The 203,439-nt window shown below is 38.4% G+C and overlaps 1 protein-coding gene and 1 pseudogene across 7 annotated transcripts; both read right to left on the reverse strand.

The window, feature by feature from the left end:
* Nucleotides 1–12,073: 12,073 nt before the first annotated feature.
* Nucleotides 12,074–192,400, reverse strand: FYB1 (FYN binding protein 1). Of its 7 annotated transcripts, none has more exons than XM_030882060.3 (19): nucleotides 192,301–192,400; nucleotides 113,420–114,581; nucleotides 65,437–65,593; nucleotides 47,164–47,210; nucleotides 45,227–45,246; nucleotides 44,752–44,786; nucleotides 43,642–43,762; nucleotides 41,208–41,367; nucleotides 40,566–40,710; nucleotides 36,185–36,207; nucleotides 34,984–35,050; nucleotides 34,077–34,211; nucleotides 32,371–32,396; nucleotides 29,538–29,604; nucleotides 26,723–26,813; nucleotides 25,385–25,547; nucleotides 17,650–17,683; nucleotides 14,978–15,009; nucleotides 12,074–14,190 (listed from the first exon to the last, which is right to left on the reverse strand). In XM_030882060.3, exons 1-19 carry the CDS (start codon nucleotides 192,301–192,303, stop codon nucleotides 14,168–14,170), a joined length of 2,511 nt encoding a protein of 836 aa, XP_030737920.1. In that variant the 5' UTR covers nucleotides 192,304–192,400; the 3' UTR covers nucleotides 12,074–14,167. The 7 variants fall into 7 exon arrangements, 6 of the variants coding, with proteins under 6 accessions (XP_030737920.1, XP_060151712.1, XP_060151711.1 ...); XM_060295729.2 differs by lacking the exon at nucleotides 192,301–192,400 and adding an exon at nucleotides 142,410–142,518; XM_060295728.2 differs by lacking the exon at nucleotides 192,301–192,400 and adding an exon at nucleotides 142,332–142,452.
* On the reverse strand, nucleotides 160,409–162,169 carry LOC115866514 (X-ray repair cross-complementing protein 6 pseudogene; annotated as a pseudogene).
* Nucleotides 192,401–203,439: the final 11,039 nt, after the last annotated feature.

A 203,439-nucleotide genomic window follows, 5' to 3' on the forward strand; every position in this document is an offset into this window, starting at 1 on the left:
GTCGGGAGTACCGGGTGGTGGTCCCTGGCGGTGGGTGGGATTGTTCCCGCGCACGCGCGGGGGCCTGGAGGCCCGAGGAGAGGGTTTCCTCTCTGCTTGGAAAGAGAAGCTGCTAAAGCCTCTGTCTGGGTTTTCCCCTCTGTGTAGCTCCTGAAACAATGGGCAATGTGGATGTTGTGGATTAATATTTTTTACAGATGAACCTAACAAGTATTACGTGTAGAGACTTTAATCAATATATATACACCTGGCCCCTGACCCAGCAACTTTCTCTTAAACTAGATTAACTTTGAAGAGAGGGGTGAGCGTTTTGTCGCCTCCTGTTCCTCGACACTTGTCTTTCTATATTCCATGAGACTGGAGGTTAATTAACAGTGGAGATCTTGCCTTAACCTGTCTTAACCCGGCTACTAGTTAATGCAGTGCCCAGCATAAATAAGTGTTCAATAAATAATGAGGTAGCTGAGTAAATGCCCTGGATTCCTTCTTTGTTTCAATGCTCTTTCTGCTGTTTAAAAAAAAAAAAAAAAGCTATTTGGAGATATCAATTGCAGTCGTTAAAAATAGGGAACAATTGGAAACACTTAAATAACCAAAGTAGGGATTATGCAAATTATTGCAGCCATTAAAAATGACAATGCAGGTCTAGTTTATAGGAAATACTGTTCATGATATTAAATCAAGCAAGAAATTACAAAGTTCCCTTTTTTTATAAACACTTAAAATACATAACAACTTAAAAGTATACTTTATAAAATATCTTACATGTCTATGTATGGAGAGAAAAATCTGAGATGTACCTCAAAATGTTAACTTGTTTTTTCTCCTTAAATTGTGGAATTACACGTACAGTTTCTGTTCTCGTTTGTCCGTACTTTTAAAATGTCCTATAATTAATACATATCAATTGTAAAATAAGTAAAAACTTTAACGAGAAAACTAAAAGCAGCATAGGGTAGCATCATCAAGAAAATAAAAGAGGAACACTGCTTCCTTAGGATACTGTTCTCTGTATATTCCGGGTCCTTTTCTTAGGAGAGCTGCAATCAGTATCTGCTGCTAATACTGCTCTTAGATTCAAGGAGGCAACACAATTAGAGTGCTTTTTAAAAATGTCCTCTGACATTACCAAGCAGTTACAGCCTAAGGCAAAAATCACCAAACTTGAGGTCTGGATAGGACATTAAATTTTTGTATTTCATCTCTTCATGTATCATATTTCACCATTTTAGAAAAGTAGAAAATCTGTCAATGAAAATTCTACCAGATTCTTAGAATGGTTTCAATTTTCAACCAACCCCTTTTACCCTATTTCTGAAATTCCTATCTATTCTGAATTAACCCTTTCCCAGTACAATTTAACTTCATTTTCTTTTTCAGTCTTCGTGAAAACTGAGAACAACCGATCCACTTTTAAAGTACTTAGGGTACATGAGAGCCTGAATCTAATAGTCTTTCATCTTTATAACTATATGCTCTTATTTAAAGATCATTATTCAATTACTCCATCTCTTTCAGGAGGAAAAAAATCATCTTTCTCCAAGACTTACATCTTACAGTGAAACTAGTTTTTTCCTCTGTTACTATCCCAGTCATTTGACTGGCTGTGATCTCCATGTTTGTTCTTAAGGTGAATGGCATTTCTGGTAAAAAGAACACGTTCTTAGTGTTTGCAAAAGACTTTCAACTAGGAAGCAGGAGTTTCGGTAAATTTTAGTAAGGAACACATTTTACAATGTTATGTTTGCTTTTTAAACCATAACACTACATTATCGATCTTAGTCAGCTTGTTGTTAAAATCTCTAAGTTATTTTCTAAACTTGCCAATAGCTAGCCATTCCTCTCTTTGAAACTTGTTTTTCTTCCCTGTTTATTTTAGCCCACTCCTCTGTCTTACTCATTTTGTTTACTTCTTACTACTTCTCCAATTTTCCAGGTCATTTTGGTTCTAATCTGGTCATTGAGAATGTGACTTCCTCTTCTTAGTTTTCATTTCCCAATTAAGTTTCATTTACTGTGTGAATGACTGTTTTTTCTCATTGTATTAGTCATTGATAAAAAGTGTTATATGAGATTAGGTCCAGGACCACACCTCTAAAAGATAACTGCTTGTTTTGGAAGATACAATGACTTCATTGATAGTCACTCTGGGTTCTATTCCCTATCCAATTACATACAGTTAATAATTCTAGTTTATACACCAAATTATATGTTTCAGATACAGTGATAACATTGAAGAGAAACAAAGCCTTGCCAAAATCTTTGTTCCCTTTATCTATCTGCCTTATTACATAGGCCATACGAAGATAAAGCAAGTCAAAGACCACAACATTTGGTCAGTCTATTTTTTGGTAATTTCTCTTCTTAGCTAAACCACACATTTAACATCTAGATAAAGGCCATTAAAATGACAGGCAATAGACTAAATTAAACAGATATTATAATCCTACACAGGGTTAATTATGAAGATTCACAAAGTTGCCTCTTAGTATTGTTCCTTTAAATTTTAATCTCTGTCCCAAAATCTCGTGTAAATTTAATTTTTAAAAATTCTGTAAGATATAAAGGCCCTCAATGAAAACAGCTTTAAATGAAGTATAAGCATATGTTTGTGAAAGAAGATGCACAAATTCATAAAATCTGGAAGGGTATGCACTAAAATTTCAACAGTGATTATCTCTGGTTGGTAGAAATTTGAGTGATTTTATCTTTTTTTTTTCTCATTTTAATTGTTCTAAAACAAATTTTTACTTATGAAAAAATTTTTTAAGGAAAACTGTTTTAGAGAAATTTTGTTGGCTACCCTAAACCACAATTATAAACATTTGATTATAATAATTTGTTAAGCAGTGGACCTACCAAAATTTATGTATAAACAAACAAATCATTTAAAAAGTGCATTTGTGCACATACTCCAATACATGTGTATTAACTTTCTTATTTACTAGAATATAAAACATAAAGATGAAATTAAAATGGTTCAAAGTAATTTTTTATGTTGCTTTACTAGTGGCAAAAACAAAAGCAAAGGAGCTGAATATACTTCATTATTTAAAAAATCTGTTGTTAAAATCTTTGTGGTACAGCAATTCGAAAGTCCAATTCTAAGAGTTTATTTGGATATTGAGTTTTAGTGGCTGGAATCACAAAATACAAAGTTAAAAGTGGAAGAATTACTCTGTTGGCTGCAGTTTCTAAATCATAACACTCATTTTTCAAATCCATCCAAACTCCATCCATTCAAAGAAATTTTTTTAATGTAATTTGGCTACTAAATGTCCATCTTCCCTAGTGTCAATTCATTTTCATAGCAAACTGGAAGGCATAACATTTAGAAATGTTTAGCAAATGATCTCAGAATGGTTTTGAAACTCTTAATCTGAAAGATTCTAAGCATGTTAGAAACTCTGTTTCCATGATTTTTAAGTGTAGATATAAAACTTTATGTAGATGACACATTTATATTTTTGTTTTCAGAAAAAACCCCACAAAACTATGGAAGTGTTTCCAAATGCCTATTATCTAAATGCTCTCTTCCTAGCACAAATTTCTCTGAAAATTAATAACTTTCTTAGCTATTGTTATATTTACCTTGAAGGGAAAGTTTAGATTTAATATTTTTTAAAAATTTCTGTTAAGATACAGTGCTACTGGAAATCATCAGCCATCATGAAAAACAGTTTGGCACTAAATAAATATCAGACATCTGCATGGTACAAAAGATTTTTATAGTCACTCCTCATTTCAAAGTGTGTGAAAACTAAACTGCATTTTTCTATTCTTCTGTGAATCCCTTTTAAATTATCATTTATAACAACTGCTTTGTTGATTTTTTTCATAAAACATTGTTTTTATTAAGGAAGTTGTTTACTGATAAGAATATATATTCTTTGATACACCTTTACTTTGGTCGTGCAGAAAAAGAGTAGTTATTGGTGTATTTTACCACTGAACAGAATTTAGCAAACACCATAAATTGAGACGTGTAGAAACATCTATGCTTCCATCCAACTGCACTGAAAAGCTTCCATAATGCCTATTTGTTCAAGTACCTTTTTCTTCAAGTCTTCAGTTTGTTTGTTTTTTCTTTTCCTTTTTCTGTTTTGGTTGATCAATGGGACTGCATTTTAGTTTTGCCAACAAATTGTTTTCTTTGTGTGTTTTCTAAGCTATTTTTTTTTTACCATAGCAGGAAATGCCACTATATTCCCTACTGGTATGGACCTCTTTGTTGACAAAAAGAAGGGTCTTTCTGCAAAGCAATGAATTCAATACTGCATGGCTTCTAACATTACAGGAAACAATTATTTTCATAATATCTTCAATTATCTGCATAATATTTTTAAATATTTTGCTAATCAGATAGCTTTATACTATCATTAGCTAACATCCTAAGGAACAGTATACACTTAGGGTTAAATAATATTAAAGGATAATGTGCATAAATTTATATTTCACATAATCTTAATAATTTCAATATTTTTAAATGTTGGCTGACATTGTGACATCTGATTACATTATCATTGCTTTTTTCTTGTAATGATGTTGTTAAAGTGCTATTATCAGGAATAAGAATATCTGATCTTCCATATTTTAAAATCTTGTGCTTGTGCTTTCATTCTTTGTGTTACATACACATAGTTCCTTTGCAAGATTCTTTATAAACCATGTATCCACTTTGTTAAAGATAGTTTAAAATATACTCCTTAAATCCAATTATCTGGATGTGATATATGGACATATGCCCAAGTGAAAAGACTTCCTAAGCGAGTGTTGTGAGTTCCCCTGAGTTGCAGAACCCCCAGTTTTCCCTCAGGATACCTTACATGACTCATGCCAATACAATCTACTAATCAAATGACAGGTCGATTGTTAATCTGTATAATAAATATCAATAGCTTAATTTATTCTTTCTTTTCTTTTTTTTTTGGCTAAAATAAATCTCCAAAACTTCTCCACCAAAAACCAAAAACCTAACACTGTACCAAAATTAGAACAACACTGAACAAATAGAAAACTGGAAAAGCCCAGCTATCTAGAGGGCAAATGCCAATAGTATACCTGGGCTTTGAAGGTTAAGCAACTAACAGAAGGTAGAAAAGCAGAATATGACACTTCTGCGTTAAACCCAGTATCCTAGAAGTGGACCGAAGGGGACCCAGGTTGGTAGTGCCCCCTGGCTTCCAGAATTAGCAATTACAAATCCTTTCTGGAGAAAAATACCCACTCTACACATTTAAGATCAAACAAATAAAAGTTCATGGTCAAAGATCATTAAACTCATAGGAAAAATTCACCATGAGTAAGAATCAATAGAAATAAAAATCAGCAGAATTATAGCCCATGGACTTCAGATATCATGATCAGAAGCAGAATATAAAAAGATATCTTGATAGATAGATAGATAGGTAATTTTTTTTAATGAACAATTTCTGATTCCATCCATGATGGAGAATAGGTATTGGATTTACTTTCCCACAATAAACAACTATTAATCTAGACAAAATATATGAACGACCGTTTTTAAGCATTGGACAATAGATAGTGTGGATCATGACCTTGAGATATAAGAAACAAATAGGGTGAACTCAACATTCTCTCTGGCTTTTTGCCTGAGGACACCTTTCAAAATAAAACACAAAGCTGTGGAAACCAAATAGAGAACAGTAGTCTCACTGAATAGAGGAAAGAAAGATTAAAGTGAAGATTAAAGATTAAAGAACCAAGTGAAAATTCTAGAAATGAAAAATACAATATTAAAATTGTAAAACTCCATTAGATGATGATATATTGGACACTAAAAAAGAAAGGGATTTGAAGACAGACCAATAGAATGACTAGAGAAGAAAAAGAAAGAAAGAAAGAAAGAAAGAAAGAAAGAAAGAAAGAAAGGAAGGAAGGAAGGAAGAGCAAGCCTCTGTGATCCATATTGAAAAAAAAAAGGAAGTTTAATAATCTAATCTGGTTGTTATAGACACTAAATAAATTTTGTCCACCACTCACTCACACAAAAAGGCCCCTCATTATTGGCAAGTTGGATAGCTATAGAGTGGCCTGTGCTCCATCTACTTCCCATCATAAATGGCTGACGTTACAGATGGACCCCATGGGTCAAATCTGGCCCATAATAATTTGGGATAATAATTAGGATAACCTGTTTGGTCTGAATAGTGCTTTTAAGAAAACTTGAATCAGCAGTTAAAAAAAAAAAGTAGGAATTATATATATAAACCTTGATATCACTTCTTTTGAAAAATTGGAGACTCTTCCGACACCAGGCCCATAATCCAACGGATTTGAGTCATATATCAGTAGGGCCTAAGTGGGAAACAAATGGCAAACTCAAACTGGGGAGTTTGAGGAAGGCTTAATAAAGAGATTGATTAAGAGATTGATTACACATGTGTGGACAGTGTGTTGGGAAACCACAGTGTAAAGAGCAGTAGCCTGGAACCGGTATAACCTCAGGGAGCGATTGCAATCTCAGAGGAAGCAGAGGGAGAAGCATTGGAACCAGAGAGGCAGCACAATGGAGAAGGCTGTCTGGCAGAGCTGTGACTTTGGGTGAAGGACACAGCTAGCTCATGACAATGCCTCAGGGAGGAAGCCAGACGAATAAATATCCAAACCTCACTCTCTGTCTGTGTCTGGTAGTGCTCCTCAGTGGCCGAATGAAACCAGAAGCTATAAGTCAAGGGAGCCTCTTGAGTCAGCCCATAAAGTGTAGTCCTGAGGGGCACAGAGCAGGGTGGAAAGGATTGGAGGGGGGATCTCGAGGGCCAAGCAGGAGATATCCAGTATAATTAGCAACTGACTCCTGTAGACAGAGCTTATATTCTACTGTTTGCCACAGTCCCTACCATTCTCTATTATCCCCACATCAAAGATGAGTATCAGTTGCCAGTGATCATCACGTTGGCACTATGGTGTTTCTTATAGGACAGAACCTTTGCTCTATGTCTCTATCAAAAGTGAGCAAGGAAAGATAGAAGACCAAATTCTTCAAGGAAACTGAGTATATATATATATATATATTCCTTGTAGAAGAGAAATATTACTATGTGTTTAATATATAAACAAAATATATCTTTGTCTTTCATATAAATATATGTAACTATATATATGTGTGTATATATATATATATATATATATATACACACACACACATATACACACATACATACCTTGCCTGCTTTACTGACAAGGTTAGGTCCCCTTTTGTTAGTAGCACTCTGATCTTTGTATTGGGAAATTATCTTGAGTATAGTCTTGCTTGAGAGGCTAATTCTAGGTGACTCTCTTTCACTTGGGAGCCAAAGCATTAGGAGCCTCCCTGCCCCCACCAGGTGGGCTGGCACATGACTTAACCAGTCAATGGAGTTCTCTCTCTAGGGACTTTGATTCACGAGTGAGTTATGTAAAGGCAATAGTTAATTTCTGTTCCTTGTAGCCAAGAACTCTGAATCTTTATCTAAACTTCAGTAGGAATACCATTAATAAGTTGGTGTTTAAACATGCTTTTTGACATTTGCAAAACTCTTCTAATTCAATAGGTTGTGGAGACAGAGAGGAATTGCTACATGCAGATGAACCCCCAGAGACAAGAGGTGCCTCTTGCACATCCATTATTTTACCAAATTTGCAATTAGAGCTGAAGATTGTGACTATGCCCCAGCCTACTCTAGGAGAACATATACACAGCCTAATATTTTTTTTTTTTTTTTTTTTGCGGTACGCGGACCTCTCACTGCTGTGGCCTCTCCCGTTGCGGAGCACAGGCTCCAGACGCGCAGGCTCAGCGGCCATGGCTCACGGGCCCAGCCGCTCCGCGGCATGTGGGATCTTCCCAGACCGGGGCACGAACCCGTGTCCCCTGCATCGGCAGGCGGACTCTCAACCACTGCGCCACCAGGGAAGCCCCTAATATTTTCCTCAACGAAACAGGGTGAAAACTGTCACTTAATTAGAAAACAGATGTTTCTATTATGAAAACCAGGATGCCTGTCTCCCTAAGAGTTGCAGGAAATATCAAATAAAAAATGATGTCCACACTGTAACCTGAAACTCAGATGCAAGAACTGGACCTGGCTCAGACATTGGGTTTATTTATTATTATTTTATTTTTGTTTATTGTGTTTAATCTTAAGTGTTTCTATATTACTCTCAAATATCAGCTGGTAAATAACTGGGAGTCAGAGCAAGTTTGCCATCATTAAAATAATGCTCATCTCAACAGAATTCCATTCAGTTGACATGTTCAAAACGTATAATAGCAAACAAGCAAGCAAGGTGATAATGATAACATTAACATGGGTCAGGGACTTCCCTGGTGGTCCAGTGGTAAAGAATCCACCTTCCATTGCAGGGGACACGGGTTCAATCCCTGGTTGGGGAACTGAGATTCCACATGCCTCGGGGCAACTAAGCCCGCGCGTCACAACTATTGCGCTCGCGCACCTCAACCAGAGAGCATGTGTGCCACAAACTACAGAGCCCACGCACTCTGGAGCCTGCGCACCACAACTAGAGAGAAAACCCACACGCCACAACTGGAGAGAAGCCCGAGCAGACTGTGTGCCGTGATGAAAAGATCCTGCATGCCTCAACAAAGACCCCATGTGCCACAAGTAAGACCTGACGCAGCCAAAAGAAATAAGGAAAATAAATAATAAATAAAATAATATTAAAAAAAGATAAAACAGTGTATCTAGATACCTTTTAGAAAAAGTTAATATGGGTCAGACACTGTACTAAATGCTTAAGTACATAGTTTCAATTAATTTTCACAGCACTGTAAAGTACATACTTTCATATTTTATAAATGAAGATCCTGAGTCTTAGCAAAGTTTAGATTCTTATTCAAGGTTATGTAACTTAGCTGATAATCTCAAGCAGGAGGCAGAAGAAATGACATACGTAGTCACTAAAATAAACCCTTAAGTATGTGGCAAAATTGTGACAAGCATCAGCATGTATTTCAAAATTAGTCATAATAATAATGTGATAATATTTGAGTCCTTATGATGTGTCCAGAACAATGCTTAGCATTTTACAGATGTAATGACACATAATTTGCCAGGGAAAAAAATTGTAATTTGCAGTCTATTTCTGTCCAATCCTCCATCTTTTTACCTTTTTCCCCCAACTGGATCCTTCCCATCTGGTTTTGAATAAGCTCAAGTCTTTTCTGTCTTACAAACAAACAATCTATTCCCCAGAACAAAATAATAAAGCCCTTTCTTCACTTTATTTTCCCATCTGGCTATTACTTATATCATTTTCCTTACTTTTGCAGTAAAATTTCTGGAAAGAGGTGTCCATTATGTCTGTCTCAATTTTCTAACCTTCCATTCACCTCTCAGTCCATTTGTGGACATGGGATGCTAACCTCCTTCAAGGAAGTACTCGCTGCCCAGCTGAGGGGAATGTGGTCTGCAGACTGCCTCAAACTGTCTGCTTCTTCAGGGTCTGCCTCAGACTCAGTGTCATCTTGCACAAGGTCACGCCCTTCCCAGGGTGACCCATGTATGGTGATGAGTGAGGTAAAAGGACTGGCCATTTTGGCCTGGGTAGAGTTTATTCCGAAGGCCCCCATCTGGTTGGCTGAGGATGTTGGGCTTGGATCCCAGTTTAACTGCTTTCTCTGCTCAGTCATGTTTCTTTCCCTTCCTTCAAAAGATGTTCATCCCTAATAGATACTCCAAACTCTATCCCAGAATCTGCTTCCTAACGCAGGGCACCATTGCAGTCAGCTTGGGCTTGATTGCTTCAGTCTTTCTAAGGTCACCTATTATCCACATGTTGATAAATCGAATTGGCATTTCTCAGCCATCAATTTACTCAACCTCTTATGGCATTTGAAACAGCAATTAAGGAAAAATTACAGTGGCAGCCTACTGGATTAACACATTCTTTGCAGGCATCACTTATATTTTCATTGTCAAATATATAATAAAAGGCTTCAAATACCATGTAAAGTATAGGAGTATGAAACAAGTAAGACAGAGTCTTTATTTTGGGGACCTCTGTTTAATGATGAGTCATTGGACACTGAGAATGAATGAGCAGAAGCAGAGAAACTTCTGGTTTTGAGCTTGGGCAAATGGATGATACATTTGTCACTGAGATGGAATCTACAAGAGGGATCATCAACTGAAAGGGGGAAGAGAATGAGCTCAGTTTTGAGTCACGTGAGTTAGAGGTACTTGTGGGATATCCACATAGAGCTGACTTGAGAGTAATTGCAGCACAGATCAGACTGCAGCAAGTTGAAGATTGAATATAACTTAAGAATGTGGCAGAGGGTGAACAGAGGCCAGGGATTCCCAAACCTGGCTAAGCATTAAACTCATATTTAGAGTTAATTAAAAATTGATGGAAACCAGCAAGTTTCTACTGTGTAGCACAAGGAACTATACTCAATATTTTATAATAACCTATAAGGGAAAAGAATCAGAAAAATAGATAGATTATATATATGTAAAACCGAATCACTTTGCTGTATACCTGAAACTAACACAACATTATAAATCAACTATACTTCAATTAGAAATAATGATTGAGGGCTTCCCTGGTGGTGCAGTGGTTGAGAGTCCACCTGCCGATGCAGGGGACACGGGTTCGTGCCCCGGTCCGGGAAGATCCCACATGCCGTGGAGCGGCTGGGCCCGTGAGCCATGGCCACTGAACCTGCGCGTCTGGAGCCTGTGCTCTGCAGCAGGAGAGGCCACAACAGTGAGAGGCCCGCGTACCGCAAAAAAAAAAAATAATAAAATAAAATAAAATAATAATGATTGAAAAGTTTCTTCCCCAGAGATTCTGATTCAGTTGATTTGAGGAGGATGTGTATTTTTACAAACTCTCCAGCGCTACTGTGTTCAGTGCAGGTCCTCTGGAAAGCAAACACCAAGATGGAGTGAAAGTGTAGTAATTTTCTGTGGGGGGGGGGAGGATGGTACAAATATATGTGTCAGAGGAAATGGGAGGGAGGTGGGGAAGGCTGGAGGAGCCATCAGGCAGCAGCGCAAGTCTGACCTCATGAAGGGAGGAGGGGGAGATTATTGGGTAGAAGCATCTCAGAGTGCTACGTGGGATAAGGAAGGGTTACCAGGCTGCTGGAAGCTTATGTATCTTTCAGGAACAGGCCTGCCATGCTCAAGTGCTGGCTACACAGGAGCAGTCTGTGGGAAACGTGGCATTGGCACAACAGTGGGGATGGATTTCAGAGTGCAGAAGCTGGGGTCTTTGGTTAATTAAGCTCTCCGTAGTTGAAAGTCTGTGAGGCACATTCTCCTGGCTGCCACATATACCCTACTTTTTTTTTTTTTGGCCACACCGGGCGGCATGTAGGGGTCTTACTTCCCCAACCAGGGATTGAAACTGTGCCCCCTGCAGTGGAAGCATGGGAGCCCTAACCACTGGACCACCAGGGAATTCCATATACCCTACTATTTTAAGACAATGAGATGAGGAAAGGAAGATAGAAATGGGCTGTAGTTAGAGAGGTATTTGGATTCGAGGCAAGGTTTCCTGCTGTTTTTCAAATAGGAAAGACTTCGGTATGTTTGTAAGCCTAGAAGAGGGAATCTGCAGAATGGAAGATGTTAAAGATAGAAAAGAGGAAGGGAAGGAGGGAAAGAGGGTTGGGGAAGAGGTGCAAGAGGGATGTTGAGAATGAATTAATTGTGGAGGAAGAAGACTCCAGAGAAGGTAGAAAGACGTAAGATAACAGGTTGTGGCTTTGACTCTAAGCAGTGACATCTTATTTTCTGGGATAGTGTCTGGATAGGGTTAAGGTTGAACGTTGTAGGAAGTTAAAGGGAACTGCACTTGGTTATCTCAATTTCTACCACAAAACAGGAGGCAAAGTATCAAGGGCACCAGTGGTGGAAGGTTTGGTCTTGAACAGGAGGTACCACCCCATCTGCTGAGGCGGAAATCAAAAGAGGTAAAAATGGGCTCAAAGACTCATAGATTTGGGATCAAGTTACAGGACAGAAGGGCTGATGGCCTTGATTTCTTGATAAGTAGGAGGCAAAGTTATCTGCTGAAGGTATTATTTATTTGTCGCTCTTCTCACATGACAAAATTCTTCACATAAAACCATAATAGAAATAATATTTAGTATATTAAAATTAATACTTCAGATATTTCTTTTATATTAAGATGATTGTCATATAAATCTTTCATAAACATGTGTCTGTTTCTTGGCGTATAAAGCATAACTCTGAAAGATACCCTTGATATAATTTAGAATTTTAAAAACCGACATTGGGGCTTCCCTGGTGGCGCGGTGGTTGAGAGTCCGCCTGCCGATGCAGGGGACACGGGTTCATGCCCTGGTCCGGGAGGATCCCACATGCCGCGGAGCGGCTGGGCCCGTGAGCCATGGCCTCTGAGCCTGCGCGTCTGGAGCCTGTGCTCCGCAACGGGAGAGGCCACAACAGTGAGCGGCCCGCGTACAGCAAAAAAACAAACAAACAAACAAACAAAAAACCCAAAAACTGACATTGTATTGAGTTTATACCATTCTCAATCAGAAGATAAAATTACTGGAAACATAATGTCAGTGTATGTTGTATATTTGTTACCAAATGTAACAAACAAAAACCACTTCTGGATGCTGTCATTTTATCTAGTATTAAAATAAATTCATCATGTGAGCAAATACTGGCTCTCCCTATCAAAAAGTAGACACCAAAATATTTCATAATTGGAGGGGGTCTTTGAGATTAGTGGCTTCTAATTTGGGGGCCTCAGACCCCCAGAGTATACACATTGAACAATAGTAGTTGATCTATTTTTAAATTTCAAAGCACCTAATAGAAATCCCACTTTACCCACATGAAGCCTTTGAGTTCCTTTACAATTACTTGAAATTATTTCAATTCAGTGGGGCTACTCTTCAGACTCTCCAATGGGCCTCTGCAATATTAAAACATGGATAATGCATTAATCATTATTTAATCAATGAGTTTTAAAAATCAGCAAAACTTCTGAAACACAGGGCTAGGGTAGAGGGAGGATTATAGACATTTGAGGTAACTGATAGTGAAAACGTTGGGAAAAATTGACTTAGTCTAATCCTGAAATTTGCAGATGAGAAAACTAGGAGGAGGATAAATAATTTATCCAGTAACACATCATGGCTCATTAATAGCAGAGCCAGCATTAGGATTTGCTCAATTCATATTTTGGAAGCTGTGAAAAAATTTCCTAATATGCTATTTTCTTGGGTGTTAGGTTTCTGCATTTTGTATCGTGGTGTTTAGTGTTCTTAGCATTTGGAACCCAAATGCTTCACATTTTGTTTTGGGGTTATTTTTGGTTGAGTACGTACCAATAGGAAATACCCCAGCCCAAACGCTAAGGTTTATTAATTTGTATTTCCTCTGCTGGCCAACTTTCCAGTAAAGTGGTTTAAAATTTTTTTTCCATAGAGGTAATAGAGAAACAAAAACAGAAACCTTTAAAAGAGTCTTCATAGTAAAGAGATGCCATAAAAGGCTAGTTAATTTTGAACTCCATTCTTCCATTCTTCATAATTTTGGGGTGGTCTTCATTCATATCTACTCTAGTTACAACAGTACTTTAAACAGAATTATATGGTAAACTTTATACAAAAGTTCTGCTACTACTATAATTTTTGAAAACATTTAACCCACCAGTAAGAGTGGAGACAGCCCTGACTTTTAAAAGATAGATAATTTGAATAGAGAATATAAGATAGGATCATTAGAAGTACAAACAAGAGTTTTTCTTCTTATGAAAAATTTAAAAATTTCTTTCCTTATATTTTTGTTGTTCTTTATATTTCTTTAGACAACAGCCATTTTTTCTCAAAAGATTTTTTTTTTTTTTTTCGGAAGGGGGAGTTGTCTATTGATGGTCTAAAAGAAGTGCTTATATAATTGTAGCTGAGGCAGAACTGGGTATTTAATATTTCTTACATCTCATTGATGCAGTCTTCCAAGATGTTGATTAAGCAGGGAAATCATTTTCTAAGTCCAAAATCTCAAAATGTATAAAAATAATCATAATTTTATAACAAATGGTAATAACTAGTTTTGTGCATTCATTTTCTATGATACCCGATAACATAGGCCAATTAAAACACAGACTTCACATTGTCATCAAATGAACATAGCAGAATGACCAAAGCTGAGAACTAGTCATTGTCGTAGATGGAACCTAAAAGAAGAAAATACAAATTTAAATTAGTTACACAAAATACATATCCTCTAAGTGTTCCAACGCTGTAAATGTAAATGATTCATACTCTCCTGGTTTAGGATAAAAATAGGAGAATTGTCTCACTTTATGAAAAAGCATTTAAATCGAAGGCCATATATTTATTTAACATTCATTGCTCAGTGTACTTTTCCAAACAAAGTTTCTGGACAAATCTATTCTCTATCAAAATGAGACTCAAGATTATTTTACCTGGTACTTAATTAAATGTACTTTTTGATAGTAATTCTGAATGAGGTTGAAAATACTAGGTATCAGTAAGAATCATACATTTAACAGGAGACTAAAAGGAACATAATTAACACTATGCTTCATTTCAGGTGAGATTAATTTTTTAGATCATAATTTAGAAATGTACAATGCTTAGATAATACTAGTGAGTAATACAGGTTATGAAATAAGTACCTACTTATTGTCGAGGCACAAATATTTTTGTGGATAAAAGCAATTCTTATTAAGATTCATGGTATAATGAAAAATACACTAATATTTCATTCTTTTGTTTTCAAAGAAAATAAATAAGAGATTTTTCCTTGATTTTCAGTCATGTTCAAAAATAATTTTATTTCATTATACCATGGCATTTACCTTTCTTAACATTTTCAGGTGATTCAAATTCTAATCAGATTGGAAGGCTCTAATTAATCCAGCAAGCTATTTTCAGTATTTGTAAGAACAGTAAATTCACCATGACTGTTCTCTGTGCTGGGTGCCACGTGAGACTTACCATCAGCAATATCGTCATAAATCTCTCCATCACTGTAAATGTAGAAAATAAATTTTATTTTAAAGAAAGAATCTTCTTAACATTAAAGCAATATTTAGGTTATAAGTTTAATAATGTGATTTTATGTGACATAAGGCATTTAAGGGTGAGAAGTTACATTTATAAGTGGGAAGAAATTTCATATTCATCTGTATCTCCTTTCATTGACTTAATCAAATCCTCTGTTTCATTCTTACAGCGCACACACACACACACACACACACACAAAATTTATTCCATATCATAGACATACAGAACAATGAAAACATGCCCCAAGAGCATAGACCTTGCCTTACTCATCTTTAGATAGAACTATAAGCCTAGCACACAGCTGTCCTTGGTCAGTAGTGTTTGTTGAACTGAGCAAACTGAAAAATCATGGCACAGTACTCCACTGGGGGCCCTAATCCAAAACTGTGATGGATTCTTTATGTTCAGTAATATCAGATTTATACTACTTTCACTTGAACTTCAAATGTTGAATCAAATACAGAAATATTTGGCATAGGAAATGGGTGCATAATTTCTGCAATGTTTCTAATTATAATTTGTAAATATTAATTTAAAATATATAAATATTGGTTACAAAATAAGCAGCCAGGATATGGTTTGTATGGCGATTCTTTTTTTATTTTTTATTTATATATTTTATTTATTTATTTATAATTAATTAATTTTATTTTTGGCTGCGTTGGGCCTTCATTGCTGCACGCCAGACTTTCTCTAGTTGTGGCGAGCGGGGGCTACTCTTCGTTGTGGTGCGCGGGCTTCTCATTGCGGTAGCTTCTCTTGTTGCGGAGCACGGGCTCTAGGCACGCAGGCTTCAGTAGCTGTGGCACACAGGCTTAGTTGCTCCGCGGCATGTGGGATCTTCCCGGACCAGGGCTCGAACCTATGTCACCTGCATTGGCAGGCGGATTCTTAACCACTGCGCCACCAGGGAAGTCCTATTTTTTACTTTTTAAAGTTTTGGGCCATGCCGCGCAGCATGTGGGATCTTAGTTTCCCGACCAGGGATCGAACCCATGTCCCCTGCATTGGAAGCATGGAGTCTTAACCACTGGACTGCCAAGGAAGTCACTGTATGGTGATTCTTATGTTATATAATTTAAAAAATATTTGTGGTTATAGGCGGCAGCCATAATAATCGTTCTGGTGAGTTTTACACATTTTAGGTTTCATCTGGTCCTGAATCTTTGTGAAATATTCTATTCTACACACACACTGAGTCCCTCCTATGTACCAGGAGATATAAGTAAGACACAGTTTTTATTTCAAGAAACTTATAATCTAATGGAGGAGAGAATGATATGCAAGTAATTAAAGTAGAAAGAATTATAAATATTAATATAGCCTTGAAACGTAGGATACACAAATGTAAGGTGACTTTGTCATTTAGACCAGACCTACTCTTGGTTCCTATACTACCTCTGTGCATTTATCATGGAAGCAGCAGCAGGCTTTTCAAATTGCTGCCAACTATGGCAGACGCTGTGAGTTCCCTAGGTCTTCTGTTTGGATCCTTTCTCTGAGATTGAGGCAGGATTTGGCTAATGGAAATCTGATACAAATGCAAAGAGGACAGATTTTTTTCTATTATTCATTCAATAAACTTTTATTAAGTATTCACTTCAATAGGTAGTAAAACAATAATTACTTAGAGAGTACACTTTCTGAATTCTCTCTTAATCATCCTGTAGTAATCACTGATGAAGACGTGGTCCCGTTATTTGTCACGCATTCTTTCCTTGAAATTTGTATCTTTCATAGAGTAAAACCTATTGAAAAGTCCCACACCTACTACTGTGATTAATGCTCTGAGGAAAAGAAAAGTATTGTGATTGTTTTTCTTTTGACTCTTTCCTGGTTTGCTGACAGAGCCCTTAACATTGCTTTGCCTCTTTCTGATTGGTGTCAGGTTATTTATGGATACAGTTTGTGAATCTTCCTTGATTTCTTAATCATGCTGAATTCTGTAAATCTCTGTATTGGTATATGACCTACCCTGATAATGGAGTTCATTTCTTGCACTGGTTTACTTGGAATAGGATCTTATAACATTGTGGGTGGACTCTAATAGCACTAGTACCAGACTGTGACAATGTCCTATTCATAAAAATAGAAGAATCATTGACCACTATCTTTTTCTGGCATGCTTCCAAAAAAGGCAACTTAATACTCTACTATGCCTAGTGTGAGTAAAGAAAATCCTTCAATTAGGCGCCAAGCCATAAACCGTTAACAGGTGATATTTGTACCTACTCTGCAGACACTAATCGATACCTGATTAATTCAATTCAATCAACTGCATTAATAGCTAGTGAAATGCAAAGTGTTAGTGGTTTTGACCTGTCTCCAATATTTGCAATGTGTGTATCCAATGAATATATAAAACTATGAACTGTATAATCGTGAGTGAGAAGGGCTCCTCCTTTATATTTAAAAGAGTGACACTTTATCAAAACTAACTTCGTTATGGGTACTACCATATTGACATTAGTATAGCATATTGTTTTAAAATTTATTTATGATAGTTTAGTAGATTATATTATGTAAGTGATATTAGGAAACTTTCTTAAAGAAAAGCATATAATTATTTTCGGAAGTATAGTAGTAGAAGAAAATGGGCTTACTTGTCTACCAAGTGACTCCGAAGGACATAACCGTCTAAGAAAGAAAAAGAAAATAAATTTTATTAACAGTACAAACTTGAAAAATCCCTACTATTTTTAAAGAAATTGAAATAGAATTTAATAATTAAAAGAATATATAATATATTGAATAATTATATCTATCTCCAAATATGACTTATTTTTCTTATTTGTGTCCACTTTTCTCTCCTTCCTTTTTTTTTTTAACATCTTTATTGGAGTATAATTGCTTTACAATGGTGTGTTAGTTTCTGCTTTATAACTTTTCCTCTTCTCTCTAACTTATTTTTCTCTCTCTCTCCTACATGACTCTTTTCCTCCATTTACAATCTTTCCTCCTTTCCCCCTTAAATTAAAAACCAATATTTTCTTTTCTAAGCTACTGTAGGTTGTAGCACAATCTTCTTTCACATTTTAATCTATTTCTTTAAGGTGTTACCCACTTGACACAGTTTTAAGAATTTATTAAGCATAATTTCTCCTATGAAAAAAGTAGGTCACAGGTAGGGATTTTAAATATCACCAGGTCTAAGACTTAACTTTTCAAATTTTATTATACTGAACAGTCAGAACTGTGTTCCATTCCCCTTTCAGATCCGCAATCTAGTGTTTACTTGGAGGAGTGTGCATTCTAAATGGTTTCAAAACAGCTCTCTTATAATGAGCGTGAAAGAGCTTTCACTATTGCTTTTGCCATTTGACAGAGCGTCAATGTTTGCATTTTCATCTTTCATGGAATAAATAATTATTAGAAGAGCACTAGTATCAGGGATTCTAGTGATTCTTCTGTTAAATGGAAAATAAACATTTTATACAAGAAAGCAAAGATTTTTTTTCACTTTATTTTTGCCCCTCTTGTGCAAAATACTCCTAAGAAAAAATATGGGCTGTTTTTCTTAAGAAAATGTCTGCTGACATCTAATTAATGTTACTAGCCTTTGGAATTATTGGTTTTGTGTTAGCACCTAGCCACTGTTGTATGTTTGAGATTAGTACCATTTATAGTCTTGTCAATACAGCTTCTAAATAACTTCTTTCACTGAGTCAGTCTATTGGTTTTGCTCCACCTCAGATCTAGTTTTGGTTCTAAATCAGAGTAAATGTGTAAAAAATGATAAAGCAGGAAGCTCACAAGCAAAAATTAATACCAACGTTAATAAACTTATGTAAACGTTAATAAACTTACATATTGCCATTGATTTAACATGCAAAATTTTTTAAAAGTTAGAATCATACAACTGAAATTGTGGATTAAAAATTAAGAGAATGAACTTTCCCTTGAAATATTCCAGGGTAAAATCAATTCCACCAAAATTTTTGGTCAAGAAATTAACTACTTGTTGATGAAAATTGTTCATAAGAATCATATTTGGAAAATAAAGAATCAAAGTTATCTCTGAATTCCTGCAGCATGGCAGTAATGAAATGATAAAACGATAAAAGTACAATAAGTAATATTTTTCTCAGAGTATGAAAAATTAGACAATGTTATACCTTCCTTTTTATTTCAATTAAAGAAGTGGAAAAATTAATATAAAGGTCATCTAAAATTAATATCTATGATCCTTGGGTAGACTTTGATTCCACAGTTCTTTCAGTCATTTCACGTTAACAAACTTTAAAAAAAAGTTAAGGTAGACATCATCATTTAGCGTAATTTTTAAAGGGGGATAATCTCATCTCTAACAAATTCAACTCTATGTGTGTCTCTCAAAAGAGAAACTCTGCAAATAACAGACTTTTTGAACAAATTGTGGATTTTGTGTCAGGCTTCCAATAATTGAAGTCTGTCTTTACTTGTACTTCTGTTTAGGACTAACATAAAGTATGAACCATTTCTACAGACAGTAAGAGTCACAAAGTTTTTTTTTTTCGTTAGTTAAAATTGGTGGTTATGTTTTCATTTTGAATTTTCTCTTAAAACAAATTGGAAAATAAAACAATACAAGTAAGTGTTCCCATTGATATTCACGTTTAAATTAATAATTTTAAAATAACGACTGAAGCCTTTAACGGTGAAATCAATCTCATTGTGAGTTGTCTGGGCTTTGTAAAGTGTCTGAACTAAAATTAACATGTAGACAATTAGAGAAATGTATAAGAAGTAAGAAAATATTGCCAGAGATTGGAATTATTCTGGCCTCAAGTATATTTCTGTTGTTGTTTGTAAAATATATTTAGAAGGTCAAGAGAAACAAAATCCAAAACAAAGAGAATATAATCACCATTTCTGGAAATAAAAGGATTTTATTTTCTTGTGCTTGTAGGTCATCTACTTTTTAAAACTCAGTTATGCTAAAATTGTATAGACCTGGATAAAACACTATCTGTAATTAGGCATAAAACAGTCCTTTCAATGACCAAAGTTAATAACTCATGATATAGAGCTTAATTACCTAACCTCACAAAGTTTATTATAAAAATATATATTTTCCTAGCTTCTCAAATCCCTATTACATTTCCTCCTATATCTTGACTCTTCAAGAGCTCTAAGGAGCAGCTTTTTCTTTTGTTGAAGGCTCTAACGTTGTTGCCGTTTTGTTGTTTTTGTTGTTGTGTGAGCTACATAAACATCAACGATTGTGAATATTATTTAAGAACAAACTTATCAAGGGGTTGGGGTGTGGGATGGTACTGTGCTGCTCTACTTTAGTTCCCTGAAATGATGTGATCATTTGGGGCTCATAAACTATGAAATCACTATTATATAGCACTTTTGTAGGGTTAACGACTTTTAATACAGCATAGGTTTTGCTGTCTAGTACCTTTAAAAATCTCCGCTGAAACTTCATTCTATTACAAGCATGATTCATGGCAGTGTCAAAACAAGTGTCTTACCATGAAGTTTTAAACGACTTCTCCATGATAGTTCCTAGACACAAATTTTTTTTTTTTTGCAGTAGAAAAATGTTCTCTGCTCACATGTTCCATGAACATTCATCATAGGGAATGTAATGAAAAATACAAACAAATGAAATGAACAGAAAACCTCATCATAGTTCTGTAACATGCAGAGTGGCTGCTGTGTTTAGTTAGCTCTGTAATATCGTGGGCACTGGCACACCAGGGATGCTTACAGATAATATGAAATTATCATTAGGAAATCTCACATTCATAGAGCAGAACACAGTGACTTGAAACAAATGTTTTGAAATATGTGGTGGGTAGAGTTGGTTAAGAAAGTAACACCCACCCACCATTTGTGCCAGTTAATTTCTTCCCAAAACATTTACTTGCTACAGTGCAGATGTGTTGCAGGACTAATGACTCACCTTTCAGAAGGGTGTTGTGAATATAAAATTACCAAGGATATACAAAACCATCTTTGGAAAAAATATCTTTGTTCTAATATTTTCAAATTTTTTACTCAATAAAAATGACAAATTTTATTATTTCCTTATTATTTCGTTTGTTGTGAGCAAGTCCAGAAATAAAGTTAAACTTACTCAATTTGGCCTCATGCAGTTTAAAAACAATAAAGTCATACTGCATAGATTTACTAAGGCAAGTGGAACAACGTCCGACTTCAAGAGAAAATGCTCATAATGTAATAGAAATTAAAAACAAAATGCAGTGTATAATGCTAAATATAAATTATTATCCTAGTTCTATAAAAATGTTCTCTTTCCCTCTCTCTTTTTCTCTCCCTACTTATTTTTAGGGCTTCAAATCAGGTGACATTAAATTTCTGAATACAAAAATTTTCTTCAGTGAACATGTGTTGTTTTAAAATCGAAACCAAAATTACCTAAGCAAAGAAATCATCAATTGGATTTGGGGACACCCAAAGCACCTTTAAAATTCCCCTTCCTTTGGTGCCCAAAGGAAATGGACAACATTTTGATCACAAATAACTCAGCTCATGTCTCATTCCACACTTTTTTGTAGAAAAATTTTCTCCAGTGACAAGAGGTGGGAAAACTCACAGCTTATGAGACTTTGAGTTGAGGAACATGCACAAATATTAGCGAGAAATTCTAAACATTTGGGAATGTGCCAGAAATATATATTTAAGATCTCAATGCCTCTACAATGTGCTTTTCTACAAGTCAGTGGGTGAGACTTGATCAAATGTGATAATGCCTGTAAAAGTGGCTTGTACTCTACTCCACAGTGGGAAGGGATTACTGTTAATGATTTAGCCTCTCATATCTATCATTACAAATTAGGTTTAAGTAAACTATGGTTTTCTTTTTTTTTTTTTGGATGGATTAAAGAAGAATAGAAAGTAAGGAAAATGTTAGGGTCATCATGATGTTGGACTGCAAATGTCGTTACTGCTAATTAGATGTAGAAAAAAGGAACTGAAAGGTTCAGAGTCTCCCAAATGATACACAACAAGTGAACCCCATCACTATGGCTAAGACAGAGAAGTTCTGTCTTCTAACAAGTTAAACTATTCAACGGACTTCTTCCTGTGAATCTCAGTATGTCAGATTTTCATCTGGTTATCCAACTGCAATCTCCAAATTGTTATACTCAATTCAGCAAGCCCCAAACAAGGTGCCAGGCAGTGTAGAATGTGTTGGCAATACAATGTTGAGAACATTTCACTGAAGCTACTCTCAAGCTCCGTCTCATAAGAGTAATAGATTGGAAAAACAGTAAGGACAGTGACAGCAATAACAGTAGTGGCATGGTGCAGCAAGGGAGAGATTAATTGTGTTAGGGTGGCTGCAGAGGAGTGAGTGAGTGTGCTTCCAATTTTAGATGACAACTGGGTTGTTTTTAATAGATAATTTATGGGCATTCCAAGTAGAATAAAATAGCATAGAAGGATGAAATAGCATAATTTATTCAGGGAATGACAAATGAGTAGTTTACATTTCTGGAGTGTTAGTTGCAGATGGGAAATAGTTGATGAAGGTGAGGCTAGATCACAAAGGGTTTTATATACTAACCCTAAAGACTTCATGTTTTTAAAAATAATATTTGGGTAACAGTATGGTGAGTGGATTGGCTGAGAGAAGGGTAAGGGAGACATATCATTTGAAAGGCTATTGCAATAATCCAGGTGAGGAAGGGTTAAATCCATACAACAATTGTCCCAAATCCTATGGAGGTATTTGAGGAATAGATCAGAAATTAAGAAATTTAAATTAGATTTAAAATTAAGAAAATTAAACATCCAGTTCAAGGAAAGACTAACCAGCAGTTTTAGAAAAATTAAGAAAAGCAAGAGATTTGGAAAAATAAAAGGGAAATTAAGCAGATATGATCATTGAATTGTGGAATAATGAAATCGCAAATGCTCTTGGTGGCCTTCCCACCTGCCCAGGAGTAGGCTTCAATTCCTGATGGACACAGAGTTGATGTATAAGTACCCCAGTTTGTTTCCCACCGGATGGGATAACACTGCCACTCCGATTTCCCAACTGATTAAGCTCCTACTACCCAAGTGTACCTTTTTTTGATAACAAGATTTTATTAGCTGCCTTCTCTTCCCAGTTTATTAACAAGATTTTATTAGCTGCCTTCTCTTCCCAGTCTACTTCTCCATGTGCTCATGGGAGTATCCCAGAATCTCCTCCCAAATGGGAAAGCCAAACTAAGACAAAGTCCAGGCCAAAGAAAGTCTATAAATAAAAAACAACTAGTACGCAAGTGCTACTGATATAATCATCTGGTTTTCATTCTGTCCGAGGTGGACCCTAAAACCACCTAAGAATTGAATTAGTTATCAGTGAGCTTGAGAATTGTAAGGTGCATTGGTCCTGCCGCAGAAAAAAAAAAAAAAAGAAGAAGATAAAAGGTACAAGGAACTCTTGATTTTATCTACCAGAATGTCATGTAATGTTTTCACCTCTCATTTTTAACAGATGATAAATTCTAAGAGGATAGGAGTCCTCCAGTATTCATAGCAGTATTTAGAATTATTGATGTCGAAGTAGAAAATGATAGCAGACTACAAATTATCCCAGAATGGCTGTTGCTTTTCCTCATTCTTAGGGTCTACTGGTTCCTAGGTAGGAGTCTCCTCTGAATTTCTGTTTTTGATGCTGAATCTACATCTGCTCATCTGTATCTATACATGTTTGTTGTTGAGGTCATTTATATCCTGTTACTCAGAGTATGTTCTGCGGACCAGCAGCATCAATTACCTGCGAGCTTGGGAAAACACCTTACCTCAGACCTGCTAAGTTAGAATCTGCATTTTTAACAAGATCCCCACATGAAGTGTATGTACTTTGGAGTCGAGGAGCATTGCTCTAGATGGGATTTGTTGCGGGGACAGAAATCTCAGGACAGCAGGTCAAGATAAATCTGAAGCTTTTCCCCTGGAGAAAGGTCCACATGACAAGTACTAGAACAATTCTCTGTTGTGAAAAATGTGAAATAATTTGGAAAGTAGAGGGAAGGAAACATATCATTTAGGTCCATCACCCTAATCAGCCACTATTAGGATTTTAGTTTGGTTTCTTTTATTTACATATTTTTTAACATGGCTGTAAATAAATCCTATCCTACTTTAAGCAGGCTTCTTATTCCTCTTACTGTTGTATCATGAGAATTTCCTCATGCTATCATAATCACCCTGGAAAATACTCAGTTTATATATTTATCATAACTTATTTAATAATTTTAAAAATTTGAACATTTTAAAATATTTTGATGACCTTTTAAAGCATGTAGTTATTCTGCATTTAAGACTATTCCTTGGGGTACATCTTCACAAATCCTGGTCTGAATGGGGGTTTTCTTTGTCTTCTGGAGCTCCATCTTTGAATTATCTCCAGTAACCTTCAAGTCGTAACACTACATACCCCTGCCTGTTATCCTTTGCACCCACATTCCATTTTTTCCTTTTAAAGCCAACCACACCCCTTCCATAAAAGCTTTAGATCCATTTTCCCCACCCTTGAGTCACTGTATTTTATTCTTAAAACATCTACTTCGGTTCCTGTACCTGAGTCACCTTCCTGTCATTAAAATTGAACTCAAAGTTTGTGTTTTCCGTGCAGACTTACCGAGCTGATATGGGACAGCCATGTTGGCCATTCAATTTTAAATATAGGACAACATAATTTTGACTTACTCTTCTCTGGACGTTAAATGAAATAAGCTTCCTTTTAAAACTGGACAAAAACATTTCCATCTGCCAGCTTTAGTAGCTGAGAAAGTCAGAGAGGACAGGACACTCTTGTGTTTATTTGGAATAGAATGTCGTATTAAATGTGGCCGAACAGGAAGTGAAAACAAGTGAATTTGCAAGGTAGGAAAACTGGAGATTCTAGGTGTGACATATGTGATATAATTTCAAACCAGACCAGAGCAAGAACCACTCACTACTTTAGCAGAGTGGTTCTCACTTTAGTGTACGTAGGAGCAAACTAGGGAAGCCGTTATGATCACAGACTCTGTCTGACCCACGGAGTACATGACTCAGCAAGTCAAGGGTGGGTCCAGGGTGTTAGAATTGTAATACACACAGGAGTTTTCTGATGCTGGTGGTCTGGGGACCACATTTTCAGAAGCACGAATTTGGCATAACTTTGGCAACTCAGTGCCAAATATAGCAGGTGGGAAATGAAAAAAAAAAAAAATTAAAATAAAATACATTGATTCCAGCACAGCGAGGTCTCCAGTTTCTTAATGTTTTCCACAACTCACAAAGCATGGAGCAAAAACAGTTAATACAAATAGGAGTGATCACTAAAACTTGTTTAGTCGTTAAATTCTGGGGCGTCCTAGCGATAAAGAATAAATAGTGACTTACATTTTCCTTCTTCATTCCTGCAGAGAACTTTTGTATCATCTGTGTTTTGTATAACTTCCAGGGATTCTCCAGGCTTCACCTGTAGATCTCTGTTCCCCCACTTTTTAGAAGTTAAGTAGGGTGCAACTTTGGTGTAATAGAGGACTCTAATTTCACCATCAAACTGGAAAAATAAGGAAAAACATTTACCTTATTGATTGATGCGTAGTATTAAAGTAATTCATTTAGGACAGATTTATTAAGAAAATCTTTGTTAAATAACTAGTTCCTTGTTTTCAAAAAATAACAAAAACTTCTTTGGAGAAAAATCACTCATAACCTCACCAACCTAATAATAATTACTATTATTATTTTATTTTTTTTGGCGGTACGCAGGCCTCTCACTGTTGTGGCCTCTCCCGTTGCGGAGCACAGGCTCCGGACGCGCAGGCTCAGCGGCCATGGCTCACGGGCCCAGCCGCTCCGCGGCATGTAGGATCCTCCCGAACCGGGGCACAAACCCGTGTCCCCTGCATTGGCAGGCGGACTCTCAACCACTGAGCCACCAGGGAAGCCCCTAATAATTATTTTTAAAATAAAAAGTTTTTTAAAATTTAAGATGTAATGCATGTGTTGATTTGTCGCACTCGTATATTGCAAAATGATAACAACCAGAACGTAAATTCTATTGGCTTGATCACCTCGCAATATTACCATTTCTTTTTTTATAGTGAGAACATTTAAGATTTGCTCCATTAGGGACTTCCATGTATATAATACCGTATTGCTAACTATAAGCACCGTGCTGTAATTAGATCCCTAAAACTTACTCATCTAACTACTGAGTATTTGTACCCTTTGACAGACATCTCCCCATGCTCCCCTTCTCTGGTAACCATGATTTTACTCTTGATTTCTGTGGGTTTGGTTATTTTAGATTCCACATACAAGTGCTATCACACAGTATTTGTCTCTGTCATTCTGACTTATTTTGCTTAGTATAATGCTCTCAAGGTGCAACCATGTTGTCACAAATGGCAGGAGTTCCTTGTTTTTCATGGCTGAATAATATTTCACATGTATCTATCTATCTCACATCTTTTTTATCTATTCTATTTTTAGCTTACCTTCCGATTAAGTTTCAAAGGACAGCTAAATTTAGATGATTATCACAGTACATATATTGCGTATGAGAGTTTACTTAATTTCTTATAGGAATAAATTTAAATCTAAAATAAATTTTGTAGAAAATAAAGGAGTTGTGATGGAGAACTGTGATATTGATAATTACACTTTTAAAAATCATCAATTTTTTCATTAGCACTTTGAACTTTGTATGATATTTAAATGTAAACATACTTTAAATTTTTTCCTGAAGTCTTTTTCTTCTTTTTCTTGCTTTTTTAGTTTCTTAGGGTCTTTTTCTTCTGCCTTGGCCTTGGCTCCTTGACTAGGATGGCAGAACACACATAAAATAGCATTTAGTTTCAAAATATAAGAAGAATAGTGTATAACAGACAATTCATAACATTACATTTTTGTTAAATTTCATTTCCAATTATCATTGTTAGAAATCTAGTACATTCATTGTAATAAATGATGACATTTCATAATGCAGAATAGATTTTCAAAAGAATACAGACTGAGTTAAAATGGAAGTGAGAGATAATGTATTATGTTGAATGGTATAAAATGACTGAAGTATAGTTTAAACATCGTTACATACCAGCAGTTTCATATGATTCAACCTATTCTTGAACCCCTTATATTTTTCAACCCTTCCTAGATAATTAAGTGGTTTGGCTAATGTCATAGAAAAGGCTTTTTAAAAAAGAACACTTTGTGAAAGACTGATTTTTATGGCTTAAAAAATTTATCTATATATAATCTACTTAAAACAAAGCCAGGGTCACATCTCATGATACCAACTAAAGCCAATTATTATAAGACAGGTGAACAGCTCTGAGGTAGTGATTCTCCAGCCTGGCCACATATAGGATCACCTGGGAAGTTTTTAAAAAATACCACTGCCCTTGTCTAATTCCCAGAAATTAAATTAATTAAAAATTCTAATTAATTAAATTGAGTGAGGTCCAGGTACTGACGTATGTATTTTAAAAGTTCCCAGGTGATATTAATTTGCAACCAAGGTTGTGAACAATTCCTGGGTTAAGTATGGATGTTAGGGAAAGGCTGTGACTCTCTGTAGGAGGGAATTTAAAAAATCAGAATGTTTGTGAATAATGAAAAATTTTAAACACTGACATTAATTTTGATTACCTAAGGTAAAGTTTTGTTTGTAACTGATTTATTTAAAAATTTTGAATCTTAGAATTTAGTTCATTCACTGGGAAATGAATTAGCACACTGTCCTGCCCTAGGTTCTGCATTGTCCCTCATACCTTCTCTCTGATGGTACCTGGGTAGTAGTGGAATCGCTGGCCCGGATTAGCACTCTGGAGCAATCAGAATATACATGAATGTTAAAAATGCCCCACAAGCTCTCGTTAAAGGTAATTTATTGAAATTTATTTAAAAAAATAGAATGCTGTGTTAGAGACACACGATTGCCTTAAACTCTGAAAATAAGCAACGGGAAAGAAATTAGTACATATCGCACAAAGTTTAATCAGCTGGGGCTTATTTTGCTTAAAGAAAAGGGCCAGTGGGTGACTCTGGGTTCCTAGAGAGCTATTTAATGGAATGTGGTGGCATTTCTACAGTAATATTAAAGACAAAAATGTGCTTAAAACTGTCAGGAATAGAAGCGACGTCCCAATGGTGAGGAATATTAAAACTTAACATATTTCTGAAGATTAGATTTTCCTTTCATGGAGAACTGAAAAAGGAGAATGATTCTCCTTTCATATTTCTGGTGTGTTTTGCCTGTAGAACTTGATCTTCTTATATAAATAACAGGATATTTTCCCCTCAGTTTCTTTGATCTTGCTCTTGTTGTGTAAAATTAGTTTAACAATGTTGGTAAAAAAAACGAAAAAAGAGGGGCTTCCCTGGTGGTGCAGTGGTTGAGAGTCCGCCTGCCGATGCAGGGGACACGAGTTCGTGCCCCGGTCCGGGAGGATCCCACGTGCCGCGGAGTGGCTGGGCTCGTGAGCCATGGCCGCTGAGCCTGCGCGTCCGGAGCCTGTGCTCCGCAACGGGAGAGGCCACAACAGTGAGAGGCCCGCGTACCGCAAAAAAAAAAAAAAAAAAAAAAAAAAGACAAAAACATAAACTTAGAGTTCACTCATGCATTTTTTACCAGTACAGCTCAGAAGACACCACTTACTGTATTCCATTGATGTTACTTCTATCCTTTAACTGATCAACTTCAAGATCTTTTTATTCATCTTTCTTTTTTCTTGAAAAAGCTAGAGAGGTGTTCTTGCTTCCATACATAGCATGTATCAGATCATCTCACATATTTATTGGGGTATAAAAAAGCATCCTAACATGTTATTTTCTATTACAAAAGAATTTTGTAAAGGTACTCCTCTTCTATTAATTGATTTTAGGTTTTCTTACAACTTTTGTCTAAAATTAAATTGAAGCCTTAGGTAAGTTAAAGAATGTCACTATTCACTGTTGACTGTTTTTGTTTGAATGGAACCTTTGAGAATCAGATGATTTTGTGAAAAAGTGACATAACTCGTAAAAGTCCTTTCAAAACACAAATCTGCTCTCTTTTTTTTTTCATAAAAGGAAACGATCTTCTTGTGGAGGATGGAGGAGGCTTGAAGCAGGTGGGTTAGGATTGAGACATAAACTAAGCAGTGTGTTCAAGATAAAAAACGTTTTGAGAAAAAAGTAAAAAAGGGAGCGAATGAATCAGTGAGAGCAGTTGCGATCAGGCTCTCAAATATTTTCCCAGTGAATGAGTGAATAAATGAATGAAGACATTGGTGAGTCATAGGTCAGAAGATAATCAGGGGTCAGGAAGAAGGACCACTGGGAAGGGGTGAGGGGAAGCGAGAGAGAGAAGGAGGAGGAGAACCTGGGCTATCCATCCATTCACAAACCTGGCAGAGAGGTCAGAGTTGGGATCAGGGAGAGGACAACAGAGCCAACAGGATGGCACACAGTACACATGCCCTCACTGGGCTTTTATTCCAGCTGAATTTTCTTAAACCGTCTGATTTTCATAACTTCACTGTAATGAGAACATTTAAATTACCTCATCTCTGGTGGTGGAGCAGGGAAATCAGAGGCATCCACATCGTCATAAACGTCATCTCCCATGTCTAACAAAAGACACAATAGCAAATGTTGAAACACTGTTAATGTACATTTTGATATGAGCATTCAATGGGATTTTAATATAAAGATTGTTTCAAGGACAACAAAATAAGTTTTCCTGAGGTCTCTGTACATTTCTCCTGGAAGCACTGCCTATTCCTTAAAAGGGAGAGAGAGGTTCCTCTCTTCCTTGATGCTTGTGTTAAATATCCCTCAAAAAGAAAAACAACAACAACAACAAAATAGTGACAATGATAATAACTATTGTTATCAGGAAAAAAACCCTAAAGCAGTGACTGAGAGTATTTGAATATCCACAAGTGTGATGAATTGTAAGATTAGTAGATTGCTGACAAGCAAATCAATATTACTGGCCATTGGCTGTAGGTAGAGATTGAAGTAAAGATTTTGATGGGATTTGGGGTGCTAGGATAATATATATCACTTTATTTATATGTCTTTGCCTTTGTGCCTATCTATCTATCATCTATCTATCTATCCCTCTTTTTTACTCATTGATCTGTCTTTATTAACTTTTACCTTGTAGGAATATTATGTGTGGCACTATTGTAAAATAAAAGACACTTCTGATACCAGCAGGTCTTGAGAATCAGTATTGGTGGAAAAGTTGCCATGACCTTAACTGGTTCAATGGCTTTTCCAATATGTAGACATTTTTCTTGATCCTAGACTTCTTGTTAATAAAGTCAGGAGGAATGCATCCTCTCTACACCTATTAAGTTGCTCCACAGCAAATTAAGCTGAAGAGATGAGTTGAAGAGAGTACAAATGTTTTAAGAAATGATTATCACAGAAAGTTTAAAATGCTCTCTGGTAGTGGTAAGGATTTGATTTCCTTTAAAAAATCCCCCCCACCCACCTTGGGACTTCCCTGGTGGCACAGTGGATAAGACTCTACGCTCCCAATGCAGGGAGCCTGGGTTGATCCCTGGTCAGGGAACTAGATCCCACATGCATGCAACAACTAAGAGTTCCCATGCCACAACTAAGGAGCCGGGGAGCCGCAACTAAGGAGCCTGCTTGCCACAACTAAGACCTGGTGCAACTAAAAAAAAAAAATCCCCCCCTTCTGTATATATGTACACACACACACATATATATATATATGCTCTGTATATGTATGTATATATGTGTGTGTGTGTGTGTGCTTGTGTGTGTATTTTCCTCCCACTCAGGTTAAGTAATTTCACAAGATAAAACGTGCTCAACTATATGAAGAATCTATGATAAATATGTAAAAATATTACATATCACTGGTTTCCAGAAAGGGAAAAGTTACTATTCCATGCACATGCACTTAATACACCTTTGAGAATGAAAGAAAATTAAAACAAGAAACACATTTTTTACTTATTTGATCACATTTTTTCCATTTTGTTCCTACTATTTGTGGAGCTAAGTTTCTTTTTTTTTTTTTTTTTTTTTTTTTGCGGTACGTGGGCCTCTCACTGTTGTGGCCTCTCCTGTTGCGGAGCACAGACTCCAGACGCACAGGCTCAGCAACCATGGCTCACCGGCCAAGCCGCTCCGCGGCATGTGGGATCTTCCCGGACGGGGCATGAACCCGCGTCCCCTGCATCGGCAGGCGGACTCTCAACCACTGCGCCACCAGGGGAGCCCAAGAGCTAAGTTTCTTGAGTACTTTTTGAAAATTATAGATTAAGATATATGCTTATCAGTTATTGATCAATTTGAGTTAGAGCCTTACATATTTTCAAATTGATAACTGAAAACAAAGTCAGATAAACAGTCTGGAAGAATAGATTATCTTTGTGTTTGGTTTGCTCTTTCAATTTATTTATTTATTTATTTATTTATTTTCATGTTGGGGGTAGGAGTTTATTAATTAATTAATTTATTTTTGCTGTGTTGCATCTGCATTTTTGTGCGAGGGCTTTCTGTAGTTGTGGCAAGTGGGGGCCACCCTTCAGCGCGGTGCGCGGGCCTCTCGCTGTTGCGGCCTCTCTTGTTGCGGAGCACAGGCTCCAGACGCGCAGGCTCAGTAGTTGTGGCTCACGGGTCTAGTTGCTCCGCGGCATGTGGGATCCTCCCAGACCAGGGTTCGAACCCATGTTCCCTGCATTAGCAGGCAGATAGATTCTCAACCACTGCGCCACTAGGGAAGCCCTCTTTCAATTTATTTACAAGTCAAAATAAACTTTTTGAAAGCCCCTGAATATTCTTGTGAGACATTTTATTTTGTTCAAAGTAAACTTAAGAAAACTCCTTTAAAGATCTGTCTCAGCAGGGGTAAAAAAATAAGCTGATCAAAATTGTACAAAGAAGAAACTGTTTCACATTGAGCAGTGGAAAATTTTCCAAAGACAATATAAGTGATACATTTTAAAAATCAAAGAAATTTAGATTTAGAAGGACCTTCATGGCATATAATGTGGCATGTTTTCAGAAATCTTTATGCATAAGTCCAATACACCAAGCTCTGACTGAATTGGGGTGGGGAGGGTCCATGGGGAATGTTGGGGTCCATCCCTACTCGGCCCTTTCTCCATAGTGATCCTATGGCTGGAAGAACTGTTCAAAATTCATGATATTTTAAAATTTCCTCTTCCCACTATTTTACTGTTGAGAAACTGTGGTGACCCCAGGTGAAGTTACTTGACAAGGTTATACAATTTATTATTTTCAGAGTCAGGACTTTAATTCAGACAGCGTGACTATAGCCAATCCTTTCCACTACCTCATCTGCAAGAAGTGAGATATAAAATATACAATTAGCTTTTATTACTTACCCACTTGTTTAGGAGGAGAAGGGAAACTGGAAAGAAAATGATAACACAGTTATCATCAGACCAATATAAACACAGAAATTGAGTCTTTTATTTAGGAGAGACATGAATAGCCTGGAGGCTTATAAAGTCTAATTAATCTGCTGACTGTCATTCCTTTCTCATCCTCCATTTCTCTGCTAAGTCCCAAGTTTTGTCCATCAGTCTGGAATTTAGCAAGACTTTTTGTGAACTCCAGTGCTGACCAAAAAAGTCAAGAGTCAAGATATCCAGTGGTTTATTTTGCTCACAGCCATTAGACCAATGTTTGCAGATTTGTTCTATGAAGTTTGGGCATATAATCATACCAGAGTAATTAAATGGTCTCAGTATTCTGGAGTCACTGTGGCATAGCTCAGGCCCAAAACTGTTTATTTGACTCAAAGAATAGGAATGCAGAGTCAAAATCAGCAGAGGTCATAGGAATCTTTATATGACCATGTTTCAACAATATGTACATGTATATCTCCAAAAGAAGAATGGTGAATAAGAGAGGAAAATCCACTGAAACTAGAGAGTGAGAGCTTATTAACAGAAGTGATTTGAAATCAGGATTGGGTGGCTTTTAGTTGCAACAGAAAAAGACCTTTGCTTTTATTACTTTCTGAGCTTTAAACACACACACACACACACACACACACACACACACATCACTGGAAGAATGGTGCACAGTTACAGTAAAGTGTGAAAGGTCATTAGTTCAAGTGATCTAAAACCAGAATTAGCTGGTGTGTAATTAGAGCAAAAAAAAAAAACCTCTTATTTCTAAGGACTACATTTGAGTAATGCTGCATGAAGAGAAGATTTGCTATGTTTACTTATAATTTTAAGAGTCCTGTTTATTGAGTGTTGTTTTAGTGTCTCACAAAAGGGTTTAAAATTAGGACTTCTATGTGGAATTAACATCTTATAAAGACTTCAGTTAAGTGTGGTGAATCTATTAGGCACATATAAAATAAGGATATCCTGTACCAGTGAGTGTAATTAAGATCCTTCAAATTCATACACATGGAACTTATACTAAAGGGTTATTTTTGTATGGAAAGATAAAATTTATGCTTTAGTTTTATTTATACAAACTGAAGATATTTAGAATAATTTTATTATAGGATAAATATGTAATTCAAGTAGAATTAATATATCACAATTGTGATATAGAGTTACAAAGACTTTAAATACTGTACTTAGAGAAAAGAAATTCCAAATTGTGTCCTTTATTTCTAGCAATTAATTTTTAAAAGAGAATGTATATTTTGAAGAATAGTTAGTATACAATATTATATAATAAAATGTGGCATTGGAATTGTGAACATTCAGATGTGATGCCACAGTTTAAAAAAGTCCTACTAAATGGAGGGTGAGTGTGTATGAGTGTGTGAGGGTGTGTGTGTGTACACTTGTGCGTGTGTGTGCTTGTACATGTTTGAATGGAAAGCAAAATATATTTTTGAACCATATGATGATTTTCGAATCCTTTGTGCTCCTCTTATATAAATGCATGAGTTTAAGGGTGACACAGTAAATTAGGCTAGAATAACTAATGGAAAAAACACATTAAATTGTTAGAAGTTTGTCAGAAATTGGTTATTGGTTATAAAATATTAGCAGCATTTGATTAAATTATTAGTGCTGTTATCGTGCACTGTATTTGGTGGTTGGTCGACTCTTACGATGAACCTTCATTGTCTGACTCAGAGTGTTTTGGTTTCTCTCGTATACTTTTCTTTCTGTCATCTTTTCCCTTTAACATCTTCAAAATCCCCCAGGACCACGTGTTACTCTTCTCTTCATCCTGTAGCGTGGAGCTTTGGAGCATGCAGGCATTGATCAGATTTTTTATAATTATACTGCTTTGATCATTCAGGCTGTAAGCTACTCATTGTATTGAACAAAATGAAGCTATTACGTTTATAGGTTATGGTCTTTGAATACTGCTTCTACTAGGTAAATAGGTAAGTTATTTTTTCCTATTTGGTAGATTTCTCCTGGTTCTTAAACTAGCGAGCTGAGTCAGGATTAAGTTTTAAACATCAATTTAGCTATACTGTATTAAAAGTAAGTTGTTAATAGATTAAACATTTTTTTAAATGTATTTAAATTTTAAAATACACCATTTCAAAAGTTTAAACACCCAAAGGATTCAATACTGGTTTTGCCACAGATAGCATATGATCTCAGTTTATTTGGATTGCCTACAACTATGTTTAATATACAAAGGACAGCCATGCTACTGATTAACTTTCCAGATTGTCATAAAAATAAATTATTGATTGATAAATAAATGATAGGGAAAAGTTTGAAAAAAAAATCTGCAACACTTCTAATCCTTTATCCCTTTTTCATTTCACTTCTTTTGACGTAGTTGTCAAGGTTATTCCAAACAATATACCACTTCATTTGAAGTGTGGTGCAGTTACACTTCCGCATTTACTAATGCTGTTAATTAAACATTCAAATAAGTTTTGGTAACGTAACAGGGAATGCTATTTCTGCTTTTTATTTTAAATAGAAATCAAAACTATACAACTCCAGTATATACAATACTTTGCAAAAAGGCAATTCGCTGATCATTCTTACCCATTAACAGCATCTTCCTCTTCTATCCCATCATAAATATCATCGTCTGGGGGAGGTGGGAACATCCCTTCATGTGAATTAGGGGGGAAAAAGTCTTCTGTTAGTTTTATAATTTGGTCACAAATGTTCACTCAAAATTTGTGAAATTTAATTGCAGAAAGCATCCTACTTTCATATCAACTATTTAAATAAAAACTAGCTTTATTTCCCACTCTCACATAGGTAGTAGGTAAATTATTTTTAATTTAATTTTGTAATTAAATTTAATTAATAAATTAATTTAATTAATTTAATTTAAATTATTTTAATTATTTTTAACATTATCTTATAAGGAATTTTTAGAGGTGAAATGTAATAAAAATATGAGGGAAGATAAAGAGTAGTATGCATGGGAGATGAAAGAAATGGGGGAAAATAACTATGAAAAAAATCAAATTAAATAAAGATAGAGTTAGAATTTATTGTGGAAAAAGAAGGGAGAGGTGATAAGAAAAATTTAATTAATACTGAGGAGACATTCAGAAAAAGCTACCGATCAAGATATAAGTAAAGAAAAGCAAATAAAATGAAAGGTGAATTTATAAACATTGATGGGCTGACTTTTCATTTCTTTATTTCATTTCATCAATGTGATATTTTAAAAGTTAAACCTTTTTTTGATTTGTTATCCTGTAGTCCTTAGGAACCTTTCTATTTGACAAATATTTATTTAACAAATCTTTATTGAGTACCTTCTCTGTACAGGAATATGTACAATCAACTTGACATTTGATTTTTAGGATGAGAATTTTAGCACTGCCAGGTATTAGTAACCCTTATTTTGTTGATGAGATAATGAGGAGTCTTTAGGAGTCATAGCTAAGGTGACCATGTAAGTTATCATCCAAACAAGGATACTTCTGAAAGTGAAGGGGGATACTACTAAAAATTGTGCTCAGACAATTGGCATAAGTCAACACTGCCCTGGGCATACTGGAAGTGGAGTCACCCTACGACCCATAACAAACTTAGAAGAAAGAACTGACTTGCTCAGGGTCACTCAGTGGCCAGGGCTGGACTCCCAGTCATTGGTTCCCAGTCCAGTGTTCTTTCTACCACATTAAGATCCTCCTCATTGTTTGCAGACAAAAGCATTTTGTCATTAGTACACACAAAAACGTCGAAGACTTGCAGAAACTGCTGATGAAAGTGTGTGGCTTACCTCCACTTCCACTCTGATTGTGGCTAGGAAAAGAAAAGTGGACCAATTAAATTAATATATGAAGTATTTAGCTATCAGGGAGAGAAGTACATATATTGAGCAGTTATACAAAAGAAAAAATAACATTCCAATCAAAAGTTTATCAGGATGTTATTTACAATAGCCAAGATATATCAATAGAAGCAACCTAAGTATCCATCGACAGATGAGTGGATAAAGAAGACGTAGTACATATACACAATGGAATGTAACTCAGTCATAAAAGGAATGAGATTTTGTCATTTGCAACAACACTGGTGGACCTACAGGGTATTGTACTTAGTGAAATAAGTCAGATAGTTAAAGACACATACTGTATGCTATCACTTATATGTGGAATCTAAAAAAAATAAAACAAATGAATGAATATTACAAGACAGAAAGAGACTCGCAGATATGGAGAACAAAGTACTGCTTATCAGTAACAAGGGGATGGGGTGGAGGGGCAAGCTGGGGATAAGGGTTTAAGAGGTACAAACTACTATGTACAAAATAAATAAGCTACAAGGATATATTGTACAGCATAGAGAATATAGCCAATATTTTATAATAACTTTAAATGGAGTATAACCTATAAAAACATTGAATCACTATGTTGTATACCTGAAACTAATATAGTATTGTAAATCAACTGTATTTTAGTTAGAAAAAAAGTTATCAGATGTTATATGTGAAAAGGAAGAAAAACTGTTCCTTATTGTAATAGATGAGTAGTAACAAAGCAAAAAACAAAGCAAAACAAACCTAATAAGAATCGAGTGAGATTCAGTACCATAAAGTATTCTAAACAATGATACTGTTTGCTTCTAGCATGTTCCCATGAGGCAGTTTTCAGATTATACTGTATTACATCATTCCATAGATGGACTTATTTATAAAAAGAGAGTATTATTCCAGAACCATTATTGCGTTAAATTCAATTTTCTTTTGCTACCTTATAGTCACAGCATTTAACTCTTAGTCCAATAGCATTCCATTTTTTTAAAAGGGAGAACTTAAAAAAAACTGAAATCCTCTTCATGGGGCCTTTGTAGAGCGTGGCTCCTGATTCTCTAAATCCAGAATTCTGATTTTTAATTTATTTTGATAACATTCTCTATTTCCCCTCTTTTATAATTGTCTGTTTTCTTGTCCATTTCTGCCACTAAAATATGAGTTCTGTGAGAACAAAGGAAGTGTAGAGTGTGAGAACTAAAAAAAAAATCTCAGAAGTCATCTAGTTCATTTTGCAGAAAGCAATTGAGGTGCTGAGAAATGACGTGATGTGACCAAGCCCACTTTTAAGTAAATGAACAGATGAGAGGAGAACTTCAGCATCCTGCCTTCCCTTACAATATCCTTTTGGCTACACCTCGCTGCGCTCCCTGTGTCACCATTTGAGCCTTTTGGATAATCTGCCAGTAACAGATATCAGTCTGATATTACAATCGTATAGTGTAATTATACACTCATATCTGATTCCTCAACCTTTAAGTCAGAATAAAAGAAATTGGTCCAACGCAGATCTACTGCTAATCTAGAAATAAAAAGTACGTTTGTTAATGGAACTTTGGAGGAAAACATGCTATAAGTGTCCTAATATATAAATAAGAATGGATTTTTGATGAATTTTTAGTATATTTTCTACTTGCTTACAAACTATTTTCACATTCATTGTCCTCAACACTTCCCTTTGAGCATGAAGCAAGCAGATAGAATTATGTGAAAAATTGCAATTTGGGTTGGCTGCCACTCCTGGCAAATACAATATATTCCCTTGGAGAGTCTCACACCCAATTCCTAAAGAACAGAGTTATAATCAGGAGCAAAGCCACCATACATGATTTCATCTCTATAGCCGTTCTTCAATTTCCTATAATGGTCTTTTTGGAATACAAACCATTGATCAGATGAATGAGAGGTAAGGAGAGGAGAGTGTGAGAAAAGAGGAGGAAAGAGAAAGAGGAAAGGATAAATCGCAGGGAAAAGGTTGGAAACATACATAGAAGAAAGTATTTTTATGTGATGGAAGAGTGGTATTTGCACTTGTAATTTCCTTTTGTTCAACGTTTCACATTTAGCACAAAAAATTGCTTAGTTGAGAAGAAAGGGAGAAGAACCGCTGTCAGGTCCTGTGCTTTTAAGCCTCCTGTCTGCTCACAGAATTTGAAGTACACAGTCAGCTCTCCTTACCCTGGAGGAATTGGGAAAGAGCCGGTAAAGAGTGCAAGGAACCAGGAGGCATCTGGGGGAGGGAGAGGAGAGGATGGTGCCTTCTCTTATTCTTGCCAGGACAAGCTGCCAGCTATACTTAGCATCTTTCCTTGTTCTACTAAGGACAAAGCATATTCTGTCATGAGATCTCTGCCAGCAGCAGCTGTAGTTTCAAGAAAAAAACTTGTGTAGAAGTGATGTCTCTTATTCCATTTTCTTGTTAAATGCGCATAAGGGAGGAATAGATGCTAGTAAATATTGTGGGGCTATACTTGTTTAAAATATTAAGCATAAAAACCATACACCTCCTCCAACCCCAGTTTATTAAATGGAAGATTCTTTTTCTGCTACATGTTTACCAACTAGAGATATCTTTTAGAGTTGTGGTATGTATAGACTAGATAAAAGGAAAAGGTAATAGCATTTGTTTTGGGAAATAGTCACCTATTATGGAACATAATGCTTCATTTTAAGGATATCATCCCTTTTTGTGGATTTATCATTTTTTTCTTGAGTATGTTCATCAGTGTAAATATGTATATATTAATATAACTGGGGTTCTTTAATTCCAAAATAAGAGAAATGTGTGTGTGTTTTTTTAAAAAGATAAAAGACAAACATAAGGTATATATGTTGCTAATATACATGGTATGGCATACTCATGTCCAGAAAATTCTGTAACTCTCAGAATATGGCCATTTGGAACTTTGACCCCCAAATTAGCATTTACTGACTTTGAAATTAGGTCAAGGTGTTTCTTATTACTAAGGCCAATTTACAATCTGTAAACTCCAGTGCATACATCGCATGTTTTGCTATATATTGCATAATTTATGATCATAACATGGTAAGAAGGCATGGAAGGCCATCATTCTTTTTTTTTGGCTGTGCCACGTGGCTTGTAGGATCTTAGTTCCCCAACCAGGGATTGAACCCAGGCCCCTGGCAGTGAAAGCCCAGAATCCTAACCACCAGTCCGCCAGGGAATTCCCTATTATTCATTTTAGAAAGACAAAACTGCCAGAGAGCAACATAAGTTTAATTGATGCCATGAGCTCAAAGTCCACAAGAGGGAAATTTAATTCTTCATCTAGTTCAAAAGTATATTACTGTTTTGATCATTTTACATTTTTAAAATGGTTGATAATGAAAATATTTTTCCTTTAAAATCTGAGTTATGAAGAATGCAGACACATTTTTTCCCAAGTGAAGGTCTAGCACAGATCCTGTGTTTTGGATCACGTGGGGGATTTCCCAATTTCACAAATGGGCATTAAAAAAAAGAGGATTCTTCACCGTGCTGGAGATTTTCCTTCTCCTTTTCCTTCAACTTGAAGGGATTATGGCTTTACCAGGAGATATTGGAGGCAAGAAGGAATGAAAAGAAAAGGGGAATGGAAAAGGAAGGAGAAGAAAGGACAAGGAAGATCAGAGCTAGGAAAAAGAGACAGAAGAGGAGGCAAGGATAAAGGGAGCTGGAGACGGAGAAAAGAGAGAAGGGAAGGAAAGGTACGTGGGAGAAGATCGCCATCCTCCCCTCTGGACTCCTCTACCCCAGAAAGATGTTCCCATAATTCTTGCAGGGAAGGTCATGCCATTCTAGTGGAATGAATGGAAAGTTGGACCCTTAGTTGATTGCCAGGGATCATAGGGGATTTCACATTTTAACTCTTAAAGAGCAAAGTAGAGTTGCTTAAAAAAGCATTTTTGTCTGTTATCTTTTTAAATAAGAACGATGAATATATTTAGACTCAGATTTCAGAGAAAAACACTTTATATTTTTCAGAGCTAACTTCTACATCTCATCCTTCAGTTTTACAAAGTCATACTTACTTTAGGCATATCCTTAAGATCAAATCAGAATAAATACTGTAAAACAGCATTTTGGATTGACAACACGTTTGGCAATATCTGGCAAATGGCCCATTGTATTTCAAGTAGTATTTGATACATACAACCAAAGAGTGAAATAAAAGACTACAGAGTTTCAAATGACTTTTCATCCATACTGAAGTGATTGTAAATGGTAATTCAGTTTAGTGATAGAGGGCAGTAGGAAATAGGGAAAGTAAAATTCCAGCATCTTAAAATCCACAATATCTGACAAAGAGATGATTTGATTTGCTTTACAATTTGTATTTACACATACCTGTTAACATCTTCCTGCTCTGCGACATCATCATATACTTCCTGGTCATCTTCAAAAGGTCTTGATGAAAGAGCACCAAGCGAATTTTTTTTCCGTTTCAAGGAATCATAGTCAATCTCTACAGCCGTTGTTTTAATATAGCCATCTACCAAAAGGGGAACAATTTATGTTCAGGTAACTGTAGTTTAAATATCATAAAGTTGTGGATAAAATATTAATTGCACACTTACTCTTTAAATTTTCCCTTTATTTCTTTGCTTGCAATTCTGATTTATAGATTTGTTGACACATGTTTCACTGTATTTTGTCAAAGTGCTGTTGTGGTTTGGGGTAAGCCTAGAGTCTATTTTCAAGATTCCAAAGTGATTCGTATGAATCATTTTTGCCTTTTAACCTCAGTGAAGAACCTAATGCTCTTTGCTCCTCCCTGAGACACTATAAATATTTACATTTTTCCCCACTAAAAAGATTACACAGATGAGGTGAAGATGGAGCTATACCTGTCATTTAAAATCTTCCTATCTTTGTCCACCCTGTAACGTGCTCCCAACTTAATGCTTATGAGTAGCTTTGGAAGAATTTTCACATACATATTGGCTCAAATAGAAAACACTTCGAAGTCGTAGGAAAATGTGCACTCACATGACCCCCTGGCTGTTTTGCCCAGCCATTTTCCTTCAGGGTTGTCTGTGATTCGGATTATCTCAATTTGCTCTCCTTGCTTGAAGCTCAGCTCATTCTTTCCTCCTTTGACATCACAGCAAGCTTTTGCTTGGTGGATGACTTGAATAGGGCCTGTTAGCTGCAAAGAGGAAAAAAAAATCACGACTGGCTTCTTTACTATTCAGAACATCTTTAAGGAACACGGTTTTGAAAGACAATATGTCCACCACTTGCCAACCTGCCTATTACCAACATTTACAAGTTTGAACTAGAAGTTGAGGGTGAATGTCATTCCTGGTGAATGTTCTTAGAGGAGGGGTTAGGGGAAAATTGCAGAGGTCAGACAGAACCAGCAAAGAACAGGTAAGCACATGCTCGGGGGCTAGGAGAGACTGGCAGTGATCTGTTGACCTCGGGAACTCTGTGGAAGATTTGCAGAGAAAGCCACTGATAACCGACATGTATGACATGCTGGGTGCTATGTGTTTTTATGGGGTATGCTGGTGGTTTGCTTGGTAGACAGAGAAATAGCTTTGTGAATAATAAAAATGACAAACAAATATTATGAGAGGTTTTTAAATTAATATCCTGAATAGTACAGTGTTTTCTTGACAGCAGGGGAATAATCTAGTTTAGAGGCCGTGAATCCTAAACATTTCCTAATCCTAAATTGGTCTTTTCAACAGAATTTCTCAGACCTTTTGATATGCAAATATGCATTGTGAGTTTTGAAGAAGATCTACTTTATTTTATTGAACTTGTGATGTGATGAATTGTGAGACATATCATTAATTATGTACCACCAAGAAAGAAAGAAAATAGCTTAAGTTAAATTTTGATATGCCAACGATGTTAAAACGCATCTTAATATCAGAATTTTAAAATGTGAAATATTTTGTCTTGGAATTAATGAAATGTGAAGCTATGTAACAGTTCTCACATTTATTTATTTAATTGGGACATCTATTAACATTTTGTGGAAGGAATATAGCGTGTGAAGTCCTAGTCTTGACAAACTTTTGAGTTCATATTTGGTGGTATATCTTCCATATCCTATTTTTTTCTTACTAACAAATGTTATTCAAATGAATGAGTGAAACAATGCAAAATTGATTTCTCAAAAAAAACCCCACAAGGGAAAGCTTCACACCATTCCTTAAAAACTACAAACAATCTCTTCATAAAAAGTATGTTATAAAGATTTTCATTTAAGAAATTAGTTTTTCATGTTTTCCACTTGAAAACTATAAACATTGGTAGCCATATATTCTGTATGAGTAAAATGTTTTAGTATTCATACTGTAATCTTAATTTTGCTTAATGTAGTAAGCAAAACTGAATGAGATCCTATAATAGATACAGTGCCTTCCGTGCATTATTTTATTTAATTCCATAAAAATCTTTCAGGAGAGGTATCATTGACTCACTTTAAAAATAAGGATCTGAGATTCAGAGAAGTTTAGTAATATGCCCATGATCACATAATTTGCATGTGCAGTTGGACTTTGAATCCACATCTGTCCAACTGACTCTAAGCTTTACATTTTCCCTTTGCCCTGCTGTTGAATCTTTGTTTTACTATAATCAATATACTGGGAAATTATATATAAACCACATTTTTATAATTCAAACCATATTGTAAATGTTCAGGAGGAATTAAATATTTAAAGGAAACTTGATATGAATCCTTTTTATAGTGAAGAATAGTTTTGTAGCTAGATAATCACTCTATAGCTGACATACTAGACCCACCCCAGATGGGCCATGTCATCAAAGACGCACTGGCCAAAAGAGTATAGTCCGCAAGTATAGTGGTAGTGGTGGTAGCAATAGAAATCACACAATTAGAAATCAGAGATCAGAGAAGACAGAGGTCAGAAATCCAGGTGGATGAAGAGGGAGGAGAAACAGCAGGTATCAAGTCAGAATGTAGGTCAGCTTAAAATAAAGGCAAAAGTCAGGTCTAGACAGCAGCAATCAGGTAGCTCACGGAGCTTTATTACGACAGGTCTGGTTAATCCAGAGACACTTCTGTCCCTCGTACCATTATAATACATGCCACAGGGATGTGTATGTGTGTGGTCCTGAGCTCATATTATGAGTAGGATAAAATGAAATGCATAACAAGGAGGGTCAAGATGGGTCTGAGAAATCAAGTACTCTTTCACTCAATCGACATAAAATTTCCTGAGCTCCCACCATATTTTATTTGGACTTTATTGCATTAGTTTTTAGTGCAGGGGTAAAGGAGATTATTGGACAAAAATATTACTATTGTGAAGGTAGTTACTCTTTAGAAAACAATGATTAAGTAATTCTCTGACCATGTAAGGTTTCAAGAATTGTGCCCCTTTTGTGTGAAAGTTATAAAAAGAGGTTACTCTTTTTCACCCTTCGGCAAGCAGGCTCTTACTTTAAATTTCTTCTTTATTTCCTGTTCTTTCTTTTCTCTCTCTTTCTGTTCCTTTTTCTCCAGCTCTAATCTCTTCCTCTCCTCCTTTTCCCTTTTCTTCTCTCTTTCTTTGGCTGTTTCTCTGTGGATTAAAATTGTAAGTTTGTTTTAGCATCCACGGGCATTGATGTGTCAGGGCTCCCTATCCAGAGAGGTTTCTACCCAGAACAGAAGATAGTATGTGAAGAAGTATAGGTGAAGGTATAAAGCCAAGGCTTGTCAAAATTCCTGGGTGTATGAGACTGTTCTTAGAACCAGCAGGAGGCATTCAAATGAGGATGCCTTCCTAAGGTTCTGCTGCCCTTACAGCTCGTGCAGGCAAGTGGAAAGCACTGTTTATAATGGTTCTTGCGGCCTGTTGGCATGAATAGAATTAATCTCTCTCTCTCTCTCTCTCTCTCTCTCTCATGCACTCACTAGTACAAGTTCACGTACACACATGCACTGGTACACACATGTACAAACCTTAATTCAGAAACTTTAGTCAGAATTAGTTGAATAAGAACTGGGTAGGGAAAATTAACATATTTGAATCAACAAAAGATAAAATAACATATTCATTCTACTTCTACTCATTTTCCAAGAAATTTCTTAGTCTCGGGCTACCCAGAAACCCATTATGGAACCCTTTCTAACACCTTTCTGTTTAGCAGGCTAAAACTTTGGCATCTGGTGCTGTGTTAAATCGTCTCTCATAGCAAGGTTGTGAGGTGAAGCGCTGTCTAGGTGAGGACATTGTAACGTATACACGAATTCATGTGCCCAAGGACACACCGAGAGCAAGAAATCAGATTCCCGGCCCCTGTGATTCCCTGCCTGTGGGCTATCTAGTGGGCTGCAGGCCTCTGACCTCTCCGGGGATGACATTTTAATAGAATCCTCTGTAAAATCCTTAGACAAGAAAAGAATCTTTAGTCCTTTGTATTGAAATAAAGGTTATCATTATATGCCCGTCATTTGAACAATACAGCTTTTCCCTCCCAGTGTTGAATATCCCTCTACTCTCCCTCATACAAATCATTATATTCATCTTAGAAGGAAAATATCATGGTAAAAAACTGTAACTCATACATGTCTTCATATGTTTCTCCTTCACTCTCTTGTTCCTGTCAAGAAAAACATTAATAATGATTAACTGTAATTATTTAATAAGGGAACATACACATATTACATTGCTCAAATAATCAGTAAAACAAGCATACATTTGTGTGTCAATTTGGCTTATTTAAAATATTTTTGTTTCCTTTTTAGAGACAGACTGGAAAAGGAAGCACAGAAAGATTTCATTTTATATCTTGCTATGTAATTCAGATGTGTAGCCAGACTTCAGTCTATGTTTAGCATTACAAAATTACTATGAGTCAGTGTAATAATGGGTGTTTAATGTCTCAAGCATTTTAGATGAAATAAGATTATAAATGGAAAAAAATCACCATTACTCATAAGGATTTTCATTTGTTGGTTTATATCAATAGAAGATGAATCACAATAATTTTTACATATTCTAGTTACAGCAATATAATATGAGAAGGAAAAAAAAACTGACCTCATCCAGATTTCCAGTTCCTAAAGTGTTTAAAAAAAGAATACAATTTAATGTAGTGTAATTAAGAAGTGCTTTAATACAGGATTATTAGATGTAATATAATATTCAAAACAGTTCATCATGTAACAGAACTTATAATTTACCAAAGGTATAGAAGTACAAAATAGAATATGCAGTTTAGATTCTTACTATGGCTTTTTTGAATCTTGTAATTTAATTATAAAATCATTTCACTGACTTTCATAAAATAATGCAAAAGCCAAAAATTAATGAAGACACTCTTTATTCTCTTTATGAAAAGCATGCACATTTGGTTTTGTGGGCTTGCAGTATGGAACAAAGATTTTACCAGAAAATCACAACTAGTTCACACTTTTCGACTTACTTGTTCCCAAGGATTTGCTTTCATGTGTCAAACAAATCAAGTTAATAAGATTTTTTAAAAAGATATTTTACTGCTCAAGGGTTTGGTAATATCAATAAATTACCAGGTACAAAGACATCATCTAAAACAATAATAATAAAAACAGTGTGGAACTGATATACAAATGAATAGACCAGTGGAATAGAGCAGAGAGCTCAGAGACAGGTACACAAATTTACACACACACAAATAGAAGCACACATTATGCACACACAAACACACCTATATATGCAAAGACACAAACACATCAATAGAGTTAATACAGTAAATGTGGCATTATAAATTAATGAGAAAAGGGTGGATTTCAGAGCATGGTAATGGGAAAACCGGCTTTGTACATGAGACAATAAATCTAGATTTCTACTAACGCCTCAAAAGTGGACTGCAAAGAGATCAAAGACCTAACTATAAAGGATAAAGTTCATAGAAGATAATATTTGTATTTCCTAGGGATAGGACTTCTTAAATAAAACTTAAAAAGTATAAATTACAAAGTAAATATTAATGAATTTGATTATATCAAAATATATTTATGTTCAGTGAAGGACAGCATGGACTAAGTTAATAGACAATGGACAGAATGAGAGAAGATATTTGCAGTGTCTACAACTGACATAGGATTAATATCTGGAATACAAAGGAACTCCTGCAAATTATCCAGAAAAGGATACCAACCCCAAGAAAAAAATGGTCAAGGAATAGGAACTGGCAACGTACAGAAGAGAAAACCACAAAGGCTATTAAACAAATCAAGTATTCGAACTCAGCAGCAAGCAGAGATATGAAAATGAAACAAGTCATTATTTTATGCATGTGAGACTGGAAACAACTGGAAAGCTGCATGGTACTATGCACTGGCGAAAGGCAGGCATCTTGGAATCTTCATGCCCTGTGATGGGAGTACACAGAGATGCAGCTCTTCTGGAGAGCACTCTAATCCTACTCAGTTGGAATGAGTATGCCATTGCTTACAAGCAGCCACTCTACTGCTGGATATACATAAAGGAAGGCTCTCAGAGGTCCACATGGAGATATGGACAAGAAGGTGCATTGAACTATTATTTGTGGTACCAGCGAGTTGAAGGTGAAATGTGAATGCATAGGATGCATACCATGGAGTGCTGTGCAGTAGTTAACAGAAAGAAATTAAATATACATATATAACATGGAGGAGCCCCCCAAAACACATTATGCTGAATATAAAAAAAAAGGCCAGAGTGAGCTATAATATACAGTTTATGTAAATTGAAATATGTACATATACACATACAACAGCATGCAAAGAATATGTACAAAAGACACACACTAAGTACATTAGAATATTTGTCTCTGGTAAAGGGGAGGAAGGAAAGGGAGTGGGTCATGGAGATAAAAGGAAATAAATAAGTAAAATAAGAGACGGGTCTTGCATGGACCAATGACGATAATGACCCATTAATGATCCTATGAGAATAATTAACTCAAACTTCCGTATCGGAGGGAAAAAATAAATAAAACATCTTTCGCCTCTTACCATCAGAGTGCATGACACTATCTTGATTTTCTTCATTTACAGGGTTTCTGAAAACAAGAGAGAAGAAAAAGTGAAAATGGAACAAGTAGATGCTCCCCTTACAATGAAAAAGAAAAAAGAATAAAAGGATCATTTAAAAATAACTCTTCTCTTTCATATCTGCTCTGATTTAAAACTTCAGAAGTCAGTAGAATAGGCTTTAGCCTGGTATTGATGCCACTACTGCTGCAAAAAATGGAGAATCGGGGAGCTTGAGCACAGCACTGCCCATTCAAAGTGAGTATCTACAATTAATCAGTAGTTTAGTTTCAGAGCAGAAATATTTTTCTGTTAAAAGGATAGTATGTCAATAAGTCAATTCTGGGTTCTGAAGGTATATGATTGGCTGTACGGTACAGATTCCAAAGATCATTAGTTCCAATCCTGACTCATCACCCTTTTCCAGATGTTTTCCATCTGGTTTTGCTTCCATCACTTGTGGCTTGACCTCCCAGGTGCTTCATTCCAAACCACTTCACTCCAACTGCTCATAACAGCTATCAATACCTGGGCTTCACGAATCCCTAATGATTTATGGAACCATCTATATTTTCTATTTCTATTCTTGGGTTGATTTGCATAACTGGGGAAAATTGCCATTTTACTGATTTAGGATATTACCAATAATTGACATTCAATCTCAGCTATACCCCCAACACTATTCTATAATCTCATTACACTTTTTTTCTAGTCAACCCTCTCTTGCATCATCCTTCCCAATTGCTATTCAAAACGTTCATTACTTCCCTCAGATCTCCTATTCCTCTCCTTTCTCTTTTCATCAGATGATCTTGTGTCTTATTTCCACTGATAAAATAGCACTTATTGGGGGTGAACTCTCTTAAAATACATTCCTTTAACTCCCAAGCTATCTACAGTTATGCCCATCCTTACCTGTCCCTACCGAAGTTCCTTCCATCTGTGTTCTGAATCCTATCTGAATGATCAATTATTTTACTCCTTTTATTCGCTATCTTCTGTGTGTCATCATATTATTTATATTACTATTATTGTTCTTCTTCTTTCACTACCCATCCCTAAATATCTCACTACTGTTTTCTCCCTCAGCCCAAGTTACTCTCATTCATGAAGGACAAACACATCTCTTCACCTTTCTAAATCCTCCACATTACCATAAGGCCATCATCCTTTTCCCAAAGTAGAAAAAGCTGTCCATACTCACCGACTTTACTTGCTCTCCTCCTCCTCATTTCTTCATTGACTACAATCTGGTTTCCCTTGCTAATCCTTCACTGAAACTATTCTTAAACGATTTGATTACCAAATCCATTAAACACTTCTCAGCCAGCACCTACTTGATTGCTTTGTGGCTCTTATCACAGTATTGGCTATTTTGCCTTCCTGGAGTCTCCTTTGTTTCCATGAGAAATCTCTCCCACTCACTTCTTGTCCTTCTGGTCACTACCCCACAATTTCCTTTGTGGGTTAATTTGCTCTGACTTCCCCTTTTAAGTGATGGTGTTCTTTTGTGTTCCAGTCTTGGCTTCCTCATTTTTATTTTCACTCTACATTTCCCTCTAGATGGTCTCATATAACTCCATAGTTTCACATATTATCTTAATGTTGGTGACTACATGTTGAAATCTCTAGCCCAGGCCTCACTTCTGAGTTTCAGACTCATCTATCTATCTATCTAACTATCTATCCATCCATCCATTCATCTATCTATCTATCTATTCATCTTCCTATCTATCTTTATTTGTATGTCTCACTGACACTAAACCTGTTTTTCCTACTAAGTTTCTTACCTTGGTCAATCGCACCACAATTCCCTTAACCACTTAAGCCTTAAGTCATCCTTTATTTCTCACTCTTCTACAGTCCCACATCGAATTAATCAAGTTCTGTAAGTTCTGCAAGTTCTGAGTATTTAGTGTCTCCTATAATGCACTTCCCCTTCTGTCTCTCCTCTATCTTGCTAGACACAAGAACAGGATTCTATCATCGCTAGTGTGGACCCATGAAGTAGCCTTCTGGACAGTCTTCTAGTGATGAGAATTGCTCTTCATCTTTCCTACCCTTAAAGTCCCTTCTACATGCTGCTGCCAGTGATCTTTCTAACATGAAATTGACACCATTTGAAGAATGTGAGCAGGAAGTGCCTTGCTATCACTGAGACCATAAAAAAGGGCTAGTGGGTACTCTTGTAGCCCAGGAAGAATTGCCATGGATATACACGTCTCAGTTTCCACCTGAGATGATAAACATATGTGGTCATAAACTGCTATCTAATAAACTCACTTTTTAAAAAAATCAAACATTTAAAATTTAACACATATGCATAGCTTACTACCTAGGTAAGTGTAAAGGCCCAGTGAAATTGATCATGACATGACACTTGTCTTTCATAGTAAGCCTTTTTTAGATCTTGGATGATTCAGAATTAAATACAGAAACGATGAAGTAATTCAAGCCCATGGTACAAAAATCTGTTTCTAATCATTGGGACAATATATGTATGTGCAATATTTTAAGTATTTGTAGTATTTAAGAGATTTACTACATTAGATATTCAGTTGAAAATCTGTGTCACATCACTTAAAAAATTGTCAGTTAGACTTAATATTTTAGTTGAAAACTAAGGACTCTAAGTGTTAATGTCAATGGCTGCTGGCCTCATAAAACAGAGTCAGCCAAAATTATGAGCTCCTAATAAAAGAATATATCATCACCAAGGAAGGAGTCTTACCTAAATAAAGAAAGAAGTACATTTAGAAAATAGAACTAAATTTGATCAAGCACCCATCTGTATCCAACTACCAATTTCCAGAGGAATGGGGAACACACAAGCTGTCCTGTGAGGAAGCAATCAGTGCAATCTAGACTGTGGGCAACTATAACGCCCACGAACAACTTGATTTGCTCAACAAATAAATTGCAACAATTAAAAAGAAAGGAATAGAGGGTGAACCTAGAGATTGAAAGAGAATTACAAAACATATAAGCCATAGACTTTGCTTGGATTCTTATTCAAACAAACAAGAAAACCCACATACAATTTAAGAGAAAACCGGAAATTTGAAGACTTTATGTCTTAAATTAATACATAGAGTCTATTTTTAGGGAAACCTACTGAAATATTTATGGTTATTATTACATGATGCTTGGTATTAGTTTCAAAGTAATATGAGAAGAGAGAAGTGAGGGGGTATAGATGAAACAAGATTGGTAGTGAGTTAAAAACTGTTGAAGTTGGGGAAGGGTGCATGGGTGCATACTATGCTATTCTCCTTGCCTTTTATACACTTAAATTTTTTAAAATAAATGTTTCTTAAAAAGTATAAGAAGAGGACTAGGAACCAAGATGGCAGAGTAGAAGGACATGCTCTCACACCCTCTTGTGAGAACACCAGAATCACAACTAGCTGCTGGACAATCATCGATAGGAAGACACTGGAACTCACCAACAAAGACATCCCGCATCCAAAGAAAAAGGAGAAGCCACAATGAGATGGTAGGAGGGGCGCAATCACAGTAAAATCAAATCCCATAACTGCTGGGTGGGTGACACACACTGGAGAACACTTATATCACAGAAGTCCACCCACTGGAGTGAAGGTTCTGAGCCCCACATCAGGCTTCCCAACCTGGGGGTCCAGCAATGGGAGGAGGAATTCCAACAGAAGGAGGAAGAAGAAAGAAGAACTACAAACCTGCAGCCAGTGGAACAAAAACCACATTCACAGAAAGACAGACAAGATGAAAAGGCAGAGGGCTATATACCAGATGAATGAACAAGATAAAACCCCAGAAAAACAAGTAAATGAAGTGGAGATAGGCAACCTTCCAGAAAAAAATTCAGAATAATGATACTAAAGATGATCCAGGACCGCAAAAAAAGAAAAGAGGCAAAGATTGAGAAGATGCAAGAAAAGTTGAACAAAGACCTAGAAGAAATAAAGAACAAACAAACAGAGATGAACAATACAATAACTGAAATGAAAACTACACAAGGAGGAATCAATAGGAGAATAACTGAGGCAGAAGAATGAATAAATGACCTGGAAAACAGAATTGTGGAATTTACTTCTGCAGAACAGAAAAAAGAATTAAAAGAAATGAAGACAGCCTAAGAGACCTCTGGGACAACATTAAATGCAACAACATTTGCATTATAGGGGTCGCAGAAGGAGAAGAGAGAGAGAAAGGACCAGAGAATATATCTGAAGAGATTATAGTTGAAAACTTCCCTAACATGGGAAAGGAAATAGCCACCCAAGTCCAGGAAGCGCAGTGAGTCCCATACAGAATAAACACAAGGAGAAACATGCCGAGACACATAGTAATCAAATTGGCAAAAATTAAAGACAAAGAAAAATTATTAAAAGCAGCAAGGGAAAAATGACAAATAACATACAAAGGAACTCCCATAAAGTTAACAGCTGATTTCTCAGCAGAAACTCTACAAGCCAGAAGGGAGTGGCATGATATACTTAAGGTGATGAAAGGGAAGAACCTACAACCAAGATTACTCTAACTGGCAAGGATCTCATTCAGATTCGAGGGAAAAATCAAAAGCTTTACAGACAAGCAAAAGCTAAGAGAATTCAGCACCACCAAACTAGCTCTACAACAAATGCTAAAGGAACTTCTCTAACTGGGAAACACAAGAGAAGAAAAGGATCTACAAAAACAAACCCAAAACATTAAGAAAATGGTCATAGTAACATATATTTCTATAATTACCCTAAACATGAATGGTTTAAATGCTCCAACCAAAAGACACAGGCTTGCTGAATGGATACAAAAACAAGACCCATATATATGCTGTCTACAAGAGACCCACTTCAGACCTAGGGACACATACAGACTGAAAGTGAGGGGATGGAAAAAGGTATTCCATGCAAATGGAAATCAAAAGAAAGCTGGAGTAGCTATACTCATATCAGATAAAATAGACTTTAAAGTAAAGAAAGTTACAAGAGACAAGGAAGGACACTAAATAATGATAAAGGGATCAATCCAAGAAGAAGATATAACAAATATAAATATATATGCACCCAACATAGGAGCACCTGAATACATAAGGAACTGCTAACAGCTATAAAGAGGAAATCAAGAGTAAAACAATAATAGTGAGGGACTTTAACACCTCACTTACACCAATGGACAGATCATCCTAAATGAAAATAAATAAGGAAACAGAAGCTTTAAATGATGCAATAGACCAGATAAATTTCATTGATATCTATAGGACATTGCATCCAAAAACAGCAGACTACACTTTCTTCTTAAGTGTGCATGGAACATTCCCCAGGATAGATAACATCGTAGGTCAGAGATCAAGCCTTGGTAAATTTAAGAAAATTGAAATCATAACAAGCATCTTTTCTGACCACAATGCTATGAGATTACAAATGAATTACAGGGGACAAAATGTAAAAAACACAAACACATGGAGGCTAAACAATACGTTACTAAATAACCAAGAGATCACTGAAGAAATCAAAGAGGAAATCAAAAAAATACCTAGAGACAAATGACAATGAAAACACGACTATCCAAAACCTATGGGATGCGGCAAAAGCAGTTCTAAGAGGGAAGTTTATAGCTATACAAGCCTACTTCAAGAAACAAGAAAAATCTCAAATAAACAATCTAACCTTACACCTAAAGGAACTAGAGAAAGAAGAACAAACAAAACCCAAAGTTAGCAGAATGAAAGAAATCATAAAGACAAGAGCAGAAATAAATGAAATAGAAGCAAAGAAAACAATAGCAAAGATCAATAGAACTAAAAGTTGGTTCTTTGAGAAGATAAACAAAATTGATAAACCATTAGCCAGACTCATCAAGAAAAAGAGGGAGAGGACTCAGATCAATAAAATTAGAAATGAAAAAGGAGAAGTTACAACAGACACCACAGAAATACAAAGCATCCTAAGAGACTACTACCAGCAACTCTATGCCAATAAAATGGAAAACCTGGAAGAAATGGACAAATTCTTAGAAAGGTATAACCTTCCAAGACTGAACCAGGAAGAAACAGAAAATATGAACAGATCAATCACAGGAAATGAAATTGAAACTCTGATTAAAATTTTCCGACAAAAGTCCAGGACCAGATGGCTTCACAGGTGAATTCTATCAAAATTTAGAGAAGAGCTAACACCCAGCCTTCTCAAACTCTTCCAAAAAATTGCAGAGGAAGGAACACTCCCAAACTGATTCTATGCGGCCACCATCACCCTGATACCAAAACCAGACAAAGATACTACAAAAAAAGAAAATTACAGACCAATATCACTGATGAATATAGATGCAAAAATACTCAACAAAATACTGCAAACAGAATGCAACCATACATTAAAAGGATCATACACCATGATCAAGTGGGATTTATCCCAGGGATGTAAGGATTCTTCAGTATGCACAAATCAATCAATGTAATACACCATATTAGTAAATTGAAGAATAAAAACAATATGATCATCTCAATAGATGCAGAAAAAGCTTTTGACAAAATTCAACACTGATTTATGATAAAAACTCTCCAGAAAGTGGGCACAGAGGGAACCTACCTCAACATAATAAAGGCCATATATGGCAAACCCACAGCAAACATCATTCTCAATGGTGAAAAACTGAAAGCGTTTCCTCTAAGATCAGGAACATGACAAGGATGTCTGCTCTCACGGCTATTATTCAACATAGTTTTGGAAGTCCTAGCCATGGCAATCAGAGAAGAAAAAGAAATAAAAGGAATACAAATTGGAAAAGAAGAAGTAAAACCATCACTGTTTGCAGATGACATGATACTATACATAGAGAATGCTAAAAATGCCACCAGAAAACTACTAGAGCTAATCAATGAATTTGGTAAAGTTGCAAGAAACAAAATTAATGCACAGAAATCTCTTGCATTCCTATACACTAATGATGAAAAATCTGAAAGAGAAATTAAGGAAAAATTCCCATTTACCAATGCAACAAAAAGAATAAAATACCTAGGAATAAACCTACCGAGGGAGACAAAAGACCCGTATGCAGAAAACTATAAGACACTGATGAAAGAAATTAAAGATGGTACCAACAGATGGAGGGATATACCATGTTCTTGGATTGGAAGAATCAACATTGTGAAATTGACTATAGTACCCAAAGCAATCTACAGCTTTAATGAAATCCCTATTAAATTACCAATGGCATTTTTTACGGAACTAGAACAAATCATCTTAAAATTTGTACAGAGACACAAAAGACCCCGTATAGCGAAAGCAGTCTGGAGGGAGAAAAACGGAGCTGGAGAAATCAGACTCCCTGGCCTCAGACTCTACTACAAAGCTACAGTAATCAAGAAAATATGGTACTGGCACAAAAACAGAAACATAGATCAATGTAACAAGATAGAAAACCCAGAGATAAACCCACACACCTATGGTCAATTAATCTATGACAAAGGAGGCAGGGATATACAATGGACAAAAGAAAGCCTCTTCAATAAATGGTGCTGGGAAAACTGGACAGCTATATGTAAAAGAATGAAATTAGAACACTCCCTAACACCATACACAAAAATAAACTCAAAATGGATTTGAGACCTAAATATAAGACTGGATACTATAAAACTCTTAGAGGAAAACATAGGAAGAACACTCTTTGACATAAATCACAGCAAGATCTTTTTTTTTTGGTGGTACGCAGGGCTCTCACTGCTGTGGCCTCTCCTGTTGCGGAGCACAGTCTCCGGACGTGTAGGCTCAGCGGCCATGGCCCACGGACCCAGCCGCTCCACGGCATGTGGGATCTTCCCAGACCGGGGCACGAACCCGTGTCCCCTGCATCGGCAGGTGGACTCTCAACCACCGCGCCACTAGGGAAGCCCGTAAGATCTTTTTTGATCCACCTCCTAGAGTAATGGAAATAAAAACAAAAACAAACAAATGGGATGTAATGAAACTTAAAAGCTTTTGCACAGCAAAGGAAACCATAAACAAGATGAAAAGACAACCCTCAGAATGGGAGAAAATATTTGCAAACAAGTCAACAGATGAAGGACTAATCTCCAAAATATATAAACAGCACATGCAGCTCAATATTAAAGAAACAAACGACCCAATCCAAAAATGGGCAGAAGACCTAAATAGACATTTCTCCAAAGAAGACATACAGATGGCCAAGAAGCACATGAAAAGCTGCTCAACATCACTAATTATTAGAGAAATGCAAATCAAAACTACAGTGAGGTATCACCTCACACCAGTTAGAATGGGCATCATCAGAAAATCTACAAACAACAAATGCTGGAGAGGGTGTGGAGAAAAGGGAACCCTCTTGCACTGTTGGTGGGAATGTAAATTGATACAGTCACTATGGAAAACAGTATGGATGTTCCTTAAATAATGAAAAATAGAATTACCATATGATACAGCAATCCCACTACTGGGCATATACCCAGAGAAAACCATAATTCAAAAAGACACATGCACCCCAGTGTTCATTGCAGCACTATTTACAATAGCCAGGTCATGAAAGCAACCTAAATGCCCAGTGACAGACGAATAGATTAAGAAGATGTGGTACATATATACAATGGAATATTACTCAGCCATAAAAAGGAACGAAATTGGGTCTTTTGTTGAGACATGGATACAGAGTGTAGTAAGTCAGAAAGAGAAAAACAAATATCGTATATTAACGTATATATGTGGCCCGAGAACAATGGTACAGATGAATCGGTTTGCAGGGCAGAAGTTGAGACACAGATGCAGAGAACAAACATATGGACACCAAGGGGGGATAGCTGTGGGGTGGTGGGGATGGTGGTGTGATGAATTGGGCGATTGGGATTGATATGTATACACTGATGTGTATAAAATTGATGACTAATAAGAACCTGTTGTATAAAAAAATAAATAAAATAAAATTTAAAAGTTTAAAAAAGAAGTATAAGAAAAATCCAATTGCAAATGCAGTTGGAGTAGATAAGAGAAATGGATATGGTTTAATAGATTTACAAGAGTTGTTTAAGTTCTTGGGAGGTTTTGCTGAGTAGAGTTATGAAATTTGTTCAGTCAGGTAGGTATCGGAAATGCTTAAAAACAAAATTCAATATGTAAATTTATACACATAATGGGAAACATGTAAGGGAGTTTAATTACTTAAATTTATTATAAACATAACTATTGATCTGAAAGAAGTTAGTCTGAGTTTTCCAATCATTAATCAGAGATCCCCCTGAAAATAATTATTCTTATTTAAATAAAAATTGCTAGGTGTATAAATTGCATAGCAAGTTATATTATGTGAGTTTAAGTATTTAAAATAAATTAGGCCTTTGCATTATTAACTTTAGTGAAGTAAATATTAATTAAAAGCACAAGATATAAATACCTTAGACATCAAAATACACTGACATTCTACAGAATAAAATCTATAGTTCTTTTCATGGTATATAGTTCTTAAGATCTCTCCTGCTCTTTTAGAGTTTTATTTTCCATATTTCCTCTTCTTACATTGTCTTCTTTTCACATATTAATACTGAATTCACTTATTCTCTGAACACTGCTTTCTTGTTTCTTCATGCTTAGCCCCTGCTGTTTGCCTTCTCTGGAATAATTCTCCCTTCTCATCATCCCCTGCTGTGGCCCTCCTTAATCTTTAAATCTTTAAGCCTCTTCTTAAACACTCCCTCCTCTGTGAAGTTATCCCAACTCCCCCAAGCTCACACAGTTGCTGCTTCCATATGTCATACATTGCTCACTACAGATATTAATCTGGATTGCTATAATTATAGAGCAATTACTTGCAGGTCTCTATTCCTACTACAAAACCATAAGCCCTTGGAATAAAGAGATTATCACTGTTAGTTAATTTATTATTATGACTGTCATTTTTAGGAAGCTATTAGAATAATTCCTGTTATGTATAGGACTTTGATTTTTTTTGGCCAAATTAACGATGTCTTAGTAATACTAAGAAACGAACGCTTATTACTAAGGTGAATTGTTTATTATCATTTTTGAAGAAGAATATAAGTTAAAAAGACTACTGGACTTGCAGTTTATTTCCTGAAACACTTGGATGAATTACAAATATTTGCAAAATGAAGGGGATCTGCATAGCACACTCATACATATACACCTGCACTTTAATGTAAACCATTTGTTACTTGTAGATAATGTTTGTATGCATACATATATTCATGGAACCAACATTATAGCATATAAATTTTAGTTTTATATAGGTCTGAATTCACCATATATAGAACATTAATATAGTCACTAAATATGAAATTGTGTTAAGAATAGGAATAACAGTGAAGAATAAAAGGAAGAAAGATGAGGGGAAGAAATAGGTGAGTGTCAAGGATAGACCCAGAACAAACTGTCACCAACTGCTCAAAAAAGTGTTCCAGGCATTGAGAAAAGCCACACAGAGAGATAAAGAGACAAACAACCACACTAGCCACAACCCAAGTCCTAGAAAAGTAAACAGAGGGAGCGGGTAAAGAAGAAAAGGAAGCTTATCAGTTGTTACAATAAGGACATCTATTCAAGAAGGCCTTTCACCATAGCTCTTTGTTTTAGTATAAACAAAGCATACAGAATTAAACAGGAAAAGCAAAATTAATTTAATGTTATGACTGTCATGTTTAGAAAGCTATTAGAGCTCTATTTCCTGACTTTTAAAGATGGGAACTGTTGACCTTTATACTTTATTCGCTATTCATGACCTTTATTCCGTGACTTTAGCTCTTAATTCTCAGTTTGATTTTTAAAGAAGAAGGAGGAAATCTAAGTGACATATAAAACTTTGTTCTATACCTGACCTTACTGAAAACGAAATCCCATAAATTTTTCTCCGGAACACGACTTCCTGTATTTAACGCATGAGAAATTATAAAACTATGACTTCTTAAAGTGAATGGACTTAGGTAAGACTGTCTGGGAGTGCATGACTGATATGGCAAGTCTCAAAATTCCAGAGAGTGTTAAGCATTTCTTTTTTTTTAATGTTGAAAAAGTGTTGAAGAAAGTGTTACTTTATTTTTTTTTAACATCTTTATTGGAGTATAATTGCTTTACAATGTTGTGTTAGTTTCTGCTTTATAACAAAGTGAATCAGTTATACATATACATGTCCCCATATCCCCTCCCTCTTGCGTCTCCCTCCCTCCCACCCTCCCTATCCCACCCCTCTAGGTAGTCACAAAGTGCTGAGCTGATCTCCCTGTGCTATGCGGCTGCTTCCCACTAGCAATCTATTTTACGCTTGGTAGTGTACATATGTCCATGCCACTCTCTCACATTGTGCCAGTTTACCCTTCCCCTTCCCTGTGTCCTCAAATCCATTCTCTAGTAGGTCTGTGTCTTTGTTCCCATCTTGCCCCTAGGTTCTTCATGACCATTTTTTTTTTAAGATTCCATATATATGTATTAGCATATGGTATTTGTCTTTCTCTTTCTGACTTACTTCATTCTGTATGACAGACTCTAGGTCCATCCACCTCACGACAAATAACTCAATTTCGTTTCTTTTTATGGCTGAGTAATATTCCATTGTATATATGTGCCACATCTTCTTTATCCATTCATCTGTCGATGGACACTTAGGTTGCTTCCATGTCCTGGCTATTGTAAATAGAGCTGCAATGAACATTGTGGTACATGACTCTTTTTGAATTATGGTTTTCTCAGGGTATATGCCCAGTAGTGGGATTGCTATATCATGTGGTAATTCTATTTTTCGTTATTTAAGGAACCTCCACACTGTTTTCCATAATGGCTGTATCAATTTACACTCCCACCAACAGTGCAAGAGGGTTCCCTTTTCTCCACACCCTCTCCAGCATTTGTTGTTTGTAGATTTTCTGATGATGCCCATTCTAACTGGTGTGAGGTGATACCTCACTGTAGTTTTGATTTGCATTTCTCTAATAATTAGTGATGTTGAGCAGCTTTTCATGTGCTTCTTGGCCATCTGTATGTCTTCTTTGGAGAAATGTCTACTTAGGTCTTCTGCCCATTTTTGGATTGGGTTGTTTGTTTCTTTAATATTGAGCTGCATGTGCTGTTTATATATTTTGGAGATTAGTCCTTCATCTGTTGACTCGTTTGCAAATATTTTCTCCCATTCTGAGGGTTGTCTTTTCATCTTGTTTATGGTTTCCTTTGCTGTGAAAAAGCTTTTAAGTTTCATTATGCCCCATTTGTTTGTTTTTGTTTTTATTTCCATTACTCTAGGAGGTGGATCAAAAAAGATCTTGCTGTGATTTATGTCAAAGAGTGTTCTTCCTATTATGTCAAAGAGTGTCCGGTCTTACATTTAGGTCTCAAATCCATTTTGAGTTTATTTTTGTGTATGGTGTTAGGGAGTGTTCTAATTTCATTCTTTTACATGTAGCTGTCCAGTTTTCCCAGCACCACTTATTGAAGAGGCTTTCTTTTGTCAATTGCATATTCTTGCTTCCTTTATCAAAGATAAGGTGACCGTTGTGCGTGGGTTTATCTGTGGGCTTTCTATCCTGTTCCATTGATCTATATTTGTTTTTGTGCCAGTATTGTACTGTCTTGATTACTGTAGCTTTGTAGTATAGTCTGAAGTCAGGGAGCCTGATTCCTCTAGCTCCATTTTCCTTTCTCAAAATTGCTTTGGCTATTCGGGGTCTTTTGTGTTTCCATACAAATTGTGAAATTTTTTGTTCTAGTTCTGTGAAAAATGCCAGTGGTAGTTTGATAGGGATTGCATTGAATCTGTAGATTGCTTTGGGTAGTAAAGTCATTTTCACAATATTGATTCTTCTAATCCAAGAACATGGTATATCTCTCCATCTATTTGTATCATCTTTAATTTCTTTCATCAGTGTCTTATAATTTTCTACATACAGATATTTTGTCTCCTTAGGTAGGTTTATTCCTAGATATTATATTCTTTTTGTTGCAATGGTAAATGGGAGTGTTTTCTTAATTTCACTTTCAGATTTTTCATCATTAGTGTATAGGAATGCCAGAGATTTCTGTGCATTACTTTTGTATCCTGCTACTTTACAAAATTCATTGATTAGCTCTACTAGGTTTCTGGCATCTTTAGGATTCTCTATGTATAGTATCATGTCATCTGCAAAGACTGACAGTTTTACTTCTTCTTTTCCGATTTGTATTCCTTTTATTTCTTTTTCTTCTCTGATTGCTGTGGCTAAAACTTCCAAATCTATGTTGAATAATAGTGGTGAGAGTGGGCAACCTTGTCTTGTTCCTGATCTTAGTGGAAATGGTTTCAGTTTTTCACCATTGAGGACAATGTTGGCTGTGGGTTTGTCATATATGGCCTTTATTATGTTGAGGAAAGTTCCCTCTATGCCTACTCTCTGGAGGGTTTTTATCATAAATGGGTTTTGAATTTTGTCGTAAGTGTTAAGCTTTTCTAACTAATAAAAAGTTTATAATGGTAAATTCTTACTTTTCCTCTAATTTTAGAGCCAGAAAAAGAAAAGTCTTACACTGACTAAGAATGACCTCAGGGTAAGAACTGCTTAACATTTCCTTTTCCAACCTTAGTCATTTCCATTATTTATTACTTCTTATTACTTCCCTTTTCCTGTTTCATTACTATTAGTAACCATGTAATTTGCTTTGTATACCACAATATTCAACCACTGGTTCTGTGTTCATATGAATGAGTTATACTGTTAAAATTATAATTAATTTTTTAAAATGGTACCAAGAAATGTGTTACCCTAAAGATATTGATTTGAACACTAAAACTGATAAACGAGCTCCTTTGACCCATTTCAGTTCCTCTTCAGATGTCTGAGTAAAATATAAAATGGAACTAGCTGATTTCTGACCACTAGGTGGGGAAACAATACAATTTACAATACAGCATAACTTTGGCCTTAACTACTGTCTTTTTGAAGATGTTTATTATTCGTAATTCTCACCTGCCTCCAATTCTTCACATTCTTAAAGCATACTGACCTGAAAGATATAATTACAAGTGACTTCTGGGAAGTAGGCAGGTGATAAAGGCCGGGAGATCTCCTGAAATTCTTTCTTTGATCCCAATTCCTTTTCTTGCCATAAGCAATACAGACTCTACACCCTGGGGAGAACTGTGAACCTTATCAGTCATTTATGCCTTTGGGAAGCCAGTCCCTCACCTGAGCACTAGTTCTTCGTTGTTCTAATTCTTGGTTCTAGGAATTCACTTCCTTAGTGATCTTAACAGTGTCAGGACTTTAAGTGTGGAATATACACCCATGACTCTCAAATATATATTTTTAACCGAGAACTCTCTCCCAAACTCTTCACTTCTTATACCTAATTGCCTCCTCAACATCTGCGCTTGCATGTTTAAGAGACGCCACAAGCTTAACAAAGCTGGGCTCTCCTGATCTTCCCCAGGCCCAAACTTGCTCACCTTCAGCCAATCCCATTTCGGTTGACGGACACATCAGCCTTGGAGTTACTCAGGCTCAGACCTTGGAGCCACATTGGATCCTCTTTTTATTTCATACCCCAAATCCAAATTCTGTAGTCTCTACCTTCAAAATACATCCAGAATCTGGACCTCGTACCACTTGCCCTGCACCCTCCTGGTTAGAGCCACCTCTGCACCTTGCCTGCACTTCTGCCCTATCTGCCTAACTGGTTTCCCTTCTTCAATTTTTGCCAACTGTCCCTTTTCAGACAGCTGTTAAGGTGATATTTACAAAACATAAGTGAGAACGTCGCTGCTCTGCTCTAGCTCTTCAGGATTTCCCATTTCACTTAGGATAAGAGCTGTAATCTCTATCATGACCCGCAGGGACCTGCATGAGCTGAATCTTTCCCTCCTACTCCTTCCCTTGTTCATCTACTTCAGCCCCAGCTACCTCCTTCTGAGTCCCTGGACATTCTAGGGCTCTGCTCTGTCTGTCCTCTCTGCCTGGAATGGTCTTCCTCCAGATATTAGCGTGACTAACTCCTTCACTTCCTTGAGTCTTTGCTCCAGTATAACTTCCTATAAGGGGAGTGACCCTCACCTGTCTCTTTAAAGTTGCAACACGTTGTCTCCAACCCTCACACTACACCACTAATCTGCTCTACTTTCTCCTATAGCACTTGATATTTCCTAACATGCTCTATCCTTTACTTGTTTATTATTTTTTTTCCCCTTGTGTCTCTTGCCCCCTGTTTTATGTGGGCAGGAATCTTTATTTTGTTCACTGATATTTTGTGAATTTCTATTGCAAAGGCACAAAGTAGTGGCTCAAAAAATTATTATTGGAAGGGTGGTGGTGAGAAGAAAAAGCATAGAACATACATCACTCACAATTTTACTTAAAAATCATTCCATAAATTTCCCTCTCACATGAAATATAAATTTGTGAGACTGAATATCAAGACCAATGTTACTTTCATTTCCTCTTTGTGTCTTTTCTAGCTTCCCCTCTTTGGGGGGAAGTTTCCAACCCATATATTTCTTCATTTTGGATTTTACTTGAGCTCTGATGGGAGCTTGAAAGCCTTACACCATACACCACATTTTTACTTAAAAAAAAATTGTCTTATAGATGTCCCTTGGCTTTCATTTTCTCTGTTCTCTTCATCTGACATTTAACTTTCAGATGTGCCAGTTCTAGCTTATCTAGGCAATGTAACATCTAAGATTCTTGTTTCTCTCCATCTTTTTTCTGAGAGTAAGAGTAACTCTTAGATGAATCAAACTTTCTTATTAGGAGTCCTTAATAAGATGGAAATAGGGATGAGGTTAAGTTTATTGCAATTGGTGGATTTTGCTGATTTCTGATGAAAACACTATTACAAGTGAAAATTTGAACCTGGCTGGTTGGCGGGCTCTTTTCAACTTTGCACGAATTTCCTACAAAGTTGGGAAATTGACCAGCATTGGTATGATGCTGTAGTCCAGGCTACTGGTCTCTTTTTGAAATCCTTTCTTCTTTTTATAACTTTTTATTCTCCACCTTATCACAGTGGATTCTAGGGTGTAGGTTTACAGAAAAGAGTTATCATAGCAGGCCTGAAGTTGCTATTTTTAAAAGAATCTTTTATCAAGATGGGCTGTTAGTTTGTAACTGGGAACTCAGCTCCAAAAGCATTTCCTGCACTGATAGCCTAATCATAAGAATGCTTTGCTGTGCCTAGATTGTATAAACAACATGACTTACGGTGAACACCTGCTTTCCTTCTAGAAGTCTGGTATTTTGGTAGTTGCTAGGCAGAAGGTGCCTAGGTGCCAGCTTTCAGTAAAAGCTGCCTCTAAAAGGCTTTCCTGAGAAGCAACATTACACTTGTATTGCATTTTTGTACCTGGAGAAAAGAGCAGTCCTACTCTGTCCACTGCCAGGTTTAGAAGGAGAGTGTGACTGGGATAAATCTTAGCCATGAGTACCACTATGGGCTGAGTCCCGTGTGTCCTTTTAGTGGATCATCAAACACATGGGTGGTCTTGGGGACTCCCAAACAGCAGGAATAATGCCAAACCCTCCTCCTCTCCATGATTTCTTCAATCAAAGAGTTACCAGTCTTTATGCCTTAGAAATTATCAGGAATTCATGCTCAAGCTATTTACTGAAATTTCTCACTAGAATTAAACAGGATCCAGAAGACTAACTGAAGCCAGGAGCAGGGATAGAGTCATATAATAAAATTCAAAAGTACTAAGGTCGAAATCTAATGGGTTAAATTCATCAGAGTAGGAACAAAATTAGGAAAAAGACACAGGATTTAATACATGTGAAAGGAAAGTAATTTACACAGAAATCCAGTGTATATAAGAACACCTATTAGTTATTTTAATTAAACTAATATTTATTTGACACATATTTTAGTAGGCAGATGGCTTACACTCTTATTTGGTAGCTGGTTATCATAAATTAGGATTCATAAACTCAAATGCCTGGAAGGGCATGTAGTTAACATAAATGCACAGTGCAGCTTATACAGAGGATTGTAGCCACTAAGCTGCTCTAACACCTCCTAGTTAGTTGAAGTTATGCCTTTAACCACACCCCCCCACCCAAAGCCTAATAAAGTGAAACGTAGTGGTGGCTACCCATGACAAACATGTTTTCAACCCCTGCTCTAAATTGTAATCATCAGCATTAAAGGAAAGCTGTCAATCGAATTTTGATATTAATAGATTCTATCAGAAGGATTAAGGATATTAAGTACTTTAAATGTAATGAATATCAATCTGATAGGGGATTGAAGCGAAGGAAAAACAAACGTAGCTAAATACTTTGGCATATTACTTACTTGCGGTAAAGGAGAATCATGCAAAACAATTTTCTAGAAGAGGAAACGGAAGATCTACTCTGACTGGCCAAAGGAATCTATGCTTGCCATCGTCTGGCTATTTCTTTTTAAAACATTTCATCTATCCCAATCTTCTGCTTGCTGTTTCCTCAACCAGGTATTCTGGTAAATCACGGATAAAGAGCCCGTGCATACAACCCATACAGTTTTGACATTTCTAAAACTACCATCTAAGAAAAGTGAGAGTGGGCTTGAATAAGTTTCCTAGTTTTTTAATACACAGTCAAAAATCTGACTATTCAGAGAAAACCTCCATTTTTTACTTAAAGGAGGTTATTTAGCAGAGTGGTTAAAAGCTCACATTTTCTTTGGACTCAGATTGACATTGACTCACATTTGGAGAAGTTACTTAGCCTCTGTAAAGTTCCATTTACTCATCTGTGACAGGATGATAACACTATCCACTCAATAAAGTTATAAGGATTATACATGTAACGTGCCTAGCACATCATAGGCAGTGAGTAAAATATGGTGGTGGTGGTGGTGATGATAATGGTGGTGATGGTGGTTGTGATAGTGGTGATGATGGCAGTGATGGTGCTGGTGGTGATGATAATGATGGTGGTGGTGATGATGATAATGGTGATGGTGGTGATGGCTGTGGTGTTGGTGATGCTAATGGTGGTGCTGATGTTAATGGTGGTTGTGGTGATGCTAATGGTGATGGTGGTGGTGCTGACCTGAAGAATGCTTCAGAACTTCTAAAAAGGCACTGGAAAATTTCTTCAGATGAACTCTTAAGGGGAAAACCACTGAAAAGACAGAGAAATAAGAGTGGCTCAAAGGTATGGTGGTGTGAGAGCAGCTTGCTCAGCCATCTTTTCCCCCTGCCAACTGCTCATCTTTGTGGATCCATTAGCTTACCATGGAACCCACAGCATTCAGCCAAACATAGTTTGAAAATCCATGGCAAGAGACTGACAAAGAAATGGCAAGATAACCTTTTGCTTACTTGAGATCGAAGGGAGGTTTAATGTTTCTGGGAGGTAGACTTGGGACTGCCGATTGTGTTGGGTGAGATGCTGGCAATGGTGGCTGGCAGGCTGGATGGGATGGTGGAGGTGGTGGTAGGGAAGTTGTTGAGTAGGACGTTGAGACCTTGCTGGTACCTAAGAAGCAAAGCAAAAAATACTGTGAATTAAGACAAATCTTCAAACTATAAGAACTGGCTATTCCAAGTATGTAGAAATGAGGATTTTAAACATAAATATGTAAGAAATGCATTCTAATTATTCTAATTAATGCTTTAAAGAGTTTAATACTCTCAGTATCATGCAACATCGCTTTTTTATTTTCTTTCTGCATACCAGCTTTTATATTTATACAATTAAAACATCTACATATTTTTATTCTTAAATGCTTATAAAATCTCTATAGCATCATGATTCTCTGAATCCTCCTCAACCCTCTTGCCCTCATAAAGTCACCTTTTTTCTTTCTTATTTTTCTTTTTAAGTTCATTTTTTCACACACACACACACACACACACACACACACACACATACACACACTGTATTTTATTTTTACAAGAGATAAATAAACTGACACCAAGCATTGTAAATGGATGACCACAACAAAAGCAACAATGGTTGCAATTACCAAACACGAAAAACACTCATACTGTGTCATAATATTGACATTCAGTCCAGTAATCCTCCACTGTAACAGCTCCTTTACTTTGCAGTGAAAATTGATTTGTATATTTTTTGCCTCTGAGTCCTTGTGGGATTTCTTTTTTTTAATTCAAACAGAAGGTCACAAAAATTATAATCATCCACATCAGTTCACTCAGTCCCATGTAATTAATTTGTTTTTATCTTGATCTTTTGTTATCACTTTTATGAATTCATCAGGTTTCCTTTAGAGTTCTGAAAATGCTTATTCATTCAGTTCAGCAGTATAGTCAGTTACCAGAAACCTGTACTTGTCAGAGACTTTTCATAAATTCCTTGAAGATGAAACCCTTTTACAGGAACATTTTTGCAAAAGCATCAGAGTACACCCAGAAATGTCTATAAATGACAAAGGACTTAAAAATGACCACGGTTAAAGATTTGAAGAAAGTTCATAATAATGCAATTGACAAGAAAATTCATTTATTTCTGAGATATACATTTTACATTTTAAAGTAATAACTAGAATTATGATTTATAACTTTATACCAGAACATATAAGATTTTTAGAAATTTCATGTAACATCTAAAACATTTATATTAACACATTTCCATACAAATAACCCAAAGAAAGTTTAGTATTAGTTGTTTTTTTGTTTGTTTGTTTTCTTATACTGCAGGTTCTTATTAGTCATCAATTTTATACACATCAGTGTATACATGTCAATCCCAATGGCCCAATTCAGCACACCACCATCCCCACCCCCACCGTGGTTTTCCCCCCTTGGTGTCCATACGTTTGTTCTCTACATCTGTGTCTCAAATATTCCCTGCAAACAAGTTCATCTGTATCATTTTTCTAGGTTCCACATACATGCATTAATACATGATATTTTTTTTTCTCTTTCTGAATTACTTCACTCTGTATGACAGTCTCTAGGTCCATCCATGTCTCAACAAATGACTCAATTTTGTTCCATTTTATGGCTGAGTAATACTCCATTGTATATAAATACCACATCTTCTTAATCCATTCGTCTGTTGATGGGCATTTAGGTTGCTACCATGTCCTGGCTATTGTAAATAGTGCTGCAATGAACATTGGGGTGCATGTGTCTTTTTGAATTATGGTTTTCTCTGAGTATGTGCCCAGTAGTGGGATTGCTGGATCATATGGTAATTCTATTTTCAGTTTTTTAAGGAACCTCCATACTGTTCTCTATAGTGGCTGTACCAACAGTGCAAGAGGGTTCCCTTTTCTCCACACCCTCTCCAGCTTTTGTTATTTGTAGATTTTCTGATGATGCCCACTCTAACTGGTGTGAGGTGATACCTCACTGTAGTTTTGATTTGCATTTCTCTAATGATTAGTGATGTTGAGCAGCTTTTCATGTGCTTCTTGGCCATCTGTATGTCTTCTTTGGAGAAATGTCTATTTAGGTCTTCTGCCCATTTTTGGATTGGGTTGTTTGTTTCTTTAATATTGAGCTGCATGAGTTGTTTAGATATTTTGGAGATTAATCCTTTGTCCATTGATTCCTTTGCAAATATTTTCTCCCATTCTGAGGGTTGTCTTTTCGTCTTGTTTATGGTTTCCTTTGCTGTGAAAAAGCTTTTAAGTTCCATTATGTCCCATTTGTTTATTTTTGGTTTTATTTCCATTACTCTAGGAGGTGAATCAAAAAACACCTCACTGTGATTTATGTCAGAGAGTGTTCTTCCTATGTTTTCCTCTAAGAGTTTTATAGTGCCCAGCATTAATTTAGGTCTCAAATCCATTTTGAGTTTATTTTTGTATATGGTGTTAGGGAGTGTTCTAATTTCATTCTTTTACATGTAGCTGTCCAGTTTTCCAAGCACCACTTATTGAAGAGACTGTCTTTTCACCATTGTATATCTTTGCCTCCTTTGTCATAGATTAGCTGACCATAGGTGTGTGGGTTTACCTCTTGGCTTTCTATCTTGTTCCATTGATCTATATTTCTATTTTTGTGCCAGTACCATATTGCCTTGATTACTGGAGCTTTGTAGTATAGTCCGAAGTCAGGGAGTCTGATTCCTCCAGCTCTGTTTTTTTCCCTCAAGATTTCTTGGGCTATTCAGGGTCTTTTGTGTCTCCATACAAAATTTAAGATGATTTGTTCTAGTTCCGTAAAAAATGCCATTGGTAATTTAATAGGGATTGCATTGAATCTGTAGATTGCTTTGGGTGGTGTAGTCATTTTCACAATATTGATTCTTTCAATCCAAGAATATAGTATATCTCTCCATCTGTTGGTATAATCCTTAATTTCCTTCATCAGTGTCTTATAGTTTTCTGCATACAGGTCTTTTGTCTCCCTAGGTAGGTTTATTCCTAGGTATATTATTCTTTTTGTTGCAATGGTAAATGGGAGTGTTTCCTTAATTTCTCTTTCAGATTTTTCATCATTAGTGTATAGGAATGCAAGAGATTTCTATGCATTAATTTTGTATCCTGCAACTTTAAAAAATTCATTGATTAGCTCCAGTAGTTTTCTGGTGGCATTTTTAGGATTCACTACATATAGTATCATGTCATCTGCAAAGACCGACAGTTTTACTTCTTCTTTTCCAATTTGTATTCCTTTTATTTCTTTTTCTTCTCTGATTGCCATGGCTAGGACTTCCAAAACTATGTTGAATAATAGTGGCGAGAGTGGACATCCTTGTCTTCTTCCTGATCTTAGAGTAAACGCTTTCAGTTTTTCACCATTGAGAATGACGTGTGCTGTGGGTTTGCCATATATGGCCTTTATTATGTTGAGGTAGGTTCCCTCTATGCCCACTTTCTGGAGAGTTTTTATCATAAACTGGTGTTGAATTTTGTCAAAAGCTTTTTCTGCATCTATTGAGATGATCATATGGTTTTTATTCTTCAATTTACTAATACGGTGTATTACATTGATTGATTTGCACATACTGAAGAATCCTTGCATCCCTGGGATAAATCCCACTTGATCATGGTGTATGATCCTTTTAATGTATGGTTGCATTCTGTTTGCAGTATTTTGTTGAGTATTTTTGAATCTATATTCATCAGTGATATTGGTCTGTAATTTTCTTTTTTTGTAGTATCTTTGTCTGGTTTTGGTATCAGGGTGATGGTGGCCGCATAGAATCAGTTTGGGAGTGTTCCTTCCTCTGCAATTTTTTGGAAGAGTTTGAGAAGGCTGGGTGTTAGCTCTTCTCTAAATGTTTGATAGAATTCACCTGTGAAGCCATCTGGTCCTGGACTTTTGTTTGTCAGAAAATTTTTAATCAGAGTTTCAATTTCATTTCCTGTGATTGATCTGTTCATATTTCTTGTTTCTTCCTGGTTCAGTCTTGGAAGGTTATACCTTTCTAAGAATTTGTCCATTTCTTCCAGGTTGTCCATTTTATTGGCATAGAGTTGCTTGTAGTAGTCTCTTAGGATGCTATGTATTTCTGCGTGTCTGTTGTAACTTCTCCTTTTTCATTTCCAATTTTATTGATCTGAGTCCTCTCCCTCTTTTTCTTGATGAGTCTGGCTAATGGTTTATCAATTTTGTTTATCTTCTCAAAGAACCAGCTTTTAGTTTTATTGATGTTTGCTATTGTTTTCTTTGTTTCTATTTCATTTATTTCTGCTCTGATCTTTATGATTTCTTTCCTACTGCTAACTTTGGGTTTTGTTTGTTGTTCTTTCTGTATTTCCTTTAGGTGTAAGGTTAGATTGTTTACTTGAGATTTTTCTTGTTTCTTGAGGTAGGCTGGCATAGCTATAAACTTCCCTCTTAGAACTGCTTTTGCCACATCCCATAGGTTTTGGATAGTCGTGTTTTCATTGTCATTTGTCTCTTGATATTTTTTGATTTCCTCTTTGATTTCTTCAGTGATCTCTTGGTTGTTTAGTAACGTATTGTTTAGCCTACATGTGTTTGTTTTTTTTTTTACATTTTTTTCCCCTGTTATTCATTTCTAATCTCATAGGTTTGTGGTCAGAAAAGATGCTTGATATGATTTCAATTTTATTAAATATACTGAGGCTTGATTTGTGACCCACGATGTGATCTATCCTGGAGAATGTTCTGTGCACACTTGAGAAGAAAGTGTAATGTGCTGTTTTTGGATGGAATGTCCTATAAATAACAATTAAATCTATGTGGTCTATTGTATCATTTAAAGCTTCTGGTTTTTTGTTTATTTTCATTTTGGATGACCTGTCCATTGGTGTGAGGTGTTAAAGTCCCCCACTATTATAGTTTTACTCTCGATTTCTTCTTCTATAGATGTTAGCAGTTGCCTTATGCATTCAGGTGCTCCTATGTTGGTTGCATATATATTTATATTTGTTATATCTTCTTCTTGGATTGATCCCTTTATCATTATTTAGTGTCCTTCCTTGTCTCTTGTAACTTTCTTTACTTTAAAGTCTATTTTATCTGATATGAGTATTGCTACTCCAGCTTTCTTTCGATTTCCATTTGCATGGAATATCTTTTCCATCCCCTCACTTTCAGTCTGTTTGTGTCCCTAGGTCTGAAGTGGGTCTGTTGTAGACAGCAGATATATGCGTCTTCTTTTTGTATCCATTCAGCAAGCCTGTGTCTTTTGGTTGGAGCATTTAATCCATTCATGTTTAAGGTAATTATCAATATGTATATTCCTATGACGATTTTCTTAATTGTTTTGGGTTTGTTTTTGTAGATCCTTTTCTTCTCTTGTGTTTCCCAGTTAGAGAAGTTCCTTTAGCATTTGTTGTAGAACTGGTTTGGTAGTTCTGATTTCTCTTAGCTTTTGCTTGTCTGTAAAGCTTTTGATTTCTCCATCGAATCTGAATGAGATCTTTGCTGGGTAGAGTAATCTTAGTTGTAAGTTCTTCCCTTTCATCACTTTAAGTATAACATGCCACTCCCTTCTGGCTTGTAGAGTTTCTGCTGAGAAATCAGCTGCTAACCTTATGGGAGTTCTCTTGTGTGTTGTCATTTTTCCCTTGCTGCTTTCAATAATTTTTCTTTGTCTTTAGTTTTTGCCAATTTGATTACTATGTGTCTTGGTGTGTTTCTCCTTGGGTTCATCCTGTATGGGACTCACTGCACTTCCTGGACTTGGGTGGCTATTTGCTTTCCCATGTTAGGGAAGTTTTTGACTATAATCTCTTCAAATATTTTCTCTGGTCGTTTCTCTCTCTCTTCTCCTTCTGGGACCTCTATAATGCGAATGTTGTTGCATTTAATGTTGTCCCAGACGTCTCTTAGGCTGTCTTCATTTCTTTTCATTCTTTTTTCTGTATTCTGTTCCACAGCAGTGAATTCCACCATTCTGTCTTCCAGGTCACTCATCTGTTCTTCTGCCTCAGTCATTCTCCTATTGATTCCTTCTAGTGTAGTTTTCATTTCAGTTATTGTATTGTTCATCTGTTTGTTTGTTCTTTAATTCTTCTAGGTCTTTGTTAACATTTCTTGAATCTTCTCGATCTTTACCTCCATTCTGTTTCTGAGGTCCTGAATCATCTTTAGTATCATTACTCTGAATTGTTTTTTTGGAAAGCTGCCTACCTCCACTTCATTTAGTTGTTTTTCTTGGGTTTTATCTTGTTCCTTCATCTGGTACATAGCCCTCTGACTTTTCATCTTGTCTGTCTTTCTGTGAATGTGGTTTTTTTTCCACAGGCTGCAGGACTTTAGTTCTTCTTGCTTCTGCTGTCTTCCCTCTGGTGAATGAGGCTAAGAGGCTTGTGTAAGTTTCCTGATAGGAAGGACTGGTGATGGGTAGAGCTGACTGTTGCTCTGGTGGGCAGAGCTCAGTAAAACTTTAATCCACTTGACTGTTGATGGGTGGGGCTGGGTTCCCTCCCTGTTGGTTGTTTTGCCTGAGGCCGCCCAACACTGGAGCCTACCTGGGCTCTTTGGTGGGGCTAATGACACACTCTGTGAGGGCTCACGCCAAGGAGTGCTTCCCAGAACTTCTGCTGCCAGTGTCCTTGTCCCCATGGTGAGCCACAGCCATCCCCCACCTCTGCAGGAGACCCTCCAACACTAGCAGGTAGGTCTGGTTCAGTCCCCCTGGGGTCACTGATCCTTCCCCTGGGTCCCGATACGTATACTACTTTGTGTGTGCCCTCCAAGAGTGGAGTCTCTGTTTCCTCCAGTCCTGTCGAAGTCCTGCGAACAATTCTCACTAGGCTTCACAGTGTGATTCCCTAGGAATTCCTCCTCCTGTTGCTGGACCCCCAGGTTGGGAAGCCTGATGTGGGGCTTGGAACCTTTACTCCAGTGGGTGGACTCCTGTGGTATAAGTGTTCTCTAGTCTGTGAGTCACCCACCAGCAGTTATGGGATTTGACTGTGATTGCGCTCCTCCTAGCATCTCATTGTGGCTTCTCCTTTTTCTTTGGATCTGGGGTGTCTTTTTTGGTGAGTTCCAGTGTCTTCCTGTCAATGATTGTCCAGCAGCTAGTTGTGATTCTGGTGTTCTTGCAAGAGGGAGTGAGAGCACTTCCTTCTACTCCGCCATCTTGGTTCCTCCCCTCATATACTCGACATGGCTTTTTAAATATTCCATTTCTTTCCCTACCTCCCCCCACCCCCAGTTTGTATGTATAATTGACAAATAAAATTGTAAGTTGTTTAAAGTGTATATATGATGATTTGATATACATATATATTGTGAAAGGTTTCCCCCCATCAAGTTAGTTAACATCCATCACCTCACATATTGACCTTTTTAAGGGTTGGTGGTGAGAACATTTAAGTTCTTTTAGCAAATTTCAGTTATGCAATACAGTGTTATCAACTGTAGTCACCATGTTTTATTTTAGATCCTCTGACTTTACACATCTCATAACTAAAAGTTTCTACCCTTTGACCAACCACTTCTTCCTTTTTTTTCCCCATCCCAGCCCCTGGCAACCACTTTTCTACTATTTATAGATTGTACAAAAAGCTTCCGAATACCTTTTAGATATTTCTGCCTCTCTCCAAAATTTTTCACTTATGGTGACTATTAAAAATACTACCCTCTCTCCTTTCTCTCACAGTCCTCTTGGAGTTTTAAAAATTGCTCAGCCCCTGCACCCCTGACTTGTGACACTTCTTGCAAGGTGCAAACCTCACAGGAATAGCTCATTTTCTCTTTTGGCACCTATGTTTTTGGGTTGAGGTAGGGAGAATTAGTTCCCTTATAAATCTGGTAAATAAAAATTTCTAACTGATTACATTTATGGTAAAAATATTTTGTCTAGGGCTTCCCTGGTGGCGCAGTGGTTGAGAGTCCGCCTGCCGATACAGGGGACGCCGGTTCATGCCCCGGTCCGGGAATATCCCACATGCCGCGGAGCAGATAGGCCCGTGAGCCATGGCCGCTGGGCCTGCGCATCCAGAGCCTGTGCTCCGCAACGGGAGAGGCCACAACAGGGAGAGGCCCGCGTACCAAAAAAATAAAAATATATATATATATATATATATGTATATATATATATATATTTTGTCTAGTTCATTTTTGTCATAAAGTTAATTTTTTTTGATATATAGGACTTACTACTTTTTCTCTAGTTCAATTAGTAAATTCTTGGGAATTCCCTGGCGGTTCAGTGGTTAGGACTCTGTGCTTTCATTGCCAGGGGCCCGAGTTCGATCCCTGGTGGGGCAACTAAGATCCTGAAAGCCCCACAAGTCTTATGGTGCGGCTTTCTGATGGGCATCTGGGATGCGCCCCTGCTCTTCTGCCTGCCCAGCATCTACTCTCCCTCCCCTGGGTAGAATAACTTGAATTGCCCAGAAAGGGGTGTCACTGCTTTTCCACTGGACTTGGAACGCCAAGGGGGTGCTCTGGGAATTCTGCAGCCATCTCACCACCACCACCAGAGGGCTTGCCTGAGGGTACAGCAAAACCAGAGGAAAGCAAGGCTGGGAGATGGAGAGGGACTGGTTGGATTTTTTTTTACTTTTGGAAAATTGTTAGAGATAATTTGACAGGTTTAATGAGACACTAAACTGTGTAAGTGTCTTATTCCTCATTAAGCTTGGGAGAACACATGCTAAAGTCTTCCTATGTTACACTAGTATTTAGCAGTGGAATGTTTTGCTTTGCAAAATTTTTTTTTTTAAAAAACATGTATTCATACAGTGATCATTTGGTTAATAGGATTTTTTTTTTTTTAGATGTTGGGGTAGGAATTTATTAATTAATTTATTTATTTTTGCTGTGTTGGGTCTTCATTTCTGTGCGAGGTCTTTCTCTAGTTGTGGCAAGCGGGGGCCACTCTTCATCGCGGTGCGCGGGCCTCTCACTATCGCGGCCTCTCTTGTTGCAGAGCACAGGCTCCACACGCGCAGGCTCAGTAGTTGTGGCTCACGGGCCTAGTTGCTCTGCGGCATGTGAGATCCTCCCAGACCAGGGCTCAAACCTGTGTCCCCTGCATTAGCAGGCAGATTCTCAACCACTGCACCACCAGGGAAGCCCTTGCTTTGCAAAATTTATGGTCACTTTCAAATACTACAGGGAATATATTTGCATGTATACAAAATAATTCTAAGGAAAAGCATCTTAGTATTTCAGGGGGAAAAAAACAGGTAGACTTACCTTACTATAATATGATTGGCTCTAAAATCTTCATGTGGACTTTATAAAATATACCAAAATATAATTAGTAATATTGGAATTCTCAAAAACAAAAATCTAGTCTGATGTGATGGAAAGAAAAGTGTGGATATTGAATTATAATAAAGCAAGTAAAGAAGAAACAGAAACAATAAATCTATAGGAAATTTCTGAGCTTAATGATAACATTCATAAATCACTTTTTTGCTAGGAACCGTTTTAGGCATTTTGCATATGGAATTTTATTTAACTTTCATAACATTCCTTTGGGTATATATTATTATCTAGCTTCCATTTGATAATTAAGAAAACTACCCAAGTTCAGAAAGTCAGTAAGCAATAGAGGTGGAATTCAAACTCAGCTAGTATTTGAACCTTAGTTGATTTCTTATGATGTCTGTGCCCTTTCTGCTATGTTCTGCTCATGCCCTCAAAGTGATGAAATGGAAATTAGTGATACGTTCCAATGGACATATTAACACATTTTTGTAAGTCCGGCTTTTCTAATTGGTACTTTTCCTCTTAGAGCAGTTTTGACAACTGTTTTCAGTTTCATTAGGGCAGTACTAGCTCTGGAGACTATAAAGTAATCTGTAAAGGAATTCAAATATATTGGTGTTTTGGATATATGTTTCAGAATTTGATCTTGGAAACCAGATAGCAGGAAAGTAGATATTCAGGAGTTAGTGGAAAATGGGTCCCCAAAGATGGATGACTGATGTGGGCTGACAGGAAAAAAAAAAGTCTCATGAATTGGAATTGAGGAGTTTGAAATAAAATCATGAAAGGATTTAAAAGATATGAAATAAATAAAATAAAGGGAAAGAACAACAAGTTTAGAGTTTGGTTGGCATCAAGAAATAGAAATGTAAAATTTGAGAACTAACACACAAAACTCTGATCTATCTGTTTATCTATCTATCTATCCATCCATCCATCCATTTATCCATCCATCTATCTATCTATATGTGTGTGTGTGTGTATATATATATACATGTGTGTATATATATATATATATATATATATATATATATATATATATGTCTTATCCCCCAAGTCTCAGGGGATATTGCCTAGGTAGTCTGTGGCTTTACAAGAATTGAAAAGACAATTTGGAATTTCTTCCCCAAAGAATGACAGGTTTGTGTAGGGATATGGGCCTCATAGCAGTAGGCAGAGCTAGTCTCTTGGACAGTATAGGACAGCTCAGTGGCAGTGAGCTAATCAGGTGAATATGCATCCTACTGCCCACTCTCATCCTAAGTCAGATTCAGGAACTGTGTTCCTGGGCCTTTTAACTGGAGCCCAAGGCTTCAAGGAGATCCTGAGCATTTTGCTAAAAAGCTGAATGGGAGCTTGACTTCCACCTTGCTGTAACGCTTGAACTTCCACAAGAGATGTAATTTTGATAATAAAATTCTTAGACATAATTTTAAAAATGTGACTAATAGAACTCACTGTACTTCTAGTAGGGAACAGTTCATACTGGTTACAGAAAAACTGGGGAGAGTTGGGAATGAAGGGGAGAGAACTTGCAAAACCTTCTAGAGCAGGAAAACAACTCTCAAGAATCTGGGAAGTTAACAACCTCTGATTCAAACTTCATTCTCTTTAATTTTGGAAGCTCAGAAGAGGTCTTGTGCAAGTCATGTGCCCTGGCTCAGGCCGGCCTGGATGGGTGGAACACAAGGGTCATTTTACCAGGAGCAAACTACTGGGAGAGGCTTCCATCAGTCAGCAGTGCCTAGGGGTTATCTGGCCTTGCCCTGAAGGGTGGCTCCAGGTTCACTGAACCACAAACTACCCAAAGTGGTGACATTATGTCAGGATTTAAAACTATAAATGGGGGGCTTCCATAGTGGCGCAGTGGTTGGGAATCACCTGCCAATGCAGGGGACACAGGTTCAGGCCCTGGTCCGGGAGGATCCCACTTGCTGCAGAGCGGCTGGGCCCGTGCGCCACAACTACCGAGCCTGCGCTCTAGAGCCCATGAGCCACAACTACTGAGCCCACGTGCCACAGCTACTGAAGGCCGGGTGCCACAACTACTGAAGCCTGTGTGCCTAGAGCCTGTGCTCCACAACAAGAGAAGCCATTGCAATGAGAAGCCCTTGCACTGCAACGAAGAGTAGCTCCCACTCACCGCACCTAGAGAAAGCCCGTGTGCAGCAACAAAGACCCAACACAGCCAAAAAAATAAATAAATAAAATAAATGTGAAAAAAGAAAAAAACTATAAATGGAAAAACAGAGTTGAGCGGGAAGGAAAGAAGAGATGCGGAGAAGGGGAGGGGGTGATTAATGAAGAAATGGTGATGGTGGTAATGTACTCATGTTATAGAAAATGGAAATTGTATTATTTCACAAACTTTGCACTTTAGATTTTTTTGACAACTAAATACTGGTTCCTGATATTGTCACAATAATCTTGTAACACAAATATCTATGAGGACTTGGGAAATCTACCCCACAGATTCTGACATTTATGACTTTTGATTAAGAAGGTGCTTGTAACCTTCATGTCCCAAGGCGTCTAAGGAGCATCTTGAGTTGTGGTTCTGGATTTCCTTTTTAATTCATGGATTCCTCTACAAAACCAAAGACACTGTCACCCAATTGCCATAAAACCCTGACTCTAGACCTAATTTCTAATTATGGTTTTGTTGGGATGTCTTAGAACTGAGCCAGAAATCAGAAAACTTTAATTTTACCACCAGCTCTGTCACCAAAGAGCTCTTTGTCGTTGGCAAATCATTTTACTTCCAGGTGATTTAGTTTTTCCAACCGTCAAAAGGGAGTGATATGACCCCAACTACTTCACATAGGTTTAAGGATTAGGTGAGCTGATATGTCTGAAAGCATCTTGAAAGGTCTGAAGCATTATATAAACATAAAAGATGATCACACAACGCTGAGGGGGTGCCACAAATAAAGTCACTACTAAGTTATCCTGACTGGAAATCCTTTAACATCATTTATATAAGGTCACTTATTTATTTGGGAATTATTATGTGCCTGCCCCAAGACTTAGCCATTGAACTGGCAACATGGAATATAGACTTTTATTTTCTCTAGGCCTGGATAAGCATATGGCTATTGCCCATCCAGACAGGATGAAAAGCTCCAGCAACTGTATGGCATTTCCAGAACCTGGACTGGTGAATTCTGCACTAAGAACAATCTAAGTGCACGCCTGATGGAACCCCTAGCAGTTGCCTGCCCATGCGCAGTCATTTACACCTAACTAAACATGGACTTTTTCAGGATGGAGTCTCACTGAGATCTTTTCACGTTTACCATAATAGTGGTTTCAAAGTTCTCCACATTACCGGACCCTACTCATGCCTTCCTCATTCACCACAGACTTTCTTCCCTCTTGTTTTACTAACAGCATGGAGAACACTCTACCTGACCATTCCCACTTACCCTTCATTCTAACTTAAAGTCTCCTTACATCTTGCTTCCCTCATTTCCTTTACCACTGATTCTCTGGAAAAACATCAGTCTTACCAATACTAGCTGCCATTCTTGGTTCGTATTAGTGCCCGCTCCCTTAGAGACCTGCTTCATTAATCACCGACTCCCTCACTTGCATCAGGTAAGAAACATTTATTACGAAACTACTATGTGCTCTGGACTGTTTCATCCTTTACGATGCACTTCCCATCTTAAACATGGTTTGATCTCCTCTACTGTGAAGAAACACAACGATATCCTTTCTTCTTTGTCCCCCACTCTGGTTACCAGCTGCTTTCTTTCCTTCCCTTCACAGCCACACTTCTTGGAACACAAGTCTATATTTGCCACTTCTATACCTTTATTGTGCTTGGGTGGCTTCATGGCAGAGGGAAGAATGAAAAGTTCTGAGGTAGAGAGGCTTGGGTTAGAAATCAGACTTCACCACTCTTACGTTATGTTAACCTTTATTTAATTGTTTATTACTCAATTTGGGGCCTTAAGTAAGTTGCTTTACTTCTCCAAGTCTTCATTTTCTCATCTGTGAAATGGTCATATACACCCACCTTGCAGAAGCACCTGAACATTGCCACTCTTAATAAACATTCCTGTTCTTAACTGTTACTTGATCAGGCTGCATCATTGATATATGGCAGTCTGCCCACCTCAACTGTAAAAACCAAGACCTTTTCCCCAAACCAACTATGCATAATCTTGGTTCTGTTAAGATATCTTAGAATGGGTTAAGAATCAGGAAGTTTAACTCCTTATCCAGCTTGTTAGGTACCAAACAAACAAACATTACTTTCACTTTCTTGATTCCTAAACAACACCAGAAGCGAGTTTTCAACATGGGAAGTAGAATGGTTTGGTAGAAACAATATTTGTGCTGGAATCATTCAGATCTGGGTTTGACTACCAATCCCAACTAGTACTAGCTGTAGGACACTGGGTAATGTATTTTGCTTCTGTGGGTTTTATATTCCTTGCCTGTTAAAATGAGACTACTGCTTCCTAACATGCAGGATGGTTATGAGAATTAGAAATGATATGTGTACCTACCCAGCACATAGTGGGTTTTCTACTTAAGAATTATCTTAGAACCTAGAACCATTGTGTTCTACATGGGACAGGCTCTCATTAAACCTCCGAGGGCACGTTTATGTCTCTCTGTGTACTGAGACTGGGATAATCATACTCTATTACGATTGACATTGGATCCAGTATAGAATATCATTTACAATATAGGCATATAAGTAGTATTGCCATTTATGTTAAATCATAAAATTTTTCAGAAGATCCTCAGTAGCTTCCAAAAGTAAGGATTTGAAACCCCTGGGTCACAGGCTTAGAAAATCCTGTTTTACAGAATTTTTTTCTTGCCTGATTCAAAGTCATCTATTCTTATCTTCAAAGAATTTATAAACACATAGTGGATGTAAACCCATAGAGGATGGGAAATTTTGAAAACCAATTTAGTTGAAAACAAAGTACTGTAACTATATTAGTAAAAAAAAAACCAAACCTTTGCTTTGAAAGCAAACTGCCAAGAAAATGTTGGCCAGCTTAAAATAGTCCATCAACATGGAAAGAAAAGTAATACTGAAACGTTCATGTTTTCATAGATAATCAAGGCAGATATTAAAAAGAAGGTGAAGAGGTAGAGATCAAACCAAATATGATCAATTAGAGGAAAATAAGTAAAGAAAGCCTTTGATCACTACCTGAAACTTCCCTATCTCAGATCTAACTGTAACATTCAATGTCTCTGAATACTTTTTTAATTCTTAAAACTTCACTTGCCCAATAACTTTGTTGGCTATCCATTTGTTTATATCGTTATTTTCATAATTAGACATAACCATGAAATGTAAGTTGTTTTTATAAATGTTTTTATTTCTTTTTCTTTTTTTGCGGTATGCGGGCCTCTCACTGTTGTGGCCTCTCCCGTTGCGGAGCACAGGCTCCGGACGCACAGGCTCAGCGGCCATGGCTCACGGGCCCAGCCGCTCCACGGCACGTGGGATCTTCCCGGACCGGGGCACGAACCCATGTCCCCTGCATTGGCAGGCGGACTCTCAACCACTGCGCCACCAGGGAAGCCCTGTTTTTATTTATTTTCAATTCATAAAATAACATGAAATCAAATCAGACAGTAATTTGACTGAAGGCTGCTGACTTCTGAACCTTTCCTTGTAAAAAAATGTTAAGTATTATATGAAAAGGAAAAAAGTCAATATATAGGAAAAGTTTTTTGTCAGATGCTGATAGCTTACAAGGTGCCTTTCTTGTTCTGAGATAGAGCATATTTGGGCAGAAGACAATAACTGAATTTCTTTTCTTCAAATGCTAAAATTGTTTTAAAAGTATACTAAAACTCATATAGGAGTAAAGGAAGTACTAGAACTCAAGGTTTAGAAAATCCTCATATGAACTGTTTTATATGTTGAAGGAATAGTGAGTGTTTTGAGTAAATTAATACTTTAAAAATAAAAATCAATAAAAATCAATCCAGAAACATAACATCTATAAGCAGAGAAGGAGTAAACATTGTTGATGCGGAGACAACATTACAGCTTCAGAATGTGAGCAAATAGAGGGACAACTAAAGCAGATGCTTCAAACTCAACTGTCAGTGGAAGCCAGACAGGAACATGCATTTGTACGTAGCTCTGGGAATCGACTGGTGAGCAGGAGGTTCATGCCCTGGCTCAATGGAGTGGCTACTGCAGGGCTCCAGCCAACTGTAAATTTGTGGAGAACAAGTCTAGACTTTTCTGTGAAATCTTTCAATTTTTGAATGTCGGCAACTAAGTAAACAAAACAAAACAAATACATAAAGCAAACAACATCCCCCAAATTCTGCACACCAAACAAAGCGCACTTTTGGATTAAACTACTTTGTGATAGACACCTTTTTTAAGTTAAGTGAGAGGAAGTGCTATAAAGAAAATGTCTACTAAGGGAAATTGCCTGATCATAGATTCCTCCAGGAACCTAGTTTTTTTCCTGCTAAAACTATAAGGGTTTGAAAGTGGTAAATTAGAACACCAGACCAGGTAGAATCATGAATTGAGGAAAGAGGACCAGAACTGCCAACAAAGAAGACAGAGCTTCCCTGCAGCACCTGGACAGAGACTCCAAAGGAAGAAGCGCTGGAGAAGCAAAGTGACCACGACCCAGTGTAGCTGAAAGAAGCACAACTATGTAGACAGATGGATGTAAACAGAAGGTTCAGTTCAATTAATGTTTGTCATTTCTATGGCAATGACTATTCTTGTCATTGCTAGTTTTGGAAGATCACCAAGGGAGAAGAGTGAAGGGTCCCTGAATCAAGAGACAGCACAAAAGCATCAGGTGATAAATCAAGACCTAGAGGAGAGAAAGACATAGAAGAAGAGAAGACCCAAGAGAGAAAATATAAAAGCCACAGAGAAGCTCCTACCAGAGGCGTGACCTCAGGCAGGTCTTGCCCTCTTCCTTCTTTTCTTAAAAAAAAAAAAAAAAGGTATTTTAATTTATACAAATAACATTAATTATTTCTTGAAAAAGTTTTAGAACAGAAAAAATAAAATTTCACGTGACATCTCACTCCCCATTCCAACCATTGTTTATCTTTGCAGAACTTTTTCTATGCATTTACTCACCTACGGATGTATGCATAGAAATATCGGATTAAAAGCCTAAATATTGCTGTATGCTGAGCGTCATATTGCATAGCATGGGCCTAGCTCATTCTTTGTAACCGTGGCAGAGGGCTTTTTGATCAGGATATTTCATGGTTTGTTTAGTCTTTACCCACTTTCTACTAACAATGCAGCCGTGAGCAGCTACCTACATGCTTCTCCGTATATCCGTGGCAGTAGCCTTCTAGACTAGGTATGTAAAAGTAGAATTATTGAGAGGAAGGATTTGCACATTTTATATTCACATGGTTTCTGTGAAATTGTCCTCCAGCGGAGCTTTACCAGTAGAGACTCTCTGAAGGCTTGCCCCCTCATACCCTCTCTACCACTGGACATTTTTAATAATTTTTATTCAGTTGTGTCCACCAACACTTAACTTTTCTGAGCCTCAATTTCATCTGTAAAATGATAGAAATCCTACTTCCCAGTGTTAGGATAATTACATTAATTAACAAAAGTGCCTGTCACAAGTGCCTAGCTCACAGTAGGTAATCCATGAACTTTCATTTCCTTCCCTTATTATGTATTCCTCAGTGAAGGACAATTTAATCTAGTTAGTTGTATTTGTATAATTTTCTTATGGTGCTAATAAACCTTTTCTATTAGTAACATGTGTTTAACCACTGAGTAAATCCATTTTTAATTTTTAACCCATATTCACAGTCTATTTTTAATTAAAGTGCTCTAATGAGGAATATTTCTTTTAGAGTTTAGTATTGCTACAGTATTATGTCCTGTGTTATAAGCCAATTTTACCACTACATTCTTTTTTCAGTTACTGTGAAACCTTTGTTTTTATTTTCATTGTGACATTTTTTGGCTTTCACTTGTACTTTTCATTAGTCTGGGGTAAATAAAGGTGTATTTTAATGAAAATTAATGTAAATGTCTGCTTACATTAATTTTTTTTTTAGATTTTCACTAAAATGATAATTTAAAAGTTTGTCTAGAAGATCTGAGGAACTCTGAGAATGTCTGAAGACCTCACGTTGAAATATACTACCTTGTCTCTCCATAGCTCAGTCAGGTTTACGAACCGCAAATAAAGATTTCTCCACCTCATTTATCTCATCTGTGTGCTTTGCTTAATGGTTCTAACTGATCAAACAATACCAAGTTTTACTGCTTCTAAATCTAATTCATAAATTTCTTCACTATATTATGCAAATTAAATTAATATAGTCACATTTACATTGTGCATCTAATCTTGTATGAAGTCCAAATATAATAGTAAATTGGTGAAATCAATGTATAATATTTAACAACCACTCATATTGATTCCTGTTTTGTGTTTTCTTACTCCCTACATCCAGTATGTGAACAATTCCTATCAACGCTACCTCTGAAACATATTCTAAATTCATCTACTTGTCTCCCTTCCACCCTGGTCCAAGCCACATCATTTCCCACCTGAAAATCTTCTAACCTGTCTTTCAGCTTCATTCTTATGTGCCTACATTTTATACTCCACACAGCAGTCAAAAAGAAGTCCCAAAATGTAAACCAGATTATAATACTCTTCTTCGTAATGGCTCCAATTTCAATGGCTTCCTTTTACAAATTCTGAACCATGACCTTCTAGGACCCATTGGATTTTGTCAGTGCCTACTGTTCCAGGCTCATCTTGAACCACTCCCCCTTCACTTATGGTATTCCAGCTGACTGAGGTCTTACTATTTCTTTAACCAAGAAATAGGCTGATTCTTGCCTAAGGAATTTGCACTAACTGCTTTCTGGCCAGACATTCCTCTCCCATATCATTGTATAGTTGGACTCTCTCATCATTCATGACTCTGCTTAAATAATATCTTCTCAGAGAGGTCATCACTGACAATCTCATCTAATGTAGCTTCACTTTGTCTGCTACCTCTCAGTCACATCATTGTTTTTATTGTTTTATCCACAACACTAAGCATTCTCTGAATTTGTTTATCCATTTACTTGTGTATTATCTGCTCCTCCAACTAGGATGTAAGCTATATGAGAGCAAAAACCATATAATCATTCTTATTGCTATATTCCCAGGCATAAACACATGGTAGTCACTCACTAAATATTTGTTGAACGGATATATGAATAAATTATCTTCTGCTAGAAAAAAAATGTCAAATCCTCTTGGATCTTTCACTCTTGGAACAAAGCAAAGATTAAACACAATAAAGAATTTATTATGTAATTCATGTTTATCATTAATATTCACACTAAGGGTTATTATTTTTTGCACGCAGTAGTGAAATTGAATGTTACAGGTCACTGAACAGAAAGAATGACAGTCAAATATAGGCATAAGTCATATAATTAGTAGAAAGAATAACATTTAATACCAGACTTGGAGTTGGAATAAGAAGTCATCCAGTAGAAAAATTCACTGGGTCTAAATACAATTAAATTTTAAATCACTGACTTGACTGAAAGAAAGGAAATCTTTGGTAATAAGAGAGCAAGGCCACTAAGCAGTATAGGATGAAGACTAAGGATTCTGAATAGATCAGAATTGGATGGGTCTAAATTCATCCAGAAAGGTCAGCCAGGAAGGAGAAAAGAGTCCAAGATAACCAGCCAATGTAGAGTTCCAGTCAAAACCATGTACTTTGGAGTCAATCAGACTTGGAGTCAAATCCCCTTGACCTTGCACATAATTGCTGCTCTTGTCCATATTGGAGTTTTAGCATGATGAAACTGGGAAGGGGGGAGGATAAGGGGCTTGGTAAGACCCCATTTTGCTCTTTCCACATGTGCCAGGAATTCACAAACAAAACAGTACATGTCCAACATATAATGGAACCAAGCCAAAGTTATCTTGAGGAACCAGGAGATATAGAAAACTATGACCACCGAAACTGCCCCAGCCTGATTTCTTCTGATATGCTTTGCTAAAACTGTATTACTTATACTTGTCTTGGTAAACTTTGACGGCTACAAATTGTGTCATAGTGTTCATTTTGACCAAACTTCCAATGCAGTCTTTTGTAGGACTGCATCAAAGGAGCACACTTAACTTAGATTGTTGATAACACCTTGTTGAAGGGCCTACTGCTACTTTAGAAGCTAAGAATTATATTTAAAGAAACCCCAATAAGTTAGAGAGCTCTAACTAGAATGACATTAAACAGAAAAAGTACCAGTTAATTACTCAGTGACCAAAAATTTAGTATGTGATGGGGAAAAATCAAGTATGTACAGCGATCACAGAAAAACTTTTAGGGTACCCTTATTTCATCATAGATCAAATATTAATAAATTATATAGCATACCCATTTTAAAACTTAAAATATTTAATATTGTAGATATTTCAACTGAAATATGACCCCTAGTTTCAAAAAGGAATCACCTTTTAGGCTCTTATTAAATTGTCAGAATTTAATTATTCAGAAATTGAGTATAAGGCTGATTATTGAACTTAGATCTACAGCAGTAGTTTCATAATTTAAGAATAACTTGGGTGCATATTTAATAAATATGGGTTCTAGGAACCCATCCTTAGAGATTCTGATTCAGAGATGCTCTTGGATGGGGCTCAGTGATCTGCATTCTTGCCTAGAATCTCAGGGAGTTCTGATGCATGTAGACTACGGACCACATTTTGAGAAATGTTAATTTTGCTTTCTTCTCCTTTAAAGAAATAGTGAAACTCAAGCCAGCTAATGTTGGCACTACTGATGTGGTAAGAGGTTTAGATTAAGGTGTGAAGAGATGCTTTAAGTAGATTGCTTAAAAGAATTAAAAAAAATAACTTAGAGATAGTATTTGTCCATTTTCTTCTATTTAGCATAGGACAGTGTTTCTTGAAGTGTAGACCCAGCACCAGTAGTATCAGCATCATCTGAGAACTAGTTAGAAATAGAAATTCTCAGGCCCCATCCGAGATCTAAGAATTAGAGATTTGGGGGCTGGGACCCAGAAATCTGCATCTTAGCAAGTTCTGGGGTTGTTCTGATGCACAGTCAAGTTTGAGAATCCTGGTGCAGACTAAAAGGTGGTAGACAAGGGCTATGAAGAGACTGGTAATTTTAAGTAGTCATTGTGCTACTAAGGTGTGTAACTTGTTGCCTGAAATGTATTATTATCACAACCTCTCTTTCTTAAAGCACAACTTGTTTATTTTTGACCCTCAATAATATCATATTGGTGGGGGACCTTGAAGATGGCGGAAGAGTAAGACGCGGAGATCACCTTCCTCCCCACAGATACACCAGAAATACATCTACACGTGGAACAACTCCTACAGAACACCTACTAAAGGCTGGTAGAAGACCTCAGACCTCCCAAAAGGCAAGAAACCCCCCACGTACCTGGGTAGGGCAAAAGAAAAAAAGAAAAAACAGAGACAAAAGAATAGGGACGGGACCTGCACCAGTGGGAGGGAGCTGTGAAGGAGGAAAAGTTTCCACACACTAGGAAGCCCCTTCACGGACGGAGACTGCGGGAGGCGGAGGGGGGAGCTTCGAAGCCGCGGAGGAGAGCACAGCAACGGGTGCGGAGGGCAAAGCTGGGAGATTCCCGCACAGAGGATCGGTGCCGACCGGCACTCACCAGCCTGAGAGGCTTGTCTGCTCACCCGCCGGGGCAGGCGGGGCTGCGAGCTGAGGCTTGGGTTTCGGTTTCGGACGGAGCGCAGGGAGAGGACTGGGGTTGGCGGCCTGAACATAGCCTGAAGGGGTTAGTGCACCATGGCTAGCCGGGAGGGAGTCCGGGGAAAAGTCTGCAGCTGCCGAAGAGGCAAGAGACTTTTTCTTCCCTCTTTGTTTCCTGGTGCGCGAGGAGAGGGGTTTAAGAGCGCTGCTTAAAGGAACTCCAGAGACGGGCGCGAGCCGCGGCTATAAGTGCGAACCCCAGAGACGGGCGCGAGCCGCGGCTAAAAGCACGGACCCCAGAGACGGGCGGGAGACGCTAAGGCTGCTGCTGCCGCCACCAAGAAGCCTGTGTGCGAGCACAGGTCACTCTCCACACCCCTCTTCCGCGGAGCCTGTGCAGCCCGCCACTGCCAGGTTCCCGGGATCCAGAGACAACTTCCCCGGGAGAACGCACGGCGGGCCTCAGGCTGGTGCAAAGTCACGCCGGCCTCTGCCGCCGCAGGCCCGCCCCGCACGCAGTGCCCCTCCCTCCCCCCCGGCCTGAGTGCGCCTGAGCCCCCGAATCAGCGGCTCTTTTAACCCCGTCCTGTCTGAGCAAAAATCAGACGCCCTCCAGCGACCTACACGCAGAGGCAGGGCCAAATCCAAAGCTGAGCCCCTGCGAGCTGTGAGAACAAAGAGAAAGGGAAGTCTCTCCCAGCAGCCTCAGAAGCAGCGGATTAAAGCTCCACAATCAACTTGATGTACCTGCATCTGTGGAATACATGAATAGACAACCAATCATCCCAAATTAAGGAGGTGGACTTTAGGAGCGAGATCTATGATTTTTTCCCTTTTCCTCTTTTTGTGAATGTGTATGTGTATGCTTCTGTGTGAGATCTTGTCTGTATAGTCTTGCTTCCACCATTTGTCCTAGGGTTCTATCCGTCCATGGTTTTTTAAAAAAATTTTTTCTTAATAATTAATTTTAATAACTTTATTATACTTTACCTTCGTTCTTTCTCTTTTTCTTTCTTTCCTTCCTTCCGTCCCTCCTTTAGACAACGAATCATCCCACATTGAGGAGGTGGTCTCTGAGAGCAAGATTTATGATTTTTCCCCCTTTACCTCTTTCTGTGAGGGTGTATGTGTATGCTTCTGTGTAAGATTTTGTCTGTATAGCTTTGCTTCCAACGTTTGTCCTAAGGTTCTATCCGTCCCTTTTTTTTTCTAAATATTTTTTAATTCAATAACTTTATTATACTTTATTTTATTTTTACTGTATCTTCTTTCTTTCGGTCTTTTTTCCTCTTTCCCTCCTTCCTTCCTTCCTCCCTCCCTCCCTCCTTTCTTTCCTTCTTTGCTTCTTTCTTTCTTCCTTCCTTCCTTCCCTCCTTTCCTTCTTTCTTCCCTCATACTTCTACTAATTCTCTCTACTTCTTCTCCCTTTTATTTTGAGCCGTGTGGATGAAAGGCTCTTGGTGCTCCAGCCAGGAGTCAGGGCTCTGCCTCTGAGGTAGGAGAGCCAACTCCAGGACACTGGTCAACAAGAGACCTCCCAGCTCCACGTAATATCAAACGGCGAAAATCTCCCAGAGACCTCCATCTTAACACCAGCACCCAGCTTCACTCAATGACCAGCAAGCCACAGTGCTGGACAACCTATGCCAAACAACTAGCAAAACAGGAACACAACCCCACCCATTAGCAGAGAGGCTGCCCAAAATCATAATAAGTCTACAGACACCCCAAAACACACCACCAGACGTGGACCTGCCCACCAGAAAGACAAGATCCAGCCTTATCCACCAGAACACAGGCACTAGTCCCCTCCATCAGGAAGCCTACACAACCCACTGAACCAACTTTAGCCACTGGAGACAGACATCAAAAACAGCAGGAACTACGAACCTGCAGCCTGCAAAAAGGAGACCCCAAACACAGTAAGATAAGCAAAATGAGAAGACAGAAAAACACACAGCAGATAAAGGAGCAAAAAATGCACCAGACCTAACAAATGAAGAGGAAATAGGCAGTCTACTTGAAAAAGAATTCAGAATAATGATAGTAAGGATGATCTGAAATCTTGGAAATAGAATGGACAAAATGCAAGAAGCAGTTAACAAGGACCTAGAAGAACTAAAGATGAAACAAGCAACGATGAACAACAGAATAAATGAAATTAAAAGTACTCTAGATGGGATCAATAGCAGAATAACTGAGGCAGAAGAACGGATAAGTGCTGGAAGATAAAATACTGGAAATAACTACTGCAGAGCAGAATAAAGAAAAAAGAGTGAAAAGAACTGAGGACAGTCTCAGAGACCTCTGGGACAAAATTAAACGCACCAACATTCGAATTATAGGGGTTCCAGAAGAAGAAGAGAAAAAGAAAGGGACTGAGAAAATATTTGAAGAGATTATAGTTGAAAACTTCCCTAATATGGGAAAGGAAATAGTTAATCAAGTCCAGGAAGCACAGAGAGTCCCATACAGGATAAATCCAAGGAGAAATACGCCAAGACACATATTAATCAAACTGTCAAAAATTAAATACAAAGAAAGCATATTAAAAGCAGCAAGGGAAAAACAACAAATAACACACAAGGGAATCCCCATAAGGTTAACAGCTGATCTCTCAGCAGAAACCCTACAAGCCAGAAGGGAGTGGCAGGGCATACTGAAAGTGATGAAGGAGAAAAACCTGCAGCCAAAACTACTCTACCCAGCAAGGATCTCATTCAGATTTGATGGAGAAATTAAAACCTTTACAGACAAGCAAAAGCTGAGAGAGTTCAGCACCACCAAACCAGCTTTACAACAAATGCTAAAGGAACTTCTCTAGACAAGAAACACAAGAGAAGGAAAAGACCTATAATAACGAACCCAAAACAATTTAGAAAATGGGAATAGGAACATACATATCGATAATTACCTTAAATGTAAATGGATTAAATGCTCCCACCAAAAGACACAGATTGGCTGAATGGATACAAAAACAAGACTCTTATATATGCTGTCTACAAGAGACCCACTTCAGACCTAGAGACACATACAGACTGAAAGTAAGGGGATGGAAAAAGATATTCCATGCAAATGGAAATCAAAAGAAAGCTGGAGTAGCAATTCTCATATTAGACAAAATAGACTTTAAAATAAGGACTATTAAAAGAGACTAAGAAGGACACTACATACTGATCAAGGGATCGATCCAAGAAGAAGATATAACAATTGTAAATAGTTATGCACCCAACATAGGAGCACCTCAATACATAAGGCAAATACTAACAGCCATAAAAGGGGAAATCGACAGTAACACATTCATAGTAGGGGACTTTAACACCCCACTTTCACCCATGGACAGATCATCCAAAATGAAAATAAATAAGGAAACACAAGCTTTAAATGATACATTAAACAAGATGGACTTAATTGATATTTATAGGACACTCCATCCAAAAACAACAGAATAAACATTTTTCTCAAGTGCTCATGGAACATTCTCCAGGATAGATCATATCTTGGGTCACAAATCAAGCCTTGGTAAATTTAAGAAAATTGAAATTGTATCAAGTATCTTTTCTGACCACAACGCCATGAGACTAGATATCAATTACAGGAAAAGATCTGTAAAAAATACAAACACATGGAGGCTAAACAATACATTACTCAATAACGAAGTGATCACTGAAGAAATCAAAGAGGAAATCAAAAAATACCTAGAAACAAATGACAATGGAGACACAAAGACCCAAAACCTATGGGATGCAGCAAAATCAGTTCTAAGGGGGAAGTTTATAGCAATACAAGCCCACCTTAAGAAGCAGGAAACATCTCGAATAAACAACCTAACCTTGCACCTCAAGCAATTAGAGAAAGAAGAACAAAAAAACCCCAAAGCTAGCAGAAGGAAAGAAATCATAAAAATCAGATCAGAAATAAATGAAAAAGAAATGAAGGAAACAATCGCAAAGATCAATAAAATTAAAAGCTGGTTCTTTGAGAAGATAAACAAAATAGATAAACCACTAGCCAGACTCATCAAGAAAAAAAGGGAGAAGACTCAAATCAATAGAATTAGAAATGAAAAAGGAGAAGTAACAACTGACACTGCAGAAATACAAAAGATCATGAGAGATTACTACAAGCAACTCTATGCCAATAAAATGGACAACCTGGAAGAAATGGACAAATTCTTTGAAATGCACAACCTGCCAAGACTGAATCAGGAAGAAACAGAAAATATGAACAGACCAATCACAAGCACTAAAATTGAAACTGTGATTAAAAATCTTCCAACAAAAAAAGCCCAGGACCAGATGGCTTCACAGGCGAATTCTATCAAACATTTAGAGAAGAGCTAACACCTATCCTTCTCAAACTCTTCCAAAATATAGCAGAGGGAGGAACACTCCCAAATTCCTTCTACGAGGCCACCATCACCTTGATACCAAAACCAGACAAGGATGTCACAAAGAAAGAAAACTACAGGCCAATATCACTGATGAACATAGATGCAAAAATCCTCAACAAAATACTAGCAAACAGAATCCAACAGCACATTAAAAGGATCATACACCATGATCAAGTGGGGTTTATTCCAGGAATGCAAGGATTCTTCAATATACGCAAATCTATCAATGTGATACACCATATTAACAAATTGAAGGAGAAAAACCATATGATCATCTCAATAGATGCAGAGAAAGCTTTTGACAAAATTCAACACCCATTTATGATAAAAACCCTGCAGAAAGTAGGCATAGAGGGAACTTTCCTCAACATAATAAAGGCAGTATATGACAAGCCCATAGCAAACATTGTCCTCAATGGTGAAAAACTGAAAGCATTTCCACTAAGATCAGGAACAAGACAAGGTTGCCCACTCTCACCACTCTTATTCAACATAGTTTTGGAAGTTTTAGCCACAGCAGTCAGAGAAGAAAAGGAAAGGAAATAAAAGGAATCCAAATCGGAAAAGAAGAAGTAAAGCTGTCACTGTTTGCAGATGACATGATACTATACATAGAGAATCCTAAAGATGCTACCAGAAAACTACTAGAGCTAATCAATGAATTTGGTAAAGTAGCAGGATACAAAATTAATGCACAGAAATCTCTGGCATTCCTATACACTAATGATGAAAAATCTGAAAGTGAAATCAAGAAAACACTCCCATTTACCATTGCAACAAAAAGAATAAAATATCTAGGAATAAACCTACCTAAGGAGACAAAAGACCTGTATGCAGAAAATTATAAGACACTGATGAAAGAAATTAAAGACGATACAAACAGATGGAGAGATATACCATGTTCTTGGATTGGAAGAATCAACATTGTGAAAATGACTCTACTACCCAAAGCAATCTATAGATTCAATGCAACCCCTATCAAACTATCACTGGCATTTTTCATAGAACTAGAACAAAAACTCTCGCAATTTGTATGGAAACACAAAAGACCCCGAATAGCCAAAGCAATCTTGAGAACGAAAAAAGGAGCTGGAGGAATCAGGCTCCCTGACTTCAGACTCTACTACAAAGCTACAGTAACTATGACAGTATGGTCCAAATTTGGACAGTAGGGTCCAAATGGGGGTGGGCAGTACAAGCTTCCAAAGAAGCATTTGGAATTGGCGATGGGGTGGGGGAGAAGGGGTTGATCTTAGCTGTTCCGATGGCTACTGGCTTTTCAGTGGCTAGAGATCAAGGAGGCTAAAATTCCTGAACTAGGCAAGACAGCTCTACTTGAGGAGGAATAGTGTGTCCCAGCCTGCTGGTGGCATTCCAGAAAACTGAAGACCTCATTTTATACATGAGATCCAGGGTGTTAAGTGCCCTAGAGGCAGGTGCAGAGCACGGAGCAGCCCCCTCTAAATACAGCAATGTAACATCCCTGCCCCAAAGTGGCCCCCTCATGGTTGTCCTCTTTCATTCAGAAAATCCCAGGTTGTTTTTGTATCCACCTAAGGACTGTGTGAGTATAAAGACACACAGCTACTATACTCCCCATCATCAGCAAAAGCAAATCTATATTTTCAAACAACTAAACATATAATAGCTCACAGCTCTGGATGATCATATGATTAGTCTTCCTTTGGCATCACGATTAGGAGTGGCTTTACTTTGAAAGTGCCAATCTCTGAAAAGATAAACACCATTGATCTCTCAAGACAGTCATAAATGGTAGGAAAAGAAACAAAGATGGAAACCTTAGAGTTTTTCAGAAATGAGGCTTTTTCTTCAAGTTCAGAGTAAAATAAAAATAGTGATGCAACTTCCTGATTTTCTGATTCAAGTCATTTCATGCACCAGTCATTTGGTTTGCTTTCCCAAGCCCAGTTTAATTGAGATGGTGTAGGCAGTGAAAACTGCACCAGTGAAACCACGGCAAAGTTTCACCCTGAGAGACAGGAGCAAAAACAGGAAGGTAAGAGGTTAGCCTAATTTCCAGAGACTGGGTGGTTACAATTTCAATTAAGCATTATGAACCCATGGGAGGAAGCCAGTGATCTTCCTTCTCATATATACATATAGTATTTCTGATTTTGTGGACTCTGTCTTAGGAGATTTTGCCCTGGCAACACTGGAAGATCACAGCTGTCATTATTTCCAGCCATTCATGGCCTACACTTACTATTTCAGGCCCATCCTGAATTTAGTAACATGACACAGTGGCCTGCAGGCTACAGCCTAGACACCTATCTGGTTTCCTCAGGGCTGTGGCTAACCTCTGAAGTTTATTGTTTCTGTTGGTGCCTCCTTACTGCCATGCCCCTGCTATCCAGATAGGTCTCTATTTTCTTGGGGAATTAACGACCAGAACAGGTCTGTGATCCACTTCTTCCTTTAATTTCCAGAGCAGGAAGGTGCCTTAGGGGTGATCCAATTCAACCTTCTCCTTTTGCAAATGAGAAGGCGGTCAAAGAAATTGCTTGTCCAAGATCACCCAAAGTTGACAGAATTGGGCCCAGAAAGGAACTCTTGACATTAAAGATTGTTAATAACTGTGGGTTGATCACAGTCACTGCAACTTATGGTGCTGAAACTGCTGGTTGTCATAGAATTAGTGAATCATTTAGAGTGCAAAACTACTTTTTTTTCCAGTAAGTTTTTAAACTTTGCAATTGCTTTACTTCCAGCTTTTGAACCTCAACTTTTATATATAAAAGGGTACCACCAAAATCCCCAACGTTCTTCATCACCTCTCTCTGGTCCTTGAGGTTGTGTGTGCATGTGTGTGTGTGCTCTCTGAGATAAGGCATCTTACAGCTCTGGCTCTGAACAACAAAGCTGCTGAAGCTGTTAGAAGCTGCAAGAATACCACTTCCTACTTTACTGGTGACATATTTTTGCAAAGTTGTCCTCACTCAGCTCCCCCATCTCAAGCAAATTAAGATTTAGAACAATGACTTCAAATTCCTTTTTATGCAATTTCTGCTCTGTACAGTAAAACATCTTTCCTAGCAAACACAAAATATTTTTCACCAGTGAATTTGAATTGTAAGTATTATGTTACTCTGCATTTATGTCATGCAGCATTTCCTTCAAAGTTAGTTCCTGAGAACATTGGTCTTACTGAGCTATTTTGAGAGAGGGAGGAAAAAAGAAAGAGGTCTGTAGTCAAATATGATTTGGAAATTGCTACAAATTATATTCTCCGTTTGATATTCATAGTGCTCTGTAGTATATTAAAGACCTTACACTAAAAAACTAATTTAAATGTGCTTAACCCAGGATTTCCCAAACATACTTGAATTACTTTTCCCCATAACATTTATAACATCCTGCAGAAATCTCAGTAGATGGGCAATTCTGAGATAACACTAGCCTTTCAGTATGTCTCAGTGTTCCAAGCACCATATGATAATGAAGTGTTTTTAAGGCTCAAATATCAGAATACAAATGCAGACTCTATAGTCAAAAGGCTCAGGGTTCAATTTTGGCTACATCTCTTACTAGTTGCATAAGTTTGGGTAAACTACTTAATTTCTGAGCCTCGGTGTCTTCAGTGCAAAATGGGGAGAATAAGAATGGATTGTAATATAATATTAGGAGAAAAGAAAGAAATACTGGTAGAATATCCAAATCAAGTAAAAGAACTTGAGCAATACTTGTGTTTTTTAACTGAACCAAGATTCAAAAAAGTACCGAAGCCCTGATATTATGTTTCTGATAACAACTGAGGCTAACAATTTTTAATCTCTAAAGAAATATCACTCAGGAATTTATTGTTGGGTGCGGTAAGACAGATTTATCTTTTTCCTCAGATCTTTTAACATATTGCAATAGTTTTCTAAGGTACCTGATAATTTTCTCAAAATCTTGGGAAATCCCTAAAAAACATATTATCTCATGGAACACACAGAAAATTTGCTAAGTTTAAAAATCTTCCTAGCCCCGGCTCCTAGTGGATTGGGACACAGAGAAGTTTGTAAGTTGTTCCCCATGGAAATGTAGGTTAAATGCTTGTTTCCATACTAGCTAACAAGAGTCTTTTTAGACCATGCTAATAACAAATAGCTTTTGTAGGGTGCTTCCTATGTGCCAGGCACATATGTTCTCAAAGCTCTGCTTTTGGAAATATTCCTGTAATTCCTCAAAACCCTCAGAAGGTAGGTAGCATTATTGTTCTCATTTGTAGGTGAGGAAACATGCAAATTATTATCACTTGCCCCAAGTCTGACAGCTACTGGTGTGCAGAGCTGGGAATCACACCCACACAGCCTGGCTCCAGAGAGTGTGCATTTAACCACTGTGCAACCACGTGTTGTGACTGAATGGCAGGGTTGATTTAGATTCCTGTGGGGGAGGAAGAAACACGGGGCAGAGTAGGAAAAGAGAAAAAAAAAAGATGAGATCTTTTCCATTTCTAGGGGACAGAGTACAGTATGTAGGCTTTAACTTTTCAGTACTTTTTTGTACTTCCCACACCTTGCCACTTCTCCCACTGAAACTCTGAGTTACAGAAAAGTTCACTTTGGGGCCCCTGACAGCTCTCACTTCTCTTCAGGCATCTGCACGTACTCATCTATCTCCCCACTCTTCCCTCACTGGCCTGATTGACACTCTTTTCTGAGGGCTCTGCTTAGGTGTCAATTCCAATAGGAAGCCTCCTCCTCTAAGTCTCCAGGAATATTTAAGTCTCACAGCACCCAGCCCGTGCTCTCCTTTCCTTAGCACGTGTCAGGGGTAGTATACATGCCCACTGACTTGTCCGTGGCTCCTAGTACAAGACAAGCATCAGGAGAGTAGAGACACATCTGTCTCGTCTCTGTTGGATCCCTAGGGTCCTGCACAGTACCTAGGGCATACTCAGTGCTAAATGACTATTTGCTGCTGTCCACACCGTACCATCACCCAATGATTTACCACGTCCAAAATCATTATCCCTCACCTACAATTTCCTTCTTCCTTGTGCATAAACAGGAAAATTATATCAGAACATTGTGCTGCTGGGATAAAGGAAGAGGAGTACGTTTCTACTCAGGCTTTGGCACTCCTGTCCTATTCCATTTTCATGTGCCTCATCATTCCTCCTGGGACCTCCACCGATGTTTAATTTCTATTCCAACCCTCCCATCCTTACGTGTGAGGAGGCAATCCCTTGCAGCAGCATTGTGACGAGCGTATGCAGATTGGGTGCTGACTGAGGCTCTTGGGGAAATCCTTATCGTGACACTGACCAGTCCCAGGAAGACTCTGTGGCCAGAACTCTCAACACCACCACGGTTATCTGGCAAGGTACCCTGGCCATTTAGGGGCAGAACACTTGAGGGATGGAAACAGAGATGCTATAGCAACAGATGCTATTGCTGCTGCTGTCTCCGTGAAGTGGTACATGGTGGTAGGTGTTACCCACTGAATGCTGGTCTCGTTAAAACTGAGTACAGTAGAGGCAGAAGGTAACTCGAGAGTACACCATCTACTTTCTACCTCTCCTGCCTCTACTCTAATTAAGTTATAATTATGTGTAATAAACCCTTTTACTGAAGCTGTCTTATAAACCAGGCTATAGTATTCTATGGTTCCAAATTTCAGTAGTTATCTCATCAGTGTAAATCTAAGAGGTTACATAAGTGATTACTTTTCTACATATTTTTGGGACAGAATTTTAAATATTGTCTTGCTCAGTTACTCATTCAATCAACCAATGCTTGCCAAGCACATGGTACAAGAGCATTTTGCTGGTATGGGGGGACTTGAGGATGAGTAGGGCATGGTTCTTGCTTTCATGGAACTCACAGTTTTCAAGAGTTTAGGTACAGAAATAACCAGCACCATATAACATGTAATTGGTGTGATATTGTTGGTGATATTAATTCAGTTTTGGAGATGTAGCTGAGGCACCAGGAGGTGATTAGATGAGTGTTGTTCAGTAGAATGTTCTGGGATGATGGAAATGCTTAATATCTGTGCTGTCTTATACTATAGCCACTAGCCATAGGCGGCTACTGAGCATTTAAAATGTGGCTAGTGCAACTGAGGAACTGAATTTTAAATTTATTTGGTTAATTTAAATTTAGAAAGCTCCCTGTGGCTAGTGGCTACTATATTGGACAGGACAAACCTAGATAACAGTCTATCAGACACGTGGAAATGTAAATACTCAGAAGAGCATTGGGTCCCAAGAGACAGGCTGAAGTGTCAACAATGTAGAGAGACAACTGAAGCTCCTATGAGCTCCAGACCCTTGTAATTATCTGCCTATGCGACGTCTCAAAGACTCCTCTAATCGAACATGTTCAATATAAAGACTGTGGTCTTCTCACATAGTTAATCCATCATTTCCTAGTCTAGATATCTCTCAGATTCACTCTCTTTTGCCATCTCTACTGCCACCTCTGTAGTCCAAGCTCTTGCCTGGATTACTGCAATGGTCTCCTACTTCTTTATACTGCTCCTAGAACAATCCTTCCCAAACGTCAAATCTAACCAGGTCACCTCCTATTTAGGCAAACGTCCCAGGTCTTTAATATGGCCTATAAAGTCTGACCCCTGCCTACCTCCCTGGTCCCATCTTTTACTGCTTTTCTTTCTTTTTTTTTTTTTTTGCATTCTCTTTTGGATGTTTTAATAAAGAATAAAGCATACAAAATATTTAAAAATAGCATCATTCTTATATTAAAAATAATAGTTTCTTTGTTTTGATATTTTTGCCTTTTTAAAAAGGAGTAGCCAAAAAACTTAACGTTTAGCTACTAGGTGTTTTACACACTTAGGAACATGTGTCAGAAATCTTTTTTTTGAATTTTGAAGTTTTATTTATTGTGGTAAAACACATATAAACTTTACCATTTTAACCATTTTTTTCCTCCTTTTTAAATTGAATTATAGTTGATTTACAATGTTGTATTAGTTTCAGGAGTTCAGCACAGTGATTCAGTTATACATATGTATATATCTATTCTTTTTCAGATTCTTTTCCCTTGTACGTTATTATAAAATATTGAATAAAGTTCCTTGTGCTATACAGTAGGTCCTTCTCATTTACCTTTTATTGCTCATTAAACAATGCTGGTGTGCATGGAGAGCAGGTGGCATGTACAGATGCCATTAATGTGTGTGTGTGTGTGTGTGTTTGTGGGTGTGTGTGGTCAAATACTATCTACCACTGCCATTTGGTTTCACTAAAATTTGAGGAAGCTCCAATAGGTGCTGTGCAGGTGGCTCTAACCAATAAAAACAGATGCTTTTATTTCGGCCTTAGGTCTATCTCTGTTTTAAAAAAGCTTTAATTAAATAGAAGGCTTTCAAAGAGACTCAGGTCATATACATCCTTTTTACTAGGTTAGTGTGAACTGTGCAGGTACATGTGGGAAAAGTAAGCTTATTTTAGCATGATCATATCCCTTGCTAACTGGTTCATCACAGACCCAAATCAGGGTGAAAACAAGGAGCCAAAATTTAAGATCCTTGTAGGTCAGAGTACTTAGCATGTGGGGGATGTGAAACATTTGGTAAAATAAAGTACCCATCTGGAGATAGAGGAGTAGGAGAAGGCTTTCTTCACAACACTTTCTCTATAATAGTTGGCACCTCAGTCTGACATACTTTCGTGCTATTGTTTCTTTCCTGTTTGTTGTTGTTATTATTAATTTTTTTAGGTGTTTCAGGAAAATTTCATTATCCTCAAAAGTTGTTCAGGGCAGAATTGTCTTCTTAGGCAAAAGGAAATAAGTGTAGACAGGACTAGCTCTAAGCAAAACTGAGTTGACAAAGTTCATCTTCAAAGGCACCCATGTCCCCTATTTGTAAATATTGGTATTTGTTTCTCCTTTTAGGTACTCTCAAACTCTGGTCCAGGAAGGAAAGGGGTTGGTTTGGTTTAGTCACAACTAAAACCAAGCATAATCTATGCATTTGACATGTTTGGATCTATCCTAAGAGCACTTAGCTCTTTTAGGAAGATTGTCTGGAATTCCTAGCATGATGGGAGAATGAATGTCATCCAGCAGTCTCTTCTGATTCTACACAGGCTAACTGTCAAATGCCAGCTCTCGTAGCACTTCAGGCCAGCGTCTATGACAAGGCCGTGTGGAATGGTTCAGACCAACTGCCTGGTTTACCAGTTGTCCTTTTCCTTGATATCTCTACCTTTCCATTCCTACTCAGTCCAGGGCTTCCCTAAGGGACATGAGTTTCTAACACTGCTCGAAACAAGCTATTATTTACTTTATAACACAAGAAAAAGTATTTGCCAGTTAAAGAAGGGCTGATCTGAGTTAAAATTTTTCTATTGTCAATGTGCACAAGCATCTCCAGGGCAGTTATTAAAAAATGGAGATACCTTGGCCCCAAAGCCAGAAGTTCTCATTCAGAAAAGGGGCTATGGTGGTGGTAGAATTGTGGGGATGCAGTGATTTTAAGTTTTGTAAAGTGCCTAAGCCCGTTCTGCTGTAGATGGTCAACAGGCCACACTGGGAGAAACACTGCCTTGAGAAACAATGGGTGAAAAGGAAATTTTATAATAGTTGTCAGGTGAGATACTTTGAGATGATGAAAATTTACTTCACCTAATGGCAGACCCAGTCCTATTTAGCAACTTAGAAGAAAACCCAATTTTCAATTATTAGAGAAAAATGTATTATAAATTGATTTGCTAGGCTAATTTTGTGACCATATCAGAAAATGTGATTATAATATTCATAAAACTTTCTAAAGCAGATAGTTGCCAAAGTTATGAGGTAAATTATAATTTAACAAATTGACCCATGAAGTCTAAAACTTTTTTTTTTTTTTTTTTGTGGTACACGGGCCTCTCACTGTTGTGGCCTTTCCCGTTGCAGAGCACAGGTTCCGGATGTGCAGGCTCAGCGGCCATGGCTCATGGGGCCAGCCGTTCCGCGGCATGTGGGATCTTCCCGGACCGGGGCACGAGCCCACGTCCCCTGCATCGGCAGGCGGACTCTCAACCACTGCATCACCAGGGAAGCCCTAGTCTAAAACATTTCGTGTTGCTGTATGTGGAACAGAATAATAAAAGTTAAAATAATAAACAATTCAAGTATTTTAACCAAAAGAAAGTTTGATGAGTTTTCTTCTACAAGGAAGGTATAGTTATCTTAATAAAATCAGTAATGTTGTTGCCTATTTAAATTATTTTAAATTACCAAAAGGTGAAAATTTGAAAACAAAAGTTAAACAGGTTATTTTGGTGAGTTTGAATGTGAAAATCCTAAACTATTGGGTAGTATAATTAAGTCAAATCTCTCTTTTTTCTCTTCACTCACAGACTACAAAAAATTCCAAGAAAATTCCCAAAGAATTTTCACATTGGGTGATAAGTCCGTTTGAAGGAAAGACTCATTTCATATTTGCAGAGTATGCTATCAAATGTGCTACTGCTACTGCGAACTGGGCTTTTACTTAAATATTCTTTGTTGAATCAAGATGCTGAAGTAACTCCCATCAGTTTGCTGCTGTGGCTTAAAAAAAAACTCTTCAGTAATTCGTATATGTTTTGATAGTTCACCTTTCGCCCCGAGATTTCTTTAATAGTGTTATAGAGAGATGCTTGTTGAATATATGCTTTGAATCAGTGTTCATTTTAAAGTGAGAGATGATGCACAACCTATTCTGACCTATAGACCTATAAAATCTTACAGAAATTATATCGATTTTACTTATCAAAGATTAATTAATCTCTATCCCATGGATATCTTTCAACATGAATTTATATTATTTTCCCCTCAATTAAATGGAAAGCACTTTAAGTAAAAACAATTTTGCCCCAGCTTTAGTTAATCTTGATTCCAGCCCATATGCTGTTAGCATTCATGCCTTAAGTCTGGAATCTAAGTAAAAATCTTTTTTGGAGAGTATGTAATTTTTAAAATTCCAAATAATGAATTATGTGTCCCTTTAAGGCACTCAAACACATTTCTCAAAGTTCTTCCTTTAGATCTTACAAATCCTTGTAAATAGGGAAGAGTACTCAGTATATACAAACATTGTTTTTCTTGTAACATAATTCAAGAAGTGAAAAACCCATGTAAACTATTATCTTCTTTAGGATGATTGTCATTTATTATGACCAGGTGCAAAGTCTACATTGACACATACATACTATCAATACATGAGGATGGTTGAATTTTTCACTGTTTTTTACATTGTGTAAATCCAAACTTTAGATGATTCATGTACGGTAACCCATTAAGTACTTCTTCTGATATTGATGCTTTACAACAGTTATATGCCTTACTAATGTTTTCCCCCTTAGATATATGATTAAAAGTTCCCAGTCAAGATGGCCGGTTGACTACACGCCATAGCAAGCTCTGCTCACCCCAGATCTCTAGAAATGATGGAAAAGATAATTAATGAAAACAAGCAAGCAAGCAAACAGACAAACGATAAACGTACTGGAAAACAAGAAAGTAAATCCACAATGGACCAGAAGCCATGAGGAATCCCTAAAAAACAGATTTGAAGAGAGACCTGTTGAAAGAAGAAACGGAAGCCCAACCAGAGCACACGAGAGAGTGGGACCCCACCCAGAGTGCTCTGCACTCAAAAGACAGAGAACGGGGGGGACAGGAAGGGGCTTTGGGGGAGTACTTGGAGGGAAAGATGCAATATAGATATGGCCAGGAATCAAGGGAGCAATGACTGAGCCCTTGGGTGGGCGAAGTGGAGCAGGAGTCCAGGGGCTGCAATGCCCAGGAGGCAGGGGCTGTCCTGGGGAAGACTAGCCATCAAGGCCCTACCCCTCAGTGCTCAGCCACTGCCTCACTCCGCTGAACTCTGTCTCCCCCAGAGCTGGCTGCACAAACAGAAACGGCAAACAGCCGAACTGCATCACCACTACCAACCTGTGCACAAACAAACAGCCTTCAAAATTCAGGAAAAGCCAGCGCCAAGAAAGGAGAACTCTGTAGTGAACAAATAGTAGAACTCACACCTAAGGAGACAGTAATACTGCAAGAGGGATGCAAGGCGATGCTGCATCTCAGAGGACCAAGTTGATGCTGTGATAATGAAAATCTTGTATGTTGTGTTGAAACAAAATAAACTATGATTTAAAGTCTGCAACAATTGGATGATGTTCTTACTAGTACTGATTGATACCTGAGGCGACTTCTAATGGCTGCCATCTATTACTCATGTATTTTTCAATGAGGTCTTTATTTGAACATTGTCTCCGTTTCCCCTTTAATACATGTAATTAAATTACTGCTAATGGTTTGAGTCTTCAGGATACACCAGGAACTTTAAAGGTACATTATATACATTTTCATTTAATCCTCACAATAACCCTATGACAGAATTGATTTCTTATTTCCGTTAACAGATGAGAAAACCGAGGCTTAGAGAGGCTAAGAACCCTCCTCGGGGTCACACAGTAAGTAACGGAGCTTGTACTAGACCCCGAGTCTCTCTAGCAACAAAGCAACTGCTCCGAACTCTCTCTGATGAGAAACAATTGTGTAAACACTTACATTTTTCAAAACAAAAAAAGCACTACTGTCATTAGAATACATCTCACTTCTCATAGATCATAAGTGTTCACAGCGCTTTCCGTGAGCTCACCTATCAACTTCACAGTGAGATTAAAAAGAAAGTTTCCAGCTTACAAAAATACAGTGACAAGCTTGAAAAAAATCTGTTTTTATCCATGCCACATCCACCCTCTCCTTTTATCATTAGGCTCACAAATGCAGGACTCTGCAGCATCGGAACTTGAGAGAGCTTTTCTCCAAACTCGAATAGCTCTGAACATCAACTAAACAGCATTACAGAGGAAATCCACCCTTTATTTTGGGACAAATGCCCAGCTTTCTTTTGCATTGGCTTAATTACTCTTAAATACTATATGAACATAGGCCTATTTTGAAGATTAGTAACTTAATACACTAAATATTGTTAAAGAAAAAGATGAATGTTGTTACCAAGTGATGAGTTATATAGGTAGTGGGGTAACTAGGCCAGTACAGTTGCACTTGGGCGCTGATGAGATTCAGAGCATAGAAAAACCCAGTGCTTTTAACTGCTTATCCCCTGGCCCTCCTGGTCAGTTTCAGTGGAGGGGACCCTCCATCTCCAAGCATGGAGACCTCCCAAGGGAACAAGTACAGCCACCTTGGGCAGGACTGTGGGCTCTCCTGTCATCCTGGCCTCCATCAATATAGTGGTAGTTCTTACAGTGATACACAATTATTCAGGTTTCCAAAGTCTGGTTATTTTAGCACTTACATTGTTTTTCCTTTGCCTTGAGTACCACCAGTTGTGCTAAATATGGCTTTTTAATTTGATGAATAGTAAGAATATGTGCCACGTGAAAAACACTGCTGAACTAGCCTGAAGGCCAGTACAGGGCAGAAGGGGAGAGAATAAATGAAAATAGAAGGGAATAGAGAGCAGAGAAAAGGAAGAAAGGAAAGAAGCAGAGAGAGTAGTGAGAGTCCTTGATTACAGGTGTTCTGTGCGGGAGATGGGGAGCACTATGCTCCTCCAGGCTGATGGGCAGGGTGAGCTGGGGCGTACCAGCCAGCTGGTATGTACGATTTAACCATCAACTTTTAAAACACTCTAACTAGCTGCAGCCCTCTGAGGGTTCCAGGTGCCCCTCAGTAACCCCTGGATGTCTTTGCAATCCATCAACGAACAGGTTAATGCCTGATATAACAAAAGCCTTTCAGGACTCTGGTGCCAGCCACCCAGATGTTAGACATTTGAATAGCATCTTTGCACTTTCCCTAACTAAGCAAATTTTTAAGCTCAACCCTAGGATACTACTTGTTTGCTTAAAGAGATCACTCACTCATTTCCATGTTTGATATAATCACTAACTCCTAAGATCCTGTCTCAGTGTTACAGCATTTCTTTTGTTTTCAGGAAAATGCCACTGGTTTAGAAACCCTTCCTCTCCCCATCATCCCCTTTACTCCTCCCCCACTGTAATAGTTCTCATAAATGGCAGTATTTCTCAACTGTGGTCAGGGAACAACTTGCATTAGAACCACTTGATGATGTTGATAACTATTCCAGTTTCTGGGTTTCATCTCAGGCTTCTTGCACTAGAAAATTGGGGGGGCATTCCTAAAGCAATTTAAAGTTTGAGAACTTTTGAAAGACTAAGGCCTAATTTTTATGTCCTCTGGCTCCTTCTGAATACATATGATGTCCACATTGTTGATCAGAGCCACCATTCATTTTGGTCATCTTTCTCTTTAGGACCCATTTAGTGTCACAATGATCATGAAGACATGTAAGAGACATTAGTTTGCATGGTCCTTATATTAAGGCAAAAGTCTGAAAACTTGCAAATCCCAGATCTGATAGAAGAAAACTGCTCTCCAACACTCGCATTTTTAAAGAATCTCTGGTTATTAGGCACTGAAAATAGACAAAAGGATGAAACAACCTGACTCTCACACCAATGTGGAACGATTCAGTTCCTATACTTCTATCACTATAGACCAAACTCTCTTGGATGTATTCTATTTATCAGCAGTTTGTTTCTAGTACTAAAATGGCGACCAATCACAATAAAAAATAAAACCACTTCCACCCCCCCCCCCCCGCCCGGGCCATCCCATCCCACAAACTCCTTCCATTCTTAAAAGAGATGGTGAGGGCTTCCCTGGTGACACAGTGGTTGAGAATCTGCCTGCTAATGCAGGGGACACGGGTTCGAGCCCTGGTCTGGGAGCATCCCACATGCCGTGGAGCAACTAGGCCCGTGAGCCACAACTACTGAGCCTGCGCGTCTGGAGCCTGTGCTCCGCAACAAGAGAGGCCGCGATAGTGAGAGGCCCGCGCACCGCGATGAAGAGCGGCCCCCGCTTGCCACAACTAGAGAAAGCCCTCGCACAGAAACGAAGACCCAACACAGCAAAAATAAATTAATTAATTAATAAACTCCTACCCCCAACATCTTCTTTAAAAAAAAAAAAGAGAGATAGTGAAATGGCCTTTGAATAAGAAACTCCTGCTTATGTGCAAGGGAAGACACCAGCTGAGTTCAAGGGTTTGGGTTAGAGGCAGCTGAACTCTTCTGAATAAGAAAATGGAAAGTGTGTTCTCATTTTTCTTTGCCATTGAGAAGGAGGGGTCAAGGAAGTGAGGAAAAGAAAGAAGGTGAGTCAGAGTGCAGGGGACAGGAAGCTGAGCTGCAAAATGCAGAGCTGCTTTTGAAGAACCATGGTTGCCGGTGTTCCATTTTACATTTCTAGCCTCAACGCAATGTGAACTCCTGTCTCCACAGACCTTCACTGAAGTCTGTCACTCACGCACACAAATGCCTTCAGTGAGTGGTCTGCAGTGAAAGTTAAGGAAAATAGCCGGGTCTTGTTTGGGTGACTGCAGTACAGCACAAGGTCAGGGGGGCAATTGCTAAACCAATCCAAGTTAGAAGCAGGAGCTGAAAGACAGAAATGACCTTGAGAATTCAAGCTACGTGGTTCATTTATCTTCTGTGGAGATCATTAGATTCGTCCATGAAACATGGGCTAGCATTTGGAATGAACTTTATCCAGATTTTTAGGAGCACACTAGCAGCTTTTATTTATTTCCTACTTTAGCTTTTCCATTTCAAAATCATGTTGACACATGTAATTAGCCATGTTTTCTTAGTAGTTTAGAATCAGCAACCTCTTTGATCCTCATGCCTTCAAAAAGCTCAGCATTTTCTGTGGGTTTTACTCCCAGGCTTCATTGTCCCAAAAGAAAAGAGATTTGTGGTGATGGTGTGGAGGGATGGAAAAAAAAAAAAAGATTTTTTAAAAGGAACCATAGGTTAGAAGATGAGAATGAAGAAGAAAGCAAGAAAATAAGAGGGAGACAGATGGTTGGGGAGTAGTAGACTCTCATTTGCAAGTCTGAGTAGCACAGGAATGTTTTTGTTCCTCCAAATTTTACATGAAACTTAATCACTAATGTGATGATATTTGGAGGCAGAGCCTTTGGGAGGTAATTATGTCGTCATGAGAGTGGAGCCCTCATGAATGGGATTAGTGCCCTTATCAAAGAGACCCCAGAGAGCTTTCTAGCTCCTTCTGCCATGTGAGGACACAGAGAGAAGACAGCCAGCTATGAAACAGGAAGTGGGTTCTCACGAGACGATGAATCTCTCGGTGCCTTGATCTTGGACTTTCCATCCTCCAGAATTGTGAGAAATAAATTTGTGTTGTTGCAAAGCCACCAATCTATGGTATTTTTGTAATAGCAGGCTGCACTGACTAAGATACTACTGCACTTTGTAATAGTTCACCCAAGGTCCATTAGATAATCACTCGGAGTCAGTGGAAAAAGTAGGCGTTCCTAAGTGGTAGACAGAGATGTAGCAGAAGATAGTGATCTGGAAACGTCATCTGGTTGCACTCTACTCAGCCGGAGCACAACTAACGTCTCCTCCTGAGGACTAAGAACTCAAGCCTTCAGAGAAATAGAAGACAGCCTCTTAAAGAGTGAGATTTCCTGCTTGTCAAACTGTTCATATCAGGTCTAGAAAATTTTCTTTAATTTAGAGTAACGTGAATGACTGAAATGTATTTTATAGACTTACCTTATCCTCCTTTCATATAAAACAGCTTTTGAAAAAATGGCTGAGGAGCAAGTCAAGGCTATGTTGTGTGTGTGTGTGTGTGTGTGTGTGTGTGTGTGTGTGTGTGTAGCTTTACCCACTCTACATGAACCAGAAGCTAAAGGCTGGAAAGCAAGGAGAAGCCACACTCCAGACCCTCCATAACTGAGAACACATGATGTATCTCAACTTCCTTAAGGAGACATTTGGAAGAGAAATAGGAACTACTGTGGATTTAAAAACAAACCACTAAAGACTGTTGCGGCCTCTCCCGTTGCGGAGCACAGGCTCCAGACGCGCAGGCTCAGCGGCCATGGCTCACGGGCCTATCCGCTCTGCGGCATGTGGGATCTTCCCGGACCGGGGCACAAACCCGTGTCCCCTGCATCGGCAGGTGGACTCTCAACCACTGCGCCGCCAGGGAAGCTCGCGGGGACAGATTTTTAGCTGCCTGGTCGCAGTAATCCTATCACCACACAGGCTGCTTTGGAAAATCAGATGAGCTATCTTATTGCTCTAAGAATTATAAAAAAATCAAGAAAAGAGAGCAAGGGGTGGTATGTGGCAAGAACTTCCCTGTGCCCCTCTTTACCTCAACAGACCTACTGCCACCCCTGGAGAAACACCTGCCCAGTCGCCAGTAGCATGCTGGCGGAAAGAGCTGTTGTGGTGTGCAGAAGCACAGCTGCAGAGAGATGCAGACTTTTGTAACAGATACGAACAGCTGATTCGACAATGCAAGTTCTTACTTTGGGGAAAGAAAAACCTCACATGGGTTTTTGTTCAGACTTTTTTTTCTACTGCCAGATGTCTCATCTTTGGTTGCTCTTTCCTGATGGTATCTATTGCTATCAGCTGTTCTAGATGTTTTTTTCTAGCTTGCTATGCCAGACAAAATGAAGTATAGTCTTTTTTCTTTAGTGGCAATTTAATGGAGGAGAAATAGGTTTCTTGTCTGTGTATTTACTAGTGGTTAATGTAGCAGTCACATTCTCCAGCATGTGGACTTTTTTCTCTTCCTTGTTTCTCGTATATTGGAAGAACAAACAATCTAGTGCTCTAGATGTTTCTCTGGGCTTTAGAGCCACGCCACAACTATCATGATTGTGCTTACTCTAAAAGGATAAAACATTTCCAGATATTTTTGTAAAATCAGGTAGCTGGATTTCTGCTCCTGAAGGCATACTTTTGCTCTTCTAATAATTGAAGTTATTCTTGTGTTATAAAAGTTAATTCGTTTTGTTTTGAGAATAAAACACATACGCACAAAGAGGTACTTTTTGCATATGAACTCATCATATTCAGAAACAGTTGTCATCAGGGGAAAAAAGGAGCCTTCAATGGCAAATGACTATTCTGGAATTCCAATTCTTAAAACAAAAAAAGGTTTTATTTGGCTTGAATTGGAAATTATTTTAGCAGATTATATGAAGCAAGGCATCTCCTGCCCAGTAACTGAATTATCACACGTACATCTGTCCCAATCTTCCTATCTAATGCTTTTCTTGAAAAGCATTTTTGTGTGTAAGCACAATTGAAAGTAAATCAGGAAAAGCTTTCAGGTATTTGATTACTTGACTCATATGTATTTTTATTTGACTCTTAGATGTGACTTTCTTTTTTACCCCCTTCCTTCCTCAAGTAAACTGCAATTTCATTTTAATGCTTTTACCTGTAAGGGTTGCATGCCTGTTTTTTTCCAGTTTTATTGAAATATAACTGACATACAGTACTGTATAAGTTTAAGGAGGCTACAGAAACATAATAATTTAACTTATATACTGCATGAAAAGATTACCAAAATAGGTTTAATGAACATCCATCATCTGAATATGGATAAAAATTAAAGAAATAGAAAAAAAGTCTCTTCTTGTGTGAGAACTCTTAGGATTTACTCTCTTAACAACTCTGCATGCCTATCTTAAGAATTAAATAATGTTGATCAAATTTTTTATATATTAAATCATCTCATATGCATTTTATACTTTAAGGGTAAGTCAGCCACTGTAAAACAAAATATGCTTTTATATTACAAGTGGTCATAGCTTCTTTGATCTAGCGCGTGTTACAAACGTTGATATAGTGCCAGTTGGTTGGGCAATATTTCCAAATTTTCCTTTGTAAGTGGCTTAAAAATATACCGACTTCTAGCCTCTTGATCACAGGAAGAGTTATTATTACATCATGGTAAATCATGGCATGTTGCTCCAAATTGGGTTTACAGAAATTTCTCTTCTCATAGTTAAGAAAACAATCGTCTGTTTTACAGGCCTGGTGAATATCACTGTAAGGAAACGTTTTCCTGTAAATTAAATAATAAGTGCGGTTTATCGTGTCAAAATTAATATTAAAAGACTAGCTGATGCCCAGGCCATTAAGAAAGAATTTTGATGGCCCAACTGAGCGCCCAGCAAGAAACCAGGAACCTCAGTATGCTTAGGGGACTTTTCAGTGCTGACAGTGGCCCTGAAGAGGGGGAATCTGCCTTCCCTAGGGGTCAGTTCAGTGGTCCTTTCCTTTTCCTGGCTCATCTGCCTAGTCAGTATTCGAATCCTCTCTTAGTCCAAGTATAAACTGATTGGCTGTTAAAAGCTTAAAATATGACTGCTCTCAGGGATTTGCAGGTTAGTGGAGGTCAGATGCTATCAACAGTCTGAGTGAAGCCCGCGTGGGGTAGCTGGATCTCCCCCAGCCCCTTCTTGATTGCGTCCTGAAGACTCCTCAGAACAGGAGACTTGGGGAGGGGATAGGGAGTGGTCATCCAAGTGTCCATGACCAGTGAGCACAGTCCAGAGGATACGAAACACAGCTCTCAGTGGGCACTCAAAGTCACATGAGTTTCCTTTCTGCCATCTTGCTGCCTGCCTTGTGAAGGGGTGAACCTATGGTCCCTTTGGAAATACCGCTGACTCCTGGATTATAACTGAAATATTTAGTTGGTATTAAATAATGAGGGAGGGACTTACAGGATGTCCCTCCTCCAATTCCCAAATAAAATAGGAAAAACAAAATAAGGCAAGATAAACATTATCCCAAACTCACTAGGAGCCATGGCACAAGAAAAGGAAAATAACTGCATTAAATGAACTTCAAAAATTAGTGGCTAAGGGAAGAAACAGAAGAGTCTGGTGCCACAGGAGGCAAGTGAAGCTTTCTGCCTGTTCCCCAGGCTGAGAAGCAATATGGGGGGGGGGGGCAGACCGTGATCCTAGGAAAACCTGTGGATTCTACCTAATGCACGCCAGGTTGGAGAAGTGGACTCAGAGGTGGTGAACAGCCTGGGGAAGGTCAAGGCAAAACCTATAGCATAAAAGCCCTACATACCACAACAGGATCTTCCCAGAGACAAAGGGGGAATGAGCTGCCGTGGTTGGCCTTGTCCTGGTACAGGGCTCTTAACGAGATGTCAGAAAATGTAACAGCATTCAGGTCCCCAGCAAGGACTGCCCTCAAGACCAGCACAGCTAACCTTCATTTTACAAATGAGGGGATTAAAAGCAATACTCAGAACTCAAATCACAGCTCTGAAGGGAAGACAAATTTATCACACTGGATTAGAGTGAGTAGATGCGTTTGTTATCCATCAGCCAGATCAAAAGAAGTGGTGGGCCCTCCTTATACATGGAACAGAAAATGCCTGAGAGCTAAGAGGAACATCATCTCAGAAAATACTGGTGATAAAATGATTGACACAGATACATCTTGGCTGTTTTTAAATCTTAAAGACAGATTTCTTTGGGAATCTAGACAGAAAAGCAAATCATTTTCAAAGTAATTGCTAAGCTATAAAGAGCATGAATACTAAATTCTGATTAAACGATTTCGGTGGGAGGACAAATCTGAGCAATCAACAAGAATATATTATTTCTATGCTCCAAATAAATAATGTTAAACAGACTGGCCTCTGTTTACATGGAGCTTATAGTGGTATTTATAGTAAAACAAAAAATGACGTGTTTTAACCAAAGGACAGAGAAAGGGAGAAGAAGGAAGATTCTTTGGGTTTCACTTATGCGTTACTTATTATCTCATAATATCCTATGTTTCAAGACAGGGACCATAGCAAGGAGGGTGGCAAGAGGGGACACAGGCTCTGAAATCAGAGAGACAGGAGGACCAGCCCTGTCTTTGCCTAGTCACGTTATGGCCTTGGGCAAGCCACCTAACCTCTCTGAGCTTTAATTTCCTCATTGAATTCCCATTTCATTGGTTTCTTGGGAGGAATAAACAGGGGTAACATGTATCTAATATGTAACAAGTCCTCAATAAATGATAAGCACGCTTAATGGCTAATATATTGGACAGAGATGATAAAAGAGGGAAGGTAGATCTGGGGAAGAGGTCTAAGGAATTAGATGTGAACCTGGAAAGGAAGGAACCATGTAGAAGCCTAAGAAAAAAGTTCTAGAGTTTTGAAAACCTACAGAGTTACTAGGTGAAGCTTCAGTTAATTTGAATGCTATTATACACTTTCAAATTCTGGTATTTTGTTTAACCTTTCTAAATGGAGTACTAAATTACTTACTATGGTTTAGGAAAAATAGCAATGGTAGGATTAGGAGTCAGTAGACCTGATTATTAAGAAATTCTGTGTTCAGAAAGTAAACGCTCATTTTGTGACACATATACAAGGTTATTTTCTGTAGCACTGTTTGGAAGAGCAAAAGTTTGGAAACAATACAAATTGTTAAATCAATTAGGTGAGTCATCCATTTACCTGAATATCATGTAGCTTTAAAGAATATTCAATAACCTCTTATTAAAATGTGGAAAGATAGACAGGAATTTTATTTTTAAAAAGGAAGGATCAAAGCATTGCATATAGTATTTTACTTATTGAGTAAAAAGCAAGGAGATTAATATCTGTATTTATATTTGCTTGTGTAAACACAAAGAAACTTTGGACAGATATACAAATTAAGAAGAGTGGTTTCTGTGGAGCAGAGGCTGAGGAGACCCAGGAAATGGTGGAGACGGACTAAAGTACTTTTTACTCTATATCATTTTTGAGCCAGATGTAAATTTCTATTTAAAAAATAAGTTAAAAATTTAAATGCTTAAAAAAAATGTGAATGCTGTAAAGGGGTGTTACTCAGAATTTAAAGTTATGAATCAGATTACTTTATCCTGACACCAACCTGACATCAGTTCAAATTAAGAAGATTGAGTTTTGATTTGTGGAAGAGGTGGATGAAGAAGGAACACGGTCCACTTTGAAGCATAATATATATCGAGGGATCAGAGGGTGGAGGTAGGGTACATTGATGAGAGGATTTCGAATCTAAACTGTATCATGGGGCACATGAGCAGGGGGGAGGCATGTCAGGATGGGGACAGGGTTGCAAGAAGGAGGAAAAAGAGGACAAGGATCAACTTGGCTTCCTAAGCAGTTTTGCCTGGGTCCCTTGGAGCTATACGGCACTGGAAATCAGATCAAGGCCGACCTTGCCAGGACTGCAGAGCCAAAAGAGGACTTCACGGGCATTTCAATAGCACAACAGCAGCCATCTGGGTACTACCACTCAAACCAGGTAGTGGAGTGTAAATAAAGATGGAAGACGTGGAAGAAAACTCCCAAGGATTTCCGCTTCACATCAGGACAGTTTCCTTGGCATGAACTCAGAGCCGTAAAATGGAGGTTACGATAGTTAATTTTTTACCGGAGGTGCAGAACTACGACAGGGAATTAAGAAAGGGCTTTTTTAGAAGGTTTCAGAAAAAACAACATTTCTGAGTTATGGCCCAGTATTAAAATGAGAAGGTGACACACGAGGACACAACAAGTGTAACAGGCTAACTCTTTCTAGAAGAAAGGTGATCACGGGGTCATTCCAAACTTGCTTTCTACGAGACTGATTAATGGGGGATTTGATTCCTAACATGTTGGCTGACACCGAGAATATTGGTCTCAGGAAGATGACACTGTGAGATGCTTCTACAGAGCCAAAATAAAAATGAACTACCTTTATACCCAGAACTGCATTAATTAGATCCACTTTCGTAAGTAAAAAATATATAGAGTTGTGGTGTGGTCCCTCGTAAGTATCCTTTTTCCTTTCTCACAATAAACAACGGTTGTACATTATTTGCCTAAAATATTAATCATTTCAAGCATAAGTGAGCTTCTTTCATCACTATGAGGGTTACAAATCTTTACCAAGTCATTCAGGATCAACTTTTAGCCTGTGCCATTGGATGGTGGTAACATCTCTGGTAGAAAATGAAACTATTTACCCAGGAGGAAAATCATGTATCCCTTTGTCTGGCTTATTATCTTAGTTATGTACTACTTTATGAATCAGAAACGTTCAGAAAACTTTATGCTGACGGAGCAATAGAAAACAGCTGAAATATAAAACAGTAAGCACCATTTCACAAGAGTCCTGTGCATCTCCTATTTGAATATTGGGCTTAGGAGACCTTTGATAAATTTGTGGACATTTAAAATCATTTGGAAAAAGGTTTCTCAACCTCTGTACCATTGACATTTTGAACTGGATAATTCTTTGTTGGGCGGGGCTGCTCTGTGCATTGTACAATGTTTAGCAGCATCCCTGGCCTCTACCCGCTAGACACCAGTAGCACCCTCCAGCCGTGACAGTCAGATGTCCCCTGGGCATCCACCACTGACTTAGAGGTTTGCTCACGTTCTAACTCCTTTGTGGTAGTAGAGGGAACACACCTCAGTCGCATTCAACAGAAATGAAACCCAACAAAGGAAGTAAAAGAAATGGTTATCATTAAGCAAAACCACTTGGCAATCAAATGGATGTATTTCTCCCCACGCCCCCAAATCAGCCCCCCAAGGCACTTCCTCACAGAATGCCGACCTAAAACCAAGGATTTCAACCTTCTCAGACGTCCCACACCAGAGGAAAAAAATGCCAAACAAAAGTCATCATACACACAGGAGTACCGGTGACGGCATCGGTTCCTTGTTACAAATTTTTCCCCAGAAGCTAGATCACCCTCTGCTGGGAAAAAAAAACATGTGCAAAATAGCAAATGAGAGAACTCACTGTGTCCAGAAGCGGCTTTCCGGAATTTCGTCAAGTCAACGTGCGGCGGTCTGCTGGGCTTTTGTGGAGGGGGGCCCAGGGTAAACAAGGAGGGCAGGGGTTTCCGCTTGGGGGTGGCTGAATTCTGGTCCTCCTTTTCCTTTTCTTGACTTGGGCCCCAGGGCCCTGCCGTTGTCCACTTCGAAGGTGTCTTCAGGAACTTGGCAGGAGGGGCCCCAGAGGCCGGCTCTTCCGGATTCACTTGGCTCAGGAAGACGTTCTTAGCAGCATCCACCTTCCTATCTTCTCTCTTCTCTTCAGCATTTTTGGAGAGGCCTGGGGCCCCTCTGCTTGCAGCAGGTTTCAGAACGACTCCAGGAAAAGGAAAACTTGACGTCTCGCCTCCACGCTCTTTATTCTCTAGGTCGTCCCTGGCTGGTTTCAAAGGGCCGGATTTGGCCTTGGCTCCCAGGGGGGCCGGGGGGCCTCTCTGTGGAGCCGCAGTCTTGGTGGGGCTTCCGTCTTCCTGGGGGTCATCTGTATTCAGGGATGGCTTCTGGCCAAAGACAGGTCTGGGGAAGAGGGGCGTGGGGTCCTGATCTTGTGAGGCTGACATAAACTTGCCTTTAGCCCCAGCCAGCTTTGGGAAGACTTGCTTCGGTTCATTTTCCTGGGCTGGATGATTTGACCCCGGCTTGGGGCCTGGTGGCTTCAAGTCATGGTCTTGGTTTACACTGTGAAGTGAAGGCTTATTCCCAGGAGCCCGGGGAACCGCAGGTTTGGAATCTTCTTTGTGCAAGTTGATGGGCTTGGGGCCTCCAGGTTTCAGAAATCCTGGTTTCACCTCGGGGTCTCTGGCGGCCGAGTTAGCCTGCGGCCCAAACCTGGGACTCACGCCGGTCGCCTTTAGAAATGGAGGTTTGGGCTCCTTGTCAGGCTTTTCCTCAGAAGAAGGTTTCACCCCCAGAGGGGGCTTTGGGGACCCAAACTTGGGCACATTGCTCGGTCCTGCAGGAGGGCTGGCATTTCCTTGGTTGTTGAATAAGTTCTTTTTGACCTGTACTCCTGAAGGGGAGTTTTGGCCCAGGACCTTGAAGGGCCTGCTGTTGACCGAGACCTCCTCCATGGGGTTGCCCCCTGTGTTAAACTTCGCCATGAGGGACTTCACATTCGCCTTCCCATCCTGCAAGCACAGGGAACAAAAACTCACTGAGAGCCCAAAGTCTCACTTGCACAATTTAAAGTACTACACTTTAAAGGGTTTCCTGGTTTGAGGCCTGCAGCGCCGCTGATTGGTTCGTGAGATATTGTAACATTTATCTTCCTCTATGGCAAAATAAGTTGTGAGAATTTCTTGAAGGGGGAGGGCTATGATACTTAGACTTTTTTTTTTTTTTGGTTGTCTTAGACTGACTTGCTTTTTGTTGTTGTTGTTAAGTCACAGCTTATATTTTCTCCTTTCCTCTCACTGGTTCTCTAACTCTCTTGTTGGATTTACTCTGAACTTGGTATTTATGTGTTTTGTTGAACTTGAAAAAATATGAACGTGACTAACAAATGACCTCTTCCATATTTTATAGCTGAGTCTCTTAAATAGGAACTGCATTTAAAAAATGAAAGCAACTCTTCTGTAAATCTGGGCTGCATGCTTCACGCAGCATAGCCACATTTGACATTTTGTGTTTGCAAGCCTGTTCTTGTTCCCACCTATATTGAAGGTCCATCTGTTTCCTAACAGGGAGATGTGGCAGAAAAACCCACTCAGTTTTATACATAAGCAATAAAATGAGTTTTTCTACTTATTGATACATATTAGCGTAAAGGATTCAACTGGAACCAGACTAGCAGGCAGACCGCGCCCATTTTCAAGGGACACAGTCTGGAGCACAGGGAAGGTGACAAGGAACGTGCAGGGACAGGCTGGAAAATCTCATTTCCAGGTGCTGGTTTCTCCAGTCTCTGTCCCCCTGTCTAGAACTAGGGTATTACCTAGTAAAGAGGGCAGGCAGTCACCTTTCTCTGCGACTATAATCCCATGTAACCTGTAAGAATTCATGGTGGGTTTGCTTTTTCTCTCAAAAGCCAGGAGTTGAACTTTTCTAGTTCTTTTAGGAATATTTGAAAATCTGAGGCTTAGAAAAAAAAATCACAGGTAGCCACAACAGTTTCCATTTTTTGCCTTAAAATTCACCTAGAAAACGTTTTCTTACTTCCTATCCTCACCTGTCATTGCTAAGTGTATTTCTTCTCTCAAGGCCCCACTCAGATACTACAAAACCAGATCCTGTCCGGTTGGGAGGAATTGCTCCCTCCTCTTAACTCACGTAGCACAGCAGGCCCTGCTACATGCCCCTGTATTACTTCCTTTCCTAATACTAAGAACCACCGTTTAGCGCGTAAACACGTGTGCTTGATTCTGAACCAGGCAAGTCATCTATGTCGCCTCATCTCATTCTTTTGGATGATGGCATTATTTAACTCCATGTCACAGGAAAGAAGATTGAGGTTGAAACTGCAGGAGGACATCACGTAAGAGCATGGGAACTTGGTTGGAATCCTAGTTGATTAGCAGGGCCTCAGTTGCACAATCTGTACAATGGGGATAAGAGAGCATATCTGCCAGAATTGTCATGTGTGTTAGAGATAGAATTTGTAAAGTGCCTGCCTGGCCCTCAGCCTGGGCTCAATGTAAGGAAATTATTATTAGAAACGTTAAGTAGCATATTCAAGGGCTCACAGCCAGGAACTGTGAGGACAGGGGTGCAGACTCAGGTCTGTCTCGGGCTCCAAAGTCCAGAAACTGTCTCATTCCCCTTTGTATAGAACTCTCGGGATTCTAATATATTTGGGAAATTGTTCAGGTTGGCACTGAGATGAATACTGTGAATGGTGATTTTAAAAGAAATGGTCCCTTCAGCAAGAGTTTCTCTCCACACCAAACTACAGTCTTTCAGGACTGGGGTAAGCAACCTAGGCAGGAGGCAAAAATGAGGTGAAAGGAGCAATTTCCAGCTTGGTTTTGTTTCTTTAATTTACTACCCTGTATCCAAGTTGCTGAAAATATCTTGTTTTCTACCTTGCCTCCTTTGACCATTTTTTTTATCCCCATGATTTTCTCAAATCCTCAAGTAATCCCCAGAGGTAATAGGCAGGAAGGCAGCAGAACCAGGGAGAGTTTGGGTGCTGGCAGAGGGAACAGGTGAAGACGGATCCTACCCTGTGCCTCCTGGGAGATCATAGCTGCAAAGGACTTTAAACCTTAACACAAGATGCATAAAAAAGTATCAATACAAAAATTTTCTCCCCACCTGGAAGAAAGTCTGTCTCTAGGGAAGAATCTTTTATTCTAGACTCACTCTATATTTTGTCATTTATATTCTAGATCTACAGTTTAGTCCAGAATGATAAGAGGCTGCAGAGTAGAGTGGTTAAGAGCATCGACTAGGGAGCCAGGTTTTGAGTCTGATCAGCTATTTACTGTAACGTGAGGTATATAAGCTCCCTGGGCCTCAGTTTGCTCACCTCTGTTAAGGGAATAAAGAGTCGTGTCATAGGGCTTTAAAAGAAATCAATATCTGTAAGGCATTTTAAAGAATGCCTGGAACCTGGGAGGGTTTTCTATTTTTATAAAGAAAGTGAAGACTTTGAAATTATCTATTCTACCTCTCTCACTGCATTGGTGACAAAACAGAAACTAAAGGATTTAAGTGATACCTTATTTAGTCACAACAACTTCACAACTTGGATTTCATGGGGGGAAATCCATGAGACACGCTAATACATTGTCAAACTGCACACCCTGGTTTTAGTTTAGAAAATATGGAAGTGGCTGATTTGGAATTTAAGTCCCAGATGCCAACTCAAAACCAGGAGGCAGTGCAGTATCATGGTTAATAGCAACGTCTCTGAAATCATTGACTTGGGTTCCAGCCTTGACTTTGCTACTCACTAGCTGTGTGATCAAGCAAATTACTTAACCTCTCTGAAACTCAGTTTTCTTTACCTATAAAATGAGAATAATGAGTACCTATTTCTCACCGGGTTTTGTTTTTTAATTAGGATTAAATGAGTTAATGCATGTAAAGTTCTTAGATCAAGAATCGCATGTAATATACATCCAAGGATTGTCTGCCATCATGAGTTTTTTTTTTCGAATTCACTAGTCACATAACATCATTTCTCCAGGTGACCAAATTCTGAAGTTACAATCATTAATGTTGCATCTTAATTTTAAATTAATATGACTGAAACAAACATACTGCTGGATAACATCATAGAGTTTATGATGTTTGAGTTTGGTTTCCCCCGCTCTGAAACTTTCAACTGTATATTGAAAGACAGGGAAAGAAAGAGCCACAGGTTCCTATGTGGGACACATTGAAGAAACAGTAACAGCATCTGAACTTACTAATATGTCTCGTAAATCAATAGCTTGAACTCTACAACTATTTAATCTCTTATACTGACTGCTTAGCTTTAGAGGTTTTTAGTTGTTACAACTCTTAATAAGTTTATCAGATAAAATTTTCAACACCCAGATTCGCCCTTAATCTTAATAGCTAGATTTCTTTCTTTATGATAATGATAGAAAGGCAAAAATGATTAAAATTTTTTTGACATTCTCTCATTCTCATTTCATTCCATTTTCTAGGGCTCTTTTTACTCTAAAAAAGTTTAAAAGAGGGTAAGAGCAATGTATTTCATGAAAAAGGGAAAAGTAAGCTTGCTCTAAACCCTGACCCTCCAAGCCCTCATACCCCAGTTCTATGGGGATCATAAATACTGACTTATCAGTACAGTACAAGTTCATGCCTGTTGTTCTGGAATAATTATTAATAATGCTCCCTTTTACTCTCAAAATTGACCTGCTTTAAACAATAATTACATGGTGAATTTACCCAGTTCCTCTCTAGAGTCAGTCAACCACTGTTATCAGTTTTTTATGTATATTTCTAACTGTGCATATACAAATATATAAAAATAAACACACACGCACATCCTTTCTGTCCCTGCTTTTTGCACAAATGGAAACCCCTGCTTTGCACCTTGCTTGTTTCCTGAACCGATACTAAGTTGCTACACACCAGCTCAGCTGGATGTGTGGTCAGCAGCCACTCTGATTGCTTGGTGCCTGTGCAATTCCAGCTGTTAAATATTTTCAATATTAATTCTCCCTTTTCCCCCTTGATAATTGGACCCATATCAGTGCATATTATTTGCACCATCTCTTAAAAAATAGACTTAATTTCTTTATTTTTTACAACAGTTTTAGATTTACAGAAGAATTCAGAAGATAGTACAGAGAGTTCTCACATAATTTACATCCAGTTTCTCCCTTACTAACCCCTTCCATTAATTTGCAGGACCTCTTTAACTTTTAATGATTTAAAGATGGGCCTTCTGTTTATTCTTAAGAAGAGGCATTTCACAATCTAGGAGATCTCAGAGTTTAAGATATTTAAGTAAAACCAACATTTTATCTTGAAATTTACTTGAAATTTATTTTCCAAATTTATTTGAACAAATTGTCATTAATTCCAGCTGTTAATGAGTTTGTGCAGCTCTTTCTCCACTTATGATAGTTACATCCAGATAAACCCATTGTAAGTTGAAAATATCCTAAATAGAAAATGCATTTAATACACCTCACTACCAAGCATCATAGCTTAGCCCAACCTACCTTAAATGTACCCAGAACACTTACATTAGCCTATAGTTGGGCAACATCATCTAACACAAAGCCTATTTTATAATAAAGTGTTGAATACCTCAGGTAATTTATTTAATACTGGACTGAAAGTAAAGCAGGATGGTTGTATGTGGATGGAATGGCTGCAAGTATATGGGTTGTTTACCCTCATGATTGCACAGCTGACTGGAAGCTGTGAGCATCACGAGAGAGTATCGTACCACATACTGCTAGCCTGGGAAAAGATCAAAATTCAAAGTTCGGTTTTTCGTAGATGCATATTGCATCATTATAACGTTGAAAAATCCTAAATCAAACCATTTGAAGTCAGAGAATGTCTGAACAATGTTTAGCCAAAACTACTCCCATGCATTGCTCTATAATCATACAGGTGTAATTGTAGAGATGCTCTTGACAGAAATGAATTTCCTTTAGCCCCCATGTTTTCCCCTTCCTCAGAATTATATACCTTCACTAACATAAATTTAACATGCTTTTCACAGTCCCTGGGAAGATGCAAAAATGCTTTAGCTATATCCTCTGTACTTCTAGTTAACAACTCCAGATTCCAGAAAATCTTTTTTGCTTTCAGCAACTTACATAAAGGCAATAAATCAAGTACATACTTAAACAAAGGCTGAGATGGCATTTAGGACAGACATCAAGAAACTACACATCAAGAAAATGTTTTCTTTTGCAGCTAGTTCATCTACATATTTTCATATGGAAAATTAACAACATTGGTAACTGGATTTTGTTTGGTTTTAAATATATCCTGAGCATTAGGTTAATGCAGCAGTTCTCATATTGGGGCAATTTTGGCAATGTCTGGAGATATCTTTGATTGAAATGGTGGACTGAGAAAGTGCTCTTGACAACTAGTGAATAGAGGCCAGGGCTGCTGCTAAACATCTTACAATGCCCAGGACAGACCCCGAAACTAAGAATTATCAGTCGAAATAGTGCTGAGATTGAGAATCCCTGAGCTAATCCTCTTGCTCCTGAATAATTGGAAATATCTTACCAGAAATTCTGCTTTTAATTTTTATAATGTAATACACTCTAAAACCTACAAGTAACTGTAGAGAAACTAATAATACAAAAGACTATCACTAGATTGTTTTCAAAGTTCCTTGTCTTTGAAAGTCTCATCTTTGTAAAGTTTCATTTGTAAAGCACAAAAGAAATAAAACACCCATGAATTGTGGGTAACTAATGAATTTAAAATAACTTTGAGCCTAATTTTACCTCCTTAATACATGTTAGTGTCACTTTTGTAATTAAAGCATGAGGAGAATGAATCACTCTTATGGATGCTGTTATTCTTTCCTAAATAGAGCCCAAGGAATAAGAGAAGAAAATGATTTCACTTGATTGCATCTAATGCTTTTAATCATGAGGGAGTTGGTAAATAACAATAGTTTATCCAAACTGGTCTCTTTCTCCCTCTACCTCTCTGACTCTGCTTGTTCTTTCTTTCTTTCATCATTGATCAATTCTACCATGTGTAGGTTTTCTTTTTTTTTTTATTGCTATGTTGAGATAACTTGTCAATACTCATGATTTATTTGGTCTGAATTGCTAGTGCTTCTCACAGAACAAAATTAGTTCCTACCACTGCCACCACTGTCCAGAACAGAACCCCAGGTAGAGTGGCATCTGTGGCATCAGGGTGCAAGGAGATGCATATGTAGTGGGAAACTGTTCCAGGAAGCCCGCCCTAGTCCTGCCCAGCACGGGTAGAAGAGGAAAGAAGGCAGGTGAGGGTGGCGTGCTGCATGGGAGAACACAGCTTCTGCTGAGGTGATGGCTCATGTTATTCAAATTTAGGATCCACTCAGCCCAGGATTGACCAGAGGTATAGCAAAAAGACAGAAAAGATAGTTCTTCTGTTAAGCCAGATACATTTACCATCCTTGAGGTAGGAAGCAGGCTGGTGAAAATTTGGAATAGACTCAAGCAGCTCAAACTTTCATAGAGCAATAGTAGTATTTAGCATCATGGATTTATACTGCCTAGATTAAAGAAAACAAAACAACAGATATATTCCTCATGACCAAGCCAAGCCCTCCCCCACTTCCCAACACACACATACACACATACACACACAGAGTGATAAGTTGTCTTTTCTCTTCAAAGTGACTTGATCTGCTATACCCAGTAAACTTGGAAAAGGGATTTTTTGGGGGGAGGGGGATTATTTTTGTCTGAAAATAAATTTTCTTAAAACTTCTATTGTTAGAAATTATGTAATAAAATGACTTTAATTGTTTTTGGTTGTCAAGATAGAGTTAATGGTTGAAAACACAGTACTTATGACAATGCTTCACAAGATAGTAGATGGCAAGCTCCACTCTAGACACTGAAACTGCAGTAAACTTTTTTTCATCCCTGTTAACACTGTCTAAATATTTAGGTACTTAATGAATCATAATTTATGTATTTAATGTGTGTACTCTGTTTTCTTAAGGAGATGTAAAAGCAGGGACCTGGTTTTATTTTCTTCCTCAAAAACAACCCCCCTCTGCCACCCCATACCCAAATAAGCACTCCCATAATGCCTGCACATTTCTTTCCATAATCGGTATTAAACATATGGCTGACAGGCTGAATTTACTTGAATTTCTTCATGACTGATCACACAGATGAAAGTAGGAAAAAAGATTTCCTTAGCCTCTTGAGGAGCATTGAACCCAGTCATGAATCTATCCTTGAGAGCTCCTTGCTTAACGGAATGTTTACTTCATGGCGAATGGGCTGTGATGGATTCCAGTTGGCTGAGCCTCTGATGCTGAAGGGAGCATCAGGCCCCTCTTCAACAGGATGTGGGAACGTGCTTCTCACCACAAATTGAGTTCTTGGGGTGGGAGCGGGCTGCTGCAGGCTGGGCAAAGCATAGGGAGGAGGAACTGGCAGTGGGAGAAGTGGTGTCCGACTGTGACAACCCCTTACATTTTTGTCAGTGACTTATGAAGGTGGAAAGGGAACTGCAGACCACCCCAACCTCGTGTTGTGAGGCGAAATATAGTAGGAAGAAAACACCTGGCATGAGTGGGGTCTCTCCAGGAGCTGTGTGTGCATGGCTTTCCTTGACGCAGGTCAATGTGGCCTTTTGTCCTCAGGAGGCTGGCCTGGGCATCTTAGCAGAAAACCTCTGCATTTGTCACTGTGTATCATCATTCCCTCTTCTGGGATCTCTGGCACCTGCTGCTCTGCACTCTTTCCTGGTTCCTACTGGGTTCTCTCTTCTAGGGTGAATTGAAGTAGAGGTAGCCAGGTCACACAGCAACTTAAAGCTGGTAAAACTTTACTGGTAAACTTAACCGGTAAAGACCCACCTCCCAAATGCTGTGGCACCTTGAGCTCTCCAGGCATATTGATCAGTTAGGCTTTTGGGTACCCTTTGTCTTCAAAGACAGGCTTGAAAATCACCATCATTCTACAAATTAGAACCTTCAAACCTCTTCCTGGTCATCTGACCAAATAGCTCCTGCACAAATACAGTTTTGACTTTGGCATGGTCTCTGATGGCTTAACCATTAATGGATGAGGAAATTACCTATGACTTTCTATGTGTTTCTGAAATTTGTTCTGCTGTAAGTTTTTGACTTCTTGATGCTAATGGAATGGCGACAGGATGTAGATAATATAGAACAACAAACAGTCCTGACGCCATGTGGTTTTGTTATTCCATTTTATATAGCATTTATAGCAAATTTATCTTACATTTGCTTATGACATTATTCACTTAGCCTGCATAAACTATACCAAATCAGAGGATAAGCTCGGAGGAATTTACATTTTGTCTAATGAAATCGTAGATAATTGAAGTAGTTTCATAGATCTCTTCCTAGGGGCTTATTTGGATCTTAGGATAATATTTAATATGCACATCATAATACAATATAAGTCCTTTCATTTTTCCTGTACCTCCAACTCTGTCACCTCAAAGAGATCTTATTTTCATCTACTATTTCTAATGGTTATTCTATTTTCATATACAAGGAGTATAAACCAGCAAAAGAAAACTCACTTTGCTAAAAACATATGAAATTTGAAATAAAACATTCTTGATGGCAGAGAAAGATACTCCTTGGCATAGGAAAAATAAGATAGAAATGTCCTGCTCTCTTTTTTTCTCAGCCCCCAGATCCCTCTCAACACACAAAAACACACCTTGACCCCACGCCTGGGATTTGAGTTCCTTTCTGCAGTTGACGAGAAGCTAGAAACTGAAAGTGCCGGGGTGGGGACAGGAGGCCATCTCTGGGGTTTTCTAGACACTTCCTTCCCAGCGTGTGAAAAGATCTGTGTGGAGAGAACTGCTTAGAAAAGGAAGATTTCAACAAGCCCATCAAGACAGGGGGCGGCACTAACAAAAGATCAAGATGAAAAACAAAAATTACATGGGACTGAGTGAACTGATGAGGATGATTATAATTTTTGTGACTTCTCTTTGAATAATAATAATAAAAAAAAGACAGGGGGCGGCAGCTCATCAGCAAGGGATCCAGAATGTGATTTGAGGAAAATAAAAACTAGATATAAGAAATGGAGGGTGGGGCTTCCCTGGTGGCTCAGTGGTTAAGAATCCGCTTGCCGATGCAGGGGACATGGGTTCGAGCCCTTGCCTGGGAAGATCCCACATGCCACGGAGCATCTAAGCCTGTGCACCACAACTACTGAGTCTGTGCTCTAGAGCCCGCAAGCCACAACTACTGAGCCCACGTGCCACAACTACTGAAGCCCGCGCACCTAGAGCCCGTGCTCCGCAACAAGAGAAGCCACGACAATGAGAAGCCCGCTCACCGCAATAAAGAGTAGCCCCTGCTTGCCGCAACTAGAGAAAGCCTGTGCACAGCAAAGAAGACCCACACAGCCAAAAATAAATAAATAAATTTATTTAAAAAAAAAAGAAATGGAGGGCTATGGAAGATTCCACACACAGAGATGGTTGGTATTTGAAACCTCAGTCTACAGAATATGTGGAATCCTTCCCCCACACCTCTCCCCAACTCATTTTTATTCTATTTGTTCTCCTTTTGAATGTGGAAGAAAATGCATTCAGTATTTTGTAATCAGGATTACATAATATAATCACCTCACAGTTCTGACCTCACTTTTTCTCTCCTATAAGTCACAGTAACAAGACTTTGCCATGAAATGAACAATTTCTCTCACCTTTGTCATCATGGGGCTCTTTACTGTCAGTTGCACCTTTTCTCATTAAAACTGTGATATTCTCAATTTCAACCTTTCCATGGTGTATATCCTGATCTTAACACCTAGCCACCCTCTTTTCCCAGGGGCCCTCAATTTTCCAGGGTGTTACATGACTTCAGCTACTCTGGGTTTTCACATACCCTCTCATTCATGCATTCCATCATTCCCTCCTGAGGGTACTGGTGATTCCTTGCTTATGTGCTAGTTCTAGTACGTGGCACTTCGCCATTATCTAGATTAAAGTCTGTGCTTTACTAAGATTGCTTATTCCAGGCTATAAATGATCTCAATATTTTTCTATGAACACTCGTATATCTGACAAAAGACATTCTGGAGTTTGGTATTTTACACCCATTATTAATTCTATTATTAGAACTATTAATCACATTTTTTAAAAATTCTGTATATAATATCTCTTTTGATCTTCCCAAAAGCCTGGTAAATTCTTATTGTTAAAGAAAGGTAAATGGAGTTCAAGCACATGGTAGAAAGGAGATCTAAAGCCAGAGTTTTTGATAAGTCCTGGTTTTCCCTAATACATCATAGGATCATGACTTTCCTTCTTTTTTATAAATAGGTTTTTTCTATTTTTTTTTTATATAGCAGGTTCTTATAAGTCATCAATTTTATACACATGAGTGTATACATGTCAATCCCAATCACTCAATTCATCACACCCCCACCACTACCTTCCCCGTGGATTTACCCCCTTAGTGTCCATACATTTGTTCTCTACATCTGTGTCTCAATTCCTGCCCTGAAAACCGTTTCATCTGTACCATTTTTCTAGGTTCGACATATATGCGTTAATATACGATATTTGTTTTTCTCTTTCTGACTTACTTCACTCGGTATGACAGTCTCTAGATCCATCCACGTCTCCACAAATGACCCAATTTTGTTCCTTTTTATGGCTGAGTAATATTTCATTGTATATATGTACCACATCTTCTGTATCCATTCATCTGTCAAAGGGCATTTAGGTTGCTTCCATGACCTGGCTATTGTAAATAGTGCAGCAATGAACATTGGGGTGCATGTGTCTTTTTGAATTGCGGTTTTCTCTGGGTATAAACCCAGTAGTGGGATTGCTGTATCATATGGTAATTCTATTGTCTTGATTACTGTAGCTTTAAAGTCTGAAGTCAGGGAGTCTGATTCCTCCAGCTCCGTTTTATTCCCTCAAGAATGCTTTGGCTATTAGGGGTCTTTTGTGTTTCCATACAAATTTTAAGACTTTTTTTCTAGTTCCATAAAAAATGCCACTGGTAATTTGACAGGGATTACATTGAATCTGTAGAGCTTTGGGTACTACAGTCATTTTCACAATATTGATTCTTCCAATCTAAGAACATGGTATATCTCTCCATCTGTTAGTATCATCTCTAATTTCTTTCATCAGTGTCTTATAGTTTTCTGCATACAGGTCTTTTGTCTCCCTAGGTAGGTTTATTCCTAGGTATTTTATTCTTTTTGTTGCAGTGGTAAATGGGAGTGTTTCCTTAATTTCTCTTTCAGATTTTTCATCATTAGTTTATAGGAATGCCAGAGATTTCTGTGCATTAATTTTTTATCCTACAAGTTTACCAAATTCATTGATTAGCTCTAGTAGTTCTCTGGTGGCATCTTTAGGATTCTCTATGTGTAGTATCATGTCACCTGCAAACAGTGACAGTTTTAATTCTTCTTTTTGAATGTGTATTCCTTTTATTTCTTTTTCTTCTCTGATTGCCACGGCTAGGACTTCCTAAACTATGTTGAATAATAGTGGTGAGAGTGGACATCCTTTTCTTGTTCCTGATCTTAGAGGAAATGCTTTCAGTTTTTCACCATTGAGAATGATGTTTGCTATGGGTCTGTCATATATGGCCTTTGTTATGTTGAGGTAGGTTCCCTCTATGCCCACTTTGTGGAGAGTTTTTATCATAAATGGGTGTTGAATTTTGTCAAAAACTTTTTCTGCATCTATTGAGATGATAATATGGTTTTTATTCTTCAATTTGCAATATGGTGTGTCACATTGATTGATTTGCATATATTGAAGAATTCTTGCATCCCTGGGATAAATCCCACTTGATCATGGTGTATGATCCTTTTAATGTATTGTTGGATTCTGTTTGCTTGTATTTTGTTGAGGATTTTTGCATCTATATTCATCAGTGATATTGGTTTGTAATTTTCTTTTTTTGTAGTATCTTTGTCTGGTTTTGGTACCAGGGTGATGGTGGCCTCATAGAATCAGTTTGGGAGTGTTCCTTCCTCTGCAATTTTTTGGAAGAGTTTGAGAAGGATGGGTGTTAGCTCTTCTCTAAATGTTTGATAGAATTCACCTGTGAAGTCATCTGGTCCTGGACTTCTGTTTGTTGGAAGATTTAATTTTTTTTGCGGTACGCCGGCCTCTCACTTTGTGGCCTCTCCTGTTGCAGCCTCTCCTGTTGCGGAGCACAGGCTCTGGACGCGCAGGCTCAGCGGCCATGGCTCACGGGCCCAGCCGCTCCGCGGCATGTGGGATCTTCCCAGACAGGGGCACAAACCCGTGTCCCCTGCATCGGCAGGCGGACTCTCAGCCACTGCGTCACCAGGGAAGCCCCGTTGGAAGATTTTTAATCACAGTTTCAATTTCATTACTTGTGATTGGTTTGTTCATATTTTCTGTTTCTTCCTGGTTCAGTCTTGGAAGGTTATACCTTTCTAAGCATTTGTCCATTTCTTCCAAGCTGTCCATTTTATTGGCATAGAGCTGCTTGTAGTAGTCTCTTAGGATGCTATGTATTTCTGCGGTGTCTGTTCTAACTTCTCCTTTTTCATTTCTAATTTTATGATTTGAGTCCTCTCCCTCTTTTTCTTGATGAGTCTGGCTAATGGTTTATCAATTTTGTTTATGTTCTCAAAGAACCAACTTTTAGTTTTATTGATCTTTGCTATTGTTTTCTTTTTTCTATTTCATTTATTTCTGCTCTGATCTTTACGATTTCTTTCCTTCTGCTAACTTTGGGATTTGTTTGTTCTTCTTTCTCTAGTTCCCCTAGGTGTAAGGTTAGATTATTTAGTTGAGATTTTTCTTGTTTCTTGAAGTAGCCTTGTATAGCTATAAACTTCCCTCTTAGAACTGCTTTTGCTGCATTCTAACCGTTTTGGATTGTCGTGTTTTCACTGTCATTTTTCTCTAGGTATTTTTTGATTTTCTCTTTGATTTCTTCAGTGATCTCTTGGTTATTTAGTAACGTAGTGTTTAGCCTACACGTGTTTGTGTTTTTTACGTTTTTTACCCTGTAATTCATTTCTAATCTCATAGCATTGTGGTCAGAAAAGATGCTTGATATGATTTCAGTTTTCTTAAATTTAATGAGGCTTGATTTGTGATCCAAGATCTATCCTGGAGAATATTCCATGCGCACTTGAAAAGAATGTGTATTCTGCTGTCTTTGGATGGAATGTCCTATAAATATCAATTAAATCTATGTGGTCTATTGTGTCATTTAAAGCTTCTGTTTCCTTATTTATTTTCATTTTGGATCATCTGTCCATTGGTGTAAATGAGGTGTTAAAGACCCCAGTATTATTGTGTTACTGTCAATTTCCTCTTTTAGCTGTTAGCAATTGCCTTATGTATTGAGGTGCTCCTATGTCGGTGCATATATATTTATAATTGTTATATCTTCTTCTTGGATTGATCCCTTGATCATTATGTAGTGTCCTTCCTTGTCTCTTGCAACATTCTTTATTTTAAACTCTATTTTATCTGATAGGAGTAGCGCTACTCCAGCTTTCTTTTGATTTCCATTTGCATGGAATATCTTTTTCCATCCCCTCACTTTCAGTCTGTATGTGTCCCTAGGTCTGAAGTGTGTGTCTTGTAGATAGCATATATATGGGTCTTGTTTTTGTATCCATTCAGCAAGACTGTGTTCTTTGGTTGGAGCATTTAATCCATTCACGTTTAAGGTAATTATCGATATGTATGTTCCTATGACCATTTTCTTAATTGTTTTGGGTTTGTTTTTGTAGGTCCTTTTCTTCTCTTGTGTTTCCCACTTAGAGAAATTTCTTTAGCATTTGTTGTAGAGCTGGTTTGGTGGTGCTGAATTCTATTAGTTTTGCTTGTCTGTAAAGCTTTTGATTTCTCCATCGAATCTGAATGAGATCTTTGTCAGGTAGAGTAATCTTGGTTGTACGTTCTTCCCTTTCATCACTTTAAGTACATCATGCCACTCCCTTCTGGCTTGTAGAGTTTCTGCTGAGAAATCAGCTGTTAACCTTATGGGAGTTCCCTTGTATGTTATTTGTCATTTTTCCCTTGCTGCTTTCAATAGTTTTTCTTTGTCTTTAATTTTTGCCAATTTGATTACTATGTGTCTCGGTGTGTTTCTCCTTGGGTTTATCCTGTATGGCACTCGCTGTGCTTCCTGGACTTGGGTGGCTATTTCCTTTCCCATGTTAGGGAACTTTTTGACTACAATCTCTTCAAATATTTTCTCGGTCCTTTCTCTCTCTTTTCTCCTTCTGGGACCCCTATAATGTGAATGTTGTTGAGTTTAATGTTGTCCCAGAGATCTCTTAGGCTGTCTTCATTTCTTTTCATTCTTTTTTCTTTATTCTGTTCTGCAGCAGTGAATTCCACCATTCTGTCCTACAGGTCACTTATCCGTTCTTTTGCCTCAGTTATTCTGCTATTGATTCCTTCTAGTGTAGCTTTCATTTCAGTTATTGTATTGTTCCTCTCTGTTTGTTTGTTCTTTAATTCTTCTAGGTCTGTTAAACATTTCTTGCATCTTCTCGATCTTTGCCTACATTCTTTTTCCGAGGTCCTGGATCATCTTCACTATCAATTTTCTGAAATTCTTTTCTGGAAGTTGTGTATCTGCACTTCATTTAGTTGTTCTTCTGGGTTTTTTTCTTGTTCTTTCATCTGGTACATAGCCCTCTTCCTTTTCATCTTGTCTGTCTTTCTGTGAATGTGGTTTTTGTTCCACAGGCTGCAGGACTGTATTTCTTCTTGCTTCTGCTGTCTTCCCTCTAGTGGATCTCTTTCTTTCTTGTGTAGTTAGTGTTTGGAGTTTAAATTCTCAGCTCACATACAAAACTTTTTAGTTTCCTTTTCTGATACAAAAATTTTCCACCAAACTCTCATAATTTACCTTCTGTCCAAGAATCCCTAATCATGTCAGGTGATGTGTTAACATTTGTTCTACCCATAGGATGAGATGAACAAGGAGACAGAAGAAGGTGTAGTGGGTGTATAGCTCTGGCCAGAACATCTTGATTGACTTTGCAACATCACAGGCAACTTGGAAAGGGGAAACAACTAAGAGAAGACAAACAATGCTGCTTGCTGTTTTTGATATTTGTTCTAAGGGTGTCTTGGTGTGGGGGTGGGGTTTTAGGCAGGTGACTGTATTAGTGTCTCTTTCCAGCAAACAGCTGACCCTAGAGTCCATAAAATGAGTCATCCAATTGTCAGTTCAGGGACCTGGGGCGCCATTCTGGCTCATCCACTGTCCCCTGGGGATGGTGTTGATTGCTCACCTGGCTGAAGTTTAAAGTTTATTACCTGAATGAGGTTGAAGATGGATGTGAACTGATGTGAAAAAATTGATCTTATATTTTCCCACAGTGAGATGTTTTCTTTCTTTTTTTCTAAGTTACACTGATTGCAAGAGCAAAGTGAAAATGACTCAATACCTCAAACCATACATAAAAATAAATTCAAAATTGCTTAAAGACTAAAGTATAAGACATGACACCATAAAACTCCTAGAAGAGAACACAGGCAAAACATTCTCTGACATAAATCGTAACACTGTTTTCTTAGGTCAGTCTTCCAAGGCAATAGAAATAAAAGCAAAAATAAACAAATGGGACCTAATCAAGCTTATAAGCTTTGGCACAATGAAGGAAATCATAAACAAAAGCAAAAGACAACCTATGGCCTGGGAGAAAATATTTGCAAACCGACAAGGGTTTAGTTTCCAAAATATACAAACAGCTCATGCAACTCGATAACAAAAAACCAAACAACCCAATCAAAAAATGGGCAGAAGACCTAAATAGACATTTTTCCAAAGAAGACATACAGATAGCCAACAGGTACATGAAAAGGTGCTCAATATTGCTAACTATTAAAGAAATGTAAATCAAAACTACAGTGAGGTATCACCTCACACCAGTCAGAATGGCCATCATCAAAATATCTACAAACAATAAATGCTGGAGAGGATGTGGAGAAAGGGGAACTCTCCTACACTATTGGTGGGAATTTAAATTGATACAGCCACTATGTAGAACAGTATGGAGGTTCCTCAAAAAACTAAATAGAGAGCTACCATATGATCCAGCAGTCCCACTCCTGGGCATATACCTGGAGAAAACCATAATTCAAAAAGATACATGGACCCCAATGTTCATTGCAGAACTATTTACAATAGCCAGGACATGGAAGCAACCTAAATGTCCATCAACAGAGGAGTGGATAAAAGATGTGGTACATTTATACAATGGAATATTACTCGGCCATAAAAAGGAATGAAATAGTGCCATTTGCAGAGACGTGAATAGACCTAGAGACTGTCATACAAAGCAAAATAAGTCAGAAAGAGAAAAACAAATATCATATAATATCGCTTATATGTGGAATCCAGAAAAATGGTACAGATGAAGTTACTTGCAAAGGAGCAATAGCGACACAGATGTAGAGAACAAACTTATGGATACCAAGGGGGGGAAGAGGGGGTGGTGCACCCCAGTGTTCATTGTAGCACCATTTACAATAGCCAAGATGTGGAAGCAGCCTAAATGTCTAACAACAGATGAATGGATAAAGAAGATGTGGTAGGTATATATATATATCTATGTATGTATATACATATGTATGTATGTATATATATATATACACACACACATATATATATGTATATGTATATACATATATATGTATAAAATGAAATATTGCTCAGCCATAAAAAAGAATGAAATAATGCCATTTGCAGCAACATGGATGGACCTAGAGATTATCATACTGAGTGAAGTAAGTCAGACAGAGGAAGGCAAATATCATATGATATCGTTTATATGTTCTAAAAAATAATAAAAATGAATTTATTTACAGAACAGAAACAGACTCACAGACATAGAAAACAAAGTTATGGTTACCAAAGGGGAAAAGGGGGAGAAGGGATAAATTAGGAGTATGGGACCAACAGGTACACACCACTATGTACAAAATAAACAACAAGGCTTTACTGTATAGCACAGGGAACTATATTCAATATCTTGTAACAGCCTATAATGGAAAAGAATATTTTTATATATATATATATATATATATCCGAATCACTTTGCTATACAACTGAAACTAACACAGTATTGTAAATCAATTATACTTCAATTTAACAAAAAAGAAAATGACTCAAAAGGGAGGAGAAAATGGCATTTCAATAAGATCAAACTTTCATGTAAACATCTTACACTCCAGATGAAATTTTGTTTGATTCAAAATATTTGTTTTAACTTTTAGAAAAAATTAAATGACTTACATATAAGTATGGCTAAAATGTAACAATGGACCAATGTTAAATTTCTAATATGAATAAAAACAATAAAAATGACTTGAGAGGTACAAGCATATTTGTCACTGACTAAAGTTATTTTTTGACTGATAAGGTAAATAAAGGTATTTTGGATGTCCTCTTTGAGGTGAAGACAAGGAAAGAGGAAGGCAAGAAGCACAGGGTGTGACAGAATCACCCTGGAGATTTTTTCAAGCTGCACATGCTAAATGTCCCAACGCATCCTGCTTTGTTTCTCTAAAAATTTCTTTATGGAGAATCACCAGCCCAGCCATTACAAATGGGAGGGTGTAGAGTCCCCTGGTGTATTTAAGTAGAAAAATGATGCAAAACCATTGGGATCCTGGATCCCTCTTGCTCTTATCCTCACATCTTTATTTATCAACTCCTGCTAACAGAGTTGCAGAAATTCAATGGCAAGGACTGGTATATCTTTCAGGGCTATCCTGATTCGGCATGGGTGAATAGAACTGGGGTGCAGATGTTGGCTGCTTGTCTTTCTAAATTCCCCCTCTATCTTCTATGCTCACTAAGTGAGTTCAATGGTAGCAATCTCAAAATATATGTCCATGTCTCAGAACCTGTGCATGTGACCTTATTTGAAAAAGGGGGTTTTGCAGATGTAAGAATCATGTGAGGGGATCATCCTGATTATCTAGGTGGCACTAAATCCAATCACAAGTGTCCCTATAAGATACAGAAGAGGAAAATACAAGAGAGGAGGAGATGGCCATGTGAAGGTAGAGGCAGACTTGGAGTGACGCAGCTACAAGCCAAAGAATGCCGGCAGCCACCAAAAGTTGGAAGAGGCAAAAAATGGATTTTCCTCTAAAGCCTTTGGAGGGAGCATGGCCTTGTCAACATCTTGATTTCAGAACTCTGGTCTCTAGAACTCTGAGAGAGTAAGTTTCTGTTGTTGTAAGCCACCTAGTTTGTGATAATTTGTTATAGGATCCACAAGAAATTAATACACCCACCCTCACAAAGATTCAAAATGCCTTTGTTCTGTGTTTCTATAAATGTCCAAGCACTTGCATGGATGAGGTTTAGGATGAAGGGCAGAAAGTCTTGTTTCATGATTACGTTTACTGAGCCACCATGTGTTACCACCCCAGAGCAAGGTGTCCATGCTGGGATGGCCCCTGGCTTGGAACAACAGAGCGGGGAATTAGTCATATGCAGTAGGTGTGCTTTGGTGGCATTTAACGTGCTCTTGGAAGAAAGATCAGGTACTAGTTGAACCAACATTGGTGGCACAGACTTGGCAATACTACTAATAAAGTATATATTGAATTTATACAGCTCAATGGTTTTTCTGGTTTCCTGTCCATGTAAGGAGGCTAGTTAGCAGAGATTAAAAAAACAAAGCAGGTTCTGAACCCTCCAAATGTATCAGAGAAACCCCAGACCAGCTTCTGATGGGGGAATATTCTTCAGCTTCTAGGACTTCCCTTTGGATTCTCATCCCTGCCCAAACATGTACTTGGTCTATTCCTAGTGACTGATACAGAGACAATTCCAAGCTCTATTTCTCATCAGTCAACAACTATAGAAATAAATGCCTGGGACATGCTTGCCCCTGGGCTTTGGTAAAAGGAAAGATCAAAATGAGCCTTAAAGGTGGGCCAATTTTAATGGGAAGACTCACAGTGTTTGAGAAAGAAAATAACCTTAAACATCAGTGAATTCAAGCTCTTCATTTTACAGGAAAGGAAACAGGGTAAGTGATCTGTCCAAAGTCACATGGCTACTTAGTGGCAGAACCAGAATCTGGTTTGCTCGTCCATTGGGTCCACTGTCCTGTGCTACCTGACCTGTGAGACATCAGCTTCTACAGCATCTTCCTTTTAAAAATAGTCACGACAGGCTTCCGGGAAGATGGCGGAAGAGTAAGACGCAGAGATCGCCTTCCTCCCCACAGATACACCAGAAATACATCTACACGTGGAACAACTCCTACAGAACACCTCCTGAATGCTGGCAGTAGACCTCAGACCTCCCAAAAGGCAAGAAACCCCACACGTACCTGGGTAGGGCAAAAGAAAAAAGAAAAAACAGAGACAAAAAGGATAGGGACGGGACCTGCACCAATGGGAGGGAGCTGTGAAGGAGGAAAGGTTCCCACACACTAGAAGCCCCTTTGCGGGCGGAGACTGCGGGTGGCGGACGGGGAAAGCTTCGGAGCCGCGGGGGAGAGCACAGCCACAGGGGTGCTGAGGGAAAAGCGGAGAGATTCCCGCACAGAGGATCAGGGCCGACTGGCACTCACCAGGCCGAGAGGCTTGTCTGCTCACCCGCCGGGGCGGGCGGGGCTGGGAGCTGAGGCTCGGGCTTCGGTCCGACCGCAGGGAGAGGACTGGGGTTGGTGGCGTGAAGACAGCCTGCAGGGGTTACTGCGCCATGGCTAGCCGGGAGGGAGTCCGGGGAAAAGTCTGCAGCTGCCGAAGAGGCAAGAGACTTTTTCTTCCCTCTCTGTTTCCTGGTGCGCGAGGAGAGGGGATTAAGAGCGCTGCTTAAAGGAGCTCCAGAGACGGGCGCGAGCCGCGGCTAAAAGCGCAGACCCCAGAGACAGGCATGAGACGCTAAGGCTGCTGCTGCCGCCACCAAGAAGCCTGTGTGCGAACACAGGTCACTCTCCACACCCCCTTCCGGGGAGCCTGTGCAGCCCGCCACTGCCAGGGTCCCGGGATCCAGGGTCAACTTCCCCGGGAGAACGCAAGGCGCGCCTCAGGCTGATGCAACGTCACGCCGGCCTCTGCCGCCGCAGGCTCGCCCCGCACTCCATGCCCCTCCCTCCCCCCAGCCTGAGTGAGCCAGAGTCCCCGCATCAGCGGCTCCTTTAACCCCGTCTTGTCTGAGCGAACAACAGACGCCCTCCAGCGACCTACACGCAGAGGCAGGGCCAGATCCAAAGCTGAGCCCCTGGGAGCTGTGAGAACAAAGAAGAGAACGGGAAATCTCGCCCAGCAGCCTCAGAAGCAGCGGATTAAGCTCCACAATCAACTTGATGTACCTGCATCTGTGGAATACACGAATAGAAGACGAATCATCCCAAATTGAGGAGGTGGACTTGGAGAGCAAGATTTATGATTTTTTTCCCCTTTTCCTCTTTTTGTGAGTGTGTATGTGTATGCTTCTGTGTGAGATATTGTCTGTATAGCTTTACGTCTACCATTTGTCCTAGGGTTCTATCCATCTATTTTTTGTTTGTTTTTAATTCTTTTCTCTTAATTATTTTTTATTTTAATAACTTTATTATATTTTAAGTTACTTTATTTTATTTTACTTTATCTTTCTTTCTTTTTTTCCTTCCTTCCCTCCTTCCTTCCTGCCTTCCTCCCTCCCTTCCTCCTTTCTTTCTTTCTTTCTTTCTACTTCTACTAATTCTTTCTTTCTACTTTTTCTCCCTTTTATTCTGAGCCATGTGGATGAAAGGCTCTTGGTGCTGCAGCCAGGAGTCAGTGCTGTGCCTCTGAGATGGGAGAGCCAACTTCAGGACACTAGTCCACAAGAGACCTCCCAGCTCCACATAATATCAAATGGCGAAAATCGCCCAGAGATCTCCACCTCAACACCAGCACCCAGCTTCATTCAATGACCAGCAGGCTACAGTGCTGGACACCCTATGCCAAACAACTAGCAAGACAGGAACACAACCCCACCCATTAGCAGAGAGGCTGCCTAAAATCATAATAAGGCCACAGACACCCCAAAACACACCACCAGACGTGGACCTGCCCACTAGAAAGACAAGATCCAGCCTCATCCACCAGAACACAAGCACTAGTCCCCTCCATCAGGAAGCCTACACAACCCACTGAACTAACCTTAGCCACTGGGGACAGACACCAAAAACAACGGGAACTACGAACCTGCAGCCTGCAAAAAGGAGACCCCAAAGACAGTAAGATAAGCAAAATGGAAGACAGAAAAACACACAGCAGATGAAGGAGCAAGATAAAAACCCACCAGACCTAACAAATGAAGAGGAAATAGGCAGTCTACCTGAAAAAGAATTGAGAATAATGATAGTAAAGATGATCCAAAATCTTGGAAATAGAATAGACAAAATGCAAGAAACAATTAACAAGGACCTAGAAGAACTAAAGATGAAACAAACAACGATGAACAACACAATAAATGAAATTAAAAATACTCTAGATGGGATCAATAGCAGAATAAATGAGGCAGAAGAACGGATAAGTGACCTGGAAGATAAAATAGTGGAAATAACTACTGCAGAGCAGAATAAAGAAAAAAGAATGAAAAGAACATACATATTGATAATTACCTTAAATGTAAATGGATTAAATGCTACCACCAAAAGACACAGACTGGCTGAATGGATACGAAAACAAGACCCATATATATGCTGTCTACAAGAGACCCACTTCAGACCTAGAGACACATACAGACTGAAAGTAAGGGGATGGAAAAAGATATTCCATGCAAATGGAAACCAAAAGAAAGCTGGAGTAACAATTCTCATATCAGATAAAATAGACTTTAAAATAAGGACTATTAAAAGAGACAAAGAAGGACACTACATAATGATCAAGGGATCGATCCAAGAAGAAGATATAACAATTGTAAATAGTTATGCACCCAACACAGGAGCACCTCAATACATAAGGCAAATACTAACAGCCATAAAAGGGGAAATCGACAGTAACACATTCATAGTAGGGGACTTTAACACCCCACTTTCACCCATGGACAGATCATCCAAAATGAAAATAAATAAGGAAACACAAGCTTTAAATGTTACATTAAACAAGATGGACTTAATTGATATTTATAGGACATTCCATCCAAAAACAACAGAATACACATTTTTCTCAAGTGCTCATGGAACATTCTCCAGGATAGATCATATCTTGGGTCACAAATCAAGCCTTGGTAAATTTAAGAAAATTGAAATTGTATCAAGTATCTGTTCCGATCACAACACTATGAGACTAGATATCAATTACAGGAAAAGATCTGTAATAAATACAAACACATGGAGGCTAAACAATACACTACTTAATAACGAAGTGATCACTGAAGAAATCAAAGAGGAAATCAAAAAATACCTAGAAACAAATGATAATGGAGACACAACGACCCAAAACCTATGGGGTGCAGCAAAAGCATTTCTAAGAGGGAAGTTTATAGCAATACAATCCTACCTTAAGAAGCAGGAAACATCTCGAATAAACAACCTAACCTTGCACCTAAAGCAATTGGAGAAAGAAGAACAAAAATACCCCAAAGTTAGCAGAAGGAAAGAAATCATACAAATCAGATCAGAAATAAATGAAAAAGAAATGAAGGAAACGATAACAAGGATCAATAAAACTAAAAGCTGGTTCTTTGAGAAGACAAACAAAATTGATAAACCATTAGCCAGACTCATCAAGAAAAAAAGGGAGAAGACTCAAATCAATAGAATTAGAAATGAAAAAGGAGAAGTAACAACTGACACTGCAGAAATACAAAAGATCATGAGAGATTACTACAAGCAACTGCATGCCAATAAAATGGACAACCTGGAAGAAATGGACAAATGCTTAGAAATGTACAACCCGCCAAGACTGAATCAGGAAGAAACAGAAAATATGAACAGACCAATCACAAGCACTGAAGTTGAAAGTGTAATTAAAAATCTTCCAACAAACAAAAGCCCAAGACCAGATGGCTTCACAGGCGAATTCTATCAAACATTTAGAGAAGAGCTAACACCTATCCTTCTCAAACTCTTCCAAAGTATAGCAGAAGGAGGAACACTCCCAAACTCATTCTACGAGGCCACCATCACCTTGATACCAAAACCAGACAAGGATGTCACAAAGAAAGAAAACCACAGGCCAATATCACTGATGAACATAGATGCAAAAATCCTCAACAAAATACTAGCAAACAGAGTCCAACAGCACATTAAACGGATCATACACCATGATCAAGTGGGGTTTATTCCAGGAATGCAAGGATTCTTGAATATATGCAAATCAATCAACGAGATACACCATATTAACAAATTGAAGGAGAAAAACGATATGATCATCTCAATAGATGCAGAGAAAGCTTTTGACAAAATTCAACACCCATTTATGATAAAAACCCCACAGAAAGTAGGCATAGAGGGAACTTTCCTCAACATAATAAAGGCCATATATGACAAACCCACAGCCAACATCATCCTCAATGGTGAAAAACTGAAAGCATTTCCACTAAGATCAGGAACAAGACAAGGTTGCCCACTCTCACCACTCTTATTCAACATAGTTTTGGAAGTTTTAGCCACAGCAATCAGAGAAGAAAAGGAAATAAAAGGAATCCAAATTGGAAAAGAAGAAGTAAAGCTGTCACTGTTTGCAGGTGACATGATACTATACATAGTGAATCCTAAAGATGCTAGAAACCTACTAGAGCTAATCAATGAATTTGGTAAAGTAGCAGGATACAAAATTAATGCACAGAAATCTCTGACATTCCTATATACTAATGATGAAAAATCTGAAAGTGAAGTTAAGGAAACACTCCCATTTACCATTGCAACAAAAAGAATAAAATATCTAGGAATAAACCTACCTAAGGAGACAAAAGACATGTGTGCAGAAAATTATAAGACACTGATGAAAGAAATTAAAGATTATACAAATAGATGGAGAGATATACCATGTTCTTGGATTGGAAGAATCAACATTGTGAAAATGACTCTACTACCCAAAGCAATCTACAGATTCAATGCAATCCCTATCAAACTACCACTGGCATTTTTCACAGAACTAGAACAAAAAATTTCGCAATTTGTATGGAAACACAAAAGACCACGAATAGCCAAAGCAATCTTGAGAACGAAAAAAGGAGCTGGAGGAATCAGGCTCCCTGACTTCAGACTATACTACAAAGCTACAGTAATCAAGACAGCATGATACTGGCACAAAAAGAGAAAGATAGATCAATGGAACAGGATAGAAAGCCCAGAGATAAACCCACGCACATATGGTCACCTTATCTTTGATAAAGGAGGCAGGAATGTACAGTGGAGAAAGGACAGCCTCTTCAATAAGTGGTGCTGGGAAAACTGGACAGGTACATGTAAAAGTATGAGGTTAGATCACTCCCTAACACCATACACAAAAGTAAGCTTAAAATGGATTAAAGACCTAAATGTAAGGCCAGAAACTATCAAACTCTTAAAGGAAAACATAGGCAGAACACTCTATGACATTAATCACAGCAAGATTCTTTTTGACCCACCTCCAAGAGAAATGGAAATAAAAACAAAAATAAACAAATGGGACCTAATGAAACTGCAAAGCTTTTGTGCAGCAAAGGAAACCATAAACAAGACCAAAAGACAACCCTCAGAATGGGAGAAAATATTTGCAAATGAGTCAATGGATAAAGGATTAATCTCCAAAATTTATAAGCAGCTCATGCAGCTCAATAACAAGAAAACAAACAACCCAATCCAAAAATGGGCAGAAGACCTAAATAGACATTTCTCCAAAGAAGATATACAGACTGCCAACAAACACATGAAAGAATGCTCAACTTCATTAATCATTAGAAAAATGCAAATCAAAACTACAATGAGATATCATCTCACACCAGTCAGAATGGCCATCATCAAAAAAATCTAGAAACAATAAATGCTGGAGAGGGTGTGAAGAAAAGGGAACCCTCTTGCACTGTTGGTGGGAATGTAAATTGATACAGCCACTGTGGAGAACAGTATGGAGGTTCCTTAAAAAACTACAAATAGAACTACCATATGACCCAGCAATCCCACTACTGGGCATATACCCTGAGAAAACCATAATTCAAAGAGAGTCATGTACCAAAATGTTCATTGCAGCTCTATTTACAATAGCCCGGAGATGGAAACAACCTAAGTGTCCATCATCAGATGAATGGATAAAGAAGATGTGGCACATATATACAATGGAATATTACTCAGCCATAAAAAAATACGAAATTGAGCTATTTGTAATGAGGTGGATAGACCTAGAATCTGTCATACAGAGTGAAGTAAGTCAGAAAGAGAGAGAGAAATACCGTATGCTAACACATATATATAGAATTTAAGAAAAAAAATGTCATGAAGAACCTAGGGGCAAGACGGGAATAAAGACACAGACCTACTAGAGAATGGACTTGAAGATATGGGGAGGGGCAAGGGTAAGCTGTAACAAAGCGAGAGAGAGGCATGGACATATATACACTATCAAACGTAAGGTAGATAGCTAGTGGGAAGCAGCCGCATAGCACAGGGAGATCAGCTTGGTGCTTTGTGACCACATAGAGGGGTGGGATAGGGAGGGTGGGAGGGAGGGATACGCAAGAGGGAAGACATATGGGAACATATGTATATGTATAACTGATTCACTTTGTTATAAAGCAGAAACTAACACACCATTGTAAAGCAATTATACTCCAATAAAGATGTTAAAAAAAAAAGTAATGACAATAGATAATGCTATGGATTGCCTTCTTTGCTAGGAGCTCATAATAAACCATGAAGACGTTATTGTTTCCCCCATTTTATAGAAAAAGAAACCAAGGCATGGGGCAGTTCAGTAATTCACCCAAGGCCCATAGCTGGTGAATGGCAGACCCCATCCCCCCATTCAACAGAACCTCCATATTGTTCTCCACAGAGAACCTTCTTGATTTTGGAACCACAGCCTTAACTTTGCCAGTAGGCTACGGTCCTCGCCCACATCCTTGTTCTTAGAAATGTTCACCCATAGGCAACCCGTGCTAACACCTCAGACCAATGAAAGGTCTTGTCTACTCCCCCTGAGCGCTCTCTCTCTCTCTGTCTCTCTGTCTCTCTGTCTCTCTGTCTCTCTCCCTCTCTCGTTAACATGGGATTCCAGTACTAGAAAGAAAACGTGAGTTTTAAGGCACAGTAAGGCTAGAACAAGCTTCAAAGCAATCGCTTGCACTCAGCTTTTGCGCCACTAGGTGGCGGTGTGACTGCTCGATGAGGCCACCATCACTTTCAAGGACGTAGAATTTCCCCCCAAACCACCTTTACTGAACTTCAAGTCCAGGAAAGGGGCCTCTGGATTCCCACAGGAGCTGGGAAACGTTTAAAGTGCACTGGTAGTTAAATAAATGGATGGAAATAACATGCAGGCACCATGGGTTTGAACTTTTAAAATAATTTCCCAAGAGAAATGGAGTCCTTCCCAGATATTTCTGTTTGAAACAGAAGGCTAACTTCTCCACGGTGTCCCATGAATACACCGCGATTCCTTTGACATTCATGATCAACTTTAATGGAGCATTTTTAAAGATGTGGTTTTATTGGAAGGAACAATCTCATCCTCCTGCCCCTCATTTATCATTAATTTCTTGGAGCATGAGAATCTGAAGTTTGTGCCCCATCTTGTACGTGCACATGTTTTGATCAACATATAATCTCCCCTGACAGTTTCTCAGCATGGACAGAAAAACACAGCCATGATTTTGCCTTGTGTTCATAAACCTATCTATTTTTCTACACAGAATAATCCCTAATGCCAAAATATTTAAAGTGGCAAATATTAATGATCTTTTATTATATATTAGTACACAATAAGTATATATAATTTTATACTCACAACAACCCTGTGAGGTAAGTACTATTATTATCCTCATTTTGTTAGAGGAGAAAACTGAGGCACAGAGAGGTTAAGTGGCTGGCCCAAAGTCACACAGCTGGTAGGAGACAGAGTAAGAGGCCTATGCTCTTCTTTTAATTATCTCATTGTAAGTTTAGTTAAAATGGGGGAGGGGTGGGGAAAGGCCCTGTGATTCTTTTCATGAGAGGTAGCAATTCATACAAGTGGGCCAAAGTCTCCAACTAAATTTTGGAGGTACCGGTTGCTCTGAAAAGATTTCCTCGGATGACTTGTAGCAGTTTGTCCTCATTTGTCCCACTTTGCCAGGATTCCTTCTGAGAAGGCAGGGCTGATGGCAGCAGAGCCCCCTTTCCCTAGTCTGTGTAGGAATTCCACATGAATCCCCACTTCCTGCCAGCTCCTTAAGCTTTGGGGGAAGGTGAGATTTGTTCCTCTTCATCAAAAGGTAAGCATGGGCTTGTCAGTAGCCAAGATGAAATCAGTTGTCTGTGCCCAGTTAGGACCATGGCTCTGCTTTTGTTTCAAGACTTACTTCGTTTAATACCAGCAGCACCAGAGCTTGGAACAGGCATGTGTGACAGGCCCTATCCAGTTATGAAACAGCAAGTGACAGACACATTTTTATCTGCTTATCGCCCTTCTGGTTACAATGAGGCTGAGTTGTGGTGTCTGATGTCCACCTCTTCTGCTATTTGCCAACAGAACATGCTTTTCTGTCAATGATTCCAGCCAGCACAATCCGTGCTGCCAGAATGTGGAGGCGGTACCTTTTCCTTCTGTAAAAAAAAAAAAATCACACATTGGTTTGAAAAAGGAAACCTGGATAGAGCTGTTACCTGAACTCCTGAAGCATGAAGTGGGAGGGTGGTCTCATTGAGTAGGTCTTCCTGGGGCCAGGGGCTGGGCTTACTCACTTTTGGCTGTTGTGTCTGCTTGGCATGTAGAATCCAAGCCCTGTAGCACTTTCTGAGCCCTGGCCGGGAGACATTCAGGGCAATGGTCGAGAGATCCACTCTTCCCCGCTCCCTGCCCCACCAGGCTGACTTAAACAAGAAAAGTTCTATTGTGCCCTCAGGATATTGAGTAAGAAGGAGGAGAAAGAGGGGAACTAAAAAGAGTCTATTCGGCCTGAATGCTTCTGCTGACAGTCCGACCAAGCATGTGATATATTTAAAAGAGCAAAGCAAAGTCAAGGCTCTTCTGCTGCCACCATGGATGTCAAAGGGAAGAAGCCGGAAGGCCTTTGGTTCTGTAATCTGCTTGCACACCCGGGGTTGTCCACCTGCCGTGGAGGTCAAGGACGGGGGGCTGTGACTAGGGATGTCCACTCCAACATGTGGAATGTTTGGGACCCAATTGCATCTGTAGTTGGGAGGTGAAGTGGGCTGCTTGACTGCAGGAACTGAAGGGGATTGCAGCGGGTGGAAAGCCTAGTGGATTCACTCTTGTCTGTTCTTGGTTAGACTTTTCTTCAAACTCTGGAGAAAATGGAGTATTCAAATGACAATCCATGTTAAGAGACTGCCATTGGCACAAAATGGGATTTTAAGAAATTGTGGCTATTAAATTAACCTCCCCTATCTCCCTTCTATTCATTCATTCATTTATTCATCAGTCATCCACGTTAAGCACCTACTGTATATGCCAGCCCCGTGCTAGTCAGAAAGGTGAATGAGACGAGGCTCTTCCCCTGAGTGGTTTATAGTCTTGTAGAGGTTATGCCAGGAATGGCCACTTTCCTTCTTATATAATTTTCCTTTCTTCCGTAGGGTTGACAGACTTTGACTTGTGTGCCCAACCTGGCCTATGGCCTGTTTTGCAGAGCCTCAAGGTAAGAATGGGTTTCCCATTTTTAAAGAGTTGTAAGAAAAACAAAGAAGAAGAAGAGCAACATTACATGACAAGGACTATATATGGCCTAAAATATTTACTATTTGGCCCTTTGCAGAAAGTTTGCCAATGCCTGTTCTATAGTAAGATAATTCTTGCTTTTTAGCCAGGCATACAACTACAACTACATTTTCTACCCCTCTTGACACTAGCTGTGGCCATATGACTAAGTTTTGGACCGTGAGATCAAGGCCGAAGAGATCTGAAGAGCTTCTGAATCTGAAGTGCTTTTAAGCTGGGTCCACCATGCTTTTCTCTGTCAGAATGCTATGCGGGCCTGAGCCATTCAGGTTTATTGATGACTAGGGCTTATTAATACCCTAGTGATGGCAGAGCCAGAGATGGAAGGAGGCTGGGCCCTGGCACCAGAGAGCATCTCTACTATCCCTGGATTTACTGGATGGTTATGAGGGAGAGAAAGAGAAAGAAGAAAAATGTTAACTTTTTTTTTTTTCACTCTCTAATTTTTTCTTTTATTGGAGTATAATTGCTTTACAATGTTGTGTTACTTTCTGCTGTACAACAAGGTGAATCAGCTATATGTATACATATATCCCCTCCCCCCTGGACCTCTCATGCACATCACCCCCTCATCCCACCCATCTAGGTCATCACAGAGCACCAACTGAGCTCCCTGTGCTATACAGCAGGTTCCCACTAGCTATCTATTTTACACATGGCAGTGTATATATATGTCAATCCTAATCTCCCAATTCGTCCCACTCTTCCCTTGCCCCCCATGTCCACAAGTCCATTCTCTATGTCTGCATCTCTATTTCTGCCCTGCAAATAGGTTCATCTGTACTGAAAAATGTTAACTTTTAAAAATCAGTCTTATGTCTCTGCTCCTGCACCAACCTGCCCCTGATGTCAAAATCAAAACAAAATCCTAGAACCCAGAATGTGCCCTGTCTTCATGGAATGCATCTCCTTTCTTTTCTTTCACCTGGTTAAGTCCCACTCATGCCCCAAAGCCCAGTGTAGATTTATCACTGACTTCTGACCTCAGTCCCTAAAGACTGGGGAAGGTGGCCTGCCTTTCTTTGGCTTCTGTGCTATCTTTTAGTTGTTGGAATCTGTCTCTCTCTAGACCTTGAGCTCTGTAAGGGTGGTCTGTGACATTTTGGTCTTTGATTCCTAGCTTCTAGTACAGTGCCTGGCACACAGAAAGTACTTTATAAACATTGTGGAATTGAATTAATTTATTAGAGGCCAAGGATGGCTTCCTGGTTTGTGGGGCAGTTGATTTTTTTATGCATTTATCCCAGGTAAAGGTGAGGCCAGAAATTTCTACCTCTGAGGTGTAGACATAAATTTTGCTTTCCAAAATGGGGAGAAGAAATATACACGTTTAGAAAGATTATATTTTAAAAGTTGAATATTTTATTGGGTTTGGATGGTAACTCTGTTTGCTGATAGTTCTGAATAGGTTTGAAGATTTAATAAAAATAAGTAAAAAGCCATGAAGCCAGTTTAGTAACATGATGATATGTTCCTGAAATAAATGGAAGTATGGACATTTTCCCAAATCTATCTTATCTTGAGCTAATCTTATAATTATGGAATAATAAGCACTCATTTTTTTCCTATTTTTATAAATCCTTCTAAAGGAAAATTTGTGCAATTATCTGTTATTATTGATAACAATTACATAATAATGAAGATAAAAATTCCATTGAGTTCTCCCCATTCCTCTCTATGTTATATAGCTTATAATCAATAGTGCAAAAACAAAAACACTGTTTTTGGTGTAAACCTCTTTTACCATATGCTCTGGATACATGTAACCAATTTTCTGAACCAACAAATTAATATAAGACTATCAAGATGTGATATAGCAGTACTATTTTTCCCATTATTTAGAGGAAAGAATACAAGATAGGAGGGGCATATTTTTTTTCACATATAATCCTTCTTGAGGTGGTGTTAACAGAAGGTAGAGTTGGAAAGAATTACTTGTACTATTTTTTCTTAAAGGAACCAATAATGTAATATGGGGTTAGTAACTGAATATCTACTTTTCATTATTTTTGTAGTTACTCCCTAAAACTTTTCATAAATTACAAGGAACCCTGAGCAATAAAAATAAAATAAAATAAAATAATTCAAAGGTTTCTTAAATCAGATGTTAGATCTTATATTACATCTGCTACAGAATCATAGCTAACACCTCAGTGCTTCTGGGTATTTTATTAAATGTTTAGGGCTCTCCCCCGCCCCCAGCAAAAGCAATTCTAAGCAAATGATGAAGATCTCAGTGAATAGCTCATTCTTCGTGCACCTGAGTGCCAGGCTTTTTCTTCCCCATCCTGATCAATTCTGTTGTGTCGCACAAGGAAATAAAATACTATAGGAGGAAAATTAGTGAGTTGGGGGATTATGGATGAGGTTGGAGGAAGTCAGTTTACTCAACTCGTGACTACTAGTAGCAATACCTATTTAGGATATCAGAATTTTGGTCTTTATAATTCAGGCAAATTCTTCTACTATCCTTATCTCATCCCATCCTCTCCTCTACCCCAGGCTGAGGACCTTACCCTATCTCTACCTGGTAATTACTACCTATAGCACTGGCCTGTTTATACCTATGGCCCGCGAACAAGCTTACTTTTCTGATTCTAAATGAAAATACTGTGTATTATAGTTCTTACACTTTAGCAATTATGACGTTTACTTTCCCTCAGTTAAAAAAAAATGATAAAGTTCATCTTCTAGTTCCGATGGGAGTGACACAAAGCCGATGGCCAATCCAACCACCGCTCAAGGAGAGGTGATCTGCTTCCGGGGGCTACGCCCGCTCTGCTGTGCCATTTAGAGCCTCCAGCGACTTATTCAGAAAACAAATCCTGAATGTGTTTGAGAGTGAAAATGATTTGGCCTGAAGTTAGGCTTTCCCGCAATCCTGATGGCTTCCTTTTCTAGGGGCATCAGGGTGTAGTGTGAAGACACACGGGATGGGCGGGCTTCGACCTTCTGCTTGCTCAGCACGCGAACGCCTTGGGCAGGAGAGCCCGAGCCCCGCACCGCTCCAGACTATGGAGCGCAAGATGAAGCCACGCCCTTCCAACAGTTCGCCCTTGCCCTGCTCCGTATGCCTGAGTGTCGGGAATTCTGTCTCTAAGCCAATGACGTCCTGATCACAGGTCATCGAAGGTGCGCGTTCCTGGAATGAGTCTACTGCCTGCCGTCAGAAACACCCTACTGCGAGATACACTGGCGATTAGGATGAGAATGCATTGTGTAAGGCTAGCAAAAAAATATATATATTTGAGCATGTGCCCCAAATATCTGGGTATTTATTACTGATATCTATCTATCTATCTATCCATCCATCCATATATCTTGCTTTGGGAATATACTTTACCCATTATAAAATGTAAACAAAAATAGAAAAGATGAGATTTTTTTAAAAATCTAGTATTTCTAACAATTTCTCTTCATGCTCAACAAACTGTCTTAAACCCTCCTTTGAAGGGTCCTCCACTTTGGAGGCCACTAGAGAAAGGAGTGGAGAGAGGAAATTGTAGCACTAGGAGTCAGCAAAGGGCACAGGGGCATCAACAAAACCAGGGTCCCCTAGTGGTTGGTTCCACACATTCAAATGGGTTCACCACTCGCTTTCTGTAGCAGGCAATCCAAGCACACCCTCTGTCTGATCCAAAGGCTGGCTCTTCAAACTGTTCTGCCCCAATGCATGGCCTCTCCTGGGTCTCTCCTGGGTCTGAGGCTCTCACTACTGCTCTCTTAACCAGGTAACCACCTAAGGAACGTTGTCACTTAAATGTCCAGCAGGCATTGCAATCACCTATTCACATGAGACCGAAACATGAGCCCAGAATCAGCTTTAGCCTCCCTCCTCCAACTCCCAGGCTCATGTCTCCACTGCCCATCCTGTATTCTCTGTCTCAAGAGCTTGCCCTCCTGCCCCACTGCGCTGCCTCCATCACTTCCTGCCTCTGTAGCTGCGGTGGCCTCTTACAGAATTGCTCTGCCTCTGATCCTTCCTTCTCAGGCCTATCAAACATGGTCTTCCTATGATCGACTGGATCATGGTTGCTTAAAGCCCTCCAGTGGCTCTCCAACCCTTCAGAAAAAAAAAAAAATTAAAACCCCTCACCATGGATGAGACGCTCCTTCACCCATTCTTGGCATACCTCCAGGTGCACGTGGCAGAGCTTCTGCTTCTCTCATTGCCATACAGTTCCCCATCCTTCATCTGGTTAACTCAGCCTCCATCTTCAAACCCCACTCAGAGTTCACCTCCCCACCCCCCACCCCAAAGCCTTCTATGACCTTCCCTCTGGGTGTCCGGAGAACTTATTGCCTCAGTGATAACGTTTTATGTTTTGGTTCTACTAGAATTTGCCAGGGGTAGGGCCCCATGCTTAATTTATCTGTGTGTCTTTAGAATAGTAATCCTCAAACTTTAGTGTTCAGAAGAATAGCTGGAGGTGTTTTTAAAATAAGTGTGATTCCAGATTGAGCAGGTTTGAGGTGGAGGCCAGCCACTGGCATTTGTAACTAGATCCCTCTCCCTAGTGACTCTCATCCAATTCCTCCTCAGACTTTCACCAGGTATCAGTGCTACGACCTTCAATTAATAGCAGTGAGAGAAGGAATTCTCTTTCTCTTTCTCTCATCTTTCCGTCCTTGATAAATGAATGCACTAATATGGGCTGAGACAGACCATATGCTTTTGGAAGTGGAACCTTTGACGGACTACGCTTAGGTGCAGAGATGTACCCCACAGTGTGAAATTGGCCTGGGGAACTGCTTTCGTTGCCTATGTGTGGGTGTGTGGGTGCATACACCCCTCCACACACACACTCATTCATATAAATCATATTCATTGCCGACAATTAAAAATAGTTTTGAAAAATAAAAGAGGATAGAAGAACTCTTCTAGATTAAAAGATACCAAAGAGACACAGCAATAAAATACAGTATGTAAATCTTGATTGGATCCTGGTTTGAACAAAAAAAAAATTATAAAATAATGTTGGAACAATTGGAGAAATTTTCATGTGGGCAATTCAAAGATAAAGAAATTGTTGCTCTTCTTAGGTGTGATAATGGCATTATGATTAAAAGGGAGAAGGCCCTTATTCTTAGGAGATGCATGCTTAAATTTTTACAGATGAATTGTCATGATTTGCACAACTTACTTTCAGATGGTTCAGGAAATTATTTATACATATACATAAAATATGGCAAAATGTTAGCAATTGGGTGAATCTAGCTGAAGGGAATACAGTTGTTTGCTGTGCTATTGTTCAAGCTTTTCTGTAGATTGAAAACTTTAAATATTAAAAAAATGGGGAAATGTAAAACCTAGAGTGATTTCACATAATTATTTATATTTGTGGCTTTCATTGAAAAGTCCAATTTCCCGATAAAACAGTTGGCAGGAGTTTCACGGAGCCTCCACAATTTGCTGTGACTACTTAGCTCATTAAAGTCACCTACTTGGCCAGAGGAGGCATTTGATTTGCAACCCATGAGATGAAGGTCAAGAGCCCTTGAAATTCTCCTCCTGGACTCTCTTTATAGGATTGTGTCTCTTGAATCCAAGAAGACTGATCTAAAGTGTCTTTTGTTGGGCAAGTCCTTCCACCTTGAGGAGGCCAAGTGGGAACCAGGGAACCAGGCTTGGGCTCACACCATGTAGGCTGCATCTGTTCTTGGCACACACAGAACCTAGAGCATCTCTCCAAGATCAACAACCAGATCAGGATATGATGTGAAAGACCCAGTCAGCAGCAATGGGTCACTCTTAACTGGAGCAGTCATCATGTCCATCTAATGGGGTTTGGGATCCTGGCCTCACAAGTCGGGATGAACAGCACTGACCTTGGCTAGTAGGTAAAGAAGTAACCCTAAGATAATCACAGTGAAATCATGATGGAGTCTATCTTTGGGAAGGCCTGAGGAGGAATGATGACTGATTTCAACTTTCTATATACAGTTTATTCTTTTCATATTAAAAAAGACTTTAAACAAATATGACAAAATTCTTGGTCATGGATCCATTGGTATTTGTTATATACTTTTTTTGTGCTTTTTTCTCTTATTTTAAAAATTTCTCAAAAACAAACAAACCAAAATATTGCTTCTACCTCCTACAAGTGTTCCATGCCCTGGATATGCAAACTTGGGAAATGTTGTCCCCTACAGAAATGTGCTGTCAGTCTCTTTCCAGAACTGAAGGAAGCAGAAGTAGAATCATAAGCCCTAATTTTCCTGAAGACAAAGAACCACAGATTTTAATTTTAAATCACCAGGGTCAATGTTTTTTGATACTGTTTTTCCCCTTAATTTCCCAGCAGTTAAAGGAAGAGGTTAGCGAAGGAAAATACAAGACAAAAAATGTGGGAGATCTTTCTTATGTATGATATAATTTCCCTTTTCTTTTTTCTGACTCTGGAAACTAATAAAGTAAGATCCCTCACTTATGATGTAATCTCCCCTCTTTTTTGATTTTGGAAGCTAATAAAATCTTAAAACACAGTTCTTCTACTACAATTGATGACTTTAGCTAAGCATAGCCTTTTCTCACTATAAAATTAAGCAGGTTCTTTTGGCCCATTCTAATTCTCAGCAATGCATGAAAATAAAGCAGGATAGTAAAGGGGGTTTGTCTAGTGGTAACATCATGCAGAGGGTCTCATCTTTCTGTGGGACAGGGTGTGGCTGCCACACAAGACTGGAGTCAGTCCTGATTGAACGTCCCACCTCATGGGCTGGGATGGGGCCTGGGCTGATTAAAAGAATCTGGGGCTTGGGATCCCAGGCGTGGTGAGCTGAGTCTTTTAGAGAATGGGGAATGGTACTCTTTTACTAATGGAAGGACTTAAAACACCAGTAGGACTATGAGCCTTGTTGGGATGGGCCTGAGTTTATACTATCCCCATGGAGACAGCTGGCTGCGTGCACATGATGCTAAGCTGATTTGTCCTGCAGGCTCTGCTGTGTGAAAGGAGAAAACCCAAGGAGAAACCAGTCATCACCCAGAACCAAATGCAAGGATGGCAGAAACTAGTAACTCTCCTGAGACATATCAGTTTATAGGCAATCTCAGCAGAATTAGTTGGAACCCTAAACTTCTTTAAGTCTGATCAAGACGGGTGAGTTTGGGGCCTATTCTCGGAGATTAACTTTTGATATTTATGTTGGCCATTGCTTGGGGATGTAAGTTGGCCTGCTCTGTAAAATTGATAATTATGACTACCTTTTATTGCGGGATTAACATGTTCTAGGCAAGGCACACAGGACTTTATATATATTATCTAATTTCGTCCTCGTATGATTATTATGCCTGTTTTTTAGATAAGGGCACTCGGGTTTAGAAAAATAAAGTGAGTGACCTAAGGGGCTGAAGAGGTCCGCAAACTTAAATTTGTGTGTTGGTCCAAATCCACTTTCTTAAATACACCCAGTGGCTCTCAAATCTCACTTCACAACAGAATAATCTAGGGTACTTTTAGCAAATGCTGATGGCCGGGCCCACGTGGCCCAAGTAAATTTTATTATTTGGGTGAGGTGCCTGGGCATCTATTTTCTTTAAAGCTCCCAGATAATTCTAATGTTCAGTCAGGATCAGGAATCTCTGACTTACCTTGCACAGCTTCCAGTATAATCAAAACTGTCCTATAGTGTGGTAGGCAAAGTAATGCCCCGCCTACCAAGATGTCTACATTCTAATCCCTGGAACTGTAGATATGTTACTCTACATGGCAAAGGGGAATTTGCAGGAAAGTGATCTTGAGATGGGGAGAGTATCTTGGATTATCCAGGTGGATCCAATGTACTATATGGGTCTTATACAGGGAATAGGGAGGCAGGTGTGCCAATGTCATAGTGATGCAGTCTGAGAAAGACTCTATCAGCCCTCACTGGCTTTGAAGGTGGAAGGAAGACATGAGCCAATAAATGCGGCAGTCTCTAGAAGCTGGAAGAGGCAAGGGAAAAGATCCTCCCTTCGGGCCTCCAGAAGAAACACAGCCCTGCCCACACCTTGATTTTGACTCAGTGAGACCCATTTTAGAGTTTCGCTCTATGAAACTATGAGACCATAAGTCTGTGTTGTTTTAAGACACTAAATGTGACCTTTTGCTTATACTGGAAGTGGTATAGTTATGTGTCAGACAATTTTACATATGCTGATGGCTCTCTCTCCAACCATCCATACACCTGCCTACCCATTCACCCACCCATCTATCCATCAATTCAGGAAACATTTACTGAAAACCTACTAATGGTGTGAGGCAGGGATTGTCATCTCCATTTCACAGATGGGTAAAACAGGCACAGAGAAATCGACAACTGAGGCAGGACTTGACTCCTAGTCTTTGGATCCCTGAGTGCACTGATCTTTCTCTGTAGTATGTTACCTCTAGAATTTCTGGTTATTAGAATCCCAGGCCCTGTGAGTAAGCATTCAAATATGGCCGTAGCTGACCAATAGAAGAAATATTGTGGTGCATGGAGATTTCTGTAGCATTCTTCAAGTCATAAAGCTGGTGAAGTGAGTTTGCCCTTCATTGCTGTAAGGCTGGCTCTGGAGTAGTCATGCCTAGATCAGTGTTTGGTGTCTTCTCTGACCTCTATAGCATGGGACACCTAGCAATGATGAGGTCACATTTTGGCCTCTCTCTGAGATTGGTTCCTCTAGCAGCATAGAACCCAAGATCTGAGATTGGGCTATAGCTGATTTCAAAAATTTTAAAAGCTGTAGAAGACTTTCTTTTAAATGAAATTTGTGTTAATAAAAGATATAAGTTAGGACTTCCCTGGTGGCGCAGTGGTTAAGAATCTGTCTGCCAACGCAGGGGACATGGGTTTGATCCCTGGTCCAGGAAGATCCCACATGCCGCGTGCTCCACAAATACTGAGCCTGTGCTCTAGAGCCCACGAGCCACTACTGAAGCCCGTGTGCCCTAGGTCCCACGTGCTGCAACTACTGAAGCCCGCGTGCCTAGAGCCTGTGCTCGGCAACAAGAGAAGCCAGTGCAATGAGAAGTCAGTGTACCGCAATGAAGAGTAGCCCCTGCTCGCTGCAACTAGAGAAAGCCCGCGTGCAGCAATGAAGAACCAACGCAGCCAAAAAATAAAAAAAGATATAAGTTAAAATCACTCCAGTAGAGGCAGAGATGTCAAAACTCATTTCTCCTACCCCAACCCGCTAATGTGTCTCCCTGGAATTCCCAGGACTCCTCAGGGCAATTTGAAATTACTGGGCTATAGTATTAGTGGAGAGTGGGACGTCTGGTTGCCCCAGGCTAGCCACACTAAGAATGGAGCATAACCGTGTACAAATATCTTTTCACTTTAACAGGAAAATATACTCATTTTATATCATGATATTGATTGATATTGATTAGGAAGAGGAGGAAGATAAATATGAGAAGAGCTATTAATCAAGAAATACTTACTTAGGGAGGCAGTGTGATGAAATAGAAAAAGGTGTTTAGCTCAGAGCCAAACAACGCTAGCCGCCAGCCCCAACTGCTCTTACTCTTGGATTGCTGTGTTATCTTGGACTAGTCCCTTCATCATTTTGAGCCTCAAGTTCAAGGATTAAATTAGATGATTTATGCAAAAGCACTTGGCACAGTGCTTGGCACATGGCAGGTATGGAACAAATGTTGCATCTGTACTGAGTACTTTTCAGGCTTACAAGGCATTTTATAATTAAAGATGAATAAGAGAAAATCTCTGCTGTCAAGAAACTCAAGGCTATTTGGAAAAACAACACATTTTTGGAAAATTCATGGTATAATGACTGCTACAGAGCAATAGAGTTCAAGCACCAAATAAGAAGTCCAGACATGAGGAATTATGCACTTGAAGTGATCCTGAAATGCCACTTGAGGCATGGCCAGGGTTTGGTGGGATGAGAGACAAGGAGAACAGTGTAAACAATGGGAGAAAGGGTGCTAATAAGGAGGACCTCAGAGGCTACATAATTCTGGGAGGTGAATGGACAAACAGATAAGTATTTCTCTTCACCGAGTGGGGAACTGATAGAGGGAAGTCTATGTTCTCACAGAGTCAGCAATTCCCACATGCACCCTGTCCACCTAGGTGTCAGGCATTAGCCCACATTGCCATCGATGTGGTCTTTGAAGGGGTGTAAAGGAAGGTTGGATCACCCAAGTAATAATAGATTTTTAAATAGGTGAGGAGACTTGAAAAGTGACTGTAAGCAGGATACAAGCCAGAAGAGAAGCTACAAGACACAGAGAAGTACATCATCAAATATTTTGGCTTAGTTCTGAGCTCTTGGGAAATGGATCAGTGTAGAGCAATTAGGAGTGGTAAACTTCTTCTGAGCCAAAGATAAGATTGGTTGAAAAAAGGAGACTGAAAGACATCTATTTGAGAATATGCACACAGGCACACGCACGCACATGCACGTGAATACCAATGCCCTTCAATAGTCAGTTTTTATTAAAATGAACATTGCATTCTTGTATAAAAAGGATCAATTTAGTATAAACATCCCTGGTATCATTAGCCGTATTACTAAAAATACATCATGTGAAGCTAAACACACTAATAAGCCATTAGGAAAATAGTCAGGGCTGATTTGGGCACCAGTCTACCCATTCCCTTTGCAGTAACCCACAGGTGCAGCAGGTCTCAGAAGTAGCATCCGTGCGCTGTGATCACACGTCCAACCTCAGCCCAGGTTGCCTACACGCCTGACCATGTTCTCAAATTAAAACTGAATTGTCATTACCTACTGTCTAGCACGGGGAACTCTACTCAATACTATGTAATGACCTATATGGGAAAAGAATCTAACAATATGTATAACTGATTCACTTTGTTGTACACCTGAAACTAACACAACATTGTAAGTCAACTGTACTCCAATAAAAATTAATTTAAAAAAACTGAATTGTCATTGAAAACCGTTGTAAGTATGACATTTTAGAGTAAATATTTTATGAAACAACACAATTTGTATGCAACTGGAAAGAGTTGGCACATATTTGGCTGGCAAATGAATGGCTTGGTTAATGAGAAGAGAGTGAAGTAAGACTTAGATGCAGCCTTCAAAGAGCTATGTGTAATTAGTTGATTGGATAAATAACAATGGTCAGCATTTTTAGCAGAGTCTTCTGGTCAAGCTTAGAAACAGGGTTCCATTTGCTTTTTCCCTTCCTCAGTTAATCATTGTTTGGGAGCCTATTTATTTTATATTTATACTCATTATATTCTAGTACAGTGGTTCTCAAACTCTTTGGTTTCAAAACCACATTGACTGCTTAAAAATATTCATTGCAGCACTATTTACAATAGCCAAGACATGGAAGCAACCTAAATGTCCATCAAGAGATGAATGGATGAATTAGATGTGGTACATATATACAATGGAATGCCACTCAGCCATAAAAAAGAATGAAATAATGCCATTTGCAGCAACGTGGATGGACCTAGAGATTATCATACTAAGTGAAGTAAGCCAGACAGAGAAAGACAAATGTCATATGATATTGCTTATATGTGGAATCTAAAAATATATATATATATGTATATGTATACAAACGAACTTATTTACAAAACAGAAATAGACCCACAGATATAGAAAACAAACTTATGGTTACTGAAGGGGAAAGGGGCAGGGAGGGATAAATTAGGAGTTTGGGATTAATAGATAGATAGTACTTACTATATATAAAATAGATAACAAACAAGGACCTACTGCATAGCACAGGGAACTATACTCAATATTTTGTAATAACCTATAAGGGAAAAAATTCTGAAAAAGAAATATATATATATGTGTATATATATATGTGAATCACTTTGCTGTACACCTGAAACTAACACAACATTGTAAATTAACTATACTTCAATAAAAAAAAAATTGGAGGACCCTAAATAGTTTTTGTTAAGGTGGGTAATAGCTGACAAAATTTTCATTTATTTATTAATTCATTTAAAATAACGATAATAAATTATTACATTTATGTAATAATTTTTATGAAAATATACATTTTATGAAAAATATATTTTCCAAAACAAAAAATTTAGTGAGAGGCATAGCACTGTTTTACATTTTTGTAAATGTCTTCAATGTATGGGGTAATAGAAAACAGCTGTATTCTCATATTTGGTCTACATTCAATCTGTGGTGACATATTGTTTTAGTTGAAATATATGAAGATATGGCCCCATGCAGATATGCAGTTGGAAAAGGGAAAACTAACTTAATAGCCTTTTCAGATAATTTGGGGGTCTCTGGAAAATTTCACTGAACATTCATGAGAGAATGAGAACGAAAAAGGCAAATAAAATCTTAGTATCATTATGTAGGTAGCTCTGACCTTGTGGATTCTTTGAAAGGGAGTTGGTGATTCCCAGGGGGTCTTCAGACCATACTTTGAGAAGCCCTGCTCTAGCCTTTCTCTAGCTTTATACGGGCCAGATGTATTTCCAGGGGACATTGGGTTTCCTGTTATCTGTGGATGATTCTTCAAGTAAACTAAGTGTGCACTCCAAATGCATGATATTCAGGCTTCCAGGCTTGTTTCTAGGTATTCTAACAGAATCTTCCACCTAGTTCCATTATAATGGCCCCATGACCACAGTACACATATGTCAGATAGTCTGATTTTGCATGAAACTATGAGGAATCTGAAAAAAGGTCATTCATGGAGGTTGTTTTGTTTTTAACTGTATTTTTGTTTTATTGTTAATATGATTGACTTGAAAGACTTAACTCCAGGCAAGGAGACACATTTGTTAATCTTAGTTAATTTATTTAAAAATACTTATTGGTAAACAAACAAACAAAACTTATTTGTTATCTCCTATGGGGCCATGTCCTAGGTAATGGGATTATAAAACTGAATCAAACAGCCCTATTGTGCCAAAGCTAACAATCTTTGAAATATGAACAAGTAATCACAAAACCATACAGTTCTTAAACATAAATGCAATGATCAATTTAAATTCCATGGAAGAAAAGAGGTCAATTGGCTCGTGAAGCAATGGAATTACTTTCCTGTTTGTATTACAACTAGGAATGGAGGCAAGAAGTGATGACTGTCAGAAAGCTTGAAATGAAGAGGGAATTATGGATAACACCCTAAGGAACAGCTTTTCCTTTCCCAGTCAGTGCTGGATCTTAAAAATATTTTTCTTGAGAAATGAACAAAGGTGACATTTTTACCCTTTGGGCTTAGAAGCGGGTCATTGCACATTTCGAAAATAAATAACTCCTGGCTGATTTGATGCAGATGTCATTCACAGCTGTCCAAGCAGGGGCAGAGGGGGTGTCGACAATTTGCCACAAATTTACATTTAGAATTTGGCAGAATTCATGAAATGTAGATTACTTGTGTATAGAATAGCTTGCTTCTCTATATCCTGCTTAAATATTTCCTTTTTTTAAAAAAAAATTGTGATGTCAGACAACTGAGTATCTAGTATCTGTATAGGAGCGGCCATCTTTATCCTACACAACTTGTTAAACATTTCTAAGCATTTATTAGGCACCAGGTATTACACTGAGTGAATAAAACTTGAACAAGACTCTAACTTAGCTACTCATTTACCAGAACTTGTAGCTAATATATCATCAGCTGCTATGAATTACATCAAACATACATATTTTTCAACAAAACTTAGAGGAGTGCTGTCCAACAGGATTTTTTGTAATGTAGAAATGTTCTATATCTATGCTGTCCTATGTGTAGCCATTAACAATTTTCCACTACTGAGCACTTGAAATGTGGCTAGTGCAACTGAGGAATTGAATTTTAAATTTTATTTACTTTTTTAAAATTTTAATTTAATTTAATTTTTTAAACATCTTTATTGGAGTATAATTGCTTTACAATGGTGTGTTAGTTTCCGCTTTATAGCAAAGTGAATCAGCTACATGTATACATATATCCCCATATTCCCTCCTTCTTGCGTCTCCCTCCCACCCTCCATATCACACGCCTCTAGGTGGTCACAAAGCACCGGGCTGATCTCCCTGTGCTATATTACTGCTTCCCACTAGCTATCTATTTTACATTTGGTAGTATATATAAGTCCATGACACTCTCTCACTTCATCCCAGCTTACCCTTCCCCCTCCCCATGTCCTCAAGTCCATTCTCTACATCTGCGTCTTTATTTCTGTCCTGCCCCTAGGTTCTTCAAAACCATTTAATTTTTTTCTTTAGATTCCATATATATATGTTACCCTACAGTATTTGTTTTTCTCTTTCTGACTTACTTCACTCTGTATGACAGACTCTAGGTCCATCCACCTCAATACAAATAACTCAATTTCATTTCTTTTTATGGCTGAGTAATATTTCATTGTATATATGTGCCACATCTTCTTTATCCATTCATCTGTCGATGGACACTTAGGTTGCTTCCATGTCCTGGCTATTGTAAATAGAGCTGCAATGAACATTGTGGTACATGACTCTTTTTGAATTATGGTTTTCTCAAGGTATATGCCCAGTAGTGGGATTGCTGGGCTGTATGGTAGTTCTATTTTTCATTTTTTAAGGAACCTCCATACTGTTCTCCACAGTGGCTGTATCAATTTACATTCCCACCGACAGTGCAAGAGGGTTCCCTTTTCTCCACACCCTCTCCAGCATTTACTGTTTGTAGACTTTTTGATGATGGCCATTCTGACTGGTGTGAGATGATATCTCATTGTAGTTTTGATTTGCATTTTTCTAATGGTTAATGAAGTTGAGCATTCTTTCATGTGTTTGTTGGCAGTCTGTATAACTTCTTTGGAGAAATGTCTATTTAGGTCTTCTGCCCATTTTTGGATTGGGTTGTTTGTTTTTTTGTTATTGAGCTGCATGAGCTGCTTATAAAATTTGGAGATTAATCCTTTATCCGTTGACTCGTTTGCAAATATTTTCTCCCATTCTGAGGGTTGTCTTTTCGTCTTGTTTATGGTTTCCTTTGCTGCACAAAAGCTTTGCAGTTTCATTAGGTCCCATTTGTTTATTTTTGTTTTTATTTCCATTTCTCTTGGAGGTGGGTCAAAAAGAATCTTGCTGTGATTTATGTCATAGAGTGTTCTGCCTATGTTTTCCTCTATGAGTTTTATAGTGTCTGGCCTTACATTTAGGTCTTTAATCCATTTTGAGTTTATTTTTGTGTATGGTGTTAGGGAGTGTTCTAATTTCATTCTTTTACATGTAGCTGTCCAGTTTTCCCAGCACCACTTATTGAGGAGGCTGTCTTTTCTCCATCATATATTCTTGCCTCCTTTATCAAAGATAAGGTGACCATATGTGCGTGGGTTTATCTCTGGGCTTTCTATCCTGTTCCATTGATCTATCTTTCTGTTTTTGTGCCAGTACCATACTGTCTTGGTTACTGTAGCTTTGTAGTATAGCCTGAAGTCCGAGAGCCTGATTCCTCCACTTCTGTTTTTCTTTCTCAAGATTGCGTTGGATATTCTGGGTCTGTTGTGTTTCTATACAAATTGTGAAATTTTTTGTTCTAGTTCTGTGAAAAATGCCAGTGGTAGTTTGATAGGGATTGCATTGAATCTGTAGATTGCTTTGGGTAGTAGAGTCATTTTCACAATATTGATTCTTCCAATCCAAGAACATGGTATATCTCTTCATCTGTATGTATCATCTTTAATTTCTTTCATCAGTGTCTTATAGTTTTCTGCATACAGGTCTTTTGTCTCCTTAGGTAGGTTTATTCCAAGGTATTTTATTCTTTTTGTTGCAATTGTAAATGGGAGTGTTTCCTTAATTTTTCTTTCAGATTTTTCATCATCAGTGTATAGGAATGCAGGAGATTTCTGTGCATTAATTTTGTATCCTGCTACTTTATCAAATTCATTGATTAGCTCTAGTAGTTTTCTGTTAGCGTCTTTAGGATTCTTTATGTATAGTATCATGTCATCTGCAAACAGTGACAGCTTTACTTCTTCTTTTCTGATTTGGATTCCTTTTATTTCTTTTTCTTCTCTGATTGCTGTGGCTAAAACTTCCAAAACTATGTTGAATAATAGTGGTGAGAGTGGGCAACCTTGTCTTGCTCCTGATCTTAATGGAAATCGTTTCAGTTGTTCACCATTGAGAACGATGTTGGCTGTGGGTTTGTCATGTATGGCCTTTATTATGTTTAGGTAAGTTCCCTCTATGCCTACTTTCTGTAGGGTTTTTATCATAAATGGGTGTTGAACTTTGTCCAAAGCTTTTTCTGCATCTATTGAGATGATCATATGGATTTTCTCCTTCAGTTTGTTAATATGGTGTATCACATTGATTGATTTGCCTATATTGAAGAATCCTTGCATTTCTGGGATAAACCCCACTTGATCTATTTACTTTTAATTAACTAAAATTTAGGGACTTCCCTGGTGGTCCCTTAAATTTAGGCAGATTTAAGAATCCACCTTCCAATGCAGAGGACGTGGTCGATCCCTGGTTGAGGAACTAAGATCCCACATGCTGCAGGGCAACTAAGCCCGCGCATTGCAACTACTGAGCCCACACGCTGCCTTGGAAGATCCTGTGTGCTGCAACTAAGACCCAACACAGCCAAAAATTAAATAAATATTAAAAAAAAATTTAAATAGCCACATGTGGCTAGTGGCTACAGTATGGGACAGCCGCATTCTAGAGTACCAGGGCCACACATTCTACCTTTGTTTTCTAAACCTCTTAGCAACATGAATTCTAGGCAGGTAATGGTTTTTTTGTTTTTGTTTTTAATAGTACAAAGTTAGGGCTCTTTATTCAGACAGTAGAGTAGGGCACAGCACAGTGAGATGGCAATGCGGTCTCTGTGGCAACAGAAAGTCTCATAAACAAAGTCCTTGGCTTCTGTCAGGCCGACCCTTCCTGGCTCAGATGAAACATGTTTTAACTTGATAAAAACAAAACCAGGCAGCCTGGCTACAATGTGGAAGGGTAACTGGCTCTATGGTCTCTGGTCAGGCCTTCTGAAGTGCTTGGTGAGAGCATCCAGCAGCTCCTGCTTCTTCATCCCGCTCTTCAGTCTGTACACCCTGCCGGCTTCCTTCAGTGTGGGCACAGTGAGCTTACCCAGTGTGCCTTGCTGGCGTGGGCCTTCAGCTCCTCTTCAGATAACTCCACCTTGGGCCTTTTGCTTCCAGAACTTTCATCTTGTTTTCGCTTGGGAACTTTTTCCTCAGGATTGTAATCTGGTGGGTAGAAAAGTTCCTTAAACTCATCCACCAGGGAGCCCAGTCTTTTGTCCATTACTTCAACCTTGGGCAATGTCAGATCCATGGCTTGTTCAGGCTCCATCAGATCCAAAGCCAAGGCCTCCATGTTCCTAAAGTGCTGCTGCAGCACTGGGTTCTCAAAGCTGTCACTTCTGTACTTGAAGTGGAGCTTCTGAACAGTAGCCTTCATCTTGTCTACCTGCTCTGGGTTTGCCATGACTTTTTCAGTAAAGGGCACCTTCCGTTTGTTATCAGCATAGGGCAAGAAGATGAGCTGGCAGCCTGGGGGAGTCACCTGAATTTTCTGGTCATCCAGCTCCTCTTCCTGTGGCATCAAGGCCACAAAACAAGGGGGGATATTCTGGCAGGGTGTATATCTGCACACTGTCATGACCTCCTTCTTCAGACACTTGGTGAGTAGAGCACTGAATAGGGTTGAGCTCCCATTTATCAGGGACTCCTCAGGGTACACGAACAGGGAGGGCCTCAGGTAATGGTGCTTCTTCAGCATTATCAAGGTCTTGAAACCGATGAGAATAAAACCTGGTTCATCAAACCATTTAAGCTCTTCTGTTTCCTCTTTCTCTAATACAATCTGACAACTCCCATAGGTCTGGGACCTCTTGGTGTTGCTAGGCAAAAGCAAACTGCCTGTATTTACAAGTGTCCGGGTCTTGGTTTTCACTGGTTCATTTGTTTCCCGATAAAGCCTCACTGGAGAAGGTTTGAGAGCCTCTGGACCATATTATAATTGCCAACAGTAAGCGCTACATCTTCGTTGAGCTTAAGCTTCAACCTGTAGAGCACGCGCTTCCTGGTCTCCTTGGCGCAAACCTTCCTCAGCAGGTCTTTGAGCTTGCTCAGCTCCTCAAAGTGGACCCCTATGTCCTCATCCTCTGCTATGCTGATAATATCTCTGTAGAACAAGGATATGTCAAAGCCCCCAGGTTTCTTTAGGTGCAACAAGTCAAGGAATATACCTGTGTCACGGAGATCTCCAGCTTTGATCCTGGCCCGGCTGGCTTTGGCACTGTCATTGCTGTGGGGGTCATCTTTATTGGTGAAAAGCATGATCCTCTTATAGCTCATCTTGAACTGGACATGCTAAAGAGGTTGGCATAGACCCACAGTACTTCACTTAGGGAGTAGTCAGATCCATGGCCAACTAGGTCTTGGAAATGTTTCTTCCCTTCCTGCCCCTTAAAGTGGTCAAGCTCTAGCACTTATTGAGCACCTGGATTACCCAATTCCTGCAAGACGTAAATATTTTTGAAATTCACTGAATTTTTGTCCTTATTGGTACCATAGAACACCACTGCCAAGAGATCTCGATCACTGCTTATGATCTTATTGGTGTATACACTCCAGATATACTAGATGCTAATGTCAAAAGGAGTCAACTCATCTTCATCCTGAGTTTCAAACATGGTCTCGGAAGCATCAATCAAAAAAATCAAACTATGTCTTCCTGAATATTTATAATCTCCACCTGCTTCAAGGCCCTCCTCTTGATCTTCTTCTTCCTCATCACCCTGATTTTTGTAATAAGACTCCCACCCTGACATGTTGGTTGCTTGAGCGCAATGAAGAGATCAATTTGGGCAGAGGTAATGGTGTTTTAAAAGATACTTTTACATTAAATTATATTAGTCATATTGTTATTAAGGCCCAAATCTGGGTTAATGAGAAGATTAACTCACTACTTACTTTGCTCTGAAATTAAGAACAGATTTGGAACCTTCACTTTAAGAGTTGTTAATGTATCAAGACAATGTTTGTTCAAGCTCAGTAAAGTGCAGTGAGGAGGGAAGGGTCCTAGATAAGAAGTTGGAGGGCCGGACCTGGGTCTTAGACCCCCGTCTGCTTCTGACTGGATGTGTACTTCACCTCTGGCCTCAGTTTCTTCATTAGTGAAAGAAGGAGGAGGAGAAGGAGAAGAAGAAAGAGGAGGATGAACTAAAAAGGGAGGAGGGAAGGAGAGAAGAAAGGAAGCGAGAGAGAGAGGGAGGGAAATAGGAAGGAAGAAAAGAAGAAAGAAAGCAGTTGGACTAGATAAATGATTTCAAAATTTCCCTCCAGCTTCCTGCTTTGTGTATTTCAAAGTATGTTATCAGGTGAATAAACATTTAAAATTGTTAAAAAAAAAAAAAGAGCTGATTTGGAAACAATCACTAGAAGATTTATGGGACTAGATCTCTCATTTACAGTGACCAATTTTCTTGAAAAATCTGCCAGACAGCCTGGACTATCATAGGTTAAAGAAGGCATTGGGGCTTTTTGATATTATAATAATCTATGAACTGAAAAGTTAAGGTATTAAATAACTGGCAAAAGAGTAAAAGCAAATGCAGAAAATAAAGGCCATTAATGTAAATTCAATTTCTTGGGGATAGTGTGATGTAACACATGTGGGCCAAAGGAACTATAATGCTTTGGCAAAAATTCAGAAATTGAGATGTATCCATAGAGATGTAGCAACACCTAAGACTTATAGGGGTTCCAGGTTTTGCAGTCATACGTTCTCAGTACAGCTGGACAAATGAAGACAAAAATGCGGATGGCTACATAACAATGCAAGAATCAGAGAAGAAGAAAGAATGATCAAAGGATTATCATATGATAGCAAATTTTTAATTGCCAAATGAGAAGTTTGGAAAGAAATGTTTTGAGTTCGGAGTAAGCTAAGTTTACATTGGACAAAGGCAGTAGAAAGAGTGTGTTGTTTGAAGTTACACTGAGATTTGAAGTCTTAGCTCTTCACTACTTAAATCAATTTTTCTTTTTGGCCAAGTTACTTAACCTGGGTTTCAACTTTCTTATCTATAAAATCGGAATAACATTAGCTAACAGGAAAGATTGCTGTGAAGGTTGGCACGGGGCCTAACACCTAATAGGTACTCAGGACTACAAGACTACTCAAGTAGATATGGCTACTAACTACTACCACCAGGATCTTCTGGAAGCAGAACAAATATAAGAAATGTGATTCTGATGGTGATAGGCAGTGAATAAGTGAATTTAACTTGAATAGAGATTGTTGGAAGAAGTAGTAGGGGATAAGTTTAACAGGTAAGATGGGCCTAAATAATTTCTTTTCCTTGAAATCTTGACAAAAGAATTTAGATTTTACTGTCATTGGTAACGGGAGACAATTGTAGACTCATGCCAAAAGCAGTGGGTAAGTAGATTCATCAACGGCACCACCAAAGATAAGCTTGGGAAAAGGCAAGGAAAGCAGTTAGGTGGACGTTACAATAATCCCAGTATGAGATAATGACCTTGACTAAGATGGTAGCTGCAGAAATGGAAATAAAAGGGCAAATATAAGATACTTTAAGAAAGTATGGACTAAATTTGAACTTCCCAGCTGTGTGCCCAGGTGTTACAGGTCAGTTGAGATACTGATCCGCAAAGGCCTTGGAGGCTGTGGGGGACCCCTTACCCACCATCAGGCAATAAATTCCAGACACAAGTAGTGTTTTTTCTTTACCCAGCCAATCTCATATTGTCATTTCCTGTGCGGGACATGAAAAATTCTGAACTAAAGTGCTTAATGCCAGTCTGGATATAAGGAAAGAAGGGAAGAAAGAATTATAACGACCACAACACTTTCATTCTTCAAGACAAGATGGGGAGGTGTGGATGGAAATGGCATAGGTAGGGAAGGAAACTAGTTTAGAGAATTTTGTTTTGGGTGTTTCAGGGGCTCTGCATGTGAAATAGTTGTGTGAATAGGTCGTTGGGAAAACAGGATTAGAACAAAGATGAGACATATCTTAGAGATAGAGATTATTTGCAATTGTACTTGATGCCACTTAACTGATAATGGAATACAGTCAACTACATTTGGTTAAAGCACTACTCACAGGATGTGAATTAATGGTTTGCTATCAGCCTGCTCTAACTCCTTTGTCCTTAGGTCTGTTCTAGTAATTATTTTAACCTTCATTGTAGATAAAGATATGGAAGCATTCTGATATTTACAAATCATACAAATATGGGAGAACTAGCTAAAACATTGGCTGATATCATCAAGATTCAGAATGATTCATTGACCCTAATCTAAGAGGATAAAAATAAAGTAAGTGTACCTAACGATGCAAATGCACTTGATGCCACTTAACTATAATATATACTGGGTTGGCCAAAAGGTTCATTCGGGTTTTTCCATATATATATGTGTGTATATATAAACACACACACTCACACACACACTATATATGTTTATAGAATTACTGTGGGTGTAGGTTTTAAGGAAGCCTGAGAAGAAAAAGAGAATGCTTTACCCTTTGCTAAGTAAACTTTTAGTTTCTTTCTTCGGGTCTCTCTTAAATAAGTCACTCCTAACTTGACAAAGATCACAATATTTAATTAAGCCAAGATCCATTTGTTTGCATCACTGTTGTGGGACCGTCTACCTGCCTCCTGAGGAAGGGGCAATAAAGAGCAGCTATTGTGCGAGGAGAAAGCTGGATGAGACAATGCAGTCTCTGTATTCAGACACGGAACTCTTACCAGGATGCAGGGAGAGAAAAAGGAGCTCTCAAGCCCTCTAAGTATCTGTGTATAATTTCTTCAACAGGCCCCATCAAATCAGCAGAAAGTGTGTCTAGCGGCTTCTCCAGGATAATTAAACAAACAAAAATGAAGTAACACAGTTGAGAAAGTTTTACTAAACCCATAGGAAAGGTGAGAGGGTATCAGAATGGAGCTTTAAATTTTGTTTACTTCTTGCCTCCAACAGGTAGGCTTTCAAACCACTTCCCCTCTAACACGTAAAAACTGGCTTGTTGTGTGTCAGATAACGCTGAAGGTTTCTGCACATGCCAATGTGTCTTGTTGGTCAATCCAGCTTGTTTATGGAGGCTTGGGCATAAGTGGAGCTACTCTAAAGGAAGTGTCACCACCCCAGGGTGTCCCAGACTTGATTCGGGGACATGGGCAAAGTAGAAGGGGACATGAGCTTCAGTTCCACTCCTGGGCTTTGGAGCTACGTGTTCTCAGCTCAGTGTATTCCCGCCAATTTCCCATTTATTTCCACCTCCTTCTCTTCCACTTCCCCTTTACTCTTGTTCCTCAAAACCTAGAGTGATAGAGAGGTGGTAAAAAGGAAGGGAAATGAGGTCCAGCTTGGGAGTGGCAGAGGGGTTCCACCTTATTTCCTTTTTTCTCTCATTTCTAGGGGTGGCTCTGCGCAGGCAAAGGAACAGGTATGGTTGAGTTGATTGTGTTCTGCACAACCCTAGGGGGCGCCATTCACAGTGTGGCATACAGTGAGGAAAACTTCCCAGTGAGAAACCTACCTTATTTGAAAAGCAGGTGCTTTGGAAAAGAGCCTTATCATTTTGGCTCATCTGATTTTTTCCCGCTACATTTAATTACTGAAGGGCACCTATTTATAACCATGTTCAGAGAATTTGTTATTTAAAGTACAATTCTCCTGTAAATTTACATTAAAGCCCAAAAGGAAGTTTTATCAGGCCAAGAATTTTGCATTATGTTCCCTCTTGGCTGTAATCCACCCCTCCACCCCTCACTTTTTCAGTCATCCTGAGGGTATATGCTGCTGAGATCCTTCAGGACTCTTACATGCTGTTTCACAATCCAGAAACTGTTAATCACTTCACTGTTGGTTTTTCTTTCCCCCCTCTGGTTCAAATAATCCCAAGTCTCCTAGGTTGTCCCAGAGTTTTTCTTTTCAGTCTATTTCAACAATTTTCTTAAAGCTGTCAAATGCTGGAATCCAGAGTTAATTTCTTAAAAATTCATTTTTAAAAAGTGTATGTGTGCGCATGAATTGGGGGAGGGGGTTCTTTCATTTTGTACAGGAATATTTTCCCAACTCAAAATGAGACATATGTCATAATAACTATAAATCTCTGCACTAAACAAGTTGTTAGTAATTATTTGTCAATGTTTGTGGGTGTGTGTGTGTGTCTTTGGGAGAGTGAGGTAGAGGAGATGGAGAACATGATTTATCAGGTTTCTCTGAGAGAGAAGCAAGAATAAGATGACGGTTAGTTAGATGGTTAGTTCTGTGAATTTTTTTTTTTTTTTTTTTTTGCGGTACGCGGGCCTCTCACTGTCGTGGCCTCTCCCGTTGCGGAGCACAGGCTCCGGACGCGCAGGCTCAGCGGCCATGGCTCACGGGCCCAGCCGCTCCGCGGCATGTGGGATCTTCCTGGACCAGGGCACGAACCTGTGTCCCCTGCATCGGCAGGCAGACTCTCAAACACTGCGTCACCAGGGAAGCCCAGACCTGTGAATTTTTGAATGAGTTCTAGCTGAGAATTCATTATGGTCTCACATGACCCAACAGCCCCTTAGACAAGAGACGGCAGAGCAGGGAGTCGCATTTAGGGACACCTGAGAGAAGAGGCTTCCTGGATTGGGATGTCCCAGCAGGATGAGGAGGGGCAGGCTTTTGTACAGCTTGGCAAACAGAGTTAGTAGCTACTAGAGGATCCTTCTTCAAAGAAGACTGCATGTAAGACTTGGAGGGGGCCATTTCGTTTAATTCTACTAGAAGAATTCTAATTTCTTCTTTAGAAATAGAGACGCAGACGTAGAGAGCAAACGTATGGATACCAAGGGGGAAAGTGAGGGGGTGGGATGAATTGGGAGATTGGGATTTACATATATACACTATTGATACTATGTATAAAATAGATAACTAACGAAAACCTACTGTACTCAATGCTTTAGGTACTCAATGCTCTGTGCTGACCTAAATGGGAAGGAAATCCAAAAAAGAGGGGATGTACATATACATATAGCTGATGCACTTTGCTGTACAGTAGAAACTAATACAACATTGTAAAGCAACTGTACTCCAATAAACATTAATAATAAAAAAAGACCAGTGAGCAAAAATAAATAACTTACAGACCTGAAAAAAGAAAAGAAGAAATTTCACAGCAACTCTGTGTGCCAAAGGATAAAGAAAAAGTATTTTTCCCCTCTGTTTTGTTTTGTCCATGCCTAATACAGAGAGAAAAAGTAAAGCAGTGTACCTCTGTTTGGGGTGGACAGGTGGCCCAGAGGATAAAAATGACAAAACCCTAAATTAGAGGATGAAGCTTAGAGACAAATGGAAAGGGACTCCTGGGGCTAAGAAAGACCCTAACCTCAGAAGTGTTCTACAAGTTCATCACTGTGTCTCCTAAATCATGAAATTGTCATTTTTATTTCTTTTTCTTTTCTTTTCTTTTTTTGGCTGTGCTGCATGACTTGTGGGGTCTTAGTTCCCCGACCAGGGATTGAACCCAGGCCATTGGCAGTGAAAGTACAGAGTCCTGACCACTGGACCTCCAGGGAATTCCCTGAAATTGTAATTTTTAAAGCCCAGGTGTAAGAATTATCTTTTCCCTTGTATGATAACCAATAAATGCATGGGCATATATTACATAATAAACATAATTGTATGATTACAAATCAGCCTGGGTCTATTGCCTGCCAATTTCATTTTTATCATAATGATAACTACAAATGATTAGGTAATTTTTCCACATCAATATCCTAATCCTTCTGAGCTCCTATCACACAAGATATCATTTCCTCCCAGGAGAGCTCCAAGTTATACTGTCCACACACTCTTTTCACATGGTTCCTCTCTTATGTCACACAGGCAATTGTTCTGAGAGTTGAAAGTGACTTTAATAGTGAAAAAATAAAAATTGAAAGTCCACAGATAGGGAAAAGTTTAGACAACATGTAGTATATTGAGAAAAGGGAATATTATCCAGCTATTAAAAAGGTTTAGACAACATGTAGTATATTGAGATAAGGGAATATTATCCGGCTATAGGGACTTCCCTGGTGGTCCAGTGGTTAAGACTTCGCCTTCCAACACAGGAGGTGTGGGTTCGATCCTTGGTCTGGGAGCTAAGATCCCACACGCCTTGAGGCCAAAAAACCAAAACATGAAACAGAAGCAATATTGTAACAAATTCAATAAAGACTTTAAAAATGGTCCACATCAAAAAAAAAAATCTTAAAAAAAAAAAAAGGTGCTATAGATCCATATGAACTGAAGGGAAAAGACGATCATATGACAGTCATGTGACAAGGAACAAGATGGAGACAGCATCATCCCATTCAAGGCAGAATAACACAGAGCTTTAGAGCCTGGACCTTGGAGCAAGACGGCCTGGGTTTCAGCATGAGCTGTGGGAGCTTGGCCAAGTTACTTCTCTGTGTCTCAGTTTCCTCATCTGAAAATGGGAATAATGATGACAAGAGTACCGTCAAAGAATCGTGTGAATATAGGACAATGCTACACACTCAAAGGAAGTCTTAAAGTTTAAATACTCCCCAAAAAGATGCCTTTCAAAAATGGTCACTTTCCTGTCTAATGAATTATAGTTCCCAGATCTTAGTTTTTGAAATATTTAGAAAATTTTATATTTTGCATATTTTATTTGGCCCTGTACAACTGATAATATTTTCCATCATTACATAGCATATGCATGAAAAATTGATCCCCACATTATTTTGACACATGATAAAATCTTTAGTTTGTATTTATAAATGGAGTCCAATATTCTATTTGCCTTAAGTTCTTATTCCAAGATTTTTAGTTGTAAACAGGATAAATATTTATAGTTTTAGCTCAGCTCAATAAACTGAGTTCATGTCTCCAGGTTAGTACCCCAAATGGTAAGATCTATGATATAAAAAGAAAAATCTCCCCAAATAAAAAAATAGAAATATCACTTTTATAAAGTGTCATTTATATTGGACATTTCTTACCCTAGAAGTATACTTATAGGCATTTTTCTTTATGTGTCAACTGTGACATTTCACCATCTTTTAATATATTACATGGGGGAAATAAACATCTTCATGGCTAATTTTAGCAAACTTCATTTGCCAAACGCTTGTTGGGCATCTAGTATATGCCAAGATCATACTGTGCTTTTAGTTAAAGTTTGTACTTATATATATTTGACAGTTTGATCCATTGGCAATATTTCCTTTACTAAGCTCTGGGTGTACTTTCCTGAATTTTTTTCAGAGAGCCTGTTTTCCCTCTTCTGAGGTTTTGGGAATTTGGTCTAGCAACTTAGAAGAAGTCAAAGCAAACTTCTTTGGTAGCTCCTGTGTAATAGAGGGAAAAGTATTCCTATTTAAGGGGGTCCCTACGCTGTGGCCACTCTCTGGGTGGGTCAGGAGTCAGGTGGAAACATTCCGCAATAATCCATTTTCTAAAACTCAAAGCCTCCTATTCAAGTTCACTGATAATATTTGGTTCTTTCTTCCATATCCCCCAAGAAATCCCAGCTGTTTCTGAGCATTGTTTAGAAAGTACACTATTGATTTTTTAAATAAGAATTTTGAACCCCTCAAAACCATTTTGAAAGGAATCAAAAGCTTTCTAATTTTAAACCAAGGTTGTGAAAGCATTTGCATTTGAGGTTTGAAGCATTTTAAGCAAGACAAAATATCAAACATTCCACGAGTGCCTATTCTGTGGTAGGCTCAGTACTAAAGGCTCCTGGAGTATTGGCTCATTTGATATGCATTGGCACCCACAGGGTGGAGGTTATCATTGCCCCCATTTTACAGAGAAGGAAACTGGGCCACTGAAAGTGAAGCAGTTTGCCCAAGGAGAAGCAGGAAGCAAAGAGGAGAACTTGGATTTGTACAGACTGTCTGGCTCTGGAGACTGTTCACAACCACTGTGCTAATCCATGAGACAGATGATGTCCAGGAGTGTGTATGGGCAACACTGACTACTTGGTAGGAGGATGAAAACAGAAGTGATCTGATACACAAACTGCACCCTCATCATTCATCATTTTATCCTTTTCCTCTACATTCCTGATCCTACAGGGATAAAATACTAGAGTATAAATACGATATTAGAGCCTTAAAAACCACTTGAAATGGATTAAAATTATCTGATTTTAAACCTGAACAATTGAAAACATGTCAGCGTTGAGAAAGTGTAAAGCATTTTGAAGTAATTTACCTTAAAGCATTCTTAATTCTACACAGGCAGAAAGGAGTTCCTAAAATTGTCAGTATTTAAGTTGGAACCTCAAAAAGGAAGTGTGTGGAAGCTTTGCTTTGATATTCTGAATGCTGAGAACATGTGTAGTTGTAGATTCTTGGCTGACTTTGAAAGCTGACTGGGCTACATTCTCCAACATTCTCAGAACTGGTATTGACATTTTTTGGCTCTTCCGGACTGTTGATTGTTGTCATTTGTGTCACGTGCACAACTCAACACACTGGGCTCATGTCGGTGGAAAACTCAAACTCTAGAGTTTCCTGTCATCCTTAGTTTAGATAATGTTAAAAGTTGCTACGACTAAATAAAAAACAAATTAGCGATAGTAGCTAAGGGGTCACGTAAGCCACAAGTAACCAGGGTGTTCTCAAAAAAGGCCGAATGAACACGTCATAGAGGTCAAACAAGTAGGTTGGCGGAACGGTCATGTATTCCTCATTACTACTTTTAGAAGAATGTGGCATTTCTGACTCTAAGTCTGAACGATGCTATTATGAAAGTGAACTTTAAAATGTGTGAACAAAATCAGTTGCTGAGGGGATTGTTATCAGTTATTTTTCCCAGACAGAAGTCAACATCTCATGGCGGGGGAGGGGGAGAGGGGGAGAGGGGTTACTAGGATATTTTAGCACTTGCACAAGCAGCCATTCTTCATCTGTCAAAGAACTGTAAGTGAAGAAAAGAGACTGACATGTTGAGAAAGAAGTTTGAATGTGGAATTTATCTATTTGACCAATATTAATTAAGCTTCTGGCACAGACTGGCCACTGGATTAGGGGCTTTTTAAGCAGACGGAGACAAGTTGGGCCAGGATCTGCATTCGGGGACTGCTATTCTGGTTGGGGGAGATAGATCAGAGTCAAAAAAAAAGTTTTCCTGGTCATATGATGCCTCAGTGAGGGCACAGAACAAATACCCAGTCCTTTGTGAAGAGACCAGGGTTTAGGAGTCAGAAAAGCCTCCTTAGAAGAGGTGAAACTTAAGTTCACTGTTGAAATGTGTCTCCCAGATTGACAGGATATTCTAACTATTTTAAATATTCCTGTTAGAGTGAACAAAGATATGGTTGGAGACACAGTCTAGAATAACACTGTCCAATGTAGCAGCCGCTAGTCACATGTAGCTTTGCTTAAACTTATGTTGATTACAGCAAAATACAATTTAACATTTAGTTCTTTGGTTTCCCTAGCCACATTTTAAGCTCTCAACAGGCACATGTGGCTAGTGGCCATTGCACTGGACAGCGCAGGCACACAACATCTCCATCACCACAGAAATTTCTACTGTTCAGGGCTGGGGAACTGAAAGCAGACAAGCACTGCTAGAGGGTCAGTTTTAAGGGGTGTGTGGCAAGAGCTAAGCCTGGGGGTAGAGGTTGCAGCCAAAGGATGGAGGTCTCACATGTCATACCACAGAGTTCAGACTTTACCCACTGGGCTAGGCATGAGCAAAATTTTCTGTAAAGGGCTAGATTATAAATATTTTTGGCTCTCAGGACCACATAATATTTGCTGAAACTATACAACTCTACTGTTGTAGCATGAGATCAACCACAGACAATATATAAATGAACAAGTGTGACTGTGTTCCAATAACATTTTATCTGTAAAAACTGACAATGGGCTGTATTCAGCCCACAGACCACAGTTTGCTGACCCCTGCACTAGGCCGTTAGGAACCCCCTGAAGGGTTTGAAGCCAGAAAGTTGCATAATTAGATGTGTGCTTTAGAAAGACCATTCTAGTAGCAGAATAAGGATGGATTTAAGGAGTGTGAGATGCAAGATTGTTAATAGTCCTGTCAAAGAGGATAAGGGCCTGAATTCTGAATGCAGCCTATTGAATGCGGCTGGAGAGAAGGGAATGTGTATGCGCTTTTAAGTTAGGTGGTGGGGCACTGGTGGCAATGGAGATTAAACGACATGGAAGTACAAGGCTCAGGGGACTGGGTAGGCGGTGGCTGTGTCATCTTGGCTGCACCAAGTTATACAATATAGGAAGAACAGATCTGGAGAAGGATGATGACTTCACTTTGGGTCAGGTGGCATTTGAGATGCCACACATGTTGAGTCATTAGCAGAGGGTATTGAGAGTGACAGAAAATACCCAGAGAGGGCGGGCAGAGGGAGAGGGAGGTAAATGATGGTGCTTTGAGTGTTACCAAAATGGAAGACATTTGGTAACAAGAAGGAATTGTTACAGGCACAGGGAGGAAAACCAGGGAAGGATGGCATTGCAGAAATCAAGGGAAGATTGTCAAGTGCTATTGAGAAGATTAAGAGGATTCCATTATGTTTGGCAATTAGGAGTCATTTTTAGAATGTTTTCCTGAATAGATTTCATAAAAGGAAATAAGATATACTAGTGGAATGATAGCTATGACTTTTCATGTTCTTGGTTTGTGTGTGTGTGTGTGTGTGTGTGTGTGTATGTGTGTGTGTGTGTGTGTGTGTGTGTGTGTTTTAAGCATTAGGATTCCTTAAAAGCAAGGAGAAGGTTAGGGTCCTTTGAATCTGCCCTTGTACATTGATATGGTCCAGCAATCACTCTATTTGTGGCTGGAAGGGCAGGTGAGATCTTGACTGGTCTTTTATGAGGTGATCTTTGTGCAAACCTCTTGAGAGAGCTTCATGCTTTGAGTGCCAGAAAGCAGCTAGATAGCCTCTTAAAATGATATGTTTTCTGATTTTAGGGTATGTGAGAACAAAAATGGACTTCTTAAGACAAGGAACCCTCGAGTTTTATGTAAGAACCACGTTTGATATATATAAATGTTTTATCCTGAATCCACCTTAATAAAAAAAAACTAGATAATAACAGCTTTAAAATAGAATCATGTGATTTGGGAGTACTCCATTTCACAATTTAATGGTCAAAGGATTAGTCATCCCTTCAATGGAGGAGTTTCAAATGATTTATAGCCACCTCGAAGAGGTTTATATTAGGAAAATATTTTACATGCCTAGTGGATGAATATAACTCACTCAAACTTTGCATGATTTGCCGTTTAAAATTTTGTCTTAAAATATGGAAAAACTGACACAAACATGCTTGTGGTTTTCAAGAGTATTTCGTGAGAGAATAAGAATTGGTATTTGTTCCTGAAGGAATTGCTCTAGTAGAGCATGAAGATCTAAGGAACACACATTTCTGAACACTTTAAATGACTTTTACCTCTCTAAACCACAGCAAGGGCAAAGTGAAGTTGAATGACAATAACACAACAATAATAGCAATAACAACAAAAATAAAAGAAGGACCTTCTTCATCACCAGTGATCAGTTGGCTCACTAGGTTGGATGACGGAGATTAGCCCTATTAGATATCAGAATATATTATACAATAATAATTGAAACGGTATGACACTGCAAAAATAAGATACAGATGGCTCAGAAGAGAGCCATAATATATGATAATCTAAAAATAACAAAAATAGGGAAACAGAATATGCAAATAGATATTATTTTAACTTCACAGTGAATTACTTCTGTAAGTCAAAATAAGTGGCAAATAGACTGTAAAATTAAAAGGAGGGCTTCCCTGGTGGCGCAGTGGTTGAGGCTCCACCTGCCGATGCAGGGGACACGGGTTCGTGCCCTGGTCCGGGAAGATCCCACATGCCGCGGAGCGGCTGGGCCCGTGAGCCATGGCCGCTGAGCCTGCGCGTCCGGAGCCTGTGCTCCGCAACGGGAGAGGCCGCAACAGTGAGAGGCCCGCGTACCACAAAAAAAAAAAAAATTAACCTAATGTAACTGAGAGTGTTCAATAGTAATTGAAGAAAATTTATTTAAAATGGTTCTTTAATATTGTCTTATTTATTAAGTAATTAACCTGAAAAATGTAAAAATCCCATTCTGTCAGTGTATATACAGTACTAACAAATTCATTTATTTATTTTTTGATTACCTTTAGGACTTTAAGAAAATCATCCAGATTCAGAAAACAACTATCAATTATATGCATGAAAATGTTTATTGCAATTTTTCTAATTGGAAGAATCCTGGCTGTAACCAAAATATCTAAGTAAATTATGATATCTTAACGTCATGGAATGTGTTGCAATCGTTAAAAGAACTGTGAGCAACATGTAACAACATGGAAGAATGTTCATGAATTACCTTTAAGTGAAAAAATGCTATGACAATTATGTAAGTATATATATATATATATATATATATATATATATATATATTCACTTGTAGATAAAGAATGAATGGGGCTTCCCTGGTGGCACAGTGGTTGAGAGACCGCCTGCCGATGCAGGGGACACAGGTTCATGCCCCGGTCCGGGAGGATCCCACATGCCATGGAGCGGCTGGGCCCGTGAGCCATGGCCGCTGAGCCTGCGCGTCCGGAGCCTGTGCTCCACAACAGGAGAGGCCACAACAGTGAGAGGCCCGCGTACCGCACAAAAAAACAAATGAATGGTCATATGATATAAGGGAAATAGTTATGACTGTATTATTTCTCTTTTCAAATTTCTTTTATTTTGCATAACAGACACAAAAAGAAAAAAAATCCATTGTGCACAGGAGAAGAGGCAAGGAAGCAGAAGTCAACCAACATAAATTCATTCTGAATTTTTTAGAAAACGTCGAAGCATATATCTTAAGAGAAAGGCTCCTAGCAACAATTTAGTACAGTTAACTAGTAATCTGATACTAACCTACTAACAGCCACCTAGAGAAAGATAGACTCATTTTAACTTTATGAAACAAAACAGTAAGTTCCCATCATGCCCTACCTCTAGGCTGTGCTAGTGCCATTTCTTTGTAGCCTAGAGAGTCAGCCAGGTGAAATGGTTTAGGCAGAGGCCCTGGAGCCAGTCTGGGTTTGGTTTTTAGTTCTACCACTTACTTGCTCGTTGCAAATTGTTTAGTTTCCTTTGGTTTCCAGATCCATAAAATGGAGTAAAAGTAGTATATCTCCCAGAGTTGTAAGAATTTAATGAACTGCTATTTTTAAAACACAGCACAGTGTCTGGCATATAGGAAGCACTTACTAAGATGTTAGCTATTGTCACTATATTTCTTATTTCCTTAGTACAAAATTTGAAAAATGATTCAAACCTCGATATAGCTCCGGACAGTGCTATACTAAAAGGAGGAAGATAGAAACAATCCATTTTTCTAGTCCTAAAGAAACGTACACTTTTATTGCCAAGATTATCTAGCCTATTAATCTATTATTTGAGATTCCCTGAAAGTTTTTGATAGGAACAAGTAAGATGTTTCTATAAAATCAGGAAGCCACTTAAAAATTTACAGTGCAAAAAAGTGAACTCATAGAAACTCCTTGAAGTAGATTTATTAAAGATAATTCTCGAATATGAGTAAAGAATATTTCTTTTTGCTCTTAAAGAATCAAAAATCTAGTTTTATTTCCATGAAATAAAAATGTCGATAAAAACTTCCAATACCCATCTAGGGAACCTGAACCTTCCCTGCTCTGCAGAGACTATACCAATTACTCATTATGAACCCTTGGGAAATGTCAATGACAAAATCTAAGATAAAACTGCGTGAGCTGAGAGGTTGGCTTACAGTTTCTGAAATAAGAATTCTGTGTTATAATCTCTGTGTTTCCCATGATTTAGCAAAAATGGATTGGCACGTATACACTCATTTCTGTCTCAAGTGAGAATTTTGTTTTAAACTATGTAGTTACTAATTAAATCAGGAAGATATTTACTTTAATCAGATTAGGCTCATGTAAAATTATGAGTCAAACAGCAAACATGTATTGGCAGCTTAAGGTATGCAAGATAGCATGGAAGGATGCAAAATAACTGGGGAGAAAATGCATTTGAATATTAGAGGTGCTTGATGAGAATTTCAAGGCATTGACAAGAGAAATGCTGAAGGCATGGCAAGTCAAGGGGGATTAAGAGTGGGGTAATATAGTCTGAAGTCAGGGAGCCTGATTCCTCCAGCTCCATTTTTCGTTCTCAAGACTGCTTTGGCTATTTGGGGTCTTTTGTCTTTCCATACAAATTGTGAAATTTTTTGTTCTAGTTCTGTGAAAAATGCCAGTGGTAGTTTGATAGGGATTGCATTGAATCTGTAGATTGCTTTGGGTAGTAGAGTCATTTTCACAATGTTGATTCTTCCAATCCAAGAACATGGTATATCTCTCCATCTGTTTGTATCGTCTTTAATTTCTTTCATCAGTGTCCTATAATTTTCTGCATACAGGTCTTTTGTCTCCTTAGGTAGGTTTATTCCTAGATATTTTATTCTTTTTGTTGCAATGGTAAATGGGAGTGTTTTCTTAATTTCACTTACAGATTTTTCATCGTTAGTATATAGGAATGCCAGAGATTTCTGTGCATTAATTTTGTATCCTGCTACTTTACCAGATTCATTGATTAGCTCTAGTAGTTTTCTGGTAGCATCTTTAGGATTCTCTATGTATAGTATCATGTCATCTGCAAACAGTGACAGCTTTACTTCTTCTTTTCCGATTTGGATTCCTTTTATTTCTTTTTCTTCTCTGATTGCTGTGGCTAAAATTTCCAAAACTATGTTGAATAATAGTGGTGAGAGTGGGCAACCTTGTCTTGTTCCTGATCTTCGTGGAAATGCTTTCAGTTTTTCACCATTGAGGACGATGTTGGCTGTGGGTTTGTCATATATGGCCTTTATTATGTTGAGGAAAGTTCCCTCTGTGCCTACTTTCTGTAGGGTTTTTATCATAAATGGGTGTTGAATTTTGTCAAAAGCTTTTTCTGCATCTATTGAGATGATCATATGGTTTTTCTCCTTCAATTTGTTAATATGGTGTATCACATTGATTGATTTGCGTATATTGAGAAAAAAAAAAAAAGGTCATGAAGAACCTAGGGGTAAGAAGGGAATAAAGACACAGACCTACTAGAGAATGGACTTGAGGATATGGGGAGGGGGAAGGGTAAGCTGTGACAAAGTGAGAGAGTGGCATGGACATCTATACACTACCAAACATAAAATAGCTAGCTAGTGGGAAGCAACTGCGTAGCACAGGGAGATCAGCTCGGTGCTTTGTGACCAACTAGAGGGGTGGGATTGGGAGGGTGGGAGGGAGGGAGATGCAGGAGGGAAGAGATATGGGAATATATGTATATGTATTACTGATTCACTTTGTTATAAAGCAGAAACTAACACACCATTGTAAAGCAATTATACTCCAATAAAGATGTTAAAAAAAAAAAAAAGAGTGGGGTAAGAGTGAAAGGTGGAAGGTTTCTCGAAGGAAGAAAATGGGAGCCATGCATTAAAGGAAGGGTCAGAGCTGGTTGGCCAGAGCAGAAAGTGGAGAAGTAGCACAAGTATTGCTACAAGAGGCACATATGGAAGATCTTAAACTCTCTGTAGTGATATGTCTAGAAAAATAATTACTAAAATGTTAACTGCGTTTTTTTTTTCAGATAGTGAAATTTTTACTTTCTCTACATTTTCCTATACTTTCTCTACATTTTCCTTTACTTTCTCTACATTTTTGGAAAATATTCATCATCATGATGCATCTCACTTTTATAAGAGGGGAAAACAATAAAGCTACATACTTTTAGAGGAAAAAACATTTTTTGCTGATATCTCAGTGGATAAATGGAAGCTGTATAAATAAATGCACTGGTTAAGAATATAAAAAGTGGAGTATTGTACTAAAATACTCAGCTCCCTTTGCCCAGTTTTTTGACCTTAAACTTTTTACCCCACTTTTTATTATGAAAAATTGCAAGCATGTCCAAAAGTTGAAATTGGAATTGAAAGTGAATGCCAAAATACATCCCCCCTCCCCAGATTCTACAATTGTTTGCATTTTGCTATTCTTGCTTTTGCTTTATATCTATTCAATTATCCATTCATCTTTGTTTTTTGATGCATTTCAAAGTGAGCTGCAGACATGTATACCCTGTTTGATACTAAATTTTATCCACCCACCAATTCCCTCTGCACACATACACTAGTCCAGAACCTTCCAGCCGGCTGTTATGCACTGAAATCTGATCTCATTTCCCATATCTAGACACAGCTTCCAATCCAAACACATCCCAAATCAGCTGATAACCCAGAAGGCAGTTTGCCAAACTTTACCCTGACTGTTTCTATATATCCAGAACTATGTAATTTATTCAACTCATAGGATATTAAAGCCAGAAAGGGAAACTATCTGCTCTGGGGTCAGCAACTCCAACCTTTCCAGGAACTAAGCAGGTAGTATAAAATGTGGGTGTCTCCTGTAAGATAATCCAGTGGATCTGATAACGAAGACTGACCCGCCTCCATGTGGGGAGGCGACAAGGAGCAGCAGAATGACCCAGGGAGTTGAGAAAACAGAATTAACACTGGGGCAAGGCTTCCAGCCTCAGCCTGTGGTTCCAAGGGCCTGGCATTTTAACCACAGCTCCCTTTTTGTCTCCTCTGAGGGCCTAGGACACCTCTTAAAGGCACGTATTTGTTAGAATAACTGAAAGTGTACGCTGTTAAGTAGAATCTTTCTTTACTTAAAAGTATTTATGGATGCAGTATTTATTGCCTCTCAGTTAAACACAGACCTTAATGGTACAAACAGTAGCACAGATATTATAAATGCAATGATGTGATATATGTCTAGTTTTTGCACGTTGCTTGCCCAAGAAGGCAATATTCCCCCACTTCTGGTGGATTGACTACCTGTCTGTAATGAACCCAAAGAAGAGAGAAACCAGTTTTCTCACTGATCAAAGGGTAGATGTAGCGTCATTTCTCAGAAATGTGCCTGCATATATATATATTTTTTTTCTTGGTCTGTGTGGCTTACAAATTAAATAGAAGGCGTTACCGTGTGGAAGTGGGGAAGAACGGTGAGAAAAATGGGATGTAGAAGGGTCAAGATGTATAGAAACTATGTCTGGTTTTTCATGCCCATTAGCCACCTAGACATGGTTATTTGGCCTACTTTCTGGAACTTCCTCTCTCTCTCCTTGCCCTGCTTATCAAATTCAACCAGTGTTTGCTCAGGTTGGCTAACTTTTACATCTACTGAGAACTGAAACCATCTATTGATACTTTTCACATGTGCAGTAGCTACAGGTGGACGTTGCTTAGCAATCAGAAGTTACAACAATTCTACCCTCACAGTCTTTTCTTTGTATGCTTGATAATTAACAAGAGATAGTTTGGAAACTTCCCCCTCCCCCAACCCCCCTCCCCACCCCGGGAAACTAATTTAAACAGTGTGTATCTCAGCCTTACTGTGTTGGTATAGCTAGTTCTGCTACTAAAAAAAAATTCCACCCAGGCCTGAAACGCTGTCTCATGCAGTTGTGGGTACATGTGATAAAATTAGTTTCTTTTGGGTGAATGTTCTCTTGTGATAAAGTAAACTCAACTCCTTTTCTTCCAAAGTTATAATGAATAAAATTGCCAGTAGTTCTTTTGGACTATGCCCATACATTGATAAATCGAAATGTATTAATGTAAGTTAAACCTCCTAAATGTCTATCTAGTAAAGGGTTTTTACAAGATTTCACATGAATTCTTTCAACTTAATGTCTGTCATAGATCAAATTCAGCAGATGTTTATTTCAACTCCACTTCTTTTGATTTCTACCAGGATTTACATAAGGATTGAATTTATTGTTGGCTTATCAGTTTTTGTAGCTCAAAACTGACTACAGACCAGTGATTCTGAGCTGTGGTTTTACAATCTCACTAGCTGGTTTTAAAAGCCATATAGTAAAATTCTGAACATGTTAATTAAAAACGTTACTTTTTATTGAATTAATATTTAAAAGAGCATATAGCATTTTGAGGAAAAAGTGAGTCATAGAAAGCAAAAGTTCCCAATATGAAAAAAAGAGAAAAATTCTTTAAATGCTTTTACAATTCCCATCCTCAAAACACTAATTTTGGCTGGTTTGTTTTGCAAGTTCTTTGCATATTTTGCTTATAAAATAAATAAATAACTTAGAAAAATTTTGTGTAGCTTTTGCTATGCAACAGGCATTATTCTGAAGACATTCATTTGTAAACCTAAATAAGCCTCATAACAACCTTACTAAGTAGTAGGTATAGTTATTCATTTTTTACACATAGGGAAACCAAGGCACAGAGAGGGTAAATTGATCAAAGTCACATAGCTGAAAATGGGCAGCACTGAGATTCAAATAAGGAAGTCCAACTCCAGACCAGACTCACTTTAAACTCTATTCACTAGAAGTTTACCAGTTTCCACTTAGAGTTCCCGAAACACTGGGTAAGACTTGGCATAAGTGATCATCAAAATGGGTTAAGCAATAAATAAATAACTAAAGCAAACTTTGGATGTTTGAATCATTCAGGGAACTTAAAAAAAAACAGTAGCTGACCCCCACCCAGGCCAGCCTGAATCAATATCTCTGGGGTGGGGCTTATGTAACTGTGTATTTTAAAGTCAAACAGCCGATTCCAATGTGCTGCCAGATCGAGAGCCACTGATCAAAACTTCTAGCTAAGTCTTAGTACAGGGGATCTAAAACTTGAGCATGCATCAGAATCACTTGGAGAGCACGTTAATACACAAGCGGCTGGGTCTGACTCCCAGAACTTACTCAGTCTTGGGTGGAGCCCAAAGATTTCCGTTAAGTTCCCAGTTCAATGATGTTGATGCTGCTGGTTTAGTGACCACACTTTGAAAACTACTGTCTTAATAAGCTGGGATAGGGATAAAGGTGGGTAATAGAGACCTGGAGGAAACTGGACTAATTCTAGTATCTCATCAGCCCTGATGCTGACATATTTCCACTACTTTGTTGATTTACCCAATAACACTGACTGAGGATGAGAGAAGAAAAGAAAAAGGAAAAATATGAAGCTAAAGGGAAGTGAGGGAAAAGATAGAAGAGGAATTAACTTCTTCAGTAAACTAAAATTTGTGGATTTCTCACCGACCTAATCACCTGTCAATGATAGAATATGAAATGAGAAAATTTAACGATAGTGACACTCAAAAAGAAATGCACCTTTCTATGTCAGAAGCAGAAAAGAAACATAAAATAGTGAGTGAGACTGGAAGACTGGAGGGCTGGCAAGGCGGGCTGTTGGTTTAGGGTACAGAAGTATTTATTAATTCAGCTCCTATAGGTAATCTGAGAACCTGAGCTATAGTCACTCTTTGAAACCAAGGGCAAGGACAGTTATGCTTTTTTCCCATCCTTAGCACCATGAAAGGAGACCAAATGATCAATGCTAAGAATTGCCTGGGGATAGACCAGCAGTTCTCAACTGAGGATGAGAACATGGCAAGGGAAGGGGGGGAGCACATTTTGTAATATCTGGAAATGCTTTGTGTTGTCACAATGAGGGGGACAAGGGTGCTACTGGATCTAGTGGGTTGGGACCAGAGATTCTGCGAAACATCCTACAATGCAGAAAAGTGCTAAAGCTGAGAAATGCTGGGCTAGAACCAGGATCTGGACCAAGATGCCAGTTGACTTAGTAATGAATATACTAGATGTGCCAAATTATTGTGGGCCTGTATCAGCTGTCAATACAGACCTGGTTCTGGGCTGGAGGAACCTCAGAAAGACGTAGTAGAGGTAAGCACAATATTAGAGATGGCAGATAGAAAGCGAAAACTAAGCAATCAACCAAAAAACCTTCTCAGATGGGTCTACAACACAATTCCAAACTACAGGAAGAAGACTATTAATAAGAAATAAAAACACAATGAAATCAACAATTGAAAGATGGGTTTACCTCAAATTAAATTAAAATAATAGAACAATCTGAAAGTGACCTTAAGAATTTAGGATATATCAAGAAAAAGAATGAATAATACCTATAGAAGAGCATAAGAATATTTGAAACAAAAATGGGCAGACATTAGGCAAAAACAGGTGATTATCAAAAGCAACCAATTTTAAAGACTGGAGATAAAAACTTAACCATTGAAACATAAATTCAATATATGGGATAAAATATGGTTTGGACACAGATAGGATGAGCAACTATCCTGGTCTGTCTGGGACTGAGAAGTTTCTAGGGCATGGGACGTTAGTGCTAAAACTGGGAAAGTGCTGGGCAAACTGAGACAATTGGTCATCCTAGACACAGATGAAGAAAAACTTAGTGAACTGGAAGAAAAAGTTGATAAACTGATTTAGCATTCATCACAGAGGAACACAGATAAACAAATTTGGAAGAGAAGTTAAAATCACGTAGGATAGATTGAGTCTATCTAGCTTTTACCTAACAGGGATTCTAAAGAAACAAACTAGGAAGGAGGAAATGGTAGAGTAATAGTTTTTGAAGAAATAGTAGCTGAGAATCTTTTAGAATTGAAGAAAATCATTAGATTTTACGTCAGGGGTTGGCAACTACAGTCCATGGGCCAAATCCAGGCTGCCACCTGTGTTTATAAATAAAGTTTTATTGGAACACAGCCACAGCCATTTGTTTATGCCATGTCTACAGCTGCTTTCATCTACAAAGATAGAGCTGAATAGTTGTAACAGAGACCACAAAACCTACAAAGCCTAAAATATTTACTATCTGGCTCTTCACAGAAATGTTGTAGATCCCTGCTTTAAATTGCTACTCTGAGTACCAAGCAGGATAAATAAAAATCAGTTCACATGTCTATGAAGCATAGTAAAGCTGCAAAACACAAAGACAAAGAGACATCTTGAAAGGAATGACAGAATATCACCTACAAGGTAAGACAATTAGACTTGATAGCATACAATTCTGCAACACTAGAAGGCAGAAGCCAATGGGGTAAGTCTGTAAAGTGCTGAGGAAAAGTAACTACCAATTTAGAATATTTATATACGGCTAAACAATCATTTAAGAGTGAAGTCAAAATGAAAGTGTTTTCAGTTATACAAAACCCAATATACATTGCAGTATATAATATTACTCTTCTTCCAAATGGGTATCCATCTCTGCTATTACCCTGAATGCATAAAAATTATACATCCCTACATCTCTGTCCTGTTTAGCTGAGGCATGACTATGCAACTTATTTTGGCTGATTAAATGTGAGTAAAAGTGAAGTATATCTCTTCCAAGCAAAAGTGCGTTTTGTTTAGGTTCTTGCTGTGTTTGGGAGAATATTAACAGAAATACTAAATAGTTGTAGAAATTGTTAGAAAATAGGTAAGAGCATGTGTACTTGGGTAAGAAGATATATGAATCCAGAGCACAAGAGTAAGATGTAAGAAACAGTGATAAACATGGAGTTTTACGAAGTACATGGACCAGTATGACAGAGTTAAGAGCTTAGAAGCAGAGTCACACATATGTGGGAAATGGACATATGACAAAGGAGGCAACAGAAAGAAGTAGGGGAAAGAAACAGACTAAAATAAATGGTACTTGACAATTGGTTATCCATTGGGAATATATTAGATGCCTACCTCACACCACAAGTATAAATAAAGTCCTGATTATTAAAGACCTAAATATGAAAAGCAAATCTTTAAAATATTTAGAGAAAAGGTTAGGAAAACAGCTTTAACATTTGAGAGTAGGGAATAACTTTTTTCAAAACGACATCAAAGCAGAAATTATAGACTTATTGTAAAATTTGACAGCATTAAGATTGAAAACTTCTGTATAAAAAAGAGACACTAAAAATAAAGTAAAAAAGAAGCCATAGATTCAGAGCATAAAATTAGCAATGCACTAACTGACATAGAATTAATGCCTAGAATATATAAGGAATTCCCGTAAATCAACGTGAAAAGATAATCTGTAAGAAAATGAACATAGCACATGAGGCGAATTTACAGAAGAGTTACCTGAACAGTCAATAAGCTTATGAAAACACATTCCATCTTAGTAATAATCAGGAAAATTGAAACCAAAATGAAGTAGAGTTTTGCTATGCCGACAAGGGCTTAATTTCCAAAATAGACAGACAGCTCATACAGCTCAACATCAAAAAAACAAACAACCCAATCAAAAAATGGGCAGAAGACCTAAAAAGACATTTCTCCAAAGAAGACGCAGATGACCAACAAGCACATGAAAAGATGCTCAATATCTCTAATTATTAGAGAAATGCAAATAGTATGGAGTTTTCTGAAAAAACTAAAAATAGATTTACCATATCATCCAGCCATCCCACTCCAGGGCAAATATCCAGAAAAGACGAAAACTCTAATTCAGAAAGATACATACACACCGATGTTCTTAGCGGCACTATTTACAATAGCCAAGACATGGAAGCAGCCTAAATGTCCATTGACAGATGAATGGATAAAGAAGATGTGATATATCTGTATCTATATCTAATAGAATATTACTCAGTAATAAAAAAGAATGAAATAATGCCATTTGCAGCAACATGGATGGACCTAGAAATTATCATACTAAGTGAAGTAAGTCAGATAAAGACAAGTTTTTATGATATCACTTATATGTGGAATCTAAAAAAATAATACAAATCAACTTATTTACAAAACAGAAACAGGCTCACAGATATAGAAAACAAACTTATGGTTTACCAAAGGGGAAAGGAGGGGAAGGGATAAATTAGGAGTTTGGGATTAACAAATACACACCATTGTATATAAAATAAATAAACAACAAGGATTTACTGTATAGCACAGGGAACTATATTCTGTATAGCACAGAATTTACTGTGAATTTATATTTACTGTATAGCACAGGGAACTGTAGCACAGGGAACTATAATATCTTGAAATAACCTATAATGGAAAAGATTTAGTTATATACATATATAACTAAATCACTTTGTTGTACACCTGAAACTAACACAGTATTGTAAATCAAGTATAGTTCAGTTAAAAAAATTTTTAAATGAAGTAGAGTTTTGCATATAATAAATTCTCAAAACTCTATCAATAAACTTGACAAAACCAAGTTTTTAGGGATGATGCAGAGAAATGGCAACTCTCATACAAGGTTGGCGAGAGATAAATTGATACAATGATTTTAGAGAACAATTTGCTAACATCCAGTAAATTTAAAGGTGCCCAGACCCTCTATGCAAAAGAACATTTATTCTAGTACTGTTCAAAATGGAAAATAATGACAGCGAATTCAACGTTGGAGAATAGATGAATAAATTGCAATATAATTACACAGAAATTCAATAGGTTGAACCAGAGCTGCATGGGTCCAAATGGATACATATTGAAAACATACCAATGTCGAGTGAAAGATTGCAAATGCAGAAATCATAAAAATAAACTGGGCAAAACAATATTATATAGTATCTTATGGATACAGGCAGATGAAATAAAAATATAAAAACATGGCGGAGAAGGCGAGACAGCACTATCAGAGCAGGTGTTCCTCTGCTTGTGGAAAGAGGGGTATGGAACTGGGAAGGGCAAAAAGAGGGCTTCAACTTTGCCTTTTTTAGTTTTGAAAAGATGGCAAAATGGCAATAATATGAAAAAATGGTAATATGTGTGGACTCTGGGTGGTGAGTATGTGAGCATTTGTTATGTTATTTGTTTCTTAACATACCATAGTATTTGAAAAAGAGAAGCACATGAGAAAGAAGGGGCAGATGGAATGCACCTCCAAGAATTAGGGAAGTGATATTGAAGTTACTAAATCCAGAGCTGGAGCCCCACACCCATTCGCTTCAAGAGCAAGTGTGTTGCACGTTTAGCAGCTGCTCATACGTGCTCTAAACAAGTGCCTCTCATTTCCTCCTACGCACATTTACCTGTGAATGAACGAGGTCTAGAATTTGAACCTCTCGCTCTTGGCTTAAAACTTGCTTGTCCATCGACAGATGAATGGATAAAGAAGATGTGGCACATGTATACAATGGAATATTACTCAGCCATAAAAAGAAACGAAATTGAGTTATTTGTAGTGAGGTGGATGGACCTAGAGTCTGTCATACAGGGTGAAGTAAGTCAGAAAGAGAAAAACAAATACTGTATGCTGACACATATATATGGAATTTAGGGAAACAAAGATGGTACTGACGAACCTAGTTGCAGGGCAGGAATAAAGAGGTAGACGTAGAGAATGGACTTGATGACATAGGGTGGAAGGCGAAGCTGGGGTGAAGTGAGAGTAGCATCGACATATATACACTATCGAATGTAAAATAGTTGGCTGGTGGGAAGCAGCTGCATAGCACAGAGAGATTAGCTCGGTGCTTTGTGACCACCTAGAGGGGTGGGATAGGGAGGGTGGGAGGGAGAGAGACGCAAGAGGGAGGGGATATATGTGTATGTATAGCTGATTCACTTTGTTATACAGCAGAAACTAACACACCATTGTAAAGCAATTATACTCCGATAAAGATGTTTTTTTTAAAAAAAAGAAAAACGTGGGACTCAAAAACAAAAAAAACTCGCTTGTCATAACAGAGGAGCTTTTTGTTTTTTTTTTAACATATTGGTACAGACCTTGCAGCAAAGGGGAAGCAGCCCCATTTTGCAGAAGCAGAGGATATAAATAGATCGAGAGTAGAGAGTAGGGGTGTACGTGAAGGGAGTGTGTGGAGGTGAGTCAATTTCTATTTGGGGACAGCAGTGTGTCATTCAGGACTGTGACTGACCCCCTCCAACTTATGTGATAAGCACAGGAATCACCGCTCTCCATGAAAGAAGTGACTTGGAACCCCAGCTTCCAGAGGGATTCTTCTAGCTCAGATTTTATTTTCTGATTTCCCTGGAACACCAGCTCTCAAGTGGACCTCCACTGCAGCCCCTCAAATTATTTGCGGGGCCCCAAACCCATCATCCCCCTCAGAAATCCTTCACAAATTAAACACTTGGCTGTGTTTAAATTTGGGGTCAAAATTTAAAGGATGAGGGAGAGAAAGGCAGTAGTGAAGCTCCACGCCATGGTCAAGGCTTCCTGGGAAGGATGCGCGTCACTTCAGAAGTAGCCCTCCCCTCAAAATGTGAATCGGATAATGACACTCACTCCTTCGCTTGGGAGCCTCCAACGGCTGCCCGGGTGAACAAAATAAGATGAAATTCCTTGTCATGGCCCTTGAGACCCTTCAATATGTGACTGCTGCCTGCTTCTAGAAACCACCTCTTTGCCTCTCTCCTCTTCTCTTGCTTTTCCTCCTGCCACCCTATCTTCTTGCAGGTGCAAGCTGTCCCCTGCCTCTTGTCTTTTGTCCCTGCCATTTCCTGTGCTTGAAATGGTCTTTCCTGCCACCTTCCCTGTGCCCAGCTTATTCTCGCTCTTCGGTGCCGCAATTCTCAACCTGCACCGGACACCACTTCCCCCGTTAAGGGTTCGAGTTAACTGGTCTTGGCTGGGGCCTTGAGAATGGGTATGATTTATAAGCTACTCACGCGATTCTAATGTGCAAGGAGGGTTGAGAACCAGCGCTGTAAGTATCACGACATCGAAGACCAGACCACTATCTAAAGAGGATGTTTCCTTCGTATATTCTATCTCAGTTCCTTATTTACCTCCTTCAGAGCTCACTGCCTGCTAGTCTACTTATCTGTTTACTTGAATTAACTTTCCGTCTTCCAGGGAACAGTGGTTCTCCAGGTGCGGTCCCTTGACTAGCAGCATCAGCATCACTCGGAACCTTACTAGAAACGCCAATTCCCAGGCTCCTTCCCCAACCCTCCAGGTGATTCAGATGCTTGCTAAAGTTGGACCCACTGCACTCAGTGTGAGCTCCAGGAAGCCAGGACCCACCTGTCTTCACCCTGCATTCTTGTCCAGCAGAGCCCAACGTGGAACAGGGCCTCAATAAACCCTCACTGAATAGTGATAACACATTTCTTTTGTTAGTTGCTCACGTGTGAACTGCCAGCTGACTGAAAGGAGCAAAACAAATGAATAAAACCCCCAAACCAATTTTTACTTCATTTCTTAAAACCTTCTAAGGTTTATTGATAAAAGATTTTTCCCCTCACTAACTGGGAACATACAAAAATTTGTGCATGATTCGATATCTGCCCCTCCCTCTTTTTCAGAAAATCTACAACTTGAAAGGTACCTAAACATACTTGTCGTGTGGACAGGTATCATTCTGTTATTTCCAGTTAAGGCTGTTAAGTGACATCATTTGTCTAAGGTCACAGATTAAGTCAATTTCCACAGGACCATCTGTTTGAGAAGTAGAATCTTACTGTCGCTGCCTTCTGCTTCTGAAATGTGGAATCATAAAGAACATTATGGAACACCTAGCCCACCCTCTACCTTAACTGAGCTGCTTGAGAGAGCTGGAAAGCCGAGTCAAGATCCCACTGCGGGTTATGGGGAGGCTGGGCCTGGAGCCCAGCACTCCTTGCCACCATGTAGCTAAAATCTATCATTCTTTATAGCTGATATCCTTGTCCTTACAAAACCCCACGTACTTTTCCACCTAATTCCCACAACTTTCTACAGTTCCTCTGCCAATAAGTTATACGAAGATGGTGATAACAGGTGAATTTCCCAATAACCACTTGGGCCATGATGTGGTTCCACTTTCTGATGCTCCCTTCCTGCACTCAGCCTGGAGCAGGCAGAGTTAGTCACACTAGTAACACAGCAGGAGAGCTTGGAGGGAAGGCGAGGCATTTGATCATTGAATCCCCCTCTCTAAACCCTGGGGTGGAGAATCACAAAACCAGGAACCCATTTAGTCTCTTATCCCAGTGGCTCTGCAAGATTTCAATAAAGTGAGCATTCTGAAAATAGGATATAATTCATAACGGTAATAGCAGAAGAAGTTACAACCACTGACTCCCAGATCAAACAGAGGTGGTCACCAGCCTGAGGAAAGGCCCCTGGCCCTCCTGAAAGCCAGTCCCGGGCTTTTCTAGGACCACCTTGCTGTCTTCCTCTGTACCTACTTTTTCTTGCATGCAGCGTAATGCAGAAAAACTCAGGCTCTGAGAGCAGACAGAATTGTGCTCAAATTCCAGAGGTGTGGACTCTGGAAATTCAGTAGCTGTGTGGCTGCGAGTAAGGGAATCACCCTTCCCAAGACTCAGTTTTCTCACCTAGGAAATAGGGACGATAGCAGTAACTAACTATTTGTAAGGATGGTTATAGGGATTTAATGAGATGGCGTATGTCAAGGCTCACAAATGCTAACTTCCATTGTATTCTCCTCTTTGTGTTCATTGAAGTCTTTATGCCTCCTTAGGAAATCATTTATTTGGGGCTGGAAAGAAAGAAACCAACATTCTTTCAGTGTCTGGCTGGGGCCTGCACTTTAATAGGTGCTTTGTAATCACAATTTTATTCACTCCTTAAAACAACCCTGCGAGATAGTTACTGCCATCATCATCAACATCTTCATCACGGTTGGACAAGGAAACAAACTCAGAGCTCAAGTGACTGTTGAAAAAAACATACAACTAGTAAGCAAAGCATAAGAAGCCAGGAATAGGGACTTCTCTGGTGGTTCAGTGGTAAAGAATCCGTCCTGTAACGCAGGGGACACGGGTTCGATCCCTCGTCAGGGAAATAAGATCCCACATGCCGTGTGGCAACTAAGCACACGTGACACAACTACTGAGCCGTTGTACCTCAACTAGAGAGCTTGCATGCTGCAAACCACGGAGCCCGTGCGCCACAACTAGAGAGAAGCCTGTGGGCCACAACAAAGAGCCTGTGTGCCGCAACGAAGACCTGATGCACCACCCCCCCACACAAAAAAAAGCCAGGAATATGGCCTTTTGACTGATCTATGATGTCTTCCAAGGAGAAAAAGTAGAAAGAGTTTTTTCCTTCTTGTAATATGCTATGTGCCTTTCTGTAACTTGTCGTAGAATGTCAGAGGCAATGTTAGGGAGAGAGAAATTAAAGGAAATCTACTTCCTCTTTAAGTATATCCTTGATATGCTACAAAGATAGGCATGTATATACCATAACTGCCACTGGCAAATTCATTTGCCATGCATTATATAGTAGGTAAACTTAAAATATATTGTTTAACAAGAGGGTAACTGTGTTCAGAGTCTAAATATATGTTTTTTCACCTACCTATTCTTCTACTAGTTCTGACAATGGAAAATTATAAGGCAATGTATATAAAAGAATGCTTATGACAGGCTTGTCTATATTACCATAAAGAAAGAAAAATAAAATAAGCAATCTCAATGTCCAGCTATATGGAACTAAAATAAATTATGGAATACAGTGCAGTCATTAAAAATGATTCATTATTAAAAATGCTATCATAACTCAGATATTATTCAAGATATTTTAAATTATAAAGCAAGTAAGGAAATAGTTTATAAAGTATGATAGTACTTGTAGAAAATTATAATTATAAGATATAGTTTTAAATGACAAAATTCTAAAGGGATCTGTATTAATTTAACAATGATTGCCCCCTAAGTGATAGAACTATAGAAAACAAGTATTGTGTCATTTCTTCATTTCTAAGAAATTTTCTTTAGTAATATGCGTTACTTTTGTAATAAGATGGTGATCTCTTAAGAAAACGTTATATGTAACACCAAACACACACTATCCAATTAAACCTCTCTCCTTTTTTTCTTCTATTACCATCTATTTTTCCCTAAGAAAATGCAAATTACCCTGTCAACCACAGTGCCCTTATTTATTTTTGAAGAGGATATCGTAATTAAGGTCAAGATCTTTTCTAAGAATCCTGGATCTGAAGACCGAGTTTGGAAACACTAGAGGGACTTGTAAATCCCATCTTGATAGGTGACCACCCTCCTCTACAGATGGGGCTGCAGGGACAGCCCACGGGCTACCGTTTCCTCTCTGTGGTATTCCCCTCCCCATGACTCTGCAAGTCTGACCTCATCTCTTCTCTCCTTCTCTTTCCTCTGTGGTGAGGTTACGTTCTCTCACCTCTGCCCTTTCCCCATTCTGGTGCAAGAGATTTTAGACTACATACTCATGCCATGAATCTTCCTACCCTCTCTATTCCAGAGCCTACAGTGCACTCCCTGCCCCACTGAGTACCTGCAGGGATCATTGCCTCAGTCCCCATCTTCCCACTGGGAGGTGGCAAAGGAAGTAATCCTCTTCATAACAAGAGAAGGGATAACCAATCTCTATCTTCTAGGGGCTGAGGAGTCTGGGAGGGGTGTGTGGGATAGAAAGTTGACTCTCTTCTAGACTCTGTGAATCTGAGAACACCACACGTATAAGAACACAGCCAATTATACAGCGAAATAATAGGAAACTGTAGCAGAATCTTAATGCTGTAGTTCAGCTACTTTATGGATTAAGCTAGTTTTTATGGTACACTGGGAACCCAGTCATGATTTTAAGTGCGCTCCACATAATGACTTTCAATTAACTTTGGAACACAACCTGTCCCTAAGGTTTGGACTACTTGGACTTTGCTTCTCTTAATTAAAATAATAAAATGCATTTTTCTAAACAAAAGAGCTCCTCTTGTAAAATTCACCATGTTGCCAAAATGGCACTCATCCTCAGCAATATTGCCCAACGTATATCACTAGAGTTCTCTTCAGGGCTCCAAAGTGCTCATAAAAGGAAACGACTGCACTTCTGGTTATAGCACCCAACCATCTTAAGAGGCAAGACAAAGAATGCAGCTTTTCTTTCTTTAAGGCATAGCTCTTCCTCTATTCTGAAGGCTAGAATCAGAAAAGGGAACTCTTGCAGCCACAGTCCCTCAGCTGATATAATAAAGCCTTAGCAGCTTTATAAGCAAATGGAAGTATGATGAGATAAGCGAAAATTCCAAAGGCTTGGAGGACCTGGCCGTGAAGCACTCCCACACCTCTCTGCTTTATGTAGAAAAGATTAGACGTTTGGTAGGAGACCAAAGAGAGTCATAAAATCTATTACTTACCATTTTTATTGAAAAGAGTTGACGTGCCTGGCACACAGTGACCCCGAAGATGCTGTAACTCGGACAGTGAATGTGCAAGTTAGCTATGCAGGGTGTACTTCCTTTTTTGAACCGTGTGGTCTGTCCAGTTTTCACACATTGATATATAAGGTTTATTTGCATGTTATCTCAGCCCTCGGAGCATTTGTATAACTGGCCAGGTTTATCCAGTTATTATGCTTTAATAATATGAAAACAGCTACAGGTGAAGCTTTGAAGTCTTAAATATTGACACAGAATTTTTTAAAAAGTGCCTGAATTGTAAACTCTGTGTATGTTATTAACCCATTTTATATAAAATGTGTGTTTGTGGACCTATCTATGTATCTATTTATTTATCTGCCAAGGACCCACATTAACATGTTAACAGTGGTTCACTTCGGTGGAGGTATTATTACAAATAATCCTTATTTTGTACTTTGCTGACTTTCTGACTTTTTAATTTTGAATATATGGCACGTTTAAAACAGAACTATAATCTTAAAAAGAGCAAAAAGATCATGATAATTTTAATCATCAATTCCAAATGCATTTAAATCTATCTCACCAATATTTGAATGGTGGACATATTTTAAGCTTATCATAGGATGTTACTCATTTCATTAAAAATATAAAGTACATGTCAGTCTAGGTTCATGCATTAATTTTTTGGTAATATTTGTTAGCATCAGATGCCTCAATCTCTCACACTGGTGAACTAGATATTCTTGAGTTAAGGGCATAATATTTGATCCCAACTAGTCAGAGTTCCCACCAATCTTCTCTAGTGCTTGTTTGAACTCATTCTGGTACATGGATTTTTACCTCCTTTATTTTTAATATATAGTCTCTCTCTCTCTATATATATATATACTGATACTAAAGTAATTTTAAGAGTAGAAGATCATCTTCATGTCCTATTGCAAAGGAAAGGCAACTGACTTCTTAATTTTGGGTTGCAAATTTCTAGATCTTGTATGTACTACCGCATTAACCTAGTAGAGAGACACCAATTTTTTTCATTTGATCCTGACCTAATATTAATTACTACTGTGACAATAAAAATTCTTTATTAAATGGATACTCCCTATTATTTATTTCTTAAAATGAAAATATTTTTCAAAATCAAGATGTGGTTAGAAATATGGATAGAATCATTGCCAGGACAAGGCAGAACGGCAGGGCAAGGGTCAGGTCCCAGGGGTAGAAAGGAATTTGAGATTGCCTTGAAACTGTAGGTATTTTAAAGAGAGGTAGGGCTTGAGGGCTTGAGGATAGTCGGGAACTAGGAGGGTAGTCAGAAATTGCACTCTCTGGCACATAATAAATACTCAATGAATTAACGGAGGAGGAAGATCAAAGCAAGGCAGATATGAGAACCATGCATTCTTTTAGACATAAGCCATTGCCAGAAGACCTTAAAATGGAGACATTCTCTAGCTTAACTGAAAAGCCTCTCATCCACTATCTGTTGGAACAGTACAATTTAGGGTCTAAAGCAGAGGGTTTTCATCTGGCAGCACGTTAAAATCACCTGGGAAGCTTTTAAAAATCCAAGTTTCCGGGCTTAACCCCAGACCATTAAATAAAACTCTCTACTTTGAGACCCAGGCATCAGTGTTTTTTAAAGTTCCCCAGGTGGCTTCAAAATGCAGGCAAGCCCAGGCTGTAAAAGGAGGAGCAAGTGACTCGTACGAGGAAGATGATAGATTAGGAGGCAATAACTTGATAGTACTGTAGAAATAATCCTGATGCTCTGACACTGTTTACTACCAAGTTTACCAACATATTTTCACCATGCGCCCCATGATAATTACTTATTCTGGTCATTCTATGATTTTCTCTCTGGGCCGGTAATTTGGACAAAAATTACACGATAAACGGAAATCGAGCAATTTCCATTAACAATGTAGCTAACTGTACAAGTCTCTCATTAAAAGAATGTTGAGTTTCAATTTATTCATTTGAGTTTCATTTCAATTTGTGTTTATTTCTAATTGCAGATTAAGGTGATTTTTAGTTGTTATTGACATAAATTCAGCAGTCTCTCAAAAATATATTTAAGAGAAGTATCTTGGCTAAGAAAAAACAGGCTAGCTGTAGCTCTCATCCATAACTCACCAATAAGTTTTTATTTTTAGTTTTTGGAGCATAATCATTTTACTTACAAAAACATGTTTCAAGTATCACTTATGTGAGCACGTTTCCTGTGAACTCAAGTATGTAAATCCTTGAGCGGGAAGAGGAAACAGGAAATGCAAGAAAGCTGACACACAGTATAACGATACCATCTGAAGAAGATAAAGTTATTTTTTTGTGGTATGGGCGCTGCAGTTATTCCTGCTAGTGGAAGGGAGAAGTAGCCTAGAGAACACAAAAATGGTTCTAATTCTTCAAATGTCTTCATAAATTTACATTCTAGAGAACTGTTTTTGTTCAGGCAATGGTAAAATGAGGCTGTCTCCCTGGTACAAAGTGACAGCTAGATGGAGACGGTGAGGCCCAGAGACATGGTGGGGTTGGAGGGCGAGAACACTGATGACAGTGTAAGTAACACTACTTATGGAGCCTTATTTAAAAACGTTGTCACTGTTGTATCTATCAGGTTTTAAAAGGAGCATGGTTGAAGTTGTTAGCACAGAGGGTTAGAAAGACTTATAAACTCTTACACAGTTTCAGCTTTATAACCCGAATGGCTAACATTTTAGAAAAGAAACAGAGGATCATCTGCTTTACGTGCCCAACAATCTCAGGCCTGGGCAAGAGCCCTGAGATAGGAGAACAGGAGGATGTTGAGTCTCACCTCTCCCAGAAAGCCTTCTGTGCCGCTGGCTCACTCATCTCTCCCTTTTTCTGGACTCCTGCAGACTGCACCACAAAATGAAGCTCTTTGATATGTTTCCCTTTTATGGTTCTCCCATTGTATCAGTTGCATTAAGTTTGGCTCCCTAACCAGATCTGAAACTCCTCCAGTACGAATTAATTTTATTACTTCCTTCTGTCACCCTAATATCCTAGAGTAGCTTTTATTTTGAAAGCTTTTTTTGTGACTCACGGGTTCCTTTCAGAATCTGATGACAGCAGTATATGGTTTGCACACTAATTCTGCGTGTGTACAGCCTCCCTTGAAGCCCATCCTTTATGGGAAGCTGTAGGAGAACTCTTGGCTAAAATATTGTCAAACACTGGGAGATGGTCACTACATTGGTGCTTTCTGATGATGAAGTGAAAACACAGAAATGTTAAGTGACCCCTTATGTTTCCAGACTAGGGAACTGGTCAGCTAAAACTTCATTATTTTGTAAACTTGTCTTTTATCGACATGCATTTGAACCTTGCCAGGAAAGAAAAACTGAAACTCACAAAATAGATTCATAGAAATTCAAGGAAATTCTAGTTTCCTTGCATGGAGAGATATGGAATAGCCAAATGGAAAGGAGCGGGATAAAAGCAGGATAAGAAAAGGCACGCTTTAAAAAGTTGTGCGGAAGGAAACGGCTAGCTCCTGGATTTGGCTTATTTCTCTTTCACTTTTTGTTTTGAAAACAAAATGGATTTTTTTCACTCTTGCACTTTCCTTTCCATTTTTGATGAAAGGAGGCCTTAATCCTTTCAGAACATCAATGCACTAGGAAGAAAAAACGTATTAATCAACTTCAGTGAAAAATCAATTCATCTTTCAGTAGAAGGAGAATTCCTACTATATTTCAATAGGATTGTTACTCCAAAACTGGGTTTGCCTCTTGGTGGTTGTTGAGCTAAAAGACACAACCAAGCCAAAGCCCAGGAGAAGGAAGGATTGATTACTTGCAGCCAGTAAGCAGAACACCAGGGATCTTTCTCAAAGCAGCATCTCCCCGAACAGCAAAACTGGGGGAGTTTTAAGGTAAGGATACATGCATATTCATGAAGGGGCTTGGGAAGTCAACAGAATCCAAGCTTTAGTTGACTGAAGTCACGTGGGGCAGCAAAGGTCAACATCATCATCTCTTAGATCCCAGTTGATCTGGTGGTTGAGGGCTTCAGGCTAATCTTTACCCTTGAAATAGAACTAGGAGTCTTTACAACTGATATATTATCTTTGCTATTGTTATTTTTCTTGCCTGATAACAGTCGTTTATTTGTTCCTTTAAGATCATTAATTACTGAGACCTGTTAAAGGACATTGTGGCCAGGCTTAGAGCACCAAATGGCTTAGGCCAAAAATGGCTTCTCTTATGCCAAGAAAGCCATGCCTGGTTCTTTTTCTCTAGGGACCCCCTACCCTATCTGCTTAGAAGACGAGTAAACTGTATTTAAACTCAAGAAGGGCAGGGAACAATTGTCTCTACAATTTAAACTCAACCCCAGGCAAATGTTTACTAAACTCTAAAAAAAACCTGTTGAAATAGGACAATGGAGAAATAATCTAAACTTTACTTAAGGAGTCTTTTATCAAACCAATTAATTTGGAGAGCAAAGAGACAAAGAACAAAGCTTCTAGAAGAATCCTATGTTATATATTAATTTACTTACTACTTTCTCATTTGGGATATAATTTGTATCTTACCCTCTCTTGGGATTTGGGGAGCTCCTAGAGAGCTCTGTGGGAGTCTGTTGAGTCTTTTAATCCTTTTATCTCACTGGATCTCCAACAAAAGATTTAACTGACACCATCAAAATACACACCCTCATTGGATTGATTGTTGTGCTTGAAGATTTGTTAACAATAATTGCTCTTTAATGAATAAAAGAAAGAAAAGGTCCTACATGAAAAATAGATCTATTTTTCTTTTTGTCCTTCCGCATTCATTCATTCATTCCCAGTTTCCTTCCAAACAGGAAGGTTAGGCCAGAAAGTTTGGAAAATAAACTGATGTGCTTTGGGAATTTACAGACTCAGAGAAGATGACAAAGGGGAAATGGATCACTCCCCCATTCCTGGAATTCTTATCCTGTCCCACTGTCAATTAAGTGCAGGTGTGAATATACTCATTTTCCTAGTCTGTTGTCTAATTTTAAAATAGAAATATTTCCATTTCAGTACAAGATAAATACTGATGAAGCCTTACACCTTTCTTTGCACTCAGAATATATTTCAAATTTGTTTAAATTAGTCAATTTAAAAGCATCTCCAGTTTATACTCTTTTTCCTTGAGTTTCTTTCTTTTTTTTTTTCACTTTAGAATCACCCTATTCTCTCCTTCTCTCCATTTGAAAAATTACTCAACCTGTCTTTCTTTTTTCTTTTTTTTTAATTTTATTGGTGTAAAAATTATGTAGTTGCTTTACATGTTGTGTTAGTTTCTTTCAACCTTAGTCTTTTTGGTACCCTATTTCTCAAATGAAGATTTGTCAGACTGGAAGCCTTCCTAAACACAAAATTATTTATGACAATACAAAATTGGTCATACCTGAGTGTAACCTAGTGATAACTTTCTTTTTGGTCAGAAGGATAGGAATATTTCTATTTTCAATTCTGTAGTACCTTTTGGAACTAAATACTACTACTTAATAATGCTATATGGCAGACTTAGGGGTATCTATAATGTAGCTATGAAAACAAATGTAATAGAACACAACTTGTGAAATGACTCAATGTCACCCTGACCCTCTTTTCTCTTGTCCTTTCCAGGTAGATTGACTTTAGTAGGCTAACACACAGTTAAAAAAATCACTGTTCAACAAATGATACTGGGATATTCACATTGCAAAAGAATGAACTTGGAATCTTACCTTATACCATATACAAAAATTAACTCAAAATGGATCAAAGACCTAAACATAAGAGCTAATAAAACTATAACACTCTTGGAAGAAAACATAGGGGAAAAGCTGCATGACATTGACATTGGATCCAGGGATTTTTTGAGTATGACACCAAAAGCACAGGCAACAAAAGGAAAAGTAGATGAATTAGACTTCAACATTAAAAACTTCTTGCAAATCAAATATCTGTTAAGGGATTAATTTCCAGAATATATAGAGAACTCCTACAACTCAACAACAACAAAAAACCTGATTAACAAATAGGCAAAGGACTTGGACATACATTTCTCCAAAGAAAATATACTAAAGCCAATAACCACATGAAAAGATGCTCAACATCATTAATAATTAGGGAAGTGTACTTTAAACTCACAATGAGATACCACTTCATACCCATTAGGATGGTTATTATAAAAAAAACAAACTAAAACTCTCAAACACAAAAGATATTACACTAAGTGAAATAAATCAGATACAAAAGGACAAATGTTTTGTGAGTCCACTTATCTGAGGTACCTGAAATAGTCAAATTCATAGAGATAGAAAGTAGAATAGTAGCTACCATAGCTGGGGCAGTAGGGAATGGAGAGTTACTGTTTAATGTGTACAATACGATGCGCATTGTAATGAAACTCTTCATACGGAGTTTCAGTTTGGGATGATGAAAAGCTTCTGGAGGTGGAGAGTGGTGACGGCTGCACAATGTGAATGTGCTTAAAGCCACTAAACTGTACACTTAATAGTAACCAAATGGTAAATTTTATGTAATGTGTATTTTGCTACAGAAAAAAACACCTCCTCTTTTTTTTTTTTTAAAGTGTCATCAGGGTAAAATTATATTCAGGTAAGTGGTTACAAGAACAGAAAGCATATTCAGAACTTAACAGTTTGTAAATCTAACCAGGTTTTTTTGGGTTTTTTTGCTGTTAAGTTTTTTTTTTGATTTGAATTTTATTTTATTTATTTATTTTTTATATGGCAGGTTCTTATTAGTTATCTATTTTATATATATTAGTGTATATACATCAATCCCAATCTCCCAATTCATCCCACCACCACCTCCCTCCCCAACCCCCGCTTTCCCCCCTTGATGTTCTCTACATCTGTGCCTCTGTTTCTGCCTTGCAAACTGGTTCATCTGTACCATTTTTCTGGATTCCCCATATATGCATTAATATATGATATTTGTTTTTCTCTTTCTGACTTACTTCACTCTGTATGACAGTCTCTAGGTCCATCCACGTCTCTACAAATGACCCAATTTCATTCCATTTTATGACTATTATTCCATGGCATATATGTGCCACATCTTCTTTATCCATTCTTCTGTCAATGGGCATTTAGGCTCTTTCCATGACCTGGCTATTGTAAACAATGCTGCAATGAACATTGGGGTGCACGTGTCTTTTTGAATTATGGTTTTTTCTGGGTATATGCCCAATAGTGGGATTGCTGGGTCATATGGTAATTCTATTTTTAGTTTTTAAAGGAACCTCCATACTGTTCCCCATAATGGCTGTATCAACTTACATTCCCACCAACAGTGCAAGAGGGTTGCACTGTGCAAGGTAGATTGCTTTGGGTAATATAGTCATTTTCACAATATTGATTCTTCCAATCCTAGAACATGGTATATCTCTCCATCTGTTTGTGTAATCTTTGACTTCTTTCATCAGACTTATAGTTTTCTGGATAGAGGTCTTTTACCTCCTTAGGTAAGTTTATTCCTAGGTATTTCATTCTTTTTGTTGCAGTGGTGAATGGCACTGTTTCCTTAATTTCTCTTTCTAATCTTTCATGGTTAGTGTATAGGAATGCAAGAGATTTCTGTGCATTAATTTTGTATCCTGCAACATTACCAAATTCATTGATTGACTCTAGTAGTTTTCTGGCAGCATCTTTAGGATTACCTATGTATACTGTCATGTCATCTGCAAACAGTGACAGTTTTACTTCTTCTTTTCCAATTTGTATTCCTTTTATTTCTTTTTCTTCTCTGATTGCTGTGGCTAGGACTTCCAAAATTATGTTGAATAATAGTGGTGAGAGTGGACATCCTTGTCTTGTTCCTGATCTTAGAGGAAATGCTTTCAGTTTTTCACCATAGAGAATGATGTTTGCTGTGGGTTTGTCATATATGGCCTTTATTATGTTGAGGTAGGTTCCCTCTATGCCCAATTTCTGGAGAGTTTTTATCATAAATGGGTGTTGAATTTTGTCAAAAGCTTTTTCTGCATCTATTGAGATGATCATATGGTATATCAATTTGTTAATATGGTGTATCACATTGATTGATTTGTGTATATTGAAGAATCCTTGCATCCCTGGGATAAATTCCACTTGATCATGGTGTATGATTCTTTTAATGTGTTGCTGGATTCTCTTTGCTAGTATTTTGTTGAGGATTTTTGCATCTATTTTCATCAGTGATATTAGTCAGTAGTTTTCTTTTTTTGTTGTATCTTTGTCTGGTTTTGGTATCAGGATGATTGTGGCTTCATAGAATGAGTTTGGGAGTGTTCCTTCCTCTGCAGTTTTTTGGAAGAGTTTGAGAAGGATGGGTGCTAGCTCTTCCCTAAATGTTTGATAGAATTCACCTGTGAAGCCACCTGGTCTTGGACTTTTGTTTGTTGGAAGATTTTTAATCACAGTTTCAATTTCATTACTTGTGATTGTTCTGTTCATATTTTCTATTTCTTCCTGTTTCAGTCTTGGAAGGTTATACATTTCTAGGAATTTGTCCATTTCTTCCAGGTTGTCCATTTTATTGGCATAGAGTTGCTTGTACTAGTCTCTCAGGATGCTTTGTATTTCTGTAGTGTCCATTGTAACTTCTCTTTTTTCATTTCTAATTTTATTGATTTGAGTCCTGTCCCTCTTTTTCTTGATGAGTCTGGCTAATGGTTTATCAATTTTGTTTATCTTCTCAAAGAACCAGCTTTTAGTTTTATTGATGTTTGCTATTGTTTTCTTTGTTTCTATTTCATTTATTTCTGCTCTGATCTTTATGAGTTCTTTCCTTCTACTAACTTGGGTTTTGTTTGTTCTTCTTTCTCTAGTTCCTTTAGGTGTAAGTTTAGATTGTTTATTCAAGATTTTTCTTGTTTCTTGAGGTAGGATTGTATTGCTATAAACTTCTCTATGAGAACTGCTTTTGCTGCATCCCATGGGTTTTGGATCATTATGTTTTCATTGTCATTTGTCTCAAGGTATTTTTTGATTTCCTCTTTGATTTCTTCAGTGATCTCCTGGTTATTTAATAATGTATTGTTTAGCCTGCGTGTGTTTGTGTTTTTTACATTTTTTTCCCTGTAATTGATTTCTAATCTCATAACATTGTGGTTGGAAAAGATGCTTGATATGATTTCAATTTTCTTAAATTTACCAAGGCTTGATTTGTGACCTAAGATGTGATCTATCCTGGAGAATGTTCTGTGCGCACTTGAGAAGAAAGTGTAATCTGCTGTTTTCGGATGGAATGTAGTATAAATATCAATTAAATCTATCTGGTCTACTGTGTCATTTAAAGCTTGTGTTTCCCTATTAATTTTCCATCTGGATGATCTGTCCATTGGTGTAAGTGAGGTGTTAAAGTCCCCCACTATTATTGTGTTACTGTCGATTTCCTCTTTTATAGCTGTTAGCATTTGTCTTATGTATTGAGGTGCTCCTATGTTGGTTGCATATATATTTATAATTGTTATATCTTCTTCTTAGGTTGATCCCTTGATCATTATGTAATGTCTTTCCTTGTCTCTTGTAACATTCCTTATTTTAAAGTCTATTTTATCTTATGAGTATTGCTACTCCAGTTTTCTTTTGATTTCCATTTGCATGGAATATCTTTTTCATCCCCTCACTTTCAGTCTGTATGTGTCCCTAGGTCTGAAGTGTGTCTCTTGTAGACAGCATATATACAGGTTTTGTTTTTGTATCCATCCATGAGCCTGTGTCTTTTGGTTGGAGCATTTAATCCATTCACACTTAACGTAATTATTGATATGTATGTTCTTATTAACATTTTCTTAATTGTTTTGTGTTTGTTTTTATAGGTCCTTTTCTTCTGTGTTTCCTACTTAGAGAAGTTCCTTTAACATTTGTTGTAGAGCTGGTTTGGAGGTGCTGAATTCTCTTAGCTTTTGCTTGTCTGAAAAGCTTTTGATTTCTCCATCAAATCTGAATGAGATCCTTGCCAGGTAGAGTAATCTTGGTTGTAGGTTCTTCCCTTTCATCACTTTAAATATGTCATGCCACTCCCTTCTGGCTTGTAGAGTTTCTGCTGAGAAATCAGCTGTTAACTTTATGGGAGTTCCCTTGTATGTTATTTGTCTTTTTTCCCTTGTTGCTTTCAATAGTTTTTCTTTCTCTTTAATTTTTGTCAGTTTTATTACTATGCGTCTCAGTGTGTTTCTCCTTGGGTTTATCCTGCCTGTGTCTCTCTGTGCTTCTTGGACTTGGGTGGTTATTTCCTTTCCCATGTTAGGGAAGTTTTCGGCTATAATCTGTTCAAATATTTTCTTGGTCCTTTCTCTTTCTTTTTCTTCTTCTGGGACCACTATAATGTGCATGTTGGTGCCTTTAATGTTGACCCAGTGGTCTCTTAGGCTGTCTTCATTTCTTTTCATTCTTTTTTCTTTATTCTGTTCCACGGCAGTGAATTCCACCATTCTGTCTTCCACATCACTTATCCGTTCTTCTGCCTCAGTTATTCTGCTATTCTGATTCCTTCTAGTGTAGTTTTCATTTCAGTTATTGTATTGTTCATCTCTGTTTGTTTGTTCTTTAATTCTTCTAGGTGTTTGTTCTTTAATTCTAGGTCTTTTTTAAACATTTCTTGCATCTTCTTTATCTTTACCCCCATTCTTTTTCCAAGGTCCTGGATCATGTTCACTATCATTATTCTGAATTCTTTTTCTGGAAGGTTGCCTACATCCACTTCATTTAGGTTTTTTTCTGAGGTTTTATCTTGTTCCTTCATCTGGTACATAGTCCTTTGTCTTTTTATTTTGTCTGTCTTTCTGTGGATGTGGTTTTCTTTCCACAGGCTGCAGGATTGTAGTTCTTCTTGCTTCTGCTGTCTGCCCTCTGGTGGATGAGGCTATGTAAGAGGCTTGTGCAAGCTTCCTGATGGGAGGGACTGGTGGTGGGTAGAGCTGGGTGTTGCTTGGTCAGCAGAGCTGAGTAAAACTTTAATCTGTTCCCTCCCTGTTGGTTGTTTGGCCTGAGGCAACCCAGCACTGGAGCCTAGAGGGTGTTTGGTGGGGCTAATGGTTGACTCTGGTAGGGTTCATGCCAAGGAGTACTTCCCAGAACTTCTGCTGCCAGTGTCCTTGTCCCTGTGGTGAGCCACAGCCACCCCCCTGCCTCTGCAGG

This window comes from Globicephala melas, chromosome 3 (genome assembly GCF_963455315.2).
Source record: "Globicephala melas chromosome 3, mGloMel1.2, whole genome shotgun sequence".
Taxonomy (NCBI): domain Eukaryota; kingdom Metazoa; phylum Chordata; class Mammalia; order Artiodactyla; family Delphinidae; genus Globicephala; species Globicephala melas.

Bases quoted from the DNA above. Each gene is read 5' to 3' on its own strand.
- FYB1 (XM_030882060.3), bottom strand. The intron at 65,594-113,419 runs GTGAGTTCTCTC...TTTGCTTCTTAG, and splicing joins GAAAGCCGCTTCTGGACACA to GTACCAGCAAGGTCTCAACG. The intron at 25,548-26,722 runs GTATGTTTACAT...TTATTTTTCCAG, and splicing joins ACTTCAGGAAAAAATTTAAA to TTTGATGGTGAAATTAGAGT.